General features: G+C 41.4%; 1 protein-coding gene across 1 annotated transcript; it reads left to right on the forward strand.

The window, feature by feature from the left end:
• The first annotated feature begins 8,203 nt into the window (after nt 1-8,203).
• On the forward strand, nt 8,204-238,627 carry FBN1 (fibrillin 1). The gene is made up of 66 exons (XM_084898386.1): nt 8,204-8,359; nt 9,223-9,547; nt 40,676-40,758; nt 42,961-43,059; nt 51,231-51,326; nt 53,342-53,437; nt 113,941-114,138; nt 118,061-118,186; nt 123,190-123,315; nt 129,364-129,522; nt 133,781-133,957; nt 134,587-134,727; nt 136,978-137,097; nt 140,500-140,625; nt 142,426-142,548; nt 144,815-144,937; nt 145,986-146,138; nt 149,813-149,866; nt 151,445-151,570; nt 156,335-156,460; nt 157,282-157,401; nt 157,499-157,636; nt 158,942-158,992; nt 160,597-160,722; nt 161,732-161,959; nt 163,886-164,011; nt 164,123-164,251; nt 165,053-165,178; nt 165,289-165,414; nt 166,636-166,758; nt 167,825-167,950; nt 169,546-169,671; nt 177,752-177,874; nt 178,012-178,134; nt 179,912-180,037; nt 181,780-181,902; nt 183,605-183,727; nt 184,025-184,189; nt 187,123-187,191; nt 187,288-187,413; nt 188,561-188,683; nt 189,293-189,451; nt 192,500-192,571; nt 195,969-196,094; nt 199,292-199,414; nt 203,268-203,393; nt 205,639-205,755; nt 206,577-206,705; nt 207,331-207,450; nt 209,341-209,466; nt 213,617-213,766; nt 214,116-214,181; nt 214,461-214,577; nt 216,890-217,009; nt 218,573-218,695; nt 219,257-219,388; nt 220,054-220,179; nt 220,744-220,950; nt 222,778-222,903; nt 223,166-223,288; nt 224,850-224,966; nt 225,240-225,368; nt 226,388-226,507; nt 232,876-233,107; nt 235,931-236,105; nt 237,327-238,627. The coding sequence occupies exons 2-66, from the start codon at nt 9,384-9,386 to the stop codon at nt 237,714-237,716; spliced, it is 8,613 nt and encodes a 2,870-aa protein (XP_084754512.1). The 5' UTR covers nt 8,204-8,359; nt 9,223-9,383; the 3' UTR covers nt 237,717-238,627.
• The last annotated feature ends 35,052 nt before the right edge of the window (nt 238,628-273,679 follow it).

A 273,679-nucleotide genomic window follows, 5' to 3' on the forward strand; every position in this document is an offset into this window, starting at 1 on the left:
AGTATCCATGCAATGCCAAGCAGTACTGTGACTATAAGGAGCCTACCTCCTAATCTGACTGTTTGCCTCTGGTATTCCTGCACCTTTGTGTCCCTCTTCACCCAAGTTCAATATACCTGTCATAGCCTCTAGTGGGTCTCCCAGTGAGGGACATGTGTCCCAGTACTATGCAAGGATATCCATTTAGGGTTTGGGAAGAGAATAAAATGAAAAAAAAAACAAAAAAAAACAAAAAACAACCAACAACACCACCCACACATACATATATACATATGTACACACACAAATCCATTCTTTAATTTTGTTTGTATGTTTTATAATGTATATGCAAAGTAGAATTGGCATCTAGTAAAAACTATTTAACAATTACAGTATTAAAATTTAGATATCCTTTGAGAGGATCTAGCTCAGTATTTCCTCCATAAACTTCAAGGAGCTGGTCACCTCATTTTTAAATTTATTTTATTTAAAAAGTATATTTTTATTGATTTCAGAAAGGAAGGGAGAAGGAGAGAGGGATAGAAACATCAATGATGAGAAAGAATCATTGATCGGCTGCCTCCTCCACGCCCCCTACTGGGGATTGAGCCTGCAACTTGGGCATGTCCCTTGACCAGAATCGAACCCAGTACTCTTCAGCCCACAGGCCCATGCTTTATCCAATGAGACAAACCAGCTAGGGCTAGTCACTTTAGAAATATAGATTTCCAAGCCCCACCTTAGACCTGCTGAATCAGCAGGGGGTAAAGTAGGGACAGGACTCTGAAATTTAACAAGCTCCCAGTTCACCCTGAAGCAGTGCACCCGTGGGTCTGATGTCCACTGACATCTAACCTCCTCATCTTGCTGAAGAGGAAAGTGACACTTAAAGAAGTAAATGACTTGCCAAGGACATAGCCAGTTTGTAGTAAAACCTCAACCAGGACCCACATCTCAGCCTTGGAATCCCATGCTTGTTCTATCTCCCATATAATGTGCTTGCTTTTCAAGCTACGGGCATAGTTTTCAAGTTTCCCAGACTCTCCCTTCTTCCAGTCTATCACTCTGGACACTTCCCAGGGGTTTATTATCTGCGGAAAGACATCCAGGATGATGTCAGAAATTGAGAAAGTTCATGCTGCGGCATGTGATGCTGCACAAGTGGCTTCATTTCCAGATGGACTCACAGGGGGCAATATTCAGCTTACTAAGGCATGCCGATTGAAAAATACAAACGCTTTTGAGCTTTTGTAGATGTAAGGACATCAAATGAAGGACTTCTAACATCCTATTGTCGGCTTAGGTGAGTGGGTGCATGGTGTTCCTAGCAATTAAAATAGAGAATTTAGGGGAAGAAACAGGTTTAGGGAATTTGCTGATGCATTAGTTAACTTTTTGTGGAACATTACCTCAAAATTTAGCAGCTTCAGCCTCCACACATTTATTACCTCCTAGTGTCTGTGGATCACCAACCAGGCACTGCTGAGCGAGGAGGTGCCTTGGACTCAGCATTCTCACAGATTTAATCAAGGTGTTGCAGTCCCTGCTGAAGACTTCCAAGCTCACTCATGTGGTTGTTAGAAGAACCTAGTTCACCCAGGGCTGAGGGACTGAGAGCCTTAGGTCCTCATTGGCTGTTGGCCTGAGACTTCCCTCAGTTCCCAGCCACAGGACCTCTCCATTGGGGCAGCTCAGAATATGGCAGCTGGCTTCCAGTAGTGTGAGCAAGAGGAGAGTAAGAAAGGGCAAGCAAGATGGAATCTGGCCTTTTTGTAACTTGATATCAGGAGTGATACCCCATCACCTCTGCTGTACTCTGTCTGCTAGAAGTGAGTCACTAGGTCCAGTCCACACCCAAAGGGAAGGGCTAACTCAAGGGCGTGAGTACCAAGAGGTGGGGACCAGTGATCATTGCAGGCCACCTTGGAGGCTGCCAACTGAGGGAGGACTAGGTGGGGACACCCGGCAGGAATTTGGACATCTGCATTGGAAGCTTTAGGGAGATATCTGCTGGAGATGAAGATCTGGGAGTCACCCCTTCATGAGTAGGAGATGAAATCATGGGAACAGATAGAGTCAGCCAGAAAGAACATTTTAAAAAGTTACCCACTAATTACTAACTTCTAGAGAAAATTTATGTTGATATTAAAAAAAACAAAAACAAAACCAAAAATATACTAACCAAAGCTACTTGCTACTCCTAACTTAAGACTTTCAGATTGGCCATGAAAATTCGGGTTAGTGCATGTGGCATCTTCTGGTATGATTGGGATATTGTTAAAATTCTGAGAACAAGCTCATTCTCCACTAAAATTCCTTAAATGAAGTGACTAATTGAAACCTGGAACATCTCCTGGTGAAGAAAAATAAAGTCTAGTTTGTCCTCCATCAGTTTTAAATTGTGGATCTGGTGGATCTCAGTGTTTCCAATAGGTTTTGGGTGATGGATATTATAAATATTCATAGAATATGATTAATTGTAGTCCTTTAAAGGCCTGTTCCCACAATACCCATCCCCTTCATAAACACCAGGCCCAGGGTGTGTCACAGAAACCTTGGAGAGCCAGAGTATGTCATTGTCTCCACTGGTCCATGATCTTTCCTCCCACTGTGCTTTGCCTTGTGCTCATCACTTCAGCCCGGGATGTTCTCCCCAAACGGTTCTGTGCAGCCAAATCCTACCCTCCCTTCAAGGCTGTGCTCAAATCCCTTCTCTTCCATCAAGTCTTCCTGCCTGGACCAGCCCACCCCACCTTTCTCCTCTCTGGACTTGGATCATGGTGCCACTCATTTTGGGGACTAACTCCCAGCCATTTCCTATATTTTTTTCCTTTGTATTATTCATCAGGGGTTGACAAAGTATGGTCCTTGAGGCTAATCTGATCCCACTGCCGGTTTTTATATGGCCTGCAGGCTAAGAATAGTTAATACATTTTTAAATTGTTGGGGGGAAAAAACACTCAAAAGAAGAACAGTATTTGTTACATGTGAAAATCCTATGAAATTTCAATTCAATGTCCATAGATAAAGTTTTTTGTCAGTAAAACACTTGTGGAAATTTTCTTTCTTTTGCTTCTGGCCCCACAAAGCCAAAAAATATTGATTATTTTCACTTTATAGAAAGTTTGCTGATCTCTACTATATGCACTTGCTTTCTCCCTCCATGAGGGACGCAGTGCTGACACATGCTGGTAGCTTATGCAGGGTCTACCAGAATCCGGAGCACAGAGCTGGTGTTTGTTGAATGCTGTTGAATGGAACTGAGAGAAAATGTGTTTTTAATTTGTGATGGATACAATGTTATGTCCTTTCTTGCTGTCCAGGCCTTCTCTTTATTTCCCTCTGCTGTTGGGCTGGTATCTGTTATGTCTGCTAGAAAAAAAAAAAAAAATGACAGGGAATACCAGGGTGGGTCCCAGAACTCATGGAAAACACAAATGAAATAAAGTCTGGGAACCAGAGCTTTTGTTTTGGGTGGGGAGGATCTGTTTGCTTTTGGGGATTGAGGTAATGAAAGTTATTTCAATAACATAATTCAAGGGTTGTGCATGCTTTCTGCCAGAAGAATGGCTAAGCGAACCTCACTCAGGAACCCCATCTGCAAAATGTGAAGGGTAAACACTGAAATGCTGAGCAAATTCTCCCTCAGCATAGCGCAAAACTATGCACACATGCTGGAGGCTAATTCCAGCATGTCATAATTACGCAAGAAGTTCATCAAAAGGTTGATGAACCTTGGGGCTTCAGTAGGGATAAAGATCTGCATATATTATTGCCTGCTGCCAGACAGCTGAAGGCAGTTCCCCAACCTGATAATCTTACTGTTTACCAAAGCTTACCTTTGATATGTAATCAGTTTTGCTATAGGGAAAATGTGTTAATAGAAAGCTATGGGTCCAAAGATTGGGAAACTTAGTTACTAAAGCTAAGCCTCCCCTTGCTCCCCCAAAATGCCTCCCAAGTTTATATTTCGTGTCTAGTTTATTATTTACTCGCAGCCCCTTTTTCAGATTCCTGAACCCTTCTAGATGTGGATAACACCCCAGCACACATATCTAGGTTAGACTATGTAAGAAGCACAATATGGACAAAGACTAGATGGGAATGCGCTTGGGAAACTGAGGCAGAGAGGCAGAGACTTTGACTACAGCAGCTGTCATGATCCCTTCATTTCCCAGTGAGGCTTAGTGATGGCAGCACTGAATACATGAATCTCTCAGATAGGATGTGATGTAGTTTCACAAAGCAAAGAAGCTCAAAGGATGAACTTGTAGCTTCCAAGAACACACCAGAGAAGTGTTATAGATACTTGGAGTGAGTCCAATCTATATCAACCCTAGATCTTGCCTGAGATTTTTGTGGCAGATGGATGAGGTAGCCGTGATAAAATGAAGAGTGCCCTTGATTTGTATCAAAGGCATGGTTTTGAATCCAGCCCTGCCTCTAGTACTAGTTTTATGAACTTGAGCAATTTTCTTAACTTTTCTGAATGTGAGTTTATTCATCTATAAAATTGAGGCAGAAGTATTTTCCTTCATAAATTTGTATTATCTATTCATGTACAACAGACTACCCTAATGATTAAGTGGCTTAAAATGACCATAATCTATTTATCCTGTGGGTTTACTTGACAATGCTTGAATCTTGAGATGGTGTAGTGGACATCTGGACATTTTTGTGTGTGTATCTGACAAGCATCTATTCCCCAATTTTTGGCAACAGTGTTTTGGTCGTCCTTTATGGAGCAACTCCTTTCCTCTAGCATGCCTTCTTGTTGGGACCATCCATCAAGCTTCTCCATCTTCCCCTGGACAGAACTGTGGGTCAATTGGACCCTAGCCTTTGAATTTGAACCCTGAGAAGTGTGGCAGAAGGACCAAAATGGTTGGAATGGATTCACTCAAACAGCATCACATTGAAGAGATTCTCCATTTGTTTCTGTTGCTTCTACTCAGAATTGAACTATTCTCCATTTTTCACAAAGTCATGTTCAATGAGCCATCTTATGACCTGATAATACTTTTTTAAAAACTTAAATTGTCCAGAGTTAGTTTTCTTGCTTGTAGACAGAACCCTTGCTGACAGAGACATCTATTCAGGAGATATAAAGTGATGAGAATGGTCTGGAAGCTAAAATGTCAGAAGATTCCAGTTGATCAAACAACAAATTAACTAGTTATGCTTTGTAACAGTTTTTAGGACACTGTACAAGTTTCCTTGAATAAGAAATGTAACCTTGTCCTTAAGGATCCATAATCTAGCTAGGGGAGAACAAGTACAATGGCTACAGAAAATATATATATTTCACTATAACAATATAATAAACATCCCAATTGTCTCTACCTAACAGTGCTTGGCACATAGGATGCATACTATAATTACATATTACAATTAATAAATTATTAAATGAGTGATTCAGTTGATAGGTGCAATGAGGTCTGAACAAGAGAGAGACCATATGAGCTAAAACGCCTCATGAACAAGGAGGAATTTGAGCAGATGCTCTTAGAATGGATAGAATTCTTTGAAATGGAGAGGTGGGATAAAGGCATTCTACCCTATTAACTTATTTTGCAAACAGAGTTATAAACTGTGATAAGTATGAAGAGAGGTGGCCTCTGAATCATCTGGCATAAGAAAATTTTATTGCAAAGACATAGATTTTATTTGTTACTGAACTTTGTTACTGGAAGCACACTGCTCTAATATATGGTGATTGCCTAGATAATGGGAATATTTCTTATGTATTTAAAAATGCATTTCCCTTTCAGTAATCAGATTTTTGCACCCTTCTCCTGCAGATTTTTAGTCATGGTGGAAGTCAGGAGACTTATTGCCCAAAGGAGGAAAGATATGAGCTAGAGCAGCAATCGCCAACCTTTCAGACCTCACTGCCCACCACTGGTCTGTGGACCACTGGTTGGCGACCACTGAGCTAGAGCTCCCATGCCAGATAAAGAAGATGCAGAAAATATTTCCTCTACTGGAGGAAGGGGCCAAGGAGAAAAGAGGAGAAGATGGGGACAAAGAGCAGAAGCAAACGTTTAATCTAAATTTCTCCCTTAGAGTGAAATCCTGGAAGGTAGTTTAGGGTTGAGGTAGGAATCATAGAAATAGCCAGAAATGCTGGAATAGGGGCCTTGCAAGGCACCAGGATATGCTCCTTGCTAAGTGGGAAAAGCCTTGGGAAAGTTGTGTTCAGTTGCTGCTGTCCAACATGACACTGAATGGGAGATCCTCAGAGAGAGCAGAGAGTGTCTCCCATGTTAGTGGAGCGTAGGGAAAGCAGGCAGGTTCCATCAGCCCTGCTTCTCCTGAGCCACAGTCCCTCTGCTCAGACCCTTTCCCCAATCGGAACAACCCCCTTGCCTCTTCCTGCCCAGGGAACTTTTAAAAATGCTCCAGTGAAGGTTCAACTCCAGAAATCAGAACCATCAGGGGTTGGGTCCTGGTGACAGACTTTTTTAAAGCTTGTAGGACACTCTACTATATAGCCATGGCTGAGAACCACTACCCTAAGCCTAGTCCTGTCATGTGTTTTAAGTTAAACATCACTTCCTCATGGAAGCTTTCCCTGATAGCCCCAACATAGGTCAAGTCCCCTTTTTATATGTCCTCTAAGCAAACACCCAGTACTTCTCCCTCTTGGCATTTAACATTTGGGTCATTTTTTATTTTAAGTAGACTGCCTGGCGAGAAACCTTCTGCCTTGCTCTCCAAGGAGCCTGTTTCAACCATGCACTAACTGCTACACAGCGCTCAGCAAATAACTTATTGAGTGAATGATTGCCTTGACTCAATCAAGGGTGTGTGATCAAGGTTCCAATTTATGACTCTGCTAAGAGCATTTCAAACCTTAAACTAGATCCCATGCACTTATAGGACTATGATTTAAAATGGGTTTATGGTTTTGGCAATTAGTTTTCTTTCCCACCTTCATGTATCACACCATTACAACCCAGGTGGTCAACATTATTATTATTATTATTGCCATCTTGCAATTGGAAAGATGTTAAATAACTTGCCCAGGTGCCTATACCCTATTATTTAGTCGCAAACTATTGCAAATGAGGAAAAACCTTGTCAACAGGCTTCCAGTTTGTGCTGAGCTGTGATTTCTGGCTTGGCAGCTGATGGCTGATACATGGGGATTTTCTGGGGGTCTCCGGTCTCAACAGCCAAGGCTCAGGATGCGATTTCCTGGCCTCCCAGATCGTTATAGGGTGCAGGGAACCCAGGCCTTATCCACATAAAGATACCACTGCCATAAATACCATATTCTCCAAAGTCACACTGCTTTGCTTGTCCTGGACAGGCAGCTGAGCGTGCACGTGTGTGTGTGTGTGTGTGTGTGTGTGTGCGCGCGCGCGCGTGCGCGTGCGCTCCCCCAGTTTGGGCAGGTGAAATAGGGTCATCTAGCAGAAGCCCAGTCTTAGCTTTGGGCTGGGCAAGAGGACCATCTCATCACAGCACTACCCCAAATCCCAGGTTTCAACATGCACAGGCCTATGGGGCAGAATCACAAAGACTACTGGAGTATCCTGGATCCAGAAAATCTGTGCCTGGAGCAGGCTCTCCACTACCCAGGCGGCAAGTGTCAGGGTGCCTCGTCCTCCCCTCCCCCCCCTCCCCATTCCCCCTCTTGCACATCAGCCCCTGCCAAGACCCTTAGGGCCCCAGGTCCTGGCCTCCAGCACAAGCGCTGCTCGGTGCCCTGCCCAAGAGTCCCTGTAAAGAGGCACAGGCAGCGGGGACAGGTCTCATCTCGCCCTTCGGGCCGGCCGCCTGGGCCTCCAGGGCCGCTGTCTCCGGCGCGCCTTCTTGGTGCAGGTGGCACAGCTCTCCGCGCGCGGGCCGGTTTCCTAGCTCCCGGGAGACACTCCTCTTGGGTCTTGACCTCCCGGCCGCTAACTCCACTTCTTCCCATCCCTTCAGCTTCTCACCCGCAAACCAACAATCCCAGGCCGGGCAGGACCTGATCACCTCTGCCTCCTCTCTCCGCGCTGATCCCGCCAGCGAGGGAGGCCCCTGCACTGCACGGAGGCGGCGGCTGGCAAAGGGGAGTGGAAAGGGAGGATGGATGGGGCCGAGGGGTGGGGTGGTGATGAGGGGGATGTAGGAGGGGGGTGTCATTTTCTTTTTCTTTCTTTCTCTCTCTCTTTTTTTAAAAAAAGTATTTCTCTCGCGAGAAACCGCTGCGCAGACGATACTTGAAGAGGTGGGGAAAGGAGGGGGCGCGGGAGCCGCGGCGGAGAGTGTGGGTGCCGCGGGCGGACAGGCGGCCACAGCTGGAACAGCTGCGGGCGGAGCGGGGCAGCGGCTGCTGCGGCCGGGACCGAGGGACCGCCGCCTCCCCGGGAGCCGGAGCCGCCGCTTTCCAGTGGGTGCAGCTGGGGTCCCCGACGGGGGTCGGGCGGCTACCGGGCGGGGGACTGGAGCTCCAGCCACCGAGGCTTTGGCGTTTGCGCCGCGTTGAGGACGGGGATGGGGGTGAGGGGCTGTCCCAAGACGCCCACAGCCGGCGCTGGCTCCCTTCCTCCTGACAGCGCCCCGGCCCGGGGCTCCCGGCGCCCGGCGGCTCCCAGTCGGATGCTCGGGGGGCGCTGGCAGCGACCGCAGCCGGCCCGGGAAGGCGCGGCGGGCTCCCGCCCCGGCTGGGCGGAGGGGACGGGCTCGGGCGCGGGGCGTTCGGGGCGCGCGCCACGCGCCATCTGTGCCCTGGAAAGAGAGACCCGGCTCCGCGCCCCCGGGCGCCGGACCTCTCCGCGGCGCGCGCTTTTCAGCTTTTATTTTTTTTAAAAAATATATTTTATTGATTTTTTTCAGAGAGGAAGAGAGAAGGATAGAGAGTTAGAAACACAGATGAGAGAGAAACATCCATCAGTTGCCTCTTGCACACCCCCCACTGGGGATGTTCCCGCAACCAAGGTACATGCTTTTGACCGGAATCGAACCTGGGACCTTTCAGTCCGCAGGCCAACACTCTATCCACTGAGCCAAACCCGTTTCTGCGCTTTTCAGCATTTTTTCCGGAGGCGCCCGGGAGGCCGAGGGGTTGGCTGGCTGGAGCCACCGCTGCCGGGGGCCTGGGCTTTGCAGCCAGCGGTGGACCACACGGTCCTCACTGACCCGAAAATAATGCGCCACGCGGGCGGGGCTGGGGAGCGGGGACCGCGGAGCTGCAGCATCCCGATGCCCTGAATGACTGACTCCCCGCCCGCCCCGGCGGTCTGTCTGTTGCAGCAGCTGGCACGGGCCGCCCGCAGCGGGAGCAGCGCCTGGAGGAGCCGGGAGGAGCCCGGCCCGGCGGACGGGCGGCGGGAGAGCGGACCCCGGCGGCCGCGGAGCAGCCCCGGGCGGGCGCGGCGAGAGGCGGCGGGAGCCGGCGGCGGCCGCTCGGCACCATGCGGCGAGGGGGGCTGCTGGAGGTCGCCCTGGGGTTTACCGTGCTCCTAGCGTCCTACACGAGCCACGGGGCGGACGCCAATGTGGAGGCTGGGAACGCGAAGGAGACCCGAGCCAGCCGGGCCAAAAGAAGAGGCGGCGGAGGACACGACGCGCTGAAAGGGTAATGCATCAATGGGGCAGCTCCTTTCGGGGGTGGGTCTCCCCTCGCTCTCCTCCAGAGAAGCTGAGGGGTGGACTCCAGACCGGGGAAGGATCCCAGGCAAGACCTCCTGGGGGCACCTCAGAAGTGCAAGGGTTACTGGCCCTCTACGCCAGTGTTTCCCCAAACTTCACTCATGATGAGAATCACCTGGTGGAGTTGTTAAAATACAGATTCCTGAATCCCAACTAAGAAGTGCCAAACTAGAATTTTATGGGAACATATAGGTAAAATTGTATACTTAACTAGTGCTCTAAGCTTATATGTTCTCAAAAATTCTAGTTTAGCACTTCTTAGTTGGGATTCAGGAATCTGTATTTTAACAACTCCACCAGGTGATTCTCATCATGAGGGAAGTTTGGGAAACACTGCTACGCATTCGGGGATAAACCACGCTAAGGGTTCCTGCCCCAGAGCCGGGGAGGTCATGGGTAGAAAAGGAGTCTTGGGCCATTGTGGAGGCCGATTTGGGGAGGCCAGACCGGTTCTTGGAGGAAGAAGGGGAGGAGCTGCGACCCAGAGTAGAGAAGTCCATTCCTTTCCCTTCACAGCAATTCCGGTTGGGTTTGGGGGAACGTGCATCTGTGGGCATCTTTGCAGATGCAGATGCTCCGTGTGTAAGGGAGCAAGGACAGGGGGAGGGAGGCCGGGGGCAGGGGGAGAAGACACACTGAGCATCCCTAAGCTAAGGTGTGCTGTTCACGGCAGGGAGTGGGTTTTCTGCCCAGCACTGCTCTGCAGATGCCTACCCTGGAAGCACAGCAGGGCGAGCGTTTCTGAGAACTTGCCTCTGGGTTGCAAGGAGCTCTTCATCTCCCTGGGGCATTAATGCTGCCGGGGACCAGCCTTAAAGAGGTGTTTTAACCCAGCGGTGTATGCATTATGTCCATGCAACTGGGCACTTCACCAGCTTCCTATGCCTCTGGTACAGACACTGTTCCAGCAGCAACTATTTAAATTGGGCAGCTGGACTGTCTAAAGATTGTCAGTTTCCTGAACTGAAGAAGGGTGGGAATACATGTCTTTTAAAACTGCTCAGATTGAAAAAGAAATCCCTTTCTGAGGTTAACATCCAGCCTCCATAGGAGCAGCAGGCTGGACTGTGAATGACCCATTTTACCTCCTGGGAGGAGCCTATGAAGTGAACCCAGACGGGAAATACTCAGAGGTTTTCCATGAAGTGCTTATGATTCTCATTGTGGCTCTTTTTTGAGTTCTGTAGCATGATTCTAGGGCCCTGAGTGACCAAGTGATGTTGTCTCCTGAGATATGTGGCTGAACAGTTCACTTATTATTTCTTGTTGTGGGCTGTTTTGATTGTAGATGTAGACATTTGTGTTTGCGTGGCCCACGTAGGGAACAAAAAGTGCAAAAAGCTGACAGACAAGGTGTTTTGAGTCCTGGTCTGGACTGGGGACAAGATGACTGTCAGAGCCACGCACTTAGGCTGTGGTAAGACATGTGTGATTTCCTGACCCCAGGAAATAGTTGCAATGAATTTAGTTCCATCTTGGTCTTTGTGGGATTCTGCCAGTGCTGGAAAGACAGTTTGCTGGATCCTGATCAGGCAGCAGGCATTGATTGCTCTGTGTGTGAGGCTCATTGCAAGTTCAATAGATGGACCGAAACTCTGATTTTCATAGGTTCTCAAAAAGACCTATTTTTCCCAGCATTTTTCCTTCAAAAAATATTTCTGCTATGTAACATCTTGATATCTAAGCTTGATGCCACGGTTCCTATACAGAGAGAGAGGAAGTGGGGGCTTAATGCTGTGGATGGAAGTCTGCAGGGAGACCTTAGGCCCCGCAGACGTTTATCTCATCTCTGTGTGCTATCTCCAACCGGGGTGTTTCCTTGGGAGGCGCAGACTCAGTGTGGAAACAAAAACTAAGCTCTGCTGCTTAACGGGATGTCCACACTTTCACGCACACCAGCGCGGACTTCTGTTGCCTTTCACATTTTTATGACTATAGAGAGAGAACCCTCTCTGTTCCTCATAGTATTTGCTCACTAACACAGATGTTACCCTGGTGCAAACTATTTATGAAAGCTGTCCTATATACATGGTGTTAAATAGGAGAGAAATTATGACTATTCCAAATTCTCTTGTTACCTTTAAGATGTTATATATAGAAATGTTTTAAAAATAATTAAATTAACCTTTATAGTATAAATGCTATATGTTAATATGATGTAATATAATGTAATAATGAACCCTCGTAATATAAGGGTTTTTATTGTTATCTTTCTCATGTTATCTATTTGGAGAGGTAAAAATGATCATTTAAAAAGATATACCATTAGGAGTATTTTTCTATTTAGCACTCAGAGACCATTTTTCTTGGGAATTTAAACAAATTATAGGCATATACATATATAAATGCATGTACACATAAATGTATATGTATATGTACACATATATGTGTGTTTTCTTTTTTAAAAAAATTCTTTACTGTTGAAAATATTGCAGTATGTTTCTTCCCCTCCTCCCCCTCAATTGGTGTGTGTCCTTTTTAATTCATGGAATATATTGTACATATTATATTGAACCTTGCTCACTTTCATATATCATTAGTGCATCCATCTGTAAACTTATATGGATCTACCTCATGCATTCTTTTGGCATGTAGAATTCCATAATGTGGCCAGTACGTTCCCTAGTGATGTCTCTTTAGATTATATCATTTTTGTGTGCAATGACTAACATTCTTCTACATACCTACGTGTGTACATGTGCACATTTACATATGGTATGTATGAATAAAAATAGAATTGCTGGGTCAAAAGTTTTCCGATTCATTTTAAACAAATGCCAGTTCTGATGTTAAATTTGAATGGCATTTAAATGTATTCTCTCTGCTTATTGCTATTACAGTCTCCCATGAATAAGTCTTTGAACCATGCCCTGCTGCATAAATCATCAGGGGAAGCAGTTGTGTGTAACATTTTCCCAGTTATTGCTTAAAATTCTATTTTTGCTAGTTAAAATATCACCAGCTTTAAAACTAACCTCTTTGACTAAAGTAAAACCTGTTGACCATTTTAGTGGAAATGCACCATTTATGAAGTGAAAGTGATTTGTAACCCCTCAGTCTGCCTGATGCCCAGATGGTGGCAGCAACTTTCAGCACCTCACTAATATTTCCTCTAGTTAAAATGCACTTTCAGCTCATCAGTGTCTGGTGTGCGCTGGCCTAATCTCTCTTACACATACTGCCTTCTTGTCTTTCTCTGAGGTGACAGGTGGCTACAGGACTCGCCTTCATGTTCTTGGTACGTATATGTATTCCCATCCTGTCAGCTGCCTCACTTCCCAGGCTAGGGACTGCCCAGCATTACCATCTGGGTGTATAGTCCTAGCTTGTCTTCCTCTCCTCCCATCCTGTTGCAGGTGGTTTTTTTTTTTCTTTTTTCTTTTTTTTTTTTCTCTTCTTCCCACTGGGCAGCAGAAGTTGTTCCACAGTGGAAATTTAAGCATCCTCAAGTTTCTTCCCAGTTTTGCTGTATTTTCTTAGAGTAAATCGCCAATTCCTGTCTTTACAGGAATATTTTTAACTGGAGTGAGTGTGGTCTGCATTTACTCTGCAAAAATCACATTTTTCTTGATTTTGAAATGAGAATTTTGCAAGTTTCAAAAGTGTTTTCTAATAATAAGTGTAAAGTAGTTTTCCTTTTCTGGGGTGTTGTTAATTTGTGTGAAATGAGTTTATGAGAAATAATAAAATTCTAGCTTTGTTGTTGAAATTTCAGTCCATCAGATTTTTTTCTCAGCCAAATTCTTAACTTGTGTGATTAGGCAAAAAGTGTGGGAGACAATCCAATAAAACACACACACACACACACACACACACACACACACACACACATCACAACTTTACTTGAATAGCAATAGTTATGCACCATTTATTTATGATTGTCTTATTGCTTTAGCTCTCAAATAAGGAAATATTACAGTTTCCTGTCAAAGGGGAAAAAGAAATCTTTAGAGTGAAACCCCTTTCCCTAAATCTCTGATAAGGTGAATTGAGAAGTTTTATCCTTGTTGCCTGGTTTATAAGTATATGAGACTGGTTGTATTTTACACAATTTGTCCCCTTGTGAATGATTCCTTTTGGTCTTTGTTTATTTGTTTACTTTTTTCCAGAGGTCTTGTTCCCAGAAAAATACACATGGAACAGTTCGTACACAGGGTAGATTATGTGACGGCAAACTCCTAGGGATTAATTACACAGAAGTCTGTTATTAAAAGAAAGAACGTTAGCAGGGGACACAGAAAAAGTTCTGTAGACTTTATAAAGCCCATTTTACTCTACAAAGGGGACTTTAAGCCTTCACCCGAAGTCCGATAGGCTAGGTAATCATGAAATATGGCTAAAAGATTCCTGCAGTGGTAGGTATGGTTTGTCCTGGCATTTATTGAAAAGATTGAGCTAAAATATTGAGGCACCATTAAAAAAGTAGAAGGCTTCAGTAATTCCACATTTTAAACAAGAAGATGGAAATATCATACTGGTATTTATTTATGTGACTCATTTTGTAACATTAAGACAGTGGTTGTTGACAAAAATGCATAAGTTGGTATTACGAAATAATTAAAGCATGCACCAGTCTCCTTGAGATGGGGTTAGGGCTGATGGAAACAGTATTACAGATATCTGTCCAAATTCATTTGGAATTATAAGGGTTAGTGAGATGTTTCTTTCTTGGATAGCAGATACTTAATAAGGTTATAATATTATGCCAATAACTCTAAGCAAGCAAAATACTGAACAAATTATCAGGCTCTTTACACACTAGTTTGTTTGCTTTTTCCCCCCAATAAACCAGGCAACCAATCTAAATAATTTGGGAATGTGAGCCTTAATTTTCAGTGTGAAAATAAGATTTTAAATATGTTTTCTTGAGCTCTACTAACATTTTTTTCTGTTTCTAGAAACTAACCCAATCAATGGGGTCCACTTGAGCAACTTTTAGAACTTGTCTTTTAGAACAAGTCTTAGAACTTTTCCTGATAATTTTGTTTTTAGAAAGCTGAAGTCAATGTATGAGGCCTGAGTTATATGGCAGGCATATGAGAGTTTAATGTTTCAAGAGGGTTAAGCTTGATTTTCCCATTAGGTTGTAAAATCATCAAAGGCAAGAAACCAACCATAAACGTTTTAACATTAACTTATTGTTAAGATGGGATTTCAGAGAGTTCATTAACTCAGGAAGCCTTGATTGAAAGCCATCCTGAATGTAGGTGCCAGGAATGCCAGAAACATACAGCCAATGGCCTCAAGGCCCTTAATGTTTGCAAGCACAATCAGATGCATTACAGGAACCAAGAGTCAACAGAAAGATAGTAGAGGACATAGGATCTAGGATTAAGTAAAAACAAATAGTAAGAACAATTGTTGAAGTGGCAGGTGACATTTAGGTGACATTTATGTACCAGGCACTGCTCTCAGTGTTTTACAGATAGGACCTCATTTGAGGCCCACAGCATTTCTATGAAGTGAGTCCATTTATTAGCTTCCTTTTACAGCTATAAGAGCTGAGGCACACAACGGTTAAGTTTTAGAGACAATTTTTTTCCATTTTTTTAAATTAAGGTATTATATGTGCACATATCTTACCATTGCCCCCCACCCCACTCCCATACATGCCCTCACCCCCCAGAGTTTTGCATCCATTAGTTATGCTTATATGCATGCATACAGGTCCTTCGGTTGATTTCTTATCTCCCCCACCTCGCCCTAACTTTCCTGCTGTAATTTGACAGTCTGTTTAATGCTTTACTGTCTCTATATCTATTTTTTGTTCATCAGTTTATAATGTTCTTTATTATCCATAAATGAGTGAGATCATGTGGAATTTTTCTTTCAGTGACTGGCTTATTTCACTTAGCGTATAGAGACAAATTTTTAATATTAAAGTTTTCTTCATTAATTTTAGTTTTGGTTTGGTTTTTCATTTCACTGGACAAAAATGTGGGGCTAAAACATTGTAAAATTCCCCTTAAAATTCCTAATATTTCTTTGTGCCCAATCCCAGGTATAGTTTTTTTTTATTATATATTTTATTGATTTTTTACAGAGAGGAAGGGAGAGAGATAGAGAGTCAGAAACATCGATGAGAGAGAAACATCGACCAGCTGCCTCTTGCACACCCCCTACTGGGGATGTGCCTGCAGCCAAGGTACATGCCCTTGACCGGAATTGAACCCGGGACCTTTCAGTCCACAGACCGACGCTCTACCACTGAGCCAAACCGGTTTCGGCCCAGGCATAGTTAATAACAGGATAATATTTTGTCAAACAAGAACATTTCTGCAACAACATAATAGGACAGAATGAATTAAAGAATGTTAGATCTGGTGGGATCTTTGGATGGCACATATCTTACGTTTTAGTATTATACCTTAACTTTTATTGAGAGTGGCAAGTGACCCTCACAGGCACTCTCTTGCATCACCCAAGGTTCTGAGCTAGAGACATTGCTCATGAGGTCATTCAGTTATCATTGCTCATGATGTCATTTATGATGTCATTGCACTCATGTGCCATGGGAGAGAAATTTTTCTCAGAATCCAGTTGCAATAGAGACTTCTCTTTCCAGGAGAGGCTGCTATGTGTCTTAAATTCTTAAGACGCACTATGATGAGTTGCTGAATTCTTTCATTTTTTTACCTTGGTTGCCTGCAATATATAGTTTTTACATTAAATTGCAGGAATAATGGTAAAGAATAGCAAGCTCTGATATATCCCTCATGATTGCACTTTACATATGTTAATTCATTTGACACATAACTTCTTGAAGAGGGAGATTATACCTACTTGCCCATTAAACAGATGAAGAAATGGAGGAATGCAGAGTTCTAGTAATTATTCCAGAGATATAAATTAGTTGGGAAATCTCTCTTCATAATCTGTGCTCTTAACCAATGTGTTGCACTGCTTCTCCAGTGTAATAAATCTTATACCTGGTATGTTTATTCTTTTCTCCATACTCTTGAATCTTTCATTTTCCCAAAATCTTCTACCATTGCTTCGGGGAAAGTCTCATTTATTGAAGGCAGATGCAGTCACATGACAAAGGAAACATCATTGTGGAAATTGGATTAATCAGAAAAAGACTTCAAAGTGAAAGTCTACCAGGGATCAGCCAACTGTGGACCAAGCTTCCTGTTTTTTATAAATAAAGTTTTATTGAATCAAATCCATGCCCATTGTTTACATATGATCTATGTCTGCTTTCACACTACTAGAGGGATAGAGTGGAATAGTTGAGACAAAGACTGTATGGCCTGGAAAATACCAAATTATTTGCTATTGGTCTTTACAGAAAAAGTTTGCTGACTTTTGTTTTATGGGACAAATAAGTGAGTATGAGGTCTGAGAACTTTCTAAAGGCGGTTTCCTTTTTTGTTTTACTTATTACTAGGAATACTTAGCAGCTGGGCATATGGTAGGTGTCCAATATTCAATTTTTGAATGCCTGGCCATTTTGATGGACTGGTTGACAGGATAAGGTAAATTATATAAATTAGAGCTCGAAGGACATATGTGAGAGAAATGAAGAAAAATTTGAGTGGAAAAGGCACGAAGTGGAAAGAATATAAAGTGTTTGCGGTCATGGGCAGGGCTTGCATTGCCTGGCTCCAAGGGCCCCAGCTCACAGTGTAGCCTGTGAGAGCAGTGCCTTGGAGGTGTGTAATATGCAATCTTGTGTGCCTGTCCATAGAGTGACATTGTTAGGCTGGGAGAGCAGCCAGGGGACACATACCATCACTACCTGATTGTGGGAAAGGTGACGATGGTGAGTTAGTAACGGATTTTAAGACGGGAACACGATCAGATCTTGACCACTTGGTTTCAAGAGTAGAGAGACTAGAGGCAGGGAGGTTTGGGGGGGCTAACATAGCAGTCAGGGTGAGCGTGGACAATGGCCTAAGCAATGGCAGTGGAGGGGGTTAGAAGAGGCCCAAGGTGTTCCAGAAGGAACCTGGCCAGCACTCAACCTCTTAAGTTGTGCGAGGCAGAGTGGGCGAGGCACTGAGGCTGCTCCCACCGCCATGTATTATTGAAACTTATTACACATGGAAACATCATAGCTCCGCTAATGAGAAATGAAATCATTCCAAGTCCCTGCACTGCAAGGAAACGAGCTATTTTCATCTGTGTTTTGGTTATCTTATTGCTATGTAACAAATTACCCCCAAACGGAGTGGCTTAAAAGAACAACAATTTTATTATTTCTTATGATTCTGCAGGCCAGGAATTTGGACAGGGCACAGTGGGGAACCTTGTCTCTGCTCCCTGCAGTGTCACTGGGGCTGGAATGAGCAAGAGGACTTCTTCACGTGTGTTTCTGGTTCTGTGACTGTGGACTGGCGCCTGCAGCCCTGTTTACTTTGGTGTGGTTTAGCTAAATGGACAGATAGAGGAGGGGGATAAAGGAAGCAAAGAGTCACTTGTCTGGCTCCTTTGGGGGACTTCCAGGTTTGAAAGCTCTCTCCTATGTGATCTCCTGCCTGGGCCTGCCCTTGGGGATAGGGCTACGTAGTGTGTTTTTTTCAAGTGGGGAAACTGAGCCCCAGGTGCAGCGACCAGGCCTTGCTCAGAATAAATGTCTGTTGGAGCTCGATTTTGAGCAAGAGCTTCTTGAGCCTGGGTCACATGCTTTAACCCCATGTGTTGACGGCAGAACTGACTTGAATGGCTGAAAGCTGGCTGGAAGGGCTGGATGGGCTCATTGTGTTTGGATCATTGGCTGCATTCTTCACCTCTTCCTGTAGTCTCAGATTGTCTCTCTCCACCCCACCCCCACCCCCCCCCCCCCCCCCCCCCCCCCCCCGCCCAACGTGGCCCTGTGACAGACTCTCCAGCAGTGTAGCCAGACCTTTTACATGGCAGCTCAGGATTCCAAGAGTATAAAAGTGGAAGCTACCAGACTTTCTTCAAACTTAGCCTGGACTTGCATGGCCTGGAATCCCATGCAAGTCACAGGCTTTGTCCAAGTTCAAGAACATGAACAAAAAACCATCGTTTTAGCATGGATGGAATTGGAGAGCATTATGCTAAGGGAAATAAGCCAGTCAGAGAAAGATAAATATCACATGATCTCACTCATTTGTAGAATGTAATAAACAACCTAAAATGATGAACAAAAACAGATCCAGAGACAGAGAAGATTGGATTAGACGGTCAAACCTCAGAGAGAAGGTAGGGGAGGGTGGGGGTAAGGGGCAGACATCAACCAAAGGATTTGTTTGCATGCATATAAGCATAACCAATGGACAGACAACAGGGGAGTGAGGGCATGAGTGGGAGGTTGGGGGGCAATGTGGGGATAAGGACACATATCTAATACTTTAATCAATAAAGAAAAAAAAAAGCCATAATTCCACTCCCCAGGTTTTTTCTTTATTTTTATTTTTTTTCCTATCACTGTATATCTACTCTATGCCCTCCTCCACCTCCACCGCCCTCCTCCCAAATCACCACACTCTTGTTCTAGTTCTTTATGTGGGAGCAGCATGTGTCTGCAGGAAGGGGAGGAGTTGGGAAGGACGTTTTTTGGAGACTAGCTATCTAAGTGAAGGAATGAATGGGTTTTGGGATGGATAATCAGATGTTTAAGATTTGTGTTGTTAATCCTTACCTGAGGATATTTTTTTCCCATTGATTTTTAGAGAGAGTGGAAGGAAGGGAAGGAGGGTGAGGAGAGACGGGGGGGGGGGGGGAGAGAGAGAGAGAGAGAGAGAGAGAGAGAGAGAGAGAGAGAGAGAGAGAGAGGAGAGAAACATTGATGTGAGACTGACACATTGATTGGTTACCTGGCCAGGGCAGATGTTTATGTTTTAATCTAATTTGATTGAGTCTGATTGGCTTAGTTCCCTACTGAAGATCTATCACTATGTATTGCTACTGTGACTAAATAATGAAAAATGAGCAACATGTCTCCATGTTCTGTTAGGTTAATGTTAAGGCACTGTTCTTAGCTTGTCCACAGTTCAAAGAATTCACAAACCCTAGGAATAATGTTATAGTTCTAATAAGCTGGCCAATTTTGTTTTATTGAAATGGAAGAATTATGAAACTCCTACCTTTCCTGCTTTTCCTTTAGCTCCCAAGAAACTTGGACAAATTTAATGCACACTTTACTTTATTACCTTAGGTACATGATATGGTTTACCTTCCTTCTATATGGGATTTTATTTTCAATTTCTATTAATAGACAATTTTTTACATGTATGTTGGTGTAATTTACCTTGAAAGTTTGTTTTTTTTATAGAATCAGGGAGTATAATTAATAAATAAAAAAGTATAATAAATAAATAAAAAAGATATACAGTTGCTAATAGCTGAACGCTATTAATTTTGTCTTAAACAGAGCAGCCATATTGTTAATAGAACAAAACAGGTTTAGGAATGCAGTCAAGTTTTGATTGTGGATCCAATACTCTTACCATCAAAGTCTGATTTTAAGTCCTTGTGGCTTTCCCACTTTCTCAAGTGGCTTTTGTGCTGAAGTTATCATAGAAACTATTTATTCAGCCCCTCGGAGCGGAAGGGAGAGGGGACAATCCCCTATCTCTGCCATTCCCAGCCGGAGATGTATTCCAGACATCAGGCAGGCCAGCGCGGGAGAACTGCTCCATTAGACAAGTTATTTGGTTCAGTGTTCTGAAGGGTTGTGAATTCTTAGACCATCAGTCATACTTACATTCAAATATAAGTATCCAAACACATTGAAGTCCAAATATAGTACAACTACTTTACGACATGGGTGCTGGGAGACAGGATTTATGTCAGGCCTATGGACACTCTGTGTCTGCTCTTAAGCTCTGAGTTTCATAGTTTTGAACTAAACTGCTGTGCTATTGCTGTTAATAAAGACAAGTGTTCTAGAGACAGGTTTTTGTTCTTCTGTTTCTTTTCTTTTTTTCTTCTCTCTTCCTCTTTTCCTTTTTCTATGTCATCAATATTCTTTTCTTTTTGACTCTTCATCATCATCTCATCTTTATTTCTTCTTATAAGTAACTTCATGAGCTGAGCTTCACACAAAATAGGGATAATAGGAATATCAAGTAAGGATTAAAACATTAAGAAAATTAAATTTTAAGTAAAACTTTACATTTTTGCCTGAAGGTTTTGGGGTGTTCAAGAAGAAAAACAGAGGTAAGGCTTTGCTAGGGGAGGGAAGGAGAAGGACCGAGGGAGGCAGCGGAAGGGAAGTCAGGAGCAGTTCTGGATGAAGAATCCAGTCAACCAGTTATTGGCACTGGACAGAGCAGGTCCCTCATGGACCTGCTACCATGTGACCTATGGCCTTCACAGACTGTTCAGGGACTAGGAAAGATAGACACTTGGATGTCAGAAAGATTCTTATAAAAATTTTAGAGGAATTTTGTGGGAAAATTAGATCAAACCAGCATTTATTATGCACCTATGTCTATGGTACTATGTGTTGGTGCTCTCTCACGCTCCTCATGAATGATGGCTTATTGTCTGCCACTTCCCCTACTCATTTGATGCTAATTTATGATTGAGTAAATTAATAGGTGCCTTTGATGAATAACTTTTAAAGACTCTTCTTGGTTTTGATTTTTCTGGCATATGGAATCATGACTTGGGTCTTCCCCTATAGTCAGACCATCCATCTTTATAAAAATACTAGAGGCTCAGTGCATGAAATTCATGCACTCCATGTGAGTGTGTGTGTGTGTGTGTGTGTGTGTGTGTGTAGGGGGAGGGATCCCTCAGCCTGGCCTGTGCTCTCTCACAGTCTGGGAGCCCTTAGTCAGATATTCTTAACACTGCTGTGTAGGCAGAAGATGCTCCTGCCACTGCCACTGCACTTGGCAGTCATGAGCCTGGTTTCTGGCTGAGCGGTGCTCCCGCTGTGGGAGCGCATTGACCACCAGGGGGCATCTCCTGTGTTGAGCATCTGCCCTCTGGTGGTCAGTGTGTGTCATAGGGACTGGTCATTCTGCGATTGGATTGATTTGCATATTAGCCTTTTATTATATAGGATTATTATATAGAATTACAAGTTAGAGTGATAGTGGGGCAGACATTAAAAATTTATAGGTGCAGAAACCGAGGCCCAGAGAGAGTTTATTAACAAGTACTCAAGATGCGTATTTCCTTCTCTGTGAAGTAGAGAGATGTGGAAGCTGAGTCCCACAGTGCCAGGAGCCGATTTAGATAGACGTGTGTCATTGAACAGGAGACTATGCCTCCCTTTGTGTTCATACCCTGGACAGGTTGAGTGGTACTTGAGAGTCCTTAGCTGGGCTGCCAATAAGGGCACAGGGCCCAGGGTCCAGGGCCCAAGGCACAGGCACTTTTCTTGTTCTCCCTTTATTTGGCTTAGGAAGTGCGATGGACCCAGATGGGAGGCTGGACATCCAAGCTTTAGCTCCTCAGGACTCCCTTCAATCAGTGGAAGTCTCTGGCTTAGGTGGGGTCAAATGGGATGGGGTTTCTGGTGAAGGTAGCAGTGAGGGGGTGGGAGAAGGAGCATTGGGAGTCTTCTCTGGGAGTCTGAAGGGTAACTGCCCCCCATCCCCACCTCACGGTCACACTTCTAATGAGCAATTAGAATGTCAAATGTCCTGGGATGGGCCACGGCAATTCTAGGTCTGTAAACTTGGACTCTTGTCGCAACGTGCAGACTCAGTTACCCAAACTATTAATTTATACATTTAGAATCCATGAGCATGCCAGTATTGAAAAAAACCCTCAAATTCTTGTTCCATATCGTCTATCCCAGTAATTTTGCAGAACATCTGCCCAATCTAAGAGACAACTATTTATTGAGCATTAGCCGTGTTTGAATGGGATCTAATGCTTAATTCTCGGAATGAACATCCTGTCTCAAGCCATTTGATATTATTATCTTCTGCCTAATGATTCCAGGCAGAATTACATTAGGAATCCCTTTCTCTGTCTTTGCTGATGGGGTTAATGTCCGAGATGACGTGGACATGTGCTCTGCAAGGAAGGACTTGATGTGTAACCTTCAAGTGGATAGAACGTTTTTTAATCTTTCATGGACCTCTGCTGCTTCACACCCCAGGGTTTAGGCCACTGACCTCAAGTTTGCAAATTTTATATCCCATTACCACCCTGTGAGCTCCGTACTCCCCAGGGCCACATAGTTGATGTTTTAGCTGGAATCTGAGAAAGTGTCTGAACATTTCCTGAGGAGTTGGCGAGGAGCAATTTGGCAGTTCAGTCATAAAAACCCAGAGCTAGTGGCTGGGTATATGTTGTAATTACCTCACGCTGTTTCCTATTTGAGCCTGGTCCTGGGTAGCTGGGTAGAGTGGTATTGCTTGCGGGACTGACAGTATTTTAAAGGTCCGAGGAGTCATTTCCAGTGAAGACTAATAGCCATTGGCCATGTTTTCAGGGAGGCTTGGAAGTGTGGGCATAGGATCTGTTAGGAAGGGACCTCAGACACGTGGCTTGGTCAGTTTGAGCCTCTGTTTCTTCACTTATAAACGAGATTGCCGTACCTTTCTGGGTTGCCCTGAGGTTTAATGAGATAGTACATTTCCCATTCCTACTACAGTGCCTGGTGTGTTTAGCTATGGCAATGAAGATGATTCTCATTCTGATACGGAGAAGGTAAATGAGGGAGGGAGTCATAAAAAGAGGCAGGATTTTGATGGCCAAAACAAAAAGTTAAATAATTATCGGTATCTGGAGACTGCAGTCTGTGCTTTCTCTCCTTGGAACTGATTATTTTCAGAAACAAAGGAAGCAAACTTGAATTTCAAAATCTTTTAAAAATATAATTTTAATGGAAGCTTACTCAGTCTGTGGAGCTCTGGCTATACCTAGAGGCAATGTGCAGGTAAGGTTTTTATTTTTAAATGACCCCTTCATCCAAGTTGAGTTGCCTTCCTTAGGAAATAAACTTACTAAGCGCTCTTCCTTATTCAAATGCCCCTCTCAACTCCTCCAAAGAAGTTTGCATTGTTGTATTGGCAGATGTGGCAAATAGGCCTTGTCTCTTTCCTGAAGGACACCCCCCCCCCCCCAAGAGCTTTGTGAAAGGAATTTGTATTTTAGGAAATGGAAGGACTGGCCCCAACCCGTTTTCTTTGGCATCAATGCAAAGAGAACCCTGAAAGATAGTACTGTTTTGCTGTGAGGTGGTTGGCCGTTTATTGAAACATGCTTTCTTCGTTTACGATCAAGTGGACGACAAGCCACACTACCTTTCGGCTCATGATCTCGGAGGCAGAGAGAGACACTCTTTCCAGCTTCCACACATCACCGCCCATGGAGAAAACCGGCTCTGCTCCTGTTCATGTGCCCACCACTGTGGCCAAGGAAATGGGGCACTGGGGCTGGCCAGGCCTGAGCCCTGTGGAATAGCTTCCTCTTAGGAAAGAGGAGTTTGGCCAGCAAAGAAGAGGAAGGGAAGCTGAGTGGGTCAACAGTACATCTGCACCCAAACAAAGAAAGCTCCCTTTTTCTTTCTTTTCTTTCTTTAAAAAATATTTTTCTTTTTTTTCTTTTTACTGTTGACAGTATTACAGATGTCTCCCATTTATACCCCACCCCCATGTTCTCCCCTCCCCCAGGTTTTCAAAAGCTCCCTTTTTCGGAGACTCAGGACATCTTCAGCTCACTGTTATTAGGCTCTCCCTGGGCGCTGTGTGGGCGGGCCTCCCTTGGTGATTGGGCCAGGCTGACACAGATTGGCCACCCCTGAGAAGAGCCATGGCCTTCACCTTCCAATGGACTGGCCCCTTCCGTTGGCTTCGCACTCTGCAGCAGCATAATGCATGTTTAGGACAAAAGGGTTCTTATTTGTTGTTTTTCTTCTGTGGCCCTATTTCTCTTGAGAAATTGAAAATAGTTTTATTTATTTTTCTTTTCTTTTAATGATTCCCATTTTGATTTTCAAGAGACCTGAAACTATTGAATATCCATGTAAGTGGAACAAAACATACATTATCTAAATGGTGGCAAAGCTGTAGTAGAACCCCTGCACCCTTACATTTCAGCCTGTGGTGAACTGATGGCTGTAAACTTTCTGAAGTTGGGGTTGCTTCATATTCATTCTCAGCCTATAAAAGTGAGAGTGCTTTCAATAAGGAATGGTTTCCGCAGGTAATAGTTTTTCTAATTGTCATTAAAAATGTTCGCATTGCCTAATATTTCTCATCCCCTTAGGGTAAATCACACAGCCACCAATACAGTCAAGGTTTATGAAAAAGCAAAAATATAAAAACAAAGCAACAAATATCAGGTACTTTTTGTGCTCTGCTAACTTCTCAAGAAAGCAAGAAATCTCAAGTAAGAAAACAAACTTTTCTTTTAAGTTTTGAAGACCTTTCAGGAATTTTATAAGAATATGCGAGCCATTTTTCTTCTTTTTCTTTGGTAAGCAATTCTGACTTAATATTAAGGAGATTGTTGACTACTTGACAGAATTCTAGACAACAGAGTTTCCTTTGACCTTGGGTTGAGTTGTCTGTTCATTTGCATTTGGGCTCTTCCTTGAAAATGGGTTAACACAGATTCTTACATATTGAAGAGTCAGAAAACAGCAAGATGTCTTGCTAAATGATTTCCTCCTCTCATCTATTTCCTGTGACTATAAGAATCCTCTCACTTATGAATAGAAAAGCCAAAATTCAGCCCACCTGATACAAATCAATCCCCTCAAATGTATTTTTTTTTGTTAACTGATAGGTTTATTTTCTAATTAAAAAAAATAAGGTATCCTTATGAAAATGAGTCATGTCAAAAGTAGTTGTAGTACCTAGGGAAGCCCACTAGGGTGGTAATCATGCTTAATTCTTTGCACAGTGTAGCGAAGTCATTGCTCTTGGAGTCCTTGTCTAATGAACAGCAGAGTATTTAGTTGCCACACACTTCAAATCTGTAAAACACGTAGGTTAGTTTTTGCCACCTGTTTAAGATGATTGGACTGTTATCTCTAAATGGGGATTCCCATCCCTCTTAAGAATGTTGAGATAAATAACAGATAAAAGTGGTTCCTGAAGTGGTGTGGTGATGGTGTGCAGGAGAATATGCCGATGAGGATGAACTACTGCAAAGTTGTTGTTTTAACTTTTTTAATAAGGAGAATTTAATATATAAAAAACCAGAGAGAACAATACAAAAGCTCCAGCTTCTGCAGTTATCAATTAACGGTCAATTTTATTTCATCCATTTCACTCCTCCACCACTGATTTTTTTTAAAGTAAATCCCTAAAGATAATTTAGTGAATATTTCCATATGCATTTCTCTAAGATAAGGGATCTTTAGGAAACTTAAACTTTATATACTATTACATTAAAAAGTAACATCAAAATATCATCAAACACTCAGGATTTAAATTTTCCTGATTAGGTCATACATCTTATTTATTTATTTTTTACATTTGTCCAAATCAGGATTCACGTAAAGTTCATATTTTGTAATTATTGATATGTTTCTTAAAAATGTTTAGATATATTGATTGTCCCCTTTGTAATTTTATGCCTTGTAGTTTATTTATGGAAGAAATTTGTTCATGCTCTATGATATCACTTGTATGTGGAATCTAAAAAGCTTAGCAAACTCAGAGAAACAGAGAGTGGAGGGGTGGTTACCAGGGGCTGCCAGGTGGGAGAAAAGGGGGAGATATTGGTCACAGGGTATACATTTCTGGTCGTAAGATACATTAGTTCTGGGGACCTAATGTACAGCATGGTGATTATAGCTAAAAACACTGTGTTATATACTTGAAAATTGCTAAGAGTAGATCTGAAATGTTCTCACCACAAGAAATAAGAACTAGGTGATGGGGTGGAGGTGTTAGCACATGTGAGGGTGGTAATCATGTTGTATCAAATCAACACATTGTACATCTTAACCTTACACACTGCCACTTGTCAAGTGTATCTCAGCAAGGCGGGAAAGGAGGAAACTGGTGCATGTCCTGTAGAGTAGAGCTACTTAAATGCCAGTCCATAAACAGCTTATTACCAGTTTCTAATGAGACGAGAAGCATGTGCCAGATTGTAAATCCAGTCACTAAGCACACTAGTTAGCTCAGTGGATCCATGTTTTTTCATAGCAAGACTTTCTCCACGAAGGAAGCAGGGAGTGTGCGGACCAGCACTGCGAGTCCTGGGACCACACCCGAGCACACTGCTGTCCAGCTTCTCAGTCCAGTGGTGCCTGCCTCCAGTGCCGGTGGCACTTGTCCTTCTCCTCTGTCTCCTGTATGCACTGTGATTTGCTTGTTGGCACTAGAGGTGGATCCAAATCAGAATCAACTTTTTGGGGAAAAAACTTTGTTAGGTATATTCCTATTAAGAGGCCCATCATGCCTGCCGGTATCTCTTTTTGTGATGTGAGCAGCCCACATTGATGATCATTGTCTAGATCCACGGACTTACGAGGGACGCAGAATGGGCATATGTGAATTTGTCACTTCCTATTTATTAATACTGTGAAGTTCTATACGTAGATTTGAACTTAATGCTCATTGTTCCACAGCCAGCAATGTCAACGATGCTGCCGAGTGTGCTCTTTCTGCACTTATCCAGACTGACCCATGGCTCTGAGAGTTGTGAAAAATGACTTAATATCTAAATCTAAGTATTAGCAATGATGAGGCATACGATTTTGGGAAATTTATTTTGGGAAATTTATCTCCTTGTTGCAGCATTGCTTTCTCAGGAATGCTCTTTTTAATTCAAGAAATAGCAACGTTTAAATAAACTTTATTGTGGTAACCGTTTCATAATAGCTAAGTCAAATCATTATGAATCTGTTTATCTGAAACTTATACAGTGCTGCAAGTCAGTTATATCAATAACAGTGGAAAACAAACAAACAAAAAGAGATGGTACATACAGCTTTAATGACTCAAGAGAAAGATTTCGAAAATGACTGATCTATTCAGATCCCCTTGGGAAAGGAATGCGGGGACAAGAGCTGCTCCAGTAGATTCATGCTAAATGTTTGTGGAAAATAGCATGTGTGTGCGTGCATGTACATGTGTGTGTGTGTGTGTGTGTGTGTGTGTGTGTGTGTGTGTAAGTCACATTTTCTGTGTGTTTCATGTCAGTGAAAAAGATGTATACAGTTCCTTGAGGACAGATGCATTTCTACCTAATGTCCAACTTCCAGGTCCACTGTCAGGTTTTTAGACCAAGGCTTTGTTTTTGGGAGCTGCTGCAAAGATTGGGAACCTTTCAGGTATGTCAGGAGGTAGAAAGGTTTCCCTGTTCTGACAGCATCGTCTCCTTCTCAGAAGTTGTCACTCGGTTGAAGTTTTGTGTTGACATTATCACCACCTCTGCACAATTACAGCTTGGCACATGAATGCTGCCACACCCTCCCTGGAGCTCTGAGGTGTTGAGAGGACAGCGCTGGCACCACCGAGGCCCAGAGAGAAAGCTTTTGGGTTGGATTTCAGGGGCGAGCTGTGCTGGTGGTTGGGATGCATTGCCAGCCTCTCCACATGTTGGACCGAGTGCCAGCAGCCTCTGCATTGTCAAAGAGCTGTGACTGACGCTGGAGGGTATTTTAGAACATTGTTCTGCTCACCCGGCTTTCATGCACCGGGTCAGATAGTTGCCTGGGTGATCTGATGCTTTTACTTGAAGCTGCTTTTCTAAAGCTGAGACACACCCCTGTTCAAGTGTATGTGCAGAACACATTCCTGTGGGGTTGTGAGTAGGTTTAGGATTATCCACATTTTGAATCTCTACATTGCTCCCCACCCACCTGCTTCCCTCAACACTGAACATGTGAAGAGCTGGCTGCTGTTTCTCCAGAGGGAACAGGACAGGATACACACCACAGAGAAGCAATCTCAGAAAGGGAAGCACTAATCTGTAGGAGTGAGGGCTCCCAACATGTATTCATCGTTGCTTTCCCTTTCCAATCTACTTTGTAAGATGGATCTTGGAATTTTTTTTTGGTTTGCACACCCAAGAAAAGAAAACCTGAGCACAAAAAATGAGGTGCACATTAGTTTTTATGAGGGAACACATTCTTTCTGGGATATTTATGGAAACATCTTTCTAATCGCTAACCTAGAAATGTTTAGTACTAACCTTGGGATATTTTAGGAGTAAATTCTTTTGGTTCTAAATTAATGACCTATGACATGCTTCTATTGTGTAACCTCGGAACAATTACTTCACATCTCTGAATTTCAGTTTCCTCATCCAAAAAGGAACACAATAATACATTTTCTAGATAGAATCTAAGGGGAGAGTCACATGATGATTTTGTAAATTATAAAGCTCTCTAAAATTTGCCAATGATATTTGTTCTACAGTGTGACTTCACATGGACTAGCTAAATTCCTGATTCAGTCATATTCCCTCAAATTTAAATTAGACTGTTTTATTAAAAGTTTTCTAGATATCTAAATGTTTAGAAATAATGCTTACACTTCTGCTTCAATTGCAAAGTTAGAAGGCAAAAAAGAGACTTATGTTCTTGACCCCTTATATTGTGAATTGTTAATTTCTATGACATATTCTCAACAACTTGCTTTTAGCTAACTTCCTCTGACTTTTTAAAAACATAAACTCTATCAATGAGTTGTTGTTGTTCCTTAGGAACAGTGTTGTGTCTGTTCTCGTGAAAGGGTTAGGTAGAGAGATATTTTGAAAAACCCACTGCCTGTTGACCCTCATGAAATAGAAGTAGAGATACAAGACCCCCGAAGCTTTCGTAGCTGTAAAATAATGCACCTGAAACATGGAAAAACTTTACTCTCGGACCCCTCGCATCCCACGTATGGGTATCTTTTATGTTTTTGATTTTTCATGTTAACTTCTTCAAATTTAGAAGAGTGAATGAAATTGTATTCATTTCTTAGGACTCAATATCTTTTTTTATTCCCTTATTATTGGATTTCTTCTAAACAGAGGGACCTTGGCAATAAATGAAGTACCCACTTACTCTGACTGAATTCGGTCCCCTGGTGCTGTCTTAGTGGGATGTAAGTTTGACACCTGAGCCTACATTTACCATTGAAGATTCAGGTGTTGTGCGAGATGCTGGGTGGCGAAGATCAGTCTGCACTTCCCATCTTTAAGGAACTCCCATTGCAAAAGAGAGGGTGATTTTTTTGGTTCCAGGGGATCTGAAACGCTTGAATAACTTGAGTACAAGTTAAAGCTGCCCAATGGAGTTCAAATCTGACCTGCCTCCTTGTTTCATAGGGAAGCTACTCTTTCTGGAAATGGCTCCCTGACCCCTTGTTCTGTGAACCTGTCCTGAGGACTGATTGTATATCAGAGTTGCGGGTGGGGTGGGACCTTCTGGTCTCTAAAAGAAGCCAGGTACATTGAGGATGAGAATATCCAATTCCTTGCCAGCATTTAAGTTCCTACTTTATGGACTTATGGATATCCTGCATTGGCCCCAGTGGTCTGGGGCTAGGGGTGAGGGTGACACTGGGCCTGGGGCCAAGAAGGCCCATTCTCGCCGCCCTCTTAGGACTGTTTGGAGTGGTCTGAGTTGAAGGTGTTTTGTTCTCATAGTTCCTTGGGCAGCTTACTGTAGCTGCAGGGACCAGGAGCCCGAGTGGCCAAGTTTCCCTGGGCTTGCCTGCCGTGGAATGTATTTTCCCATAGAAACATTTTAAGTTGTGGTCAGGTTCCCAGACCAGCCTATAATAACCGATTTAGCTGATAATGTAGTCCAGAGACTGCTATTTGACTAGCTTGGGGACCAAACCACCACCTATTAACATTATTTCTATTGGAAGAGCCATCCCGAGTTCTAAATACCAATATAGAAATGACATTTGGAGCCCTTCCTGTTTGTCAATTGGGAGCTGCCAGTACTCAAACCCAGAATCTCGCATCACTCTGCACTCCCAGTTCCTGAAGAACCCCATTCATTCCCCTCAGCCTGACCCCACCGACTGGTATTCTTGTCTTTTCCTGTGGCTGCCAGTACATTCAGAAGATATGATCGCCCTGGACAGAGCTCTGGGTTTGAGAACTTCTGGGAAGCGGTGGGAATCATGGTTTCTGGCCCCCACTTCTTCTGTGGGTGATGAAGAGGAGGGAAGGGAATAGTAGGGCTAATAATGGGGCAGTGAATTCCACAGACCTAGCCCTGGCCTGCCTCTCACCACGCAGGTTCTGGACCACTTGCTGAGTTTATGTGTTTGTGTTTTAATAATCTCTACAATTTTGCCAGACCTTGGGAAAGTACAGGATGGCTCTGGTTTGAGTAAATGGAGCAAATATGCTAGAAAAGGTAACTGTGGTGCCAGTCCTTGAACTCGTGGGGAAGGCCAAGGAGCCCCAGTGCTTTGGGAAGCCATTCTACAGAAACTGTGTGTTTCCTGGGTGCCATTGGTCAGATCCTCTGGGATGCTGGAGAGACACAAATCCGAGATGTGCTGGTTTGCCTGTTTTGAGGAAACCCTCCCTCATCCTTATAGAATCAAAGAGTACAGTCCAGACTCGTTATCAACAGATACACCGCCCTCCACATTTAGATGGGAGCATCTTTTCTACAACCAACCGTGGGTGTGGTGCCGGCAGGCCTGGCACAGGTCCCTCCCTTTAGAGAGAAGTGGATCCAGTGCAGCCTGTGGCAGCAAGGTAGCTGGAGCAGCGCCTTCCGAAGCCCGGGGCCTCTGGGTGTTCAGTAGTGTGAGCAGCCTCGGTGCTGTGAGTGTTGCTCTGCGCAGAGCTCCAGGAGTAGGAAGTGCCAGGCTTCAGTGGGATCAGGACATGCTGCACCCCGCCTCAGGCTTTTGGTCTTCACGGTTCTTTCCTATCACACTGCCCCGGGGCTTTAAATTCTTCCTTTCTTTCTTTTTTCCAAAGTAAGTCAAACACACATGCTTCAGTCACCCATAAAAGATTCCAGAAGTCGGCAGCCAGTCTAAAATGACCTCCCAGATTTGGGGAATTGCCTTTGCTGCCTTCCATTCTTTCAGCTTCTTTGTGTGTGTGTGTGTGTGTGTGTGTGTGTGTGTGTGTGTGTGTGTGTGTGAGTGATGTCCTTGATACAGTGACCTAAATTCTTTGGTTCTTGAGTCCTTGGGCTGTTGCATTTGATCAACACAAAATCCCCCTAAGATCACAGTTTAGGGCAGACAGCAAAAAACAGTTGATGCAACACCCTCTCTGTGCTGTGAGTTCCCTACTCAGCTCTGGGAACAGCCTTTGTCCAAACAGCACCTGCAGGCAGGCCTTTCCAGGCCACCCAGGGAACTCTGTGCTGTTTGTCTTTAGGAATTGGCTGTCCATAGTGGCTTCCTCTGTGGCCTTGGTCAGTTGCACCAACCTGCCAAAAGGAAATATGCACCAATTTGTGAACTGAAAGCTTTTGTTTCATTGCTTTTGGGATTTTGATCAGCTGCCTCCTGTATGCCACCTCCCAAGGGTGATTGAGCTCATCACCAGAGCATGTGCCCTTTTGCTAAAGAAATAAGTAGAATCAGAAATTCAGATATGATTTTGTCTACATTAATTTTGTTTTTTTCCTCAAAGGAAATGTATTGATCCCTGAGTTGTAAACACTGATAACTTCACTGAGCAGAATAAATTAGTGAGCCCTGGCCGGTGTGGCTAAGTTGGTTGGGTGTCATCCCATGCTAGTTCTATTTCCATTCTGAACACATGCCCAGGTTGCAAGCTTGATTCCTGGTGGGGGGCATGCAGAAGGCAGCTGATCGATGTTCAACTCTCACATCGATATTTCTTTCTCTCCCTCTCCTTTCCTCTCTCTCTAAAATCAATGAAAATATTAAAAAGGAGAAATCCTATATAATAAAAGCCTAATATGCTAAGTGTCTGGTCAACCAGTTGACTGTTCTACCATTCAAAGCATAATATGCTAATGATATGCTAAGGTTGCTCAACCTCTTGCACTGACCACCAGGTGGCAGATGCTCTGTCCTGTAGGTTAGCTTGCTGCTGGGGTCTGGCCTATTGGGACTGAGCAAGACAGGCTGGACATGCCCTGGAGCTCTCCCATGGTCCCTCCCCAGCTGGCCAACCTCCCACATCCCTCCCAGGAATCCCTCAGTGTGACTTGCACCCTCTCACAATCTGTGACCCTTTGGGGGATGTCAGAGAGCCAGATTTGGCAGGATCCCACAGGCCAGGCTGAGGGACCCCATTGGTGCATGAATTCGTGTACCTGGCCTCTAGTAAATTAATGATCAGCATGTCAGCAAGTAACCAAGGCATGAGACCATTATACATCATTGTTTAACTGCCTATACCTTTCAAATAGGCATGAAATATGCTCCCTTTAAATAGATTAACTGATAAGAAATAGTTCTCACTATTAGGTAGACTTCCATGTCGGTGGCATTTACAGCTGGCCTATTTATGACACCAAAGGAATAGTGTTCATCTTTGTTAACTGTACTTTGTATTTACTAAGGCATTTATTTAGTTACGTGTGCTTTTAAAGAGACGCCAGGATATTCTAGGTGTAATGGACACTGTTTCTCTGCTTCAAGAACTATTAGTCTGAGATCAGAGCAGGTGGGGGCAGGGCTGAGAATATAGACATATAATTATTTAGAATATATAATTACAGTATAGCAATGTTGGTTTTTGAGAGGTATGTTTGGAATTGTGTTGATAGGTTGTAAGGTGGGGGGGGGGGAATTTTCATCCGAGGGTAGGGATTAACAGCATGGAGAGAGATGGACTGACACATTAAAAGCAAAAGATGGGAGAAGAGTTTGGATTTAGCATGCACATGTCATGGGTGTGAGGGCATGTGCATTAATGAGGGCTGAGACGGCAAAGAGGAGCAGAGCAGGAGAGTGAAAGTGAGGGTACAGGTGAAGAAGAGAGCGGCAGGTAGGTAGGCCTTCCTGGTAGAGATATGAACCTAATAGTGAGATGTTTCACATTTTGTGGAGGGTAAAGGTCTATCTCTGGATCATAGAACAGAATTAATCACGGTGAACATAGAAAGATACTTAGCTACATTGTCCTAATGGAGTAGAGAGGGATTAGGAAAAGAACGTGATATTGGTCCAACAATGAAACACCAGAATTTGGACAAGGGATTTGCTAATGGGGTTAGAGAATTTAAGAAGAATTTCAGCAGTGGGGTGAAATAAAACCAGCAACTCCTCTAAGCATCTGGGAAACGTTAAGTCATAGCTCAGCTAGTCTCCTTCTGAGCCTACTCTGGATTATGAGGCGAAACACCCTTGTCCTGGACTTGTTTAGCTCTCTGGCTGACCTTGATGCCCATGTTCCATGGACAGTCGGTGCTGGGTCAACATACAGGCCTATCTTCTGTCACAATCAATGACTGTGTCTTAGTCAATTTTGGGGGAATAACAGTTTACTTATAATCACATGGTTACAAACTTGTTATTATTTTACTTTTTAATAAACTTCATTTTAGCAGCTTTAGATTTAAAAAAAAAAATCACAGGATAATACAGAGTGTTCCCTTATACTCTAGACACAGTTTCCTCAGTTAGCATCTTATATTAGTTTAATACATTTATTACAATAAATGAACCAATGCTGACACATTATTATAACTACAGTGCATTCTTTATTCAGATTTTCTTAGTTTTTTATGTCTCGGATTCCATTCAGGAGACCAAATTGCCTCTAGTTGTCATGTTATTTTTTTTAAGGCTGTGCCAGTTTCTCAGATGTTCCTTGTGTTTGATGACCTTGACAGTTTTGATGACTAGTGGTCAGGAATTCTGTAGATTGCCCCTTAATTGCGACTCCTTTGGAAGAAAGTCACTATGCATAGTCTACACATAAGAAATGGGAGTTAGGCTTCACCTCCCTGACGGCAGAGTTTCTATATGAATTACTTGGAATCTCCAGCACAGAAGATCTTTCTCTTCTTTCCCATTTGTTTATTTATCTAATGATGTATTAATCACTATTGACTCAGGAACACTTATTTTATGCTTTGGATTACAATCCAATACAACTTTTGTTATTTTATCACTCACATGGTCCTAGCTTTGACCATTGGGAGTTACTTCATTTGCCTCCTGTGTCCGTTGACATGCCCCATCGTGGAGTTTAGCACTTCTTTACTTTATTACTTCCTGTTACTACAAGATGCTCTGGACTCCTCTGTGTATCTCTTGTTCAGTCCTAGAAGCAACCATTTGTCCCAGGAGCTCTGCTTCCTTTTACTGGAAAATGATGTCATAAACCAAGATTTGGGAGTGAGATCTGCTCATTTTGGTCATTTTTCTTTTTTTATGTAACAAGGTGCTTGGCACATAGTGGGTTCTCATTGAATACTGTTCAATAGCTTTGTGCTTGTGGGCAGGTGATTACTTATGTACACCGTGTGTGCCCAGCATTGAACTTACTGACTACACAGGAAGGTGAGCTGTGTGATCTTGACTGCATTGAGTGTGAGATAGAATGTTTGGTTTTAAATGTCCTGAGGATGGAACTGAAGGGAGAGAGGGAGAAAGGAATGAAGGAATGAAAGAGGGAAAGATGGTTATTGGCGTTAGAAGAAAAGGTAATGGAGTTACTAATCTACTGGATATGGAAGAGAGAAGAGGTTAAAGGTTTTGCAAACCAGAATACGAAATTATTCACCTTTCTGTTCTTTTTAATGGCATAAAGTCGCTTAGAGAGGTTGGCTGGCTTTCTTCTTCAAAGAAGGAAACTGGGATTGTCTACATCCCAGCCAGTGTTGACCCAGACACTCCAGAAATGGATCCCCGGGTCTGGAGAGCCCAGCTGAGGCTTGAGGAGGCCATGGGAGCTGTTTTCATGACCACGGTTTGAAGTTTCATTACTCAAGTTGTTGTGACTGGCAGATGGGTTGGAACAGTCACATGTGGTATTCAGATCATTTCTGGGAGATCTGACCCCTGTCTTCAGTGAGGAGGGCCAGAATACAGCATTGAAATAAGAGAGAGCATTTGCAAAGTTTATTGGAGCAGTAGTGGGGTTCCTTTATTAGATGTATACGTGATTTTTCTTTTCTTTTTTTATCTTGATAAAAATTTTGTCAAAGAACTAATACAGTCAAGATGTGGTTTCCAATACACGTAGCTCATTTGTGTATTACAATTTTTTCATCTATCATACTTTTTACCCTGAACATTAAATTTTTATAAAACTTTGGAACAGTGGAATACTGCCTTGAGGCATGTTACATGGGCAGTTGGGCCCTCTTCATTATGTAGGGCATATTCCTCTTGATATCCCTCCACAGTTATACTCATGGAGACTAAATCATAATTTCTACCCCTAAGTTTAAAAAATCTGGCAACTCATGGAGCAGTGTCCACCTCATTCACCTTTATCTAATATTTAGTATTCTCCTTGCCTAAGGATTGAATCACGTCACAGCCTAAGAAACTCACACAGATGCAATCAGAGCCCCTGAACTTGTTTCTATTACCCCGGTCTTGTCTGGAAAGCCATTTGCACTCGGGATAGGAAGCAGAAAGGCTATCTTGCTGTAAGAGAGGCCAGACTCACAGAAGTGGGTCCTGGCTAAGGAGTCTGGACACTGCAGACATTTTGCACAGAGGCCAATTCTTGCAATAATGTGGTCAGACGTGGTAGAGCCCAGCTGTTTGCTCCATTGAGAGGGGCTCTCACTAGCCCACGCAATCTCTGAGCACTCTGTCTGAACTGGATCCAAATATCCAGCCTGCTGAGGCTCACCCATCCCCCAGGCTGATTGGAAGTGGGTTGTTGCAGAGCACAATATTCACAGCAATTTGTGAGAGAAGTTACAGATCTTTATCAATTAAAAAAAAAAGTAATATATAGTGGTGACGTGGAATGTAAATGTATTTCTTCCTCTCCCCCTCCCCCCATGAACTATTAGAATACAACTATAAGTAATTTATGCTTTATCTTTGGTCTATTGATGGACATGTTGAGATTTTTGTTACTCATGCCACCATGAAATGCCATCTTGTTTCCTAAATACATCTCTGCCTTAACATAGGGCTTAAGAGGGTATACTAGTATTTCTAAGTAAGGTTTCCTGAGTTCAAATCCTGTTCTCTACTTCCAAGCCATGGGACCTTGGCAATTTGTGTAACCTTCCTACGCCATGGTTTCCTCAGTGTTAAAGACAACAGGAATAGAACTTCCCTCAAAGAGCTGCTATGAGGATGGGAGAAAGTGATGTATCTTTAGCATTTAGCATGAAGTTCTTTTGCCTTTAATTTGCTGAATGCTACTGCCACTTTCATGGGGCTTTAACTCTGACTTTTGTTTTGTTTTGTTTTGTTTTGTTGGTGGTGGGCTAGTGGGTATGGCTGATGAAGTGAAAAGGAAGCGAAAGAGATTTATGAACACTGTACTTCCATTTACACAAAAACGTAGCTTCATTAAAGACATATCTTCTTTGTTAATACTTGTTGTGCTAAAACCTTAAAGTCTTTCATAATGGAAATAATCCAACATGTCTACTTCAGACTTTACATGTGTTAGTGCTTTCCAACTTAAATAAAACACTCATTTATTTCTAGAATTAGAGCTGTTCTTTTATGTGCATACGTAGAACAGATGCCACCCAGCTTGCTTGAGTGAGTTCTGGTAGTTTGCCGTTCTCAAGACCAAAGTCAGCAGAGAAGAAATCTTAACATCTTTGTAATACTTTGCATTTAGTCATATAACATAGTAGTATTTAGTGTTGTTAAAGGATGAATGAGATTAAAACAATCATCAGATGAGGATGTTGGTTGAAACAACTGAAATTAAATGATATACTACTTATTATAAAGGATAAAATTATGAAACACAATAAAAAGTCAGAGCATGCAAACTAAATAAGTCACAATTCAACGTTATCTAGCATCTTAAGAGATGCAGTGAAAGGAAGATGTGATAACCCAAAAAGGGACTGTGATAACTAATAAAGCAGAAAGTGACTTCTTTATGAGATAAGATCTTTATACTTTTAAAGTAACTTGTAGCTTTAAATAAAAAATGATGGCCCTGGCCAGTGTGGCATCATCCCATGCATGAAACAGTTGCCGGTTCAATTCCTGGACAGGCACATAACTGGGTTTCATCCAGGTGGGATGCATGCAGGAGGCAGCCAATTGATGTTACACTCCCACATCCATGTTTTTCTCTCTCTCCCTCTCCCTTGCTCTCTCTCTAAAAATCAATTTAAAAAATCTTAAAAAAAAAGACAATCAAAGTATAACAGTGTATATTTTAAAAATAAACAGTTTTGGATGGGATTAAAGTGAGAAAGCAAATCCACGGACACAAATAATAGTGTGGAGAAGGCCGGAGGGGCGGGGGAAAGGGGGGGTCAATGGGACAAACAAACAAACACAAACAAATGGGACATCTAATACTTTCAACAATAAAGATAATTTTTTAAAAATTGAGAAAGCAAAAGAATTCTCTTTCCACTTCCCCAGATCTTCAGCTCTGAAGGCAACATGTTTTAACCACTTCTGTTTTTAATTCTTCTCATATTTATCTGCACAGCACCATCTGCTTTGCCTGTATCTATATGCTTAGATGTAAACAGTACCCACTGGCTCCTTGCCATGAAAGATGGAGACACAGCTCATGTAGATATAACATCTAACATGTTGATAGGTTGATTCAAAACACTAAAAGGACCAATAAAGAACGACACCATTTCTGTGATTTTTTCAAATACTTTGGAAAACCTTTTGAATATCTTGTTTTGTAGGACTGAAATTACTGATTCTTTTTTCCTTAACTTTTTCACCCTATTGTGTGTGTTGTTACTCCATAAATATACTCATTCTTGTCAGACAATATGTCCTGATTTTTGTTTGAAAAACATCGTTTCTCTAAACACAGGACACCCTGCAAAGGCTCAGGGGTCCTCTGAAGCCATTCCAGGCTTTGGTTTGGGGTTGGACTGAATCCAGGGGGGTTGTTGCAAATGGGCTATTGGTGGGGGAAAGTTTGAGGTGGTTGACTTTAGCCTGGATTGTCATTTTAGATGGAGAGAGCATTTATGAAGCTTAGAAGGGTTGAGTGCCTCCGTGCCCCCTCCCCTCCTTGTAGCTCCCTACCCTAACTTCTCCTCTCATCATCCTTTCCAAGATTTTAAGTTGCCCCAGGAAATTCTGGGGCAACTGAACTAAAGTTTTTGGCACTACTTCACAGGAGGGGCAAAGGATTGATGGCTGTTGGCTAAGAATTCTTAAAAACCAACATCCCTCCCTCCCTCCTTCCCTTCCCCCTTCCCTCCCTCCCCCCCTTCCTTTCATCTTCTATGGTTCCTTTGGCTGAGTAGGTAATTTAGGTTAGAAGATGATTCCATCAAGAAATCCATTACATTTTCATTGTCTTTTTCATACAATGAGCTTTCATATCCATCATTTCAACTAACATACATATTACACATATTTCATCCTAATGTATAGAGAAATAAACTAAGGATCAGAAAGGCCCTAAAGTCATGTAATGTACATATAAGTCTCTAATCATTTTCTGTTTAGCCTTGGAGAAGCTCTGGGCTCTTGGGTATGGATTTAGGGCCCTTGGTCTGGTCCTTCCATCTTTCTTCCTACTTCTCTTTCTGACCTTAGCATCAGTAAGCCTGAAGTATGCATTTTATCCTGCAAAGTGTTCCAGGTTCTCTTAGTCTGTCAGAGGTGTACAGGGCAGGGCAGAGACCTTACCTGCGTTCTCAATCCTGCAAGTGGTCCAAGTAGTGACTTCAGAGGAAGATGCTCTGCATACATAGGGAGAAAGTGTGAGTTCACACCAACTGGAACTACACTTCAGCTGTGCATTTGTTTTTAAAGGCTTATGCTTGTGGAGCTACAGTGTACCAGAAAGCCTCGGAATAGCTTTTGGTTTGTGAAATTGATTGCAAAACAGTTGACCTTCCTCATTAGTCCCTGAACTCGAGGTACTAGCATGAATGTTTAGGCTTCACATGTGGCCAAGTATCCTCAGCCATTGTGGAACTAGCTGGATCCTCACCCAGTTGCTCCTTAAAATTTTAAATATGGATCATCTGGATTTTGAGTGGAGGCTTTGCTCTAAGATGTGTGATGAGTGTCTGTAAACAAGAAGCCCAGAGTGACACTGACTTTATTTTCCTGTAACTGTGGGTATCAACTGTGTTTCCAAACTTTGGCTAAAGAAATATTTATGTGTTTCGGCTTTTATTTATTCTGAGTAATGTCAGAATTTGCATTCCTGTAATTCTGGTGAAGGGAAGAATGCAGTCATTCTTCCTTTTTAGAGGTGAACTGGGCCAGAGGAAAAAAATGTACAAAGCTTCAATGAATAGAAATTGAAAGTCTTACATGCAATATATTTTATGATGACCTTTCTTAACTAGATTAGTAGGAAGTTGATTATTTTTTAAATGTTTAGAAATTTCATACTGTTTTTTAAAAACATATTGTTATTGATTTCAGAGAGGAAGGGGAGGGAGAGAGAAACATCAATGATGAGAGAGAATCATTGATTGGCTGCCTCCTGCACACCCCACACTGGGGATGGAGCCCACAACTCAGGCCCTGATCAGGAATTGAACCATGACCTACTGGTTCATAGGTCCATGCTCAACCACCGAGACAATTGGCCAGAAGTTTATTGTTTAAATTTGACTCCTATATAGCTCTACAAGCATTTATATTTGTATATTGGGATAGAAGGCAATGCATTTTGCATCCCTGTTTTTTATTTCCTTGATTACTGTATGCGCAGGTGATATTAAGGGATATCATTATTGATATCATTATGTTAAAGTGTCTCAAACTAAAAAGCCAGCATTGAGTCCCACGAGTTTACTTTTCTCTGTCTGCAAAGATTCATCCTGTTCTTTAAAGAAGTTTTTGTAATCCTTACCTGAGGATATTTTTTTATTTTATTGATTTTTTAGATAGAGAGGGAGAGAAATATTAATTGGTTGCTTCAGGTATGCACCCCGACCAGGGATCCAACCTGGAGCCTGGTATGTATGACAGGGAATTGAACCTGCAACCTTTTGGTGGACAGGATGTTGCTGCAACCATCTAAGCCACCTGGTCAGAACCATCCTGTTCTTATAACTCAGGAATTTTTGCTTTTATGTGGTCAGTGCCCTTTCTTAAAAAAAATATGTATTTCTTATCATTGAATTTTGCTTTTGTTTTTGTTTCAGACCCAATGTCTGTGGATCACGTTATAACGCTTACTGTTGCCCTGGATGGAAAACCTTACCTGGTGGAAATCAGTGTATTGTTCGTAAGTAAATAGACAATCTGCTATTCTTTAAGTTCTTCCTTTGCGGTTTGGTTGCATGGTGATTTTTAGTGTTTGGTCCTTTGTAACTGCACACCAGTAATACATTGGAGTACCTTCCAGCTCTAATATTTCCCTACTTTCTCTGAATCCAGTTGGGAAATACACTAATGGGGTCAGACCATTGTTATCCCTTAAGTCTGTGACTTCTTTTGGGGTATTTCTGAGATACGGGAATAGGACCTTAGAGTACTGGGATACTTGGGTCAGTGTTGCATGTCATCACATATGCTGTGCCTTGTTGCATAGGTTATGTGATTATTTTGAGGGGATTGTGAAAGAAAGTTACTATTGCTGTTTTCCTTATTTTAACTTCTTTCTTGGCCACCCACAAGCCTACTCAAATGTTGTACGTTGAGTTTGTGTGGTCACAGCCACAGGCAGACCTTCCTGTTAGACAAAGGGGAAAGGAGGCAGATAGAGTGTCAGATGAAGACCAGTGAAGATATTAGGAAAAAACTCAAGTGACACCAGAGATTCCTCTGGGAACTGTGCTGCTGTGGCAAACCTCCAGGTTCTCAGAGTAGCCCACAAATATTGAGTGGTACACCACATACCAGGCCAGATGTTATTTAATGGTGATACTTAAGTTAAATTAGTTATGACATCTGTTCTCCATGAGCTTTTACAGCCATCATACCTATGAAATAAATTTCAGTTTTCAGAAAACTCCATTAGTATAATGGGAGAATTACAGCTGAAAGGACACTAAGGAATCACTCATTCTACCTTCTCACTTGGCTAACAGTAGTATGTAGATAAAAATAGACTATTTCAATAAATATTCACTTGGTGATCTGAAAAAATTAATCCTTTTCTCCCAAATTGATTTTAGGCAGAAGGAGAGGGCAGGAGGGAAAGAAAAAAGAGAGAGAAAGAAAGGAGAGGGAGGAAGGGAGGGAAGGAGGGAGAGAGAGATTTGTTGTTCTGCTTATTTATGCATTCATTGCTTGATTCTTGTATGTGTCCTGCTGGGGAATTGAACCCGCAACCTTAGCATATTGAGACGATGCTCTAATCAACTGGACTACCAGGCCAGGGACCTTTTCTCAATTTCTGAATCTGACCAAAAGCAACTTATTCCTTTAACACATTGCCATGTATTTCAAAACCAAAGTTGAGCCAATAAAAAAGGGATATAAATGGTATTTGGAATTTTCCAAATGAACTGAACAATAGAACCCTTTCCCTGGGGTTCTGTAGAATCTCTCAGAAATGCTATTCAGATACTTAAATAAATGTTTATAGGATCCTTTGACAGCTTTTTTTCTTAATAGTTTTCAGTCTCCATCCATGGAGGTTTTGATGTTTCAATGCATTTTTCTATCAAGTGTATGTAGCCTTGCCATCTTATTTGCCTCTTGAAGGTTGTGTAAGAATTTGAGGAAGGGATCATGCCTATGAGAATTAAAAATAGTCACCAAGTCTTTGGTGATAAATAGAAATCACTTGCCATTTGGACTTACTGTTTTGGCCACTGGCAAAGCACTCGGTACCGGTAAGATATTAGCCTAAAAACCAGCAGCTTCCTGGCTGCGGAGGCAGGACTGTTGCAGTGGATCTCAGACATCTGCTCTCAGACGGTGGACATGACTCACGATTGGACTGAACGCAGGATCAGAGCTGCTCCATAGATCATATGTTCTCAACGAGCAGTATCTGACCTAGAGAAGGAGGCTCAGTGGGCCCCAGTATTTTTATACAAATTATTAAAGATTAAGCATTTATGATGAACTAGACTTCCAAGAATACTGTGGTAATTTTTATATCATTGCATCTTAAAGTTGATATAAAAACAGAATGCTTGCAGGTATGTAAGTATGTTTAGCCGCAGGATTTGTGTTTTTGTTTTTCCTTTATAGTATGTCTGGGGCCTCTGGATAGACGGAGTGCTGCGGGATAAGCCAAGAGAGGCCAAGAACTACTGACATGGATAAGGGAGTTACCAAATTTTATAGCCAGAGTTTATTTAGTCCAAGTGATTTGTTTTGCAAATGAATGAACCCGAGGCCTAAGGTGCCATAAGTCACGATGACAGAGTTAAGGAGGAGCCAGAGATCCCAGGCCCCTCATTTGAGGCCTGGGTCCTCGTCAATCAGTGTGCACTGAAACCGTGTGCTAACAGCCCTCTGGTTTTATTCACAGCCATCTGCCGGCATTCCTGTGGGGACGGATTTTGTTCTAGGCCGAATATGTGCACTTGCCCATCTGGTCAGATATCTCCTTCCTGTGGCTCCAGATCCAGTGAGTATAACCTGTTATTATATATATACAATATTATTTTATGTGGTTATGCCCTATTTTCTCCTAAATTTGCATTTGGCTTTTCTCTTGCCTGCAATACATTTTTTTTTTTTTCACGAGAACATCTGCCTTCTCTGTTCTGCCCAAAATACTTGGAATGACTTTGCTTAATCTGGCCTCCCATTTCCCTTCTTCACTCTTTATAGGGAAATTGCTATATGGGGTATAGTTACTATGAGTAATATAAAGATTATGACCTTCTTCTGTGTAGCCATTGCCTTATTTATCTTTGCATCTCCAATGTAAACACCATAAAAAGATGCTCAATGAAATGGTTGTTTAATGAACATTTTGGCTCAACCTAGGCATTCTTCCTTGTGGTACTGAAATATGAATCTGATTAAACACTTAAAAAAAAAACCTCAAGACCCTTGCCTATGCAAGAAGAAAATGCAAGAAGTCATGGCAGTTTCTGGGCATAATTTATTTTGAAGCATAAACATATTTTCCCTTTCAGAATTTTATCACTTTGTTCATGCTGTGAGCCAAACAAATATTTACAGTTCATTCCTCAGAACTTTGCTTGCTTGTTCTTTAAGTGTGAGGCCCTCCGCAGTGAATTAGGGGAAATGGGGGTGGGGGGTGGGAAGGCGGTGAGTCATTATTGGTTGTTAACAAGTTGAAGTTCATGTTCCTCAGCACCTTGACACTCCCCTCACAGTGTGTTCTGTTTCCGACAAGGTTTTAAGGGAATGTATTGTGAAAAGAGTTCGTTCTCTTTGGTTTCCTGCAGTTAGAGACTTCAGCACAGTCCAGGTTCATCATCCCTTCAGAGTTCTGACATTTAAGTGTGGCTCTTCTAAGCCAGTTAACAGGATAAGGCAATAGTGCTGGGGAGCCGGTGCCCTCTCGGTGCCCACTCACATACCTTGGCATTCATGGGTTGACTCTGCCTGAGACATCTGTAAAATTTTCCTGGCTAGGGAGCATGCCAGGTTGCATGCAGGGCAAGATGGAAAGGCTGGGGGTGGGAATGGGGACAGTTAATGGCCCCAGAACCAGCTTTTAACCAATGACAGAAGGAGAGTGCCAGTGCCCTCGCTTCCTTGCCCCTCAGTTTGCATCACTCTGAGGTGTATTCTGCACTGTCTCCTGAAGTTCTCCACTTGAACACAGTAGGGATAGGCTTGATAATGTACTTTGTTAGCTTTCTTCTTTTCCCTGTCTCACTTTCCCACTCTCCTATCAGCGTTTCCTTAAATTACCTCCAAAATAAACTACTCACATTCAAATAATTGTCTCAGAATTTGTTTCTGATGGAAACCTAGAACTACACACAGACAGATTGGGATAAGAACACCTTGGGCTGGGACTCATTTGCTTATTGCACTGAGTATAGCTTATTCTTATTTCATCTTAGCTTGGTTTTGAATGTATGTTTTCCAAGCAATAGAAGGTTCGTTTGTCATATTAAGAATACCCGAGTGGGAGGAATAGAAAGAGGCAGAGAGGTCAGCTGGCAGCACAGGAACATGTTGGAATCTCTATCCTCATCAGGATGGCCCTCAGGCTGCTGCTGAGGAGTTGAGAGCCTCAGGGTTGGGGGAACAATCTACATATCAAACTTGGAATAGACCCATCTCTCAAATTGGTCCTTGAACCAACCAGCAACACCATTCTCCTTTGGGGGAAGAAAATAAAGCCAGATGGCAAAAAACGAGTAGCCAGCTGGAAAGGCCTTCATTGATAGTGTGAGCTGCTGATTTCTGTCAAGTAATGACATTTCTGTCATGAGAGGTGGAGACAGCTGTTAATAAGACCAGAAGGGAAAACTGTGGTCCCAGTAGACCTCTTGCTAGCAATGAGGTGGGAGGAATGGTAAGTCTTGTGCCCAGATTTAGGTTAGAGATGGAAGTTTAAGACTTCCGGGTGATGTTCTCTGAAGAGGTTTGGATTCATCTATGGTGCTTGGACACTGGGCAAAGTAGATCGTAGATGAGAATAATGTGAGGAGGAGGATTTGGAGCATCAGGATCTTTGAGGCATTTGGAGCCTATAATATTGTTGGTTTGGACTCTACATGAACTAGTATTTTCTAAATAGCTTGCATAATTAATGATGGCAGAATGTTTTTCATTAAGGTGGCTGGGGATGATCAGAACCCATTTCTGATCTTTTGAAGTGATGTTCTAGGGAAGAGCTATGGAACTTCCTGGCCATGTTGTGGTAGACAATAAATGCGGATGGATCACATTGTTAACTCTCATGCTAGTAGAGGATAACCCAGCTCAGTGAAATGTTTGCACTCACTACCTGTGGTTCTATGAAAATGGCGTAAATTTAAATCATCTCACCAATTTTTTCGATTAGATGTTTTACGCTTGTTTTGTGATAGGTGTCAAGGAGGGGCAGGCTAGTTGTAGGACCTCTGAGGCCTTAGTTTTCTCACTTGAAAATGAAAAGAAATAAAGGAAGGCTGTTCTTCTAGGTTGTTTTTGACTTGAGTGTCCTGTGAATCTGAAAATTGGAAATGACTCTTTAGTGGTCTGAGTGAGAAATTGCTTTTCCAGAAGATCCAAAGTGCCAGTCCACAGTTCCTTTAGATACCAAGGACATGGCTTCCCTTAATCTATTGGGAGTCATCTCACCAGTCATTGAGGCATCAGGGTAAAAAGAGAAGGTTGGCTAAACAAAGTTATAACAATGGATTTTTTCAACTTTAATTTCAGCTCTCTTAGGACCCTTCTCTATCTATGAGTCTCTGATAGTAGATGGACTCTGAGTAATCCTAATTCTCACAAAGATCTGTCATGATGGACTGATCCATGAATTTGTCCATCAAATTACTTTTACACTGTTGACAAAAATTAGTTATCTTGTCTGTATCAACAAAAAAATATTTCCTAAGATTTCATAAGAATTGTATTAAGACTGTATGTCAATTTGGGAAGTATTGGCATCTTTAAGCTTTGCTAAATTTTATCATTTTCAATTCACTTCAAATTCAGTGAGAATTTGGTGTGCTTGTACTCTCAATAGGAATCCAACCTCTACGGGTATAAGAAGGCTAAGGCCAGGGTGACAGCTCCAGAGCAGCATGTTATTGGGTCTGAGTGAGCATGGTGCAACAACATAGTGAAACTGCAATGACTCCCAAGCATGGGAAGGTGCTGTAGCTAGTCTGAAAGAAGTGACCCTTTGAACAGTTTTTCAGGGAAGGGTGGGGTGTATATGGTCAGGGAGGAAAGGAGTGGGTAGAATCTGTTTAGACTGATCCATAGAAACAATTCAGTTCTTTGCTTTCTAGTCTATCCTCTATGGAAGTGCCTTATCTTTGCTGTTGTATAACTTGCCTTTCTCTGGCCCCTTTCCAGCTCTGCTAGGTTGTTGGTTTTTTTTTTTTTGTTTTTTTTTTTGTGTGTGTGTGTTTTGATTTGTTAATACTCATGTGAGGGTATTTTCCCCCCATTGATTTTCAGAAAGAATGAAAAGAAGGGAGGGAGGGGGAGATAGATGGACCAGAGAGAGAGAAAACTTGAAGTGAGAGAGACACATTGATTGGTTGCCTCCTGCATGCACCCTGACTGGGGCTGGGGATCAAATTTGTAACCCAGGCACATGTCCTTAACTAGGAGTCAAACCTGCGACCCTTTGGTGAGTGGGCTGGTGGTATAACCTCTGAGCAACACAGCCAGAGTTTATTGAGGGTTTTTTTTTTTTGTTTTGTTGTTGTTTTTAAGATATTTTAGTGAAGTTGTTCTTCTGAGTAGTGTGTCTTTAGGCAGCACGGGATATTTATGCACTTAAGGAAAATGTTATTGCTGTTATCTCTTCCTGTGAAAATCTTTTTTTTGTCTTTCAATGATTCTGGTTGCCTTATCGACTGTTGTCTCAGGCAGAGAGTCAAGAAGTCAGTCCAATTGTTTGATTTGCCTGTCTTGTGCTTTTCCTAGTTCCTAAATTAAAATCACCTGCTCACCATACACATACTTATTTGCAAATTGCTCCCAGTGTTCTGTCTGCCCCTGGCCCTGCCAAGATAATGCCAGGTTTTGGAACCATTTCCAACCTAATGCATCCCAAAGAAAATCATTACCTGGGTATTTAGACCTTAGTGCCAGCCCGGCATATCATGTTCCAGTAGGGTGCTCACATTGTTCTCTTTGGATTGGTTATTTTAAGAATTAATTTGTACTGGGCTGTGATCTAAAGAAAGTTTCCTCTACTCCTCCTGATGCCTGTCAGATGGAAGGCATTCAATAAGTGCGGGATGACTGAAATCTGGAACGAACATAAAATTCATAGGTACATGGATACAGGTTAATTCCATCTTCAAGGGGAAATCCTCACTGGGCCTCATGAACCTCAGGTGGCAGCCTGCACACCAACACTTGGTACTTAGAGCATCCAATAAATTTATGATTTTAAGTAGAGCTATTATTTTTCACTTGCCATTTGTTGAGACATAGAACTTGATCTCCAAATTGCCAAACATCTGGAATTCTTGTACACATCAGAGTAAATTTAGAATATGCATCAATGGCAGAACCCAATAAAAAATACAACTACTGGTGTGCATATACTCTCTACACTGTTTCTGTTGTTCAGTGAGGTCCTGGGTGCTTGCTTTCCCCTAGAGATCTAGAATGCAATTTCTGTCCTGCCCAGTTTCTCAGTGGATAGAGCGTGGACCAGCAGACTGAAGGGTCCTGAGTTCGGTTCTGGTCAAGGGCGCATTCCTGGGTTGTGGGCTTGGTCCCCTTTGGGGAATGTGCAGGGGGCAGCCAATCAATGATTCTCTCTCATCATTGATCTTTCTCCCTCTTCCTTCCTCTCTGAAATTAATGAGAAAATATTTTTTTAAAAAGAGTGCAGTTTCTTTGGTAAACATCTTTGGGGCAAAGCAGGTGCGATTAAGATCTGTTCTGTTGATGAGCTTGCTTCCCTGGGGCCAAGGATTCATGGCTCCTTGGTTTATGTGGACCCCTGGACTCACCATGCCTTCGTGTTTCACAAGTCTGACCAAGTTGTTTTTTATTTAAAAGGAGAAAGAATATTTCATGCTTGAAAAAGTTCACTAGAAACACAGAAAAAATATAAAAGCATATGAGAGAGGTTTTTTATTATATTCATTAAATTTAAATATAAACGTATCATTCTTCTTCAAAAGAAGAATTAATTCTAGTTTCTAATTTGAACACATAATGTAAAGTTACTATGTAATCTGCTGTTAGCTTTTTATCTCAAAGTAGCTAAATGGCTTTGCTGCTCATGTGGGAATGGAAATTAGCTTTTGGCATGAGCTACTTTAATTGAAATCAGTTTGTGGGTTGAGTTCCTCTGCTGCCTGACGGATGACATCATTTCCTGTGCCTTTCCCAGTCCTTGCTGTTTTGCTAAGATAGGATGGAGCTAAGTTTAACTTCGAATTTTAAAGCAGCTATACACCTTTTCCTGACCTACTTAGAATACTATCCAAAAATTTTCAGCAAATCATTTCCTTAGTGTGCTTAGTTAAAAGCATTTTGGCTGAGACGTTTTAATGGAAATATAGGAGCCTAAAATAACAGTTTGTTTTAATCAGTTTCCTGGGTTGCTTGACTTCTATAACAATTCTTTAACAAAAGAGTTATTTCTGCTTTTACACACGGGGAAATGAAGATAAAAATATTTTCACGTTTTGGTGCTCTGTGAGGCATAGTGAGTGTTGAGTTCGGGCTGCATAAATGCTTAGGACACAATGGGCAAATTCCCAGTCTCGCTTTTTAGCATAGCTCTTGATATCATTATCAGGTAGCACGATTTACGTAAGTAGGTGTTAATTTAGTAATGAAAAAAAATATGTTTTTATTGATTTCAGAAAGTAAGGGACAGGGAGAGAAAGATAGAAACTGGGGATTGAGCCCACAACCTGGGCATGTGCTCTACCCAGGAACCAAACTGTGACCTTCAATTTCATAGATCGATATTAAACCACTGAGCCGCACAGGCTAGGCAGTTTTAGAAAAGTTTTTACTGCATCTACAAATAGGCTCGCATTACTCTGAGCATTTATGAGATATAATTAATGATCATGATGCTTCCCACTTTCAAGAGCTTTCAGACAAATGGGCTGAGGATGGGAGAAATAATTTAAAAAATAATTTTGGTGACATAATGTACATTTCAAAATATAGGTATAAGGTACTCTGAAGTCAGAGGGAAAGGAGGGGAGGGATGAGAGAATAGAACTGAGGAAATGTCTAAGGAGAAAAGAGATGCTTGCAGTGGGTATTGGAGATAGGTGGGATTTCAGATTTGGTAATAGATGCAGTGATGATCACAGGTATGCTTTATGTTGGGGGTAGAGAGTTATGCTCAAAAGACAAAGAGGTTAAAGAGGAGAGTCCATGAAGAGACCAGTGCAAACAAAGTGCCTGGCATTTTGCAGGGTATATATTAGGCATTCAGAAATATTTGTTGAGTGAATGAATGGCTGATAAGGAGATAGGGAACTGAGTCATAGGACATATTAGCAGTTTACAAAGGAGCCTGAAAGGTGCCTGGGGCCTTCTTTTGATGCTGAGAGATGGAGGTTGCTCTTAATATAGTAGAGAGAGTGAGCCTTTGATGATGTTTCAGTCAGTGTGTGACATGTTCTTGCAAAAGTGCTCCGCTTTCAATGTGACTTCACTCTTCGGTGCTCTGTGAGGGCATAGTAAGTGTTGAGTTCTGGCCCCTTCCTTTCCCTGTTGTCATGCTGAGATTTGTGCAGCTCCTTATGAAATGGCTCTTTCTCCTGGAGTCAGCAGCTGCTTTTTGATCCTCACAAGGCTGCTGGAGTCTTCTCTCTGCTCTTGGGAGAAGATAGGGCCTCCATGCTCCAGGAAGACTGAGCAGAAGAAGGAGCATAGCCCCTGATGTTTGCTCTTGCACATAGAAGGATTCTCTTCTTTTTCTTTCCCCCTTGTTAAAATCCTTTAATGTAATGATTGTTTTTAAATTTCTTTATTGATTAAGATATTACATATGCGTCTTATCTCTCCTTGCTCCCGCAACCCACACTCATGCCGTCACCACCACCCCTGGTGTCTGTGTTCATTGGTTATGCTTATATGCATGTATAGAAGTCCTTTGGTTGATCTCTCCCCCTTACCCCCACTCTCCCCCACTTTTCCTCTGAGGTTTGACAGTCTTATCGATGTAAAACTGTTGAGCCTTTTTCTTTAGAAATTTACTCCCACTGCTTGGAGGACAGGACAGAGTAAGGCAGACTTCCATGCCTGGCCTGGCCTCCTTGTGTAGGGATGTGCCACTGAGGATTGATGATGAATTCAAGAAAGCCTTCAGTCTTTTCCAAGTAGAGTAGTTACTGTTTCTGGAGGCCTAAGGAACAGCCTGGGATTTTGAAAGTGTTCTTAGCATACCCGCACGACTACAATAGAGACAGCCTAAACTCTAGAGAAATGAGAGCCCATGACTTGCCATCCCGCTCATAGGTGTCTTTTACTCTAGCTTTCTCTCAGGTTTGCTGGCCTGCCTGTGGTCTTTCTATCCTGGGCCCTGAAGCCCCCACTTCTGTAGGTGACAATGTGATGAAGAATGAATTTCTAACACTGCAGGTCTTATTTGATCTAAGGTTAAAGTTGAAGCAAGCAGCTCTTTCTGAGCCGAGTGCAGCAGGTCTCTATTATCAGGAGTCTCGTGACTAAATGCTGTTGTAGGTTTTTCCCCTTCTTTTTTGTTGTCGCCAAAACTTCTTTTAACAAAGTTCCTTGGACTTTCTCACTCTGACTATTTTCCTGGGCACTTAGCTGGAATTCTAAATCTTTTAAAAGAAAAATTATTGCCGTGGTAATCTTGCCTCATATGGTTACTCAAAACACTGCTTTCTTGGTATAAATTACAGAAATGATATTGAGCGGTAAGTTCTGCTAAATTAGGGAAGTCGGTTGGCATGATTAGAGTAAAAATCAAAGAAACAATTACATTGCATTGTAAATTATTTTATACATACAAACGATAAGATGTTTATCATTGCCAATTAGGTTACTTCTGAATAAATATATGAATCTTGATAAATCATTTTATTTCCTCTTTAAATCACTACAGATCAACTTCTGTGAACTGTTGCAATCTATGTACTTAAATTGCTAAACTAAAGCATTCTTCTTTTCTTTTTCCTTTTCAAGTCCAACACTGTAATATTCGCTGTATGAATGGAGGTAGCTGCAGCGATGATCACTGTATATGCCAGAAAGGATACATAGGGACTCACTGTGGACAACGTAAGTATACCATAGCTGTAAGTATTCTAGATGTTAATCCATGTAGACAGACATGTGGGCAGATATATAGGCTAAAAGAATACTGAGATAAGCACCAATGGATTTTCTTTGATTACCTGGGACATGACTTTTCATAGACGTCCAGTGGCTTATTGGTGAACAGGTCACTTACTCAGCACACTTAGCACCAAATTTCTGATAGGAACCTTGGAAATGGGTAGTTTGATTAATTTTCCTCTTGTTTGTCTTCACCAGCTCACTTTACCTTATTCCTTTGGTTTATAGTCACCACCAAAAGTGCAGAATTGTTATTCATTCCAGCTGTCTACCTTCCATTTGATCACTACCCCCTCCACCTGAATTTTCAAGAAGCATTTCAAATAAAGAAATCAATCTCATCTTTCTCCTCAAATGTGTCCTTTCTCTTGATCAATGGTATTTGCATCTCTTTAGTTTCCCAGTCTAGATTCTGCTGCTCTAATAGGTATCACATGGTGTTCAGTTTGTTGGTTCATTCACAAACAGTTCATTGTGTTTGCTCCTTTATAAGTCCTTGTGCTTTTCAGAAGAAAAAATTCCTTTTCAAAACGTATTTTTATATCACACCAAGCTAAAGATATATATATCCTGAAAAAATTTGGAAAAGTTCAAAAATATAAAAAATAAAATTATCCATAACCCATCATTTCAGATATCCCATTAGTCTTTTAATATATATTTGGAACATGAGACCTTACCCTATGCATACTTTTTCATACTACTTTTTCTCTAAATATTTTATTAGAAGTATCTTCCATGTGATTAAACATTTAAACATACATTTAATGGCTGAATTTCATTACATGGATGAATTCTTAAGGATGAGTATTTATTATGTTGTTTCCAATTGGCGAGAGAAAAGGGGGGGCAGCCTCCCCAGTGTGGGACACCCTTCAGCTGAGTCTTGAGGGTCAGCTAGGAGTTCAGTTGTCAGATGATGGGAGATGGGCCTTCTAGGCAGATGGCCAGCATGGACCACATTGCTGGAGCGTGACAGAGCATAGGGTGTTGAACATGGTGGGTGCTTTGGTGTTGCTAGAACTTCTGTGCTAAGGGGAGTTATGGGAATGGAGCTATTGCATGGAATGGAAGACATGGGCCAGGTTTTGAGGATCTTTATGCATACCATGTTTTTGCCCCAAGTAGAGCCAGGAAGATGAGTGAGATAACAACCAACAACCAAAACAACATTATTCAGCTACTGACTTACTTACTCTGTGCTAGGCATATTTCAGACTCTTTGCATGTGTTACCTCATTCACTATATCAATAGCCCTAAGTTCTTTTGAGTTTTAAGCACAGCAGTGATTTTATATATATATATATATATATATATATATATATATATATATATATATATATATATATATGTCTTATGAAGTGATTTCCCCGTTAAGCCTAGTACCCATCTGACACCATACCTACCTTGTTTCCCCGAAAATAAGACAGTGTCTTATATTAATTTTTTTCTCCCAAAGTTGTGCTAGGTCTTATTTTCGGAGGATGTCTTATTTTCGGGGAAACATGGTAGTTATTACAATGTTATTCACTGTGTTCCCTATGCTGTACTTTACATCCCCATGGCTGTTTTTATAATTGGCAATTTGTATGTCTTAATCCCTTTCCCCTCTTAACTCTCCCTCTTAATCCTCCTCCCTCTGGCAACCCTCAAAATGTTCTGTGTATCTTTGAGTTCAGTGATGCCTTTTATAAAGCACCATTTTGGATGCAGAACTGAAAGCATTGCTCCTATACTTCCTGGAATGAAACTGCCAGTGTTTACACAGGTACAAACTCACCTACCCAGGTAGTCCTACCTAAGAGTTGGCTAAGGGACATGGAGGAGCTAGAACTATAGAGTAACTGTTTAAAACACATTAATTAGATTTTTTTAATTGTTGTCCTTTACAGGGAGCAGAGAGTGTTATTTCATTAGCAATAGAAGGCCTCTCAGCTCCTCTCTCCTTGTTTTTCAGCTGTCTGTGAAAGTGGCTGTCTCAACGGAGGCAGGTGTGTGGCCCCAAACCGATGTGCATGCACTTACGGCTTTACTGGACCCCAGTGTGAAAGAGGTAATTTGTAAAAAATGAATTGGTATACAGATGTTCTGGTGGCTACAGCTGTTACTGATTTAAATACACATTAGATTTGTACTGCTGCTTCATGACTTTGGCTGATCATTGAGGGGCTTTCCAAATTGTCACTGGGAAGGATCCTAGGATGATAAGATAGTGGTCTTAAATCTTGTATGCCATTCAGTTATTCTTTCCAATGGACTCAGGACTCCAGAGTGAGCATAAGTTCCAGTTGGCATCCAGATAGAAGGGGAATTTCCTGTATTGAGCTCATTATTATCTTAGCAAAGTAGAGAAATGGTTCTAAACAAAACATATGTATAGAAAGGGGAAAATTCAGGACGAAGAAAAACACACCTAAAGATCTATTAGGACCCGTTGGAGACTGTAGTGGCACAGACGCTCAACATTCAGAATCCACTGTAGAAATATCGGGTGCCCGCTGCGGCAGTGTGCGGCTTTTCCAGCATTCTGCACCTGCTGACGCGTGTCACCATCCTCACTTTTGCATCTGAGGAAGTCGCACACATAATAATAAGCTTTAATTTGAATGTGAATTTTCTGTGTTCAAGCCTAATGCTTACTCCTGCTCCTAATACAAACAAATGTTCTACCTAAAAATGCAGATGTATGGAGATGTGTAATGTGCTTGAGTTCCTTCCCATCCATGAAACTATGGTACTTTTTATCATTTTGTCTCCACATTCATAGCCATTTTCTTATTGTTCCCAGTTTTATAGTGAAGGTTTAGACCAGAGGTGGGCTGTATAAGGCCCGAGAAATCATTTGGTCTGGCCCTGCCAAGGCATTAGGGGTGAGTTAATTAAAGGTTAGACCAAATATAGCAGGCTAATTTTCAAGTTGATAAATGTGTATGGTTCACAAATGATGTTATAAATATCCAAAAGGCCCTTGACAGACAAAGATTCCCACCTCTGGTTTAGTGAGTTCATTTCACACAAAACTGCAAGAATACTGTACTTATGAAAAGTATTCATTGAAAAATACAGGCAGTCCTTGGGTTATGTTGGACTCAACTTATGTCATTTTGTGGTTATGATGCCATCTCCCACTTATTTATAAAAAAAAAGTTAAATCATTTCAACGTATATACATATGTGCCTTATGTTTTTATTATTTATTTACCACAAAGTAAAGGGCAGGAATTATCTTTATTTTAATTTTTTTTTTTTATTGTTTCCCGTCATTACTGCTGTGCATGTGCTCCCTGTGAGTAAGTTGGCGCCTAAGTAGGTGGGTTCCGACTGACAGCGAAAAGCACGTTATGTTGCGCCATAGGAACGGATCTCCGATGTAACCCCAGGACTGCCTGTACTCATAAACCTTTTAAACTGAATCATCATTTATACCCAATGTTGTTAATATTGGGTATAAATGTTTTTATTTGTTTTTAAAATGTTTTTATTTTAAAAACCCAATGTTTTTATTTGAAGATGGAAAGTAAAGATTTAGTAGCAGAGGTTGAATATATGTTACTTTAAAACAGCAGAGAGTGGTATGTGAGAAATTGTTTTCTGTTCCTCTTTTTACAAGTTTATTTAAATTGAGTTATTTATTGATAAAAGCAACAATACATATTTTAGCAAGTAACTCCAGGTTAATTACTATGATTAGTGGATAAATAACATTGTATTTCTATCAGTAAACTGTTGTGTGGTATTGATGTGTGATGGATGCATCATGGCCTCTTGGCCTTTACGTTGCATTTGGTACCATGTTGGAGGCCCTTCTTAAAACCGTTTCTTTTTACAACTTGCACAGATGTATTTTTACTGACTTGGAGCTAATATTTGTCTAATGGTATCCAGAGTAATACAAGTAAATATTTTTATTAGGTAGTATCATTATGTCCTCATTATTTACTCAATGAAGATATTGTAGTATTTAAATTACTGAGATTAAAATTGTTAATGTGCAAATTGAGCAAGTGGTATGTGAAAATAATTCTGCGATGGTAATACTAGGTTCACTTTGTTTTAGAAAAAAATCACTAAAAGTGAAATTACAGGCTATTTTACATCTAAGAAAGTAATTAATAATTTGCAGCAAAGGATATTGATGTCCATAGTTCTGGTATTGATAATAACCCAATCTAAGATGTGGTGTTTCACCATCCCACAGTTATGTCTTTAAAGGCCTGAATGTTTTGTTTTGTTTTTTTAACCAAAATTAAGAAATGAAATGAGTGGGTTATGTTACTAAACCACTAATGAAAACTGTCATATTACTCAAGGTTTTCTCCAACTTTTGGAGAGCATCTTGGTCACCTCCCCTGAAATTTATACTGAGGGGTGGGGTCTCCGCAGTATCTAAGTGAGATTAATCCCTAACTGGCAGATTCCCAGGCATCTGCGATAGTTGAGATGGGGGAACAGGAAATGGGCTCTCTTTAATCATTACCTTTTACCTGCTCCACCCTGAACGCAGTCCCGGACCTTCACCAGGAGAGGTGATGCACGCGTATACGTTCCTTCAGTCCACAGCAGGGGGGAGTCTTTTGGATTCTAGAATTGTATTTCCCTTAGTAGGATTTTCACTGTTTTCTGCTCATGAGAAACTAATCTGCTTACTGCTTTACAAAATTAGAGGCAATATATCTTTTTACTCAAATGAACCTTTGTGATTTCAGGAATCGTTACTAAATATGCAGGACTGAGTCAGGACAACTACACCTGGAAATGTAGGGAAGTGACTGTGTGACTTTTGTGGTTGGTAGTGTACTGATTACCTTGTTTATTATCTAGGCTAGTTTAAACTGCCTAGGCTAGTTGTGTTATGCTTTAGTTGGGATGTTACTTTTTATTTTTAAAAATGAACTTTCAGGAAGGCTTTGTTAATCTCCCCCCTTCCAGGCGGCTGGGGCTGGTGCTCCTTCTGCATTCTTCCTTAGCTCGCTCTCTCCATGCCTCTCATAGGGACGTCACCATGGTACCCAAGTGGGTTTCCCTGTCCACCCTCCACCCCCCAAACTAGAGAGCAAGCTCTTCTGTAGCAACTATGGTTTCATCTTTTTAATTCCTACTGATGCATGGTACATGGCCAATACATGTTGAATGGGACTTATTTAAAGCATCAGAAAACCCAGAGATATGATTATCAGACACAAATAAGTATCTCCGGGAAGTAATTGCTGTTTGCTCACGGGGACAATCCTGGATATATATATTTTTAAATATATTTTATTGATTTTTTACAGAGAGAAGGGAGATAGATAGAGAGTTAGAAACATCGATGAGAGAGAAACATCGATCAGTTGCCTCCTGCACACCTCCTACTGGGGATGTGCCCGCAACCAAGTTACATGCCCTTGACTGGAATTGAACCTGGGACCTTTCAGTCCGCAGGCCGATGCTCTATCCACTGAGCCAAACTGGTTTCGGCAGTCCTGGATATTTTTCATTGGGTTTATCGTAGGCATAGTTTACAAACTTTACACAGTTGATGCCTAATTGAATTTGACCCCATCTCACAAGTATGATTTTTTTAGGAACACAAGACTCCTATTTTTCAATTGACAAGGATGCAGAAAAAAAGGTGTGTTTTGGTCCAAAGCAAGTGGCAATGAACAAAGACAAACAAACAAACAAACAAACAACTTCTTGTCATGGTGTAATGCACATGAAAGGAACACTTAAAATGTCAGTTACAGGTCCATCTTAGAATTAGCAGCTTTGTCCTTGGGAAATCTTGGAACTTTTATATACCTCCAAGTGCTTTAGGGAGCCCATACAAGTGTGGAACACCCTTTGGGGATGACTTGGGAAGAATTTGGCTCTCTTTAAGCCAATACGTGAATCTTAATCCATGGACCTAGTGGTTTGGTCTGTGATAGAGAGGAGCAGTGGGTGCACGCTCGAATTATGAATCATAACAATTCACTCAGCAAATGCAATCAGATTGTGAAGTAAATTTGCCTTACTTGTAGCTTTTAGCCAGTAAAATAAATACGTTTTAAAAACATTTCTTGGCTAGCCAGCCTCATTGCGCTGGTAACAATGACATTAATTCCTATCACTGCACTAGAGGAGAAAAGTAAAGGCGGGTGGCCTTTTTGGCTTGCAATGTTTACTTTTCTGAATGCAAATACCTTTAGTTACATTCTTTGGTTTGTCTCAACCTCCACCACTCCCTGTTATCATCCTGCCCACTTCTTTTATTTAACTTGCTTCTCAGCCCCTGTGAGCACTTGCATTCCCCACTCCCTGCTATATTCTCTATGAAAGATAGAATCTCTTGTATTTTATATCATAAGTTTCTTCCATTGTTCTTCTTTTTACAATTATTTTCTGTAAAATTTACATTTATTCATTTATGGTTTTCTTGATTGCTCTTTCCTTCTTCCACCACCATTTTTACCTTCTTTCTGCTTGGGCCTTGAGTAACCAGTAAAACTGAGCATTTCCTATGCTCTGCGGTACAGAACTTAACACTCACTATTCATTTGTTATTAGTACTGAAATGAAGTCAGTGTCTGTTTTGGCAATGATAACACGAGCTAGTTGTTTGTTACCATAGTTACTGTCAATAAGACAGTGTGGAGTCACACTTTCTCTTGCCATCTTGCCTCAGAATGCAGACCATTTAAAATCTTGTTAAATTCTCTTATATTAAACACAGTGAATCATGTGAGTGAATGAAACTTCTCAAGGTAATGAAAAAAGGGAGAATGATGGCGATAGACCTCAACTTGGAGATGGGGAGGGATAATGATGAAAAAGCTTGAGGAAGAAAGCAATGAAAGAAAGACACTGAGAAAACACAAAGAGAAGCAAGACACCCAGGAGGGCACTATGTTAAAGAACTCAAGGCAGCAACTTCATGAAAAAAGTCCCATAATGAGTCCCATTTTATAGAGGTGTAAACAGAGGCAGACAGAGGTCAAATAGCTTGTCCAAGGTTAGATAGCTTATAAGTGATGCCATCAAAAGCTAAACCCAGCCAGTTTGGCTCATAAGCCTGTACATGAAATCACTGTGCTACAGTTGGATTTCACTGGGAGGGGACCATTAATAATGCAGAGAATTTTCTGAGGAACAGAGGAAGAAATGTAGAATGATGAGTTTTTAAGTGGAAATAATAGATTTTTTAAAAGCCCTTCAAGAAATTCGGCTAAGTGGGTGGAGAGTTGAACTAAGTTGCTTATAAATAAGTTTAAAGCCAAGGGGAATGTTCAGTTGCATCTAATTCAGGGTTTTGGAATATTTTTCTATTTTATTGATTTTTATATATTTTTAAAAATATATTTTTATTGATTTCACAGAGGAAGGAAGAGGGAGAGAGTGATAGAAACATCAATGATGAGGGAGAATCATTGATGGGCTGCCTCCTGCAGGCTTCACACTGGGGATTGAGCTTGCAACCTGGGCATGTGCCCTGACTTGGAATCACACTGTGACCTCTTGGTTCATAAGTCTACAATCAGCCTTTGAGCCAAGTTGGCCAGGCTAATTTTAATATTTTAAAGATAATCCACTCATGGAAAGATGGTGATTACTGTCTGTTCGCAGTATACCCTATAAATAAACTAGAGGCCCGGTGCACAAAATTTTTGCACGGGGGGGGGGGGGGGGGGCGCGGGAGTGTCCCTCAGCCTGGCCTGTTCTCTCTCGAAGTTCAGGACCCCTCAGGGGAGGTATGCCTAACTGGCAGTCAGCCATCCCTCTCATAGTCCAGGGCTCTCAGAGTCCTAGACCCCTCGCTCCTTACCACCCTCCTGCAGCTGAGGCGGGAGAGGCTCCCACCACCTCCCCTGTGCTCACCAGCCATGAGCCTGGCTTCTGGCTGAGCGGTGCTCCCCCTATGGGAGCACAATGACCAACAGGGGGCAGCTTCTGCATTGAGGGACTGCACCCTCGTGGTCAGTGCACATCATAGTGACTAGTCATTCTGCTGTTTGTTCGATTTGCATATTAGGGTTTTATTATATAGGATGGACTCTGAAGGACTGACCCAACATTCCTAAATGTAGACATACAAAATGAATATTGCCATTCAGTGTACGTACCATGGAAGGTTCTAATGTTTCTATATTACGATATAGAGGCCTGTTGCACAAAATTTGTGCACTTGGGGGGGGGGGGGTGGCCTCTCAGTCCAGCCTGTGCCCTTTTGCAGTCTGAGAGCCCTTAGGGTATGTCTGACTGCCACAGAGGCTGGAGAGGCTCCCGTTACCGCTACTCCTGCTACGCTTGCTAGCCCTGAGCCCGGCTTCTGGCTGAGTGGTGCTCCCCCTGTGGGAGTGCATTGATCACCAGGGACAGCTCCTGTATCGAGCATCTATCTCCTCGTGGTCACTGCCGTCACAGTGACCATTTGATTGATTTGCATATTAGCCTTTTATTATATAGGACTATTTATACCATATTTTGAGCCACTTTTTTTTTTTCAGGAATTACCTTTATAGAGTCAGCAATACATTAAAATGAGCACCTGACCATTTTTTCTTCTTTTTCTGGGAGGCATTTGCATTTTAGAAACAAAACAGTGTCAGCTCTAATGACGTCAGTGGATAGTCAAGCACTTTAGTTGTTTGGGGTCAAAAACTGACTCATTAGAAAGCAGTGAAAAGGATCGTCTTGCATGGCTCTCGCAGCACATGGAAGTGGATTAATGTTTCATGGCAAACTTTCTGTGAACCGGAGGAGGAAGTCTTTTGGAAGCATGAGTGCACATAGCAAAACGTTTTCTCTCATTCCTGCATCTGGCGGTCCTCACGCGTGCCGCTGAGTGTGAGCATGGACACGGAGCCTTCTAAATTCCGATGCATTCGCTCAGTGTTAAATTCCTACCCAAGTCTAAACTGTGAAGACAATCATTGGGTTGTTGCCAAATCAAGAATGTCTGTTGGCTGTTCTGCTGGCTCTTCCTTGAGAAAGCCTAAGGGAAAGCATTGTTGAAATGATCGCTTTAAGAAAAAGAACAATGGAGCAAATGTGGAGTAGGATAAAAATGAAAGTATTGCCATAATTCTCTCCCCCTCAGAGAAGCAGATAGGGGAAGGGGAACTAAGCCTTCCTTCCCCATACTTACCTCCTTTATGGAATTGCAGTGTTAATGGAGCTGGAAAAGGTGTTTATTTTTAAATCTACATCCTCATATGCACAGTTGGTATATAAGAAACTGTCTTGATCATTTGCACAGAGATCTTTTTAAATGGTTTCATTGAACAATTATTAAAAAGTAATCCTTAAACAATTGATAAGCATTTATTTTGTGAATCCAGGAAAGCTGCCTTGTGTCTAATGAATGGAAAGGACTCACATATAATGTTCCCAATACATAATAACCAAGTTGTGCATTTCAGATACCTTTTCCTCATAAAAAGGAGCTAGAAACGTGATCTCACAGAGGCCTGTCTAGGGTGTTTCATGGAATCAAGGCCTGGTTTTCTCATTTTTTTTTTTTTTTTTTCCTGGAAGGAGTTAATGAAATGCATTTCTCTCTTTCTCTCTCTCTTTCTGGAAGTGAGTTTTTTTTTGTTGTTTTTTTTTTGACACTAATTTTACATAATGTTAAATGTTAGGTGGCTATTACCGAAGTTCCTAGTGCAAATGCCGCAGGCCATCTTCTGTTCTCAAAGTGCTTTTGGAAGGGGGTTGAGGGATCCCGCCCCCCCCCCCACCCCCCCCTTAAAGGTAACCAGCAATACTCTGTTGTCACTAACGTATATCGAAGCCCTCTGTTAGCCTCACTTTTGGTATTCAGTCTAAATGGAAACTAAATACCAGTGTGCAGAGAGCAAAGGCAGAATGCCCTACATGCTACCATGCATCTGAAGTGGTATAGCAACACTCGGCAGGTGATGGATCACTGAATAAACTGGATTGTCCTAGAATAGCTGCAGAAACCACATCTGTTGACACAGACATTCAGTTTTCGCGGCTGAGTCACTGTATGCACACAGGGAACATGTGCTACCATGCCTCTCGAGGCTGCACATGCCTGGCATGGAGACGCAGCACTGGGGGATGCTGTGATAAAGCAGTTGTACTGTCCCCATGCTCTGTCCCTCCCAGCCCACTCAATTGGTGGGTGAAATTTTTTTGTCCCTTTCAGAATTTCTTCCCTGTGGCTTAATGTGAGCAAATATACCTAAGTTCTTGGCTGTTTACAGTTTCTTTCATCCAGTGGTACTTCTGGCTGCTCCAGGCAGTCTTCTGAGAAAGGATCTAAGCCCACTCCACACCAGCTTTCCCTTGCAGTGGCCCACCACTAGCTGGTAGAAAACATTTGCATTTTTTGCCACAATAAATTTCTGGAGTACAAACCAACTTTGACAGTAGCAGCCTCTCCCTGGAACCATGTCTGAGCATCAGGGCAGTCAGTTTCTCTTTTCTTTAAAAAAAATTATTTTTATTGCCGAAACCGGTTTGGCTCAGTGGTAGAGCGTCAGTCTGCGGACTGAAAGGTCCCAGGTTCGATTCTGGTCAAGGGCATGTACCTGGGTTGCGGGCACATCCCCAGTGGGGGGTGTGCAAGAGGCAGCTGACTGCCTCCTGCACACCCCATTCTGGGGATCGAGCCCACAATCCAGACATGTGCCCTGACTGGGAATCGAACCATGACCTCCTAGTTCATAAGTTGCCACTCAACCACTGAGCCACATCAGCTGGGCAGGGCGGCCAGTTTCCATCATTGGACAGTCCCCAGTGTCCTGCAGATGTCAGGGTTATATATCATGTATTCTGAGCAGCCTCCTGGAAGCCCCCTTGTAATCATTCATCATAATGTGGTCTTCCCCCAGTTTCTCAGAGAGAGCTAGTGATAGCTCAGCTCTCACCCAAGTAACCTCCTACCCACCTCTTGCTACCTCAGACACTTACTTTGATACTCTTGGTGTGCATGAGATTTAAGAGCCTCGTGATCAGATTGTCATCACCCCCTTTGTAAATTCTGATCGCAGCATCACGCTTGATTTAGATGTGATATCTGTTGTCTTGGTGGGAATGTCCATTTTCACATCATCTTCTATTCTCAAAGCCAATAATGGAATGCAGCTATTGAATTTGATCAAATATTTAGTATCATGGATTCATCTTCGAAGACAGTTTGTTTTCAACTTCATTGTGTTTTTAGCACTCTGATCTTTTAAAAAATGAAAATATCCTATATAATAAAAACCTAGATACAAGGGCATGACACCATCACAAGATGGCCACCACAAGATGGCCACATGCACAGCAGAGGTGGGGCCTGGTGGCTGCTTCATGCAATGAGGCCTGGGGGTCCTACAGCTCCATGCAGCATGGAGAAGGCCGATCCCCGGTGTCTCCTTCGCCTCCTATGGAGGAGGCGGGTTTCAGCTGAGGAGGAGGGTGGCGTCAGGGGAGGGCAGTTGTGGGCGATCTGGCTGGCAGGCAGGCAAGCGCTTAGCAGCCAGTGATCCTGGATTGTGAGAGGGATGTCCAACTATGTGGTCAATCAGGCCAGCAGGGATCAGGCCTAAACCAGTAGTCAGACATCCCCCGAGGAGTCCCGCATTGGAGAGGGTGCAGGCTGGGTTTAGGGATCCCACCCCCCCTCCAAAAAAAAAAAAAAATCATGAATTTTGTGCACTGGACCTCTAGGTTTTTTTTTTATAAGTTAGTGGCCACATTTAATATTTGGACCATTCTTTTTTTCTGGACTGTGTTTTAGTGTTGAGTGCTCAAAACTCTGGAGCAACAGTCAATAGAAGTATTGTGAACCACATAAGTAATTTTAACTTTTCTAGTAGTCACATGAAAACATCAAAAGAAATGGGTAAAATGGATTTTAATAACATATTTTGTTTAATCCAACATATCCAAAAGTTTTTTTTAGTTGATCCTCAGTATTGAAAATTATTGAGATGTTTTGCATTTTTTTTCCACAGTAAGTCTTTGAACCCCAGTGCATGTATTATGCCACACATGAATTTGGGTCAGCTAATAGCCATGTGTGGCTATTGGACAGCACATTCTGGAACCTTATTTCTAGTAACATCAGCACTTCTCCTAAATTCACAGTTAAGCCTGCAATTTCCCTTTTTCCTGTTGCTTCTTCAACTTTTTAAAACAAGTGTATTTCATTGATTTTTCCACAGAGAGGAAGGGAGAAGGCAGGAGAGCTAGAAACATTGAGGAGAGAGAAACATCGACCAGCTGCCTCCTGCACAACCTCTACTGGGGATGTGCCCGCAACCAATGTACATGCCCTTGACTGGAATCAACCTGGGACCTTTCAGTCCGCAGGCCGACACTCTATCCACTGAGCCAAACCGGTTTCGGCAACTTCTTCAACTTTTAAGGAAGCAGCATCTTTGAGACAGAACCTGTATTGGTATTTGCATATAAGCAAAACCAATGGACGAAAAACTCTGGGGAGGGAGGGCATGTATAGGAGTGGGGAGGGGGGGCAATGGTAACATATGTACACATATAATACCTTAATTAAAAAAAAAATAAAAGTAAACCAATAATAATAATAATAATAATAATAATAAAAAAAAAAACAGAACTGGGGCCTCAGATGAGAGTCTAATTTCTCAGGACATATAAATAGAATTTTGTTCAAATATAAATGGTAAGCAAAATCTCTTACAGTCATATTATTTAGAAATAACAATTATAGCAAGTATTTCATAAAAGCCTGGCCCTAAGATAGACATTATGATGGAACCAAAAAGAAATGTGTGATTTTTGTCATCAGGTCTTTTTTTAAAAATATATTTTTTATTGATTTTTTACAGAGAGGAAGGGAGAGGGATAGAGGTTAGAAACATCAATGAGAGAGAAACATCGATCAGCTACCTCTTACAACCAAGGTACAAACGGGAATCAAACCTGGGACCCTTCAGGCCACAGGCCAATGCTCTATCCACTGAGCCAAATCGGTTAGGGAGGGCATCATCAGGTTTTTGAAATCATTTTTTTGAAAGATAGAAATGCATATATGGAATAATTAGATAACTGAGCAGGGCAAAGGTTTAGTGAGGCAGCGTAGGGGAGGTGAAGGGAAAAGAGTGTGCAAAGGTGCAGAGGCTGGAACTGGCTGGGAAAAGGGAGCACACAGTCACCCTGAGGAGGTCCCTGATCTGCCAGCCTTCTCTGTGTTGGAGACCTCCTATGAAAAAGAGGGGGCATGATGCCAACTTGCTTTACTTCAAAGAAGGGAGGGTGAATTTCAAATCTCTCCATGGTGCCCCTCTATTCTACTGAATGCTGCTTCAGCACAGTATCTGTATGTTGCAGGGTTTTGGGATTTTGAAAATTCTCTTTTGTATGTATAAATTAGTGAGTGGACTGGCCTGTTTCTGAAACTGTTTCAGTTTAACACTGTGGATAGCAGTCTGGAGACCCTTCCCGGGTTTACATGCTCGATTGGGAGTCCTTGAGGACGCTTAGTGTTTATGTTCCCTTAGAGTTATGGCCTCCAGAGAGTCTGCTGCTTTTGGTGTGGGAATGGATACTGAGCACGTATATGGTGCTTTGTGGTCCAGATGATGTGCCAAAGTACTTTTTGTGAAACATTACTCCTTTGGGGGCTCCATGCAATGAAGTTTCCATGACCGTAGCATTTTGAAAACGCTATTCCATGTCCTCATCTTGGAGAGACTCTGGTGTATTTGCAGACTAGCTCCCAGGAGTCCTGCAGGAAGGTAAGTGTTTTCACTTAGTTTAACACGGCACTTTCAAATCCATTCATTTTACCCTTCTTCCCTTCCTCCCTCAACGCCTTTAACATCCTTATTCTAAAGATCTGGATTCTGATCTTGACAATCATTTTGAAGTCATTTGACATCTCCATGACAACAACTTCATATTCTAAATAGGTCTTTTAAATCCATATGTGATCCTCATCTGTAGATGAATATTTGTCAGTGTCTAGAGGGCTAGGAGGAAGATCTTCATCATGTAGTAACTTACCTTTTGTGTTTTTAAGAAGATGCGTGTGACCAGTAATTAAGACAATAGGAAACACCCATTCTCTTGGGTTTGGTTCTTTAATATTCTAAAGTATTACCAAGGCAAGCTGAGTTATCTCATTAAGTAGTGATAAAGTCATAGTCTGAATGGTTTAATGTGGTTGGTATGTATGCCATCTGATTCTTATCAGCCCTTGGGGGTACTACTTATGAAAAACTAGGAGTATTGGATATTCTCAGAGCTAGAGCTCCCTTTTCTAGATTGGTTACTTTACTTTCAAGGTCAGGTTTAAGGCTTTATTCTTCCTCAGTTCTTTCCTGACCAAAGGGGACTCCACCTCGAGAGCCCATCTATTTCCATGCAACTTCCCTGACATCACCACTTTTGGCTGCCCGGACCCCACCCACATTTCTGTTTGATGCTCAATGCATCTATTCAAATCTTGGTCTTTGTAATTTACTTTAAGGATTACATCAGCCATTTTAGTATTTTCATTCCTCTAATGACTTCTTGTTTTCCTACATTTTATTATGTTTTAAGATAATTGGATGACACAATCCTTGTCCTTCGGGATGATGGTCTTATTTGTGTGGTGGTGTGCTTTTTTAAGAACATAATATTTTAAAAAATATATTTTTATTGATTTCAGAGAGGAAGGAAAAGGAAGAGATAGAAACATCACTGATGACAGAGAATCTGATAGGCTGCCTCTTGCACACCCACTACTGGGGATCGAGCTTTCAACCTAGGCACGTGCCCCTGACCTGCATCTAACCTGGCCAAACCAACTAGGGTGGGATGATGGTTTTTAATGATGTTACCTAAGAGGTAAGGAATGAGCACATTCACCTTATCAAAAAATGTTTTTAATGTACATTTGTTGATATACTTATATCCTAATAAAGTGATCTACAGTCCTTTTTCATGTCTTTTGGGACACCTTATAAGCAAGTTATAATACTTGAAGCTTTCTTAAAAATATTTTCTTGCCAAAACTGGTTTGGCTCTATCCACTGAAATAGAGCCTGCAGACTGAGGGGTCCCAGGTTCGATTCCGGTCAGGGGCATGTACCTTGGTTGCCGGCATATTCCCAGTGGGGGGTGTGCAGGAGGCAGCTGATCGATGTTTCTCTCTCATCGATGTTTCTGGCTCTCTATCCCTCTCTCTCTTCCTCTCTGTAAAAAAATCAATAAAAATATATTTTAAAAAATTTTCTTCATCAAATGAAATACAAATGACCTCTTAATTTTAAAACATACATATGTACTTACATAAATATGAATATATACACAACTATGAACATATATATGTAAACTAGAGGCCTGGTGCACGACATTCATGCATTGGGGTGAGGGGAGTGGGTCGTCAGCCTGGCCTGTGCCCTCTTGTAGTCTGGGAGAGTGGCTAAGCCAGCCGTAGGACATCCCATGAGGGATCCCTAGGGCTGCCGCAGAGGTGGGAGAGCCTCCAGCCACTGCTGATATGCTTGCCAGCCATGAGCCCTGCTTATGGCTGAGCAAAGCTGTGGGAATGCACTGACCACCAGGGGGCAGCTTCTGCATTGAGCGTCTGCCCCCTGGAAGTCAGTGTGCATCATAGCGACCAGTTGTTCCGCCGTTAGGTAGATTTACATATTAGGGTTTTATTATACAGTATACATGTGAATATATTTTTTTCTCTATAAAGTAAATTTGAGCCCATGATATGGGCATTATAAATGTAGCGAATCTAGTTCTAGTTTGGGGGCTAATAAAGCACTGATTTATATATACGTCTCCAGCCAGGCTATGGTGCTTTCCATAGAACAAAGAACAAAACTATGATGCTCCTTCCTATGGCACTGAATACCAAACCCAGTGCTGTGACGAGTTGTTTATTAAATCTCTGTTGACTTACTTTATTTAACTGTGGGATCTTGAGGTTGCTGAGATATAGTATTTTAATGGTAAATATATTTGTTTGATACAACCTTTTTAAAAATGGTACTCTGAAATGTGTGGGAAGTGAATTCTGTGGAACACATGAAAGGAAATGTTCTCCAACTTTCCTTTCATATTCCCTCAGCAGCAATCCCCTCTCTCTGAACTGTTTCAGAAGAGGTTTATAAGTAAACAATGGGTTGGGATATTTATTTCCTCAGGAAATAAAGAATGTTGTAATGGTGCAATTCATAAAATAGGCCATTTCTCTCTGTCCCTGGAGAGCCTTTGTCCTCTTGCCTGCCTTTTCATAGGAGGCACTGCTGATCTTCACTGATGTAGGACATTCAACTGAAAGAGAAGGCTTTCAGGTTTGGGGACCAATTTTACCCAGATTGAAAAAAATTATAACAAATATGCATTAGCTCTTAGGTATCGTTTCTTCCCTAAAGTCTCAATGAAAAAGCTCATATTTTGTTAGGGATTCCAGTGGTACAATCTTTAAATTAAAAACTAGTGAATTTAAAAAAAAACAAACAAAGGCAAAGCCATGGTCCTCTAAATATAAATTCTGATTCAATCTTTGTATAATGATTTGCAAGCATAATTTGAAAAGCTGGGAGTATTTTGGAACTTGTACTAGGGGAAAAATAATATATATATATATATATATATATATATATATATATATATATATATGAATAATATAAAACTCGCTTTGCAAAGTAGTATGTAATAGAAAATTGAATTGCCCTATTTGAGGAAAACAACCCTTAAACACCATAGAAGATTCTCTAATTAAAAAAAAAATAGTGTGATTTGGAATTAGAGCTATTTCTTTTTCTTTTTAAAAACTTATCTTTATTGTTGAAAGCGTTACAAATGTCACCCCCTTTTTCCAATTGACCCCCTTTACCCCGCCCCTGCCCCTCCCAGGCCTTCACCACCTACTCTCTGTGTCCATGGGCTATGCATATAGGCAAATAAGTTCCCAGGGTCATCTCTCCCCACCCACTCCCCACCTACTTCCACCCCTCTTCCCTCTGAGCTCATCAGTCTGTTCCATCTCTTTTCAGACCTTATTTAGGCTTCATCGCTTTCAGCAATGCTTTTTCACACTGCCAAGCCCAACAGCTATCATAAAGCCAAACAAAAGGCAAGGTTCTGAGAAGTCATTTCCGCCTTTTACTGAGCCTGCCTGACGTGTGCACGGGGCTCCCCTGTTTTCTGGGTTGTTATTCTTTATTTTATTTTATTTTTTTATGAATGAGAGGAAATGATTGGGAAATGATCTTCGAGACTAAGTTTCATACCAAAGGAGTCCCTTCTTCCAATTTGCCAGCATTACATGACAATACTTTGAACATTTTAATTACAATTCCTAATTAAGGGCATCGTGTTTTTGAAATTGCTTGTTCATTCCCAGAAAACGGGTTAAGAACTTAGAGCCTGAAGAAAGTCCTGCCACAGGTTGGCTGTGGGGCTTTCAGAAGTCCCCGATGGGCTCTCGGCCACGCTTCCCATATCTGTACCAGGGGGAACTGAAACCCATCTAGTGAGACGTTGGGACATTACATGAGGTAGTATATGAAGTACTTAGTGTGAGGCCTAGCCCAGACATAATACATGTGTAATAAGCATTTGCTATTAATATTTGCATTCTCATGAAAGTGAGAGTAATCTTGGTTGAAAGTGTTACTGGTATTTCATAAACAATATTATCAGACTATCAGCTATCACCACTACTAGACCTAAACTTAGAGGCCCCATTGTAACTATGCTTTTCACTTAAAGGACTTGTCATTTTACTGTTACAACATAGTTTTTGGGCCGCCTATTCAGATTAAGCACAACCTTCCCTTTTGGACATCATTTCAACCATGTGCTTTTCCTCAATACATACCCAATTGTTGTGATTGTAATGAAGGCTGAAACTCCAGAGGTGCAAACAGCAATAGAAGGAGGAGAAAGTGAAGGAGTGAATGACAACCATTCCCATAAAATGTGGTGACTGGAGCCCAGGAAGACACTTGTCACAACAGCTAACCAAAGATTACTAAAAGGTTTTTGTTTCCATGCATTGACAAATACAGCAGATACAGAAGGGGGAGTGAACTCGTTTCTTCAGAAAAGGCCAGCAGTGAAATGTGGAAAGCACTCAGCTATTCTAGAAAGGTGGCATTCTAAAATCATTGAAAGGCCATAGGAACTTACCAATCGGCAAAATAAAATGAACGCCTGTGTAAAGTATATGTTTAGCTTCCCAGGTTGGTATGAGAACTTGAGTTTATTATAAAGATGGCATCAGGCAGTTTATGGGTGTGTGGGAGGTGCTTTTACTTATAGGATCCACATGACATTCTTCTTTTCTATGTTTCTATCTTTGTATCTATTTATATATATATATATATATCTTTTTTTTTTTTTTTTTTTTTAATCCTCACCTGAGGACATGCTTAGAGAGAGGAAGGGGTGGGGAGAGAAAAACAGAGAAAAACATTGATCAGTTGCCAGTTGCTTTCCATCTGTGCCCAGACCTGGGGTTGAACCTGCAATCCAGGCATGTGCCCTGACTGGTAGTCGAACTAGCAGTCTTTCAGTGCACAGAATGACACTCAACCAACTGAGCCACTCCAGCTGAGCTCATCCTTTCCTCTTTTTTTAATGTTATTTTTCAATTAGTTTACATCCAGTATTACTTTGTATTAGTTTCAGGTGTGCAGCATAGTGGTTAGATAATCATATACTTTACAAAGTGTTTCCCCCAATATTTCCAGCACCCACCTGGCACCATACAGTATTTACAATATTATTGACTATATTCTCTCTGCTGTACTTTATTTTTATTACTTTAATCCTCACCGGAGGATATTTTTCCATTGATTTTTAGAGAGAGTGGAAGAGAGAGGGAAAAACAGAGAGAAATATCGATGTGAGAGAAACACATTGACTCATTGTACTTCTTACTCCCTTTACCTTTTCACACAATTCCCCAACCCCCATCCCTCTGACAACCGTCATTCAGTATCTATGAGTCTGATTCAATTTTGTTCGTTTGTTAATTTTAGTTTATAGATTCCACATATAAGTGAAAAACACATGCCATTCTGGAGGCCCACATCTGTACAAGGACTGAAAGTGCTAGTCATAAAGGAGGGCTACAGCTAGAAAAGCCAAAATATTGACATTTCCAACCTCACTCATTAGGGTTTTATTAAATGCATCTGTAAGGAAGATATGCCATTAGGCTGAAAAGAAATGGTTCCTAGAAGAGATGTGTGTGTCCCTGTGCATCTGCTCTTTCCCAGGCACGGTGCTCTAGGAGCACACTTACCCTACCTTCTGCAGTCACAGTCTAGTGGGCGAAGCACAGAGCAAACACAAACACGGAAACACCCAAGTACCAGTGTGGGCTGACAATGAAGGGATGTGCAGGGCATAAGGACGGAGAATAATGACACATGGGGACCCCTGGTCAGGGGGCCCCTCTAAGAGAAGTCGCCAGCTGGTGAGGTGTGATTGAGAGGAGGTTAGGTAGAAGGAACGACATGTGTAAAGGTTTTAAGATGATCCAAGTACCTGAGACAGTTCAGGCCATGAGGGAGAGTGATGGGACCTGAGGTTGGAGAAGCCGTCAGGAGAGTGAATGGGAGCTCTGCTCGCAGCCCATCAGGATGAGGGCAGTGGTGATAGGACGCCATAGACTATTCTTTACAGCACATTAGAAACCTGATAGCTCAGGTTGTCCGTGAGAATCTTCTGTAAAGAGCTACCAAGTCCTGTAAGGTGGGAGAGTTCTTGTAGGTTTCCAATGCCCTTCAAAACCAGGGGGGTCTTGAGTTTTGTGTTGCTTACCACTGTTTTTCCCCTCGTGTTTCTAGAGGGACTCAGACCCCCTACCTTTTTCCCCAGGGAAGTGACTAAGCTGCCCTTAAAACACATAAAACAAGTACACCCTAAAAATGGTTTGTTCAGGCCCTAAATATTTTGAGATAATGCATCCTTTCAAGTGGACGCATGCAGACTTGTCTCCGGGGAATGCCTTTGGATGTCATAATAGCAATTCTGGTATCAATAAATCATTTACTATTTGGAAAAGTCATGGCCACCACCTCAGTCACTAGATACATTTGTAATGGTTTTTATGAACAATAATAACAACCACCTAGCAACATAGTGTTTGGCCATGTCAGTTTTATAATAGCACATGTGGCTTTGTGGGCTTTGGAAGGATAAATTCTTACTGCCTGTAATATATTTTGAAAATTAAACAGCCAATATTGTTGGAGGCCCACTGTGCACAATACATGAAGTCATGCTGCATGGTGTGTGGCTTTATATAAGAATGACACATCAGTGTTGGCTTTTTGTGTTTTTTTTATTTTTTTTATTTTTGCTAGTTTTTAAGTACTTTCCTGCTTCCTGAGGGAAGGGACTGATCTTTCTTGCTCCCATTTTTATCTCCAATGTAGAGGGCACATAGTAGCTCAGTAGTATGTGTTGACTAGATGAATGAATAAATGAATAGTTTCTAGGCACAGTATGTTTCTTGAGTTTCTTATTACGAATAAGAAATGAGTGATCTGCCATCTCTACTTTGAATGCATAGCTTTCCCCTTGACCCTTTAAAACCATGAACAGCTTCAAATATATTATAGCCATTTGTTATTGTTCGCAAATGAATTCTCTGCAGTTTGATACCCCAGAGAAGCCAAAGCTGTATGATATCTTCTATTTATGCAGTACTTTATAGCCATGCATACTATCTCAGTTGGTCCTTGGCGGGGATATATTTCCAAGTTAAGGAAACTGAGCTGGGAAAGACCCTCTTGTCTCTTCTAAGGCAGGTGTCCAGGAATGAGATCTGTGTTTTCTAACTCAGTCCAGACTGTGGTGTATCCATATTATCTAGCAAATATTTGCCTGGCCTTTAGGGCTAAAACCATCTCTAGCATCACTTTTAGCTATTATTAATCAGCTTTTTAAAAAATTTCTAATTTTGTTTTGTTCATTTCTCCTTTGGTTCTCAGTTGGGTTGCTAATTTTTGGCTATTGCCATTTTTTATGTCTTTCAGTTTCTAGATCAAGTCTTAAAATTCTACATTTCAGGTGACTAAGCAAAATTGTTTGATTGAATTTGTTGGAGAATAGCTTGTCTTCAATCGTAAGTGGATTCTGTATGATTAAAATGCTTTCCCCCAGACTGTGATGAATGTATGGATGGATGCAGGAACTTAGCTGAAATTGAGCTGTAAGTAGAATCAGAAGAGATTGTGGTGCCGAAGGAGCCTGAGAGAACACACAGGCACCAAGAATCTGGATGTCTGAATGAATGTCCTGCTGCCGAGTTGCTCTGCCTAGGACACCCTTCTGGCAGTTTCTGTAAGTGTGAAGTTAGACAGGTGTACTGGAGCACCTGTTTAGGGAAGGGCTAACAATTTTTTTAATATATAATATACATGTCAGGCGATGTGCAGTTTCACTCTTATAAAAATGCCTGGGGATTTAGGAAGGAGAATGGTCTTCTCTAGAGCATGAGCTCTGTGAGAACAGAGGCTTTTGCCTATTGTGTCAAGGGCCTAGCATTATACTGACACATAGTAGATGCTCAATAAATATTTATTGAATAAAAGACTGAACCTAACAATGGATCTAGCCCATGGCCTTTAGCAACAGAACTGGATTCAGAGTGGACCCTGTGATTTGCTTGGCGTGCCGCCGTAACGATGCTCTGAGTTCAGTCTGCCTCAGTTACTTTTTTTTTAAAAAATATATTTTATTGATTTTTTTACAGAGAGGAAGAGAGAGGGATAGAGAGTTAGAAACATCGATGAGAGAGAATCATCGATCAGTTGCCTCTTGCACACCCCCCTACTGGGGATGTACCCGCAACCAAGGTATGTGCCCTTGACCGGAATCGAACCCGGGACCCTTCAGTCCGCAGGCTGACACTCTATCCACTGAGCCAAACCAGTTTCGGCTGCCTCAGTTACTTAATGACCAGATGCTCCAGCCAAGTTGGAGCTGACGCTTGACTCTCCTGCCACACTGTGCATGCAGTTCCCATCACTGTCTCAGTGGGTGGTGACTTGCCCCTCTGATATGTTCTACTCGATTATGAAACTATAATTGGCTGTAGCTCAACTCCACAGAATAGAATCGTGGCTGTAGCTTATCTGTGGCTGAAAATAGGGGAGAAGAATGAAAAGAATTAAAAGGGACCGCTCTGGGTAGCCTGCAGTGACAGTGATTAATATGCTATCAATTTTCTTCCCCTGAGAAACATTTGGTCACAAAGAGATCTGGCTTTCAGAAGAAATTTAAGTTTGGGTGTGAGGCTTTTTGGCATAGTCTGGTACCATTGGAACGGTCTAAGTAGCATTTGTTTCTTTTTTCCCATGCCTTCCTCACCATGCTTGCCCACAAAGGCCCCGTGTAGCCCTTGACGGTAGAGCTATCCGTCTTCCATGGGCCGAGCGTTACCTTGCCAAGTGCCATGGAGGAGCCCGTGTGTGGAGTGCACGTGGGGCAGGACATGTCACTCTGGGAAGCACCTCAGGAAGCCTGGGACACTATAGTCTGAGGGGGTACGGTGTGGAACGTCCAGGGAGAGTCTGAGCGAGAAGGAGGCTGATGGGTTGATTGATCTCCAAAGGGCAGGGGTTATACTTCACGGTTCATGGTGCTGGGAGCCGCAGGCTTTGAACAGATGCCTTTCGAGTGCCTCAAGAAGTACAAAGGTCCCACTTGTAAGGTTTTCAAGAACAAATGGCCTCAAGGGTTCCGTGTTCTCTTTCAGCCACGGTGAATGCAGAGTGGCCGCATGTTCTCTGACAGCGTCACGGTGTGGGTAGGTAGGAGGAGCTGCTGGCTGAAAAGCAAATGAGAAAACTGGAGAGGAAGAAAAGAAAATTGAAATAAGATGTTGGATTGAGAAATACCAAGAAGGGTGGATGTTTCAGGCTTTCTTTTTTGTAGCGTCAGTAACTGTAAAAAAAAGAAAAAAGAAAAGATAAACAGAAGTGTCATAGTTTATCTTTTTAATTTTGCTTTTTATAGCTATCCACTCACTGACCTTTGTTCTTCTTCAAATTCTAATTATACAATATTAAACACACTTCATCAACTTCCTCTTCACCAAGTACAAAATGCTCATGTGAGAGGATGCTATCGCAGCAATCTCATGTTGGATGAGATTTTGAAAGATCTCATCCAAAAAAATTTCGAAGAGGTTAAAGAGCAGGTCAAGTTGCTGCCTTGGGAAGCAAGGAAGAACTTGCTCCATCCTCCATCACAAATCTCCGTAGACTCGTATTATTTGGACTCCTTTTACCCTCTTATCTTTCACGAATTCATTCCATCTTATAATAAAATAACATTGGTTTTCATAGAGAACTAATGATTTTAGAATAATAAGATTTTTTTCATGGGCTCCTTGTTTTGACCTTGGGATGTTAATACTAATAATAACTCTCTTAGTCCTCAGGGTTGCTAAAACAGATCTGCACCCTTCCACGTTGAGACACTTCAGGTGGATTGAGTGTAAGTGTGCACAGGTTTGATGAGGTCTGGAGTGAGAGTTTATTGAGGAAGAGCATTTCCGAGGACATCGAAGTCTGAACTAGCCTGATATAGAACTTACTTTCCTCAGTACTTGGTGAAGGGATAGAACACGAAGTGCTCTTCTGTGGGGTGACTTGGGCTGAAAAAGACTCGGAGAATACCGTCCTCAAAGCACTCACACCTGAGGCAGAAGATGGCGCCAAATATTCCCCTCATTGTTCTTCAGAGACCTCAGCTGTTCCCGACATCCACAGGTTTCAGAAAGCTAGCTTCTGGGAAAAGTAGATTTTATAGCCTATTAAAAAATGAACATACCCACTCTCTTCCTCCCCCCTTCTTCTGAGAGGGTGATAGAATTATATGTGCAACTGTATTGTAGTTTAAAGTACAATATAAAAAGAAAAAGAAAAATGGAAGTGCCATTATGAACATTAAGCAATAGACCTAGCAGTAATCCTATAACTGTTTTTGCTTAATACATGGAATTATTTCTAAATTCAATTAACATGGTATTTTAAAGAATGGATTTTTGCCAAGAAAGTATCCATTACAAACGTGTAAAGAATAGCTCCGTATCATTCTCTACTGTAATTGCTACATTCAGACATGCATCATCACACCCAACAAGACTTGGCAATGCTCCCTCCGGGTGAGGTCTCCATGGTCCTCACACTGCTTTGGCCCTGGACCACCCTCCTTTCAAATCTGTGTTCACCACTTGGGTACATTGTCACTGAAAGTGCCTACAAGCTTCAACAAGTTGGAGTTGCATTTTTGCAGCCGACATATTTTACTAAAAAATAAAGCACAGGATGCACTTCGGAGAGCACAGGTCTAGGAATGGAACATTAACAGAGGGTATGTCAAACCGCAAACACTTCTAGTCCATCCAACTCAAAGTATTTCCACACAAGCCTGAAAAATAAATAACATGACCAGCAAAAGTTTTGTCTTGTCCATAACTCTCCGTCATTGCCCTGAGAACTTTTTGAGCACACATCTGGAGGTTAGGAACCCAGTGACAGTCTCCTCAGAGATTTGAGTGTTCTTCCTTACTTGCCCCTTTGAATGAAGGAACTGACAATGAATTTGAACCATGTGCCAACCTTAGAGGATTTGATTTTAAAATATTGTTTCTTCTCAAATACTTGAACCAATAGAATCACTTTTGATTCTCCAATCCTATTCCTGGCCAAAAGTACACATTCTAATCTTCAAATTCTTTTTTTGTAGACAGTGTCCAAAACTGTTTGTTGATATAAAGAGCAATATTCTTTTATTAATAAGTCCGTAATGGCAGCTTAATTTCTTTTGAATTGAATTGTTCAGACATACAAGTCAATCATTTGGTGCCAACTGCAGATTGCTTTTACAAGAAGATATGTGTCATAAGTAAATGAAGCTTAATGATTGATGTACACCTCCTTAGATCTTAGGGCAGGGGTTGCAAATTGGATGCTCATGCTGTATTAACCAACTCGCTCCTTAACTTTCATTATTTAATGAATGCATTATGGAGAATCACCAACACCTGAAATATAAAAGTAAAAATGACACTGTTGAGTAATCACAAGCTGTTGACTAATCTCCAGGGAAGGGAGGGCAATGAGCATTCTTTAGGCCACTTAATTCAAGAAAGAACAGGCTCTGTTTACTTAAGAGGCTAGTTCGTCTGTTTCCTGATTGCATTATTATTGTGAGAATGCCAGAATGTATTACAATGGATAAAATGAGGGGAAAAAATAAAAGATTAACTTACACGGGCCAGGAAAGAGTGGTGGTAGATGTTTGAATGTTTCTTTGGAATTAATCAGTGGTTCATAAACTTAAAATACTTTTTTTTTTTTTTAAATCTCGAGAAGTGAGTTTTTGATTCAAGTTACACAGGAGAAAATATGAGCTGGCTTGAGAAAGGAAAAACCTTGGTTCACATAAACTTGTGCACAGATGCCTTTATCATGGGAAACTTGTAATTAAGGGTCCAAATCTCGAGCCCACGATTGCAACCTAGTTATTCCTGTACTGCGAGTGCTCGCAGGAGGTACTGGCTAGACCTGCAAATAACGAATTAAGAGATTCCAGCTGGGACGTGATGAAAGCATTTTTGTGAATCTCTGTATCTTGGCTGGACCACAGGCTTATAACTTGAAGAAAGCTAACTTGTAGTAGTATGTGACAGATTTATAGCCCAATGGATGTTGGGCATCAGAAAAAAAGACTGAGGTTAAAAGAATGACTCGAGAATTATGAACTTCAAAACAATTGCCATTGGAAGGGATGCTGCAGAAGGAAAGAACAAATTCCTTATAAGAAGGGAAATAAAAATAATAAAGATTGATGGTGAGGCATTGAATGGGAAGTGAGGTAGTTTGTTTTTCACGGCAACCCTCTCCTTCAAGACCCCTATCCACTTTCTCTGCTTCACAGTTCTCCCCGCACCTTCTTCCTGCTGACACATTGTAAGAGCTTGTTCAGGATCTAGTTCTTCTACTACATTGTGAGAAGAGGGATTGCGTTTTTTTGTGGTATTTTTTGTTTGTTTGTTTGTTTTTGTTTTTGTTTTGTTTTTTTGTTTTGTTTTTGCCGCCAACCTCCTTCAGCTACATTGGTGCATCTTCAGCTACCAGAGTTGTGTCTGGGACATAGTAGGCTCTCAATAAAAATTTGTTGAATTAATGAATCTTGTGACTTTAAGCCAAAACTTTGTTTTAATCTGTCTTTCCTTCATCCCTTTTTCTCCCCCTCCTTCCCTGCCTTCTTTCGGCAATTGCATATAGGATGTGCTAGGGCCCAAAGACCAACCAAAACGAGATTCCTGCACTCCTGGAGTTTGCAGTCGATTGGGATAAATCCAATTGTGTAAACCGGGGGAGTAAACGAGGGAGTCCAGTTCAGGTTGATAATGCTGTGATAGACATAACATGACGTGCAATGAGCATATAGAAAAAGCACACACATTTAAATCAGATTGAGGGGCCAAGGAAATGTTTTTTGGAGGAGTGGAAAAATGAAGGATTTATAGAACCTAGAAGGATTTGTGAGTTGGTGAAGAAAAAGACTTGGATGAAAGCACAAGCCTGGAGGAACACAATAGCATTTTCGGAGAAACTGGAGTAAGCTTGTGATGGTGATAACACCAGAGCATACAAAGTTTTGGAAATAAGCAAAATGGACAGTAATTTAGAAATCATTGACTTTATGAGGTGTTTGGGTGTTTTCATTGGGCGAATGCTTTATACTGAGATTTCATAATACTTCAGACAAGTAGGTGAGATCACTCATCTGTCCTTGGTCATCTTACCTTTTTATTTCCTAGTTTCCTATTTGCCCCTTCTGATCTTGATACCCTAGGCTTAGAATTAATAGAGCTCTAAAGTAGAGTTGCCACTTGCTGCCATTTGGAAGGTGGAGACTCTTTTTTTTTTTTTTAGCTTGTAATAACTGGTTGCAAGGCCGTAAAGTCTGTTAGGACTTTCAGACTAATTTTGTGATTTGTGATTGTGGGCAGGGGTTATCTCTGAGAGAATACTCTTACCTTCCTTGAATGAATAAATGAATGAATAATGGAATGAATGAAGTTGAATGAATGAAGTTGAATGAATGAAAGGACACATACACACGAATTATTTCTGACCTCTATTCTGCAGCTGTTCTTTTCTGGAATCTGTTTTTATATTTAGCTTCTAGGCATGCCTAGCTGACAATTAAAGTGATGGTTCTGTGTTAATCTGGTCTGATTTAATCTTCAAATTTTATTAGTTTTAGTGTTAATATCTTTATATATGATGAACTTGCCATCCGTATTTGTTCATTTAAATTGATATTTAAAATTAAATGAACAAAGCAGTGATTTTCATAAGATTGGATGCTATTTTGTGTCTTACTTGAATTTCCAAATGGGAGACTTCTGATTGTCCTGATCTGACATTGTATAGAAATCATGCATAATTTCAACCTTCCCATGCTCTTAATCATTTAATTGACATTTCTTGGAAAATTTTCTAGCTTGTTGCATTTATATTGGTCTTGCTTTATAATGGTAAGTAGATGTATCTGAAAACAGTGCCTGTGCAAAGTGGAAGCCTAGTACATATTTGTTGAATGGGTGAATAAGAGAGATTTTAAAAACATACATCTGATCGTTAGCAGTTTCTCACGGTCGTTAAGAAAAAGTCCAGACTCCTTTGTAAGCAGCACCAGGCCATTTACAGTTTGAGACTGGTACATCTTTTGGGCCTCATCTCTTGCTGTCACACACAATAATTCCTATTCCTAGCTCTGTGCCTTTGTTCGTTCTGTCCCTTCTATCTGACAGATTCTTACTGACCCACCAGATAGGAAAGCTTCCCCTAGTCCCACTGCAGGAGAATAACTTCTGCATTATTACTGAAACATAACTCCCACTGCACCATTTCACCTACTGTGCTTAGCTCCTTGTCTAGCCTGTACCGGAAAGACAGAGGCACAGTCTTATTGGCCTTTGTGTCTCTGTGGTTTAATGCTGTGCCCCTGATCATTCCAAGGACTCAGTAATGTGTTTTGAATGAACAGATGGGGTTATTAGGCCAGTGCCAAGGCTTGAGAGTCACCCAGTTGCTATGAGGCCTGCTCCACACCATGAGGATAGGAGCCCCGCAGCCAGGACAAGCAGACGGGGTTAGCGGGCTGAGGAGACCTAACCTAGAGCCGGGGCATCTGCAGGAGGAGAGACCATTGCCAGCTTAGAGAAGGCCATGTGGTCCTGGCCCGACTGCTCACTGGCCTTTTTGGAGGAGTCCTTGGCTGGTGCTGCCCTTGGTTCCTCACCGGAAAAGCCTTTCTCAAGAGATCATGATCCATCAGAGGTCTGAAGTCTAGTTCTCAGGGTTTCTTTACATGTTTGCCAGGCATTTGGTTAAAGGAAGAATGACAGACTTCAAGGGAGTGTGGAGAATCCGAGATCTCCTTGTTGGGCCATGTCTTAGGGGTGTAATAGTGATTATTTTCCCCAGAGCTATGATTTTACATTTGCTGAAGCTTACTTAATACTTAACTGCTCATCCACTTAGTCTTGTAAAAGCTTTTTGTTTTATAATAACAGGCATGGTGCTTTTATTGTTATTACACAATGAGCCACGTTGTCGAGTTTATGATTTATTAGACTCTACGAGGGTGTAATGAGTAATGGTGGTGTTGAGTACAGAAACGTGATTAGATGTCATTTGCTGTGCCATAGGAGATGAATGTTCTTTACACGAGCTTCAGATAGGCAGTTCCAACGTGTAATTGGAAGTGTGTTGTGTATTCTGGGTCATAACTGTGACATAACTCAGACTATGGTGATATAAATATATATGCAAAATACAAGCTGTCCAAAGTAATTTGAGATGAGCCCGAAGAGATGCCAAAGAAAGATTCCTTTCTTAGTTGAAATGCTTTATGAGCTTCCAGTTTGCAGGTAGTGTTCAAGCTCCTTAGTGTAGCAGACAAGGCCCCTCCTGATCTGGTCCTTGCCTACCCCCCCGCCTCCCCACTGCTCCCTGCCAGCAGGTACCCTTCACTTGTCTGGGGAACCACGCCCACTTCCTCCCTTTGTCCCACTTCCCACAGATTTTTCCAACCCTGGTCAGCATCCTTAACTTTCCTTGCCCTTTGCCTCTTCTTTATTTATTTACTTTTTAAATTTAAGAAATGTAGAAAAATACAGAGCGTAATACGACAACCATATGTAAGCTCTCCAACCTAGGATTAACTAATGTCAGCATTTCATGAATTTTGCCTCTAAATGAAATAGACAAACCATAACATCTCAGATAAAGCTGATTTTTTTTTCTTTCTTTTTTTTTCTCTTTTCTTCCTGGTTCCTTTGCCATTCCTTTTTCCAGAGGCAACTGCCATCATGACCATGTCCTGTAGTTTTTCATCTCAACACATTACTGTACAGAAAAGCCCATGGCCACTTGTGACTGCACAGATTTTGCTGTGCACGTTCTCTGCCCTATTTCTAAGAGAATGCTAATTTAGAGAATCCCAGGGCTCCCCTCTGGGAGCTCCTTGTTTCCTGTGGTTTGAGGGTTCTTTGTTTTCTATTGTTTGTCTTTTAAACAATTCAGTTGTGTGTTGTTGTTTTTTGTCAAAGTCTTATAAATTTTAAATGTGATTCTCCATTTCATTGAAAGGTCCGTTGGTCATTCTTCTAATCCCTTCCCCCTACAAATATAGTTATTAAGTATACATCATTTCTTTTTACAGAAATCATATTACCTTTTCATTATTCCTGGCAGTTTTAGCAGTGAGAAATTTTATTTGTAAATGTTCACAATTTTTCTTAACGACTTAACATTTTTAATTCTTTAGTTTAAAAATATCTTGATATCAACGTAATACATGTTCATGTAAACAATGTGAAAAGTGTTTTTTGAAAAGTGAAAAGCAGTTGGAAAAAATGCCAATAGGTCCTTGGGAAACTACTGTTAATGTTTAATATGCTCATTTAAGAAAATTTAGAAGGCGAAGGGAGGTAAGGAAAAAATGACCTACCATGATAATATAATCACAGTGTGTGTTTGCTTGACTTTATTTGCATTTAGTTTTTATGTTTCTTTACATAGCCATTTACATCGTAATCGGGATATAAATGCAGCTTACATTATATGTTTATCCACACATAAGTATTTAAAACATTATTATATAAACCCATGTTTTCATTTTGTTGAGCATTTGGACTCTACCTTTAGTATTTTAGTTTTTTTCTTCTTCTGTTATGTCACTATGTTTAACATCTTTGTACCTGGAGCTTTTCCTGCATTTAGAATAAAGTGAAATTATTGGGACATGGCTATGGGCATCTTAAAGCTCTTGATTCATATTGCCAATCTGGTTGTGTGCCTCTGAATGTCTGGGTCCTAGCCTCTCCTCATTCTTGCTAACATATGGGGGGTGTGTGTGTGTGTGTGTGTGTGTGTGTTTAAAATAATCAAAAAGAAAATAAATCTTTTCTCATTCCTATCAATAAAATCAGCTCTTTTTAAAATATACATATGTTTTTATTGATATCAGAGAGGAAGGGAGAGGGAAAGATAGAAACATCAATGATGAGAGAGAAACATTGATCAGCTGCCTTGCAACCCGGGCATGTGCTCTTGACTGGAATCTAATGGGGGATCCTTCAGTCCACAAGCCGACACTATCCACTGAGCCAAACCAGCTAGGGCAGGCATCAGCTCTTTATAGAATTAAATTCTTATTTCTTTGATATCTTGTTTGTTTTAAATATCTTCCCAGATATATTTATTGTTTATTAGTGTACAGATAATTTTATTTAATATCACATATAGGTATTTTCCTTGTGATTCCATCTATGGCTTTTGAGAGTAAATAGTCCTCTTGCTTCCAAAGATTGGATACATGTTTTGATTTATGTTTTTCCAGTTTTTTTTTAATGGTTTGATTTTTAAATGTATTTGAAGCTGTAGTTCAATTTGAGGATTCACTGTGGCTGAAGACAGAGGCTACTGAAGTGCCATTGTTCTGTCATGCCTAGCAGAGACCGTGGGAATGCAGTGGTGGGAGGATGCAACTCACACTTTTTTTTTGCACCTGATTCCTATTAGAAGTGTTATTTAAATCATACTGGTGGGTCTTACTAAAATGTTGGGCTAACCCTGGACTTCCCAATGTGCTGCTCCTCTGTGGCTCAGGGGAAAGCTGGCTTCTGTCCTTGCCGGGTGCCCTTGTTTCCTGATTGTCCCCCAGCTAGTTCACACTAGGTCTTTGGCCTGTCTCTTGGACTTGTAAGCTCTGCCTTCCAGCAGATAATTCACACAGCATTAGTCAACAAAGCCATTTTCCTTTATGCTCTGGGAGTCCTAAAACTCAGGGTCATTCCTCTACACACGGGATCTCTTCCCATCACCTTCCTCCAGGACCTGCTCCCCCATCTGCTGCAGCCCAGCCAGCAGAGGCCAGTTTGCGGGCCTGGCCAGCTCATCCAGGCAGCTCTGCCCCCTTAGCTGGATGAAAGGCTTTCTTTGCTAGCTCCACTGCTTCAGAATAAACACAAACTCTGTTTATAGCAACAGCATTTTTTTTTTTTATTTTTATTTCTTAAGGAATGAGTATGGGGTAAGCTATTCAATAACTGATCAGTGGGTTGACTTTCAAATAAACAGCACTTTGTGGGCAGAACAGCTTTTGGAACTACCCAGTTTAAATGTAATGATCTCCTTGTCACCCAAAGTGTTCAACAAAGATGGGAAAACATTTTAACAAATGGTGTATCGGGGAGTCACACATTTCATGAGGATAACCTTTTCAATAATTTTCTCACTCTAAGGGTCTAAAGTTATACTGATGTCTCATCTTCACCTCCTCCCCCAAGTTCTAAAATTTATAGTAGCAGAGGCTCAAAACAAATTTCCAAGTTATAGAGTCAGTTTGGAAAAATAGAATTCCAAAGCCAAATGATACATATGATTGGAAATGGGTTGGTAATCTGCCCCAAGTGATTAGAAATACAAAGCTTACTCATGTAGTAAGTAAAACAAACCAAAAGGAAGAAAAGAAAGGAAGAAAATAAAAAGACAGTGAGTTCATACAGCTAAGACAGAACTAGGACATCGAACTGCAGACTTATAGGGCTTAGTATATGATTTTTTTCAGTTGACAATATGTGCAGCTCTTAGGTAAATAAAAATCTGATAAGCCAATCAATTTTTAAAACAACCCAGTGGAGGTATAATTTATACCTCATAAAATTCACTCATCCTGAATGTGCGGTTCCATCACCACATTTCAGTTTTAGGATATTTTTCATTCTCTGAGTAAGGGATGTCTCTTCACTTACTTAAAGGTTCTTCAGTTCCTCTCAGAAGTGTTTTGTAGTTTATAGTGTGAAAATCTTGCACTTACATTGTTACATTTATTTCTGTAAATTTTATCCTTTTTGATGTAATTTTGAATAGAATTGTTTTTAAATTTCACTTCAAGATTGTTTATTGTTAATATATACAAATGTAGTTGTTCTTTGTACGAGATTTTGTATGCAATGACCTTGTTTATTTGTTATAGCAATTTTATGTAGGTCCTTTAGGATTTTCAACAGGTGAGATTATGTTGTCAGTGAATAAAGATACTTTTACTTCTTCCTTTCCAAATTGTATACTTTTCTTTTCATTACAGCACTGGCTAGAACCCCCAATTCAATGTTTAATAGCGGTGGTAAGAGCAGATGTCCTTGCATTTGTCCTGATTTTAGAAAGAAAATATTTATGATTTCTCTTATTTATGGTGTTAGCTACAGGTTTAGGAAGTTCACTTCTATTCTTATTTTTTTAAGAGTTTTACTATGAATGGTTGTTGGATTTTATCTAATACATTTCCTGCAGCTATTGAGATTATCATGAGTTTCCTCCCCTCATTCTGTTGATATGAAGTATTATATGATTATCAGATGTTAAGCCAACCTTGCATTCCTGGGATAAACTGTCCCCTGGTCATGGTGGATAAACTTTTTATATATTTGGTAGTATTATGTTAAGGGTTTTGTCTCTCTGTTAATAGAAGATATTGGTCTGTAATTTTCTTTTCTTGTGATAACATTGGCTCAGAATAAATTGAGAAGTGAGCCAATTGATGTTTTTGTTTATTTGTTTTTTTTCAACTAGTCTTAATTAGTAGGATAGTTTAGGACAGTGTTTCTTTATGGTAAAATTCTATTTAAAAAGTAATTTCTAATCTATTGTGAACTGGGGATTTTTATAAGTACAATAAAAATAAATTACTAGGAAAATTATCCAAAATATACAAATATAAGTTCCACTTCTAAAAATAAATTCAGCTTCTATAAGCTTTATTCAAATTGATACACAAATTTCTAAAGGCTTTTTTTTCTCTTTATTTCTGTACTTATTTCTTCACAGACTGGACACACATAATTCTCACCAGTCTATAAACTGACTCTGAATTAGCTTATGTTTCTCAGACTTTAATGTGCATAGAAATCACCCAGGGACTCTGTTGAAATGCAGATTCAGATTCAATAGGTCTGGGACAGGGCCCAAGGGTCTGCATTTCTGTCAAGCTACCAGATCATACTGATGCTGTTGGTTCACAGACCACACTTTGAGTACTAACGCTATGAAATAGAATGCAGATAGTAAAATAAATGTGATATCTTCTATAAGCCTATTATAAATTGCTTTGGGACATACTTTGATTTTTCAAGGATTGTTGGATTGATGCTCAATGGTCACAGTTCCCTAGATATTCATCGTTTTTCTTGGCCTCGCCTTTCTGGGCCTAAAACTGCTCATCTCCACCTCGAGGGGGTTGAACTGGAAGATTTCTGAAGTCCCTTCCTGATATCACATTCTGTGGTTTTAAGCATCCACGTCAAAGGACCATTATGGCTACATTTGCATTTTCTTTTTATATAAACCTAATAAAACAATGAACTCAAAGTCTTATTTTACAACAGTTCTTAATGTGATGTTTAAAAATAACAGTCAACTTTCTTTGCAAAATTTTGGAAGATCCAGAAAGATTAATATCAACATTCAATGATTTTTTTTTTCATGGTGAAGTCTTAATAAAAATGGGCAGGGTTCTTGTTTAACCTTATAGTTGGAGATCCAATAAAAAATAATTGACTTGCTTAAACTGTGGAGAAAAAAGTAAAGTAGGTGTTTATATTATGAAATTCAAGTTGACACAAAATAGCCGAAAGGCTTTAATTTCAGCCAAGTTAAAATGATCTCATTTTTCTTTATATTTCATCTTATATACGGAGACAGTTGAAACATTCCACCCTCTCTCATCTTCCCTCCCAATCCCCCAATGCTTAAAAGCAAATGAAAGGGGGGTAAATCAGTGGTAGAAATGTGTTGTCGAGACCTCCGGGGTGGTATCCTCAGTTTTCAGCGCATATTAGTGTGATTCTGCTATTCTTAATTCAGATGATTAGAGCAAACTCTGCAATGAAGGGTGGAGGCATTTGGTCAGCCTCCAAAGAAAGTGACTAATAATTGACCTAATGTACAGAGCACATGAATAGCATATTCTTTGGGTAAAAAGTATATATATGGTTTATGGGGTGTGAGAGAGTTCACATCCCTTTTTCAATTCTTCCAAAAAGATTTAAAAACTCAGCACTAGCCCTGGCTGGAGTGGCTCAGTTGGTTGGGCATTGTCCAGTGCATCAAAAGGTCACCGGTTTGATTCCCGGTCAGGACACATGCCCAGGTTGTGGATTTGTTCTCCGGGAGGCAGCCAGTTGATTTTTTCTCTCACATCTGTGTTTCTCTCTCTCTTTCTCTCTCTCTCATCAGTAACAACATATTTAAAATAAACAAAAAAAACCTCAGTTGTTTTATTAAAATTTTAATCCCTTAGTCTCAAATGCAAGTCATGCATTCAATGTCACTATGCAATTCAAAAGCAGATTCCTGATCCCAGGATTTTCTTAAAATCATTTTTTAAAATTTTGAAGAGGAGAGTATTGATTTTGTTATATGTAAGTTTACAGTGACCTCATACTCTAAAACAATTTTATTATAGTCTTTTACACCACTGAGCAATTGTTTCCCTTGGTGAAGAGATTTGATGTCTCCAAAATACATAGGAGTTTTCACTTGTTGAGAGATTAGTGGAAAGTTGTAATTTTTCTTTCCTTTTTTCATTTAACACATTGCACATCACATCGATAATACACTTACTGTATTTCTGTTATTCTTGGCTTGTCTGCAAGATATTTTGCTTGGTGGATTTCCTTTTATTCATTTAGTAATAATGGGGTCAGCCATGCAGACCTTTTTATTTTTAATTGACTAACCCTTATTGTGTTATGTGCTAAGACACATCCATTAATGTTAGGAAGGACATGGATCAAAATGTCTTACAGTGGCTCTTTCTGGGCGGTGAGATTATAGTTGAATGTTATTTTCTGCCTTCCAATTCTTTGTATTTTTTTCGGAAATGTTCTGCAAAATCCATCTTTTTAATTTTTAAATAGAAAAGACTACAAGTATAACAATTAACAGAAACATTTCTAGATTTATTTCTCTCTAAAGAAACTGTTTCATGTAACTATTCAGCATAGATGGCATGCCTGCTGTATGTAGGCACGCTGCCCGGTCTGGGGCAGTCAGGGAGATGAGACTCAGCTGTCACCCTGGGTGAGCTCTAGTCCATCATCTCACTAACGTATGGTCAGTGGGAGCCAAAAACTGGCACCCCCAATAAATTAGTACCACCTGTAAGGTGGGAATAATTCCAGCCTCTTTCCTGGGATTAACTGAGATTGTGTAAGTGAATGATTGCTCTGATACTTGGCACATAGGAAGCTTTGGTCATGATTGCCGTGCTTGGCACATCCCTGAGGATGTGGAACTCATTGCTTCCAGAGGGGCAGCTCATACTGTCCTTGGGGAAAGGGAGTCCATGCACCCAGGTGACCTCTGCTCTGAGTCCTCCTCTCCCTCCTCCCCTGCAGTTGCTGTTCACAGGGCCTCCCGCTGAGCACTGGCTGCTGGCGGTTGGAGCTGTTACCTTGTTCCTTCCAAGCCAACCTGCAGTTGGGATTTTCCTGAGAAGGCACCTCTGTTTCATGAGGGATAGTGAGAAACTAGGAGTTCATTTCTGGTTGTGCAACTCCAGAGTCTTATTTTGTAGATATGTAAGGTAAGGTGACCAGACGTCCAGCTTTTGGCGGGACAGTCTCGATTTTTAACAATTTGTCCTACGTCCCACGGCGTTTTAAAAAAGTCCTGGTTTACGTCTGGTCATCTTAAGTAAGGGCCACCTTGGGCTTTTGCTTTTTAATGAACGGCATGTTTCATAGTATTAGAAAATAAGCATCTGAGAAGACAAAAATAAAACTAGAGAAAACATATGCTGGGTCACCTAAAACCATTCAGATGAAGACGTCGAGTCCAGAAACTTCCAAATGTCTTTTCTCTGACCTCCCAACAGAGCACACATAAATCCCCGCTGGCTTTGTCTCACAGAAAGGCCGCCGGTGCGAGCAGATGATTCTAATAAGCTTGCTTTATTGATCTGGTTGCAAAGGGCGCTGTCCAACAAGTAATCCTATACAATCAAAAGCCTTCTTGTGGGATCTTTTAAGAGTGAGGGTGCCGTTGGTGTCTGCGCGATGATGACGGTAGTGAAGGGGAAAGGTTAGCTGATCACACAGTTACTGTCCTGCAGTGAAGCAGCCGTAGCTTTCCGGATGCCTGCCTCCCATACCAAGCATTACAGCCTTGCCCTGAAATTCCCAGACCACCCACTGTAACGGCATAGTATGTAAAAGGATCCAGATGCTCAGAGAGAGAACGGGTGAAGTGTCGAGCATGTGTGATAGCTTCTCCTTTGTCCTTCTAGATTTCGAGCACTGTTTTCTCATAGCTGGCTCTGACTATGAGATCAAATTCCACCTCAAAGTCTTCGGAGCTTTTTTTTTTTTTTTTTTTGGAAATAGATCAGGATTAAATTTATCACAAAAATATGCATTTTTAGAATTGTATTTGATTCAAGGGTCTCTGTGCCTGTTTAGCCTTTGCACTTCTCTTCTGTATTCCTCAGAGAAACTGTAGGCTGTGCACACGTGTTGAGACCCAAAGACAGATAGGATGTGGAGGGCATCATGCAACAAAGTGATAACCACCAGGTCAGGGATCAGGTAATGTGGAGCGTCCATTTGCAAAATGGGAGGAGAGAACTGGCTACACACAGATAACTTATTACGGTTTAAGGCCTAATTTCTTGGAAGCTTTAAAAATGTTTTCTTTTGTACATGTTTTGCAAGTGAAGATCTGTTTGGAACTTAAACATCATGGCAGCTTTGCAGTGGTTCAACTGGCGATCTATAGGTAGTTTGTTCAAAACATATTTAATAGATGTTGCTGTTCCTCTCCCCCAGGACAGGGGATTTAGAAGAAGAAACTTTCTTCAGAGGAGATTCATTCATTTATTCATCCTAACCCCTTTATTTTCTCTCATCATCCTGCTTAATTGTGTTTCCCAGTCACTCTTGATCACATTACTATATTTTAAAAAATGCCTAACCTAAAATTATATTTCTTACTCAAGAAAGTTAGCTTTAAGAGAGCAGAAGCTGGCTGCCCATTTTTTGCTATATCTTCAGGGCCCAAAACAATGCCTGGCACACAGTGGGTTCTCAATAAGCATTGATGATGGATCTTGGCCCTTAAGGGGATTCTAGCTAGGACTGTGAAGGAAAAGATCTTGGTTCATTCATTCATTTGTTCATTCATTCAGTCCACAAGCATTTATTGAGGAGTTGGCACACAACAGGAACTGTGTGCTGGTTACTGGGTAAACCTGTTCTAAAAGAATTTACAAATGGATAAAAATTCATTTAATTATAATGTAGTACAACCCCTTCATTAAGGAACAAGTTAATGAACACTGAGTTTAAAATGTCTCATTAAACATGTTAGAGTCTTTCAAAATCTTTATTAATATATAAAAATTTCCCTTCTAACTTAAATGGTGTAATCAGGGAGACTGTGAGAACAGGCCTGTGTGGGCTGCTGTCTTGGCCTGACTTAGGCAGGGAAGATGAGGAGTGACCCATCAGGGGGCCATCACCAACTCAGAGCCATCTCTGAAAACAGCAAATCTTTATCTTTGAAAATGAAAATGGTTTGGTTTTAAAAATATGTTTTTGTTTTTAATGAATCCAAAGCTTGGCTTTATTTAAAGGCATGCACATTCCCTCTTGCTGATGGAAAACAAAAATTTCATGCCCGTGCATGAAGGGCTATTTCATTTTAGAGTCTCAATTCTCCATTTGTAATACACAACCTGATCACCGTTTGGCAAAAACAAAACAAAACAAAACAAAACAAAACAAACAAACAAATAAACAATAAATATTCTTAAAACAAGGAAAGACTATAGGCTACTGTGTTGCATGCTCTTTCAGAATAAGTACTTTCTCTGAAGTAGATGCATCACAACAACCCGCAGTCTCTTTGTGGCCTACTACCCATCGAAGTTGTCAAAGCTGTCACAGCATCACAATAGACCTCTGGAGGGGAACCACCTTATGATCTACCCAGTCTCTGCCTTTTGTAGAGGATACTATGAATGTCCAGTGAGCCAACGTTCCTTACCAGGGGTCATGCAGTTAATTGATGGGAGTTTAGACATCTTTCTAACTTTCTAGTCCAATGTTTCCCCAAATGTGGTCTGGTGTCACTTGAATCATAACTGTTAGGGTTGCTCAATAAAAGGTGATTTCTGGTCCTCAGGGAAATTAGAATAGCTGGGAGTTCAGCTCAGAAATTTGTGTGTTAATAAGCTCCTCAGTTGAACTTACATTAAGTAATCTGCTTGCACAGAGCGGCCTGCCTTCCAGTTGTGCTCCAAGGAGTCAGTTGTCTGTATCCCATTTAAAGAGGTGATTTAGTCGGGCCGAGGTGGCTCAGTGATTAAGCATTGACCTATCAACCAGGAGGTCACAGTTTGATTCCTGTCAAGGCACATACCTGGGTTGTGGACTCAATCCCAAGTGAGGGGCGTGCAGGAGGCAGTTGATCAATGGTTTTCTCTCATCACTGATATTTCCATCTCTCTCCCTCTCCCTTCTTCTCATTATATATATATATATATATATATATATATATATATATATATATATTCATATATATTTTTTCATATATATTTTTTCATATATATATATAGTTTAAATGGCAAAATCCCTAATTTAGAGAGAGATTATTTTCCCATAGTGTAGCAGTAGAAAGATTTTCATTTGAAGGTTGTTGAACCAGTGGACTGATTGGGAATTGTTAATCAAGTCTAAAAAGATAAATGTGATTCTTTAAAATTTTGAGTTGAATCTAATAGAGTGTGAGCTGACATTTAATATATTTACTTCTGTTTGTGTTATCATAAAACATTCTCTGAATGGATGTTGAGGGCACTAATAAAGGGGTTACCTATTTTGGACTGGGCAGAAAATAAATGAAGGGGAAATGAAACTTTATAGTAAATATTTTCTATGCCTCTTGAGTTTTGAACTCTCTGAATGTATTGCCTATTCCAAATTTTATAATCATATAAAAGTTTAAAGTGTTGACATTCACCACTGGACCTTAGCAGGTGATAGCTCTGACTGCCCAGGCGACATGAGCACATACTCTGGAATCTTGATCTCCCTGTAGCAGAAGTTAATGCACATTTCTGAAGGTCAAGGCCAGGAAGGGAAAGACTGCAGATTCAGCTAGTTTTAAGGAAATCACTAATTGGCTTGAAAAGATAAGTTGCTGTGATTGTCCACGTATACCCACGGTCTTACAGCTCCACCCAGCATCGCACTCAGCACCGGGAATTATGGTGATCTTGGGAAAATTACTCAGTCCTCTTGAGAATTAATTTTCCAATCTGTAGTAATGATGATGAAAATGAATGCTTTTCAATTTGCTGACTGTTTCTGAAAACATTAGCTAGTCTTCAAAAACAGTTCTGTGGACAGATAATATGGTGCCATCTCCATTGTTCATATGGGGAAATTTTGACCCAGAGAGGTTAAGTGTTTTAGGGTCACACAAGGGTGGGACATCTAACTTCATCTACTGTGTTTTTTTTTTAACGTGACATGAGGTGCCATGAATTAGACAATTTCCAAGGCCCTTTCCAGCATTAAAGTCTTTGAGAATATCAGTTATTCAGGACTCAGGCAACTTTTGTTGAAATCTTTCAGAGAAATCCAAAAGAAATTGAAATGAAGAGGCCTCAGTTTTAGGAGCTTGTATGAAGAAGACCAAGGAATACTTGCAAATCCAGTGCATACCAAGTGCAAATTACACTTATACACATTCTCTTATCACATAGCACCGTCTTCTGTACCTGACCACCAAGAGGATGGGGAATTCTAGTTCCCAGGAAATAATGTCTGACTGACTCTCAGCTTCTCCATTAGTAATAGTAACAACCAGGGACTGCTCTCTGAGCACTCCCTGAGGAAAGTGTTTGTTATGTATTATCTCATTAAATCCTTACCACAACCCTCAGGAAAATATTATTTGCTTTTATAGATAAGAAAACCAAGACTTGGAGACCAAGTGATTTAAATTATAGGCGGCAAGGCAGGTCGCTACCCAGGATCCTTTATTGGGTTCAGGTGTGTGAGCTTCCTTCATGCCTGTGCCATCTTCATGTTTGAGAATGCATGTGGATGGTTTCAGATAAGGATATGCTGTAGAGAAAACTTAACCAACCCCTGTCAACATAAAGGCATGTGTGGTTTCATACAACAACAATTTAAGTCATCTTTAGTGTGATCCCCAGTAGAAAAGGGCCCATGAGTTTCACATTCTTGTCTCAAAACTCTTTATCATGTGAGCCTGGCCTCTCCTATGCAATATATATCACCTCATTTTGCTTCCTATATAAGAAGTAGAAATTGATCAACTTATCTTACAGGTTATGGCTGACTGAAGGCAAATGATGGGCGTACTAACCAATTTGCCAGGCATATAACAGGAGGGTTTTGTGGACTACGTACTTTCAGTCCTTCTTTGCATCATGTTTTGTTCATTCTTTTTTCTGTGGTCAAATGTGACCACTTTCCTCTGTCACATGCCATCATCTCTTTCAACGCCTTACCCGTGGCCAGAGTGGATCCATGCAGTCAGCATTTACCCAGCCGTTCTGGGAAGTGAGGGGAATTTCCATCGTTTTCTTAGTTCACATGGACACAGCAAGGTTCATAGCTTGCCCGGATTGGCAGACAGTTTTTGACGATTGTAAAAACTGCTTTGCTCAGGACCCTGGCTCCTCGCAGAGGTCTGCCTGCCTCTCCTTGGTCTGTGTCCTCAGCAGGCCTTTTCCTCGAGTCAGACTCTTCTAATGAGAGTGTTCTTGGGTTTCATTCTGGGGGGAACCCAGCCTCTACCCGCCAGACTTCCTGGAGAGCTCTCGGCTGCTGCCGAAAGGGCCTGGAGCCTTGAGGATTGGATCGAGCTCCCTTTCGAAGCGGGGGGAGGGGTTCCTCAAAATTCCGTACACATAATATATTTGTGGCTACAATTTGTTAAGAAAGGAGCCCAGGCTGTTCCAGCCAATAAACTGTCAAAGGAACACACACCTTAGATAAAGAAAACGATTCTCAGTCCACAGGATTTCCAGTAACTTCACGTAAAGTTCATTTCTAAGCAGACCCCTGGTGCCTGCTCTTTGCATTCTCCAAACTCTTGGGGCCTATGTTGTGTGAGGACAGGCCTCTTCATTCACCTGCCTCTTTGTCTGAACTTCTTGTAATCAACACAATCAACACTGTTTGTTCCCAGTATGAATTCACAGAGCCCGGAAACAGCATTCCTTATAGGAAATCAGGTAAGTGGAGTTTCTTGGCAGGGATGAGTGTGCCGATGTCCATGCCGTGCTCCCCAGCTCACTGGGGAAGTGCTGACCAGAAAGTTAGAGCTCTGGAGTGCACATAGCTGCTCCCTTCAAAGATTGCTGTGGCTTTGTAAAAATTAGCTATCAGAAAATCAGAGCTGGCCATATCACCCCACAGGCTTTGAACTTCGAAAACACATTTCATATCTATTCCAACATAATCTTCTTTCTAAACCTGATCCCTCTGCTATTCCTACATGTCTGGTTTTGTATTAGGATATATTGTAGCCAGATATTTAGCTAATTTATATGATTTTTTTTTTTTTTTTTACTTTTCATAATTCTCCCCAATTTCTTAGGTATAGAATTTCCAAAGCTGGCTGTCAATGTGCCCAAATTGCCTTATGCTTTGCTTGACTGGGTTATAAGATGACTTAGATAATTTATGCTTCCCTTCACCATACTTGAGGGAGTACTTGCTTAGAAAGGGTTTACATCTTGGCTTGAAATAGGTTGAATAATTTAAATACTCCCTCCTGGAATTAGCAAGACAGCAAGAAAAACTAAGCCTCATGGTAATAATGTGGAAATGATGTTTAAAATGATATTCAAGTATTTATGATTCTTTATATCCCAAATTACAGTATTGAGATAAACTGGGGAAAGATAGTCTGGAGTGGGAACCAGTTTTAAAAAAACAAAGATGTAGGCATAGAAATATGGAAAATCTGTTACAGAATCAAAGATTGAGCAGTTTAGATGAAGCAAAGAGAATTCAAATAGGGAGGCTGGAAATGGTATTGGATGGTAGTTGGCCTCACTGAGAAGACTTGGGCTGCTAATTATGATTTATGCCAAGTTTGCTTAAGAGTTCTTCTCTTTATAGGAAGACATATTTGATTGGGGTACGGGAGAGAAGTCTAACTTGACATAGTCACTAAAACAAAAGCTTAGTATCCAAACTTCAAAGTCATCTCCTGGTGGTGGCTTCATTATATTTTTGTCACAGTGTTTAAAGTGAGTGTTAAGGTTTTGGTTTTCTTTCTTTTTTTTTTTTTTTAAATATATTTTATTGATTTTGTACAGAGAGGAAGGGAGAGAGATAGAGAGTTAGAAACATTGATGGGAGAGAGTCATCGATCAGCTGCCTCTTGCACACCCCCTACTGGGGATATGCCCGCAACCAAGGTACATGCCCTTGACCGGAATCGAACCCGGGACCTTTCAGTCTCCAAGCCGACGCTCTATCCATTGAGCCAAACCGGTTTCGGCAAGGTTTTGGTTTTCTTTAAGTGAGAATCTTGCAAATGCAAACGTATCATATCCAGTGGTGGCCAATGTCACAGGGACCCTCCACAAACAGCTAAGTTGGCTGCTAGTAGCCCCAGTGGAGGAAAATGCTGAAAAGGAAATCCAGTCCGCTAGTACCTTTCCTTCACCCTTCACCAAATCCTTTCCTCCTCCCTTCCCCAACCTGGACCCATCTTGCCTTGCCTTTTCAATGAATACTTGGCTTGAACTTAGTTCACTCAACTTTGTCGCTGACACGCCCGTCGTACTGACGGAATCCTGGCTTGCACGGAGCTTGCTCAGCTGTGCTTCAGACAAATCCTTCTGGCTGACCTGGTTTAAACCTGGCTTTCTTGACATCATCACTGGCATGTTTCAAGGTGAAAAAGGACTCCGCTGCCCCTTTGATTGCTCCCCTAGAGGGGAAACCAGTTGCCACTTGGCACCAGAGCCTATCAGGCCCTCATCCAGAGCGGTAACATGATTTAGTGCTGGAGCAGGAGGCAGGAAACTCGAGTTCTAGTGCTGGCTGTGCTTTGCAGCAGCCGTGTGATCCTGGGCAAATCATTTCCCTGCCCTGGCCTCAGTGTTTTCATCTGTAAAGACAAGTTAGGCCCTTTTTGATCCCGAACATCAGGAATTCACGTGATGTTAGCAGAAGCTTGAGTGATTAGAGGGCTTGGTTCCGTGTGCTAATCCTTTTTACCTGCCACACTGTGTTGTTCCACATGGAAAAAGGGAGCCTCTCCATTGTGACTCTGTAGTGTGCACTCCACCCACCTCTTCATCTTTGTCTTAAGAACCGCAAAGCCCTTCTTCCTTCTGCTGCGAAGAAGGCCATTCAAAAAGTTGGTTAGTTGGGGAAGGCTATTCTGCGTATTAATTTTCTCTCTTGAATGTTTCACATTATTTTAAGAAGTTTTTTCTTAAGTTAAATCACTCTGTTATTAGCCCCTTTCGGGTGATGATTTCAAAAATATCACTGATAACAGCTATGTACTTGGAACACTTCCAGGTATTTTACATTCAGGGGGTGGGGTGGCAAAAGTAGGCTTACAGTTGTGAGTCACGAAACAAGTTTTTTTTGTTATTATTTATTAATTATTGTATTATTTTCCATACCAGCAACTGTAAATCTACTTTTGACCACCTCTGCATAATATTCATTTAAGTCTTAATAAGCCTATCAGGGACATATCATCATCTCCATTTGGTACATGAGGGAATTGAGTCTCTCCGAGGCCACTCAGAGCACAGAACTGATACAGGCTGAGATTCAGATCAAAGTTATCTGTCCATAGCCTGAGCTCACCCACTCTCTTTGCTATGAGAAGTACCTGCCAGCGACATAAGAAGAACCTAGTGTTTTGTGCAAGAGATCTCAGGGAACCCCTCTCGTTAAGGTCTCAAAGAAAATAATCTCTAACTGCATTTCAGATGCTTGGAATTTATGCTTTGCTGAGTGGTTTTCCACTTAATTTTAAATCCATGGGTATTTCAAGGGGGATTTAACCCATATGTTTCTGATTCATTTGTACTTAATTCATCAAAGAGGATTGTTTTGTACACTTTAGATTCTTCTCACCAGCACTCTGGAGCTCATATTTGACTGGCGTGGGCTGGATTTCCAGTCTGCCAGGGTTGAAGCTTGATTTTAAATCTTCTTTCCAACCACTATTTCATGGTGGTTTCATCCTGTGAGTTGATGGAAATTGAAGGTGAATCCTAAAGACTCTTCCACCACTCACCAATATTCCGCCGATATAAAAAGAGAGCCACTAACCTTTCAACGTCTGTTGTGCTCACCTACAATCTTACTTCATGTAGCTTTTGACCCATGTGTTCTATGAGGGGGCGGAAATGAACTTTATTCAATCAACATTTTCTCCTGGAATGGTATAGAGCAAAATTGTCTTACAGAGATAAGGTGTTTATGGAGCTTAGGTATATTATTGGAAAAATCTATTAGCTTAGAATTCTATTTGGGTGATTCTTGAGTTGTACAGCTATAGAAAGTTTTTTTCAGAGACCACCATTTGAAATGCAGAACGCCAAGCCTGCTTATGATCTCAGCATATAGATGGGTTTGGTACATTCAGTTCTGATAACCTGCTGAGTTGGAGGATGAATTAACTTTACGTGAGTTCGTCTAAGGAATGTGTATAGTTGCTGGTAGTTGTGCATGGTCCAAAGGGAAGCAAGAACAGTTTTTGTTCCCAGTTAACAGTTTGGTTCTATGAACAGATGTATAGAGTGTCTTCTGTCCTTGGCACTCAGAGATAGAGGATGAGAGGTCTGAGAAAAACAAGAGACTGGAAATTTACCATTTGGTAGGCGATGTGACGTGTGTACTTTTAAATGTACCATAAAGCCAAATGGTCTGAGTACCAAGTAGACAAAGTACAGGCAATGCACCATGGGAGCTAGGAAGATGATGATGTTTATTTTGGTTGATGAAGTTGGATAGGCTTTCTCCAAAATGAGATGTTTAAGTTTGGGCTTGAAGGATGAGAAAGCTTTTGAAGGGGGAAGGGTATTCTGGGATGAGACAACCAGACATATTCTCAGGTAATAGAGACAGTCTCAAATAGTTATCCCAGGTTCCTGCCCTGGGGTAGACGTGGGCTGGGGTGAGTCTGCAGAGGAGGATCAGAATCTTAGAAGCTCATTCTGGGCTCGCAGGAGTTGTGCACACCTCTGAGTAATGAGCAGCCGGGATTAGTCTGACAGCCTTTAACTGGGCACAGGTTTGCAGTGGAGGGAATGTTTTTTTAGTCTTGGATCAAAGAGAGGACACTGGAAAGAGGCTTAGAAAGGAACAAGATGTGAAGGAGCAGTGCATGAAATTTACATAAAAATTAATGTATGAATTGGGGGGGGGGCATATGTAATGCTTTCAACAATAAAGATTTTAAAAAACAATAGCCCTAACTCGTTTGGCTCAGTGGATAGAGCATCGGCCTATGGACTGAAGGTTCCCAGGTTAGATTCTGGTCAAGGGCATGTACCTTGGTTGTGGGCACATCCCCAGTATATGCAGGAGGCAGCTGATCAATGTTTCTCTCTCATCTATGTTTTTAACTCTCCCTCTCCCTTCCTCTCTATAAAAAATAAATAAATATATTTAAAAAATAAAAAAAAGAAATAACAGAGATAGCAAAATAAAATTAACATAAACACCATAACTGTATAGGTGAAATTAACAGTACATTATACATGGCTTTGTACTTGAATAGTGTATAAATGCTGGTGTCAGTTCTAGTTGATGTAGAAGAAACCAATCAAATGATGCATCCTATGTGAAAAGCTCTCTTCACAGTATCATTTTCATAGCATAAAAAGAGATACTGTACTATTAGACACAAGATTAAACATTTTACATACTTTACCTCATGTTGTTCTTATAAACACCCTGTCTTATTATATCCTTTATAATTAAGAAAATTGACACCAGAGAGTAAATAATTTGCCCATAATCATATAGTTGTATAAGGTACTTGCATCTTAGTTTACAGAGACAATGCTTATGTATGGATGTGGCTTAGTCCTTTCTATTCATAATACGTTTTCATTGCAATATATGGCATATAAAGAATACATGTCATATATGTATGACTTATGAAACTAATAAAAGCATATACACCACCTAACATAAGCTCTAGAACAATGCCAAAACCTATTTAGGCTTTCCAATCCTCTTTCCTGCTACATTCTACAAAGGTAGCTACCTCTGTTGTCAATTTTTAATGCATATATTTTTTCAACTGACACCAACATTGCTTCTGTGTTACCATGGTTTAGGACGAATATATTTATAAAAACAAAATTAAGATAATTTGCATTTCATGCAAACATTTCAATATTACACCAATAGTCTGAAGGTAGCTCAAGATGTAGGAGTCTGAGAAGTAGGACTCTTGACACTGATACAAACATCACTTTCATCATGAAAGCTGTGATTTAATCCTAGGAGACAGGAAGAACAAAGAACTAAGAGGCTATATGCAGTAACAGACAGGATCCGATTCTAGATTTAAGAGATCTAAGTTCTAATTCCATCTGCCATTAATTTGTTTTGTGACATTGAGAAAATTACTTCGCTTCTCTGAGTTTTAACTTACCCTTGTATAAATTGTATGATCTCTTTGAGAAAGGCAAAGTTGTACAGCAGGAAAAGCACTGATTTTTAGAATCAGAAACACCAAAATTAGAATTTGCATGGTGTCCCTTCACCTTTGTATAGCCTTAGGCAAGTATCTCAACTTTATTTTCAGCCTCAGTTCCCCATTCTGTAAAATAGAGTGAGAAAATACACCTCAGAGAATTGTTATGTGAATTAGGTGAGAAACCATGTAAAAGTAGCCAGTACAACGTATTTCTTTTCCTTCTTCTATAAGTTTCTTTCCAATTCCAAAATGAGAGATTCCAATGTTCATCTTATACATAGATTTTTGAAGCACACCAGCTCATAATTATGGAATTTCCTGTATTAGCAGGCTAAACATTTCTCTTAAATCAGACTTGTCATCGAGGACTTTCCAAGGTCTGGGTGAATCTTTTCAAATTAACAACAGCATCTGAGATTTTTAAAAAATTACACAAAAACCAGTTCCTCTCATACTCACAAGTGTGAGGGAAGAGGAGTGGAAAGAAAAGTGTAATAAAAGTTCATTTACCACCCCTTTTCTTCCCCTTCTCTGAGCCAAAACAATAGAATATAAAGCTAAGACTTTGTTTTTATTGGTTGTGTAGACCATCTGTGCTTGCATGAAATATCACTACTGTTGCCATATTTAAAGATTGAATAGTTCCCCATGTCAATTTGAATGCAGTAATTACCTTTCGATGACCTTCCAGTCTCTCCCTACCCATAAACCTCCTTGGCATTTACATTGTTCCTTGATTTCTTCTCAGTACATTCTTATTGATGTATAGTTTGAAATTGCCACTGTTTGGGAATAACTCCAAAATTCCATTAGTTCCAGATGTCCACTGTATTTGTTTATATTTTATGATTGTTATGGTAACAAATCTAATACATATAACCTTTGGGAATCTAGGGGAGAGGATAGTGGTCTTTGTTTTCAGTTAAGGTTATTATATGGGGCACATCCCATTTAAAAAATATCTCTAATATTTAGAAAATTGAATAGATAAACATGGTATTTAGAGTTACCAGTGAGCTTATTTTAAAAAATAGAACGCATTTTACAAATGAAAGCTGACATAACTCGTGATGGCGATGTGCATTTCGCCATTTCCATGCTGATTAATTTAAAAAATGTGTGTACATCAGAGAGCAGAGTATTAAGGCAGATTAGCAGAGTCTATTCATGTCCCAACATTAGGCACCTTATCCAGTTGCCAGGAAGGAAAAATAGGTTGATTTTTAGAATATGAGTTCATAAAAGAATAGTATCTGGGATTCTCTTTTGAAGTTTGGTGTTTATTTATGCACTTGACCAGTTTTGCCCAATCGTTTTGCTGGCAGTCTTTAAAGTACATGCTATATATAAATTTCCAAAATGAAATATTTCATTTTTGGGTCATTCATTTGTATATGTCAAATGACTACAATATCCATGCACTTGGTGTGTCAGTTAGGAATCAGTTTAGATGAAGTAATGGGAAACCCAACCACAGTGGTGTAAGCAAGTAGGGCTTACAGTTTCCTTATGTCACAAGTGAATTTGGAGATATCAAAAATGTGATCAAGGATCATGGCTCTTCGTTCTTTCTGCTTCACCATCCTTAGTGCATGAACTTTTGTCCCCACAATTGCAGTTTGGAGGATGGACTTCCAGGGATCACATTTTCTAAAAGGGATGAAGGACAAGGGGTAATCCAGATGAGCGTGTCTTATTATATCAGAAAATGAAAAGCTTTCCTTGACTATCCATCCTGCAGGCCTCCACTTTCATCTTATTGACCAGACATAGACACATGTCCACTCCTAGCTGGAATAGCTAAGAAGAAAGAGATTGTGGAGATGGTAGACCTTGCTCAGAGCAAGGGCTTCATGTATCCAGGCTTGGACTTGATCTCCACATTGACCATTACTTTTGCTCTATTTTTAAAATCCCAACTATTGTTCACAAGACAGGGCAAGCAACAGAGTAGAGATGACTTAGATCAAATCTATCAGCATTACAAACAGATTAAAAGATGTGTGTCCAGTAGACTGTAGATCAATGACATCATCTATTTTTAAGAATTGAAGAATACAATACATAAGTTATCTTTAGCCTTGGTATGTGTGGGAGAAAGAGAAAATAGAAAAACTAGTGACTCTGCTAGGTCTTTCATATACATGGTTTTGTTTACTACTCATGCAACCCCAGGAGGTAGAGGAAACTGACTCAGAGGGTAACAGTTCATTGTTGTTGATAATCAAGTTTGAGGATTCAATTAAAGTGTGATAGATTCAAGGAATCACAACAGTTAATTATGGCTTGGGCAAAGTGTGCGAATAGTGCAAAAGATGATGGATTTAGACTAACGTGAAGATTTAAACTAACTTGTTTTCATCATTCACTCATTCATAAATACTTATTTGCTTATTATGGGCTCACAGACTATTCTAGGCCCTGATGATGCAGAGTTTAATGGGATAAAATATTTATCCTTAAGACACACAGTTTGATGAAAGATAATTATATAAATCAGTGATTAAAGATAATTATATAATAAATCAGTGATTACCGTTGAGCTTAACTGCTAACACAGAGGAAGAGTAAAGTGGTGAGGGAAGACTTCCAGAGGAGGAATTTGCTGGGCATATAGATTGGTAACAGCTCTGTGAGTTGAGGAACTACATACAGTTCATTCAATGTTGCTACAGAGAATCTGTACCCGGGAGAAGCAGAAGATGAAGCTGGATGATCCTAATTTAAGCTCTCACTTAAGTATCACCTGCAGGGTCAGTGAAAATGGGGCTCTATAATAAAGCAGTGACATTTGAGTTGCAGAGGAGGGCCAGATTAAGAAGCTGTTGGGGTGGTAAATTTCACAGGGTTCACAGTGATGATGGAGATGGGGTGTAAGGGCTTCTGTGATACACCCAACCATGTTTGTAGACTTGATGTGGGCTATGATGATGCCCTTCAACAAAGTAAGAAGGGTGGGAGGACCCAGTCTAGGAGGAAAACAAGCTCAGACATCTTTCTGCGCACACACTATCCTTCTTAGGTGATGAAAACAACCCTTCTTCCCTAATCTGGCTGCTGCTGTTCTGGCTCAGGCCCCCAGGGCACCTGAGGGGTTCATGGTTCTGCCACTTAAAAGTCCATCAGACAGGTGGAGTATCTGACTCAAGATGCACAGCAAATAAGTTGCTGAGCTGAGACTGGGAAGCAGCCCCTTTGACGTTTTAGGCCTTCTGCCTTTCAGTTCTGCCATTGTGTGTAGTCTACCTACATAGGGCAGGCATATAGCATTATATGCCTGCTGATGTAGAACTTTGGGTGTTACTGAGAATTAGCCACTGATTGATATATGTCTGTGATCATTTTCCTGAAAGTTTATCTGTTTAATTGAGTTACAACTAAAAGGATAGCTTGCTGCAGTGGTTTTTGTTTGGGATTGTGCTACTATTTGGGAGGGGTTTTATATTTTCACTTTTCTTTGAGAATGAAACAGTACACATTTCATAAAACTCTTTCTGACAAATATGGACGATTATGTAAGTAGTGCCACATTCTTCTTAGTGACTTGTTAAATAGTACAGGGGCTTGGTATCTTTTTTGAGCAATTGGTAATTTTAAAATCTGATGAAAGCTGTGGATTCTCTTCCTCCAAAAAGGCGCAAATGCATACCCATGTTGGCTCAGATCCATCCAGGTGGTTGCAAATAAGGAAACCAGCTTTCGCAGAAACGGAGATTGATTGATTCCTGGGGTATGCCAGGAATCCCAGGGCAGTGATGCAATATGGCTTGATTGAGGGCTGAAGGCAGGAACCAAGTGCTCTCTCAGCCTCTCCCTGGAGCCACAGGCTCTCTGGTCCTCCCTGTAGATGTTGTTCCTACTCCATGTAAATCTGTGCTTCCTCTTGTACATCCTGGCCCGCAGCTCCGGAGGTAACATCATCTGAGGTTCCAGACAGAATAAGACGAGTGTTTCTCAATCCCAGTTCCAAATTTCTGGAAGAGAGCATGTGATTGCTGCACGTGGCTTCGGTATTTGGATGCCAGGCCCCCTTGACTGTGTCCATGTATGTCACACTGGTGCATGTGACACATGCACCATGTTGGGGCACTTCTGGATGCCCTGAGTTCCAACTGTGGTCTTCAAGTTAAGAACCCCGGACTAGAGAAATTTGAATGCTGATGGCCCAGCAGCACTACCTTTTAGCCATAAAACTTGCAGAAAATGGAACATACATTTGAGTAGAAGGTATTTGCACAAGCATAGAGCCTATGAGCACTTGCTCTGTGCAGAGTTGTGAAGTTTGAATATCGGTAGTGAGTGAAATCCCAGGATGGTGAATATGATGTAGATTGAATTATAACTCTCTCCAAGGTCGTTGATATTATATTCCTAACTTTTACCCTTAAAGGTTTGGAAATTCAATTTTAATTATTGTTAACATGCCTCATAAATATCCAGGGGAATACAATATAGACCTGTTCATACATCCAGAGAGCCAGAATCTGGCTTGAGTTGTTTTTTCTTCCACAGTTGGAGAAAATTGTGGTGTTCGGCTCGCCGCTTGGGGCATGTTAAACCACTTTTAATGCTGTCTCTTATTATTTCCTAACCATATGCACTTTCCGCACATATCTAACTAGCTGCTCAGATGAAACCCCAGTGTCTGGCCAAGCTGGTGTAAATCTTCCGTAAGTGGTAAGAGGGAACAGAGTAGCACAGTGCCTCTAATGTTCAGACAGTGCACGATTTAATAGTTAGACCTCATCGTCTCAGGAGCAACTTCAGATTTTTTTTTTTTCCAGTCCTATAGAATGGAAACTTCTGAGCTGTACTCCCTTCTCCCACTGGCTGCACCAGGCAACACTTCATTGAAACTAGATTGGCCTGTGTGCCTGGATAGTGTGGTGTTGCTACTTCGCTCTTCAGATTATTAACCTGTGATGTGTGGGACATAATTATTACTTCTAAAGAGCATAGCACATATCTATCAAATTGCTATTCTATATTCTATACTGTACATCAGTAGTCATCTAAAAAACATAAATGTCCCAGAACATCAAAACCTGTACGTTATAGAGAAGCTGCCAAGAAACCACCGTGCTTAACGTGGTTTCAGTTAGTGGGTATTTTTCTCAGTCCACATGGTAGTTCCCAAAGGTGGATGACCATAAAAATAACAGAAAAAATGCAGTTTTGAGTTTCTAAATGCAGCTTTGTCTTTGGGCTGAAAAAAATCAGCCTTCTGCCATATTTTGGTATATGAGCATGCACAGATTAAAAAAAAAAATCAGGAATCTTATTTAGTTGATGAATTAAACCTACATGATAGGACTTTGGTACTGCTACCTCTCCCATCCCCTAGTGTCCGTGCCTGACTTCTGCCTGGTTTACGCATGTGTTCTGAGTAATGCTGTACTTTCTTCTTACTTGTCTGTCTTCAGTTGAGGTCAGTGCCAAACCCTGAGCTGGAAACAGTCTCAGGAATTTTTCTTTCATCAAGATATTTTATTCCAAAGAAGAATTCTGAGAATGGGAGGGTCACCTTGAGAACTGTTTGATGATATATTAGCATAGTTTAGTAGTGCATGTCTGTATGTGTACTTAGTTCAGTGGTATATCTGTATGTGTACATGAGTATGTGTGTACTTGTGTGGTTTGTTTGTGTGTGTGTATGTCTGTGTGTTTGTGTCAAAGAGAGAGAGAGAGAGAGAGAGAGAGAGAGAGAGAGAGAGAGAGAGAGAGAGAGAGGAGCAACCTATTATCATATACCCCATAAGCAAATAAATGTTTGGTAAAAAGCCAAATCTAGACATAACACTTCCCAACCAATGTGTGTGAAGGCTCTCACTGTTGTTTTTCTGCCTTGATATGACAGAAAGACCATCTTTATAGAAGGCATGGCTTTGTTGTGGTTAAGTGGCTGAACCTTTGTCCTTGCTTTGTTTCCCACCCGATCTCTGACAATTGATAGTATCACTGGAACATGGCATATACCTATGTCCTGTCACGTGAGCTTAGCTGGCAGGTGGAATGCCAGTGGTCATGGGCTCCCTTCCCCTGTCAGTTCAGAGGTGCAGCCGCTCTGGGAGAACTCCCACTCATCGCACCAGGACTCCGTCACTTAGTGTTGTAACGCTCAGGTTTCTGTGAGAATCGGCCAAATGTGTTTGAAGTAAGAATTTCCACCATGAAGTTTACATATAAATATCTGACTGTGGTGCGACTAAGTGCTTGCTCACAAAGAGGAAGGGAAGGGCAAGAAATTTAGTGAAAAAGCTAAATACACAGACTAAGGTATACTATGTTACACATAGGTTCTGCTTTATTTTGATAGCCCCTATATTTACAGAGGCTAATATTGTTTTGTGCAGGGCCAGACTCATCAATTCAAATCACTTGTCCTATACCAGGTATTTGATTGTAAAAAGTGTGGAGAACTTTCACACTGCGTATTGGTGGGTAGAGCCTCATCTTCCCACAGGCTCTCCATTTCAGTGAGTGGCTGGCCGCATGCCCAGCGACCAAAGCCAGACACCTAGGAGTCATTTCTGTCTCTTGTTTCCCTCACTCACATCCGATCCATGTTTAAGTGCTCTTGGTTCTACCACCCAAAGACATCCCACCTGCCACCTACTCTCTATTTCTATGCCACCACCTTCACCTAGTCAACACCATCTGTCACCTCAGACCCTTCAGTAGCCTCTTTGCAAGCCTTCCCACTTCCATCCTTGAACTCTCCAAGCCCTACTTTTTAAAAATGACACATCGTGTTTTCTGCGGCTTCTTGTCGCACTTAGAGCCAAATCCAAACTCCTACCGTAGCCTGGAATGCACTGTGTACTCCAGGCCTGCCGCACGTTCCCACCTCATGGAGTGCCCCTTAGCCTTTGCTCTCTGAGCTCTGGTCACAGTGGCCTCCTCTTGTTACTAGAGAAGCCAGACCGTGTACTAACTCAGAGCCACTATTCTTGCTGCCTCCTAAACCTGGAAAGCACTTACTGTCATTGCATAGCTGACTTGCTCTCATCCTTTAGACTCCAGTTAAATGTCATCGCCTCCATGAAATCTTCTCTGATAATTCTACCAAGATAGCTAGAACTTACTTACTCTGTATCACAGCGGCATGCTTACTAGTATTTCATTTGCAGACTAAATCACATCCTCAAATCTATTATTACTTTAAGTGTATTTACCTACTGACTATCTCCCCTACCACATTGTGAACCCATGTGATTTAAGTACATTCACACTATTATGCAGCAACCGCCACCATTCATCTCCAGAACTTTTTCTTATCATACCCAAGTGAAACTCTATGCCCATTAAACAATAACTCCTCACTTCTCCCTCCCCCAGCTCCTGGAAACCACAAATCCACTTTCTGTCTCTATAAATTAGACTATTCTAGGTACCTCATATTAGTGGAATATTTTGAATCAATTTATTTTATTTCTCCTTTACCAATATAGGCCTTTACTTCTATATAGGAAAAAAAAAATCTCATTTATAAGAATAATTTCCCAATTTTATTTATAAAACATCCTACTAGGATCCTTCAGAAGTTTAATTCATTTTTGGAAGAAATAATGGAGATTAAACAATATTGCAAGGCACTTTTAAGATATACAAGTTGATCTAATATCATTGATCATAAGTCCTGTTTCTCTTCTGTCATTAGCCTGGCTTTTGGATTGTGGAGAATCTTTGATACTTGGTGGTGTTGAAGAAAATATAAAAGAACAGATAGCTCAAATGGTTATATGATACTGTTTTGTTTTGTTTTTCTTGCTGTACAATAGCTGATGCTCTTCAATGAAGCTGTAGTTTGGCTTCACAGGGCGCTCATACAAGCCATTTAAAAAGTGAATAAATAGGAGCCAGCTGGTTCTTTAGCATGAAATTCACAAACCATTAAAAACAAAGCCACTCGCTATCATTTTATTATCTTGGTGGTAAACATATCACTGAAACCAGAATTTGACTTCTGTTCACCTTCCACCCATTTCTGCCCTCTCCCTCCCACCCCCCACCTCCCAGTAAAGATAGTTGAGAGATAACTGGGGGGAAATGAAAATCAGTAATGACTTATAGGATATCCAGTAAGGGTACAAGTAATGTCAGGTAAATGATTATTCGGAAATGAGATATCCTCTTTCCTGGATAAGATTGCTTACTGTTTTCTTCCGCATGCAACAGAATAAAATGTGGTAACAATTTTCTGGAGTTGAATTGCTGCCACACATAATTGGTTCCCACAGAAGTATGGCCTGGGTTTTGGTGAATAGTGTAATATGCATTTTTAAAATTTATTTTTTAAATTTATCTTTATTGTTGAAAGTATTTCAGCTATCCTCTTTCCCCCTCCATTTGTTGCTTTAAATAATATTTATGTTAACATATAATGGCAATACTTTTCACTTAAGAATTAAAGAAGTTAATAGGTAAGATATTAACATATAGTTTATTTTATTTATGCTTTATTTCTAAAATGCTTTAAAAACTATTCATTGTAATTAAGCTGTACTTCAAATACAGTTGCATAAAGATAAATATTTTGCATATTATGGTTTAGTAAAGTTTTACAAAGGTTCATATTCTTTAAATAACATTGTGTAGACCATAGACCATGCTCAATAGGTAATCTTGCATGTACTATTTTATAGAAATGTATGAATTGGAAAGTATATTCAAAATTTATTGTCTTTAAAAGAAATACATAACTTGAATGAAATGGGAGAGGCAATTTTGCCTATTAAAAGTAGCCCAGAAAGGAATTCCTACTCCCCCCAAATTTTTATTCTGAAAAATTTTAAACCTACATTAAAGAAGAAATAAAAATATACCTATATACCTTCCACCTATAGTAAATATTGGTTAATCTTTTCCACTTTTATACACAAAATACTCTATATATGTATATGTGTATATTTATATAAACATATAGTCATATAATATATGCATATAGTAGTATATGTATACATTATTATATAGTATTATATAGTATCCAAGGGACCTAAATTTGTGCATGAAATTGTGCACCTTGAAAGGAACTGTGGGCCTTGAGGCTGCGGTGGGCACAGGGGCGGGTCTTGGCTCATCCTCCACACACCCATCTGGCCCCTCCTGCTGTGGAACCTGGTCCTCTGTCTTCCAGGAGCTCTGCTCCTACCCCTGCCACTCCCATGCGCTGTAGATGCCAGTCCGGTTCCCACCTGCTGATGACATGGAGTGACTGGGGCTGGCGCCGGCAGCAGGTGCAAGCAAGGCTGTCAACAGGTGCGAGCAGCGGTTGCTGCCCCAATCACCCCTTAGGAGCAAGGAGAGGTGGAGAAGCCTTCAAGGGTGATCAGGGCCGGCAGTGGCTGCTCATACCTGCTGATGGCACCAAGAGGGAGAAGACACTGGGACTGACACTGAGTGCCATCAGTGGCTGTGAGCAACAGCTCTGGCACCCACTGTGTGTGCGAGCAGATTTGGTGCCAGTAGTGGGTGCAAGTAGGGCCATTGCCGGCAGCAGGGGGGGAGGATTAGGTGCAAGCAGCAGTTGCTGCCCTGTGACCCCTCAGGAGCAAGGGGAGGTGGAGAAGCCCTGAAGGGTTATTAGGGCATACCAGTAAACTTAAATAATGCTTAATACTTTATATTTCATCAAATCAGGACCTGAGGACCTAAGTTTGATCATTCTCTTAGGACCCTGGTTGGAGAATGCCCCTGGAGTTTCATCCAGGTAGTAGCTCCAGCACTGGAGAGGGAAGCAGGAGGCAGGGGTTTATGGTAGTGGAGTGATGTCATGTATATAAATGTGCTTTCTAACACTGTGAATTCAGTTGACTATTAGGACAATGGAGTAGTGTGTGTTAGCCTTCTTAAATTTGTTTTGTTGTTTGGTTAGTGAGCTTGTGAAGAGAATAATTAATAAAGAACATAGTAAAGTATCTCATAATCAGTCAACACTAAGGAAATGAACACTATTTTGCCGTGATTATAAAGGTGGTCCTGGTTGGGAAATACTGGATTGTGTTTAGTGTTCATGATTCTAAGGTTAGAATCACATTTCTAGGGTTAGGACTTTTAGGTAAGCAGCCAGCTAGCTATCTTGCCAACACTTCCAATTAATAATGGAACATAAGCTCTTCTCCAAGTTTTAAAAAGAAATAGAGACACATTCAACTGAGAGCCCTAGAAGGCAAAATCACTTTGGGGGCTTATGCAAAATCTGGATACCCTTATCCAGTGCCACTTCTACTGTGTCAGATTCCATGGGGGAGGTCTGTGGGAGAGCAGAGGTGAGGCCCAGGCATCGGTATTTTGTAGACCACCCCCCACCCCAGGGGATTTGGTTATGTCCTAAGGTTAAGAATGATTGGAGTAAGAAGAAATAGCAGTTATGACACTGATTATGATCATGGAACTTCTTTGCCTTAATTTTCTCCAAGACCAACCGTCCTCTGTACTCTTTCCTGAGAAGGAGGTATTAAAATTCCATATATCAGGAATTTAGGCAAACCAGTGTGCCCCAGGGCAACCTACCTGGAAGAAAGAAGCATGGCTGTGACCCTCTCTGTCATGAATAAATTGAAATCGCATCCTTTCTTTCGTTTGTAATTTTTATGGAAAGGATTTAAAAATAATTGGAGCCTAGTGCCCATAATTATATCCTTGTGCCTTCCCCGCAGCTTGTGGTTTCGTGACTGGGCAGGAGTGACAAGAATTCATTGGACCACAGAATGTTCTTTGTGAATGATGCATTTGCTTCAGAGTGAAGTCTGAATACAAATGAAGGTGACATGATGCTCTATGTCACAGCATTCTGAGCTGCAGAGCTGGGAAGGAGCTGAGGGTCGAGGTGGACACACGTTGGTTAGTTCTCAAGCACTGAGGCCAAATCTGTTGGGACTCAGGAACAATCCTTGAGCCTCACCACTAAGAATGGGAACATTTAGAGGCAGAATTTCCCATGAACTAGCTATCGTAGGGTAAGCCAGTTAAAAACAAGTAAAATTGCATTTTAATTTTGGAAAGGCTTGGCCTGTTGCCCTAGTTCATGGAGGTCTTATATGGAAGTGATTGTGGAGCAATTTGCAAACAGCCAGTCTTTTGAGTACTATATTTTAGTTGCATTAGGAATAATGATTTATGTTGAAGGAATGAGTTAGACGTTACCCAAGCTTTGAATAAGGCGCATTCCCTGTTTATCTGGGAATATTTTGTTTGAAAAAAATAAAAAAGTATGTAAATTTAGCCCATTATCATGTAAGTGCTATGGGAATAATTGTACATAATTGGATTATTAGGGAGGAATTGGAAGTGTGGGCAGATTTTTTTTTTCTGTGGTTGGAGTATTGTACTAAAAGCAGCATAACTTTGGTAATTTAAATGAAGTATGGGACATAAAGCACATGCTGCCAAGTCAGAATGGCATTTGAAAACCATGTTGATACAGCAGTGACCTTTCAAGAGATTTTTAAATCCAACTCTGTTGCACCCAGATGATGCCTCTCCCTCTGCAATCAGAAATTTTTATTGAAAATATGGCTCTGTAAATACATTTATGTCCACTTACTAATCTGCATTGGTAAATGAGCTGGGTCTTTGTCCACAGTGATAAGGATCTAGAGTGGCAATGTGTTAAGTTCATAAATTTTGTTATACACACTCAAACTATTTGCCAAATATTCAGAATATTTAATAAAGATTGCTCCCTATGGGCTGTAGCGATGACTAATGAATATTGTCAGAATTAACAAGTGCCATTTTTATTCCATGTGTTCCATATTGAAATGAGAGCAAGATGTTGTTGACCCTGGAAAAGTCTTAAGGGTTATTTTTATTTTTGTGAAGGCCTTCCAATGAGGAATTCATGTCTGAAGTCATGAACCAGTGTGAGACAGGACTGAATCAGATTTTCCTAGCATTTTTGTTTTGTGCCCTGATTCTGCCAGTGTCACTCACAAAACACAGCGTTTGCACCTACCCTGAATCTTTGCATATATAATTCCTTAGGGTGTCTTGGCAAAATGAAGAGGGAAAACAAATCCAAGCAGTGTTGAAGAAGGGGACTTTAATTAAAATTCATGTTTCATTATGTGTTTTAAAGATTGAAAATGGCACGCCAACATGAATCTGTTTGATGAAAGCATTTGCACTTGTCTCAATACATTAAGGGGGGGAGGGGAGTAATAAACCTAAATATTCTTCCTTGTTACCTAAACGGAAGGTTTTATTTGTTTTTCAAGTAAAAGATTGTGTTGCTCTGATTTTTCTAGCCTCAGATTTAAGATCTGTATAGTCATAAAAATCTTGATGGCTGTACATGAGACAACATTTTTCATGCTAAAGGAATTCATCAGTAATATACACTGAATGTTGTGTATAAAAATGAAAAATTGGAAGCAATTTAAATGACATACAGAAACAAAATTACTAAATTATTCTGTAAAGTCCTGGAAAATTATGCCATCAGAATCATACTTTGGAATAATATCTTTATGCGCACTGACCACCAGCTCAACATAGGAGCTGCCCTCTGGTGATCAGTGCACTCCCACAGCAGGAGTACCATTTCACAAGTGGTGGTGGCAGCAGGCAAGTGGTTCAGGGTCCTCCCCAGTGGCCTGCCACTTTGTGCACTACTACATCCCTTGGGGGATGTCAGGCTACCGATTAAAAATACACACATGTAAAAGTATATCAGATAATATAACCAATATGTTACCAAGGGTAATTACATGTAAGCACCATGGGAATAGTAGTGAATAATTAAATTTTTATTTTATTACTAGAGGCCCAGTGCATGAAATTCGTGCACAGGGGGAGGGGATGTCCCTCAGCCCAGCCTGCACCCTCTTCAATCTGGGACCCCTTGAGGGATGTCCGACTGCCCTTTTAGGCCCGATCCCACTGCTCACAATCCAGGACTGCTGTATCCCAACTGCTCACCTGCCTGCCTGCCTGATTGCCCCTACCCACTTCTGCCTGCCAGCCTGATCAGCCCCTAACCATTCCCTTGCCGACCTGATTGCCCCTAAATACCCTCCCCTGCTTGCCTAGTTACCATTAACTGTCCTCCCTTGCTGGCCTGGTCACACCTAACTTTCCTCCTTTGCCAACCTGGCCACTCCTAACTGCCCTACCCTGCTGGCCTGATTGTCCCTAACTGTCCTCCTCTGCTGGCCTGGTCACCCCTAACTGTCCTCCCCTGCTGGCCTGATTGCCCACAACTGTCCTCCCTGGCTGGCCATCTTGTGGCGGCCATCTTATGTCCACATGGAGGCGGCCATCTTTGACCACATGGGGTAGCCATATTGTGTGTTGGAATGATGGTCAATTTGTATATTGCCTCTTTATTATATAGGATTTATATGTTACTACTTTTGCTAATTGTCTGAAATCATTATTTTTGAATAAAAAATACATGATAAAATATTAAAATAGAAAAAGAAACACCATATATCAGATAAATATTCGTTGAATGTGTATGGGCAATATGTGGAAGAATTGAGCCAAAGAAAGAAAGATAATTTTAGCTTTGCCCTTTGTCCCATGTAGTTCCTCCATCTAAGTAAACTGCTGTGGTGCTGAGCCACTTTTTCTTTATTGACAGAATGAAATGAAGGCAGAGATTTTATTCAATAGCTCAAGCATTTAATTTCTATATTCTTGTTTGAATTCAGTAGCTAGAAAGGAAGAGCAGATTTTCAACAGATATGGCATTATGGAGAATATTAAAATATACCTAGAATTTGACTATATAAAAGTAAAAAATAATCAGGTGGGTGAGATATACATAAACAAAGTAAAAAGACAAACAGGAAGTCTCAAGAGGGTAGGCTGGGAAAGGTGGGCGGGACCAGAGCATATGGAGACTTGAGGGGAACAAAGGTCTAAGGGTAGTCTTGCAGTACTGTCATGAAGACTTGTCCTTAGTAAATTGCATGTCTCTGTTCCATGAGCTACTGAGAGAAAGAAAAAAAATAAAAATGAAAACATAACCCAGGGTTTCATTGGCATACACAGGGATGTTCATAAAACCATATAATTCAGTGGGGAAAGGAACTTACCGAGGTCATCTAGTCCATCCCAAGACTCACAGGAAACACTCTATCTGTATCTGTTTGCTTCCAAAAATGACACAAGGAATCTTGCAATGTTGGGTAGCGGATGGAAGCCCATGAGACTTGCCACAGCCCAGCCTCCCTAGAGGCCATTGTACAGCAGAATGGGACATTATGGTCCCAATTTCTCCCACAGGAGACAGAGGACAGCCTGGCTTTGCTCTTTTGTGTTCCCCACATCTTACTCTTTCTTGCTTTCCTGTTGGTTGCTGAATCCAGATGGACTTTCTCTCTTATGCAAAAAAAAAAAAAAAAAAAAAAGGCAGATCTTGTATTTGGTGAGACCACTTGGAAATTCTCCTGTGGCCTTCCTTAGCTTATTTCTGTTTTCTTTAAGATGTTCCTTTGCCCAGGATTATAATGATTTCAGACCATCGTTCTTACTTTTTATATTATCCAATACCTCATGTCTTTAACATGGCTAAATTAAAAAACAACAACTTTTTTGTTGTTGTTGTTTATTTGTTTTTGTATTTGAAATAAAACAGACTCTGTTCAGAAGAAACAGGTAACTATTTCTTTGTTTAAGGTAAGGGTGTCGAACTCAATCAGAGAAGGGGCCAAAATCTAAAATCCAGCCTAAATCGCGGGCTGAATGGTTTACTGAACAGTCATAAACTAACAATGTCATAAACTGACAGTGGAGTGCAGTGATGACAGCGCGGTGTGGGCCACATTGTAAGGCCTGGCGGGCTGGATTTGGCCCGCGGGCCTTGTGTTTGACACATGTGGTTTAAGGAACTCCCAAGAAGAAGGTGACATGAGTTGCCGCACTGAAAGTTCTTAAATTCTTTGTTTTTACAACCTGAATAATGATAGACTGTAAGCTCTGTGAGGACAAGGACTTTGTCTCCTAATCACTGAAGCATCTAACCAAACATTGGACTGATTCATAGTAGGCGCATCTGATACCTTTCCTTCAGTGAGCGGATATGTAATAATGTCATTATGTTATATTTGTATAGCACATCTCAGGTGTAGTATCTGTTAGCTCATCCGATCCTCACAACAGCATCTATAAAATGGGTAGGAACTGGTGTTTATATCCCCATTTTGTAGGAGAGGGTAATGGGGTTCAGAGGTAGAATGGACTTCCCAAGGCATCATATGAGGCCAGTGATTTGGAGTTAAGTAATATGGGGCTCAGGGTTCCTCTGCTGGAGGGTTCTGGTTTTCTGGACTTTCATGGCTTTCTCCTTCTTTATTTTCAGATTACAGGACAGGCCCGTGCTTCACTGTGGTCAGCAACCAGATGTGCCAGGGACAGCTCAGCGGGATTGTCTGCACAAAGACCCTCTGCTGCGCCACTGTGGGCCGAGCCTGGGGCCACCCCTGCGAGATGTGCCCTGCCCAGCCCCACCCCTGCCGCCGTGGCTTCATTCCCAACATCCGCACAGGAGCCTGTCAAGGTAAACCCCAGGCTGGTGGGGTTATGAATGGATTCATCTTGTTTGCTCTGGAGGGCCATTCTCCAACAGCGTTGGAGAGAATGGAAAAGCAGCATCAGAGACATAACTTCACGATTTTGCTGATGGCAAGACATCCAACTTAGGCGTGAGAAGCATGGCCCTCCCTGGATTTTCCTTGCCAGCAGTTTCTACTTGGGACCCCAGAGGTGCTTCCCTGAGGTGCTATGATTCTAGTTACAGCAATGCTGTCTAGGCACACAAAGCAAAATTTGTGGTCAAGGTAGTTTGTTTTCCTTGATGTTTTCCCCCCTTCGTATGAAATCGTTGGAGTTTCCCTGTCTCCTAGGTTGTACTCAGTTGACCTGAAGAAAACTGCATCGCTCTCCATTTTACTGTTGTATCTCTCTCCATTTTATGGGCTACAGTATGCTTTTTTTTTTTCCTTTACAAGTCAGAAATAAATTAGGCTTTGGTTCACAGTTTTAAATATCCCCAGATGTTGCCTGCTTGCTTCTTCTCCTGCCTCCCCTAGAAGCCCTTACTCTGTTTTTGGCTTTTACTCCTGTTCTCCCAGCTGTACAAATTCTTTTATTGTCTGGATGTCTGGCAGGAAACAGGAGGAAGTGAACGGAGGCAGCCGCGCACTAAACTGATGGGCCTGAAAACTCCCAGGCTGTCTCTGTTTCCTTTAAACATCTTCGGTGCTTTCTTAGCAAGTTGCAGTATTTGCAGAAAATTCGGGGTATGCTTTTCTGAGGCAAGGAGAGACTAGTTTGGTTTTTGTTCTATATGTTAATTCTAAGGGTAATATGCAATAAAACAGAACTTGAGCTTAATCACACAGTTCTATGGGTCTCCATAAATGGTACTTCAATAAATTCATCTCCTGAGAAATTCTGTTGGTGCTGGCTTCTGGCTTCTATGTACAACATACGACTCCTTTGGATGTATCCTTCTCAGTGTCAGAAACAGCAAGAAGTCACTTTGAAACTAGAATTACAAAGCAGTTGATTGTATGATTTTATAAGAGAGGGTAGATTTAGTTCCCCTTTTTGTTGTGGCCTTTCGCTTTACTTAGAAAGTCCCAGTGAATTTTGAAGAAATTCTTGGCCTTGGTGTTCTGAAGTCAGTTAATGCCCATGAACTCACTGACTGACCAGGGAGCCAGAATTTGAGTGCCCAGCTGCGCATCCATGAGTCAGAGGCTGAGGCGCTAAGATAGTTTGGGGGAAAGAGAATTAAGAGGGAGAGAGCTACTGCTCTTTACTTTGCTATTCATTTAATACAATCTGGACTTCTCCAGCATTTTCTTTCTGTCCTTCCCTGATTCTGCTATTCAACATCCAAGAAAAAAAAGTATCTTATAAGAAAATTTATGAAAAGCCATAGAATCAATATGGTAGTTGTATTGCCACTTTGCGAATGAAATTCTCCATCTCCACCCTGAGGGATTCTGCTGTCAGCTTGGGGCTCCGTCTCCTTGCTGGTGTTCTGAGTCCCTGGGCCAGATGTAAGGGTCTGTGGGCAAAAGGGTTTATCAAGGAGCTTATTGGGTCTTCATTTTTGGACTGTATGGCCAGTAGAGAAGTGCTTTCGTCTCTATTTCCTCTTGGCCAAAAATCATAATCAACAAGATTATGTACCATCTTAATTTTAAATAACATTTTAATAAACATATTTGACCTACCAAGAGAATGGGAAATTCGGACCTAAGAAAAAAATGAGATAAGCCCTAGAACATAATTGAATTATATTTCACATGCAGTCATTAATTTCTGGGCCAGGACATTCCATCTAAAACAGGAACCAACACTTTTATATCAAAATAAAAGGTGGTTCCTTTGTTGCCCCCTTTTCTTCATGCCAACTTTCCTCAAGAGCGCAGGTTGTTTAGAGCAGTGTTTCCCAACCTTCTCTCATGATGAGAATCACCTGGTGGAGTTGTTAAAACACAGATTCCTGAATCCCAACTAAGAAGTGCTAAACTAGGATTTTTGAGAACATATAGGTAAAATTGCATACCTAACTTAGTGCTCTGTATATAAAATCTGTCTTAGAGCACAAGTTAAGTATACAATTTTACCTATATGTTCCCAAAAATTCTAGTTTAGCACTTCTTAGTTGGGATTCAGGAATCTGTGTTTTAACAACTCCACCAGGTGATTCTCATCATGAGAGAAGGTTGGGAAACACTGGTTTAGAGGTCTTACAACTGGTAATTGCTCTCTTGCTTCGCACAATGAAGAGTAAAACTAAAGAGGATGCTAGGCTTCTAGATTTCTAAGAAAATACCCGAAGCAGAGGAAGAAGCATTAGGCTGCTTCCCTGAGGTTCTTCCTCAAACCAGACTTTTGCATGTTGCAGATGAAAAGATGGAGAAAAAGTACACGCACTTTCACCATCTCTCTAACTTAGGGGTGTCGAACTCAATCAGAGAAGGGGCCAAAATCTAAAATCCAGCCTAAATCGCGGGCCGAATGGTTTACTGAACAGTCATAAACTGACAATGTCATAAACTGACAGCGGAGTGCAGTGATGACAGCGCGGTGCGGGCCACATTGCAAGGCCTGGCGGGCTGGATTTGGCCCGCGGGCCTTGTGTTTGATCCAGTTAGTAACTGGATGTAATGAGCCTGGATTGATTACATCTGTTCATAGTTGAGGCTCCATGTAGGACCCACAGGTGAATGAAATGGACAAAGAACCTACTCTGTGGAAGATAATCAATTTATAAAATCAAAACAAAGCAAACCTCTGTATTAGGTCACTTGATGATTCATCCTATGGAGAAAAATAAGCCGAGTAACTAAGAAGGGTGGTGACTGATGGGAGGCCGGGTGTTGCTATCAGACTGTCAGGGAGGGGTCTGCTTCTGAAGTGCCTTAGGAACAGAGACCTGATAGATGGGACAAGAGCCAGGCCACTGTATGGAGAGAGAATGCTCCAGGCAGAGGGGCCACCACCCTAAAGCCCGGGCAGGTGCATCCTGGGTGTATTTGAGGCCCGGCAAGGATGCCGATGTGCATGGAGAGGGGTGTGAGAGGGAGGAGGTTAGGAGATGAGGTCAGAGAGTGGAGGGGTTAGGTAGAATTTCCTAGGGCTTAATGTGGACTTAAGTTTTGAGCTGAGGCGGACATGATCTGGCTTTAAAAGGTCCTCTCCCATCGCCAACTGAGATAAGCTCTAGAACATAATTAAATTATATGAAGCAAGGTGCTTCATCTGGGATTTCTCACTTCTTGACCTAACTTCCTGGGTTCTTTAACTTTTTAGTGCACAAGACAGTTCTACAGAATGCAAGGTGAACATGTTGCATTGAATTTGTACAAAAACATTAGCACTCTTGTGTAGTCTGAGTGACCTTATTTAAGTAAATTCTGTTTTAATTGAATTATCCAATACAACTCAAAGATAGTTTTGCTATAGATTGGGTTACTTTTTGACTCTAAGGTAGGGGTGTTGAACTCAATCAGAGAAGGGGCCAAAATCTAAAATCCAGCCTAAATCGCGGGCCGAATGTTTTACTGAACAGTCATAAACTGACAATGTCATAAACTGACAGCGGAGTGCAGTGATGACAGCGCGGTGTGGGCCACATTCCAAGGCCTGGCGGGCTGGATTTGGCCCGCGGGCCTTGTGTTTGACACATGTGCTCTAAGGGTTTCTTGAATAACTCTAGTTTTTAATGTCAACTGCTTTTGTCATTTTACCTTTGTACTTTACAGCATGTATGATCAAATCCCCAAAAGTTAGTATAAATTCTTCTTTCTCTACATGAGAAAAGATGGAAGGTGGAAAAATAAAGAATGCTTGTAACTTTCATATAGAAAGCATTATAAGAATATTTTATATGAATTAGTAAATTTTGTATAAATCAATCTCTCTCTCCTCTCTTTTTCCGTCTCTGACCTAAAATTGGACAGATGTGGATGAATGCCAGGCCATCCCTGGGCTCTGTCAAGGAGGAAATTGCATCAATACTGTTGGATCTTTTGAGTGCAAATGCCCTGCTGGACACAAATTTAATGAAGTGTCACAAAAATGTGAAGGTAAGAAATATCAGGCTTTGCAGTTCGAGGGTGGAGGGGCAAGTAAAATCTAAATAAGTGGCAAGCTTTTTTTTTTTTTTTGTAAATTGTTTCTAATTCCTTCTGTCTTTGTCATTCCTATGAATGTGTAAGTATAACATTTTCACCAGGAATAATATGCCTTTGTTCTATGGAACCAGAAAAGCCCAGCAGCTTTTTCCACTTTTATAGACCCAAAATAAGAGATCCATCTGAATAAAATTAAATATTAAAACATGATATTTTGATTTCATTTCTGTTGTTGACATTATTACAAATACCCCCCTTTTTTCAATATTTGGGTTACAGTGTTTAAGACACATATTTTTGCATAGTTCTGGAGATAATAAATTTAAATTTGATCATTACATATTATTTAGAATGCCTTATCTTCTAATGTTTTCCTACTTAAAACGTATGTCTGATTTTTTTTTTTTTTTAAAGAGAAACTATGAATTCATTTATTCTCTAAGTACAAGTAGGGTAAGAGTTAGGGTTAGGTCAAGTTTAGAATTTGCTTTTCTGTCTATTAAATGGACACCTTTTATGTTAAACAAACAAAAATAACTTGAGGTAGATTGATTTATTTGCATTTAGTTTATAGATTGAGCTTCTAAAAACATATGTACAGATAATATGTTCATATTCACCATTACTGCTATGTATCAAAAAGAGAGGCCTGGCTTCCAAGTGTAATAAATCTACTTTTTATGAAAGGGAAACACCCAGGAAATAAATAAGCAGCATTGAGCCCTCTTTTCTTTGAGAGTGCATGTACCTTATGTGTAAAATCTGACAATAATGTACACCATTCTCAGGCCTACATCTCTGATGAGCAAACGATTTTTAATCGTTTGGTTAACACTCTAGCACTTACATTGTCTTCTTTCCTAGATGTATGCCATTACCTCTACTTTAATATATATATAGTTTTCAGAGAGGAAGGGAAAGGGAGAGAGAGATAAAAGCATCATTGATGAGAGAGAATCATTGATCAGCTGCCTCCTACATGCCCCGCATTGGGGATCGAGCCCACAACCCAAGCATGTGCCCTTGTCTGGAATCGAACCTGAGACCCTTTAGTCCGTAGGCCAATGCTCCATCCACCAAGCCAAACCAGCTAGGTTAAACTCTACTTTAACAATTATACTTCCAAATTTTAAAATATTATGGTACAGGTTCTTAAGTATCATCATACATATATTTTTATGGCATTAATACACTATTAAGATTTATCACATGCAAAATCCACATCAGATTGGGCTCTGCTTACAAGCTTAGGCTGTCTCAGATTAATATATTCATCTTCAAGAGACAGGACAGCTTTCAGAGAGGGGGATATGGGGCGTGGGACTTGGCAGTCTGTTTTGTTTTCTGGAATTATTATTGGTTCCAGTCTGGCTTAGAATCATTTTCCTGCATCCCTTATCTTTCACCCAGACCCATCAGTTAGCATCAGTTGGGACTGATCACCTTCCGTGGTTGTGAATGAGACAGAAGACACTCGGATTTAATATCCAGACAGAAAGAAAAATGATTCAAAATCCTCATACTAAAGCAAAGAAACCTATTATGGTGGTGTATCTAATGGACCAAAAATTCAGTCTAAGAATTACTTAACCATTTCCCACAAATATTCCACCCTAACCCCCATTCCCTGAGCTACATATTGAAGTCAGTAGGCAAGATAAAAACAGAATACTTTTGGCTAAACCATTTTTTCTTTCTTTGCCATCTACTGTTACATTAAATTCAGATAGTGGCTTTTTTTTTCTCTTCCTTTTTATTTTTCTTTGCAAAATTGATATTGGAAGAGACCGTGTTTATACTACACGTACTGTGAGATGGTTGCCCTCCTTAGCCTGGTTAAGGAAAGAAAGCAGAACGCCCTCTCAGAATGCTTGGTGAGCTGGGTCCCCGCCAGGCTCTTTGCTCTTCTCCCGCTGCAGCGCCTCACATTGGGGATGGCATAGCTCTGGGCATAGGATGATCTCCAGATGCTCAATAGGAGGGAATTCCAGACACTGGCCCACATGTCTGAAAGAATGAAGAGAACTTCTCTGGGTGGCTTTTTATTTATTATTTTATTTTATTTTAAAATATATATATATAGGCTTCCCTTTCTGGTATAATGGCATACTTATCTGATGGCTACTTGCTATTAGAGATTCTTACAGCTCAGGCAGCAAGAATCCCTGGGTTACTCAACCCATAGACACAGAAGGGGCTCCATCTTCTGCAGCTGCTCACAGGCCCTTGGCTCTCACTGTTCAAGGTTGCTGGCTCCCTGTACTACTGCTGAACAAAATCTCTGTGGTCCAGACATAAGAGCCCTGGAGTAGAGTAGACCTGGCCCCAGTCCAGGCAATGTCCCTCATCCTTCGTGTGATCTTGGACAAGTCGATTCCCAGGAAGTAGAGCAAGATGGTATCTGGGTTCTTTCTAGTCCCGCCATCCAGACCCCGTCGCCACATTTCTCACTGTTGTTCAGTTGTGATCAGGCTGCTGGTGCTGGGTGAATAAGAAACCATGGGCTCTGGCATACCCGGTATGACTCTCAAATAGCATGCCTGATGGTTTTTTCCATGTGGCTTGAAGAATCAGCCTGTTTACGTTTTAGTCACACATTTTTCACTGGATGCTGTGTGTCTGTAATAAAGCAAAATTCATCTCCAAGGCTTGGTGACATTCATAATTAGTAGTGTCACATGTTGCTTTTAAACAGCTGCCATGATTTTTAGTTTCATATTTTCTTAGTGAATAATTTAGATGGTCCAGATCAGGTTAACTGGTTTCCCCTGTTTCTCACTCAGGGTAGATGTCCATGGTCCTGGATGGAGCTCCTGAATAGTGATACCTGGACCAACCTCCATTCCATTGGCCCCTCCTTTCTTCCCTCTGCTAGGGGAGCCCCAGGATAGGGGAGTGGCTGAGGGACAGGAAGAATGCCCAGGGAGAGACAGAGGGAAGGGAAGGAAAACCAAGAACAAAGATGGGGGCAGCGAATCCAGAGGAAACGGATCTATCATTTGTGTCCCTTCTCAGGTTCATAGCCAACCATGGCACAGGCATCTCCCAAGGGATAGATACTTCCCAGCAGCCCGGCCTCTCTCTCCTGCCCCAGGGGAGCAGGGGAAGTGTCCCGAGCACAGACGCACCTCTTCCCAGCCAAGCCTCACTGCTCACCAAGTCCCTGAAATGGATTTACTTTTGTGGCTGGCATTTGAGACAGATGGACTTGCAGAAACTAAGAAAGCCACGGCTCCCAGACTCTCCTACCTGGGGTCCCTGGTAGGAGTTAAACGCAGAGTGACAAGAGCCTGGAGAAATAATACATTCATATGAATGAATTTCAGAGTATGAATGATTCTTTTATTTAGTCTTTTCCTCTCGAGACCTCCTCACAGCTTGGTCATGAAATCGGAACTCGTGCTTCCGTACCTGCGAAGCAATAGGATCGAGGAGGTGAGGGGGTGCAGGGAAGTAGAAAGGCCCTAGACACATGGAGGAAAGGGCCGTGTCACTGAGGAGAGGACACAGAAGGGGACTCAGAACCACTGAAGCTTTCTCACACTGAGCAATGTGGCCTGGGAGTTTTATCTGGATCTGTGTGAAATTAGGGAGGTTTGCACTTCAGTGAGTTTTCTATCCTGCTGACATGTGAGGGTGTGCACCTAAGATAACTCTATTCCTCCTTCTTCCCAGCCCCTGGCAGTGGAGACTGGGGTTTAACATCACTTTATAAATGAACCTCTTTGCTCTTGTTTTGAGTATTACTCATGCCAGTTCTTTGGAGACCTCCTGGGCATCAGAATTACAGGGATAACTGGATGAGTTGACATACATAAAGCATTTAGACAATGCCCAGCAGCCAGCACAGGTCACCTCATTCTTATTGTTGCTGTGATAATCTTCAGTCAGGAGTCCAAATCTGACCTAGCCAGCATGTGAAAGATGATTTGCCATCTGGCCAAATTAATTCTGGCTTTAAAATGGCTTTTCTCTGATATATGCTATCACATAAATAACCTCTTTGGATATTGCTATACACTGAGTGGCCAGATTATTATGAATTCATGCATGGGTGGGGTCGAGCCAGCCTGGCCAGGGGGAGGGGACATGGGTGGTTGGCCGGCCTGCCTGCAGGTTGAACTCCTGGTCGAGGGGTCAATTTGCATATTAGCCTTTTATTATATAAGATATACACTGCATTCAGAGATCATAATAATCTGGCCACTCAGTGTATGTTGTGTTTTTAATAGGAATGGTAGCAACTATTTATACTAACAGGTATAAAAAGATTTCTTTCCATAGACACTCTCCCCACAGGATCTTTGATAGATATTATATGACTTAGACATTAACTTTTAGGGACACTTTGAGAAAGGTGCTTTCTTCTTAATACTGTTGTGGGTTCTGGGTGGAGTATCCCAGTGTTCCCCACTGCTCTCCTCTGAACCCACAGAGAAGCATCATAATGACAGTCTGAGTGCTCCTGAGAACACCATCGTGGCCAAGTTTGGTCATCACTCATACCACGTGGTCTTCTCTGCGGGATTTTAGAATCTGCTTTGTGGAAAATCAGATTGAAATGCAATGCAAGCACTGATGCAGATCATAGAGTAAATAGAGAGAAGCATAACTGAATGCAAACCATGGAGAGAGAAGGGGAAAACAGAATTTAAAAATAAGTGACGTTTGGTCTGTTAGCATGCTGTAGTTACTTAGTGAAATAGCAGTGCACATGCTTTTAAAGGGGAATTTTTTTCTCTCTCTAATAATGAATTTGGTGAATTTCTTTGGTAAACCTGTGTTGAGAGGAGAAACACTCACTCATTGAATTGACTGTTTTATGTGCAGCTTTTATTCTGTAAATATTGCTGTTTCTGGTGACACTGTTTGAGTAATGTCACATCTGAGTCCTTGGGTGACAAACAGTTGTCTATTGTGTTCTGTGAATACAGCAACTCTTCTTTATGTTCCAGATATTGATGAGTGCAGCACCATTCCTGGAGTCTGTGACGGGGGCGAATGTACAAACACAGTCAGCAGCTACTTTTGCAAATGTTACCCTGGTTTCTACAGCTCTCTCGATGGCACCAGGTGCATAGGTAGGTCTAATTGTAAACAGTGTGCATGGTTTCTGTAAATTAGTTCCATAGCATCTTTCTAAACAAGTTTGTTAAGGGGGTCATATAATTTCTCACTTCATGTAAAAGGGACATCTGTGGAAATCTATTATACAGTCAAGCACCCTTGGAAAGAGCAGAGGCACCCTGTGGTCCTGTTTTGGGACTTTTGCCTCCCATAAAGAGGGGTGATCCAGGAGACCCTACAGATATCCTCAGGCCATGAATTAACCTGCAGTTATGCAAGTATGAGACCTTGAAGCAGTGTTTGACTCTTCTGTCTTTTGACCCCCAGCCTTCACCATTTCCTGGGACCTATACTAATTCAGGTCTGAAGTTTTGCCATAATCTTTTCACGTGTCTTCCTGCTCCCTGGCTTCTCTACAATTTATCTTGTCAGATTTATCTTCCTCAAGTAGTGCTCTGATGAAATAACTCTCTTGCTCGGGTAGTTTTCCATCAGGATTTGGAGATTAGTGGATCCTTCAGGTGCTGCCAAGCCCTTTCTCCACCCCCTCCCCCCCCCCCCCCCCCCCCGAGCTTTTGGGGTTAGAGAGGAGGCTGTGACCATGGCGAGGCTGAGTGGAGAGGGTTCTTGTCTTCCACTCCCAATCACCACACCCACACCCTCCAGCTCTGTTTTTATCTGGTTGGATGTTAAACTTCCATGAAAAAAATATTAATTAAATAGGGGTTCTTATTTAATTAATAGATTTGACAGCTGCTGGATTTAACAATTGCTAAGACTCCCTTCAAAACCGATTATTTTAGACTAAAGTTCAAGCTCCAGAGTGTTCAGCCGGATAGCTAAAAAGCTTTGCTCTCTCCCCGCTCCCAGCCTCACTAAGTTGTCAGCACAGCTCCTGCTTCTCACCCTCAAACAGGCCATTCATTTTCTTCCCTTCATCTCATCATACAGGTTACACCCACCACTCAAGACACCCCTCTTCCCAGCTCAAGCTTCCTTTTGCCTTCTTCTTAGATCCTCTGTCTTTGAAGATGTCCCAGATCAGCTAACCTGAAAGCTATTTCTCCCTTATCCGGGGACAAGCTTCTCATAAATGGCCTCATAGGGAAATTCTGTGTCTGCTTGTTTTTATATCACTAATTATGCTGGTAAGCTATCCTTGACAACTAGTAACTGCTGTCTTTCTATCCCTGGTGGTTCTCAGCACAGTTTCTCTGATGTCTAGGCACTCAGGAAGTATTTGTTGAATATTGAGATGACTAATTCTTTACTGTTGGGACAATGCTAGGAAGCCCGTGGCAAATGGCCTTGGAGAAAAGCACAGGCTATCTTTTGATGTTTGTTTCTGGCCCATATTTTTTGGAGACACTCAGCTTCACATCCTCACCACAGGCCATGGATTTCAGACCAAAACTAAATTGCACTTGAAATTCTGAATTCCTTTTTACTTAGTCACATACAACAAAAGCCGAGGGCAGTCTCTTACAGTTGACATTTGGGTAACTACAACTAGTGAGGGAAGGATATCTGACTTTTCCTCAGAAACAATGGGAGTGCCCAGATTGCTGGATTTTCTAGGATCTATCCATAGAGTAGGAACTGCAGTGAAAGAATGGCAAGTGCAATATATAGTTCCTCCCTGCCCCCCCCACCCCCCCACCCCCCAACCTCCCCCCCCACCAAAAAAAGTGCCAATTAGCATATGACCTCTAGTGGATATGCTTAGCACAAAGATAGATAAGAAGTCCTTTCCTGGCCAGATAATAGGTAGATTTTTTTTTTTTAACCTTCAAAGAGAGACTCAAATGACATTAGAATGGTTAAAGCACATTTACATATCAGATTACTTACACTAAATTTTTTTTTCTTTTTACTAGCTATATGCATGCTAATTTTTTACAAAGGAAGAGGGTGGGGAGGGAACTGAGATTTATGGATCACCTTGGTCTGAGGTACTTTATGGAAGTTACCTAACTTGATGGTCAGGACAGTGCCATAGATAGGAAAAGCTGGGGTTTAGAGAGGCCAGGTAAATAGGTTGGTCCAGTTGTTTAATGACTAGTAAGTGAGGGAGCTGGATTTCAGCCTGGGCCTCAGTCCACAGTCTGGCCTCTTCCACTGCCTTCTCCCACACGAAGCCCATGCAAGTGACTTTCTTGCCATACCTCCAGGCAAGCACCGCTTCTCCTTCTTTAGAACTTTCTGGTACCCACAATGAACAATTTATTATATAAAATTATCCAGAGCACGTATCTGCCTTTGCTAATGCTAATGTTTCCTGCCATGGTAAACCACAGAGACACCCCCCTCAAATAATCCCTATTGGCAGGAAAATAGATTTAGTCTCCCACTTATATACACATCCAAGGTTAGTTGGTAAGTTGGCTGTTTGGAATCAGTGAATCTAACCAATAGAAAATTCCATATGTAGATAGTGGTCTGCAGTGATTCCTTATATACCTCTTCTAAGCCCACAATTTTGTTACCTTTTGTCAGCACTGAGACTCTCAGCCCTTCTAAGCCCCAGTGCCCACTGTGTTCTGTAAGCTCTGGCAGGATTATTTTATTTCTTGTTCTGTGATCATTTGTTGGCACACTATGATCCTTTGTGTAGAGTTGTCTTTTCATAGTAGTGAGTCTGTCACATCAACTTCCAGGAGTCCGAAAGATGTCCTGTACTTAGTGTAGGCATCACTGCCCCTAACTCTGGGCAGGACACAATGATGCTAGTGATTAGATAGGAGAGGCCTGTTGATAGTATAGGACAGTGGTAGGCAAAGTCGTTAGCCAACACAGCCAAATATCAACAGTACAATGATTGAAATTTTTTTTGAGAGCAGAAAACCGACTTCTGCACATGGGCCATGGTTTCAATTGCACTGTACCTATTTGCCCGCAGGTGGTATTTTGTGGAAGAGCCACACTCAAGGAGCCAAAGAGCCATATGTGGCTCACGAGCCACAGTTTGTCAACCGCTGGGCTAGAAGGACCTGCAAACTCCTATTTAGAATATATTTGTTCTCCTATGATGTGGCTTCTGGGTCCTGAGGGAAGTGGGGAAAGGAGGAAATTCCTGTTCCTTTCCTGCTAGATGACTTGGCCAGGAGAGTTTTAAAATAGCTGATGGTGTCTGCAGTTCCCCCTACCTCCCTTTACTGCCTTCAAACCCTGACTTTCTTCTCCCTCAGTTCCTATGAGTCTTCATATTATCTGAAATCCACCCCTGACCCTCCATGCACCCCTGATCCACCCCTGATCCGGCACCAGAATGGTTTTCTCCCCGCTTACTATGGCATTGCTACCTGATGACACAGGAAACTTCAGGCTGCTGTGCCCAGGGCTTGGTTCCTCCAAATAGCACCTGGTTTTCACATGTTTTCTCTTCTTTTACCTATTAGTCCATAGGTTTTCTTTAAAATGGTGAGTTGTATAAATGTGTGCATTTTTAACAAAGCCTCTCCTTCTGGGCAAAAAAAGCAAAAGCAAAATGATGATTGCATGTACAGGTGCCATTTGTAAATCAAGGACTGTGGCAACCGAAACATGGCTGATAATTTTTTCACCATTCACCATTTTCATCAAGAGTTTCAGACTCATTGACTTAACACATAAGAGAGCCAGTGGAGCAGGAACACAGTGTCATAGCTAATTTGCAAAACAATATACATTAGTCCATTATGAGTTCGCTGTCCCCAGCTTTTCTCTGAAGGATAGCCCATGCTGAAAATTATGTAGACAAATTTTGGTCAAGTGTTTACACTGGGTTTGGACCACTAAATTCATTGGAAGCTGGGATATAAGCCAGTTTTTAACATCCCTTTTCATTCTTAACAGCCTTTGGTTTCTGATCTTCAAATATTTACTAATCCCTGAATATAGAAAGTACTAGTGGCTTTCAGGCATTGATAAAGAGGCTGTAATAGCTCCTATCTCTCCACTTCTTCAGGAGGAGGGGCCACCCTTGGCTTCACAGAACATGCCTTGCCTGCACCCCTCTCCCACCCTCTACCCTGGACCAGCCTGGAATAACACTTGTCCTGCCTCTTTGCTGAGAATATTAGTCTGACAGAGGTGCAGGAACTGGGGTTACAAAACATTCCTGGAAAGCACATTCGTTCTTGCTAGTGGATTTAAGTCCTTCTCAGAAATGATCTTGCATCATTTAAAGTGGACCCATAGTTTTATGGGTATGTCTAGGCTTGTTGTAGCCTTTATCACTTGATGTTAACAATGTAACTGCTTCTAAGTTAGCCTGATTTTTACATTTTATTTCACTTTATTCATTTACTAGAGGCCTGGTGCATGGGATTTGTGCCCTGGTGGGGGGTGTGGCCTGCAGGGATTGGCCTGCTGTGTGAGCCCTACTCATCCTGTTCACCGGAATGGCGGAGTGGCTGTGGACCGCCCTCTGATCGCCTGCTCCCTGGTTCGGCATCTTTTATGCTAGAGCACTCGCTTCTCCAGGGGACCTGGTTGGGCCAGGCCCGGGGACAATAGCACTGAGAGAAGGTGGAGTAGGCCTCAGTCCTGTGAAGGCCACCAACCGGTCTCTTAGCCTCTGGGGTCAGCTCTGTGAGCCCAGCTGCAGCACTGCAAGGCCTGCAGGCATCTAGAGGAGGTGGCCGAAAGCAAGGAGGAGGAGCCTGGGGTGAAGAGGCAACAATCGTCGGCCTGTGGTTCACAGTGGGAGCAGTGGCTCATCCTGGTCAGCCAACCAGCCCTCCCACTGTAGGAATGCACTGACCACCAGGGGGCAGCTCTTGTGTTGAGGGTCTGCCCCATGGTGGTCAGTGCGCGTCATGGCAACTGGTTGACTGGTCATTCTGGTCGTTTCACTGTTCAGTCACTGGGCTTTTATTATATAGGAGTGCAATCATCAAGATTTGAAGGCTTTGCATTCTTAAGAATGATGTAGGTGAAAACCATGCTCGGTATAACCCTCTTTGGGCAAACTTCAGGTTTAATATTTAGTCTTATAGGAAACATAGTGACAGATTTTTTTTTACTATTAAAAAATTCCACACTTCAGAAGATTTGCCACTTATATTCTTTTAAATGACAGGCATATGCGAAATATTATTTACATTTCAGAACATTATTTTGTATGATCTGCTGAGAGATGTGGTTTACTTGAAGAGAAGCATACCATACACACATGCCAGGCAGACCAAAGTGTTCAGTTGGCTCCTTCTTGGTAGCCCGGAGTTGCACTTTGGTGTGTCAGTGTTGTCATGACCGTTAGACATGATGTCACCCAGTAAAAGTGATCTATAGAAAGAAATATGTCTTCCCATGTTGCCTTGGGATGATCGTTCTGCCAAAAATAAATAAATAAATAAATAAATAAATAAATAAATAAATAAATGCTTCCAGAACCGTTGTCTCCTATAGGACTAAGCACTTGGAACCGCCTGCATTCTGAACTTGTAAATATTTCGTGCCTTATAAAATTCGTTAGGGCCCCAGGACAAAAAGGAAATCTTGATTAGCAAGCGCTGGATCTGTCTGCAGAATGGCTCATTCCTTAAAAAAATAAAAAATAAAAAAATCTCACAAGTCTGACTCATAGTTTCAGACTGCAAAATAAGAAAGATCTTTCAGAAATGCAGACTACAGCGCAGACTTAATGTTGTTTTAAAATAGATTTATATCAATATTTGCCTACAGGGGCTCGAATGAAATCGTTGGAAACCAAGGACAACACAGCCTCCCTTCAACCGAGAGACCTGTCTTTATAATAATTAACTGTCACCGCCGTGGTTTTCTTAGTCTCTCTTTTCCTATGGCACATATGGTTGCAATCATTCGTTCCCACCTTGGGATTGGAATGTGGGCCTTGGGCCAAGGGCACCAGCTCGCAGGGGCACAAGGTGTGAGCCGAAGACGGGGTTTCTGTCGGAGCATTGTTCCTGAGCGGGGCTCGCAGCGGCCCTTCCAGGGGGCAGGAGTGTCTGTTCCTGCTGCCGGAGCCCGAATGGGAGACGCAGACGTGGCGGGCAGCAGAGTGTTGCAATAAGTTTGATCTCAGCGATGTGTGTGTGTGTGTCTCTTTCTTCTCTCAGACGGTCGCCCAGGATACTGTTACGCGGCCCTGGCAAACGGGCGCTGCTCTAACCAGTTGCCACAGTCCATCACCAAAATGCAGTGCTGCTGTGAAGTCGGTCGATGCTGGTCTCCGGGGATCACCCTCGCCCCTGAGATGTGTCCCATCAGAGCAACTGGTAAGAGTCCTCCCCGCTTACTGTGGGGTGTCCCGACGTGGCCCACACAGGTCTGGTGGCAATGTGCATGATGCAGATTTCATGGAAACCCAGGTGAGTAAGATTCCCCAAAAATAAGAGATGACATTCAGGAACATTTCCCCAGGTCACGGACTGGGAAAAGGGAGGGGCCTATATCAATAACACTGCTTCCAGGTGCTGCTTCTTACGTCGCTTGCTTATGACCGCGGAACAGCACCCTTTTCTGGAAGTGCTTGCTCCCTCTCCTTCGCATCTATTTCTTTTGGCCTCCTGCAGTCCAAAATGCAGCTCTCTCAGAGCCGTTCAGGGGAGCTATTCTGGGTACACATTTCCTCCTTCCCTAACATCTGACACTTTCCTTTTCCTACTTGCCAAGTTCTGTTGATTTTTTTTTTTTTTCACAGTATCTCTTTCATCTGTCATATTTATTTCCACGTAATGTTCATTTTCCCGCGTCTGGGCTATTGCGGTAGCCCCCTAGCTGATCTCCGTGAACTCCACAGCTGCCACATACATTTCCCAAAGCATAACTCATCTGAAGTCCAGTTAAACAAATTATGTCTGGGGAGGGAAATGTAGAGAAAGATGTCCAGGAAATTTTTCCCAGGATGAAGTCAGGCCGTGTATACTGGTCTAAGTCACTTTATTTCTTGAAAATGAGATTTCAGTACTTAGCTTTATATTTAGTCCCCAAAGCTGCCCCCTGTTCATCTTTTTAACTCCTGTTCTTTGTAATAGCTTTCTTTTCTTTTTAAAAAGTATATATTTGTATTGATTTCAGAGAGGAAGGAAGAGGGAGAGAGAGGTAGAAATATCAGTGATGAGAGAGAATCATTGACTGGCTGCCTCCTGCATGGTCTACCCTGGGGATTGAGCCCATAACCAGGGCATGTACCCTGACTCAGAATCGAATCATGATCCTCTGGTTCGTGGCCTAACCACTGAACCACGCTGGCCAGGCTAGCTTTATTTTCTAGTTAAATAATGTGATCCAGTGTTCCTTGAACCCAGTCTCAGTGTTTCTAAACTCAAATGTTCTTTTCTCTTACCGCTTCTCCCCACTTCAGGTCCTTCTTCCTTCTTCCTCACCCCTGCCACCCTGCTCATGACCTACCTCTTGTCTGTTAAGGATTGGCTCAAAGGTGACCTGGTCCATATACTCTCTCTAGACAATGCGCTGGAATTGCTGCGTTGTCCTCAGTGCTCCAGGCTTAGGCTCCTGCTACAGCACCCATCCCCCCAGCTCTGCCTGTGCCTGTGTGTGTTCACCACTGTGTTTTCACTAGTTGATAAATCTCATTAGGAGGTCTTCTGCATTATTATAACCCCATATTCCTTATGCTTTTTAAAAAAAAAACACTTCCACAGTACTTAGCAAAACCTTGCTTCTACCGTGTTTCCCCGAAAATAAGACATCCTCTGAAAATAAGACCTAGAGCATGGAAAGATAAGACATCCCCTGAAAATAAGACCTAGTGCAACTTTGGGAGAAAAAATTAATATAAGACACTGTCTTATTTTCGGGGAAACAGAGTAGGAGGCAATCAGAAGAAGGAACATTTTATTAAGTGACACCTTTCCCAACAGTTCTAAGTTATAACTGGGGTTATATCTCCATCTCAACCTGACTCCTGAAAAGTATGTTTAAATCAGGGACATTTGGGAGAGAAAAAGAAGGTGAGGGTTGATAGTGCAGAGTTCATGAAATACTTCAGAGTATGCTACTTCCAGAATGAGAATTGCCCATTATCGGGGGTTATAGAATTGCTCACAGATGTTGCTATAAAATGTCTGTTTATTGCTGAGAATTATATGTGTGAGTTAAAGAAGCAATAAAATCTTTCAATATATTTTAACATATACCAAGTCATATATTTTGTTTGATTTGCTTACGGTCTCTGGCCTAAAAATATAACCCAACCTCCTTCGTTCACTACGGAGACCATTTAGTAGGTCACTGTTTAAACACACCTGACTTCCTACTAAGACGTATGACTTGATTACCAGGAAAATTGCTTTTTAAATACTGATGTTAACTTAAGAATCAGCAGCATCGATGTGAATTTCTTCCTGCTGAAGCTTGAGTAGAGGAGAGAGAAAATTGGAGTAGGTTTATGTGCCTGAAGACCTGCTTTGGGACATTCAGGGCAGAAGGCCTGGTTCCCTCGGGTCCTAGGTGTACCAGGAAAGATGACAGGCTGAGACAGCCCAGGGCAAAGCAGGCTGATAGAGAAAACACATTTGCGGGTAGGTGTGTGTTTGCTCCAATGTTCCAGTACCAGTGCTGCAGAGCTTGGGCCTCTTACAGAGAGTGATGACACAAGAAGGAATATTTTAAATAGGCCAGTTTTTTACTCTTCAAAAAATAAAATCTTTATCATATCTGGGTTAAATGGGGACAGGAAAGGTGGACATCGACTAAACAAAATTACATACAGGATCAGCAACCAGGGGCGATTTTTGTTCAGTTGATGTCCACTTTTCCTGAAGAAAGTACAGGACCCAGTCTGATATACTCTCCTGGAGAGGACATGATGAATTTAATGGAATGCTTAAAGTAATATATCAACCTAATTAGTAGAAATTATGTTAAGCTAATGACCTTCTTTTATACAAATGCTGAAAGACTAAAAAACAAAAGAAAGAAAGAAAGGCTGCTGGATGCTTGGAAGCAAAAGAGTCTTTTAATATAATTAGCATTCAATTAAATCCAGCACATTAACAAGTTCCTCTCATGCGCATTTTAAGACATAATTTAACGGCTAGGCTGAGAGTGGGAGGTTGAACTATGAATGTATCTCAGTAAGACATTTTATTGTGTCTTAGAAGAAGCCGGACTTTAGTCTACAAGGAAATAAAAATATTGGCTTAATTTCTATTAACGGATTAAACTAATATAGAAAGTAACTATGAGAGAATCTCTCTGTGATAGTGATAATTCAATTATCAATATTCTGGCAACAGAGTAAACAATACATTAAAAATTGCATGGTTGACTTTCTCATAGGTTACTATGACAGAATATGGCTACTTGTGGGAAACATGAAACTGATTAGTTAAGTGGCTACATCTCTGGAAACCTTAGTACTGTTTAAAAACCCTGTTTAGAAGCCCAGAGGCTAAGAAAGTGTCACAGATCTAAAGACAATTTCTTCTAATGAAGACATGGCATTATGGGAAATAGGAATCAGTCTGCGTCAGGGTGTACTGGTTCAGAGGGTCATTAGGCAGCATCAGTAGCAGACCTCCACCCCCTGGGCCCCTCCTTCATCATTGCTTTGCTGTCTTTCACAAGTATGTGTTCCTCGGGGGTCCTGTCCCCCATTCCCTTCTTAGTTTCCCACACCTTCCTTAGATGAGCTCCTCCATCTCTATGGGTTTAGATATCACCCATCCACTGATAACTCCAAAACTTATGTCCAGCCTGACTTCTCTTTAGGCTTCAAATGCTATGTGGCATCTGCACTGGGATGTCTGATATCTCAAAACTCATCTGCTCAGATGGAACATAGAGCTTCCACCCAGCAAACCCACCCCACTTTTCCCCATCCCAGGAATCAGTGCCTGCATCTACCCAATTGCACAACCAGGAAATTAGAAGTCATTCTCCATGTCCTCTTCCCTCCACTCTGACATTTACTCCTGCACCAAGCACTATCCATTTTCACTAAAATGTGCTTCAGATTTATCTACTTCCGTCTTTACTGCCCACTCTGTTCAGTCATCATTGTCTTGCCCCAGGCTCTGCAGCAGCCTTGGCTCTCTCCAGTACATCTTCCACGTTAACAAGAATGATCTGAAAATGTTCATCTGCTCATCTTCACCCTGCTGAAGACCTCCAGTGGCTTTCCATTGCACATGAAATAAAATCTGTGATTTTAAGGGTATTCTTTAGAGTCCTTTGGGATCCATGCATGGGACTAGATGGAGAAAGTGGCATTTTTTCTCTTTTGAAGTGAATTGTGATATAAGTGAAAGACTTCCTGGGTTTGGGAGAGGCATTGGTACACCCGCTGGGGAGTTTGTTTTGGGATCTGGATTATTGTGCCGGAATGGCTGCTGTTGTCAGTATTCTGAATGGGAATGAAGTCAGTTGGCTTTTTCCCTTTTCTTCAGTTGACCTATGCGGTTTGAAGATCAGTGCTACTCAAAGATTTCTTTGAAAAGTAAAGATGATTTCCATGGATCTATGACAGATGCTATAGCTTAGCTGTTGTGTTCTGTTGTGTTTTTCCAGAGGATTACAACAAGCTGTGTTCTGTCCCCATGGTGGTTCCCGAGAGACCAGGATATCCTCCTCCACCCATTGGCCCCATTCCTCCAGTTCACCCTGTTCCTCCTGGTTTTCCTCCGGGACCTGCCATTCCAGCCCCTCAACCACCAGTGGACTATCCGTATCCATCTCGGCGACCAAGTAAGAATTCAGAAGTTATCTAACAATTTTTCTTGAATTAGTCAGCTTAACTTCTTTGTTGCTGGCTATGCTGCTTTAGTCATTAAATAATTTTACCAAATCTTGGATTAAATTTGAGTTTATATAGTGTTATATAAAACTTTCTCAATTTACTTGGTTCTTAGATAAAAATGGGAGGTTTCATATTCTCCCTAGATCAATGTCCTTTTATGTTATAGATGTTTTCAGTCAACTGTGGGAAAGAATTGGGAGAGATTTTTAAAAAGCTGATTTACAGGATGAGTTAATAGAGGAGGTGTAAAATTATCCATGGGTTATATGTCATACTCAGCAGTTTTGCAAGTAAATGCCAACAACTCAAGACTCCAACCTGGAATCTTGGGATTGGGGTGGGAAAATGGGTGGGGAGGAGTGGACAGAGAAACAGGTATTACCTGGCCAGGTGTGCCACAGTGCACATGCGATCTCTGTGAGCAGGATGGAAGTATGCTTTAGTGAAACCAGATGACCTTTGCCCAAAGAGTTTCCTTTTATGACCCAGTTTCTTGCCCATTATTGGCAGATGAAGTACTGATGAAAGATGCCCTCGTTAGAAAGCATTTTAATGAGATTTAATATGATTCCTTTAGTGGTGCTGCCAGTCAACGTCACTGATTACTGCCAGCTGTATCGTCACCTCTGTCAGAATGGACGCTGCATTCCAACACCTGGGAGCTACCGGTGCGAGTGCAACAAAGGATTCCAGCTGGACCTCCGTGGGGAGTGCATTGGTATGTAATAGATTATTAGGCTGGTAGCAAGAGGTTGCTGCAGTATTCTGTTCCTTGACTATAACAGGTTTTCTATTCTGCTGTAACAAGTCACCTCACACGTAGTGGCATCACAAGTTAATGGCATTGCAAGTGGCAACACAAATGTATGATCTTATAGTTCTGTAGGTTAGAAGTCCAGCACAGTCTCACTGGGCCCATAGCAAGGTGTTACAGTGCTGTGTTCCCCTTGGAGGCTCTCCAGAAAATTAATTTCTTTGCCTTTCCCAGTTCCTGGAGTCTGTCTGTATTCCCAGTCTGAGAGCTCCTACCTCTATCTTCAAAGCCAACAGTGTAAAATCCTCAGATCAGTCTCTAACTCTCTGGTTCCCTCTTCCAAGCCCCCTTCCATTCAAGGACATTCGCGATCACCGTAGGGGATCTGTGTGATCCAGGGGACCCTCCCCAGCTCGGATCTGCTGATTATCAGCATTAATTTTACCTTCAACCTTCATTCCCCTTTGTCACGTAGCATATGTACAGGTTTTGAGGATTAGGACATGAAAATATTTGGGGGGCCATTATTCTGCCTAACACAGTGACTTTTTTTTTTAAATTATAAAACCAGAGGCCCAGTGCATGAAAATTTATTCGCTGGAGGGCGGGGGGGCGGGGGTCAGGGGGGCTCAGCAAGGCTTGCCCCCTTTCTCAGTCTGGGAGCCTTCAGGGCAAAAGGCAACCTGGCAATCAGGGATCGAGATGCCCTATCACACCTCTGATACTGCCACTGTCGGCTGTGCAAGCCTCCGCCGACCCTGCTTACCTGAGCCTCGGGTGGCCCTGGGTGGCTGGGTAGCCTCCATCCGAGGCTTGCCTATACCTCGGGCCAGCCCTTGGCAGCTGGGTGGCTGAGAGAACTGGGAGACTCCAGAGGCAGGTGCTTGGCAAGATCGGGCCCAGCCTTGCCATGTGCCTGCCGCCCAGGCAGGGCTAAAGGAACTGGGCATTGCCATCTTTGAGAGCGGGGCAGTCAATTAGCATATTCTCTCCTTATTGGCTGGACACCGCCACCTTTGTGACAGCGTGAGGGTCAATTAGCATATTCCTTCTTTATTAGATAGGATACATTCAAATCTTTGCTGGTAACTCCAGCTTAACTCATCTTACTAAAATGCATGAGCATTAAAAGTATCTCAAGATTATAAAATCTTTTTACATTTTACTAATTTAAATGGACAACTTACCAACTCTCTCTAGTTAGTCATTAAAAATTGAAGAGAGAAACTGTAAATGGTTGACAAGACCTTTAAGCTAGTGAAGGGAGGAAATGTCCCACAGGGACAATATATAGATATGAAAACCCAGTTGCCATTTAATGTTTAAAAAATAATCACAAATTCTTCCCTTAGTTCTTCTGTTTCAAATTCCAATTCTGAAATTATGAATCAGGCAAAAATCAGTCGTTCTTGGTTTCTTGCACTATGGAGTTTGCTGGTGATATGAAAGCCCCTCTAGCAGCCCATTGGAAAGTCATTCAACCCTAGAGGTCACCCAGGGTTGGGCAGAAGAGGGAACATCCAGCTCAGGGGAGTGTGAGGTCAGACCTGTAGCTGCCACAAGAAGCATGAGACCTTGGCCAAGTAGTTTCTCTTCTGTAAGCCTTAGCTTCCTCGCCTTGACAAAAGAGAAATGTAAGCCAGTTTACCTCTAAATCTACTGATAGTTCCCTATGACTGTAAAGCTAGTGGGAGCCTGTCTGGGGACACGGTGGAGGTGGTGGAGGGCTCTATGATGAGTGAGAATGGTCCTTTAGAGGACAGCGGGGTCATGTTTTGTTCTAACATTCCCAGTGGAGTTCAGCAGGGGTTGCTTAGATGCCTTTGCACCTTCTTTTTATTGAAAAATCAGGCTTCAAGAGACACTTAGAATCCTATCCAGAAGCCGCTTCTGAAGTGTTAGTCTGTTTGGTTCTTTTGGGCCAGACTCAGGGAAGATAAAATGTTTATGAGTTTGGGAGTGTTGAGTTGCTCTGGGTTCAGCATTTTTCTCTGAAAAATGACACAAGAGAAGAAGACACTTGAACTGCCGCACCAGTCTCCAAGTGGCCAGTGACATGGTGCACGGCAGTGGAAAGAAAAAAGAGGTCCTTTCACTGTGCTCTTTATTTCTTAAAAGGAAAGTGTTTTAACGTAAAAAGGAAACCAATAAAATGGTCTGGAGTTATGAGTTATTGCTATCAAATTTCTTACTAAAATATGCTGTGTCTTTCAGATGTGGATGAGTGTGAGAAGAACCCGTGTGCCGGGGGAGAGTGCATTAATAACCAGGGCTCCTACACCTGCCAGTGCCGCACCGGCTACCAGAGCACGCTCACCCGGACGGAGTGCCGAGGTGCGTCCTCGCTGGGCTAGGGGGCGTGTGTGCTCCGTGGGGGATTTGCTTCGAAGGAGTTCAGTGGAGTTTAACTAATCTTTACCAGGAGCGGCTAACATGGTCACATTGATTTCCGCACTTCCCTCCAGATACTGTTACTTCAAAGGACGTTGTCATAAAATCTGGCAAACATTCAAATTATTTTAAAAGAAGCTTCTGTGCCTGCAGACATGTCCTGTTTTTCACTACTTTTTACCTGAGATTTAGGGAATGAGGGAGTCTTTTGTTTATACAGAAACTGAGGGAAGTTTCAGGTGAAATTGGATGCAATTAATTTATTAATAGGAAGATCTAAAGCAGGGTTCAGGAATGTCTGGCCTATGGGCTGTGTGAAGCCCAAGAAATAATTTGGTCTGGCCCAGCCAAGGCATTAGGAGTGAGTTAATTAAAATTTTGACCAAAATATAGCAGGCTACTTTTTTAAAAAAAAATATACGTTATTGATTTTTTACAAAGAGAAAGGGAGAGGGACAGAGAGTCAGAAACATCGATGAGAAAGAAACATCTATAAACTGCCTCCTGCACACCCACTGGGGATATGCCCGCAACCAAGGCACATGCTCCTGACCTTAATCAAACCCAGGACCTTTCAGTCCCCAGGCCAACGCTCTACCCACTGAGCCAAACCGGTTATGGCAGCAGGCTAATTTTTAAGACAATACTTTTATATGGCCTGAGAATGATGTTATAAATATCCAATGACTCTTGGCAGAAAAAAGGTTCCCCACCCCTGGTCTACAGGCTAAGGAAGTAGCCTGTAAGTCTTCCTAGTGTGGTCAGCTGCTGCATCACCTGTGCGCTGGGTGGATGTGCAGAATCTCAGGTCCCACCCCAGATCTGCCGAGGAAGAATTACATTTAAGTTCAACTTGATCCTCAGGGATCCACATGCACATTCAAGTTTTCGAAGCACTCTTATCAATGTTTCCTCATGAAAATTCCCCCTCAGGTTTGCTTCTTCATTAACATATTAAATCACCCAAAATGCCTTTTATTGGCTGACTGTGATGTATGAAGGGGTATTTCCCACCCTCAGAGAACTCATATATCTATATCTTTATAAATTTGGCACAGAATGAGCTGGGCTGTATCACTGTTGCAGTAAAGCCAGATAAAAGCAAGAAAACTCCCTATTAAAATTAAATACAAGGAAAGATGGGAGGTTTGTATGACTTAAAAATGTGTAAGCCATTAATAAGAGTTAATTTCATTGCCTCTTTTAGCAAAAGCTTTAAGTTGAAGACATACAGAAGTTCTAAGTGTTTGTTTTTACCAGTGACTGATTTCAAAATCTTTGTATTTAGCTCTGACTTGGAGATTGCTTGCCATCGGTACATTTTAGTTCACTCCTTTGGCAACTGGCAGTTTTGAGCAGAAAAGAACTTCAGTCTGCTAATTAATTTCTATTAATAGCATACTTAGTGAATTATAAATGTGGGTAGTTTGATTATATAATTTTAGAACCTTCTTAATATTAAAACATTGTTTAAAATAATTAGCATGTTCAGTGTACTAGGCATTTTTGAAATAGTAGAAAATAAACATAAAGCGGTGTGTCAGAAGTCCGCACTATTAAATAAATGACTCGAAGACACTATTGAGAGCACTCAGGTAGGGCACAGCCAGCAGTGAATATGAATGTTGTCATTCATGTGAGAATTGATTTATTAGAGACTGAGGACTTCCTAAAAGCCTCCAGCACTGTCTTTGTTAAGAGCTAGTGCTAATAAGCTTATCACAAACATAGAAGATTGATAGCATGATCACAGTTTTGGGCAGATACTTGCCACAGATGGTCAAAAAGGCTGTGTACTTCATTGAGAAATACATGATAGGCTGAACAGAGTCAGAAGAGACAGACTTTGAATGGCAAGTTTTTCATTCATCTTGTAGAGCAGCAGGGAGCCTGAGGCATTCAGAAATTAGTAAGGAGAAAAATCGCTGAACTCTTTATCCCAGCCTTGAGAATATGTGGGTTTTCCTATTTTTTTTGGAGTGTGGAGCAACTCAGATTTTAGCAAGGATTAAGAAATAAATGAGAGAGAAAAAGATCGGAGGTTGTTGGCACAAAGATCAGACAGAAGAAAAGCCCAGACTGCCTCAGCTAGTCCAAGGACTCGTGTGGAAACCGCTGCTGGGTCTGCCCAGAAAGAAAGTGCGCCTGAGGGTCAACCACAAGACACCCTGCAGACGCAGGGCAGACAGTCAGAACCACCCATGTGCCATGAGTGCACATTTTTGTCCTCCGGAGGGTGTTGAGGGCACTTGTAATCAGGGACATGTGGTCTCGGCTCCGATAGGTAGGTCTGCTCCCCTCCGGTTCTACACAGATCCTTGGTCTCCGCCCTCCGGGGAAGAAGCCCTGGCAAAGCTTGTGTGCTGTGTAGACAAGGCGGTTTGTGTTCATCCTCTTTGATGTTCCTCCAGGTAGCTAGCCTAGAAACGGAGAGGAGCAGATAATCCAGGACACTGTCTTGTCCAACTTGGGTTTATTATCAATCTTTAAATGAGAGATCAGATATAAGTTTACCCCAGTTATTGTCATCTTTAACGCTTTCACGTCAAGCTCTGCTGTTTACTTTGGCATAATATTGAATACAATAGAAAAAAAGAGGGAAATGCCCACAGTACCAATGTTTTATTTGGTAGGTAGAATACTCACAATAGAATACTCAAAATTCTCAGTTGGGATAGAATCCTGTTTTTTTAAAAAATAGAAGAGCGACTAGGAATAAATAAACAATAACATTGTACTTGGACCAGAACTGCCATCAGGAAGGTAGACATCCAGAGTCATGTGATTGATGGTTTACAGATGGAATTAAATGTTTTTTTCAAATAGCATTTTTGTTTTATTATTCTGATATAGCTATCAGATCTACCTTATTTTTTTAATCATATACAGGATGTTGCAAAAGTAGGTTTACAGGTGTTGATACATGAAAACAGAGTTTATTCTTGTATTATATTTCGTTGAGTATTGTATTATTTTCCATACAAGCAACTGTATTGAAGGATGCCTGCAAAAGTTCAACATGAATTATGGTATATACTGGCTCATTAATTCAGCTAGGAAAATGGTGAAGAAGAATATATTTTATTTATAAATCGAGGTTTAAAGAGTCTTATAAGAAATTAGAGTTAGAGTGAATACTATTATGTTGGCATTTTTCTTCTGTCATATGTTTTTCAAACTCTTATTTCTCACAATATTTGATGCCAACTTTATGTTTGAAGAATATTATTTAGTAATTATGACCCAAGGTTAAGATTATGAGTTTGGAGATGGAGGGAGGGAGAAATAAAATAATTTTTAATCCCCTAACTAAGGATATTTCTTCTACTTTAACTTTGATTTTAGACATTGATGAATGTTTACAGAACGGCCGGATCTGCAATAATGGACGTTGCATCAACACAGACGGCAGTTTCCATTGTGTGTGTAATGCGGGCTTTCACGTTACAGTAGATGGGAAGAACTGTGAAGGTAATGACAGCATGCTAACAATAACAGTATAATACTGTTATCTCCCTTCCAGTGAGTGTCAATATCAGAGGTCTTTAACAAGACAAAGTCAACCATTGAGTGAAAGGGCAAAATATTAAATATATTTCACATATTGTTATCTGGGAGGCAAGCGCAATTTTCAACAATATCCATGCCTTTAATTCACATTTCTGTGACTCAAATACATTTTAGATATAGGAGGAGAGCTTGCCATTTAAAGATCCCTGGTTATGATGAAACTTTGGTGGCATAAATCATTTCTTCCAAATTTTATAAAATTAGAGTTTGTACATTTTTTTAAATGCAGGGCACATCGTTTATTCTTTAGTCATAGATGATCCTTCTGTTTAAACTGTCTACCTAGTAATAACAAATTATTAATGGGCATCTGAAAATGTAAAATTTGATTGAGAATGATTGACTATAGAGAGCCAGCCATAATTTTATATTATCTCTTGAATTAGGTAATTTTACATTATCTCTTGAATTAATCACCTCATTTTTTTCTGAATTGGGCTGTTTCAAATATTTTGTCATTTTTCCTAAATTGAAACTATGGCAATTATTGATGAATTTCCACTTCTTAGACTTTCCATGAAAAATGAAGAATGGCCCTTATCATCTTTCCCAACATCTTTGGGAAAGATCCCAAGAATCTATTCATACATTAAAAGAATTTCAAAATTGTTCTTAGAAACATTTTTGGCAGAATATTATCTCAGTGATTCAATTCAAAGACCTAATGCCAAAATTCTAGGTTGGGACAGAATCCTGTTTAAAAAAAAAAAATCATAAATTACACTGATCTGACTAATGCCTGTAAGTAAAAACACACCATGTCTAGAAGATCAAATGCCTTCCAAGACATCCTTAATATTAAATAAAATAACATATAGACGAATTTAAAGAAATATCCTCATGGTCAAAGGATCCTTAAAAGTTAGCTGGCATGACTATAGTCCATAGTCAAATCTTGCAGTTTAAAAATACATTTTTTTTCTTACTCCTATTTGAAATTGCTTCAAACTTCAAGCTGTCCTCTGATTCTCTGGTTTCCACTTTTTAAACTATATAAATTGATTGATTTTTAGAGAGAGGAATTGGGAGAGGGAGAGAGAGAGAAACATCCATGTGAGAGCAAAACATCAATCGGCTGCCTTCTGCATGTCCCCCTATGGGTAGAGCCCACAGCCTGGGCATGTGGCCGGGGAATGGAATCAGCAACCTTTTAGTGCATGGGACAGTGCCCAACCACATGAGCCACACTGGCTAGGGCTCTAGTTTTTACTTTTTAAAGAATCAGGAAATCACTTAAATAAATTTTAAATTCCATTATTTAATTTTTACTTTTGGTATATGAGAATAATATGGATCTGTGAAGTAAATATAACCATGAGGCTGCTAACACAGTTTCAGTTTGTAAACTACTATTCCTTAAAAGAGTCTTGGTAGTTTCTATTGAGTCAAATTTCATAATATGTATATGTATATGACATAAAATTATATATTAACTTTATATATATGTATACATGTGTGTGTATATGTGTGTATTATATATACATGTCATAAAATAAATTTAGCTTTATAGTTAGCATGCATATGTCAAAATTGAGAACTTGAGATACATATTTCCTATGGCTGTAATTTGGATGATCATTAGCCTTAGACTATAATTTTATAAAAGAAAGAAATGTAAAGAAACAATCGCATCCATCTAGATTGGCTTCCTTTGTAAACTTATTCTTCTGATCCTAAGAAAATGTACATTTGTATTTTAAGATATGGATGAATGCAGCATACGGAACATGTGTCTTAATGGAATGTGTATCAATGAAGATGGCAGTTTTAAATGTATTTGCAAACCTGGATTTCAGCTGGCATCAGATGGGCGTTATTGTAAAGGTTTGTGCTTTTTCCTTCTCTCTACATTACTGAGAGGTACCATTTTATTAATTCTCCCCATTTAAATTACTCCTTATTCTGGATTAGGCAACTTCCTAAGTCCAGCCTCCAGAGAGCTACCATGAGTGCCCAGGAGGCTGTCCTTATTTCAGAAAGGATGTTTGGGATCTCCTTAAAGGAGCCCAATTGGCCTACAACAGATGTGAGTGCCTTTTAGATAAGCTGGGTCTGCCTCTTCCTTGCAGTTAGCCTCCTTGATGACTTCCTTTTGCCACTTCTTCCATCTTCAGAGGGACCAAGTAATGTGGCCTCATTGCAGTGATCTCTTTTTCATGGTTCTCTCCACATTCCTTAAGGATCAGAAAATTATTCATGGACAATTTATTTAGGCTTTCTCAAGAAACAGAAGGGTAACAGGATTTAGCAGAGCAGATAAATGAACCAAGGGGCACTGGGTAGCTTGGTAGCTTTTGAAATAATCTCATTGCTCCAGGTATTGAAGCAAAAGTGAAGATTTTCATTTGTGCTTTTGAAAACTGGGATTCTAAGGAGCGTCATAGGGGATCCACCTGTGCTTAGAGTCTCTTGCCATATTTAGCAGGGGTGAGAGGCTATTGTGCTTGGGTTCAAGATCTGAATTGAAACCAGGCTTCTCAAGAAACCTCACACTCATAACAGGCCCAGGAAATCTGCTGAAGTGCCGCACAGAGAGCCTTTTGCTCCTGGGTTCAGATGCAGAAGCACAGAGCTTCCAGCTCTTCACTTGCAGGATAAAATCCCTTGGTGCCCCTTCTCCAGCTGGTGGACAGCTTTGGTAAAGGTGTTATGGAAGAAAGCCTTATATCAAGTTTTTGGCAAGATGTGCATGTTCTCTAGGCTTTAAAGAGCTTCTAGTTCTGGGTTGTTTGCCTACTTTCTCTATGACCTTCAGAGCAGTGACTTAACTTAATGCTGGGCAAATCTGTCTTCCTAGCAAGGGAAAACATTGGAGTTTTCAAAGCTGAGGTAGAAAATTGGTTTCTGTACTTTTGAGCCCAGTACTGGGAGAAACTCAGATTTGGGAAGACAAGATGAACATGTGGAAATATTCTGCAACGTAAGACAGCATAACCGAGTGCCAAAATGTGCAGATCAAGTGCTGTACACGTGAAAAAGAAAGGGGAAGAGATGTGAAGGCTCCCTTGTGAGAGACCTTTAGCAAGAACACACACTCCTCTTAGCTACCCACGGAGCACACAAGATTCACTTTCAGTGCTTTGAGGCTGCTAGTGAGCCCACAGCCTCTCAGCATTAAGTATGAGAATGGTGATGGAACTATTTCAGAAGACACTAGTAGATGAAACTAGGTTTTGCAACTATTTGCAACCAGTGAAACAGAGGCCCAATGCATGAAATTTGTGCAAGGGGCTCGGCCCTCGCAGCCCCGGTGGCTGCCTCAGCCCTCGCAGCTCCAGCTTCGTCTGGAAGATTGTTCGAATGGTTGTCCGGATGGTCGTTCTGCTGTTTGGTCTAATTAGCATATAAGCTCTTTATTATTTAAGATTATATAAGATAGGTTGTTCCATTCATCTGAAAGTGCCTAATGACTTGGAAGATTTGTTCTGACTTTACTATCTGGCTTAAGAATCAAAGATAGAGAGAGAGAATTAGAGAGAAAAGGCTTCATATTCTTACTGGTCTTTTTTTCTGGTGTATAGAGAACATGAAATATACACTATAATAAGAATAAAGGAAAAAGAAAATTCCTTAGATGAAGATTTCCTTATTTCCCATGCTTTTTCTCTTGCCATCACAGGACAAGGTTTTTCTCTTAATGCTGGATGGCCAAAGGAAAAGCTTCCTGCCCAGGTCAAAAGTGCAGTTTATAACCAAGCCAGATTCCTGGCAGTCCTAGAAGAACTGCCGTGTGAAACATTGCACCAGATCCTTTGTATTTTAGCCATCACTTCTCTTTTGCTTCCAGTTCTATTTTTGCTTTTGTGATTCTTGTTTTGGATTACAAAAACAACAACAACAAAAAATACCCTTCAGGAAAATGTTATTAAAATAGCCTTCTAGGTAAAAGAAATAAGCTCAACCAGGTTATTTCTTTTGGTTTGTGTTCTCTCATAGGACACTGAAAATGTATTTTATCGACCTTTGATTGCTGATCCTGAATATTATGTCCCATCTTCCCCATTTCCAAATGTTGTAATAGAACTATAAACATGTTATGGCTGTAGGTGAAAGTTGCTTCTTTTTTAATAAGTGCTTTTCCACACCACAGATATTAACGAGTGTGAAACACCGGGGATCTGCATGAACGGGCGCTGTGTTAACACCGATGGCTCCTACAAATGTGAATGCTTCCCTGGACTGGCCGTGGGACTGGACGGGCGAGTGTGTGTTGGTAAGTTAAGCCATAACGAGATGTAGGATAGCAATTCACTCTGTCAATCAATAAAACCCACTGATAGCAAATATAATCAACTGCAGCGGATACGATATCATTAATATTTATGGAGCAACAAACCAACAGTCAGTTCTCTTCTTGGATAAATTGGATATTAATTTAAAGGATAGAAAGATGAGCTGCAGTAAACGAAAAGCAAAGGAATCCTCACCTCTTCTTACCCCTTTTCTTTCCTAATCACAGGGCTGTCCTCAGTATTCTCCAACTCTCTTTGATTGATAATGGTTTTTGAAATTGGCCTGTGTATGTTCATTATCTCTTGGCAACATGTTCATCAAGTATTAACGTCCAAAGGGAAATACAGAATGCAGCAGAGGATGATGTGAATAACCAAGAAACTTAGATCATAATATTTTTATGTGGCTTTATAAGAAGTTTGAGTTTTTTTGAGACATAGATATGAGTTTTATTCAAATGATTTTTAAGAAAGTTTGTGAACCCTTTGAATGGGAGGGGATTGGGCATAGCTGGACACCCTCTCCCTGATGCTAAAGATGACACTACATACTGGCCACCATTTACAGACTTATATAATGAACCTTTACAGGTCAAACTTCCCTTTTTTGGAAGTACATTCAGGCATTCAATAATTTCATGTCTATTTGGAGATAGGCCACAATTCATAAAGATCTTATTTATCATGGGGTGATATTCAGCCATCAGCCATCATCATTATGAAGTGTCTGCTTTGTACAGGCCTGGGGCAGACAAAAATGAATGAAGTATAATTCCAGTACCTAAGTGCCTTCCAGTTAAGGAAACCATGATAGTCCCTAGAACACTGAAGCCATTGGTTTCCAGGGCTTGGAAACCGAATGTAGTTTTTTTGTCTTATTATTTTTTTTTTATTGAGACCTAACACCAGAGGCATTGTTTGTGAGTAAGAACAGGGATGATGGATAAATAAAGCTAGCTTCAACTTTGACCTGGGGGGTCTCATCTGTTTGAAGCAGTGGCGTGATGACAGATGTGTCTTTCCGTTTAGACACACACATGCGGAGCACATGCTACGGTGGATACAAGAGAGGCCAATGTGTCAAGCCCTTGTTTGGTGCTGTTACTAAATCCGAATGCTGCTGTGCCAGCACTGAGTACGCGTTTGGGGAACCTTGCCAGCCGTGTCCTGCGCAGAATTCAGGTATGTGCTGTCATGAGGATGCCTTCCTTGCACTGCTAGCCTTGTGCCACCATGTGCAGTCTTGCGTTTGTGCAGGTCCTAGGGAAAGAGTACATATGCTCTCCAGGTACATCGTGTACCTTCCTGGGGTCTTGGCAGGAGTCTTGATCCACATTACTCACCCGATTCTAACAACTGTTTGGAATAGGCAGCACATTTGTGCCTCCCATCTGCATTCCCCCACCTTAATAATAGTCATGCTCTTTGGAATACATGTAATTTTGTTTTCTAAAGTAGTTTCATGGTGTTTGCATTTTGTAGGGATGACTTATAAAGCAGAATTTTACATAGCATAAGAGTAAATAGTTTTCAGGTTACCTGAATATTTCCAACTTTTCTCCAAAAGGCCTTGTGAATTTTGTTCAAATCCATCGTGTTGATTTTAGTGTGCTACTCCTAAATAATTTTATTCAAGCCTAGGGAAAAAGTAATTTCCATTATTTGAAGCAACACGGAACAGTGGAAAGAAAACTGGTCCATCATAATTCTGCTCCCAGGCCACAGGCAGACAAAGTACTCAAATGGGGGGAGTGGGGGCGTTAGTTTTCTGTGGATTTCTGTTTAGGAATTTTCCTCACCTATTTGCAAAAAGGCTTGAGATGGCTTACATTGGTAAACATAATTATAAACTAGAATGATATGGAAAAGGGATTCTTAGTTTTCTCATATCTAAAATGACTTGTTTTAGGTAATTCAGAGGAGCTTCTCTACTTGTAAATTATATTTATTTGTAAGACAAAAAGAGTGTATTGAAATTAAAACAATAGACTCTGCATTTGAACAGAATTTTAAGGTGGCTTGGCCATTGGCTTCTAATGCCTATGTTAGGTCTAATATTGAAAACATGTAGCTCTGATTGGTTGGTTCATGTTGATAGGTTCTATTAGTTCATTTCTGACCTAGAAATTAAAATATCAAAAGTTAGAGAAAGTTAAATGGAGACTTCTTAAAAATGGGGATACCAATGAAAGAATAAAAGCTTTATCCTGTCTGATTACTTTACCCAATGACTAATATACAAATGATCATTTTATATATAATTATCAATACATTAAATACTTGTTTATAATACTTCAATTATGTAATATACAAATATAATTTTATTCAGCAAAATAATTTTATTCAAATAGCTTTATAGTCATATATCATTACTGTTAGCCTTTTGTATGTTACTTTAACTTTTCAAGTACTTTTTTGTTGCCTGCTTTGAATTTAGAAGATAGATAAGTATCTTGAAAACTGGTACACGAGACTATAGGTGATTTGTTCATATAGGAAATGAGTGGAAGAGCCAACCTTAGAACCCAGGACCCTTGGTGCATATAGTTCTTAGTTCTCACCTTTTTCCTCTGGACTGAGTACATCGCCAAAGAACTTGAGCTGTGCTAGGTATTATGATACATAGGAAAATAATTGGGCTTATAAAAAGATGACTAAGGAGACCAGATTTCTTTAGAAAGCTTGGAGTGACATTTGAAGCCTAGTTCCACTAGCCTCCATTTATATTTAAATGGATTTGCACAGCAGAGGCCCACATGTGGAAGTGATTTCATTCAGTGTGTTTCTCTACCTCTTTGGTAAATGGAAATGCCAAGTTATGAAGGATCTGAATATAAGCATCCCTTATTTCAGGAGAGAAGAGGGATTTCGAGAAAGGTATTGAAAATATCCAGAAGGCATATCTTTAGCTAACCTACTGAGAGACCCCAAACCACACAACATCTAAAGCCTATTTTTGTGCTCTGGAGGTCAAGTGGGCTATATATGAAGATATTTCACACTGGCTGAGCATTCCCTCTCACAGAGATCAGTCAGTTAAATACACAGAAGTGTCATCATTAGGAATTTTTTAAATCTGTTTCCATGCCACTGTCTTCATGGCACAACGCTGAGTCAGCTCAGCAACACCTGTCATCTAAGTGCTTGAGCTGTCCCAGGTGTTATGCTGAGCACTTTCCACGTTCTCTCATTAAATCCATGGGACTACAGTGGGTATTATTGTCTCCAATTTATAGAAGATGAAGCTAACAGAGGGAAAAGCCTTGCTCTCCAGGCCCCCAGAAGTAAGCATGGCCATCAGCATTCAAACCCATGCTGACCTGAATTCACCACAGGGAATGCTTTAGTACCAGATCTTGCCCAAATGGAAAAGAACAATAGTGTACCTGCATTTAGTGTAAGCATCAGCTAACTCAGCACTAATGTTAAAAGTACTCTTTACAAAACTGGTCTGATTTTGCTTTTCCTGTTTTTATTACATAGAGTATTTCTCCACTTTTTGGTTAGATGTCTCAATTAATTGCTACTGTGAGAGAACAAAAAGGACATGTTTTCTTTTGCTCCTAGTTCCTGTCTTTCAAACACACAATGGCAGGCACCTTGCATTTGTTCCCTTTACCCACCCCCCTTTAAGATGATTTAAAAATTAAGGGATTTCCCTACTTCTCTCAAATTTACGTTTGCTGGAAGGCACAGGTTCTGAGGAATTCAACCTTAATTTTTTTCTATGGGTAGCCTAACTTCATGGTCGGCAAACTGCAGCTCGCAAGCCACATGCAGCTCTTTGGCCCCTTGAGTGTGGCTCTTCCACAAAATACCACGGCCTGGGCAAGTCTATTTTGAAGAAGTGGTGTTAGAAGAAGTTTAAGTTTAAAAAACTTGGCTCTCAAAAGAAATGTCAATCGCTGTACTGTTGATATTTGGCTCTGCTGACTAATGAGTTTGCCAACCACTGGCCTAACTCACTTGCATCACTGTCATCAGGAACACGATTCTCTAGTAAGACTATAAGGACTGTTGGCTTGAGCAGTGAGCTGCAGGAGCCCCTGTAAAGATGCTCATCCTTAGGATTCATCCTTTTCCTGCCAATTATTTGCATTTAACCATGAAGCTCTCATGTCCATTAGATATTGTTGGAATTGTATGTAAAACGTTTTATCAATTTTAACCAATATTACCCCAATAATTTTAATTTAAAAAAATAAATAGAAATCGGATCTATCACAATCTGGGGAACATAGTTCCTAAACTTCTATTTCTTCAATAAGATCTCACAGTTTTAGCATCATGCAATACTTCTCCTAGGGACTTACATAGAATGAGTCTAGCACCCTGAAAAATACCCACTTTAAAAATGTACTTTCATGCAAACACAGGTACCCTGTTGTTCTTGTGAGTGGAGGCTAGAGACTTTGCAGAGAGAAATGAGAAAATGTTAAGACCTGGGTACTGAGGAAACAGCTCACACCGAGAAACGAAATTATTCCCAAGATGGTGGGAGAAAGTTTTATTAACAGTTAAGAAACCACACTTTAACAGGCACATTTCACTGTAAGTGTAAACTGTTCCCTGGTGAACAAAATCAAGTTATAGGAAAAAACACCTTTTCCGAAAGTGCTCTGCATGGGGAATTGCTGTAACTCGCCTATTGCCTTAAAACTTGTTTTCCTCAGTGTTGCGGAGCCTTTAAATGGGAGCTCCGTGCAATGGTGACTCCCCTGGGAGATGCCTCCCTTTCCGTTGCCACTTATTTCAGTTCCACTCACTTTGGAGGAAATGATGTGTGCAAAACCAAAAGCAGGATCGACCTGTTCTGCAAACAAAGGGATCATTTACTGTCTGTTAATTTATTGCAGCGGAGTATCAGGCACTCTGCAGCAGTGGGCCAGGAATGACCTCAGCAGGCAGCGGTAAGGACTGGTTCTGAAATTTACTACCTTGGGCATGTGCAGAGGCGGGAACGGGCCTTCCTGTGGGTTCCCAGTTGGCCCCTTTACACCAGTCTGGTCTGACTCCCTCATTGGCCATCACTGCATGAGGTACCTGGGTCATGGAGAAGGCCCCAGTGGGAGGGCAATCAGGGCACAGCGGGTCCTAGAATGCTGGGTGTGGGGCTTGGAAATGATGATTATTTGGGTGCCCTCCCTGGAGGGCGCGGTTAAAGGACAGTGGATGAGATACAAAGACTGGTTGCTCATTTACAAGGGGCAGCCTGGCCTTCCTTTGTATCTTCCATTATCAACTACAATTGAGGATTATGGGCTCAATTGAATTGTTATTTTGTAATTGTCCAGTTGGGAGCCATCTTATATTTTATATTTTTCATCTTTTGTAGCAGGCAATGACAGCAATTAACTCAGTTAGGTGAGAATGAACTATTTAAGTGTAGGAGTAAGAACTAGAGAAATATCAGTGCTATAAAAGAATTACAATTAAAAGGGAGAATTGGGATAAGTATAAAATGGGTGATAAGAAAGCTGAACGGATTATTTTATTAATATAAAATGAAACTATTTGATTCAGGGGAGTTCTGCAAAAAGTGGGCTGGCTGAATTGATTGTCAATTCACTCAACTTGATTGATTTCATCACTTTGAGTGGATGAAGGTGGGAGAGGATATTTGGAGGACGTGAGAGGAGAATTTAGGTAATTTATAATGAATAAGGAGCTAGTGTGGAGTAACTAAGTTGTGCTAGGGACCTGCAGAAATAAAAAAAAAAAGTTAGCTCTGAAGTATAGAAGAGTCAGGCACCAAGATTTGAGACTGCCATTCACTGATTGTCATTCTGCATCACCTTTGACTGTTAGAGCTCTCCTCTGTCTGGGAGGGCACAGCAAGAGGGAACCTAGCATCCTCTGGGCAGAGCCACAGAGCTCTCCCAGCACAGGTGGTGTCTGAGCGAGCTTTGGACAGAAGCACAGGTCTGTCTCAAGCATTCTGGACACAGAGTGAAGAGGGTGTTTTATGTTCATGGAAGAGTGAAAAGCTTAAAGTTAATAAACAGGGTTCATATTTTAATTTGAGCTTGAGGATGTTATTACAAGAGTTTGAGCCATGAGAATGACACAGTCACCTTGTTTTGAGGTTAAGTCTGGTGGCAGTCTGGAAGGTGGAAGGTGGAAGGGAGACAAACAGCAGGTGGCAGAGAGACCAGTTGTAGGGACTTGGGCTCTGCTTTTGATTCACTTTTCCATCTCTGTGTTTGGATCAGAAGCCAGGAAGTCTCCCTCAGTTTGATTAAGGATTGGAAATCTTATAAGTCCAGGTCAGAAGCCAGTTTCTCTCATAGACTAAGGGAAGGAAGATTTGACTCAGGATATCCTGTACTGAGAAAAAGGGATCAAAGGTTTTTATCAAATTGTCACCGTTTTGTTTTTTGTTTTCTTTTCATAAGATCCTAAGGTCATTACATTTATTGTAATGTTATCTTTTGAAAGTTCATTTGGTATTTAGAATGTTATTGATTTTGGACTCTCTTGTGGTGCAGACATAAACGAATGTGCGTTAGATCCTGACATTTGTCCAAATGGAATTTGTGAAAACCTCCGTGGGACCTACAAATGTATATGCAATTCAGGATACGAAGTGGATTCAACTGGGAAAAACTGTGTTGGTGAGAAGTTCCCCCTGTTTGTGCACATTGCTTTCCTCCTGTGATGCTCTGGCAGAAACTACTCATGAAGGACTTCAGGGACTGGGCACGTGGATGCTCTACACTTTGGGTGACAGCATGGTCCATCCATGTCTTGGTGGACAAAAATTTATGTAACTGAATCTTGATAATTTATGAATAATCATGTAGCAGATTAAGTCCTTTAAAGAGGAACTCCCTAGATGCATAAAATGCAAATACTGAACCATTCCAAGATGGCTACAAAGGCATCCCTGGCTTTTATCATGTAGCAGCTCTTTTCCCAACCACATTTTAGGATTAATCAGAGAAAACCCAGCTTATTTTCAGTAATAACTGCTCTGTGTTAAGTTTAACAAATATCATTTTTATGCTCTAACAATCCTAATGAAGGTACCAGCCAGTAACTAAATAAATCCTTTGGTTGAGAAGAAAATGGTCAACAGAGACACCATTGTTTTCTTCTTCAGCTTTTCCAGTTGCCTAGACTAGCATCTTCTGAAATGTAGTGTCCGTTCTGTGGTGTAGTGACATACTGCCTCCGGTTTCCTGAAGTTCAGTTTCTAAAACCAGAATATTTAGACTTGTGAAAATATGCCAAAGCATACCCAAACCAAAATGTAAGATGGTGAACCTTTTTTTATTTGTAAGCAAAACACATTTTACCTCAAAGCAAACATACTTTCATGAAGTGGGATGAAAATTAGTAGTCTTTAAGATAAACAGAAGACCTAAAAGTATGTTTTTTACTTTATGAAAGCCATTTGGGGCTTAGAGGTTTACTTTCTTCTGCCTTTAGGGCTATGTATGTGTGTATGTATTCATGTATTTTTATCCCTACCTGAGGATACTTTTTTACTGGTTTTGAGAGAGAGAGAGAGAGAGAGAGAGAGAGAGAGAGAGAGAGAGAGAGAGAGAGAGATATTGATGGTTGCCTCCCATGTGCATCCCGATGGAGGAGGATGGGACCCACAACCTTGTGGTGTATGGGATGACATTTCAACCAACTAAGCCAACTAGGTTTATTAGTGGTATTTTAGGGATAGGGTTTGAAATGTACTGTTCTAAGGTGGTTAGTCAATTGTTGGAAATGTAATAATTTATAGGTGCTACAGATTGAAATAAACAAATGTCCTGTTTATTCTTTTAACACACAATCTAGCAAGTATCAACTAACTACCTATTGGGTAATGGACTCAACTATCTCCGATCTAGCCATTAGGGAATCACCATATGTTCTGATCCTAGGAAAAACAAGTTTCTCCCATATGTCCTTGGGTGTCAGCTGTTTTATTTGTCATGTTTCTCCCTTCACCATTTGGAGTTCTCTGGTGTTTGAGAGCTTGATGAAATACTGGGACCCCTCCCAAGAAACTTGTTGCCTTTGAGTAGACAAATAGTGCTTTAATTTATAAGAGGAATGGGATTAAATTATATCATATAGAACTTTACTGCCTTGAACAAGGAACAGTGGTCATGCCATTTAAGTTTTTTTAAATTTATTACTAGAGGCCCAATGCATGAAATTCGTGCATTCGAGGGGGGATCGCTCAGCCCAGCCTGCACCCTCTCGCAGTCTGGGAGCCCTTAGATGATGTCCGATTGCCAGCTTAGGCCTTCTCCCTGCCTAAGCCATCAGTGGGACATCCTTAGCTTTGCCATGGAGGCAGGGATAAGCTCCCACCACCACCTCTGTGCTCACCAGCTGTGAGCCAAGCTTATGGCTGAGCAGTGCTCCTCTGGGGGAATGCACTGATCACCGGGGGGCAGCTCCTGCATTAAGCGTCTGCCCCCTGGTGGTCAGTGCACATCATAGCGACTGGTTGTTCCTCAGTTTGGTCGATTTGCATATTAGCCTTTTATTATATAGGATGCTATATAGGACTATTTTAATATTGACCATCTCTGAAACATCCATAACTTGTCCCTTGGCCTTTTGTTATTACAAACATTCTTTCCAAAGATCATTCAGCCTCATTGTTATTTCTGACTCCTAGTGCCAAGGTACTTTGGTTCTCTACGGTACTTTTAATATGTTACAAAGACCTTTATTCAAATGTAACTTTTTTGTAGTTGTCCATTTCTTCTTTTTTTCATAGCTCCTCCTCCTTCAAAATTCTTGTGTTTATATTTACACTCTGACATCAGTATTAAAACAATGTGGGTACTTTAACACAGCAATACATGATGAAGGTCTGGCCTCTATTTATAGCTCTATCTAAATTAAGAAAAGGGAATGGGGGAGAGAGAGAGAGAGAGAGAGAGAGAGAGAGAGAGAGAGCGAGCTCTAACTCCAGGTGCTCTAAAACAACCCTCAATCACTTTGCCCCCTCTCCCTCGCCCTGCATCTCTCTGTTATTTTTGTAGGCCTCCTGTTCTCACACCTTTTACTATACTCTTCTTCTTTCCTATACTTTCACTGTTTTTTTATGAGTTATTTTTACTTTATCTCCTATTTATCATCTTACAGAATGGAACATAGCGGGTGTACTTACTGCCCTTCTCATACAATGTACAGTTGTCCAATTTTGCAGGCGGAAGCAGAATGCTGTACCTAATAGATCCCTCTGTTGTTAGGGCTGCTGACGTTTGTCATTGTGGCCAAGATACAGATATGTTACTTTGGAAAAAGCAGAAATCTTACTTATTTTTCACCTGCTTGCCTTCTTAACATGTGGCATCCGCACACGTGGAAAATGAACTGACAGTAGAACAAAGCATCTGCTCCTATTTAAATTAGCTTTCATCTGGGTCTCAGGCTAACTCAGTACCTAGAAAACATGGAGGATGGAAGCAGGTCAGGGGGACTACACACCAAACCCTTCTCTTTGAACTACAGGCTTCTTTCTCCCTCCCTCTCTTTTATTGCTGGCCCAAATGTGGCCCCTCCTTCTCTGTGGTCTACGCTGACTTTGGAGAAATGAATTCTTTGTCTCACACACCCTTAATTGTAGGGCCCCTTTGTAGGTTATACATGGTATTTTAAAACTAGACTCTACTTAAAACAAGTTTTATTTTTTTATTTTTCTATGAGAGCCTCTCTTCATTGGCAAACATGAAAAATCATTATTTATTTGGGCAGGCCAGAAAGACACAGGGATGTTTAGCTCCATCCAGAAAATACCCCATGAGAAGCCAAAGGGAGAGCTTGAGAGGTTGTAGGGATTCTTCGTTCAATGCTTTAGTATACACTGAGTGGCCAGATTATTATGATCTCTAAATGCAAAATAATCTTGCCACTCAGAGTATATATCCTATATAATAATTCTATACAATAATAGGCTGATATGCAAATTGTCCCCTCAACCAGGAGTTCAACCAGCAGGCAGGCTGGCCAAAGGCCCATGTCCCCTTCCCCTGGCCAAGCTGGCTGGACCCCACCCATACACAAATTCATTCACCGGGCCTCTAAAAAATATATATATATATATTTTAGAGGCCCGGTATATGTGTGTGTGTGTGTGTGTGTATATATATATATATATATATATATATATATATATATACACATACACACACTGAGTGGCCAGATTATTATGATTTCTGAACGCATAATAATCTGGCCACTCAGTGTATACTTCAAAGTTGGCACTATTATTATCAAGTCAGAAGTATCTTCAGATTTCAGATTATGTTCAGAAGTAGGAAGTTAGTACTCAAAAGTCCACTCCAGCCACTTCCCACACAGGACTCCAGGGCCTGGCTGGTTTTTAATGTTTCTCATCAATTCCTCAGTTTAAGTTTTCAGACACTATCAAAGTTTAAGAATTGCAATATGACCCTTTTGGAAAGTATTAACATTCCATACATTATTTTGACAGAATTCTCAGTATGCTACTTACTCAGCTGATAACATGACTTCACACTCGATTTTCCCATAGTATTAAAGACTCTAAAAATATGTTGCTGAGTTAAGTGGGTTTAATACTGTGAACCCATGCAGCTCTCCAGTGCTGAATTTCTGTATCCTTTATGTCAGGGTTACTAGCTTGTCAAATGATGATCTAAGCAGAACCTCTCCATGTCTAAAAAATTCCTTGTGAATATATAGCTTTTTCTGTGGGCTGGGTGATGGTATAGCCCAAAGGGATACTTTGAAAAGCCATGTAATGTCTACACTTCCTAGACTCAGTCATACATATCAAAAGTTAGATTTTGCATCAGATAGGCCAACTATTCAGCTGAAAGCACGGAGTTTTCCTCAGCTCTCTAAATCTCCAGTCTAATTCCCCATGACAATTATAAACTTTGCAGATTGCCTCATACTTGATAACCATAACCAGAGACCTTTCAAATTATTCTAAAAAGAAACACCCATCCTGGAACTAACGCATATCAAAAAATGGACCATATCTTCTAAATCTTTATTTAATTTCTTAAATAAATAGATTAGTCCTTTGAATTCTGGTACAATTAGACAATTATATAAAGATTAGTAACTTCCAGTAAATCCAGATTTTCTTCCTTCTCAAGAAAGAAGTGAATTGAACAGTGTGTGGTGACTTTTGACTTCGTACATACCAAGTACAGATAGTCAGATAACGGTACTTACCTGCAAGTACAGATAGTTTGGCATTCCATCAGGTCAAAGTTGTGTGGTGTAGGCAAAGACCAATGGGTCAAGTGTTTTGCCTTTTTGTTTGAATTCATTATATCATTGTGGCTTTGTGAACCTAACTAAAAGAGCAAAGAAGTTGCATGCAAGGGATGGGCTCTTTTAAAAGTTTATTTTCATTGATTTTCCAGATATTAATGAATGTGTATTGAACCCTCTACTTTGTGACAATGGACAATGTAGGAACACTCCTGGAAGTTTTGTCTGTACCTGCCCCAAAGGATTTATATACAAACCTGATCTAAAAACCTGTGAAGGTAAACTACATTTTTTTTTGTTCTTATACTACATACTTTGCTTTCTTTTTTATTACCATTAGAAAGCCATGAAAATAAATAAGAGCACTTCTATTTCAGATAATTATGCCCCTTCAGTTGAGAATCTGTGGTCCTAAATGGCACTTGTATGCACTTTGCAAGCACTTGGTGGTACTTACCTGCAATTGGCATATTATTTGTCCTTTATTCTTAGTTTAGGTACCTTTTAAAAGCATTCATTTTGCATTTGCCTGCTATTGGCATTTTATTAGCTATCATTTAATAGATGTAGAAGACATTGGATATATGTTGTTTGAGTTCATTATTCAGAAATCACACTTACAGATTTCCTGAATAAAAATATTCATCCACATATCAGGTTCTGTACCATAGAGACTTGCTTAATTATTATTTTTGGCATTCCATCTAGTCTAGAAAAAATTTATTTAGGCCAGTTTTACTAACTAATGAAGAATTTATGATAGCCATTGAGGCCAAAGTTTCCATGTCCATTCATGCTCAAGACTAGTGTTTAAACTAAAAAACAGATCCAGAGACAGAGAAACATCGATCAGACAAGACAGTCAAACCTCAGAGGGAAGGTAGGGGAGGGTGGGGGTAAAAGGGAGAGATCAACCAAAGGACTTATATGTATGCATATAGGCCTAACCAATGGACACAGACAACATGGGGGTGAAGGCATGAGTAGGGGGATGGGTGGATAATGTGGGGATAAGGACACATATGTAATAACTTAATCAATAAAGAAATTTTAAAAAAGACTAGTGTTTAGCAGTGATATAGAGCTGTTTTTGTTTCAGATATCGATGAATGCGAATCCAGTCCTTGCATTAATGGAGTTTGCAAAAACACCCAAGGCTCTTTTATCTGTGAATGTTCTCCTGAAAGTACTTTGGATCCAACAAAGACCATCTGCATAGGTATTTATCTTCCTGAGAATAATTTCCTGGTGTTCACCAATGCTGCTGTTTGAAGTACCTATTAAATATTATCCCTCCATCACCCCTCCCTCCCCAGAAACCATCAAGGGCACTTGCTGGCAGACTTACATCGATGGGCGGTGTGAGGTCAACATCAATGGAGCCACCCTGAAGTCCGAGTGCTGTTCCTCCCTTGGTGCTGCCTGGGGGAGCCCCTGCACCAGATGCCAACTCGGTAAGTGAAATGGGCACATCTCACTGGTCACTTTGGTTAGAAAGGGGAAGCCTAGTACTTTGTGCATTTGGGCTCACGTGAGGATTTTAGAAGGTTTAATTCTGATGGCTTCAGTAAAACATAGTACCGAATAGAAGATTAAGAGAAGTATCAAGACAATAATTTCAGGTAATTTGGCAATTTATTGTTTTCTATCACCACATTGTAATACAGTGAGCTGGTATTGGTTTCCTGGACCAGCAATTCCTATTGGCTCTCTGGAAAATTATGGGATTAAGGGTTCTGAGCCTTTTATAGGTGCACATTTTCCAAAAAACAAAAACACAGAGTAACATAAAGAAATCAGTATTCATGACTAAATTTCCAAGTCTGTTGCAAAGCTGAGGTCTAGGAGACTTGCTGATGATTTTGTTGATTCAACGTTTGGGTATATAAATGCATGAATTTACATAGTATGAATGCTGCAGGGCATGATATATTCAAGTTCTAGACTTTGGTTTCCAAATTATTGTTACAGTAATCCCATAGTTTGATTCCTATGTTAGGGCTAATAGCAAGAGATAAATCTAGCCAGTTCCCTTCTTGGTCCTCAATGTAACATGATCTTTAGGGCACATTGAGGTCTTTTTGGATATCTCTCAGGAACTGAGCTTTATTTCGTGTTTCTCATACTAGGTCAGTGATTGCAAACCACAGCTCTCGAGCCACATGTGGCTCTTTGGCCCCTGGAGTGTGGCTCCGCGTTAGAACCACTTCTTGAAAATAGACTGGCCCGCCGCAACCAGTTTGGCTCAGTGGATAGAGCGTCGGCCTGAGGACTGAAAGGTCCCAGGTTTGATTCCGGTCAAGGGCATGTACCTTGGTTGCGGGCACATCCCCAGTGGGGGGTGTGCAGGAGGCAGCTGATCGATGATTCTCTCTCTCATTGATGTTCCTAACTTTCTATCCCTCTCTCCCTCTCTGCAAAAAATCAATAAAATATTTAAAAAAAAAAAAAAAGAAAGAAAGAAAGAAAGAAAGAAAGAAAGAAAGAAAGAAAGAAAGAAAGAAAGAAAGAAAGAAAGAAAATAGACTGGCCCAGGCCAAAAACCGACTTCTGTGCATGGGCCACAAAGTTTCAGTCACACTGTATGTGCACACCCACACGTGGTATTTTGTGGAAGAGCCACACTCAAGGGGCCAGAGAGCTGCATGTGGCTCGCAAACTGCAGTTTGCTAACCATTGTACTAGGTCATAACTACAAAGTCTGGATATTGTTATCTCAAATTTGTTTTTTGTTTTGTTTGTTTGTGGTTTTTTTACAGATCCCATATGTGGTAAAGGCTATTCAAGGATAAAAGGAACACAATGTGAAGGTATTTATGATTATTTATAAACCATAAATTTCTGTGTGCTTGAAGAATGCTTGTGTTAACTTGGACTGGATAAAGATGTCATGTAACTTCACAATGAGAAATATGCTGCAGGGAAATAAAACAATGAGAACTGCAGTGCATAACAGATGTTAATTTCACAAGCATATATATAATCTTGCCAGTTTCAAGAGCAGAGTACAGGATAGCTGAGAATGTAGGCTGACCATGGTTTGAATTGACTGCCCTTTCAAAATGCTGTATATCGAGAAGATAAAAGAGGAGGTTTTTAATGGGGCTGTAAAATTTGCCTTTTTCTTAGTTTGTCCTATTTTTTGTTTGGTTTGTTTTATCACAGATGATTTAGAAAGAAACACTTAGCTGCATTAGTTTTGGAAAGATACATGGGTTAATATCTAGTTTGCCATGGTTCTTTCTCCTGGGGTCCCAGGTAGACATAGGTCAGGGTGACTAACACCACCTGACATGACACAGCAGCTAAACAATTTTAAAAACAGCAATTAGTCCCATCTGCGGGATGAAATGCAATTTCTTCCCTGCTAAAATAAAGAGGAACACTATAACCTCCACCCAAGGTCTCGCTTTCCAAATAATGACTGAATTCTTTGGCCTTTCTTTCGTCCAGACCCACTGTTAATAACTTATCTGACCTCAGCAGCACTTTTATGTATACAAGTGGCCAGAACAACAACAAAAAAATACCCAAAAAGGTCAATTTTTTCCTTCCCATTTATCTCTCTTACAAGGAAAGATCTGAAACATTTTTTTCAGCATCCCTAGTTGGAGAAATATTTCTTCTAAATAGAGACACTATGTGTGAATTTCTTAACCAATGCTCCATGTTTTTGACATTGGCAAGTATGTGCCTTTCTTTGGATTGATTTGATAGTGAATATTTTTCCAAATTAAGTGCAGAGCACATACTGCTTTGCATTAAGCAAACTGGTACAGAAAGGCACATTTGAGAGAGAGTCAGTGAGTGATAAAAGGATGAACACGAGCATCTTTTAACTCTCCCCAACTCAAACTGGGACCACCAAAGTTTTGACAGAACAGTGAGACCATTGCTGAGGTAGTACCAGTAATACACTTCTGAGGACTTCTCAGCACTCTCAAAAGGGAATCTTTTTACCAGCCCTACATATTCCTCAGTAGGATTTTTTCCCATGCCCACTTTTAAGCTCTTTATTCTTTGCCAGTTTGAAAGACCACGTTTCTGTTTCTCTACTTACTTCCAAACATCTGGTCTCACAAAGCTAATTATCTGGTTCCTGGGAGCCTTACTTGAGATAGTCACAGTACCCAGAGCTGTCTCTTAGACCTCACACCAGCTCCCTGTCTCTTCAATTCAGAAATTACTCCTGAGACCAGTGGAGAAACTCATATCTTTAGCAGCAGGTGAGCTCTCTTTGTTGCTATTCAGACAGCCCAGAAATTCTACCTCACTATTTGGAAGCAAACTAATTTTGTGATCTTATCAGGTTCAAATGGCCATTTCTGTTATGAGAGTAATTATGACTTCACGAATGGAATTAAGTAAAATGATGTTACAGATATATTAATTTCATGCTTTCTTTTCTTCATAGATATCAACGAATGTGAGGTGTTCCCAGGAGTATGCAAAAATGGCGAATGTGTGAACTCCATGGGGTCATTTAAGTGCCAGTGTCCCAATGGGATGAGTTTGGATTCCACTGGAAGGATCTGCCTGGGTAAACACAGAACTTACTGCCTTTCTAGTGACCATTTCTTGAAGATTATTAATGCTTTAGTTAATAAGATAGAGCTGAATATTTGGTTCCAAGTACAGATACATGCATCCCAAATTCAGAATTTCCGTTAGGATCCATGGTTGTTTTCTGGAAAAAGAGCCTTCCCTACCAAAGCTTTTTGTTTATTCTTTATCAAAAGAGTAGAGAATGTGTTAGTGAAGTGAATTGCATGTAACTATTCCTTCAATCATTATCGCCACAGTTATTATTCCAGAGCTCTTAAATCCACCTCTATACATCATGGGCTCTAACATGTGACGTGAATGGTAGGGAGAATACTTTCAATTAAAAAACTATAACTTATACCTGTTAGGCCTGTCCTCCTATTGGCCAGGAGGACAGGTGCTTGCAGGCAACTTTTGTGGATATCAGGAAAGAGAGGGACTATCATGCCTTATGTTTTAATCACACTTTATAGTCTTCAGATGCATAATCTCATTTGTCTCAGACAAGCAAACTTCTTGGTTACAGAATAGGACCAAATTCTATGTCTTCTGACCTCTGGTCTGTTATTCTTTCAATTCTTCCTCATAATCTCATGAATTTGGGGTTGGAGCTAGATGTACCCCACATGTATCCAGAAGAATGTGTACACGAACACATGTTGAAGCGAAGGAATACTTGAGAAGAGGAGTGAATGGCTTTTCTTTGCTCTTCTTCCTCATTTTGGAGTTTACCATTCCATCTCTCCAAAATGAAGTGGATCATAGGAAAAGGGGCTGGGGCCAGATCAGATGTTCTCCAAAGATAGAGATGGTAGTTTGATATTAGCCTGAGAAGAGATGGCAAGACCTCATGGCCGATATGCATTGGTACCCAGCATGTCTGTGAAAACATCTCCCCCAAGCACATTGCAGAATGTCTTAGAATACTGCTCCTTTCATAGAATTATCAGAAAAAGTGAACACAGAGTAGCTCCCTCTCTCATGCTCCCTCTGCTCTCTGGCAGATATCCGCATGGAAACCTGCTTCCTGAGATACGATGATGAGGAGTGCACTCTGCCCATTGCTGGCCGCCACCGCATGGACGCCTGCTGCTGCTCTGTGGGGGCGGCCTGGGGTACGGTGGAATGTGAGGAGTGTCCCATGAAAAACACGCCTGAGTATGAGGAGCTCTGCCCCAGAGGACCCGGATTTGCCACAAAAGACATTACAAATGGAAAACCTTTCTTCAAAGGTACAATGGTTTCAGTGCTTGGTTGCCCTTTCTTTTAGACCAACAGGATGCATTTGCCTGAGCCCAGATTTCTACCAATAGGATTATGAGTACCGTCACTGTGTACCTCCATCATCTCAGCATACATTCTTTGCTTCCTGAATGATCTGTAACCAAGCATTCACTCTGTAATGGGTTTTGTTTTTTTTCTATATCTCAGGATTTCCTGAGGTTACTTGCCTCACCCATCTAGCCATTATTATGTGTTAAAGTAGATTTTAATGCTACCCTAAGCCAAACATGAATGAAAGGAAATGGGAAAATTGTATGCCATCTGCTAAAGCCACATGAGAAGACCTCTTATCTGCTGATTTGAGCGTCCATGTCTCTGCAGTCCACCTGAGTACAGACAATGGAGGGCGAATGGCATGAGAAGCCCAGCAGCAGGTCCTCTTTGTCCAAATGTAGCGAAACTCATTCCTGTGGCAGACACACTCCAGGGACAGGATATTTCAAACATTATTTCAGTTTATTATGCTATAATCTAAAATTCATGCAAAAAACCCCCAAGAAGTTGCAGATTTAATCTAATTCCAATTTGATTTAAGTTTTTACACACAATGAGACAGAGCTTGTTTACTTTAGCATATGGAAAAATCATAATTGGTTACTCAGAATTCTGACTATTCAGGGAGGCTCAGCTTATGTTCCGAGTATAGAGTTTTGTGTTGGTTGCCCATTGTGTCTGGTCCTAGTTATTGTACTTCATAATTGAATCAGATGGGAAATGAGTATATAAATATCAGTTAACTATTTTTATAGAAAAATGTGTAGACTTTTTTTTTCCCTACTGAGCATTTTGTCCAAGAAGCTCTGGGGTTTAAAATTGTTGTGTCTAGAGAGATGGTTTCTAGATGGCCCTGTTAACTGTCTCTTTAGTAAATTTAAAGGAACTCGAGTGATTTGCTTCCAAAGGCTGTGGGAATCCATTGCCTCAGAAGGACGTGATGTTCTTGAGATTTAATCTGCCCGTTCTGTCTCTCATGACACTACGCAAAAATTAACTCATATTTGTTGAGCTTCAGGTCTTACTTTGGAAAGGCTCCTAAAAGGGTAAACTCATATTACACGTTACAGAAGTCATCTCCTAATATACAAAAAAACTATTTTATTTATACTAATGAAATTCTATGGCTATATAATATTGATAAAATATTTTAAATAGTATACATTATTTCCAAATAATTTAAATTGGAAATGATGTCTTCTTTGAAATTCTTGTATTTTATGTGAAATTCATATAAAAAAGCATAAATGAATATCTTATTTCTCTACACCAGCAATGTTCAACCAGTGTGCCTCAAGTATTCTTAAAATACGCATTATCTGACTACTTATTCAGGGGCCCTAGCCTCTTTTCCCTGAGATTGTCAAGTTAAAAAATGACAACAGCCAGCACAATAATAGCCATCAAAATTATACCCTTTCTTTTTTTTGTCAGATCAGCCAAGAATGTAATATTTTTTTTTGTTTGTTTACCATAAATTTTTAGTATAATTACTTTATATGTGCCAGGAGATGAAAAAGGATGAAACTCCTTGCTCTACATACTCACTTGGTTGTTGAGGGGCAATAAATGCTAATAATCTTCTATATGCTTTAAGTATAAACACTAGTGGTTTGGACCATTCATTCAGCAAATAGTTAAATGTTCAGTGTGTATTGGACTGGATTCCAAAAGTCCAAATAAATACACTCCTTCTCTGATAATGCTTTCTAAAACAAGTTGAAAAGACATAGAAATATGTACAGTCATATTTCTCATGGATCATCACACAGTCTTTAAAATCAATATTGCCAAGACCCTCCAACCTCCTGGGTTTAACACGGTGGGATTGAGACCTATTGGTTACTCACAACTTCTCACACATGTTATTTTTCTTGAAGATATCAACGAGTGCAAGATGATCCCCAGCCTCTGCACCCACGGCAAGTGCAGAAACACCATTGGCAGTTTTAAGTGCAGGTGCGACAGTGGCTTTGCTCTTGACTCTGAAGAACGGAACTGCACAGGTCAGTGAGGGGGCTCACCTTGGAGGGACAACCTTTAGATTCTTCATCTCTATTACACAAGAATCAAGGCTATCCCGACACTCACTTGTGCCACTTGCTGCTTTTGTGCAGACATTGATGAGTGCCGCATATCTCCCGACCTCTGTGGCCGTGGCCAGTGTGTGAACACCCCAGGGGACTTTGAATGCAAGTGCGACGAAGGCTATGAAAGTGGATTCATGATGATGAAGAACTGCATGGGTAAGTGTGTGCCCCTTTGATCAGCATAGGAAAGAACGGATTCCAAGCAGCTTTGAGGTCTCCTGGCCCATGGCCCCTCTTCTTCCTGTCCCCCCTGTGCTCTGCTCTCCTAACCAGTGATCCCGGAATCAGTCTGTGGCAGCGGGAAACTGACATGTGGGAGAGCTGAGGGAATTCATGCTGCGGGATGGTGGGTGGCCTCAGACACCAGTTATGGGTCCCAGACAAATGAGTGTAAAGCCTAGAATAGACACCAGGGAAGATAGAACAATTCAAACATAAGTTATATTCAAGATCACATTACAGTGTCTCTGCCCAATATTCCTAGAAAAGGAGATTAATAAAGCTGGATGCGTTAAGTCAGGGGCCCTGGAAACAAGTCTGAGATGGAGATTATTTTGAAGGAGTGCTCTGAGGAAGAGCCTGAAGAAGTGAGGGAGGCAGGTGAGGAAAGGAGAAGAGAGGCAGATGGCAGCATGACCAGGCTTCCACAGGTGACTCGGGAGTGTGAATAGCATCAGAGAATTGTCCTACCTTGAGACAAGGCGGCCAAGATTTTCTGTTTCCACATCAGTTCAATCAACTATTGGCCATGGGTGGCCGCCAGCAAGGGAGGGATAGGCCATATCTCACCTCTCAGAGATTTCTGAGTGAAATGCACAGCAGTTCTTCAAGAAGGAATCTGTGAGCTGTTAGCGGCCAGGACACCCAGAAATGGGCTGATGAGTACGCTGGCCTGGGCATGAGGATCTGGGCAGGACACCACCAACATCTTCAACCTGGGTCGTTTCCATTTTGCAGATATTGACGAGTGTCTGCGAGATCCCCTCCTGTGCCGGGGAGGCGCTTGCCTGAACACCGAGGGAAGTTACCGCTGTGAATGTCCTCCTGGTCATCAGCTGTCCCCCAACGTCTCAGCGTGTATTGGTAAGGAGGAAGACTTCAGACCACTTACTCGTGGTCAGTCATTCAACCCGCGTCTCTGCCAGAGTCCGAAGCTGATGGCTGGATGTTTGCTCTTCCTGTTTTCTACACAGACGTCAACGAGTGTGAACTGAGCGGAAACCTCTGTCCCAATGGCCGGTGTGTGAACCTCATAGGGAAATATCAGTGTGCCTGCAACCCTGGTTATCATTCAACTCCCGACAGGCTGTTTTGTGTGGGTAAGTTCTATACAGTACAACGTTTTTTGTATTTTATTTTATTAGTATCTTTCTAAAGCATGCAAGCCATGTTCTCAGAGTTCTGCTCCCATCACTAGTGACCTTTACTTAATCTTTCTTGTTTCTCTCTAAGTAAAAGTCTTTTCCTTGTGGCTTACAATCTTCAGATATCACCTCCTTGTGTGTTTAAAGAGCAGCTAAGAGAGAGCTATGGAATGTTTTAGTTCTAACAAGTATAGTTTGACCCATGCTGCTTTAATGGTGAATGGTAGCACATGCTCTGTTTACACATATGCATAACCAGGCAAATCAGCACGTGATTACTAACCCCCTTAAATAATGAAGTATAGTGAGTGCTGTGAAAAAGACAAAAAACAAAAAAACACAAAAAAAACAAAACAAAAAAACCCCATAGGGTGTAATCTCTGCCCTTAGGTGGTTTAGATCAGTTGAGAGGTTTCAAACAATAATTATTCGAAAGAAGACTGTGATATCTTACCCAGAAGAAGGCCAGGTCTAGCACTCCTTAACAAGGGGGTTTTGTGGGACAAGCCTTTTGCTTTGTGGCTGGCCCTCTGTAGTGTTAATCGTGCTGGAAAGAGTGGCTCAGAAAACCCTGTGGCTTTATTTTGTCCAAAGTCAAAGTGAAACTTTGTGGAAACTGCCAGTTTTTGCCTGGTTTGGGGTGTACATCATGTGGAACTGCCAAGTCTCACATGGTTTCTACCCAAAGTCATAAATCAGCCCAAAAATTCTCCTGAAGTATGGCCCAGGACAACTCAGAACTCTAACTCAAGTTCTTGAAAGGTTTAGAACTTCAGCCAGTCAAACCAAATTTCAAGTTTATAACTGAATCTGTGACCCAGAGAATTTCACCCATGTGGTCATTGTCATATATGTTCTCATTGCCCCTAGCATTTGTCCTATGTTGCATGTGGCACACTGTGTATTGTCTAATTAATTGTTCATCTAATTCTCCAGCTGCACTTCAGCATTTTGAGGTCTTGTGTCTGTCACATTCACCATTAGATTCACATCTCTAGCACACAGTAGGTGTGTAGTTCATATTTTTTGAGAGAATCAAGCAATGTGCTGACTTTCAGTTTCCCTAGGAAGGTTTTTTTTTGTTTGTTTGTTTTCCTTGACACATGCCTAGAAATTATAAACACATGCTATGATCATAAACACAGAAAATGGTAATATTATTCTTTTTATTTTTAGACATTGACGAATGCAGCATAATGAATGGTGGTTGTGAGACCTTCTGTACAAACTCTGAAGGTAGCTATGAATGTAGCTGTCAGCCGGGATTTGCACTGATGCCCGACCAGAGGTCATGTACTGGTAAGTAGGCTTTAGCCTCCTGGGAAATAACAGGTTTCTTTATAGAGAAGTTTGGTGCCTGGGCTGTGGGGTTAATAGTCCTGAGTCCAGATTTTTGTTTTGTTACATATTCTAGCTGCGTTTATTTGATAAAGATCCTTAGCATAAGATTTCTCATCTATAAGATGGGGTCAGATTGCCTATGTGGAAGAGTATATTCAGCACTTAGTGTAGTATCTGGCACATGCTCAACAAGTGGAGTCTAAAATAGTGTCTCCATTGATCAGAATTTTGAAGAATCTGAACTCAACTTACTTCAGTGCTCTTCAGGGTGTGTTGCCTGGACCAGTAGCAGCAGCCTCACCTGAGCATGTGTTAGAAATAAAAGATCTTAGGCCCCACCTCAGACCTAACTGAATCGAAAACTCCTGGGTGGAGCACAGTAATCTGTTTTCATAAGCTCTTCAAGTGATTTGGATGTGAGAAATGCTGGGCTAATTTACACTTCTTGCTATATCATCCTGGGCTAGAAGAGCCATGTAAGCATCTAGAGGTGATAATGAAGTGGGTAATATAGGTACTGATTTTGGCTTGGGTTAAAAAGGGAACTTAGGTGTAGAGACCAAAAGTATTTTATCTAACCTAAAAAAATCTCCCTGAAAAGCTCTAAATATATATTTTGCTATAAAAATTAAATGTTGGAACATTTTTACTAAAATTACATCTGAGCAGATATGTTTATTAACTAGTTTTCACTTTAAAAATATCAATAAAACAGAAGTTGATAGAGTAGGCATTTAAATTTCATAAAAAATAGGATTCATAATCATTTTAGAATGATAAATTCATATCAGAGATAAAGTTGCTAATTACATGATGGACTTTTAAGTGGATGTGGACCTCAATCTTGAACAGTATGTTGGAATCTTGGAAATGGTTCTCTTCTGTAAGCATGTTCTATGGAAAGCTTCATTTGGATTTGAAAACTAATTCTCTAATGCAAGTAGGCTGAGTCCATTCAACTTGGGTCACTGAATTAATAGAACCAATATCAACAACAGGTCATTGTTGGTTTTATTCTCTGCAGATATTGATGAGTGTGAAGATAACCCCAACATCTGTGATGGTGGTCAGTGTACCAACATACCTGGAGAGTACAGGTGCTTGTGTTATGATGGATTCATGGCATCTGAAGACATGAAGACTTGTGTAGGTAAGTGAAGAAAACAGAATTTTCCAATTTCTCTGATTATTCACAAGTACTGTTAAATTACATAAAGATTAGTTTGGGTAGCTGATAGATCCTAGATGGAAAGTAAGGATAGTTAGGAGTATAATGCCAATATTCCAAAACTGGCATTTTATACTTTTGTGTCTCTATTTGATATTTTCAAATCATTCCTCTAGCTTTTGAACATGTGGAATACAGTCATAATAACCATTTTAATTTCCTAGTCTACTAATTCTGTCATCTGTGTCAGTTCTGAGTCATTTCAGTAAGTTGACTTTTCTCTTTATGATGGGTCATATTTTCCCACTTCATGGAATGCCTAGTAATTTTTTATTGGATGCCAGACATTATAAAATTTTACTTACTAGGTGCTAGGTATTTTTGGGTTCCTAGAAATATTCTTGAGCTTTATTATGTAACTCAGTTATTTGGAAACGGATTGCTCCTTTCAAAATTTTGCTTTTATGCTTTTAAGAGAAATTAGTTTTGGGCTAATTTTGCTCCATTATGGTGGCAAGATCCTTCTGGACACTCTACCCAAACCCCTGTGAATTCTGGGATATTCCAAACCCCTGTGAAATCAGACCTTCCATGAACATTGATGATTGTTTCCTCTAATTCCTGTGGGTGGTACTTCCCCCAGCTTTCAGTAGTTTCCTTGCATGAATCCACTGATGATTACTTATCTGAATATTGACTGGGCCCCTTTGCGGGTATTTGGATGCTTTCTCGCTGTGCAGTTTCCATCTGTCCCTTGCTCTGCCCTGTGAACTCTAGTGACTTGGGCCTTTCAGGACTTCCAACTTCACCTCCTTAACCTAGGGACACTGCCTGGTTCCATCTGTCATCCCTTCTCTATGGCAGGGTCTTAAGATTCTCCTTACATAGTAATCTGGGGATTCATAGAACTCATCCAGTTTGTTTTCTTTCTTTGAGATCACTGTCTTTTGTTGCCTATATTGTCCTTTTGTTGCTTCAAATGGGAAGGTAAATTCTGTGCCAGTTACTCCATCTTGTCCAGAAGCAGGAATTTAAAATTGAAAATATTTAAATTGTATCACATTTATAGCTTCAGAAAACCCTTACTGAATATCTGTGAAGTCCCAGAAATGAAAGTGAATGTCATAAAAAAGTAAATCACTTTAAATTTTGGGAAAAAGTGAAGTTTATAACTACCGACACCAAGACTACTATTTTATCTGTCCTCTCTTTAAAAATATGGAAACTAACTTGTTGGCATCATGAAAACTGAATTAAGTTTCATTTTTCAATATAATATGCTGTTTTGAGCAGTTTTCTAGACTGTCACAGAAGCAGGCTCTATACTTAGCCTAGAGTCAATCAGTTTCTTTGCTTACTTGACCTCCTGCCTATGGCCCAGATAAAATGCCAGTGTGCATGGCTAGCCTGAAATGTAGAAAGCATATGTGAATTGAGTTTCACAGATATGATGCATTTTTTGAGTGAAAGTATTTCACCCTTTCTAATTATTTAGCACAGATGCATTATCTAGAGGGAAAAATATCTACTGATATCAAACAATGGTGATATGCATTAATGATATCTATGTTTTACAGATGTTAATGAATGTGACTTGAATCCAAATATCTGTCTAAGTGGAACCTGTGAAAACACGAAAGGCTCATTTATCTGCCACTGTGACATGGGATATTCAGGCAAAAAAGGAAAAACTGGCTGTACAGGTATGTTTTTTAAATCAGACAATAAAACATTAAGTAGTTAAGAGATTGCTACCATAGTTATAGATTAATACACATTTTAGATCTACTAACATTTTAATTACATTATAAAGCATTTTGTATAACATTTTTTATTAACTTATTCTGTACTTCTTTGAAATTTGTCTTACTATAGATTGGATCTAAGCTGCGAGTTTTTTCTTTACCTGTGAAACAAGGCATATTGGATAAATTATCACTATAACTAACACTATAAGTATCACATTTTTATGAGATTAAAAATAATATTTTTATATCAAAGTGATTAACATGCTAATTACTAAACATTCATATCCCTTTACAGTTGCGCACCACATATAATGTTTAGGTCGTCAGACCACATCTACAACAGTGGTCCCATAAGATGATAATGGAGCTGAAAAATTCCATTACCTAGAAATGTTGCTGTGGTAATGTCATAGCTCAATGTCTTTGTGGAGATGCTCGTGTGAACAGACCTACTGCACAGTCAGTCATATAACAGCACAGCACATCCAGTTACAGTCGGAGGCTGCACCATCTAGGTTTGTGTAGATGCACTATAGTGTTTGCACAACGACAAAATTGCCTGACTATGCATTTCTCAGAAAGTACCCATCATTAAATGGCACGTGATTGTATTAAAGCAAGCCTTTCTCAATAACCTCCACAGCCAACACTTTATTTAAGGTCATAACTTTTTAAGGAAGCATATCCTATAATTCAAATATTTCATCAATTCTCATCAGTCTTCTAGTTCCTTAAATTAGTGCTTTTGATGTATTAAGTGGCATTAGCCCAAATAAGTCTTTTTTGGGACTTAACAAATCTTATGAAGTGCTAATTAAGCCATTTTGTAGTTTTGGTTGTCTAATACTAATAGCACAATAATACCAATAAGAGAAATCTTTCTACACCCACCCAGGGTTGCTCAGTGGTTGAGCATCAACCCAGGAACCAAGAAAATCTTTTCACAGTATTTCTAGATTATTCTATTAAATGTCAAGATAAAGAGGTAATTCTTTCTGAGTGATTTTGTTTTGAAGTGTTTAATTGTTATTTTCAAACTTGAGACAATGATGTGTTAAATATGTAGAATAATGAGCAACATTTTTCAGTAATTATTTACATAACAGATTATGGAATATAACATCATTTAAAACATAATAGAGACCATGGTGAGCTTGAATTAGGTAACTACGTAATTTCTTTACAAATAACAGTCTTTAATTCCAAATGCCAGTTTGGCAAACCCCTGTGACTTAAAATGAACATTAAAATATTTTCACATTGGCAACATGGTCAGTGTACAGATCCTTTTCTAAATTATAACAACATTTTCCAAGAAAACCCCCAAATATATTATCATTTTAAGCTGTGCAATAATACCAAGTTTCAAAGTTAGAGATATACAAAATAACACCAATAATATTACCATTGGTTCAAAAATGACAGATTCCAGCCAAATTATAAAAATAAGCATGAAGCTGGAATGCTTTCATCCTCACTATATTACTCTTCATATGAAGCAGAGCTAGGGGTCCATTCTAATGCACAGTGTTTAAAAATCTCAACTCCTCATGTGGTCTCTGGGATACAAACGATGCTTAGCTCACTATATCTATGGTGTGAGCTTTATTTTTAGCTTCCAGTATAAATACAGAACTTGGGGTAAGGGGGGAGGGGTCTGGCAGGAATGAAGGCAAAGGTAGGACAGTTTCATATTGCATTTTACTCAATAGAGACGAATGCCAATGTTTGGCTCTGTTGGACTCACTGAACTTCACCCCAGGAAACAGTGATGTTTAAGAAGGAAGAAGTTAATCTAATGGGATGCTCTTCAGCTATAAGAAAAAGAAATTTCTAGAATTGTATGCTCCAAATTCCGGCTCAGAGGGGCATGTGCAGAGGCCAATTATTTTAGGCCTTTCACCATTCAGACAGCTTACATTTTCATGTGATGTTAATTTTATTTCAGGTAAATGAGATATAATGCCCTTGGCACAGTGCTTGACGTTCAGTAGCCGGACAATAAATAGTAGCTCCTGTTGGTATTGTAAAATGAGACGGAGACAGTGTCTAGAAGCCGTTTAATTGAAGACATAACTTCTAGTCTAGCAAAATCCTATACTACTCTTTACTGACACACACTTGAAGTCAGTTTCAAGGAAGAAAAATTTTCCCTTTTATATGAAAAAGCTTGGTTTTAAGTGAGTTTGCACAGATACTGAGACTGTGGTGAGAAGAACCTGTGTACCCCATATGAGGTAAAATGACACCAGTTTTACTTTAGGAACAGCAAACTTTCAGTGAATTAAGTGAACAGAAATAGAGATTGGAAGCCCAAGAAAATTACTCTATCTCTTCCCAAGAGACAACATCCACCTACTTTCAAATTATAGCCTAAGATGAATTTTAATTTTGTAAAACCCAGATAGCACTGTAGGGAGAAGACTCCAGTCTCATGGTCCTTTTGGTATCACAGCAGTGTGGCCTATGCTCTTTTCCTGAGAGGCAGAAGAACACTGGATTTTATTCCTGGTTCTTCTACTGATTCATGAGCTTGAAGAAGTCATACAAGCATTCCCCTTGGGCGAGCACCCTGCAGGGAAGGAGAGAGTGCATTGGGGAGGGGGAAGGGGGGGAGAGGGCCTCTGTAAATACTGTTATTAACAACCAAGGGTATCACATCTGATTGAAAATGACTTACACAAACAGGAATTGGCAGCACGTCTGGTATACTTAAAAACAAGTTTTAAAAAATCCAAGCCAAAATATTTTTTAATCCCATGTAACTAGGGCTCTTTTAGCCTGCTTTTAGTTTAAAATTAGTGTCACTCCCAACTTAGAATACTAGAAGGTTACCTTGGTGATAGCCGTGTTAAACACAAGTGTTTATAATGTCCCAGGCAACTAATATAAATACAGATATGTTCTCGCCTAATGGGACAGGCAAGCCACACAACACATAACAATGGAGAGCAGACCTGGAACTATGTTTTGATATCTTATATATATTTCTATATAAGCATAAAATGTATAATATACATAATATATATATTTAAAATAAGAGCCTGTAAAGGAATTATAAAAATATGTATACTATTTCATAGGGAGGAACTCGGTGTCACGAGAACTAGAAAAATGTTCTCTGGGTTCCATTACAGCTTTGTCTAAATATTTCAGCTCCCTTGTCATTACTGATTGTTTCCATTTTAACAAATAAACATGTTTCCCCCCCCCCCCCCAATCACTTCAGCAGTGTTCAGAATCCACCCACTGACTTACATTCCCAGCCTACACAGATGTTAAGAGTTTCTTTTTTTCTCCGTAAGCGTTGTCCAAATCCTGGGTTGAGGGGAATGTTCGATTTAATGGTGGGAGAAAGCACATTTGTTTGAATCTAGAACGCAGCTCTCTGTCCCCGGCTTGAGGGAGCTTGCTGGGTTACAGAGTTTCTGTGGCCCCACACATAGCTTCTGCTGCTCATTTTGCCTAATTGCCGGTAGACAACCAATCAGAAAGAGGAAAACTAGGTTGCTGCTGGGCGCCATCCTTGGTGGGTCCTGGCTTTCACAAGCGAATTTGCAAGAACCTTCCACCCTATTGCGCTCACTCCATCAGTTAACAAGGTATGCCATTAGCATCAGTTGTTTTGAGTTAAAATAGCGAGATTTCTTGGTAATGCCATTTCTCAAACTGTGTGCTTCTCTCTACCTGAGAAATGGTGCCAGAAATGTTCTCTCCATAAGAGAGAATCATATCCTTCAAAACCACCAGCATTCAGTGACAATTTGCACCCACTTACTTCCAGCTTCTTATCACCACTAATTGTCCTCCACTGGCTGTCAGCCTGTGGAAACTCGGTGGGTGTTCAGTGAAATGGTCTTGGCTCCAAATTTGGATTCAAATGAAGAAATCCAAGAAGCCTTCACATTGGGCCTCTCCATTCACTCAAACGTCCCCTTCCCCAATGCCTAATCCAGGAGATGCCACAGTGTGTCAGCACGTGACTGATGCCCAGAGGGTGGGAATGCAGGTGTTTGTGTGGGCGACACAGCCTCTCCCTGTCTGACTGTCAGAGGCAGCCAAGCAGCTCAGAGCACAGCCCTTGTTCTAATGGCGGTGGAACACACCCAAGCCTGCGCCTGGGGTCTGCTCAGGCCACACCCTTGCCCTTCCAGGGAGCCCTGCACATAGGACCTTTGAGTCTGTGAGGCAGCTCCAGTGGGGTTACGGAGGCTGCAGTGTCAGCCCTAAGTTTGAATTCCCTTGCTTTCCTTGGCTTATGCTTTATTCTTAATCTTAAAAAGGAATTTTCTGTCTGGAGCAAACTTGTGGGGGAAAGAGAACATTTGTACAGAAAGAGATGTTCTTGGCAGACGCGTGCTGTGTTTCCTTCACATTACTGAAGACTGGAGTGTTGTAATTAGAATGCAGCGTTTTTGTTTGCTTGTTTATTTTATGGCTCAGTTTCCCCTTCTGTTTGTTTTTATTACAGCGTGCAGTCTTAGGCCCAAGTCTGCCACAAAACCGATTAAGGAATAATAGTTGGCACATGCATGCACATATACACATGCAGCAACTTTTTATGCAGAGATGCCTTTACACTCTATGACCAACTCTTTCTGATTTACATGTCACATACTGAGAGTGTAAGACACTGAAATGATGATATACAGACATTCACAACATGGGGAATTGAATATTGGCTCCTGAGTTACTCTCTCCTTGTATCTTAAAGCCCATGACGCTTGGCTTCTTGCAAATATAATTTCTCTTCACCTTGGAAATGTGTGGTGAAATTGCACACATTTTCTTGAATTAGAAATTTATATTAGCATATTATTAATAATTTAGAGAGAAGGGAGTATCTCCTTTTATTTTTAATTTCTGTTGTTTTTAAGCCTCATGTAAGGGTATTCTTTCCATTGCTTCCTAGAGAGTGGAAGGGAGAGAGGAAGTGGGAGAGAAAGAGAGACACACACATTGATTGGCTGCCTCCTGCACATACCCCCACTAGGCCAGGGATCTAGCCTGCAACCCAGGTACTGCTCCCTTGACTGGGAATTGAACCCAACAACCTTTGATGTGCAACCACTGAGCAACACCAGGCAGGGCAGTTCTCATTTTAAAAGAAATTGTTGCTTTTTTAATTGCAACACTAAATATGGAAGGTAAAAATAGTTCATATGAAAATAAAGGTACCTTTGGTTATTAGAAAACTGGAAAGAAAGGGATTACAGAATTACTAGAATGTCAGGCTAGGCTAATGTCTGAAAATTATACTTAGTAGGAAAGATTAGTGAAATCTTCTAGGAGTCTGTTAAACTCACCAAGATTTTGAAAACTCCATAAAGCAGGGCTTCATATAAAGTCCTGGGTATCTAAAGAAATCAGCCCAAGGAGGCAGCTGAGGCCTAAGGGAAAGAGCACTAAGCAGTGGACAAGGAAAGGGAGTTACTGGTGGCCCTGGCTCTGCCCCTCCCTGGCTGTGAGGCCCTCAGAAGTCCCCATGCTTTTGGGAACTTCTGTATCTTCTTCTTGGAAACTGAGGATAAGGAAAGTAGAATTCTAAATTCTTTTCACTTTGAAAATCTCATGATTTTGTAACATTTTGGGGCTCTAGGACTTGGGCAATTAAAGCTCATTATTTCTACCTAATTCAGAGATTGTGACAAATAAAAGAGGGAAATTAAGAGGACTCTGCAAGAATTGCTGGTGTGTATCATTAACTCTGAGGGGAGTGATTATCTGAGGAAGAGAGACATGTCCGTGGCTCTGGTTGGGGCCCTTTAGATCAGGCTTACTTTCCTGAATTCCGGTGCCTACTTAGCACCTTTATACCAGAGCAGGCCTGGAATGTGCCCGGCTCAATTATCCAGTTGGTTAAGCTCCCAGTCACATGTCTAAAGCTGCCTGGTATGTTTCTCCCTTGACCTGCTAATACTCAGTAGGTTCATGTGGCTGCCAAGGTTACATTAAAGTCACCTATAAAACATGTTGTAATTGTAAGAACTTTCTTTCAGGTGTGTTTTTACCTTATGATTATTAATGACACTGCAAAATAACTTGGTATGGAAATGTTATTATTTTGCATTTCTTCTAGAAGTTCTGAAGAAGCCAAAGAGCCTAGGACCATGTCAGAGTTTCAGATGAAATATTTGGCAAACAGTGGGTTTGCAAACACTTTCAAATCATTTAATTGGGCTTCTTAAGTAAACAAAAGGGTACGCATAAGTTTCTTGCCCAGTTTCCTATTCATGCCACTATTCAAGCAATCACTGAAAATTCTTGCAACATTTTATAGGCCAAAATTACCCTTCTTAACCCAAGTTTTGTGTTAGGCACTGGTTTCTCTATAGAGTCATCCATACCTATGAACTCTTGTTCTTAGTTAATAAAAAAAATAATTTTTTAAAAAAAAGTTGATTACTAGTTTAGATGCCTGGCTTTCCTTATCTAATGGCTTAATTTTAGGAAATAAGATTATGGTACTAATTCCAATTTTTATCATTAACAAGATGTCTTATAATTCAATGAAATTTGGACACTAGCTTCAGGTAGATAGTGTCAGAGTCCACAAGTTAAGGGCTCAGTACCACAAGACTGTCCCAATTCAAGTGCTCATCACCAGTCTAGGTTTGTTACCTGTGCTTCTGACAGATTGGCTGTAAATCAGAGGTTCCCACACATCTTCCTTGGATTTGATTAATTTTCCAGAGAAGCTCACAGAACTCAAGAAATCAGTTTATTCTCTAGATTATCAGTTTGTTATACAGAGGATATAAGTCTGGATGTAACAATCAGATAGAAGAGGTGCATGGGGCAAAACATGGGAAAGGGATGTGGAACTCCATGCTCTTGCTGAATCTCCATGTGTTCACGAATCCTGTTCTTTTGGAATTTTATGAAGGCTTCTTTACATAGGCATGAATGGCCTTGGAATGATTCACCCTCCAACCCCTCTCCCCATACCTTGTCCTAAGTCAGAGGAGTGGGACTGAAAGTTCTAAGTCTCTAATCACAGGGATGGTTCTCCTTCCAACCAGCCCTCTTGCTTACAGTCCCCTCATTAACATATTAAAAGACACCTTCCTCACTCTCATCATTTAGGAAATTCCAAGGTTTTAGGAGCTCTGTGTTAGAAATGGAGACAAGACCAACTGCATAAAACTTATTTTAAATTAAAACTTCACAGAAAAAAAAACAAACCAAACCCATTTATATTCTTTATTGTAGGGTAACACTTTCATATTAGAGAATCTATCTTAGCTAAATATGGAAAGGAAAATTTGGAGAATGGAGAACTTTCAAGAATTGGGAGTCTTAGTAATGTGACCCTAATTTGGTACTCCTTTTACAGAGACATCTCCATTGGATTGATTTGAGTTTTACATAACCAAGCAAGAAGACTTGGGTCTCCAACGTGCTAGGACTCTAAGAAGCTAGAGAAAAGAAGGTTCACACACTGCCTTAAGGAACATTCTCTGCAAATGCTTAAATTAGCAATACCTAACATAAAACTGTTATAAAAAATAATGCATAATTATATAATAGTGTTTTACATTTAAGAATAAAATATATTCACTACATAGAATATGAATATAGAAAATATATTCAATATATAGAATATTACCAATATACCAGCACATTGCATTCCTTTGTCTGTATGATTGACTTAATAAAAATATTGGATATAGAAATGCTTGACCATGAATGTTAATACCATAGAACATGAGGCAACTCACTTTTTAAGGTCAACGGGGAAATGTTCCCTTTGGTTTTGCAGTGACTAGACACTTACATAGCATAATGGAAAATAATTAAGAGTCAATAATAGCAAGTAGCATTATGTTGTTGCTTTTATAAATTGAAATTTAAAGCTGTTCAATCTATGTATTATAGAGTATATAGGTGGATGTTAAACCAATATATATTTTACTGTGGGAAGTGTGAAAGTAAGTCCACTTTTGACGTTACTTAGTTGTTATCGCTACAACTTCAAGGGCCAAAAAAGGCATCTGTGCTAAACGTATTTTTAAGCCGCTGCTTCTTTTTACAGACATCAATGAATGTGAAATCGGAGCACACAATTGTGACAGACACGCTGTATGTACCAACACAGCAGGAAGCTTCAAATGCAGCTGCAGCCCCGGATGGATCGGAGATGGCATTAAGTGCACTGGTGCGTTGGAAAATAACAGACACTTTCCCATGAACTGCAGAGATTATATGAATTCTGTAAAGAAAAATCTAATGTGTGCATTATTGATGTTCAACGACACACTTTCTGTTCATAATGGCATGTTCTGTTTCCTTCAGATCTGGATGAATGCTCCAATGGAACCCACATGTGCAGCCAACATGCAGACTGCAAGAATACCATGGGCTCCTACCGCTGCCTCTGTAAGGAGGGGTACACAGGTGATGGCTTCACTTGCACAGGTAGGTTTGTGATGGAAACATCTGTGTCAATAGCAGTCAGAGAAGCAAAGTCTTTCAGACCATCAATTCTTTTCTGAAGGCTGTGTCAGTTACGGATGTCTTCAACATAAAAGATGAGTTCTTTGAAACTAGATCCTTGTAAATGGAGCTAGGTCAGTTAGGATAATCTCAGAAGCTCATTATATATATAGTTATTAGCACTCTATATATCTCATTGTATCTAGTGATGTCATTAATTTAAAATAAGTCACACTTCCTTTTGAAACTTTAGTTTTTATATTTTTGTGTCCATTTCTCACTGTTGACTTGTTTTTCATGCTGTAGGAAGCTAGGTTCTGGATCATGTTGGCAGTATATGTTTTTCTTCATCATCACTATCACCCTACATTGGTATAAGCAAGAATTTCCCAACTGCTTTGTAAGGAATTCATTCACTTCAAGTTTTACAATATATCTATGACATTTTTCTTCAGTTATAATTAATAGTCATGGAATTAACATGAATTGCTATATTTCTTTTCAATATAGATTATTAGTGATTGTGTAAATATAGTGGTGGGCAAATGTAGGTTAATAATAAGTAATATAAGAATTAATTAATAAATAATAGTACAAGAGTAAACTGTTTCCAGTACTCACAATTATAAACTTATGTTGGCCCACCCTGTATGATACATATGCTTCCATGAACACATAAAAGCAGTAATCCTTTTTATGTCAGGGCTTTGGTATTAAATAAGATACCAAGATCCATTTTTCATTGACCATTATGTAGCATAGCTGCTCACATGACTTGAAGTGTTAATTTATCCTGAGCACTTTGCTCATAAAAAGTCATTCAAACGAAAAAGAGGCAAGGACCCAGTAAGTGATCTACCTGAGTTTTTGTAACTCTCTGCAAGTTGTATCATACTTGTAACTCTGCAAGTTGTATCATACTAACCCAGTGAAGTTTGGTTAGCATAAACCTCTCATTACTTTTTAGAAAATATTTAGTGCTTCATGTATTAGGCACGTGTGATTCTTGTGTTTGATATTTAATGCACATGATTATTTTTTAAAAATTTTAAATATTTTAAATTAATTTCAGAGAGGAAGGGAGAGTTAGAAACATCAATAATGAGAGAGAATCATTGATCAGCAGCCTCTTGCACTCACCCTACTTAGGATCAAGTCTGCAACCCAGGCATGTGCCCTTGACCAGAATTGAACCCAGGACCCTTCAGTCCTCAGGCCTATGCTCTATCCACTGAGCAAAACTGGCTAGGGCTTTAATTTAATTTTTTTTATTGTTTAAAGTGTTACAAATAGTAGTACATATGTCTCTCTCCCCCTCCCTCCTTTGATGCCCATGGTTATTAACAAAACTCACTAAGATTAAGCAGATGGGATTTTTTTGGTGTCCTCTATCATTGTTGGTCTAGCTGTTTTGATTCCCCTCTGAGCTGAATCTGAAATTTAAAAAATAGGCACAAACCATGCTGGTATTTCCTGCCATGGATGTGTCTTCATGTGGATGATTCTGCTGGAAAAAGCCTTGGTTGGAATGATTTGTTTAACTTACTCATTTTACATCATTAGTGATGATTTAGCATCTGAACACCATGTTCACTGAATATTCAATATCAGCATTCAAAAAGTGAGCTTAAATGTGTCAAGGACAAAGTGTGGCCAAACACCACTGCACTCAGGAAGCTGACAATTATAAAAATTGTCGGACTTGAGGAGTGGGAAAACTAATGGAGAAAGAGTAACTTGTGTTTTTTCCTGGCTGTAGATCTGGATGAGTGCTCTGAGAATCTGAACTTGTGTGGCAATGGCCAGTGTCTAAATGCCCCGGGAGGATACCGCTGTGAGTGCGACATGGGCTTCGTGCCCAGTGCTGACGGGAAAGCCTGCGAAGGTAACTGCTGGGGAGGCTGCTGGGGGCCTTGCAGGCCTGATGAGATTAGGTTATTTACACATTCCTGATTTTATTTTTTAGCCAAAATGCGTTTCGGCTTCAACCTCATCAACTCAGTTTGTGAAGGGATTAGGTCTCCAGCCAGATCATTTTTCTTTGTGCAGAGAAAGTCTTCTCTGGCCATAAGCTGCACATCCAAAACCATGGCCAGATAGTCTGCGACAGTACACTTGTTGGTCATAAGTGAGAAGAGATCACCACGTGTGTGTAACTCAATGCAATCTCTTTGTCCCCATTGCTAGGGGAAAGAACTCAAAGTGCTGGTCCCCTGGTAAAAGCCTATTGAAGGATTCTCTTTAGATATAGAAACACAATTTTGAGTCTCTACTATGGTTTAGTTTCTGGAAATGGAACCTTTAAAATAACAGCGAGCAGAAGTCTTTTCCACGTAGAATAATGTCTTGGGTACATATGTCTCACATGGTCTCTAAATGTCTTTTGCAAATCTGTCCAGGAGGAAACCTTTTGGGATAATGCCATAGGTCATGCTATGTCTCAGCACAAGGCTCTATCTTTCTGATAAGTGTCAGTCAGACAGGAAGAGCCCTGGGAGCCTGTTGGCTAACGGTAGACCCCACTAGGTGATGCGGGATTCTTCTCTTCGCCTACATATGTGAAATTTAAGCACATTGTCCCTCATTGAGAAGAATTAGTCGCTACAGTGAACTAAAAAGATTTCAAGAGAAATAAACAAGTGATAACGGATTGACAATAGAAATTTAAACAAGACCCTGACTAATGTTCTTAACTAATAGTTGTTGCCTGTTAATAGAACATTAACTCAAAATCAATCTTTAGCTATGACATATATACTAATTCCCTCATATAGTTCTATAAATACTGTGTTATGGAATCATTGGGTATTCTTTATACAGTTTATATTAGTATGCAAAGTTTGATATAAAATTCCTCTGAGTCAAGAAACTAGATTATGCTCTTGGTCATGTGCCTAATGCCTTGTTTAGTTTTGTTATTCCAAACATCCAAGGAAAACAGGTACTGTGCCACCTCTGGTAACATAAATAGTTGCATTCAAAGTTTTGCTTCTCTTAAGGCTACAAGGGGAGGTTTTGTTTGTTTGTTTGTTCTTAGTATAAATCATCCCTAGCAGAGTGGTCATGGCTATTTAAAACCAGTCTCACGGCTGAAAATGTGCCCGTGTGTCAATTACACAAGCAGAATGTTAATGTGAGGCCAGGACAGAGGCCTAGAAGAAGCTTCTGCACTTTTCAGATCTCCATCAACAATGGTAAATGCACGACATAGGGACACAGAGAGTTAGAAAACTGATTATCAAAGTTACCACATAGCCTTTGTAATTCTCAAAAATTTAACCAACAACGAAAACTGTAAATAGATAGATTAAAAATAATAATAATTTAGGCTAATGTGGTCTTTTTGGCTCTTTACAAAAGTGATGTGGGCCTGTGTGAAACACCACAAATGAGATAATATATGTAAAATGCTTAGCCCACTACTTGGCATGTAATAGAGGCTGAGAAAAAGTAAGTTCTCACCTAAAAGACTTCCTTATTCATAGCAAGTCATCTAAAAGTCAATAGAAGTGCCTAGATTTATGTCTGATAGTCCTGATTTTCCTAATAACTTTAGTTGATGAATTATATTAGGCAGTTTCTTTAGTAAAAAAAATAAATTTAATTTTTTTTTTACCTCTTTCCAAGATATTGATGAGTGCTCCCTTCCAAACATCTGTGTTTTTGGAACTTGTCACAATCTTCCTGGCCTGTTCCGTTGTGAATGTGAGATTGGCTACGAACTGGACAGAAGTGGCGGGAACTGCACAGGTAAGGTGTCCATTGGCATCAGAGTTTGCTTCCAGGGGTGCCAGGGCACCTGGCTGTTGGGGCCCTGCTGGGATCCCATAAAGATATTCAGAGTCACAAACAAAAAGCTGGGATGAAGCATGAGGGATCACATTTTCTGAGACCTGGAACTTATTGTACATGATGATCCATAGGAGAGAGTTCAAGGCAGCTGAAGGAGCAGAGTTTATAAACTCAGAATCAAGCTGTAGCTACAGAGAATGTCCCAGGGGTGCGCCGGCTATAAAGCTTCCCAGCCATTCCTTTTCTCCTTCGTGCAGTTTCAGAGTTCCTTCCGAAGGCCATGGGATTGGATTGTCTCCTTGTCTTCTCCAAAGCAATACTCATTCCTTCTGGGCCCTCACCTGCCAGTGGTCACCAGAGAATGTGGTTCTCAGGCCACCCATTTGTAATACGTTGATCGTCTTCATATAAAGCAAAGAACTCTTTGGGAACACACGAAAAACATGAGAAAAGCTATGGGCTTGACCATAGACTGTTACTCTGTTCGCTTTGGCACTCAGTTAAGACTTTGAGAGACATTTGCACTTCTCCATCTTTGTCTGCCCTTTGTCCAAGGATAAGAAGAAAGAGATTTTCCCAGTAACCCTCACAAGTCATGACTCAGTGGCTCTCCAGATTATGACCGTAAACTGCATCTCCACCCTCGGTTTATCCCCAGTTTGCTCTGCACTAGCCTCACATTCTTCTCTTGGTTTTCCTAAAAACAGTTATGATACCCAGCTGGGCTTCTAGCATAACACAGGAAGTTGCCTCTCCACATGCCATAGCCTCTCCTCAGTGCCCCAAATCGCCATCAGCATCATTCTATCCAACCTCATTTCTGTGAGTCTGCCCTGTCCCTCCAAGTTCCCATGAGATTTGAGCAAAATCATTCTCTGCTACAGGTTCCAGGTCTAAGGGGGAGGTCCCCAGGAGAAGGTATCAACCTCATTCTTCAACCTCTCCTCTCTGAATCCCTGTTTATCTGATCTTGAGTATTTTGTGAGTGTTTAATACAAACTAAAGGATTACACAGAGCTGGAATTTGCCAAAACCCATGTCCTAAGTATCTGGAATTTTATACATATTTTTAGACTAGAAACTGAAAGGGAAATCCTCAAACCAGCATCAGTGACAGGAGAGAGACTTAAAGAGCGGCCTTGTGGAAGGAAACACGCTGAGCCTCGTGCATGTGTGTGTTCACACTGGGCTGCACCAGGGCAAGCACAGCCAACGGGGAAAGCAGCAGAAGTGCCTGCTCCTGAGGGTTCCCTGGGACATCGTGCTCTAATTTGATGAAATAACAAGCCACACATATGACATACGTTTTCTTAAAACCTGTGTCTGAATTTCTGGTTGACCGAGGTCACAGTCGTGTTTTGCTTTCAGTTACCTTGACTGGAATATTTTTCCGAGTTCCCAAGTCATATTTCCTCTTGATGACAAATTTGAATGCTAAATGTGTTCCAGAGGAAAAAAGACCAAAGACTATGACATATTTCCTTCCTCCCTGAGGGGTTGTATTTCACAAGTAGAAGACTGTATTTCTAGGTGTAATTATAACGAATAATTCTTAGAAAATTCTCGTTGGGAGGCCTAGATTTGGGAGCTACTATTTTATGGCAATGTCTTCCCCACGTGGGCTCTTGTGACAATTCTGCCCCTTGCTGTTTGGTCTTAGATGTTAATGAATGTCTGGATCCAACGACGTGTATCAGTGGGAACTGTATCAACACTCCAGGCAGCTATACCTGTGATTGTCCACCTGATTTTGAGCTGAATCCCACTCGAGTTGGCTGTGTTGGTAAGGTCTTAAAAACTTTTCAGAGAAGCATACTGTTTATTATTTTTAAAGCAGCATTGAACATTCCATCCTCAATTATTTTAAAAAAAGTAATAATATGAAAATGTAAACATTCCCTCAAGTTGGTTTATACTTTCGGATTCCTTTTCTGTAGGTAAATTCCCAATTTAGTTTCTTCGGAAAAATAAATTTTGTTTTTAAATAGTTTCTGAGACAGTTTCTGAAATGGATTTACATTTTCAGCCCCCATGTAGAAAGAATCTGCCTGACACTTTTTTGTTTGTATATGGTAAATAGATACCCGCTCTGGAAATTGCTATTTGGATGTTCGGCCTCGAGGAGACAATGGAGATACTGCCTGCAGCAATGAAATTGGAGTTGGTGTGTCCAAAGCTTCCTGCTGCTGTTCTCTGGGGAAAGCCTGGGGGACTCCTTGTGAGCTGTGCCCTGCTGTGAACACCTGTAAGTGAACATCCACTTCTTTATTATCATTATTCCAGTTTAGGCCCAATCTCCTTGCTATATAGATACACAGAATAGAAGCCCCAGAGGGAAGAAGCTGCCACTAGTCTCTACTCTTCCATCACAAAAGGAGATCAGTCCTCTCTGCTTTGTCGAGGGGGCCTGCTCCCAATTTGGTGGTCAGAATGTGTCACCAGTTGGCTTGCACTGAGAGGTCAGGTGGAGCAGGTTACAGCTCCCTTCTACCTGAGGGATAAGCAGATCCCATTATGTTAAAGAACACCTTCCAGGCTCAGTCACTTATAGTGCTTCCCTTCCAGGGACACATTGATTGGTCTCTCCTTTGTCATCTATTGGCTTGTTTCAAAAGTTCTAGGACAAATCTGAGTGTCCCTGAGTTTTTTAAAAAGAAGCAATTAATTAAGCAAACATGATGGAAGATCATTCCATTCTTACGGTATGACTTTAAAGAAAGTTCTAGAATGATTTTAAGACATAAATAATATATCCTGAAAAGAATAAAAGGCTTCTCATTTTTTCTAAGTGTGTCCCCCAGAATGATTCAGAGTCAGATGTAGTTTCTTTGGCAAAAATCAATGGTTGCTACTTATGGGGTATATTGAGATGTTATGGGGTCGAACCCTGGGTTCAAAATAAGACCACCGGAGGCTGATGATTAATTAAAAAGCAGGCAAAGATGTATTGAAATATCTGGCCAGGACAGACGCGAGAGCACCACACGCAGGTGGTCTCCACACGACCGCACCGTTTCAGGGGTAGGCAATCCCTTTTAAAGGTTCAAACCACAGGAATTTTCCTTTGTTCTAAATTCTAAATCTTACAGACTACATTCTAAAGACTGGGGTCAGCCTGCAGGGTCATTGCTAGTCACAGCCTGCTGGACATTGGAATGTGGCCCTATCCTGCAATAGCTTATAACATAGAAGCAGAGCTCAGAGGTTATCTACAGTTTCTATCTCTGAAGGTTACTGAGTTAGTAGGAATTACTCTCCTGTGCTCCTGGTCCCAGGCATGGGAAAATTGCCTTAGCCTCCAAGTCTCCACCTGAAAGCTAAGGTAAATAGCTTTCTGCACCCCCCCACCCCCACCCCCACCCTGCCCCCGTGTTTAATCAGGTGCAAGAGTTAAACTAGAAAGGTTAAAATTCAAACAGCAGTTTTTACCAAAGTATGGTTGCCACTATATTTCAGGGACAGGCATTGATTCTTTCCTTGATAAAAGCCCATTTATTAAGTTTTTCTAAAAGTACTCTTAGAGTACCTAAAGTATGTACCTTGAGTATGCAAAGATGAAATTTACTAGATCCTGCCCTCCAAGAGTATATTGTCTAATAAAATAAGGCCCACGCATATAAGCAATAATTCAGTGTAGGCCTCACTAAGGGAGAATAAAGGGAAGACTGACATGAGTGAGAGGAACAGCACACCTGGTTCTAATTAGGACTCCATCTCATGCCACTCACGTAACTTTGGGCAAGATGCTTAGCAAGCCTGAGTTTCCTCATTCATAAAATGCCTCATAGGATTAAATGAAATGACTGAGCACTCAGCACAGGGTGAATGTTCAGCAGGCATCTCCTTCTCCCATCTTCTCTTCAGAAAAAGAAGTCAGTCTGGCATAGGATGGTCTTAATGAATGTGCTTTTTTTTTAATGATTTTTTTTTAGAGGGAGAGGAAGGGAGAGAGAAGAGAGAGAGAGAGAGAGAGAGAGAGAGAGAGAGAGAGAGAGAGAGAGAGAAACACTGATGTGAGAACCAGACATCTATCAACTGCCTCCTGCATGCTGCAGCCCAGAAATATGTCCTGACCAGGAATGAAACCGGCAATCTTTTAGTGCATGGGGTGATGCCCAGCCACCTGAGCCACACTGGCCAGGGCATGACTGTGCATTTTTTTAACTGGCCCTTGAAGGAAGGGTGTGATGTGAAAGTGAAGACATAAAAGGAGTAATAGACAGCAAAAATAGGAGGAGAAAAAAGGGTAAAAGAGGAAGAGGAGGGTAATTTTATTGATATTGAAAGAAGCAAACCAAGATGTTTAAGTGGGGGAGTCAGCTCTGTTGATTAATAATGATTAGCAAATAAAAGTCCACCTTACACCAAACTAGATTGGAGCTAAAGCTGGAATATACACATATTTAAATTTATGTGTATATATGCATAAAATTTCAGAAATCCAAGAGAGGTATTATCAAATTATGAAAGAACATGAGGACCATGATAGATACTCTCCATGGCTTTCCAGCAGGTTAGGGTCATTCTTATTCATGTGTTCCTATATGTATTACAGTGCTGATGCATGGCACTGAAATAAATGTTTCTGAATGAAGTAGTTGGGTCAGAGAATTAATGGGGGGAATCAAAGAGCACTGTAAAAACTTGGTCAGGGGCATCAGTATTACTGTCAGTTAAACAGAGGGCAAAAAAGATCTCTCGTCATTATGGAGAGAAGAGGGATGGAAACCCAGAAAGAACAGCTCTTCCTAAGGCTCTGTCTGTGAAGGGTTTTGGAAACAGGCTGATTAACATTATTATGGAAGCTGTGATTTCCAGGAAGTAAGGCTGAATCATACATAAAGTTGGAGGAGTCTGTGAGAAAAGAAGAAAAAAAAAATCTTTAAAAAGAAAGAAGGGGAGAGATGAGGAATAAAATAGTTCACAAGTACATAAGGCCATGGGAGTGTGTATAGGGTTCAGAGACTGAGGACAGTGGCCATAGTAAAAGCCTTTTGAAAATGATGAGCATAGAGAGAGATATTAACTTGCTTTAGATGGGTGGGGGAGTCACTGTTAGAGATTTCTGCAAATGAATATGTGCAGTTGGATATGTCAACATTTCTCTCAAAGATATTATTGCTAGAAATTTTATCCTCAAAACAACTCAATTTGATTTTTTTTTTTTTTTTCCCATAGCTGAGTACAAAATTCTTTGTCCTGGAGGAGAAGGTTTTCGACCCAACCCCATCACTGTTATACTGGAAGGTAATTCTGTTTCCTTTATCAGAAAGAGCATACATGTTGACCTTCCTTGGGTTTATTGACAATGCTGAAGAAACACTGTTGTCTTCGTTTTGACAGACATTGACGAGTGCCAGGAGCTTCCCGGGCTGTGCCAAGGCGGCAAATGCATCAACACCTTCGGTAGTTTCCAGTGCCGCTGTCCAACGGGCTACTTCCTGAATGAAGATACCCGCGTGTGTGATGGTAAATGGCCCCCATAGGATGATAAGTTCTTTCCAATATTGAGAACTGACCTCAAAAGCCAGGAAAACTGAAATTTAGCAAAATAACACAATGGTCTAAATAGGAACGTAGTCAGGTAAATATGACATGTGGCAGTGTGCACTAACATTACTGACATAATGTCATTTTCATAAAGCCAAGATGCCACAAACCTCCCTCTTTTCCTGTGGAAAGTATACTTACACTTAGGCCTACAAAAGTTTTCCATGCTTTTCAGAAATGCACAGGTCCCATTTCAGTGACTTCTATATGCTGGGCAGTTCTGGGCTCTTCCTCTTGCCCTTCTCCACTTAGTGCTACTAATGCATTTAAATTAGCTTCTCTTAAAGGTGGCCCCAGTTGGTTTCATGATGTGATGACTCCTGTTCATCCTGGAAAGATAGAGATTGTTGGCCACTTTTAGCTGTAGGACTTGGGCTACAGACCAGGCTGAGAGAGGGGGATTTCATTTACATGCAAGAGTCACAGGACTAGTTAGAGAAGAGACGTCCTTGCATCCTGGAGGAAAAGTAGTCCTCTGGTTCTCCAAAAGGCTTATTGGGTGCCTCAATGACAACCTTGTTGAGTGTTAGTTGAACATTTCTGTGTGAACAACACAGCTCTAAGATCCATGGAGTTAACAAAAATTGGAACCAACTCCTGTGTTTGAAAATAGGGAAGGAGGTGTGAAATACCTGTTTTCATGCCCCCATACCAATCCGGGTTCATGAATCCAGCTCTCGATGGCTGGATACATAATATCCTTCCATGGATTTTGTGAACATATGAAGTGCTATACACAGTTGTCTTTCTGAAGGATGTTTGAGAATTATATTTTCTCCACAATTCCATCTCTGCATGCCTTTGAGGATGTTATGGACTCAGTTATTAGGAACTCATACTAGAAACAAAATTCCCCTTGCTAAAACCTCCTTTTATGAAAATGCACATCCACACTAGCACAGATAAAGGACACTGATGAACTAAACATCTGTTTCTCTTGTCTGGATTTCAAAGTGCTCTGCAGACTTTCTCCTTCCTTGTCAACATTCATAGTGATTCTGACTACCAGGCTATTCCCAAGAGTGAAGTGTCCATCTTCTCATACCCCTTTCTCTTTGGATTACAGATGTGAATGAATGTGAAACTCCAGGAATCTGTGGTCCAGGGACATGTTACAACACCGTTGGCAACTACACCTGCATCTGCCCTCCAGACTACATGCAAGTGAACGGGGGGAATAATTGCATGGGTAAGTCCAGGCTTTTGTTAATAACGCACGGTTGGTTCTCATCTGCAAAGAAAAAAAAGAGCTTACAGGCCCAGCAACTAGTCCTTATGTTATTTTCTGCTTGCACTGTCTTCGTGAGAACCACCTCCCCTTTAAACCATGAGTCTGGCCTTTTCTCACCGCCTCGTGTGGGTGGTTGGGAGTTTTCTCTAAACTGTAATGTTGGAAAATCCCAAACAATGGCTTAATAGTACTTCTTTTGTTTGACTTTGGGTGTATCTTTATGCAATTATATTTACAGCACTGACCTGCAGTTTTAAAACATCATGAGTCGGAAATGAGAAAATCACTGCCAAATAGCAGTGGAGAATGGTTACTAGGAGACGGGGTGGAGAGTCATATAAAGCTTATTATTGCTACAGCTACATAACGACCTAGTTTTGTGGCACCAACTACCAGGGGATATAATTCTCAGCTGTTGTTTTTCTTATGGCACCATAAGTAGATGGAAAGTTGTGTAAGAACAGGCTTTGCCCTTATCAAAGTCTGTTCGAAAGAAGCTTATGGCTTGAGTATCCCTTTAGAAATCCTCATGGCATCACCAATCCCTTCCTTCTTCCTTTCTTCCAGATATGAGAAGAAGTTTATGCTACAGAAACTATTATGCTGACAACCAGACCTGTGACGGAGAACTGTTGTTCAATATGACCAAGAAGATGTGCTGCTGTTCCTACAATATTGGCCGAGCCTGGAATAAGCCCTGTGAACAGTGTCCCATCCCCAGCACAGGTGAGTTTTAGCTTCACCATCACCAAAACTATAGGTAAATCAATTCTTCATAGATTGTTGGGGGAATGGGTCTCAGCCAGGGAAGGGAAGGGTGCATCTTTAATCTTCATTAGAAAAAAAAATGAGCTCACAAAGACAAATATTTAAATTTGTTGTTGATCCTGGTTTTTCCAGCAGAAAATTTAAGTTCAGAATATGCTTTCTAATTTTTATATTCATTCATTTACCAGACTTACATACTCAGCATATCACAAAAGTATAAATACTGTTATCATTGTTATGGAGCTTGCCGTCTAAGACACTGGAAACATCATCCAGAGCAGTATGACAAATAAGCAAACCATATTCCCATTATTTTAACTTATTTATAACTAGTCCTATTCCAAAATAGAATTTAAGGCAGCCCACAAAGATTCAAATGTAAAACAAGATGGCCTAAGGCAAATGGCAAACAAGGGCAAGAAACTTGGAGCAAGTGAGCGAGGCTAATCCACAGAATTCCAGCCAGGAATTTCCAAACACCCGCCAGAGATGAACACTAACTTTGGCTCCAAACTTCCCAACAGCTCACATGAACAAGGGAGACATGAGCAAGCTTAAGAGTCTCAATGACCATGGAGCAAACTCAGCACTAAAAGGAAGCGCAACTCTTTTCGATATTGAGACCTGAGAGAAATTTCTCTTTCTATCCTCATAGAGAAAGATCTATATAATTTTACCTGTTTTTTAAAAAGGATCATTTATACCCTTGGAGTAAATGTACTGGGAACTTTGGCGCACTGTTATTATAGCATGTGCTAGATGGCATATTTCATGCAGGCCATGATGACATCTCTTACTAATGTGATGACTTAGATTGCGTCAACTATTGTGTATTCTGTAGTAAAGTTCAGCAAATTTGATAATAAAGAATGAGCTAAATGTCATCTGCGGTCCCTTCTGACTCTGAGATTTTGTTATTCTAGACAAAATGTGCTACTTCATTCTCCACAGTGATCTGTAATATAGCAAATCTATAATATGTCTAGTGCTACCTGATAACACATGAGACATTTTATTTGAGTAAAATGTACCATTTCATCCATTGTTTACTGCAGAAATAATGTAGTATCTATCACTTAGAATTGTAAATTACCTTACTCTACAAGATATCGCTAAACCAGGGTTGATAAACTACATGTAGCCCATGGGCAAAACCTAACACACCACCTATCTGTATATGGACCACAGCTAAGAATGAATTTTGCATTTTTAAATGGATGAAAAAAAAAATTATTAATTTTTTAAATTACAAAAACAAAAGTTTTTTAATACTCGCTCAAGGATGTGGGTGTTTTTTATTATTATCTATTTGAGAGAGAAGGAGGAGAAGAGGAGGAGGAGGAAGTGAAGAAAGATGAAGAGAGAGAGAGAGAAAGACATAGATTAGTTACCTCCTATAAATGCCCAACTGGGGATTGAACCCACAACCTAGATATGTACCCTAACAGAGAAGTGAACCTGTGACCTTGTGAAGCATGGGATGATGCTCTAACAAACTGAACTGTTCTCCCAGAGCAGAACAGACTTCTTAAAATAATATTTACATGACCTGAAAATTATATGAACTTCAAATTTTGGTGTCCATAAATAAAATTTTGTTAGAACACAGCCACACTAATTTCTTTACATTATCTATGGCTGCTTTAATGAGATAGTTGAGACTGCACAGCCTGAAAAACCTAACATATTTACTCTTTACTCCTTTAAGAAAAAAACTTGCTGACCCCTTATCTGATTGTCTTTGATGATACATACCTTTTAAAAAAATACCTGTGGGTTATACTCACTTGGTGTGTGTATTCACATATAAAAATATATGTGTATATGTCTCTATCTATTTGTTTTTAATTATATTGGAAAATGAATTTATTTTTATAAAATATACACAAAAGTCTTTTCAAATTAGATTTTTCAAAGCTAAATAGAAGTTCTAGTATTTTTTTTTTATCTTAATGGATCTTTGTATATTCCCTTAAAGACCACATTGGAGAGCCCTGGTAAAGATTATCATTTACTTTCATAAGTGCCTGTCTGAGGTTTAAGCATCTGCATACTCTTACTAAAATGTAAGATGTCTTTTTTCATATTGAATATTGACCAAATTAAATCATGGCTTTTCATTACCTATGCAATCTGCACACATTAGAGGAGTCCCTGAAATTTTCCTGGACGACCAGTGCCTTTTGGCATGACACTTATTGGAAGTGGACACTCATAGATTAAGACATAAATCACTAGGAAAAGAACATGCCACATTTACATCTAGAAACCATTGACTCATTTTCAGTGGATTTGACTAATAAGGCAATGGCCATCTTGAACATAAATTTATGTCATGCTGTAATAGTTATAGTAGTGATCTAGTATGACAAAATCTCAGAGTCAGCAGGGACAGCAGATGACATTTAGCTCATTCTTTGTTATCAACTTTGCTGAATTCAGGCACAAGAGAAAGATAGAGGGTCAGGAGAGAGAGAGGGAGAAAGCAAGAGTACAGCACCAAAAGAAATCCAGCTCCAAATTGAAGTAATGATGTAAGTTGGTTGTTTGGCATGAATTAGCGATTAATAGACCTGAAGTCAAGAACTTGGCTAGACTTACTATGGTCTTCCCCAGTCTACTGAGGAAATGGCTTTTGTAGGCATTCCCCTTGATGCAGAGTGGAAAGAGAACTCTTGCCAGTCCTTGGTTCAGAGGTGAACAATACCCTTATAAAAACCCAAATTCCTACAGGCAAGTTCATACAAATGAGTGTCAGATAGTGGGGAGATCGTTGCTTGTCCCTCATGACATCAACATGAGGTCACTTTTCCTTCAACATTCATCTTCAGGGCAAGCTTATAACATCTGTAGAAATTTTCAAATTTATTTTTTATTTTAAAATCTTCAATATATAGATAAATATCTTTCCAGAACGTTTACAAAGTAAATTCTTTCAGCCCAATCATTGCTCTTTGCTGACCCCTGTTCCTATGCCCCTCACCCCACCTCTGTCTGATCTTCCAGATGAATTTGCTACACTCTGTGGAAGTCAAAGGCCAGGCTTCGTCATTGACATTTACACCGGCTTACCTGTTGGTGAGTTATGATGCTGTTGTTGGAACTTTCTGCTTTTGCTTTTGGGTTAAGAAAAGGGTAACACATTGTTATTTTCTCAATTCGCTTTTTTTTTCCCCTTAGAAGGAAAATTCATTAAACAGTGTCATTTCGATTTATTGAAACACTGATTCTTAGTTTGAAATGAACTGTGCAAACACCCCGGGGAAGCTCCACCTAATTGGCAGCAGCATTTTTTGCTCATGATTAAGGGGACTGGAAGGCTTTTCACAAAATTACAATCAAGCTTAGTTAAACCAACCCTAGTCATCAACAAAGAGAGAGATTCTGGGAGCAGGGCCAGTTGACGTTAGATTTGACTGTAATTCCCAATCCTGCCTTCTAAGACATGCATTTAATACTACTTTTCGTACTGATCCTCGTGTGTAGGTTGTTCACATAAATCCCTTCTTGTGGATCAATTTTGTCTTTCATGGAATCTCCCCAGGTCATCTGCTTTAGGAATTCCAAATATAAAATTAAAAAAAAAAAATCCTTCTAACTGGTAACTGAAGCAGAGACCATTATAGTGCTAGAGATGCTTGTGCAAGAGTCAGAAGTATTGCACAGCGGTCAGCCAACGAGGCAATGCTTCTGTGGTTTGAAACCAAATCACATAAAAGTAGAAAGCTATTGCAGTCTCAAAGTGCCTCTGTGATTTATATATATATCCTTAGATGCCCCTCCTTCATCTGAGCAATTGAGTGGAGGAGCAAACATCATCCCTTGCTTTGTTCCACCTTATTCCTAATAAGTAAACTGAAATCCACTTCAGCCTTTCCAATGACTTTGTGTAAGAAATCAAGGGTCTGGTCCAGCAATCAGCCCAGCTCCTTTAGTGCCAAATCCATATGGCTCCACAGTCTAGTCAACGTCCAAAGAAACTTCATGGTTTGGAAAAAGAAACTGCTAAATGACACCGGCATAAAACACCTGGCCCCAGCTGCTTTGTTTTCCCCCTCCCCAAAACAGAACTTTTCATCTCCCTAGACTCTCTGATTCGAACGTAAGTGGTCTTAGTAGTGATGAGTCTCCGTGGTAGGACCAGGAGTGCTCCCAGATAGGCCTGCCCTGCAAGGCTGGCAGTTGTTGGACTCGAAACAGCCTTAGCACCACCCGCTAGTCCAGCTGGAAAGATCCCAGACAGCATCTAGTCCAAATGCCTTGCTTTGCAGTTGAGGGGACAGAGGCCCAGAGAAGGGAAGGGACTAGGCCGAGGTCACCTAGCTAATTAATAACAGAGCTAGGGCCAGAATCCATCCTGACTCACAGCTTGCTTTGACTCTAGCTCTTGAAAACTGGAAACGTGATAGTGAGCAGTATACTTACTGTACCAAATTCCACCATGACAAAATATTTAGATGACTGGGAAACTTTGTTTTATTTAAGCTTTATACTCTTCTTCTGAAAGGCCTTAAGATTGTTGGCCTATAGAGCCCATTCGTATGGGGTTAAAACTATAGCAAGTTTATTAATCTTGTCTTAAAATATAAACTTCTCCATGTTGAAGTTCAAATGAAATCCAGACAGGAAAAGAAAATATAAATTTTTATTATATCCTTTGGCTGTTTTATGCAGAACAATGGCTAGAAATTTGACCCAGCCTGTTATTGTTAAACATGATAATATATCACATATATAAAACAAATAAACATGAATATGCTATTTCATGTTTTAACCCATTCTGTTGTTGGATTAGGTTGTTGTTTGTTTGCTGATCAGACAAGGCTGTGTTCTTATTTGTATATGTTTTTAACAACATGAATGACAAATGTGTGAAAAATTTAAAAGCTTAATTACCTGTATTCAAAATAACAATAAAACTTTTAAAATGTTTAAACTTTTATTTTTAAAGAGATCAATTTGCCTTCACACAAAATCAAGCCCTTTAGAAAAGGGTCTAAAATAAATGGATGACCTGTCAAATTTCTCCTTTAAGACAGGTTGGTTTCAGAGGGGAGTCTTCTGAAATTATAGCATCTTTTTGTTGGCTCCACATACTTCTATGGCCATCTTCTTACAACTTAGGCAAAGCGCCTTTCAGAGACTCTGGACCACAATAGTAAATGAAAAGATCTCAACAACAGTAATAGAAACCTGGAGAATTGGAAAGATGTGTGAGGCAGATAGACCAAAGCTTTACATCCTCTCCCAGCTTCTGGAGTGTTTTGTGAAACTACCCACAGGCTGATGGAGGGGCCCCGAGAATAACAAGTGCTTTTATAAAGGCTCTGAAGTTTATATGGCTGTGATGTGCAAAAACACAAGAGAGGCAGGACAGCTGGCTAGAGGATTCCTGGTATCAATTCTGGACTCTGCTTCTTATTGGCTGTGTGGTCTTTGGCAAGTTCCATCCCCTGACTTGGCCTCAGTTCCATCACCCTCATAGACACCACCTCATAGGGAGACTGATGATTCATTGAGTAAATCCAGGTTGACTGCCTGACAAACATACTGGGCATATAGACATTATTAATATTATTAATATTACTCTCCTAGAAGGAACTGAATGAAAGGGAGCAGGTTAGATAGAGAGTGGGCCAACCAGGCTGATGGAGAGTGAGACCCTACCCACAAGGTTCCCTCACCAGCCTGTGTCCTGTTCAAGTGCTCACCAACTCCACTTCCAAATACTGGTTCTTAATTTAACAAATTTTAATTGACACTTGATATTTGTCAGATAGCATGCTAGGGGCTTTTAACAGTGGTGTAGCAGCTAGGCCCAGCCCTGGCCTTAGGAAGCCACAGTCTATTCCAAATTCTGACAGTCTTTCCTTAGTGCTTACTCCATCTTCACCATCAGCGGGGGCCTAGAGTACCCCCAGACCTGACCAAAAACCTGGTGAAAGAGGAGGGGCACTGAAGTTGAATTTGAAAGGCCAGAGTTGGCTTTGACCATGGGCTCTTCCTCTCTTCTTTACCAGCCCCCTTTCCCATTTTAGCCAAACATTGCCACACATTTCGGGTAGAGAGACTGTCTCCTCTCAGCAGTTACTTTTTCCTTCTCCTCTGCCCAGTGTCCAGGGGGTGCAAAGATGGCTCCCAGCTGGACAAAGAAAGTGGATGTTCTGAAGCAACATAAAAAACAGACACTCAATCCAAATAGACACATGCGTGTCTCAAAAGTGGTTTCATGATTTCAGTTTGCCACTCATTGATGTTTCCTTCCCCTTCCATCAACCACAGCACCCCAATATCTACCCACACACACATACACACATGCACACGGCCACACAAGTGCGTATGCATTTTCTCTTCTCTGGTTTTAGACTTTGGTTGAACATCCTCATGTTCAACCACAGTGACTTTCCCTCCCCATGGTCCCTGCCCAGGGGCGGTGTTCTTTGCTGTCACTCATGCCTGGCTGCTCTGTTTCTAGATATTGACGAATGCCGGGAGATCCCGGGGGTCTGTGAAAACGGAGTGTGCATCAACATGGTTGGCAGCTTCCGATGTGAATGCCCAGTGGGCTTTTTCTATAACGACAAGCTGCTGGTGTGTGAAGGTAAGTGATGCTGACACTCTGTCGTGTCCAGAAGTGAGCTAACTGGTGAGCTACTTACCCAAACACTTGGCCAATTTCACAACATTGGAATTTCATAAATTCATCAAGCTCTAGCAGAGCGCCGGGCGCCGTGGGGAACACCATGAAACCTCATGCAAAAAAAATCCACCAACTCCCAGTGGAAAAAGCAGGACATGCATTTCCCCAGCCCCCTCCCCCTAGGCACACAATGTATTAGATTTCCCAGCTGATAGGAAAGAACCTTGGGTTCCTGGGTGTGTCAGAGAGATTGCCTTTGTTTCTCATTGCTCGAAAGGGAGCGTGAGTGGTGGGCAGTCATCTTGAATTGAATCTCAGAATCAGCGCTCTCTTCCAAATGGAGCCTTTGCTACTCCCAAGTGAAAACAAGGCGGATGCAAATATTCCAAATGCATGAGAGAATTCCAAATGACAGGAACTGGCAAATTCGATTTTATAGGAAGAATGTTGGCATGCATGCAAGTGGTACTTTTTACGTTTTCAAATAACCTTCCCTTGGTATGGGTATGTACTGTGATTCTGCACATTCCTTGCAGCACTTCATCTTTTTCCTATGTCTGGGGAAGATAGTGTCCCTTCACATTTTAGTAAAAGGGACAGTGTCACTGGTTTTTAAATATACCATGTGCCCTGGGATAGCTGGAATAATTTTCTATTTAATATGTAAACTTGGAGCCCCTGGCAGTGCTTTTGTTCACGTTAGAAAATGTTAGTATCCCTTAAAGTAGGGGTGTCGAACTCAATCAGAGAAGGGGCCAAAATCTAAAATCCAGCCTAAATCGCGGGCCGAATGGTTTACTGAACAGTCATAAACTGACAATGTCATAAACTGACAGCGGAGTGCAGTGATGACAGCGCGGTGCGGGCCACATTGCAAGGCCTGGCGGGCTGGATTTGGCCCGGGGGCCTTGTGTTTGACACATGTGCCTTAAAGCATGGATTAGAACACATGTCAACATTTTAATGTTAAAAAATAACTTTTCTCCTAAACTGGGGACAATTATAGACCATGTGATAGCTCTGAGCACATGTTTGTTAAATTCTCCTCACCCGGCTTTTGGTTACTGTGGCCAAGTGAGCACATGGCCTTTCCTCTGCCTGCTGGGTGAGGGAGTGGGAGGGGCTGACAGCCACTCAGAGCCTTGCTAAGGAGATAGTCATTTCAGACCTGGGCCGGCCCTGTACTTGGAGGCAATCCAGGAACAGGTGTCTGAGGAGGAGGCACGATGCCAGGGAGAGGGAAAGCCCACTGCGGATGATCATACAGTGCTAGGGTTGACCTTCTTCAGCGCTACAGTCTTCTCCCTTCCATATCGGCCTTAGGATGGCTGCTGCCTCCTTGTGGCATCTCCCCTCTGCTTCCATCCAGATGGTTTCTTTATCCAGATGCCTCTCTGCAGTTCATATTTGCTAAAGCAGCAGCCCTTGGCCAGAGCCCGGAGGGAAGGCCACCCATGACCACCAAGTCAACCTTGAGATTGATACCCACATGAGATGAGAAACCCACAGCTGTGCCAGTGTAAGCCACTTAGCTATCGTGGCAGCATTCAGTGGGCATTGAGATTACGAAATGCTCCAACTTTTGGTTTCCATTTCATATGATGTCCATCTGCAGGGTGGGCATTTAATCCAGGGTCAGCTGCTTCCCAGCACGATCCTAGCTCTCAGAATGAGAACATGAAGATTGATTCAGTACATGCCTCAGCTTCACTGCAGCTGGAATGAATTCCAGAAGTGATTTAGAGGGAGCTACTATGCATCTGCTCTTCCCAAGTCTGCACACAATCAGATGTTCGGTGTCTGATGCATCACAGAAATGCTTGTCTGTGACACCGTTTGGCTTCTCCAAGGATACAAGCTGTGCTTGGTGTTTCTGTACACCCTTAGCTAAGAGCAGGACACACATGGTGGGTGAGGAGGTGCTGGGTGCTAGGACCCAAGGCAAGCAGACTTCTGCTCTTGTATCTACTGCACAAAGAAGCATCCCTCCCCTACATACTCCCCCCCACCCACCCCAACACACACATACACACAGGACAGAAACTCCGACTGACAACAGTCCTGACATTTTCCCGCCACAAAGCACAGGCCTGAGAGGCATAGTTTGATGTATTTGCCGCCCCCTTGTGGGAACTTCTGCTGAGCCAACTCTGTGTGAAACCGCAGTGCTGGGGCTGAGGGCCGCCTCCCACCTGCGATATAGGCTCTTCCTTTAGTGGTCTTAGGCCTGAATTAGATGATTTCATTGGAGCAGGGGCAGGGAGCACGTATTTTGCCGCATGGAATAGACTGGAATGTGCAGTAACTTTTGTGATGCCATGAATTTGAGCTACATTTTAATTCCATTTACTACATAATTTGAAGTACATAATTACATTTAAATGACTTTAAGTGTGTGTGTGTGTGTGTGTGTGTGAATATATATATATATATATATATGCAAACACCCCCCTGAGCATAGTCAAAGCTTTGAAGTACACAATATCCGTTTTATTCTTTTCTTTGATAATGTGAATTGGGTTGTTTGCAGTAGTTTTATGTGCAACATGTTCAGCTTCCTTGACTTGACTGCCATGTGGCAGTAATTTGACCAGCGGCCTCTGCAGCCCTGTGCTCCGAGTGCATCTGTAGCCCAGGAGCTCCAGCTTCCCCCCCCGGAGCTTACGGGAAATGCAGGCTCTCGGGCCATCCATCCCCAGACGTGCTGGTCAGCATCTGCCTTTCCACAGCTTCCATGTAATTCATACACACCCTGAGGTTTGAGGTGCTCTGCCCGCCAGGTCTCTGCCCGTCAGGTCTTCAGACAAGAGAAACCGAATTGAATCATAAAACCCTGAGGCTTTGAGCAAATACAAGATTCCGTGCGATCATTGTCTTGACCCATGTGAAGTCTTAACTGTAGCAGTTGAGTTTCATGCCTTTTTTAAAAAGACATGAATAACATTAGAATCCATATGTGTCCTAAATCATAATTATACCACCATTTATGAAAAATACTAGTAAGGTGGGAAAATTAGAAAATTCATGTTCAGTCCTCCGTAGCATGTTTCATCAAACGGATCAAAATGAGAAAATATAAACTTGTTTTGTGTGAGAGGCTACCTTGACTGGATACCAGATTCCGTTCTCCTTCTAATTAACTTCTCTTCTGCCTGAAGATATCGATGAGTGTCAGAATGGACCGGTGTGCCAGAACAATGCCGAGTGCATCAACACTGCCGGCAGTTATCGCTGTGAGTGCAAGCCCGGCTACCGCTTCACGTCCACGGGCCAGTGCAACGGTAAGTAGTGCCCTGCTGGCTGGACGGGCCTTCCCAGGGCGTTGTCTCCATTTATGTATATATATGTTTTCCTGATTTCAGAGAGGAAGGGAGAGGGAGAGAGAAAAACAGCAAAGATGAGAGAAAACCATTGATTGACTACCTGCTGCACACCCCACCCTGGGGTTCTAACCTGTAACCCAGAGAACTGAGCCATGCTGGCCAGGAGATTATCTTCATTTAGACTACTGAGTTTCAGCAACTAAACCGGAAAAAGCAAAACTTGCAATGCCTAAGCACTTACCTTTCCCCCCTCTTTATAGATGAGATGTTTTCAAAACAATAAATAAACCATGTATGTGCATAGATTTCATATTTACCCATCTGCTACCCTGCTACAAACAGCCACACCCACAAATATATACAGGTGCACGTACACACACACACACACACACACACACACACTTCCCTAACCAGTATGCAGGACCAAATACTTTTTTTTTAATTCCACATAATCCCCCTTGGGTTGGTGAGGTTGTCACCATCTCAGCCACACTCCTCAAATCTAGACAGCAAAGCTCTCCTGAGCTGCACATTAACCTGCAAAAAATGAACAAAAAAGAACCCAACATATCTTTTCCTCCTAAACATCGTACGGATGTAAGATCACTCACTGAGGGCAGCAAACATTAACAGCCTTTTATTAGCTGTAAGTCCTCTACAGTAAAATGAGAAACTGTCTTCCAGAGGCTAGTTTTTTGGTTGTTCCCTTGCATCAGGAATGTGGTAGCAGGAAGGAGAATGAGTGTGTTACCAACTTAAATGATGGTAACGGTATTAAAGTATCTGATGGCACCTTGTAGCCAGTGGTATCAAATTAGACCACTGGTATTTCAGCCCAGATGCAAAATAATACTTTGTAATGATTTTCATGTAAGTGTTAGAGTAATTATAAATCATTATATATTTAGCAAAAAAGGTCAGGGAGAACGTGTGGTTTTGCTTATGGTTCATTTTGCAGGGAGTTTCCTGGGTATTTTATGCATTTGTGAATGAAACAACACAAGAGAACATGCTCCGATTCCCCTTGGATTTCCTTGCCCACCAGTGAGTAAGTGGTAGGAAGTGCACTGCTCTCTGCAGGGTATTTTGCATTGTTTCAGGAAAGCTTGGTGGGAAGAGGGTGTAATAGCAGAACAGAAACCCACTTTGAGAATCAAGACTTGTTTTGTTGAGTTTCGAGGAGCATGTGCAAGTGTTTAGCATTTTGTCAACAGAGTTGTTGTTATCCGTGTATTTTTTTTAAAATGACAGGAAAAGTGGGGACGTCTCTGATATGAGCCACAATGCCCTCCTGAAACTTGGCATGGAGACCACTTCCCTGCATTTTGCTCTTAATTTATATTTCTTTGAAACTGAATGAAATGATTCCAATCCAAATAAAGAGTTGCTGATAATATAGAATGTGCCATTTCACACCATTTTTCACTCTGGCATGTTAAGATAGCATGTCCAACTAGGGCCTGCTGGGCTCAAGCCCTGTCATATTTTCTCCAAGAGTTCACATAAATGGAACTCATCAGGTATTAACTAGCCACGAGGGCTGCGAGAGTGTTGTTTGCAGCCAAAGCTCTATTTCCCTCCTTCATTGAAATCCTCAGAAGAAAGGGAATGTACATGCTTTTTACAACTGTTCAGTCTCGAGGGGTGAAGACTTCATTCTAGTAATGTCTTCATTTACATCTTACTTTAAAAATATTTTTACATGTCTTTAAATGCTGTTCTATATATGGCTTTTTTTTTTTTTTAGACACAATGCACACTACTGCTCTTTTCCTGTATTTCAAATAAAAAGAACTAAAATTTTCTTTTCATCATGAGGTTTTTATTTGAATTCATCAGTTTATAATTTCAAACCAGAATCATAGCTGGTGGCCATAATGCCCACATTGTTGCTGAGAGATCTGAGAAAACGATTAGTAGTTAGTTACCTAAGCCCTGGAGGCTGGCAGGACTTCAGGAGTTGCGTAGTTACACAAATGCAGCCCCCTTCTGCAGTCTCTCACCCCGCTAAAGGCAAGAGGCAGGTTCTTCCCACTCACTGTCTCAGGGTCTCTCCTCTCTCCACTGACTATGTCAGTTTTTTCCTCCCAAATACCATGTTTAAACCTCTTATCTCAACCCCAGACATAATCTCCTGGGAGTTCACATTCTGATGCTTGAGAAACCCAGTTTTTTAGCCTCAAAACAAAGTGAACTTCACCATTAAGCTCTATAGAATTGTGACTTTCTGTTTCACCAGTAGACTCTCAAAGTACTCCATGTTTCATTTTTTTAAACCTCATGAGATAAGCAAGGTAGGAAAGAAAATTCCTGATTGGGGAGCCATTTCTAAGAAGACCCTTAATGTTCTATATTTCCTGGGGGGTCCAGAGGTTAGACAGACCTAGTCCCCTGCATACTTCCAGGTCTGGCACCCAAGGTTTTGGTCAACTATGGTAGGCCCAAAGACACACTTCCTCCAATCAGCTTCTTTCCCAGAGCTTGGAGATGGAAATTAGTTTCCTCAGCCTATCCCAGAGAATAGTTTGCTCATTTTAAGTCCATTTTCTCCAATGGGAAGAATCATAATTTTTAAAGTTAACTAGCATTTCTGAATAGGCGAGTGGTAGCTCCTAAGCTGCTCCAATTTCCTCTCTTAATGAAATATTCAACCTTACTTTTAAACAGTATGGTCACTGATCACAACTCTACATGTTCTGTGTTTTGGAAGGAAGTGCTTGTAAAAATGGCAGCTGGAGCCCATAAGATGGAGGGGATACCATCTCTTCTGGGCACCAGTGATCTGTGTAGTGGAAAGTGCCCATTCCCAGCTGCTGTCTGGTCAGCAGGCAGGGCAGACAAGCAGCAAATGTGAATTTATTTGGCTTGAGAGCAAGGTGCTGCTGTGTCCTACAGCATCTACATGCAAGGGAGTGGTCAGCTTTTTGCTTTCTTCTGTGATGATGGGAAAATCAGGATGAATTGGTGCTCTTAAAATTATAGTTTTAAGAGCCCTAAACGTGTCCTGAAAACTTTGAAAAATTAGATTAGAGACATAAGTAAGCATGTCATATGTGGATTCGTGCAGTCAGTTCCACTCTGCAGATTAGATTTCAGGAGAGCAACCAAGACTCAGTTGACAAAAAATGCAGTTTAAAGCTTAAAGACTGGGCAAGATGACAGAGCTTTCTTTTGAATTAATGTGAATAAAAAGAAAGAAATATCATTAAGATTGTCAAGTGTTGAAAAGGAGTCATGTGTGAACATGAAGACTTGGTTAAAATGGAACTAAAGGTTATAGGAATAAGACAAAACAATGAGGTGAAACTTGAACAAGGGACAAGGCAGGTTGTCCATCATCGAAATCTATCTTAGCAAAGGGATTTGCTTGACTTCGGTATAAATTTCCAAAGGAAGCTGTGAAGGGTCAATGATTAGAGGACCCAAATCTTGACTACTAGACAAAATACTTCAATTCCACAGTCGTGATGATGCTTTTAGGAAAATAATCAAAGGAATTAACTCCCAGCTTGGATTTTTCTTCCTCATTCTACTTTTAAGTTCTCTCATCTTTCAGAACATTTTTTTGAATACTGCTCCTGTTTTCATTCCTCCCTCCCCATATATTATTAACATACTCTGAATGTGCCCAGTAGGTGAAAATAAGCTTTAACCAGTTTTGAGGCAAAAAGAAACATAATGCCTGTGCCTGTTTTACTGTCTTAGTTTATAAAGAGCTAGGGTCAGCCCTGGGAGAAATACCTAAAAGTAAATTATTCATTTTGATTTTGAAGCTTCCACGTAAGATGCTAAAGATGCCTTTTACCTACAGATCGCAATGAATGTCAAGAGATCCCCAACATATGCAGCCATGGACAGTGTATTGACACAGTTGGAAGCTTTTATTGCCTTTGTCACACTGGCTTCAAAACAAATGATGATCAAACCATGTGTTTGGGTGAGTATGTGATGTGATTATTATTTCATTTTTCCTTCATATTCTATTGAAAAATTCATTTGCATCTGAATATATATAATAGTTAACACTAAACTTTTCAATAGTTGTTTTGCTATTTATAAAATAAAAACACAAGCAGGTGTGTAGCATTAACATACTTTGGTATTTAATCTCTGGCCATTTAAGCATCATAAATTTCTTCCTTGATATTCATTTGGCTGTTAGTTCAGAAAAAAAAAAAAACACTTCTGACTAGGGTATAAATTTAGAAAGATCTTTCGATAAAAAATATATTTTATTAATGTTAATAGCCTCTAATTATTCTTTTATAATATTTATGGGGGGTTGGCTGATTGGAACAGAGTGCAATTTTTGAGTGTTTGAATATGAACATTCTTTAATATGAGTTTATAGTTTTTACCAGATCCTAAAAGCAAATTTACAGATGCTACAAAAGCATAAAAAGTAAAGAAATCGCCGGGACCGGTTTAGCTCAATGGATAGAGCGTCGGCTTGGGAACTGAAGGGTCCCGGGTTCGATTCCGGTCAAGGGCATGTACCTTGGTTGCGGGCATATCCCCGGTAGGGGGTGTGCAAGAGGCAACTGATCGATGACTCTCTCTCATCGATGTTTCTAACTCGCTATCTCTCTCCCTTCTTCTCTGTATAAAATCAATAAAATATATTTAAAAAAAAAAAAAAAAAAAAAAAAAAAAAAAAAAAGTAAAGAAATCTTTTCCGAGGAGAAAAGAGCTCAAGATTTTAAATCCTTCCCAGGTGTTAATACTGAATCAGGGTCTTGATTCAGAATAAACTTCAAATATGTAATCAACCATTTCCTCTCTTTATCTCCTTTCTTTATCTATTTTAAAGCAACATCTATTAGGTCTTGTGGGGACTTTGTGAACATGCATCAGCTTCACAGCTGGAAAAAGAACAATCAATAGATAATGTTTAAAGTGCTTGCCTTTGGCTATGATTGAATTCACCCATTAGGGAAAATTCTCATAAAGTTTTGTCTTCTTCACAGCAGATACTTTTAAATGAAAGAAGTATAATCAGCCCTGCTCATCACTGGGGAGCTAACCTCTACATGTTAATGGGACCCTGCCCAGATTCCTTTCTGTCTCTTTCATCTGAATTATCTGCAACCCGCTACCAAAGAACCTACCCTACCAAAGCTCGGCTAAACCCGAATCACTCTTGGCAGAAGCTCTTGCTTGCTGGCAGAAGGTGACTTACCTGGATGCCATCTGCAACCACAGACACACACACACATGTTGGAGTCACCCGGGAGTCAACAATAGCTGCTTGATTTAGGATCACAGATTATGTATCTTCATGTGCAAAATCCTAACTCTGACACCACACTTTGCCAACTTGGGGGTTGCCTCTCACTCCCTCTCCCTCTCTTTGTCCTTCTCTTCCTCCACATACCTCACTCTTGCAAACCAGCAGTATCAGCTTTCTTTCATTTAAATGTCTTATTTCCTCCTTTATGTACACCTGCTCTTCATAAGAAAGATATAAGTTGCTGTGGTGAGATGTATTATAAGTTGTCCAGATAGCTTTACAAAATAGTCCAAGAGAAAAGTCATAGAGCAATGAAAAGACAAACAAAAACGCATGAATGAGTGAGAGGAGCCTCGTTAAGTGCCAACACCACCTTGAGATCATTTAGGAGAGAGAGATAAGTCACTCAGTGGGAGTGGGGGAGGGTTTTAGGGGTGGACTGGGGGGAAAGGAAAAATGTCTAAAATGTCAGGTGAGTTGAAAAGCTAATCTATGTTGTTGCTGATTGCAGGGTAATATCGGGTGACTCACTGCTTTTTGGGAAACTGGAGTGAGAATCTTACAGGCTGGCGTTTGCCAAAGGTGGCAGCAAATCAAGACCCAGATGCTCACAGTTTTCCATTTGCAAGCGAAAAAGAAATTGAAAAAAGTGGCAAGGGTGGAGGATTCTAGAAGTAAATAGAATAAAATAATTCCTGTCCAGTTCTCATGTCCTTAGCTTGCCTCCTTTCACATGCCAGCCAAGGAAATGATTTACTCCCAAGCGGTAGAACCTCGCCTGTTGCTGGGTTCTCACGGGGAGCTGCCACTGCCAGAACCCATACCAACACCAAGGACTTCTCAGCCCACGAGGGGCACTTTATGAACTCAAAAATGCCCTTTCACCCCAGGGAAACATGCAACCTCCTCTTCCGTTAATAACCATGTTTTCTATGTCCTTTGCTCCTACTAGACATAAATGAGTGTGAAAGAGACGCCTGTGGAAACGGAACTTGCAGAAATACAATTGGCTCCTTCAACTGCCGCTGCAATCATGGCTTCATCCTCTCTCACAACAATGACTGCATAGGTGCGTGTGCAAAACAGTCACCAAGGGAGTCAAGGTCATATGTGCTCTTTGGAATTAGCATCACTCCCAGCGTGCCAGCTGTCTTTTTTTTTTTTTTTTTTTTTTTTTTTTTAACATATGCTGTCATATGCATGACAATTGTTTAAAAGATTTGTCAAGTAGAATATGCCAATTAAATGTCATATGTAATAATGCACGTCCACTACTTTTATCAAAATGCTTATTAGCAACTATATTTTTATGCATGCTATGCTGTGAATTGAACAAATTTTAAAATAATTGAAATGATTACATTTTTAAAACATATGAAAGTGGTGCTCTGTATAAAAATTACATAATTTGTGAATAATGTGGACCTGCTTATCTACAATGTTTCCCTCTGGCCTCTTTTAAAAGAAGTAAATTATTGAATCTATTAAAACCTCCTCATAAAACATGCACGATTATTCATAAGTGAGTGTAATGAACCAATGACATATTGTTCTTGAGGCAAGTTTAATATAATTTCAATTATGGAAATACTTAATAATACCCTCAGGGGTGTTGTGTATTAGTAACTCAGTTTTAGCCTTTAAAATTAAACTTAAAGGAAGATTAAGATAAACTCACATAAGATTGTCATATAAATTATCCATCTCTAATTAATAGAATGCTGTAATCTTTTAGGTTTTGATAGGTATGTATAGCCAGGTCTAGATTTTCATTGGCGACAAAGGCCACTGAAATTCAGAACAAGTATTTTTCCCTTTAAAGGTTTTGATCATTGCTGGGATTATGACATTTTCTTTGGGATATATTAAAAGGACATTTTTTTTTGGCAGATGTTGATGAATGTGCAACCGGAAATGGGAACCTTTGCAGAAATGGCCAATGCATCAATACTGTGGGGTCCTTCCAGTGTGAGTGTAACGAAGGCTACGAGGTGGCTCTGGATGGCAGAACTTGTGTGGGTGAGTCCATTCTAAGTGAGACCCTCAAAAGAACATCCCAGAGACCAAAGAATCATGCAGGCTCTACCGCCATGCATCCGTCTGGAAGCTCAGAGGGGAAAAAAGCAGAGTAGAATGACAGTAATTCTACACACACATACACACACACACACACACACACACACGAACACATATACCACTTTTCCCCCTCATCTTTTAAAATTAAGTTATAACACAGGTAATAGTTAACCTGTTAGAGAATTAGAGAAATAATTCTATAAACAATTGTAATTCCATTTCTTATATTTATTTTTCTTCAAAATAACTTTGTAGTACATTCTTATATGATTTTTTAGCTGCTCTCAAAATCCTCATATCCATTGACTTTTTACATGCTACACTTTTCTGGAAATATTTCATTGATAGTAGGTTAAATAAAATGTGGTTGCCGTATTGCACACTTCTGAAAGCTGTTAAAGCTTATTTTTATTGAGTCATTAATTTTTCTCCATGGTAGATTCATGGACTAATTTTATTTAGTTTTATATGTTTCTTTGATTTGATCCCAGTTTCTTTGGGTTTTAATTGCTTGATGGAAAGCATGCCAGTTGAAACCTCTTCCATCTTTTTTCTCTTTTCTTTGCAGATATCAATGAATGTGCGCTAGAACCCGGAAAATGTGCACCAGGCACCTGTCAGAACTTGGATGGGTCCTACAGATGTATTTGTCCACCTGGATACAGCCTACAAAACGACAAGTGTGAAGGTAGGAGGGCATTTGGGAATAAGTAGTATTGGTTACTGCCCTGGCATTATCACAGTCAAAGCTTCTCTGATGGTGTGACGGTGTCTTCATTTTTGAATGCTTTTTAGCAAAAACAAATCCAGGAGCAGAGAGTGTGACTTATGGTCTCAGATGGTGAGACAATGACATCTAATTCTCATGCTAATCCCTGATGAGGTTATTTGCTCTGTACCTAAGGATGGTCATATGACCCTGACTCTTTTCCAATCTGCTTTTATGCAGCTTGTAAAATATCTTAAATTACATATTTTAAGTGCTAATAGTTTACAACTAAAATCAGCTTCCTGATTCCAGTTAAAATATTTTTTTTAACCACATTCGAGGTTGGATGCAGGTGGCTATATAGTTTGTCTAAGTGGTTTTGACCTATAGAGAGGTGGAAATGTGTTACAACAAATAAATTATCTGCAAGTTCTATAGTATCGCCTTCCTCAGTACACATGCCATTGCATTACATGAGAGACATTAATAGCCAGAACCTCATAAATAACTAGGGTTGAAAAGATTCTTAAGAAGTCACCTAGCCCATGCTTCCACTTTGCACAGGACTATGTCTAATCCATATGAGGAATAAATGTCTCTACTTTTAGTATCATCAATGAGTAAATTTTGTTATATATCCAATTTAAATTGCAGTCAAGTGAAAATATTATACATGGAAACATATAATCAAAATTAGGCCAAAATGCAAATTATTAAACATGCTATTTTACTCTTAAAGACCACCTTTATTCACTCCATGGTTACTGCAAACTTCCTCTAGAATGAACAGAATAGAAGTGCATAGAAAGAAAAGCAACTTCCTGAAGAGTCAATAAATGTGCCCATTCCAAAGACTCTTTGTCCCCCCCTCTTAGGAAGCCAGCATTTACTGGTTAATTTCTTCTGTAAGAGAACAAATCATAACAACAATGATGAAAACAGTAACCAAAAAGAAATGTGTGACATTTTTACAAAAGTTGGCTTTTTTTTTTAAGAAAAGGTTAGATCATGCAGCGGAGGGAGTGTGGGAACGGAGTAACCCATTATCAGCAGCATTTCAGATTTGTTAATAAACCACAGGAAACGTGATGCAATTATAAATGCCATGTAATAATGTGGAGTGATGAAGAGGCTGGCTTTGAATTGCACAGAAAGATAATCACTTCATAGTGCCCATCACCAAATACCACAATTTATAATGTTACGTCAAGATAAAGAAGTTAAGTTTCTAATTTCCCTTTAGTTGGACCTTGTGGGAATCAAGCTGTGTGAGGCAAATACATTTTGGTGTGGGTAGAACTCTTTGTTACAAACATCACAATAAAGAGCTCCAAGATGCAAGAGATACATGTTTTATAGGGGAGAAAGGTATTTCCATAAAAATATTATAGCTCAGAATCAAGAGTGACCTCTTTTTCACGACAAATGTCTGCTGAAAAGGGAAACAATGGGCAAATCTGTTGGAAGGAGTGGCTAAACCTTTCCCATAAGTAGGGTGGTCATGCAATTTTATGACCAAACCAGCACAGTTTTAGGATGGGCACCATTAATAATGAGGCTAAGCCAGACTGGGGTTTGTTGCATCTTTCCTAGCTTAGGGGAGGTTGGAACTACTCCAACTTTTCTAACTACCCAAGCAATGCAGTTGTGCGTCTCTAAGAAGGTAAATTGCCGATTCCATTTTTGCAAGAACTGTCAAAGGCTAGTTTTTAAAGTCATCACAGTCTATATGTCTACCCATAGCACATGATATAGGAACGTATCCTCATGATTGGGAGAATTTTGAAAGCCAGTCACACTTCATGTTTCCATATTTTTGCACCTGGTACCTGATGGTTTGACTTTGTTTGACATGGGTGCTTCTTTTAGATATCGATGAGTGCGTTGAAGAGCCAGAAATCTGTGCCTTGGGTACATGCAGTAACACGGAAGGCAGCTTCAAGTGCCTGTGTCCAGATGGGTTCTCTTTGTCCTCCACTGGAAGAAGGTGCCAAGGTAAGTGCCTTTGAAGGCCTTAGACTTTCATTACCCTGTGTTTACTTGTTGTGGTTTTACTTTTAAAACATGGCAAAGCTTTGATTCTCTGTGAAAGAGAAAATGAAGAGTTTTTATTCACCCAGAGGTCTAATGACTACCATATGTCAGAAAGTTCATTTTTACTTTTAAGGTTAAACACTCATCCATCAAGTGATGGTTGCTTGTGCAACAACTGTCCTGGCACTGAGATCCAGGCTCCCATAAGAACACAGATGCTGGTAGGCCAGTGGGTGGGATCTGCCAGTAGCCACTGAATGTGGCAAAGCCTGGCATGATCAGCCATCAGCCACATGGTCTCTGCCCCTGAAGAGGTAACCTAGATAAATATGGGCCAAAACCTAGGCTCTCAGACAGAAAAATGCGATTAACCCACATGTCCCCAGTATATAGTGCCCATCCCTTACATCACAAGTTTTCTAAGAAAATAGAAAAATGAATTTGAACTGACCAAGATTCTTGCTAGGCCATAGTCTGTTTTCTGGAATAATACATGTGCACTTTTTTAAAAAATCAAAAGGGAGCCTGAACTTAAGCATAACAGTGTATTGTGTCCCAGAAAACTGTTTAGATTTTACTTAGCAATGCAATGAATGGTGTAAGTCTGTCTATTTTCACAAATTAGTTTAATGAATTCTGGACAAAAAAAAAAAAACCTCACACAAACACATATAGTTCTCTTCCCCCTGCCCCTGACTCCAGCCCTGCTCCGGAGCCTTTTGGTCGTTTTTGTTTTTGTTGTTCCATTCTCTCTTTTTTGTTTGTTTGTTTGTTTTGTTTTGTTTTGTTGTGTGTGTGTGTGTGTGTGTGTGTGTGTGTGTCTTTCCATATTACCAAATGAGAGGCAAAGGATATCAATTAAGATTCTAAAAATTGTGTTTAAAGTCTTAACCCTGTCATGCTTTGCATAGGGCAAGGCATTTAATCTTTTGTAATCTCCATTTTCTCATTTTAAACAACAATAATACCTGCCCAACCAATCTTATTGAACATGTGACAGAGCTTTTTTACTTTCTGAGTCATTCATAGACTCTAGTTATTCTAAAATATTCACTTTTTACTTTACAGCTGATCATTTAGCTACCTAGTATTTAAAAGTGAGAAAGGGAATAGTTGAGAACACTCTGGTTGGTTTGGTCTTATAGGTAGTTACTGAAGGCTGTGGGTTGATTTTTGAGGTTGTGGGTTGGGTGATGCTTGATTCAAGCAGATACTTGGTCTGGATAGTATAGACCAGCCCAATAAATTCTAACTTCTCCCTGGTTTTTGTGTGCCTTTGGGTTGGCCTGAGTTTGGAAAGAAAGCAGTGAGAAACCAGGTGTGAATCTGCCGATGTGGCAAGCCAGAGGAAACTCAGAGGCTATTAATTCAATTTGCACTGGCCTGTCACAGAGTGAGCTAACGCTGCAGGAAGAATCGGCCCAGCTTGTGAGCAGCCCTGCCACATACTCAGCGCCAGAGTTGAGGAATGCAAGCAGGGAAAGCGACTGTTGTAGTTCTGATGCAATTCCCAAGGTCATTAAGGGCTCTTTGCAGATGCACTGGTAAACAGGCATCCCAGGGAGCTCTAGTTAAAGTGTGTGGGCAAGCCACAGTTCTCTTTCCCAATGCTAGACACCTTTGTTTAGTAAACCCATTCTAGAGAATCACCACAAGCAAATCTCCCACAGAGCACAGATTTCAGTGGAGCCAGGAAATAAAGATCCAGGTTTTTCTTAAAAGATGGCAAACTAGGAGTCAGGCTTCTATTGCCCAAGAAATGAGAAAAGTCCACAGAACTACTGATAATGCTATGAAGGAACAAATGTGATGGATCGTGGCACCTGGAGGTCACAGATGTAAATGAGCCACTTCCAGTTACAAAGTTCAGGGAAGATAATTCGTCACTTAGGCTCACCCTAAATGTCCTGTGTTTGAGTCTCTGCGTAAAGCCTAGATTTCTTTTTCCAGAGGTGGGTGGGGTGATGGAGTAGGGTTGGGGAGACTGGGCTAAGGAACAGGGTCAGTGATAAAAGGAAGAGAGAATGAAAATGTTAACAGACAAGTATTAGAACATGCACGTGTCTAGATTTCAAAGAAACATTACAAGCTGGAAAGACAAAGGAAGGAATTAAGCTTTAATATATTTGTTGAGACATATTAGTGAGTAATCACTAAGTTATATCTTAAGACATTTGTAGGCATTAATTATAAAAACAGGACTGATAAACTCAAAACTTTGAGAGAGTGACAATGAACTTGAAGAGTAAAGCAAGTCAAAAGGTATCCTTGCCATGACTGTATGGCTCAGCTGGTTGGAACATCATCCTGTACACCAAAAAGTGGCACGTTCAATTCCCTGTCAGGACTCATACCCAGGTGCTGGGTTCAATCCCTGGCAACTGATGTCTGTTTCTCTCCCACATCAGTTTTCCCTTCTCTCTCCCCCTATCTCTTTCTAAAAATCAATATATATATTTAAATGTGTCATGCATGGAACTATCATTCCATGAAGCTTCTCAGCAACACAAACATTTGGTTGGCAGATAGGCTATAGGATGAGGACTGGGGTTTTAATTGCTCTTTACCTTCTGAAGAGTAGCTGACTGAAGGGTGCCTGTGACGTCCTATTTATAGCAGATATGAAAGTGAAGTAGAAACTAGGGAGATAGTTTATGTGGAAAAGTTGGTTGAACAAGTTCATTGGGGAGGCCAATAGAACTTGACTTAACAGCACCTCATAAACCAGATAGACAGACAGACAGATATTTTTACTTTACTTCATGAAAATTTTTCTGGTATGATCTTTGGCAACTCAGTTATTCTTACATTGTCCCATTTGTCATGAAATAAAATGAAAATGTCTTAACAGAACTGCATAGGTGACTATAACAGTATGCTACCTGAGATTGGAAAACTGTAACAGGAGAAAGCAGACCTGATCAAAAATAAAAAAGAGGAATTGTGCAGAGTGGATATGAAAGCATTTTGTTAAAACCTGCAGATTTTGCCTCTGGGTAACTTGAGAGGAGATTGCAAGGGTCTGGAAGTCAAGTTTGAGGGAAAACACACTCCAGGCTCTTGGATGAGCTCACTTTTTAGAGTCACTCAATTTGCTCTGTAAGGAATGGAAAAGTCAGTTGCCAAAATTATGTCGCACAATGTTAGAGAATTTTGTAAGAACTAGATCCCGTATTCCATGTTGGAATCCCCAAGAAATAATCAATATTAAAGTAACATATTCTTTGATAGAGAGAGTATTCTCCCTCTCATCCCTCCTCTCCCAGCCCTCCTCTTTACCTTCCCTCTCTCTCTGTTCAGCTAAACAAGCTTCTGTTTGTGTGCGTGTTGGTGTGCGTGTTCATGTGTAAAATCTGCAGAAAGCCCGCCTCCACTTTCAGACAGCAACTGCATGAGTAGCTGCTGCAGTAGATGACCATTGTGTTGTGTTCTTTCCAGTCCACAAAATCGTCACGTCTTTATTTGCTCTATCCCTCAAATCTGGGGTTTTATTTTGGCTCCAAGGCTTAGGGACGCAGAATAAAGAGCAAAGTATGGTGCTACAGTAAGTTCTAGCACTAGGAGGTCTCCCTTTGCCTAGTGTGCTTGCTCAGTGTTATCCCAAACATGTGTAAGCAGAGCTCCCAGTGAGATGTACTCGTGAACGACTCCATCTCTGGATGTCCCCATCCTGAAGTCACTGATGATACCAGGTTTGAAATGTGACAGTCTTCATTTTTATTATTTACATCGGGTTATTTGGGAAAGTGGCAAAAATGAGAAATAATATGGTGAAAGTCACATAGATTTGTCCAGATCTCACTATCTATGACTATGAAGACTCAGCTCAGTTATTATTATAATCACTTAAGGCAGTGGTTCTCAACGTTTCTAATGCCGTGACCCTTTAATAGTTTTTCATGTTGTGGTGACCCCCAACCATAAAATTATTTTTGTTGCTACTTCATAACTGTAATTTTGCTACTGTTATGAATCTTAATGTAAATATCTTTGTTTTCTGAGCAACATCAACAAGGCCAGGGATGCCTTATTTTTTATTCCCTATTATACATTAACGATTTAGTGATTTAGTAAGAAAGCAACTGAAGGGCCTCTTGAATTTATGCTGCAGATTTGCGAATGAGCTACTGTTATGCGAAGTTTGAAGGAGGAAAGTGTTCATCACCCAAATCCAGGAACCACTCGAAGCAGGAATGCTGCTGCGCCTTGAAGGGAGAGGGCTGGGGAGATCCCTGTGAGCTGTGTCCCACGGAGCCCGATGGTATGTTTCCATCTGTGTTTCTCTTTGGCTCGTGCAGGGTGCTCACTGGCCACAAAATAAGCAAGACCTTAATTTAATTGTAAGTCTAACTAAAATATTCGTTAAAATAGTTTTTCCTCAGGAGCTAGGTAGCTCTTTTCTTCTAAGCTATGTTATGAACTGGAGCTGCCCAAGTAGAAGGCACGGCAGCTCTGGGACCTCGTTAACTGTCTCTGGTTTCTGGGCTTGTCCCGTTCACTGTTTCCCAATACGTGCAGCATGTGGCAGTTTGGCCACCACATAATGCTTGGGGAGGAGCCTAGGGCTGGTGCCACTGGTCTGTCTATTAACGAGCATGTCTCCACCACAGAGGCCTTCCGCCAGATCTGTCCCTATGGAAGTGGGATCATCGTGGGACCTGATGACTCAGCAGTTGGTGAGTGGCCTGTGTGCTAGATTCTCAGCATTTCTAAGTATCAGCTAGCCTCCTCCTTACTTATTTCCAGTTGTTCTTATTTCTTCACATGTCTTCAAAAATTAAGCTCTATTTCTTTGTCTTCTCATTTACATACCAATTGTATTTTGTTTTGTATTTGAGATATTGTATTGTAATAACTATTCCATGGATTAAGCACTGAAATGATTATAATTTACCTCTGTGTTTAAAAAACAACAACACCTGTTACTTACTTTTTCCCCCTCTCCTTTGCTTAAGATATGGATGAGTGCAAAGAACCTGATGTCTGTAAACACGGGCAGTGCATCAACACCGACGGCTCCTACCGCTGCGAGTGTCCCTTTGGTTACATTTTGGAGGCGAATGAATGTATAGGTGAGTGATAAGTCGGTTTCTTTCACTGGAGTTTTACAAGTTAAAAATTAAGCTCTACAGCAAGCATGTCAAACTCAAAGGCTAACATGGGCCAAATAAACAAGGTTTAATTTTATGTGGGCCGCAAAATAAAACCACAAAAGCTTCAATTTTCATAGAAACATACGTTTATTTCAATAGAGACATGCTGAATACAAAGGGCTGAAATAAACTAGTAATCATTGACATAAAATAATGTTAATAAATAATAAAATAATTTCAATAAATATTTTTCTTGAATATTAACTTACCAGACACTGAGTAACTGCACAGATTAATAAGCATAACTCAAATAAACCTATTTTTCTTATTCTCCAAAAGTAAGATTTTTCTGTTGCTCACACCAAACAAGTCAATTCAACACTAATAACTTAGCAATCGGCTGCTAAAATATTCGCTGCTAGTATTAGTGGAAAGAAATAGTATGCTTGCTCATAAAGTGCATAAGGGAAATGAATGCAACATGATAGAGTCATAAGGGAATGTTGTAGTTCTTTATTAATAATTATGATTAACAGAATGTTGTAAAAATTGTTGCAAAATTTTTATTAAAATGTTTCTTACATACTGTTATATTGAGATGGACATGCTTGCTCTACAGCATTCACATGAGGAAGTACAAATACTAAGATGGAAGAAAAATAAATTTTGTTCATTCGTTTATGTATCATTCATCTAACAATACTAGCTGAGGCCCCACTGTGTGCCAGGCACTTTGGCTCTATGACTACAGCAGTGAATCAAGACAATATTGTCCTTCCTTGCATGGACCTTAAGTCTAATGGGAAAGACACAGTTGAAGAGATAGTGGAAAGGACAATATTATAATGAAAGTCTTTCTGAAATTAAAACATATTAATGTCATAATCTTATTCTCTCAAGATATAAAATACAAAATTTGCCCAGATTTTATTGCACATAGTAATATGAAATGCTATGTATCCAATGTATTTCCCCTTGTTTTAACCTTCTTATTAAAATTTCAAAGAATGGCTTCTATGGCTGGCCTTTGACCTCTTAATTCACACTAACTCTGCATGGAATCCAAGTATTATGTCTATTTATCTAAGAAATCAAACATGAGTTAATAATGGTATAAATGCTAAGAATCTGTATACATTAGAAAGTGTTCTTTCCACACAGGGATCAGGGTGTAAAATTTCAGCTTCAGTTATGCCTCTGGGAGCTTAAGCAAGTTCTTTAGGCCTTAGAATGTAATACTATGCAGATGGACCAAGTTATTTCTAATTACCTTATAACTCTAAAAATCAATGATATTGTGATTATTAACTTGAAGGAGATATGACATTCCTTACAGTGAAATGGAAGGTCATAGCAGAACAAAATGTTTTCTCTCTGGCATCTTCAGTTAGTGCTATTATGGATGTGAGACATAAGCCTCCTCACCCACGGTCTCTCTACCACAGTCTCTGTCTTCACTTGCTGAATTCAGAGCCCAGCAGAAGGCAGAACCCTTGATGCTAGTCTTACTTTTCTTTGCCCTACATAGCTAAAACATAATGCTTTTTTTCAATTCTCCCCTCTCCCGAAGGAAGATGTTTTAGAATGAGGATTCCAGATAGATGAGTCGGGAGGCATATCTATTTTTTGGACCTCGTTGGTAAAACTTGTTCTCTCTATATAGTTATTTAGAGAGATCAGACCCTAAATATATTTCTTTCTAGACTTTCGTCTGCCTAATGTAAACCATCTGGCTTCAACAGAATCAACAAAATCTACTTGGGTCTTGATTTTATCCAGTGTATTAATTTTGCTTAACCTCTGGTCTCTTATTTTGCGTCAGTTTAGTCTTCTATTTTATATCTGGCAGAGCGCCATCATGTTTAAGGCTTCTTGGAGAGTGATGTAATGTAAGGCCAAGCTGGAGATGTGTTTCTAGCTTTAAGTAAGTGAAAACTTTTGACTTGTGAAAGAAGCATTGTTTTAACCCTTTGAACATCTATTCCCACTAGAAGATGTACTTCTTTATAGTGTGGGAGGCTGGAGAAACTCACAGAGAAGAGCACTAGAAGAGCTAGAAACCCAGCTACTGTCACTGTCATTGTCACTGCCACTGCCACTTAGCAAGTTGGATTTCACAGCCACAAACTTGTGGCAATAGGACTGTGCATTTGTTCTCTGCAAGGACAGAATGAAAATAAAATAAGACATTACAGATCAAAGGATTCTGATAGAATGAAAGGTATTATCTGAGTCCAAACCCATTTTCTCTCAATTCATTGTGTTTTGAATATTCTCCTGGTCACCTGCAGATATTGATGAATGTTCTGTGGGCAATCCTTGTGGAAATGGAACTTGCAAGAATGTGATTGGAGGGTTTGAATGCACCTGTGAGGAAGGATTTGAGCCTGGTCCAATGATGACTTGTGAAGGTAAGACTCTTAACTGTATAATAGTTGGTTACATGTTCTGATCTTGTAAGCAACAGTTGGTTAATTATAATTCTTAATGTGAAATACCACTCAGAATGTATAAAATAAAAAAAACATCTGGGCGGGATTGGCCATTCCATCTTTTCATCTCTATGTGTCACCTTTCTGCAGGGAGTATCTGAAAAACATACTGATGGCTCATGGCACAAGTTATGCTGTAGATCATGCAGAGTTCTTGGTGGTGTCTCCCTACTACTGATATTTATATACAACTCCAGTCTTATTTATTACCTTCTTTCATACTTTCCATTTTCCCCTTCTGACTATTTTCATCTCACAATGATCCCTCTCTTTTTCTTCTCTGGTTTTTCTTTTCTATTCATAGAAACATCTACCCACTGAGGTAACCACCAATATCCCACAGCTGTCACAGCGGGATCGTCTATATATGTTATATGTGTTGGCCAGTATGGCTAGAAGAATGAATGGAAAGAAAGCAAAGGGAGGGAGTGTCTAGAAAAGAGGTTCTCAAAAGATGGTCCCTGGACCTGTTACATCAGCATCACCTGTGAATTGTTAGGGCTTCAGATTTTTAAGCCTCATCCCAGACCTCCTGAGTCAGCAACTCTAAGGTTGGGGTTCAGCAGCCTTCCAGGTGATTCTGATGTGTTCTCTAGTTGAGAACCACTGGTCTAAGAAAAGCATGAAGGGGCAATGAAGGCAGAGAGTAAAGTTGGTACTAAAATGAGCTCTGCATTAGAAATATGGCTCATGGGTACCCATTGTTGAAGTTGTGGGTGGATCTTTCAAGACTGTAACTAGTCATGATCTGGGGTCTTACTGATGATCTCAGTTGGCATTAGTGGACTTATAGAGAAACATGATCATCAAGATGGTATGTTTTAACCCTGATTTTCCAAAAACTCATTCTGATGTTTTCAAATTATGAAATCTATAAAATCACTTGACCACTAACAGTAAAGCCATTCCCACCTATTGAAAGCTCTAACCTGGGCCTCAGTGGGAACAAGGTATCTCTGTAAGTGTATAATAATTCGGAACACTATTTGCTTGGGTATAAGGAACACTGTTATTCAACAGAAGCCTCTTCTATATGGGGAAAGGGAGGGGTTTAACAGTCACAGAGGGGTCTGTTTCTGTTCTGACAGCAATAGACTTGGCAGTTGCTTTGGCTGAATGGGGTAAAACGGATCACCACTCCATGTGACTTTGGGAGTGGTAAGTGATCATCTTGAGGCTTCAAAGCAAGAATTTTAGAACAGCTCCCTCTGTATAGGTGACATCATCCATCTAAATAACAATTTATAACTTCACAGGAATGACAAACATTAACTTGACTGTGCTGGGAGCATCAGAATGCAAGGCCACCTTACTGATACCAATTATAAAATAACCAGATCATTTTATAACTCCCTGAAAACCAGAGACTGCTTGGTCCACCCATGTTTATAACAATGAAGCGTTTCAGCTTTTGGTAAAAGTATATTCCTTTTTTTTTGTTGATGTTCATGATCCATTATTTTCTTACTACCTCTGCTGCAGATGTAAACGAGTGTGCCCAGAATCCCCTGCTCTGTGCTTTCCGATGTGTAAACACTTATGGGTCGTATGAATGCAAATGTCCTGCTGGTTATGTCCTGAGAGAAGACAAGAGGATGTGCAAAGGTGAGACATTCATGTTCAAGTTCATCCAAGCCAGGGAGCTCTAACACGATGATGGGGGATGTCCCTCCAAAGCTTGCAACCATAGAGGAGGGCTGGGAAGTGGGGAGCACTGCTGTAGCTCATGGACATTATGAGGGTTGTCATTGCTCCTTTTCCTAGCAAATTGTTGCTTGGGGCTTCACATTGAGTCAAGGGCTGCACTGCAGATCCCTTTTAGTTCACTCTGCGTTGCTTGCCAGCCGTGCCACAAATGTGAAGACAGAAAGAAAAGAAGACATTTCCCCACATTCAGGAAGTTCTATATGAAGATGTTGAGATGGAGATATTCAATTAATCAAGAAGTATTAAAAATAATGCTTCCTCCTTTCGAAGAGGTTGCCAGTTAGTTAGGGAGCAATTTCTTCGGGTTCATAAATGGCTAGAAGACCTCTTCTCATTCTTGGGAGGCCACAAAGTCCAACAATGATAAAGGAAATAGGTTGCTTAATACTGTTTGATGTTTAAAAGGCGAGAAATTAATGTAGCTTCTCTTATAAATTTGTGGTTGCACATTCTCTCCAGACCTGGATGAGTGTGAAGAGATGAAGCATGACTGTGATGAAAAGCAAATGCAATGCAAGAACCTCATTGGCACGTATATATGCATCTGTGGACCTGGGTATCAGCGCACACCTGACGGGGAAGCCTGCGTAGGTAAGAGAATCCCAGCAGAAGGAGCTCTGACAAAGGAAGGGACTTGGGCTCTATGTTCTTGGCCAGAGCCATTTTGCCCCTCAGAATTAACCTCCTGCCATAACTTCCAGTGGAGGGCCCCTTGTCTCTTGATGATCTTCTTTATGTACAGATAGGGAAAATTTAAAATTTTATGAAGTTAAAAACTGTAAGTGTACATAAAATGCTGTCATCTATGTTTTAAGTGTATAAAATGCCATCAATTATGGCATTTGGGAATCCTCTTTATGTACAGATATGGAAAATTTAAAATTTTATAAAGTTAAAAATTAAGTGTACATAAAATGCTGTCATCTATGTTTTAAGTGTATAAAATGCCATCAATTATGTTTTTTAAAGGGTGGAGGTACACACCCAGGTGTATGTATCTGCTTGTATGTGTGCAGTTCGTCTCTGGGAAGACACATTAGTAACACAGTTGACTCCCTGGAGGGGAATTTGTGGCTGGGGGAAGGGGAAAAAGGGGAAATTTTGCTGAATACGTTCTTATGCCTTTTGTATTTGGGACCCATGTGAACAGCTTACCTAGTATCCACAAACTAAATTTAAGAAAAGAAAGAGTCCATTCTTGTACGAAGTGGTCAGATGACTCCTCTTGTTTTTGGTCCTTCAATGAAACCACCCAGATGAGAATGAGTGTCAGACCAAGCCGGGCATCTGTGAGAACGGGCGCTGCCTCAACACGCGGGGGAGCTACACCTGCGAGTGCAATGACGGCTTCACGGCCAGCCCCGCCCAGGACGAGTGCCTCGGTGAGTACGGGCGGGCGGGTAGCGGGATGCCTTCGCAACTGGTCCCCACACTGGGGTGCTGAGAACCCAGGTCTCGTCTTGGAAATAATAGAGACCGTCAACATTTCAGGAAAGGTTAAAAAATGCTCATATTTTGGAGATGACTCAGTGACTGATTGTCCATTGGGCATAGCACTGCCCTGCAGCTCGGTTCTTCCTTTATAGTACTAATTGTATTGCTGAATCTCTCGTTTGAAATTTCTTTCTGCCTTTTTAAACGCTTGGTGCTCAGGATGCTACCATATGTTTCTCTGCTTCCATAACATGACTATACTTCTGGGAGCAGATAGAGTCGCAACCTTGCCCAGACCAATGCCTTTCTGCCTACTTACTGAATTTCTTATTTGTCTCCTCAGATGCCATCCTTTCTCTCTCACTGCAGTTTCCAGCTTTCCCTTCTCGCTCCTTCTCACCAGGGTAAAGTGTTATATCCCTTGTGGGTTTCGTATCTGACCAAATTTTTGAAAGCTGGCTGCGCTTAGAAAATTTCCTAAAATTTCCCTTTTAATATAACGCCCCTTCCAGACAACCGGGAAGGGTACTGCTTCACGGAGGTGCTCCAGAACATGTGCCAGATCGGCTCGAGCAACAGGAATCCCGTCACCAAGTCAGAGTGCTGCTGTGACGGAGGGAGAGGTTGGGGTCCCCAGTGTGAGATCTGCCCTTTCCAGGGTACTGTGGCCTTCAAAAAGCTCTGCCCCCATGGCCGAGGATTCATGACCAATGGAACAGGTACTTCCCTTTGTTCCGGTTTATTACGGGTGGAGCAGGTAATTCATTCGGTCCAAAAATACTTGCAGGGAATTTGTTTATTTGTTCTACGAAGGACAGATGAGACTATGGAATCAGCAATATGAACCTAGGCTGAGTTGCATAATTGAGATTGACAAAAATTCTTCATCACGATATTTTAGATGTTCAAGGCCATGTTGCCAAAGTGTCCTGAATAAGTTGTGTGTGCTAGGGTTCCTGCCTCTGCTTTATAAGGATCTTCAATGTTTTATTTATTTATTTATTTATTTATTTATTTATTTATTTATAAGTCCTCACCTGAGGCTATGTTTTTATTGATTTCTAGCAAGAGAGGAAGAGAGAGGGAGGGAGGGAAGGAGGGAGGAAACAAGGGAGGGAGAGAGAGGGAGGAACTGAGGGAAGGAGTAAGGGAGAGAGGGAGGGAGGGAGAAAGGGATTGAGGAAGGAGGGAGGGAGGGAGGTGAGAAATATCGATTGGTTGCCTCCCGCATGCACCCTGACTGGGGATTGAACCACAACCTTTTGGTGCATAGAATGGTGCTCCAGTTAGCTGAGCTACCTGGGCAGGAGTCTTCAACTTTTTAAACAAAAGTTTGTTATCAGTGTTGCTAATGACTCAGAACATCGTTTTTAGATAAATCTTAAAATAAATGTACATTAAATCCCTAAACTAGTGAGCCAAGATGTACTTTAGCTCTTGAAGTTGACTGAAATATACTGTACAAAAGTATGCTGAATTTATGTTCATGTTAGAAAGATGTGGTTAGTGGTAGAATAACAGAACTGGGTAGATTAGATGGGGTGACCAAACCAAATTTATGACTTTTTGGAGGAAAAATTGAAATGGTGGAAAACATTTCTTGAGATGAATGAGGGTAGGCTAAATTGCATTTCAGAGAAAACTTGAAGAATTTCAGTAAAAATATTAGTTGTTGGTACAAAATGGTTATTTGACAATCAACCGTGAAGAAATCTCTGGTGTTGGCCCCCACTGAGCAATAAGTGGATCGGTGGGTCCAGATGGGGAGGACAGTGGCTTGAATGCTCAGTGGTACATACTGAGCAAATGTCCGTTGGTGGAGCTGTGAGTGGGGTTGTAACTTCTTCCACCTTAACTTTCTGGCAGTGAGGAAAGAAGCCTGGTCAAAGCGGAGGGTTTTATTGAGACGCGAGGAATAATTGTAGAGAGTTTTTAAAAGTGCTACAAAGGCGCAGCCCAGTAATCTACCTTAAGCCCTGGGCCTCCCTCACCAAAGAGGTGACGTTTAGTCCATTTCCCCCCATACTATGTGATTTGATATTTTTTTAGGGTTAACTTTATACACAACAAGAAGAATAGGAAAAAAACAAAAACAACTTTTCTCCTCATTTTGGACATGCAATTTTAGAAAAAAAGGTGGGATTTCCTTGTCAGAAGGGTCCACTGCTGAGATCCACTTATGGAACATCGGCCGGAGGCGAGCTTGATGGCGTGAGATGGCACAGGGAGCTAGCTACGTCTAGATGAGGTAGATGGTCTATGACCCACAGGAAGAAAACGATACAAATCTAAAAAGAAATTATTTTTAAAGTTTTCTCCTAGCCTGATTAGTTTACCACTGCAGTCTGATAAAGTTATTCTTTGCCTTTCAAAATAGTTACCATTACATGGGAAATGTATGCTGTCATCCCTTTGTTTTTTTTAATTTCTTAGGTCCATAATTTAGTAACATGGTTCCTTAGTACTTACACTGAAATGATTCTTACATATTAATATTGTCCATTTTAATGCCTTTCTTATTTTAATTTCTGTTCATTAAATGACAGATATCGATGAGTGCAGGGTTATCCATGACGTTTGCAAAAACGGGGAATGTGTCAATGACAGAGGATCATATCATTGCAATTGTAAAACCGGCTACACTCCCGACATCACTGGGACTGCCTGCGTAGGTAAGTATTCTATTTCTTCTGCTTTAGTAACTCCAGCTAAAATTGTAGATTGTGGCAATAAATAAATAAATAAAATCCTCAAACTAAAAAAAAATCTAAAAAGCCTGTGTAAACTCATAAGAAAACATAAGAGAAGGATCAAACACTTCACAGAGTTTACTTTTTCTTTTCTCAAAACCAAAGTTTTTCATTCAGCCTTGTGGGTATTGATATTTATGCATCTTTTAGGATAGGTAGTCACACTGTGTGTCTTTGATCATAGATCTGAACGAGTGCAACCAGGCTCCCAAACCCTGCAATTTCATCTGCAAAAACACAGAAGGGAGTTACCAGTGTTCGTGCCCAAAAGGCTACATTCTGCAGGATGATGGGAGGAGCTGCAAAGGTAAAGTAGAAGTCCCTTCACCCGCTCACCTGCCTCCGGGCACACGGTTGCCAGACAGACCCTCTCTACACACAAGAGGAGCTCCCCTGGTGTTAGAGCCTCTAGGGAGGCTCCCTGTGCGGGAGGGAAGGGAGATGGCAGAGGACCAGTGGCAGCAGCTATCCTCACTGCCTGCTCCCTGGGCATCCATGGGGCCCTTCCCTGAGAGTCTCAGAGGCACAGGACCAGTTCTACATAGCTGGGATGCTGAGGATTCCTAGTGGACTGCATCTGCTTTCTGTTTATTGCATCACTATGTAGTCAGACTGTTCAACAACTAAATAGCCTAGATCTCCAGCAGAGTCCTACCTCACACTAATCAGTGCCATGACCCAGAGGACACTGAACTAAGTAAGCACTTTGTCTAGGCTTTTGCTCTGCAAAAAGAGGGCCTGCAGGAGCTTATCTGAGGTGTAAATGTCACATTGAATTAAGAATTAGGCAATGCTTCAGCAACAATCCCTTATCAACTCAGGATTTTTGCAAAATTCTGTTGGAGTAAGCATACTCCTGGGAACAGCTTCCTCAACATTAAGGAATCCATATATTGAGTGAATAGCACTAGCAAGTCATTCTTAAGGATAATTTGGACAATGAGGGATTTGGAGAAGGTAGACTAGATGGCAGAACAAGAGTCATAGAGTATTCTTCCCTGAAGTCTTGAAAGAGAACGAGGGAAATAAGGAAGTTAAGTGGTGGGATGAAGTGGAAGTGGGGAGCAGAGGGAAGGAGGGAGAGAAGGAGGGAAGAAGGAAGGAAGGGGCCTGCATTCACAGTGATTTTTTTTTTTAATTAAAATTCTACTTATATTTGGAACCCACTCCCGATGTTATTTATAGCAATGGAGTTGAGAATGAACCTTAACTTTCTGGCAGTGAGGAAAGAAGCCTGGTCAAAGTGGAGGGTTTTATTGAGACATGAGGAAGAATCTAGGCAGTTTTTAAAAATGCTACCAGCTTATCGGAATGAGTATTTTTCTTTCCTTTTTCCCCCTTCCTTATTGCTCAGTTTTGTTTTATCCCAAGGAGGATCTCTAAACAAAAGGTCAGTTTTGTTTTGTTTGGTTTGGTTTGGTTGATCAACTCCTTTGAGCAGAATAAAAAACAGCAAAGAATCAAGTGAACAAATTTTCAGCCTCAACATTTCTTCTTATGTTTCAGCTTAAATAGATCTTTTCAACACTCTGGAAATTTTTTGAGAATCCCTAGTCTCTTGCCTCATTTAAAATTTATTTAAAATTTTGTAACTGATCTGAAATTTCTTGAAGAATTTTCCTCTCACCAAAGAGAATTGGGTTTTCCTTGGCTTCCCCCAAAGAGCTACATTTTTTAATCTAAATTGAGACCACGTTTTGTCTTTCAAACTCTTATCTCCTGGGTGATCCCAGCCATTTGCTTGGCTGTGTTCTGGCCCAGGCACACTTGAGTCAGAGAGATGGAAACTCAGAGCTTCCTCCTAGGGCAGCTTCTAGGTACGCCTGCTGTCAGCTCTACTCCAATGCCCTTCTTGCATTTTCTTGTAGATCTTGATGAGTGTGCAACGAAGCAGCACAACTGCCAGTTCCTGTGTGTTAACACCATTGGCAGCTTCGCTTGTAAATGTCCTCCTGGCTTTACCCAACACCACACTGCCTGCATTGGTAAGTGGGGAGGAAAAGGCTCTATGTGAGAGACAGCTATTCCTTTACATTCTTCTGTTGCTGGACTAAGAAGACAAAAACTTGGGAAAATATGGGAGTACCTATATGTGTGTATGTGCATGTGAACAAGCACATGTGAGCAGTTACAGGCCTTTTTGGGTCTTTTTTAAGTGAATCATCCATCTCTCTTCCTTTTAAATAACAGAAAGAGAGCTCCAGGGAATTCCTCACTCCCCTCTCTTCCCCCACCTTTACCTACCCTGTCTCTTACAGATAACAATGAGTGCAGCTCGGACATCAACCTGTGTGGGTCTAAGGGCATTTGCCAGAATACTCCTGGGAGCTTCACCTGTGAATGCCAGCGGGGATTCTCACTGGATCAGAGTGGCGCCAGCTGTGAAGGTGAGTAGGGTGCTCAGTACCATCCAGTTGGTGGATCCCTCTGAGGGGACTGTGTGACTGTCAACACCTTCATCATCGTCCTCTATGTGACATCACACATGAGCACCGGGGTGTTCAGAATGCATGTCGGGGACACCCACCTGAAGACAGGAAAGGTTCACCTGGTTTGCACAGGTCCCATACCTTAGCAATTCTATCTTTTGTTCTCATGCTTGATTGTGTCGATAACCCATGCTTTTCCTAGGTATCTCTGCCCAGTTATTAATTTCATTGAATAAGCAATTACTCAGTCAAGAAAAAATAACTAGATTCCTGAATTTTATTCATTAATTTTCTGGTCATTGGATTCAGAGTCATGAAAGGATCCGCCCAATGTGAATTAAACATATGAGGAAAGCCATTCTGATAACATATCATTAAAAGTTTAAACTATTTTTTTAGCACTTTACCTTTGTATTGACATTTTTTTTGGTTTCTAATTCTGATACAAGTAAGCAAATAGAAATAATTTACACAACTAACCCATTAAGTGTTTTGGATTAATTTCTTCATCATTTTCATTTGTAGACTTTACCAGGGATATATGAATATTTTTCTCCTTAAACTTAACAAACCTCCAGGGTAGATATTCTTAAAGTTTTGGGTGGTAGAACAATTTTTCAAAACAAAAACAGTTTTGGGGATAGTAAAGTTCAGCATAGGGAATATAGTTAATAACATTGTGATAACTACAATGGGTACTAGACTTATCGGAGTAATCACTTCATGAGTTGTATAAGTGTCTAATCACTGTACTATACAATATATAATATTGTATGTCAACTGTAATGGAAAACTAAATTTTTAAAAATATAGCTCAGAAAACAAACAAAAAACAACCACCGTGGAATAAGTTTTTAAAGGGTCAGATTTCCTTTGAAAATGGCTTTCACTTTAGCACACCTATAGATGTTGCTTCAGAGAATGCCTCTGAGACAAAAAGGAATGTGGCTTAACAGCGACCGCTCCTCCTTTTTCAGATGTGGACGAGTGTGAGGGAAACCACCGCTGCCAGCACGGCTGCCAGAACATCATCGGGGGCTACCGGTGCAGCTGCCCACAGGGCTACCTCCAGCACTACCAGTGGAACCAGTGTGTCGGCAAGTGCTTTTCTTTCTGAGCAAGAGGAATTGCTCTAAGCTCCTAAGAGTCGAAATGCTGCTTTCTCTCTGGAAACTTACTTTTGTCACGGAAGCAACAAATATTCATTTAAAACTGCCCTAAGCCGTGGCCAGTTTGGTTCAGTGTTTAGAGGGTTTGATTCCTGGTCAAGTGCCTGTACTTGGGTTGCAGGTTCAATCGCCGGTCCTGTTCAGGATGCATATCAGAAGCAACCAATTGTGGTGTCTTTCTCATATCAATGTTTTTCTCTTTCTTTCTTTCTCACATCAATACTTCTCTCTTTCTCCCTTTCCCTCCCTTCCACTCTCTTTCTAAAAATGGATGGGAAATATCCTCAGGTGATGATTAACAATAAATAAATAAATAAATCCTATATAATAAAAGCCTAATATACAAATTTACTGAAGAGCAGAATGACTGGTCGCTATGACGTACACTGACCACCAGGGGCAGAAGTTCAATGCAGGAGCTGCCCCCTGGTGGTCAGTGCTCTCCCACAAGGGAGCGCTGCTCAGCCAGAAGCCGGGCTCAAGGCTGGTGAGTGAAGCGGTGGTGGTGGGAGCCTCTCCCACCTCTGCGGCAGCACTAAGGACCCCTTGGGGGTTGTCTGCCTGTCAGCTTAGGCCTGCTCTCCATGGCAGGTGGACAACCCGGAGGGATTGGGAGAGGGCACAGGCCGGGCTCCCCCCTCCTATCTCCCCCCCCCCCCCAGTGTACAGATATCTTGAAATAAAATAAAACTGTCCTAACTTGGTTGAAACCAGAGGGAAGATATAACCTTCACAAAATAGCAAACTAAGAAAAAAAATAATTAGTATATATATATATATATATATATATATATATATATATGAATAAAATAATGGTAGAGGATACTTCAAGACATTTGAAAAGGAAAAAATTTAAGTCAGTTTATAGAATCCCAATATCCCCCTGCCCTTCTGTTGCCTTGCTAGCCTACTCTGCCCACACTTGACTTCTGTAAACATCAGGGGCTGACAAAATCCTACTTCTGACTAAAAAATATCAGCCAGCTAGAGGCCATTATGTTTTGGCCTGAAGATGAAAAAGGGGTTCCATTCAGCTCTGCACATCTTTGGGGCAGAGATCAAATAGCATACACAGCTATTTTTTCAGAATTGCTTTATTATTTTGAAAATTAAGAAGACCCAAAGGCTCTCTCATTAAATTGAAATTATGTCATTTTTTATTGCACAATGTCAGGGGAAAATAACTTTTTGTTGTTGTTAATCTTCACCCGAGGATATTTTTGCCATTGATTTTTAGAGAAAGTGGAAGCTAGGACAAGCCACCGGAAGGGAGGGAGGGAGGGGGTAAGAAACATAGATGTGAGAGAGACACAGCTATTGTTTGCCTCCTACACGCCGGGGATTGAACCTATAACCCAGGTACAGGCACTTGATTGGGGATCCAGCCTGAATCCCTTGGGTCCACGGGCCAGCACTGTAACCATTGAGCTACACAGGCCAGGGCTAACTCTTTAATGCACATCAGAGAATTCAAACATAGTGAATTTAGGTCCACCTAGCAGCCTGTGCTCTTTGATTTCCTGTTGAGGACCTGGAAGCCCAGGGAGGAGAGGGAAGTTGTCCTCACACAGGTTCTCTTGTGATATGTCTGAAGATAGAGCCCAAGGCCCTTAACTTTAAGCATCACAATCACTCCTGTTTTCACTGCAGAATCATCTGTGGCCTGTCCCAGCTGCCACACTCTAAGGGCGCAGCCCTCCTTAGCAAAGACAAGAGAATTCCTGGTCTTGTCTTTTGATAGGGAAGTGGGAGTAGCTGCTCCGCATTGCCATGCTTCACTTTACTTCACACACACATCATTCAGTGTGTTTTCATTTGTCAAAACTGTGTCTCTCTCATCTAGTTTGATTTCCTAGAAGCCACAGTCTTGCAGAAGTGAGTAGGATTGGTTAAAGTGACCCCCATGCCAGAGGAGTTTAGATCCACGTGTTGCTGACCAGCTTTATTATTTTAATAAAAATGCCTTCATTGTTATGGGCTCAGGGAGATCTTTGGTTTTAGTTACCAAATTCTGACACTTTCCACAGACTTTCAGAGTGAGCTTTATTGGATGTTGTCCTGGTTATGTAGATTCCTTGAATTAAATTAGACCGGGGGAGGGGGGGGAGGAGGGGCGGGGAGGATAAGAGAGGTGAGATCTACTACTCCTGAGCTTTTGCCTTCCTTTCTCTCCCTGCTCTCCCTTCCTTCAGTCCAGGGATAGTAGAGATGGCCAAGTCGTGCCCTAGTTGTCTGGGGATTCAATTTTGGACCATGAAGATCATATCCTGGCTGCAGTTATAGTTATACATTCATTAAGAAGCAAGAAGAGCACTGGTCAATGTGGCTTAGTTGGTAGAGCATCATCCCATGCACCAAAGGGTTGCCGGTTTGATTCCTGGCCAGGGTACATACCTGGAGTTGATCCCAGTCAGAGTGTGTGCAGGAGGCAATCAATTGCTGTTTCTCTCTCACATGGATGTTTCTCTCTGTGTGTGCCTTCCTCTCTCTCAAATCAATTTTTTAAAAACACATTTTTTAAAAAGGCAAAAATAGGTTTGGGAGTTTTTGATGCCCCAAAGATTCCGGTCCAAATGTGGCTCATAATTCTTGAGAATTATAGTTATCCAGAGTGAGGGTTGCCTTGGGTCAGAATGGCTTCCCCAGAGCCATGCAGAGCAGAGCAGATCTCTTAGACCAGCCCAGCCTTGAGGTCACTCTCAGAGGATGGATGGGTTTGGAACCAGCGGCCACTGGACTTCATTGTTTTCTGAGAAATATCCAACTTCCAGCCTGCGGTTGAAGTTGGCCCGTTTTGACCTAGAGAAAATGAGTACAAGAAAGCCCATCCTACATTTTGGGATTCTCCCAGTGGTTCTTCATGCCACAGCGAACACTACGCACACCAAAGGCTGAAAGCTTTTATTTTCGAGGACAGGGTGGGTAGGCCTCAATCTGCTTTTAACGAGTATTTTTTTGGAGACTCTAAGGCTGTTTCATATAAAATTAGAATTGTCCTTTTTTAATAAAAAGAACAAAACCCTCACCAATGTAAGAGCCAACAGAAAGAATAAAACAAAGATTTGGGAGTGTAGAAAAATTCCTTGTGGAGCCCTTTGCTCCAGGTGCATAAGGTGAAAAGGTCAGGAAAAGTGCAAAGTATGTTAAACAAATTGTGGTGTTTGTATATTGATAAAAAAAAAAAGGGGGGGGGGGGGTGAGTGTACTGAGTACTGTCAAGCTGTAAATACTGAACATTTGCCAACTTCTTATTTTAATTCGTGCTCCACTCTATCCCACCTCTCCAACCCCGATAAGCAAGTTTAATTTAAACTTTACTAGATTCTCTGGGAGGGAGAAATGTAAAATAAATAGGAAAGGATATGAAAGGGGAAGGGAGTTCTCAAATGAAACTGATGCTCAAAGTGCAAAAGGACTTTAGAGATGATCTAGTCTGACCTGATTCCTAATATACAAACCTTATTTCTACCTCCCTAGTCATCCGGGTTTGATGTAAATGCCACCTTGAAGGGCACTCACTTTCTCCCAACGTAGGCCAATCTCTATATAGAAAATATTAATTCTTAGAAATGTCTTTTTCATAGAGAATGAACTTTTCCTCCCTCTGACTTCTTCTTTTTTTAATTTCTTTTATTGATTTTTTTTTTTTTTTTTTTTTTTTTTTTTTTTTTTTTACAGAGAGGAAGGGAGAGGGAGAGAGAGTTAGAAACATCAATTAGAGAGAAACATCAGCTACCTCCTGCACACCCTAGGGATGTGCCCGCAACCAAGGTACATGCCCTTGATTGAAATTGAACCTGGGACCCTTGAGTCTGCAGGCGACACTCTATCCACTGAGCCAAACCAGTTAGGGCCCTCCCTTTAACTTCTAACCATTGCTCCTATTTCTGCATCTCAGGGAAAAACACACCATGACAGGTCTTTCCCCACATATACCTATGCCTTAGGGATTTTTATCAGTCACTAGAGCCCGGTGTACGGATTCGTGCACTGGTGGGGTCCCTCGGCCTGGCCTGCGGGGGATCAGGCCAATACTGGCTCTCTTACACCCTTCAAAGGATCCCAGATTGTGAGAGGGCATTTCTCTGTTGACTCACCCCAGAATCAGACTCCCTCCTCTCTAGTTCCGAATGCATCACCTGAGAACCCCAGCTGCCAAATCACCGCAGCTTGGCAGCTCCTGTGTTGAGCATCTGCCCCCTGGTGGTCATTGCATATCACAACTACCAGTTGGACAATCGAGTGGTTGGATGGTCACTTAGACTTTTATATAGAGAGAGAGAGATAGATGGTCCCAGCTGGAAACAAATGGCTGAGCCCTACCAAAAGCACAGGGCACAGGAGCCTGTCGATATCTATAAAGGTGAGCCTCCTGGGAATGAGAGCAGGTGGGAAGTCTGCAGACAGACATAGAGGGTCAAGGAAAAGGCATCTAGTCCAGAGATATTCTCTCCATCAAAGTAATCCCCTCGGTTCTTCATTCACTCTTTGGTGCCCATGTCTCCACTGGTCTCCATTGCGAATTTAACACCTCATCTCTAATTTAACATATGGGGAGAAGAACACAGACAGTGGCATATTTCATTATTTCTGTTCTAGGAATCTTGGAGCTTAAGTGACCTTAGGTGAGTGATTGAGAGTCCTTGGATAGTAAGGACCCTCAAACAGACTCAAAGGTAGGCACTGAGTCATTGCAGGCAGCCCAGTGCCTGGCTTTCTTCTTATGTATCGACTCCCTCTCACAGGAGAGACAGAGAGAAGGAGGCAGAGAGGAAAATAAGGGAGATAGGTAAGGAGAGAAGGAGGTAGGAAATAAGGACGGACAGAAATATGAATATTATGTATATATGTAAGCATGCTGCCCCCAGTATTTTTACCCATCTGTTTTCCTAGATTGAAAAACAGATATTTTCTTAGAAACAATATTTTTCTTTAAAAATGAATGAAAAGACATTTCTAAGAATTGTGTTTTCTACATGAACCAAGTAAGGCAAAAGTCATTGAAGGAGAAAGGATGTATGACTTTAGATGGAGGTGAGCCTCTGGAGAAACATTGTGGCATAAAAGGAAGTAGGTGGCTGCTGCAGTCAGACAGACCTGGGTGCTGGCCCTGCCCACCACGGCTTTGTGAGCCTCACTCTCTTCATCAACAGGGATTATAGTACCTCCTTCCCATGATGGTTAGGAAGGTGGAGTAAATGAACGTGAAGCACCTCATCTCCCATATGTCATGCAGCTGGCATCCAATAAGCGCCAATTACCTTCTCCCTCCTCCCTTTTATTGGAAGTATTTGCTAAGTGAGGAGAAGGCCAGTCTACCTGCATTAAAATGGACATCCGCCTAACCATGAGCTGTCCCAATTAACAACTGTCTTGCCAGCATGCTTCCAACCTCCTCTTCAGAGGCAGGACTACAAAAATATACTGGAGGTTTCCAAAAAAAGTATAAATTAGAAATAATGAGAAATTTTAGGTTTTCTCCCTCCCTGTTGACTTAAGTTAGATTTCCTCCCTGCTTATTACTATCAGACTTGGCAGGTCCCTGTGGGCAGCCAGTCTGCACCATCTGTCTCTCTTGTGGGTTTTCCAGAATTATTGCTCAAGAAGTTTGCACGCATCTCTTCCAGCCGTACTCAGTGTTAGACGCGGCCCAGACTTTCGGGTGGGAGTCTGGTTTGGATAAGGGGGACCCATTCAGAGATGGGAGCGGACATACCAGAAGGTACTATTCATCCCCAGCACAAGCACTGGGGGTGGGAGGAGCTTTTGTAGATTTTTGAAAAGGAAGGCCAGGGAGGGCAGACAGGTGTCAGCCCTTGCCAGCCCTGTACATCCTGAAAAAAGGAGATGGAAAAGCAACCTCCAGAAATGCGCTCGGTCTTTGCGTTAGAGGCAGTCATGCTGTTGCACAGAGAAGCGCGTGGTTCCTTCCCTCTCACCCTCAATCCTGAACCTTAGCTATGAACCAGCCTCCTGGGGGGCTCACGAACATACTACTGTAGGCTTCCCGTGAACATTAGAGTCTGTCTGTCCTCAGAATGCCGTGCTCTATTGCCCTCCACCCGGTGCATTTGACCTTGTCGAACACATTTGTTCGCCATATGGCAAAAGCCCACCTCCATTTTCATATCTTTCTCCTGTTTTCCTTCTCTCATCCCAGACACCTCCACCTGCTTCAGCTTCCTGAGAGCCTGGCCGAGGGCCAGCTGGCCAGCAGCCAGGGACTTGACCCAGACTCCTCGATAGAAACCTCTGGCCCATGTCACCTAAGCCTTGCCTTCTGCTTCTTCCTGCAGATGAAAACGAATGCCTCAGCGCTCACATCTGCGGAGGAGCCTCCTGTCACAACACCCTGGGAAGCTACAAGTGCATGTGTCCCACCGGCTTCCAGTACGAGCAGTTCAGTGGAGGGTGCCAGGACATCAACGAATGTGGCTCCTCCCAGGCCCCCTGCAGCTACGGCTGCTCCAACACCGAGGGCGGCTACCTGTGCGGCTGCCCACCAGGCTACTTCCGGATCGGCCAGGGGTGAGCACCGCTACTTGCCATCCTGGTTGGAGGCTCTCTCACTGATTCAGCATATTTCACTGTTCTCGGAGAGCAGAGTTATACATTTTATAACCCTGGAGTTAATTCTAGTTAGCTCCATAGAGGAGGTTGTAGGTTATATTTTTTGAAAGGGGGCATCTACAGTTCTGACAATGTATAGAAATCGAACAAAAGAGTCTGTCTCATTCTCCATCTGGATCTACACATCTTGTGGGAAAGTGATTCATTTCTCAGGAAATACGGGGGCTGACCCGTGACAAAGCCGGGCTCACGTAGCACACTGTTGATTCCCTCTCTTCTTGGACAAGTAGCATTCTGTCTTAACTTAAAATGCCATCTTGCCCAGTGCCTAGTAGGATAAATCCAAAAGATACATTTTGCGTGGTTTTAAAGTATATTTCACATTTTAGACTTAAATTTACATTAAAATGACCAAAAAGAGTATTAAAATGAGAGTTAAAATAGTTATTACATTTTCCAGGTAAAATATTTCACTGCATTGTATGTATGTGAGTTGGGACAGGGAAGACCTCTTTTTGTTTTACTCAGTGCTTTAAATTGGGCGGCAAGTTTTCAAAGGTTAGGTCCTTTTCCCTGCCAAGTTCATCTAGACTTGGACATCTGTCGAGTTTTGGCTATCCTGTGAAGGATCTCAAGTTTTAATTGTTTAATTGGGAACACACAGACATTAAATGTGCAAACACTCATAATGCCTTTGCACACACACATATACACCCCACACACAAAATTAGTTACATGTTTCCCAACATACACATCCATGTATTTGTCAAATTATTAACATAGTGGCCTTGGATTTCTTGACACACATGGCAAGCAGTTCATTTTGGGTCTGTGTAGACTTGAAGGCAAAAGAATGCTTGATGGGAAGCACGCAGAATGCCAGCCATGGGATACAAATTCCCAGATGTCTATGTCAGCTCTCAGGAAACTCATTCTTTTTAAATTTAATGCCAGAGCCATTGTCCCAGCAAAAAAAATGTGAGACTTCACACTGGCTTCTGGCCACTGGGGTTTTATAGTCACACTTCTTGAAAGTGGTGTTCCAGGAAAATGAGAATCCTGGGAAAGAGTCCTGAGAAAGGAACCAAAGTCTGCAAATTTGGGGTTTGCCTGTCCATAATGGAATCATTATGTAAATGTATACGTGTGTGTGTGTGTGTGTGTGTGTGTGTGCGCGCACGCACACACACACACAATGAGCATTTATAATTTCATTCATTGTTATTGTTTCTACACATTTCATGTTGCAAGATAAAGAAAGAAGAAAAGGAAATGTATTGGGCTCTGGCAGCATTGCAAAAAAAAAAATGGTAGGAATCTGTATATTGAGTCTTACTGATAGAGAGAGAGAGAGAGAGAGAGAGAGAGAGAGAGAGATATTGATTTGTTGTTCTACTTATTTATGCATTCACTGGTTGATTCTTGTATGTGCCCTGACCAGGGATTGAACCTGCAACCTTGGCGTATTGGGATGGCGCTCTAACCAACTGAGCTGCCCGGCCAAGGCCTATATTGAATAACAGCATAAAAGAAGATGGGTTATAAATAGTAGGCCAGCTAATACAGAAAAAGAGATAACTGATGTATGGTCCACATTTTGACCCATTATACCCATTTATATATAGTTTTGGCTTCTCTATGAATCACTTAAGGGATAAGACCAGGCCCCCCAGAATAAAGATTCTTGTTGAGTCATTCAGATATTTCAACACATTTTGAAAGAGGAGCCTACTAACTACATTCCAAGTGGCCTATGAAATAGTAAGCAGAATAAGAAAACAAGGTACTTGTGAAACATGCAGGCCTCTGTCCATAATTTGGCTTTGATAACTCAAAGGCAAAGAAAAACAGCTGAACCAGTTCTCTCTTGGGCAATGGCTTTGTTTGTCCAGCCTCACATGAGTCAGAGCCAATGGCCCCGGTGGTTTTGAATGACTTGAAACAATTTCCCACAGTTGAGCAAGCTCTGATCCATGGGTTTTATATGTTGCCTATCTTCCCAATTTATTTCTAAGTCAGCCTCAAGTATCACCTAGCAGGGGTATTCAAACTACGGCCCGCAGGCCACATGCGGCCCGCAGAGGAGTCTGATCCGGCCCGCCAGGTTTTTTGGGCAGTGAGCGCAGCCGAGGTGTTACAGTAGGAATTAGTAGTTCGTATAGTCCGGCCCTCCAGCTCTCTGAGGGACCGTGATCTGGCCCCCACTTTAAAAAGTTTGAGGACCCCTGATAGAGCTTTCTCCCTACCTTCAGTAGCTTCAGCCAGAGTAAGAGATCAGGTAATAGGAGAGATTGCCAAGAAGCTGGAGCTAGGAAGGGTGGTGATGGTGGTGGTGATGGTACCCGTAAGTTGGGAAGAGGGCAAAGAACTGAATAGTGATGTCTTACACTTTTCTCCATGGAACCCATTTCATAAAAAGAAGACTTATTTAACCTCCTCATTGCATGGTCTTTCCAAGACAGGAGGAAAACAACACTGCATGTCCCTTCCCCGTGTATAAATACAGCAAATCACCGGCCACATCAGGCTTGGGGAACAAAGGGGCAAATCAATATTCAAAATAAAGCCCCTAGAGAATGGAGAAAAATCAATAAACTAAGCAGCTGGGAGTAAGAGCTCAACCACAGAGCACTTCGGTCTGGTTCTCAGAACCGTCCAGTCACCCAATGGACATGTAATTAAGGGCTGAACGTCGCCAGGTTTCACCAGAATTCTCATATCACCTCCCTGTGACCCACTTCTCATGACAAATGTCTGTGCTCCCTTCCCATTCTCCCACAGGCACTGTGTTTCTGGAATGGGCATGGGCCGAGGAGCCCCAGAGCCACCTGCCAGCGGAGAAATGGATGACAATTCCCTCTCCCCAGAGGCCTGCTACGAGTGTAAGATCAACGGCTACCCGAAACGGGGCAGGAAGCGGAGAAGCGCCAATGAGACAGATGCCTCCCACGTCGAGGTAGGTACAGCGTGGTGGCTCCTGATGTCTCCTATTGCAGAAGGGCCTTCCAGATTCCTGTGGTTTCCTCTGAGGATGCTCCAAAGTGAGCAAAGGCTCCCTGGGGGGGAAAATCCAGACATTCCCTGAGCTCTAGGCTGCATTTTACAAGAGTCTGTGGGGCTCTCTCTGGACTTTCTTGCTGCTTGTAGGGAGTGGCCCTTCGAAGGCTTCCACATACTTGCTCATTTCCTCTGTCTCGACAAAAAAGAAAGTCCAGCACCCACCCAAAGTCTGCTGAAAGGACTAGGTCTGAACTGGGACAGCCAGTGGGCAGAATAGTGAAGTGACATAGTGCTTCCTACCCCGGGACGCCAAGTTCTGAAGCGAGAGGCTGCTCTTTTGAGAAGAGCCATGTGGAGTGTGAGGGAACTTGGATTCTGGACAAGAACAACACGGAGCTCAGGCAGCCTGGTTTTCTTTGCCTACGGCTGCTGCAGCCTTTCAGTCAACTCAGAAGTGCACAGATACTCACCCAGACCTCTGGCTCCGGGCCCTGAGAATCTAGCACATCTGGTCCCAGAGAGGCAAGCAGGAAGCCAGGTGCAAATCATTGAATATTAGCAGATCATCAGAGTCAGGAAGTAGGTTGATAGGTGTGTCCTTCGGAGGGAACAGTTTTGCCTCTGTGAACAAAATTGAAATAGACTGGTTCTTTCTTAAGCGTCGGTGCTGTAATGCATCTGCTGTGGTTTAGGAAATGAGATAATCTTTAGAAAGAAAACCATCTATTAAGACAGTGGTTCTCAGATTTGAGGGTGCATCTGAATTATCTCGAAGGCTTGATAAAATGGATTTCTAGGAGACACCCCCAGGGCTTCTGGTTCACCCTAGGGTGGCACCGAGAATTGGCATTTCTAACAGATTCCCAGGTGATGCTCAGGCTGCTGGTCCAGGGACCACACCTGGAGACCCACCACATTAAAAGCCCTCCAAATACAAGTGGTTTCCAACTGACCTTCTTCTTGACATAAGTTTTGTATTTTTTTATATTATAACCATGTGGGAACTTAACACCTCTGTGGTTTTAAAAATGTGTTTTATGAACATGCTTTTTCAATATGGCTTATACAACCTGAGGAGAAAGTTGTATCCGTGTGAGAATCACGTTACCTTTCCTGTAGAGTGGGACACAAGTGCCTTATCTACAGTGTATGTAACACACTGCATGTGTCTTTTCAGGATCAGCTGGAGAAAGAAGCCAATGTGAGTCTTGCAAGTTGGGACGCTGAGAAGATGGCCATGTTCGCTTTCAATATCTCCCACGTCAGCAACAAGGTCCGAATCCTGGAACTTCTTCCCGCTCTTACAACTCTAACGAATCACAACAGATACTTGATTGAATCTGGAAATGAAAATGGCTTCTTTAAAATCAACCAAAAGCAAGGGATCAGCTACCTCCACTTCACGAAGAAGAAGCCAGTGGCTGGAACCTATTCATTACAAATCAGCAGCACTCCACTTTATAAGAAGAAAGAACTGAACCAGCTAGAAGACAAATATGACAAAGACTACCTCAGTGGTGAACTGGGTGATAATCTGAAGATGAAAATTCAGATTTTGCTTCATTAATTCACCATCCAGAGACCCAATAATGAAAAACCAAAGATAGATAGGTAGAACTGAATTTACCCCCCCATCAGAATTTTATATCATAGGTACAATCTTTCACTACATCAATTTCCATAAATAAGCACTATTCTTGTATTACCAAAGCAAAGGTACAGGAGACTACCCTAGTTCAAAACAACCACTTTCTCAGGCTTCTCATGTGTGTAGCTAAGCTACCTTGACATGTGTGTTGATTCTTGAAAACTGGGATGTGTATTTCTACTGGGGGCTGGCCATCCACGCTCATGTGCCATCCTTCCAGCAGACATACAGGAATGTGCTTTCAATCGTTGGACTTCTTTTTTCCCCCCAGATTTTAAAACTTTGCTTCTCCAAATAAAAGTACTAGGTTGGCCATTTCTAATATCTACTTGGTGCTAGTAAATTCTCAAACTAGATTCGTAAATGCACTGTACTATCTACACAACTTAGAAACCAAATTCCAAGTATTCAGCTCCAGTACTTCATTCATTTCAACCAACCAAAGTTAGTTCAGTAGCTTCTCTCAGTTATGAGTATAATACATTACATGTAAATTAAGTGTGTGTATACTGTAATCGTGCTATTTTTATCATTGAAACATTTATAAACTAGAATAATAATACCCTTCATGGGAGGGTTTGTAATGGTGCTTATTAAGACCAAAGACTTGTTAAATGTGTACACCATGTGGTATTGAGATTCTGTGACTGGCCCGCACGTGCACGGAGGTCTGGGAGGACCAAGAGACAGCCTCAGCCGCCAGAACGTCACCAGTGCATCCTTCATCACACCTGTGCCGTCTGCCAAGATGACCCCCGGTCATTCATGTCCGCAAGGGGTCCATGTCATAAATGTCACAATAAAACAGTCTCTTCTTTTTTTTTAGTGTACCCCTTGATTTCGTGTTCTTGCATGGATGTGGGATTGGAGGGGCCATTCTGGAGGCTAAATAAAGTCTCCTGAATTTGAATTATCCTGGGTCTGTTACTTACGGCTTCTAAAGGTGCCAAATGTATAACCATTGTAAGCAGACTTAACATATTTGAGTCTGAGTCTCTTGGTTCATAATTCACTAAAGACCGCAGCATTATTTCTTACCAGTGAGAGATTTAGGTTGGAGCATCATTTCTAAAGCATGACCTAATTAATCCGGTGACTTTTCAACTACTAGATTTAAGTGCTTTAAAAATCTCAAGTTTAGTCATTGTCTTAGAGCACATGCATTTCATTACAAAAGATTTATCCTGCCCCCTTTCCTCAAATATATACACAGTGTTGGCAAGCCTTCGGTGTTCCATCCCTCTTTTCCCCCTAAACATCTGTTGTTAGTCAGTGCTAGTCTAATTTCAAAGGGGTAATTCCAAATCGAATCCAATTGAAGGCTATTAATCTTGTTTTCTGAATGTCATAATTTGAAAATGCAGTTTTATTTTAAGAGCAATATTAAATAGTTAACAATTAAGCTCATTCAAATGATATGAAATGATTTTTAAAATACCAGGAAGGTGAAAATAAAGGAAAGTGAGATTGCTACATGAAGGGAGAAGAAATTGGACAGGACTCAGACAAATCCTCTCAAAATCTGCGGACAGCTAAGGACGATAGAGTAGGCATGTTCCAGAAGACAAAACCAGGATCATTTGGAGTGCAATTTAGATTAGCACTTACCTGCCTCGTTCTGGGGCTACCCTCTGAGACAATGAGTTTCCTTGCAATGTGGTGACGTCCCTGTCACTAGCTGGGTGGTTTCAGTCTAGGCATAATATCGGCCAATGGACAATGATGCTTTCTTCTATCTGAACATTTTTAAATATATATATCTTTATTTTTTTAAATATATTTTTATTGATTTCAGAGAGGAAGGGAGAGGGAGAGAGATAGAAACATCAACTATGAGAGAATCATTGACCGGCTGCCTCCTGCATGCCCCTCCAGAATTGACCTGGGACCCGTTAGTCCGCAGGCCAACACTCTACCCACTGAGCCAAACTGGCTAGGGCTACCTGAACATTTTAAAATATTTTTCATATCTCTTATTTTGCCATCCAAAAAACCTTGCTCAGAATAGGTGCTCAATAGAGATGAGTCAAATAACTATTTTGGAAAGGACTTGTATCTTGGTTAGGAAGTTAAATTTATGACTCAAAATTTCCTTCTAACTCTGCGCCTATGGCTCTGTGATGGAAGTGTGCTAAAATTATTAGGGAAGAATATATAGCATATGGTAAACGACAGTTTGCAATACGGAAAATGTCTTTGGTAATTTAACCAGAACTGCATTATATTCAATAACGGATTTTCTTTCTAACAAACAACAGAAGAAAATAGAGTTGGCACATAGTAGATCACTTTGATATTTTTAATGGTCTCAGTCTGGATTTTATTTATTTCAGAGCCAACAATTTTCAACGGCATATTTTCCATGTTTCTGACTGTAACAAAACATTTTCCTCATTGTTCCATTGTAAATATTCCTCTTGTTGGAACCATCTTAATCCTGAGACTTAAACCTGTACATTTTAATTGTTTGTGACCTTTCAATTTTACTTTCAATGATTGAAGAACTTGGTTTTGTAAATCGCTCAGAAGCTTGAAAACTTGTCTCTACCCCCCAGCCCATTTCATTTGCCAATAATTACTTTGTAAGTAGGGTTGAAGTGAACTCAGCTGGCCTTGTGAAATGTTAAACTTGCACAAACAACTACATTTTTATTCAACAAATAGCACTTTACTCAGCCAAAATTGCTTTGGACATTGCCATTACAAATACTGTTCAACTTCAGAAATCATGTTTGTAAATTAGATGAGCCAAAATAAAGGACAATTAAGTCAATATTATATTATATGCTTAAAAGTCATATACCTATAAACTCCTTAGATTTTTAAATCACCATCAGCTTTGTCCATAGAATGTACTTTATTCTGACTTAGCTATAATTCTTAGGGTATATTAGAAATGTGATTATTAAATGGTTTAAGGACATTGTTTTTAAATGCTGGCAGATTATTACTGGGAGATTCATTTTCACATACATAGCTGACGACAGTTACTTCCCTCTTGCCAATTTTAAATAACACTTTGTGTTTTTTTAAAAGGTAATAATTTACCTCATTAGACTTGTTAGGCCTGACGTGAGCCTAACTGTGTTTTGTTAGGAAAGGATTCTCAGTATTCTTCTGAGAATTAGAAACAAGAAGGCTGTGAGTTTGATTTTGCTAATTTCCATATATCCATACGGGGTTCACTTCCAGGGTTGGGTCTCAATGAAAGGTTCTGACGTTCTCACAAATGTCTGTGTAAACATGAGGGTCTTGTACGTTTGACATCCAACATACATTTGGCAGGACCTGGCAATGAAACAGAATCTGCTATTTCAACTTACTGCTAATGATTCCAAAATGGCTTTTTTGGCAAACAAAATCAGAAACCTCCTTTTTGGACATGGGCTGTTTTGCATCCTTGGTTCAAGCCTGAATTGTGACCTCTGCAAATGGATGTCAGGTCTATGTTTACCCGTGGACAGTGGAAGGTGCACCCTTTTTAACCGAATGAACCCAGTCGTAGCTCAACTCCATGCTCTCTGTCCATTGTTGCTTTTGTTCTGTGTATAGTAATACTCATGGTTATTTTTGATCCCCGTGACTTTTTCTGTTTCATGAATAAATGCAAAAGTAACCTCTCTCTGCTCCCTTTGGCCTCTTAAGGGTTGGGTATAGTATCAGTTAGCGTGTTTCTGATATCCTAGCTCAGCTTCGAAGGTAAGCAGCACCGAAGTGGGAAAGGTTAGCAGAAAGCAGCTGCTCTGTTCAGCAGGTCCTGGGTCATGTCCATACCCTACCTGATGCGGGCTCTGCAGCTGTGCTCAGACTTCTCAAAATCAGAATAGGCCTGGCTCCTTTTTAAAACTCTCTCTGGGGTAAGGCTGAAATCAAAGCTGAGTGATTCTACTTTTGTTTCTCCTGGAAATGGAGACATTTGAAAACATCCTGGTGGTAATCACAGATCCTGTGGAGCCCACCAGCTATTGAGGGAAAGAGGTCACAGGCCTGGGTTGTTGTGTCTGCGTGGTCAGCTCTGCTCTGGGCACCCCAACAGCTCTGCCAGGTGAAAGGCCAGACCTGTTCTGAAAGATTAATGGGCCCTGACATGTCAGGATCTCAAAGCCTGGCAGGCTGGATTGGGTTGTTGGTGTCTGTATTTTTATTGTTGCATGAAATCACATGGGTTGTTCAGCCTTTCTGTCTTCAAGTGTTTCTCATTATACCCCTTTGGCATGTTCACTGCACCTCTCCGGGCCAGTCCTGTGATCCAGCTCCTGTGACCTCAGGTAGGGGGACCAGCTCCCCCAGGGCCTGCTGCTTCCTGCACGTTTGTAGATTGACCCCAGCAGGCTCCCTGTGGGTCCTTCACAGTAATCCGTGAGCCCAAGAGTCCGTCCACAGCAAAGCCAGCTTCCCAGGAGCACAGGGCTCCCAATCGTGGCCATTGGGTCCAACCCCACCCATACTGGCCCCGCCTCCCCTGGGAAAGGGCATGGAAGCTGGGCCCACCATTCTTAAAGGCTGATGCTCTCAGTCTCAAGTTTTTATTTTCTCAGGGTCTGTGATTCTTGGTTCACAGAATTTTGACTTCTTATAAGAAAGTTTGCAGAGTTCAATCGGGTCCTGAGGTCCTCAGGCGCTCTTGGTCCAAAGTCCCAACTCTGCAGGAAATCTGAGGGCAGAAAGCTCTGTCCAGGGCTTATTCCCTAAGTTATTCAGACAGCGCAACTCGATGGTTCAGAGTCTTGTTTTCCTCATAAGTATTTTAGGGTTAAGGATAACACCTTCCCCAGATGCTCACAGGGATCAGTATGGCCTGCGATAAATGCATGATAGATACATAGATACTTTTAAAAATCTAACACCTCTAGTTTAAAAAGTACTTGTGAACAGTATTCCTCTGCATCTCACCTCAATCCTGGGTAATTACAATCTTCATTGTGCATGAGTGCAGGTGTCTTGCCAAAGGTCTCTCTCCTTAAAGAGGTACAACTGAGGCTAAAAGCCTCCTGATGACATAGCACTTACTCATTTCACTGTGCCTGTCCAAAGAACAAATAAGATACACTATATGACAGCAAAATAGGACCCTGCAAAGCTACAATTACACATGTGATTGAAGATCCAGGCTCCTCTCTGCTCTTCAAGCCACAGTGAACACGAAGGAAAGAATTGAGCCTCACCCTGCTCAGCCCTCTTGCTCCCCCTTTCCTTCTTCCCCCGTAAATGCTTGTCACTGCTGCCTCCTTTGTGTCATTTGAGAGCTCTGGTGGCAAGAATCTGCTGTGTCCTCGTAGCTCCATTGCCCAGCTCAGTGCCTGGCACACAGTAGGTACTGACTATGTGTTGAATGGATCAATGATTGAGACTGGAAGAAGTGAAAACAGGAAAGACCTATTCAGAAGAGCAAACCATTTCTTCTCTCTGTTGTGTGACCTCTTCCTCTCCTCCCGTGTCTTTCTTTTCCTCCACAAACATTTTTTTTTTTTGCACTTTCCTTGTGCTACCGGCATGAAGCACTAAGGACAAAGGTGGAAGAAGCCAGGTTTCCACCCTGCAGAAACTTTTAAAAAAGGGGGGCACCAAGCAGGTCTCTCCCAGTTGTACTTTGGTGGGAACATGGTTAGACTTGGCAGGCCTCTGAAGAAGGAGGCAGGGTTAGTTGTCCTCACATCCCACCATCCTAGCAGACAGGGGCAAGGAATAGGGGCAAGGCACTAATAGGCCTAAAAGTGCACAACATCTAAAAGTGCAATGCAGGAGGCAGGCTATCAATGATTCTCTCTCATCATTGATGTTTCTATCTGTCTCTCCCTCTCTCTTCTCTAAAATCAATAAATTTAAAAAATAAAATAAAAAGACTTCTCTTTAAAAAAATAAATAAATAAAAGACCCATGTCTAGATCTTTATGAATCAACAAAATTAGAAACAGCATTCTACAGCACATAATGCTGAAACATGGCAATTTTCAGTGGTGAAGGTACTTTTAGAGTTAGATTCCCATTTAAATGAAACTTACCCTAATTAAATCTAACATAAAATATAAACAGAGCTGCTTGGGTTAAAGCAGAGCTAGACAGCCTGGGGTCTCTACTCACTGCCTCCAAAACAATTTTTATTGAAATTACAACTGAAAGGTCCTTTAAAGTTTCATTGATTCTATAAATGTAAGACAAATATAATGTATAAAGTTAATTTTAAATGTTGACACAAACCCTAAGCCCATGGTTCTTAAATAAGGGTGTTATAAACACATGCCAAATGATGAAGTTATAAATATTTTCATAGTATTAACATAAGGCAGAAACTGACTAGATGCTCACCAACCCTACTTTTCACTCTCAGGCCCATAAAAGGACATTCCTAACTTCCTCTGCAGTTAGGCTGCGGCCGGGTGATGGATTCTAACCATTGATATGTCAGGAGAAGTGCTATACGCCATTTCCAGGTCTAGCAAAAAAAAAAAAAAATACAGTGCCTTGATAAGAGATCAACCGAAGGACTTATATACATGCATATAAGTACAACCAAGGGACACAAAACTCTGGGGAGAGAGGGTATGTATGGGGGGGGGGCAATGTTAAAATATGTTCACAGATAATAATTTAATAAAAAAAAAAAATACAGTGCCTTGGCAGAGTAGCTCAGTTGGTTAGAGCATTGACCCCACACACCAAGATTTCTGGTTTGATCCCAGTTAGTGTGCATGTATTGTAGAAATCAACCATGAAGGCATAAAAGGACGGGGCAACAAATCCTCCCTCTCTCTCTCTCCTCTTTCTCTATCTTTCTCTCTCTCTCTCTCTCTCTCTCTCTCTCTCTCTCTTTCTCTCAAGTTAATCATCTACACTCAAAAGGAATAAACTTGATTGCACTAACCACTGGTAATTTAGAATTATTTGTTATATATCTGTTAGATTTATAAATTTGTAAGTACATTTATATATATGCATATTTGTCTAGGCTGTCTAGAGTCATTATAATAGTCAGTGTAGTTCATATAGAGCCATTTGTTTCATTACAAAGAATCCACATCAACCTTAACAGCACATTAGAATGACTCAGGGGACTTTTTAAAACCCCAGTGTCTTGGCTGCTCCTCTGACCCATTGATTCAGAATCTCTGTAGTTGAGGCCGAGCCACGGTCAGTGTCGAGAACTCTCCAGGGATTCCAGTTTGCAGCCAAGGGGATTCCTGGTTGCTCTCAAACTGAGGCCCGTTGTGAACGGCCACTTGGAGAAATTCACCCTGTAGTTCTGAGATGCATCCCACTGCTGTTAACACTGCTGGTCTATATGTCATTGGACTACCATAATCACATGAACTTTGACATTTTCTGACTTTGCAAGTTGTATCTTTTCATTGAAGTTTGGGGTGCAGCGTTGGTAGGGAGCAATCAAGCCACAGCGAGGTGTGGATGTCGCCAGGTGGTTGCCTAAACACATTGACCTATCCCATGACTATCATACACACTAGCCTTTCGGCAAGATTGTAATTTTGCCTCCAGACTGGGTAGTTCTCAGTCTCAGGGAGTCAATATCTCTAATGTAAAGTCTATTCATAGGAAAACATTAGGGAAGCCCCCTAAAAATATCTAAATCAGAACTATGGTCCAGTTAACTCAAATTTCCTCATACCATCTTACAAAACTGGAAAAGGTAAATTCGTTCTTCTGAAGTGATATTTCTCTGGAGTAAAAATGGAAATTATCTTTTCCAGAAAGTATATATTTCTGCTAAGAGTGTGCAAATTAATATGGTGGGATACAGGGCCAGGCCACCACCCAGCCACTGACCTGACTCCAAGTTCTGTCATTGGGCCTTGCAACATTGGAATGATAGCCCAGTGCATTTATCAAGAATGGCGCTGTGCTCTGTTACCTAAGATTTAAGCCTCTAATAGGCCTTCCAAGGAGTTTTTTTTTGTTATTGTTCAGAAAACCACAAAAGAAAAACTGGAGATGAAACAAGAACTACAGAAAAGTGAGACATTGTTGCCAATATGAGTCAGAAAAAGGAACTTTAAAATGTATTTTGAATAAGCATGCTCAATTGCATTTCCACATACTCCATGTGTGAAGTACTATCTGATTACAGAGGATAAAAAGGACCTGATAGCCTATATAATAAAAAGGTAATATACAAATTGACCATCACACCCTCACACAAGATGGCTGCCCCCATGTGGTCACAAGATGGCTGTCATGGGAGGGCAGTTGTGGATGATCAGGCCAGCAGGGTAGGGCAGTTAGGGGTTACCAGGCCAGCAGAGGAGGGCAGTTGGGGGCTACTGGGCCTGCAGGGGAGGGCAGTTGGAGGTGACAGGGTCTGCAGGGGAAGGGGGGTGGTTGAGGGGGACTGGGCCTGCAGGGGAGGGAAGTTAAGGGTGACCAAGCCAGCAGGGGAGGTCAATTGGGGGCAATCTGACCAGCAGGGAGCAGTTAGGTGTCAATCAGGCTGGCAGGGGAGTGATTAGGGGGTGATCAGGCTGGCAGGCAGAAGCGGTTAGGGGCAATCAGGCAGGGGGGCAAGCAACCAGTTGGGAGCCAGAAGTCCCAGATTGTGAGAGGGATGTTAGACTACTGTTTTAGGCCAGATGCCTGTAGGATCAAGCCTAAACCAGCAGTTGGACATCCCCCAAGGGATCCCAGATTGGAGATTTTGCAGGCTGGGCTGAGGGACACCCCCCTCCAGTGAATGAATTTTGTGCACCTGACCTCTAGTAAAAAAAAAAAAATCCAATTCCAAGTAAGTTTAAGTGTTTTATTATACCCAATGCATGTGATAAATATCCTATGTGGGAATATAAAGAAAGACATCCATTTGAATCAAATAGGGCCTCAAAACACATTTGCCTCCTAATAGGTATTTATTCTTTATCTAATATCATCAGAATATTTGTCAGAAGAGGTTAGGAATTATATTTATACGTAAAAAGCATGTCAAACACTATCAGACTTGAAAGGAACTTCAACTGCCTCTTCAATAGTGGAGAACAGATTCTGTGTGATTTTTTTTTTTAATAAGCTAAACTGACTTCGGATAATACATCATTCCTTCATTGCTCTTATTCTTTAACTATGTGTCCTCTTTTTAAAAACAGGTTGACATAATTCCCAAAGACTCAACATACCAACCTGATGAGATGGTTGATCCTCATCAACTTAATATTTTATCCTGGGCTGAAGTGCTTAGCAACATCTCCCAACTTAGAGATTTCATCATACATCTCGTGTCTATAGCTCGTTTATAAAGTATGAAACAAGGCCACCTCCAGCGTGGTTCCCTCACAATCTGTTCCCGAAGACCTCAGTAATCCACCCCTCCCTTCCTTGTCTGGCTCCTGCTCCATTGGTTACAAACCACAAAAGGACTTTCATCCAAATAGATACACCCATTTACTCACTGACTGGGTAACAGATTTACACAAAAATACACTTTACAGGGTAGGGGGTTGAGAAGTGGAGGGAACTGGACCAGCAGGAGAGGATCTTGGAGCAAGAGAATTAAGGGAGCTGTGTGATGGGGTGGGTGGTGGTGGCCCAAGAGGGGAAGCCATCAAACATGTAGCAAAGGAAGTTAGTTTTGCTTGTTTTAAACCAAGATAGTTATGCTTTTAGTAAATATTTATTGAGAACTTCTCTGTGTTTTGCACTGTGCTAGGCTTTACGGCAAATGCAGAATGGGTCTGCAACATTAAAGCACTATGCAAGGGATTTAAAATCTAGTGACAAGATGAACACACATGAAGCCACTGCATGGGAGTGCTTGCACACACACACACACACACACACACACACACACACACACACACTACAGAGAAAATTTGGTTTCTATAATGTCCCAAGAACTTTAGAAATTTCTTATTTATGTCTCATAACCATTCTGCAAAGTTAGGTACTGTTAATCCATTCTGATAATGGAGAATCTGAGACCCAGGGAGGGTAAGTGATCATCCCAACATCACACACCTAAAAGTGGCAGAGATGGATTCCGTCCTAAATTATCTAACTCTGTTTTCGTCAGGGACGATCTCAGTGGTTCATTCTAATAAAAGTTTATTTCCTGCCTGAAGTTTACAGATGTTCCTGGTTGGCTCTCCCGGTGGTTATTGTCTAGGTGAAAACTCCAGAATCCAGTCCCTTTCCTTCCTGAAGCTCTGCTATCCCCAATGCCTGGCATCCGAGCTTGTGGAAGAAGAGGAAGGTGAGTGATGATGGCACCAGAGATACGTAACAACCCCCTCCAAACGCACTACAAATCCCTTTCCCTTCGAGGACCATTGTTAGTTTTGTAGCCCAGTAAGGTGTACAGGACTTGGGAAATGGAGTGGCTGGGTAGCTGGGTCCCAGAAACAACCTGTACTGGTGGAAAGAGAGAGAATACCTTTGGCTGCCACCTATCTCTCTTCCTGCCACAAGTCCCAAAGCCATCAAGTGTCACACATCTGGGCCATCTGAGGAAGAGCTAAATTATGTGGCGCTACATTATAGTTCCTGAAAGAAGTTCAGGGGAGTGGGAGGGCAGACGTTTGGAGCGGAAGGAAGGGAACCTGAGTAGGTGCTGCAAGTGGGTGAGGAAGGCATTCTGGCTGAGAAGAACCAGAGTAAACATGTGAAGCTGGGAAAGTAAGGATGCATTCATGGCCATGCTATGAGACCTAGTTACAAGGTGAACCACACGCAGTGGCCTCTGCCCCAGATCAAGCTCCCAGGGAGGGCAGCTCTGAGAAAAGTAGGACTTATAGGGCCCTGGCCACAAGCTCTGTAAGCTCAATTGGTTAGAGTGGTATCCTGATACATCAAGGTTGTAGGTTCCATCCCCGATCAGGGCATGTACAAGAATCAACCAATGAATAAGTGAAACAACAAATTGATCTCTCTCTCTCTCTCTCTCTCTCTCTCTCTCTCTCTCTCTCTCTCTCTCTCATCTCTCTTACTCTCCCTTTAAATCAATAATAAAAAATTTAAAAAAAAGCAGGGCTCATAAGTGTTTTTCAGCTGACACAGGCTGTATACTTCCCAGGGACTTCTGAAAATGTAAACTCACACAGGCCAGAGACCATGTTTTGCATGTTGTGTTTTGCTATTCAGCACCCAGAATTTAGCAATGGCTCAGGATTAATGAGTTGTGCATGTTCTATGGACAAGGGTGGGCTTTTGAAAAATGTACCAAGAGGTGGATCATCCAAGGCTTTCCAGTTTCATTGTCAACCATGGCACTTTCCATTGCCTAAAAGAAGTTGTCAAGTCCTTGACTTTTGTAACTTGTATCTTTTCCACAAAAGAAGCTCTAAAACTTGGTAAGGGCATATATAGCGGAGGTGGTGAAAGCATTTCCATCGGGGACATGGGTGAAAGCTTCTTGGAGATGTGGCAGCTATGCTGAGCTGTTATAGAGAGAACTAGAGGCTCGATGCATGGATTTGTGCACATTGAAAGGAAATTAATTAGAAGAAAAAATTTAGAGGCTGGGGAGGGATGACAGGAAATTCAATTCAGGGTATGTCTGGTCAGTCTCTCCCAGTCCTGATTCCAGCCCATCGGGGCTGGCTGGCCAGGGAGGGATTGTGGGAGAGCTCCAGGGCATGTCTGACCCGTCTCACCCAGTCCCAATCGGCCAGACCCCAGTAGCAAGTTAACTTACCAGTTGTAGCAACTGCCCCCTGGTGGTCAGTGTGCATCATAGTGACTGGTCAGAGGTCAACTGGTCAAATGAATGAGCAGACACTTAGCATTTTAGGCTTTTATTATATAGGAGATCTTGTTGAGGGCAGTGACTTGGGCAAGAACAGAGTAGGCAGTAGGGCCAGCTGGCAGGTATGGCCTGGAAAGTGAGGAGCAGGGTCATGAGGTTGTGGTCATGGGGCTAGAATGCCTGCCCAGACCAGTTTGAATGCAGGGGCTGTTTGGGGGGTGCTAACCCAGCAGGAGTGTGCAGGATTATCTCAGGTGGTGGGGCAGATCAGGAAGCCTCAGGCTGTGGACAGATCAGGCCCTTTTCCATCCTCATTTACGATAAGTTAGCCACCACTTGGCTGAGGCCCCTTATCTCCATGGGCATTTAGGCCTGAGGCTTCTGTCTCAGTCACTTGTTGAAAGAATGAGCTCCTGCTGGAGTTCAGGTGGAAGGCCTGGGCCAGGGGGAGGGAGGGAGTGGATTCAAGAGACAGTAGGAGAGCGTCCTGTTCCCTGCAGTTCTGTGAGGAAAGTCTCCTCTCTCTTCATCTCTGTTTTCCACCTTTACCTGGGCCACTGTGCATGGACACTGAGAAGACAGGGTTACAGAAGAGGTTAGGGATGACTAACAGGAAGGGGACTTGTGACTTGTGTAAGACCTTGGGTAAAGGAGGGAAATGCGGAGCAAGGGTGACTGGGGCTCCAAGACTTGGGGATGGGTGACATCTTAAGGCCTCAGTGCCAAGGGATGCAGGACCCTGTAGGAAGGTGGGAGAAGTAAAAATAAACAGCGGAATGAATTGGGTGAATGTGAAATTAGCAATTATAGAATGCAGTCTTGCCTTGATGGCTGAAAAAGAATAGTAACATAGAAGAAAAGTAACATCTTTTAAGCTTATAAAAGACCATCGAGACCAAAGGCGGCAGCAGGATGAGTGGTGGACCTGGGCTAGTTGGTGAGGCTTCTGTGCTTCAGCTGGCACAGCTGGGAAAGGAAGTGGTTGGGTTCTGCCTCAAAGCTGCCCTGGCTGGCCTCCTACGTCCACCTGCTCCCCTTCTCCCTCCTCTGAGCCCATCCCCTGTGCTTCCAGCTGTCAGATTCCATGGGAACCAAGGACTCAGATGGCCCACCCCATGTCACTCTCCCTTCTTTAAGGGACACAGAAAGGCTCCTGGTAAAAATATGGAACCACCCAAGGTTTGCTAATGGGGCACCTCCACCCCAATGTGAATCCCTGTTTGAGAGAACTGACGAAGGACCCTGTGCTCTAAGGTTCGAGAAGTCCTACAACTCAATCCCAGGCCGAGGTCTTGTACATTTGGAAAGATCTTTCCAACTTGCAAAGTGTTGTTACTAGAGGGCAAGTTCCCCTCTAGAGCGAGGGTGATAAACATCCTGATGAGCCCCGGGTTTGGCTGCTGCGTGTTCCAAGGGAGGGGAGGCCTCCCTGACCACGCGAGGTGCCCCACACCCCGTGTCCTCCCTTTTTCACCACCGCCAGACCCCCAGGGAGTGCTGGAGAAGATGAGCTAGTGCTCAAGGCTCCCAAGTCTGCGCAAGCCCCAGGCCACCTCCTCTGCCTGCTGACCACAGCCAGCTCAGAGGAGAGATGCTCCCCGCTCAGATCCGGGCTGGAACCAGAGTCTCAGGAGAAGGGCCAAGCAAATTGGGTCAGACTTCCTTGCCGGGATGAGAGATTCCTTGGAGTGACTGGGTATGTGTCAGCTGCTAAAAGATTCCACTCTCCTTTCCCAGCTCCTAAGCCTCCGCCCTCCCCACAGGGAGCATCCGCTGCCAAGGAGCGCTGCTCTGCCCTCTGGCTGCTGTGGCACGTGTGCTCAGTAATAATGAGCATCGTTTATGGGGCCCTTTAGCATGTGCCAGGCAGTGTGCTAAACACCTTGCAAATGTAGCCAATTCACCAGCTCAGGATGTGAAATGAGCTCACCTTCGTGCAAAGGAACATTAAATGCCTGTGCATCGTGTTATGTCTATGTGAGAGCCCCAAGGCCCCCAAAAAGTCTTCTTCTGTCCAAAGAGTCAGTTTAGGTGAGTACAGCCATAAGGCATAAAACCCAAACGTTACCTATCAGCCAAGGAGCCTCATTCTTTTTGGCTGTGGTTGCCACTGTCAGTAGTCACTGTTGGGATTCCACAAAACCTACCCAGAGACAGTCCCTCAATGAAATCAGTGCCCTGGTGTCTGCGGTGGCCTCTGCCCATTCCAGGAACTGGACCCTCCCAAACAGCATTCCCAGCAATGGGAACAAGTCCAAAGCACTGTGGAGGTCAGAAACGCACCTGCTGTGCTCCACTGTCCTCTGTCCATGTCACTTCAAGGCAAGGGCCCTTAGACAAACCCCAAGTGCTAGGGCTCGGCTCGGAATACCCAGTTCTGAGTTCACACGGTTATTTCTCCCAATTCAGCTAACCACCATGCTTCCTATGCCTGACAATGGTGTAGAAGGGACCACCTCTCCATACATAACAGCAATCCTATTTCCTGTCTCAGTATGACCAAGCATGCTTTTCAGGGAATCACCCTCCTTATTTGTGGGTTATTTTATTTTACTTTTTTTAAATTCTCAAACCCCTTTGTATGATTAGCTTCATTTCACAATTGAGAAAATAGTTAAATGATATAAAAGGAATCACTCAAGATCACACAGCAAATAAATGGTACGACTGGGATTTAAACCCATATCTTCATCTCACTAAAGTGTTGGTGGTTGGGGTGTCCATCCAAGATAAAGTCCAGGGAAGAGGCTCCTTCAGTAGGTAAATGTGTTTCTTTGTGGAGCCCTAGACCTGGGGAAAATGAGGAAAAACATGAGGAGCCAGTGAAGCTGATAGCCCCCACCTAAGCTGCACTGGAGGAGACAAACACCGAGCAGTTTGTGAGTAGAGAGGACAAGTCAGACCACATGTAGGGTGTGGCACAAGTGTTAGTGTTGGACTGTGGCCTGGCCTGACTATCTTGCTAGGCCAACACTATGAGTTACAAAGACCCAGAGGGTAAATATGAGAGAACCTAAAGGCTTGTGTGCCAACTATGAGCCTGTGTCCATTCCTAAGCTGTTTTGTTTGTTAGTTTATTTTGTTCTATTTTTTTTTTTGGGGGGGGGGGTTGTTTGTTTGTTTTTGCCTCAAACTCAGCACTAGTCTCTACTCTGGGTCTGATACCCTTTGAACAGAAACAGAAGGGAATAATGATTGTATCTGGTTTAACTTAAAAGCAATTTGGTTAAATGAACTTGACTCTTCCAGTGCCATCCTGAATCACTTTCTCTCCCAACAAAGGCCCACCTTGGTGAAACACTATCTGCTCCAGAGAAGTTCAGGTGGAAAATATTCGAACAGAAGTTAGAGTTGAGTGTCAGACAAGAGCCAAATAGCTGATGGAGAAATCAGAGAGCAGAGGCTATGGGTCCAGAGAAGGAGCAGGTGGCTCTGAGGGAGACTCATATTCTGGGGTGACGGCAGAGGAATGTTAGCAGGAAGTAAGCTGGGAATCACCAAGCCAAAGCAAATACAAGATCCAAAGCTGCCCATATGGTCTATCCATAAGGAACATTGCCAAGAGAGAGCACAGCAAGGAGGAGAGAACGGAAGATTCACGGCACCTTGCTTAGCAGCCAACAACTGGCGGAGGTGGTGCCAGCAAGGCATTCTGGGCTCTACCTCTGGAGTAACTCAAATGGGGTTCTTCTGCCCCTTAGGTCTGGGTACAAGAGGCTCAAATCCTATCTCCATCCCCTAGATTGAAATTAAATGCTGTCCCCAGGATTTCTTTGAACTCCTGAGGGTTTATATCATCACCACCTCCTCTGCCACTTAAACTTCTACTTTCCAGCCTGTTGTGTACCATATTGACCCACATGTCAAACACAGTGGCCTCCCTCAAGTTTCTAAACACCTCTGCCCTACTGCCTTCTGAAATAGCCTTTAAAGGAGTTTAGCTTAAGGGGAGGAGGAGAGGGAATTCCTCATGGTGATGTAAAGCAATGGATACAGATGTCAATGTTCCTTATTACATCTGCTTGCTTTGAACTTTTTCAAAGGGTGAATGAATACTTTGCTACTACATGTGCCCAAATATATATCTGCTTCCTGAGAGTGGGTAGGTGTGTTTTTATATAAGCACTAGAGGCCCAGTGCATGACATTTGTGCACTGGGGGGGGGGGGGGGGAGGGGAAAGGGTCCCTCAGCCCAGCCTGTGACCTCTCACAGTCAGGGACCCCTCAGGACTCCTCGACTGCCCACTTAAGCCCACTCCCTGTGGCAGTCGAGGAGTCCTTAGTGCTGCTGTGAAGGCAGGAGAGGCTCCCGCCACTGCTGCTGCACTTGCCAGCTGTGAGCCCGGCTTCCGGCTGAGTGACTCCTGTGGCAGCGCACTGACCACCAGAGGGCAACTCCTGCATTGAGTGTCTGCCCCCTGGTGGTCAGTGCATGTCATAACGACCCATCATTCTGCCATTTGGTCAATTTGCATATTATGATTTTATTATATAGGATTAGATAATAACCATAAATACAGCTCACATTTATTGAGAATGTACACATGCCAGGCACTATTAAGACATTTAAATGGAGTAATTCATTTTGTCATAACAACTATCACCATTTCACAGACTAAGGAATTATTAAGCTATTGAGTGGTAAAGTAATTTCTCTTAGGGGACAGAGCTAATACATACCAGGACTGGGATTTGAGCCCAGGCAGTCTGACCTTCAATCACCTGGAGCCTATCTAGAGTCCCTATCTAGAGCCCAAAATCACTAGAGAGAGTAGAGAACAGCTATAGCAGTAACTGGACCATGTGTATGAGAAGCAGAAGATGGGAGGAAGGGAAAATGGAGATGAAAGCGCCTGAGGGATTATTAAATGGTCAATAGGATCTCCACTCTGAGAGAGAATAATTCCAGAAAGAGGCTAATTTTCCCCTAGAGTCATACATTTGGATCTGAATTACAGCAAAGTTCAGAAAGAAATGTAATTCTAATAGACGGGGGAGGTAACCTCAGCCTGAACCTAGAGAAACCGGCTATGAAAATTCAGATAAGGACTGGCAGGAGGCTGTCTCTGCTCTATGCTGTAGATGCAGATACAGGAAGGCTCTTGGCTACTTGCCACTGGAAATGGGAATAATGGGACAAAGGTAGAAAAAGCAGAAGATAAATCTTTGTCAGGAGTCTAAAGATCTCTAAATGTCCTTTGTTGTCTCTTGATCTTCAACTTAGAACTTATTTCTAGAAAGGTTTTTCCCCAGTTGTATAGATGATATATCTTTATGTGGAAAATGCAGAAAGGTATAAAGTAGAAAATGTCAATCACTCAGGGATTAAGCTAGTATTCCATTAGACCCATGCATAACAGTATTCTGTTACATTAGATCCATGCAAAGTAGACTTACTAGTATAATAAAGGTTACACTGTAGCTCAATGGGGAAATGCACATTTTTCAATAAATTGATGATGTTATAATTAGATGTCAATTTGGCAAAAGAAATACTCTTTTGGAACAACTCTGTTATTCATCACCATTGTCACAAAAAATCTAGGTGGGCTAAAAACCTAAATCTAAGCTACATAGCTTATAGAAAACATGTAGGAGAATATCTTGATTTGCTTGGAGTAGGAAAAATTTCTTAAATCAGGGCCAAAAACATTAATTAGGACAAAAAAGATTGACAAATTCAGCTACTTTATAATTAAGAAATTCTATTCATCAAAAGACAATATAGCCATTTTTGCTCAGTGGTTGGGTGTAGACCTATGAACTTGGGGGTTACAGTTTAATTCCCATTCAGGGCACATGCCTGGGTTTCAGGCTCAATCCCCAGTAGAGGGCGTGCAAGAGGCAGCCGATCGATAATTATTCTCTCATCACTGATATTTCCTTCTTTCTCTACTTCTCCCTTCCTCTCTGAAATAAAAAAGGAATATATGTTTTTGAAAAGACAATATAAAGAGGCTAAAAACAGAAGCCACTAGTCAGAGAACATTTGCAACATATATGACTGACAAAGAACTAATAACCAGCATATATAAATAACTATGAACCAATAAGAAAAAAAAAAAAGATAGAAGAAAGGAATATTTAGGTCCACATAAAACTGTGTACATCATTGTTGATTGCAGTATTTCACTTTTCAAAAAAAGTGAAAACAACCCAAATGTCCATTGACTGGTGAATGGATTAGTAAAATGTGATATGTCTATATAAAAAAATATTATTTGGCAATAAAAGGACATGAAATACTAAAACATGTGATAGTATGGATGAATGATAAAAACATTATGCTAAGTGAAAGAAACCAGTGACAAAGAACCACATATTGTATGATTCCTTTTATATGAAATATGCAGAATAGGAAAATCTATAGATAGAAAGGTGATTAGTAATTGGCTACATCTGAGGGAGGATGTGGTAATTATGGGTGATAGCTAAGTGCTGCAGGATTATGGGGTAAAAAAAATGTTCTAAAATTGGTTGTGGCAATGGATGCCCAACTTTGTGAGTATATTAAAAGTCATTGAATTATATACCTTAAATGGGAACAAAGACATGGCAAGCTCAAATGGGTGTGAGTGAAGAAAGTTTAATAAAGAGTTTAATGATGGGTGAGTGAGTAGTAGCCAGCAGTGCAAGCCTGAGCCTCAGATGGCCCTGGGTGGCTGGGGGGCTGAGAGGACTGTGGGACTTTGGGCCTTGCTGTGCACCTGCCACCCCAGTGGGGCTGAAGGGACTGGGTGCCACTATCTTGTAGCTGTGGGCACTGCCATCTTTGAAGGTGGGGCAGTCAATTAGCATATTTCCTCCTTATTGGCTATGGGTGCCACCATCTTTGAGGGTGGGACAGTCAATTAGCATATTCCCTCTTTATTAGATAGGATTAGAGGCCTAGTGCAAGAAACTCATGCAGGGGGGCGGGGGTCCTTCAGTCCAGCCTCATCCTCTTCCAATCTGGGATCCCTCTCACAATACAGGATCACTGGCTCCTAACAGCTCACCTGCCTGCCTGCCTGATCACCCCTAACCACTCTGCCTGCTTGCCTGATCGCCCCTAACCACTTCTACTTTGGCCTCTGCCATGATGGCTTCGTCCTTTTGATGTCTGAAAGGTCTTTCAGCTGTCTTTCACACACTGAAGAGTCCCAAGTTTGATTCTCAGCCAAGTGCAGGTACCTGGGTTGGAGTTTTCCTCTCTATCCCCAGTTTGGATGCATACAAGAGATAATGGGTAGATGTGTCTGTCTCTCACATAGATGCTTCTCTCTCTCTCTCTCTCTCTCTCTCTCTCTCTCTCTCTCTCTCTCTCTCTCTCTCTCTTCCCTTCTCTCTCTTCCATTTGCTCTGAAAAGCAATAGAAATATATCCTCAGGTGAGGATTAACAACAACAACAAAAATATTTTAGTATTTTTATAGTCGAGTAATTCATTATATATAGTATGTACCATCTAACCCAGTGGTTGGCAAACTCATTAGTCAACAGAGTCAAATATCAACAGTACAACAATTAAAATTTCTTTTGAGAGCCAATTTTTTAAAACTTAAACTTCTTCTAATGCCACTTCTTCAAAATAGACTCACTCAGGCCAAAGAGCCACATGTGGATCTCGAGCTGCAGTTTGCCAACCACTGATCTAACCCATCCTTTAAAAAGCGAAAAGGTAGCCGAAACCAGTTTTGCTCAGTAGATAGAGCGTTGGCCTGTGGACTGAAAGGTCCCAGGTTCAATTCCGGTCCAGGGCATGTACCTTGGTTGTGGGCACATCCCCAATAGGGGGTGTGCAAGAGGCAGCTGATTGATGATTCTCTCTCATCGATGTTTCTAACTCTCTGTCCCTCTCTCTTCCTCTCTGTAAAAAATCAATAAAATATATATATTTTTTAAAAGTGAAAAGGTAAAGTTTCCATGCACTTACTTGTCTCTCTCCCATACTGGGAGCTCCATGAGGGCAGAGACCACATCTACTCTGCTGAACTCTATCCTCAGAGTCAACACAAAGCCTACCTGGCACAAATAAGATGCTCAATAAAATTGTCAAATGGATAAGTGAGTGCAGGAATGAATAGATGACTGTATCTAGTCTATCTTGCTCATCTCTATTACAAAACAGAAACACTACTGGGTGTCTAAGCAGAGGACCAGCTGGAAAGGACAAGGGTGTGGATGGAATTCCTTCACCAGTTGTGATTTGGACTAGCGGTGTCTAAGGTCATTTCCACTCCCCAAATCCTGGGATTTGTTACCTGCCCAGAGCCAGAAGAGAGTAACCTCATGTATGAACAGAAAGAATTTGTTTAAAAGTAACTGAAGAGTATTAGAAGCTTTTTTCTTTCTTACCAACAAAAAGGGGAGAAACACTGAAAAATGTGAAAAAACATTGCACAGGTAAATGAGCTTTGAGGGAGGGGCAAAAACCAGAATCTATACTTTCAAAGTGTAAAACTAAAAAGCATTATTAAAATTTGTCAAGGCTTTTAAAAAGGATGCATGTTTTAGAAATCTGTCTCAAAAAAACTAGGCCACTAAAACTGTCTATGTCTTGTGCTTTTCTACACTCTGATTTGAGAGTGTAAAGCATCTCCCTTTACTGGAATTAAAAACAAGTAACATTTCTTGTTAGATTTTAAAGCAGTGAAACATTGGTCATAATTTAAAAAAAAAAAAAAAAAAAAAGACTCCTCTAGAAAGAGGCAGAACTCTGTACAATGGAAAATTGAAAACTCTCCAATTTCAAGATGAATCAGCAAATAACTTCCCCATGACAGGGACCTGTGAACCCTGCTGGACAGACAGACCTACTTAAATTGAAAATCAGCTCTATTTCCTGACTTGCAGGAACAACTGTCATTTCAATACCTCCTCTAGGTGATATGTGTGTTGGAATTTATTAGGAACGGAACACCATATCCCAGGACATCGTTCACCTACAGGAAAGCGCTTTCATTCAAAGGAATGTGATTACATCAGGCCGACTCATCCCACCCAACCTTTCCATCCTTGCTTTCCCACAGGGTGCAAGCTGTTTAGTGCGGTTGCCAGTTTTTAATTATAAATTCTCATATTTGCCGGGAAATCATCAACACCTGGCTTCATGCTCACGAGTCCCACAATCCCGTCATCCCACTTCCAAATTAATTTCCTCTTGCTCCATAGGGAAATGCTTTTGCCAAACATTCTTAATCCTTAGTAACTTATTCACTCAAAGAAGGGAAGAGGGGAGGGCAAAGAGGACAGAAGAGGAGGTGAGTTCTTTCCTTTCGGCTCTGGCCACCCCAAATTTTTGGCATTTCTTGGAGCTTCATTTGATGCCCTCTTATTTCTGAGATGACACTGTCTGTGATGTAAATTACCTACATATTCTTAACCAATGGAACTGGAGCCCTCTGTTCCCAATGCAATTTGGTATAGAGACTGAGTATTTGAGATTTTTTAGATCTTGAGTCAAAGATACCAATTTTTTTTTTTGAGTTTTATTTTTTTATTTTTTTTTATTTATTTTTTTATTTTTTTTAATAAGTTTTTATTTTTCATATTATTACAAATGTTCCTTCCCCCCCCCCCCCCCCGCCCAACACCATTGCTCTCCTCCACCAGGTTCCCACCCCACCCTCTGCCCTTTCCCCTCTCCCCATTGTCCTCATCCATAGGTGCACAGTTTGTGTTCAGTCTCTTCCCACGCCCCCCTCTCCCCTTTTCCCCAAGAATCGTCAGTTCACTCCCCTTCCATACCTCTGATTCTATTATATTCAACAGTTAATATTGTTCATCAGATTTTTTTAATTTCCTTGGTTTTTAGATTCACTTGTTGATAATTACGTATTTGTTGTTCATAATTTTTATCTTTGTTTACTTTCTCTTCTGAAAGAACCCCCTTCAGCAATTCATATAATTCTGGTTTGTTGGTGATGAACTCCTTTAGCTTTTTTTTATTAGTGAAGCTCTTTATCTGGCCTTCGATTCTGAGTGATAGCTTTGCTGGGTAGCTTATTTTTGGCTGTAGGTTCTTGCTATTCATCACCTTGAATATTTCTTGCCATTCCCTTCTGGCCTGCATGGTTTCTGTTGAGAAGTCAGCTGACAATCGTATAGGTGCTCCTTTATAAGTTACTACCTTCTTTGCTCTTGCTTCTTTTAGTATTCTCTCTTTATCTTTTGCTCTTGGAATTTTAATAATGATGTGTCTCGGTGTGGTCCTCTTTGGATTCCTTTTGTTTGGAGTTCTGTGCGCTTCCTGGACTTGTAAGTCAAATTCTTTCACCAGGTGGGGGAAGTTTTCTGTCACTATTTCTTTCAGTATGTTTTCGATATCTTGCTCTCTCTCATCTTCTGGGACCCCCATAATTCTGATGTTGGTTCGCTTGAAGTTGTCCCAGAGGTTTCTTACATTATCTTCAATTTTCTGGATTCTCTTGCCTTCTAGCTTCTGTGGAGGAGTGTCTTCTGGCTTTTTATGTTCCAAATCTTTGACTTGATTCTTGCGATCTTCCCTTCTATTTTTAGGACTCTGTAGAATATTTTTTATTTCAGACAATGTATTCTTTATTTCTTGTTGATCCCTTATCATTTCTTGTTGACTCCTTATTAATTCTAGTTGATCTCTTTTCATATCCTCATAGGCCTTATCCATCTTTTCTAGGAAATTCTTGAAAAACCTTATAAGCGTAGATTTGAACTCTATATCCAGACGCTTTTTGTCCTCCATTTCTTTCGTTTGTGATCTATTTTGTTGTCGCATTTCGCAGTTACAGATGGGACGGGGTTTCAGGGTGGAGCCTGCAGCTTTGGCTTCCGTCAGCCCCGCCCTATGCGGGTCCTTCAGTGCTCGCTGCCGGCGCCTCTGAGAGAAAGGTGCCCTCGATTTTCGCCTGCTGCCAAACAGTCTATGCTCTCCCACACTGAGCCCGGTATTGGGGTTCAGTTCAGTTGGAAGTGGGGTTGGAGGTGGCGTTCACAGCAGTCTGGAGCCCCAGTCTCCTTCCCGTCAGGGCAATCCCGCGGCACAGCCGACCGTCCCTTCTCTGGGGGCAGTGTGCGCGCCTCCGGGACCTCCTTTCTCCGCTACCCCGGGGTTCCGACTTACAGCCCAGCTCCCTATGGCTGAGCCTGGGTCCCTGGGGTCTGGCCTAGAACGGGGGTTCAGAGCATTTGGGGGCCCAGCACAGTCGGAGTGTTTATCTCCTTTCCGCTAGGGAACGCCCGCCAGGCACTCGGCCTCCCTCCTCTCCGGCTCCGTCCTCTCCGCGCGCGCCGCGTGTCTCCGTACCTTAGGCTTTTACAGCTCCTCCGTGCTTCCTTCTGGTTTTCTCCTTGCTTCTTGTTGTAGGATTTCCAGTCAGTCGACTTTCCTGTAGTTCTGGGTAATGTCCATTTTATATTTTAGTTGTATTTTATTAAAATTGTTGTGTGCGGCTGCGGCTAGTTGCCTACCCGAGCAGCCATCTTGGATTCTCACCAATTTTCTTAGTAACTTCTATCTTCCTCCTAACTCTGAATCCATGTAGTTGTCTCAAATTTTATTTGGCTCAAAATTAATTTTTCTATGAAAATGTCATCCAGGGTGGGCAACATCTAACTTTCTATAGTGAAAACAGGACCAACTTTAGTTGAAAAGATGATTTTCCGCCCCCTGTCTCACAAGTTCAAAGCTAACCAATCACTTTTAAATGTATTGGTCACCTTTCATCTGTCTGCCCAGCAGCTTTCTTTTTCTGGGATAGCAATGCCCTTCCTCTCTTTGGGGAACTGCCTCTCTCTCCACTTCTCTAATTAAATCAATCTTGTTGGGGCTGAAAAGCTGGCACCTCTGAGAGTCTACTGAAGGTTCTGATACTCTGAGAACCCAGCTAGATGTTTCTCTAGCAAAATGTCCAGTGAAGCCTAACCTGAACACATCTTTAACAAGAAGAGCTGCCCCCAGTTTTGTGCCTGGGAGATGCAGAAAGTCACCCTGGGACAGGCCATCCTTGATGTTTCACTGTAATACTGGAATGGTCTCTGTCAAGCAGAGCTGGCCATGCTCCAGGGAGAAGAGTGTGTTACACTCTAGCCTCAGAACCACTGAGACCCCCGTGGAGTTCAGCAGGATTAAAGCATCTCGATGGCTAAGATGGTCCTGACAGAGGCTCACAGAGACATGAGGAACTACCTGTGCAGTGAATTGAGCTACTGAATTGTGGGAAGAGCTTCTACAAGTGAAGCTATAAAAGTAGACAGTTACACTATGTCTCTATTGCCACATAAAAAATTACCCCCAACCTTAGCAACTTAACACAACAAGGATTATTTCACACGAGTTTCTGAGGTCTAGGCATCTAGGGTGGCATAGATGAATAGCATTGGCTCAGGATCTCTCATGAGGTTGCAGTCAAGTTGTCATTGGGGGCTGCAATCATCTGAAGGGGCTGGAGGCTTTACTTCCAAAATGGTGCACTCATGTGGCTATTGTCTGGAGACTTCAATTCATTACAGTGTGGGCCTCTCCCTAGTGCTGTCCACTCATAGTAGCTGGATTCCCCCAGAATGAGTGATGGGAGGAAGGCAGAGTGGGGAAAAGGAGAGAGAGAGAGAGAAAGAGAGAGAGAGAGAGAGAGAGAGAGAGAGAGAGAGAGAGAGAGAGAGAAGCCAGTGTCTTCTAGAACCTAAACTTAGAAGCAACTTACTATCTTACTTCTGCCATATTCTACTGGTCACACAAACCAACTTCCAGTACAGTATGGGAGGGGAAGATGTAAGGGTATGACCAGAAGGCAGAAATCACTGGGAGCCATCTGAGAGACTGGCTACCACATCAGCAGAATCAAGAGAAGGATGGGGAGAATGAGTCTTACTGATACTGCTTGAGCCCCTGGAACATCTATGCCTTATATGAATCAATAAATGCCTTTCTGTATTTAAGTTGTTTTGAGCTGTTTTTTGGCCCATTGCTACCAAAAGGTTGTTGACTAGTACAATTGCTAACTCTTATTGAGCCCTTACTCATTGCCAAACAGTGAGCTAAGTCCTTCTCCATGACAGCTCCATGAGACAGGGACTATTATTTTTTATATCTTTTTCCCAGATGAAAAATAGGAGTCTAAGAGATGTTACATGGTTTGGAAAGAAGCCATGCAACTGGTAAGTAACCAATGCAAATTTTACTCCCAGGCAGTCGTACTCTAGAACCTATTCTCTTGCCATATAAAGGGTTATTCTTTAGGTGCTTCTCCTCTGGATTCAGTTTGATATCTTTTCCCCAGGAGATGAGCTGTGAACTAGGATTCTCCTGTGGAGTGGCTCCTGCACTAACTGAGACTGGGCCCACACTCACTGGGTCTATGGCCCAGAACAAAAGTTGCCTGAATCAGAGGAGAGAGAAAATGTTACTCTGCTAAACCATTCTCACCGTGGCACCCATGATGCATATCCAACAAAAATCAGGAGCCAACCAGTAATCCATCACCAACTCAAAAGGTGTCTTCAGTTTCTCATCCTAGTAATTGAGGACATGTGTTACTCTGCAAACAGTCCTGATGGGAAATGGTTGATGGTCCTCCCCTCTGAAGCTTGGCAAATGAGAGGGAAGAGGAGGGTGGGGGAGAGGAGGAGGCTGAGCATTTTCATTTTCTTATGTTAACAACTCTAAATGATTAAGGGCAAGAAGAGGGTGGCAATAGAATACAAAAATGCTTTGTGCAGAGTTCACATTTACTCACACTTTTAACTCCACTGTGGCTTATTAGTTCATGGGAAAAAATGACAAAAAGGAATAAAAACCTGACAATGAATCCAGTATCAACAATTTGCATCCATAGTAACCAAGAAAGTGCAATTCATGAATTGAAAAAAGAAAAGGTTTGAGAGAGAGAGAGAGAGAGAGAGAGAGAGAGAGAGAGAGAGGCCAGGTGGATGTCAGAAAATGGTTACTGAGTGAAGAATGAAGTTAACCCCTAGTAGTTAAGCAGGGCAGCTCTGGATTGGCCTTGTACACACTCTGGCTAAGATACACATAAGGAATTGGCAAAGAAGTTATAATTCCTATTTGATAGAGTATCCAACTCAGCTGAAAAGAAATTCACTCAAGGATAAAACAGCATAAAATGGCTCTGCCTAAAAAGAATTTCTTGACTTTTTCTGGGGAGGTTGGGGGGGAGGGGGGTAAATCAAATTTGGTTTGCATTAGTTCAGCTTAGATTCATTACAGGAAGACAATGGAGTGTGTGACTCCTCGTGTATTTCCACAGTTAGCTCTGGAATGACTTGGAGCCGCCTTGTGAACACAATTCTGGATGAAGTACTGCGGGCCAGGGCTCAGAACCACAACCCATGCCCTTCACCTTTGGGACATAAGTCATCTGTTTTTTATTTGTGTAGCCAGGTCTCAGGAATGGGTGGCTCCAGGGCCCTGGAAGGAAGTCCAAGCAAGTGCAGTGGTTTTGGAGGTCCTGGGGCAATGACTCAGATGGGAGTTATGGGCAACTTGGGAACTACCCAGTTATCAAACAGGGGGCTGAGAGCATCTTTCAGGGTCATCGAGCCCAATGAGTCACATGAGGCTTAAATTCCCTTCTTTTCCCAACCTTTGTGCTGAAGAGGTAGTTCAACCCATGCTCAGACCTCACCCTTGAGAAGGAACTCCCCTCACTTTGGGGCAATCCATGTAGATTTAACTGCTAAAGAAATCTTTCTCCCTATAAATGACCACTCACAGCTACTTAAAGCAAGTCAAGTATTCATATATTTGAGAATAAATGGCTATTTTGTCTTCAGGCTTCTCCAATATAAACATAGAGTTCTTGATCATTCTGCATTTGGCTCTTTTCCTTTGAAGACCTCTTAAAGTATGGTCCCTTGCTTTAACTATACTCCCTCGAAGTGTCACTCAAAGAATATTCTGTCCAGGGAAGGGAAGTAGAACCACTAAAAGCTCTATCATTCTGAGATTTTACTTGCGTTAATATTGCCTCATATTTACATGTTTCTAATAGCCTTATGCATTTCAGTATTTACAATTAATTTACTTCACTAAAATTTGTGTGATAGGCAAATTAATGATGCTTCTGGTCATCAATTATCAATTCTGCTTTTCTCCCCAAGAACATGTACATGTCTCACTCCTGAAGTTAGTTGTGGTTATGTGCCCAGTTTTGGCCAATCGTCAAAGGTCTCATATGTCAATTCAGGGTTGAGACATTTAAGTACTCATTCTCAGCTTTCCAGCCCATCTCCCCCCCCCCCCCTTACATCAATTGTCAACACATGTGTTGATTAGGAAGTGTCATGGATGGAATCAAGCTGTGATGCTGAACCAATACACAAAGGACAGATGCCGTGGAAGATTGCCTGGACATACAGCACAATTTGCTTGAGGAAAAACATAAATTTTTGTTGCATTATGACAAGATTTTGGGCTGGCTTGTTATTGCAATACAGACTAAACTTTCTGACTTAATTTATAAGTCTTTTGCATAAATAGAATTAGATTTACCACTCCACACATCCCCTTACACCACCTTTTTATATTTTAACTAGTAACCCTGCACATGAATCATGTGCCAATAGCTCGCCAGTAGCTCACTGCCACCCTCCAATAGCTCTCCACCCATTGCACTACCCTCCTGTAGCTCCCCCCTCCCCACCGTCCCCCCTCTTTCCCCCTAGCTTGCTGCCCTTCCCCCTCCTGCAGCTCTCCGCTGCCCGCTTGTAGCTCACTGCCCCATCCTCCTGCTGATCCGTGATCTGGTCGTTACACGGTCGATCATTATGCTTCCCGGTGTAGCGACCATTTGCATATTACATCTTTATTATATAGGATAATTGGTTTTGGAGTATGAGTTAGGAACTTAGGTGGGTTTTTTCTCATAATAATTAGTTTTAGTTCAAGGGCCAGTTGAATTAAAAACTTTTTAAAAATTTTGTTCCATCAAAGGTACATATTCACTCTACCTACTACTTCCTTTATATCTACTTGAAATGCTGATAAGAATATACAGGGTGAGGCAAAAGCAGGTTTAAAAAATTTAATAAATATGGAAAATAGTACAAAAGATAATGAATAATAATATAAGAATAAACTATGTTTTTAAAAAATATTTTTTAAATAATCTCTTAATCTTCACCCAAGGATGTATTTTCCATTGATTTTTAGAGAGAGCAGAAGAGAGAAAGAGGGAGAGAGAGAAACATGGGGATGTGAGAGAGACACATCAGTTTGTTGCCTCCTGCACGCTCCTGACCTGGGTTAGGAATCAAACCTGCAACCCAGGAATGTGCCTTTGCCCAGGAAGAGTTCATGGGCAATGCTCTAATCACTGAGTCACACTGGCTAGGGATGAACTCTGTTTTGTGAATCACAACTGTAAACCTACTTTGCCTCCATCCTCTGGATTTAAAGACTGGGGAGAAAAAAAAAAAGACATTTACAATGCCATACTTTTCTTAGCTCCCCATCTTCTACTTTCATAGTAATATTTAACCCTAATGAAGTAATGAAGATAGTTCCAGCCTCAGTGTAGAGATTTAAAAAAAAATATCACTGGGGGACCTGTAACTGCTGGAGATCTTGTTTTTATTAGCTCGATGAAATCTCAGTTCCTCTAATTAAAACAAGACATAACAAAGGAAAAACATGGTTACTTTATTTTATTCAACAACCAAATCATTCCCTTTTGAGCACTCTGGGAGGAATCGAATGATACATAACATTCGACTACTATTCTCAAGGTGTCTGAAGCATAGTCACATGAAAAATTTAGGCTGAAATCAGCCTGCTTACATGGAGAGACAGCTCCAGCAATATCACTGTGGCTGACACTGCTGGCTGTGCACTCGATGGTGAACCCCCAGTTTCTTTCATGTTAACCAAATCCTGCCTTTGTTCAGGTATCAACAATAAATGAGCTTTAGGAAGTATAGGTCCCATCTCTAGGACCAGTTATCTGAAATATTTTCCTTTGCCAGTCCTTGGTTTGGGAAAGGTCATGTAATACAATCTGGCCACTTCGATAAAGATGAAGACTGAAGATAAGTTTCTGGGAAATTTTTTCTCACTCTTACAAAGGGACATGGGGAAGGACAGTTCTCTCCTGAAGCTGTAAATATGCACCAGTGAGAATATAATGCTGAGAGCTGCCTCAGTCATCTTTCACCATTAGAGGATACACATAAAGACAAAAACAAACACAGATAGCCTGGCTTGGAAGAACTAGATCATATCATATCATATCATATCATATCACATCATATCACATCTATCTTGTATTTTAGTATTGTTACAGACTAATAGTAGCAATAGTAACATTATTAGTAGCAGCAGAAGCAGTAGTGATAGTAGGAGAAAAATAATAGAGTAGTAGTAAAGGAGGAAGAACAATGAGAAATACTGTCTTACAGGGATAAGCACCTACTTTGTGGGGCACTATAAGAGCCATGTTAGATAGGTTCATTTTTCCTTTATTCCTCCAATTCAAGACCGTATCGCTTCCATTCTGGGCTCAACATGTCATCTGCTCTGTACCACATGGTCTTTTATCCCTGGACTCTGACATTCAGAGAATCCAAGAAATTGGGTGCACACCAGTCTCCATCCACTCACAGCGAAGGAATAATGCCGCCCTTTCTCTATTCCACTGGTATTGTCAGTGTTGTTGCTACATGGGATGTGCTGCTTCTGGTGCCTGATGGAGGAAGGTGGGGTACAACAGCAAAAGCAAGTTTTTTATTGACCAGTTCACACGCCACAGATGACCGCTGAGCCATTCATTTGGAGAGTCTCAGAAGAGTGTAGAGCAATCAGGCATCCAATCAGTGGATAGGTAGCTCTCAGATGGTCATTCCTGGCATGGTGAGGCTATATAGACAGACAAGTCACAACAGTGAATTTGCTCAAAAGAGCACAATTTTTATGGGCATGGACTCAGGAGTTAGAAAACTATAGTATCAGGTTTCACTATCAATCCTGCCACTTGCTAGCTCAGTGTCTTCATCTATAAAATGAATGTGCCTGACACCTAGAAAAGGCTCAATAAGTTATAGGCATTGTTATTCAATAACCTGTCCACAAGGAAGATGTACTAACACGCTGCCTGGATCATGTAAAGGAAAACCTTCACTAAGCTACTTCCCTCTAAACATAAAACAAAAGTGAAGACTAAATTCTGATGACTGCATTTAGCTATGCCTAGAAATAGGTGATCTCTGGATGTGCAGTTCCTTCTTTAAGGGAATTTAAACTGGATTTTTGTCACATCCAGGACATTTGACTAATGCAACATTAGTTAGGATCAAGCTCAAGTGCAGTTTTCTCTATAAGCTTTCAATATATATATATATATATATATATATATATATATATATATATATATATTAGTAAAAGCCTGAGTGATCATCCAACCCTTTGACCATCTGACCAGTAGCTATAACATGCAATGACCACCAGGGGGCAGATGCTCAATGCCAGAGCTGCTGAGCTGCAGTGACTTAGCAGCTTCAGTTCTCAGGTGCCGCACCTGGAAACAGAGAGGAGGGTGCCCAATTCCGGGATGCATCACCTGAAAACCACCCTCTCACAATCCAGGACCCCTAAGGGATGTCAGAGAGTCAGTTTCTGCCTGATCCCCACAGGCCAGGCTGAGGGACCCCAGAGGTGCACAAATCTGTACACCGGGCCTCTAGTATAACATAATACATAATATGACAATTCACAATCTTTTATTCTTCTAATTTCTATATTATCCATTGAGCATTTAACCCTATCTTGCTTGGCTTTTTAAATTTAGCTATTTTATGTGCATATCTTATTTTCCCAATGTTTTTAAGCTTTTCAAGGCCAATAGCAAGGCAACCCACTAATTTTCTGCCACAGAAACAGGTGCTGTTCTGGGCACACACCAGCCCATAATGAACACAATTAGCAAGGTGGTTTTCAATGGGACTTAAGTCAGATTTGCTGCTGGATGGAAGCCTGGCAGGAGGTATCTTCCAGGAAAGAAACGTGAGAAAAGAGGACAGAGTCATGCACACAGTTCTGCCTTACCCAACAGAGACCAGGGGAATCTAAGCATGGATTATCTGTGAAATTCTTGGAACATCAGACAGCACCGTAAGGGGTTAAGTCTAGGACACTGTATCTTATCACAGTGCAGCCACAGAATGACAAGGGGAAGTAGTCACGTTCAAGATCCTATAGCTGAATGTTTGTGTCCCTCCCCACCCAAATTCATATGTGGAAACTAATTCCCCATGTGATGGTATGTTGAGGTAGACATTGGGGTAATTGGGTCATGAGAACAGAGCCCTCATGGTTGGATTAGTGACTTTATAAGGGAGACCTCAGAGAGCTGCCTCGTTCCTTTGGCCATGTGAGGACACGGCAAACCGATGGACATCTAGGACTAGGCAGCTGCCCCCCACCAGACAGTGAATCTGCCAGTGCCTTGATCCTGAACTTCCCAGCCTCCAGAGCTGTGGGAAATAAATGTGTGTTGCTTGTAAACCACCCAGTCTATGGTATTCTGTTATTGCAGCCAAACAGACTAAGTAAGACACAAGGCCAGCTCCCACACTGGTGGTGGCAGAGAAACAAGCATCCGTGTGTTTCAATAGCAAAGCTCATTACCCGAGACACAGAGATCCTGGGAATGCAGGGGCACCACAGGCTCTGTGGTGATGGGGCATGGCTGGAGGACAGGCCCTGATGGGTAGTCAGTGACAAGGAGCAGAATCTTGTCACTTCGTGGGAGCCATTGAAGACATTTCCCAGAAATGCTGGGTTGGGGAGGCAGAGATCTTTTCTGGAGACTAAATACATCGCAGTGTCCTGTGGTACCCTACGGTGCATTCTCCAGGGAGACATAAATTACACTTGCAAACTACATTGGGAGGACTCCAGTGCCATGGCCAGACTGCCACCTGGCTCAGGAGGACAGGGACAGCAGAGCTGCCCTCCTCTCACTGTGCAGGCATGCCCTGCTCTCTGCCCAAGCTCCCGCCCTGGCTGCTCTTCTCCCCATGGCCCCTGGACCAGCAGGAGTTGGATGACATTTCCCCCTGCCCCTAGGAGGTCCACAATCACATACTATTTTTTTTGGCTCCAATTCTATTTAATTTTCAGAAACTGGATTCCTACTTGTGTCTATGACTGTAGTTGTTTTCCTCATTTTGTTTTAATCCAGTCTTTTAAACATGTTTCTCATTTCTCCTCTCCTCTGAGAATGGGTTTAACTAGTAAGACCTGACATTGTTTGTTATAAAATGTAGTCTATGGTGTTCTAAGTTCCTTGGTCAACAGGTGTACGTCAACAAGAGGTGACCCAGAAGTTTGCGATGGCTTTAGAGGATATAAAATCAGTTTACTTAGCCCTGCATTTCTCATTCTGAGGTTTGTGAAAATATTGAGCTAAGTGTAGAAATGATTCCTTTAAGGGAAGTAAAGAACTTGTGGAAGCAATGCTAACACTGTAGAGCTACATGGTATTAATGACTAAATCTTCATTTCAGAGTTTGGGGAAGTGCCTGTCTGCCCTCTTCTCATCCTTTGGCTTCCAAAGGCTGTGCCAATGCCTGAAGTTCAGTTTACCGCATCAACTGAATCGACTAGGTGGCTGCCAGCACATGGGTTGTGGACATACCAATGGCGGGGCGGGGGTGGGGGGGTGGATGTTACCCAATGTGGTCCTATATGAACTTCAATCACCTGGGAGGGTTGCAGGCTCTCTGATGCTCCTTGGTGGTTTCTGGGCACCTGAACTGAGGTGAGCACTCACCAGCCAGGGTGAGAGTCTCACCTCACACTCTTCCAATTTGTTCCCTGGGAGTGAGAAGAGGGAAGCTGTCACTGCGGGCTGCTGTATCCTCCTCCAAGTGGACGGAGCTGCCACAAGGCTGTGACACAGGAAAACACGGGGAAACTGTTGCAAATTGCTACTTACAGTTTTCCTTCCACGTTTCAGCAAAAAGGCCATCTGTGAAAACAACATTCTCATTGTCATCACTCAAGGAAACAAACAGAGGCCTCTGGGCTTTGGGAGGATGCTTCCCGGTCCTCGTGTCCAACTCTGTAAATGTGAGAGGAGCCCGGGCGGAAGAGGGGGATATACAGGAGAAATGTGTTTTCTCTCCCCTTAGTTTCCTTATTGTACAAGATTATAAAAATAGTCTATTCTCCTATTAGTATAACATAATAGTTATATTAATTCTTTCAGTTCTATTATCTACTTTTATGAATTTAAATAACACATTTATATCACTATTCAGAGAGAATTATAACAATACTAGTGACCTGGTGCATGAAATTCGTGCACATTAAAAGGGGATTAATTAGAGGAAATAATTTAATATTGCTATTTGCCCTTTCTCTATAATAAAATAGTCAGAGATGAAAGAAAATTAATAAAATGTATATGAAAACCTTCCTTCTATCAGAGTCTGGGGTACACCACAGAACCCAGAGTCAAGTCCCCACCCACCCACATGCACCTCAAAATCGTGTGAGACCCAGACCTGGCCTGCCCCCTCCCCCATTGGGCTAGATTCAGACCCAGCCAGTCCCACCCTTGTCAAGCCCTGCCAGTGCCAGGATGGGGGGCATAGCCTGAGATCCTCCAGCCCAGACTGGGGCATGGGAATGCCTTGAGGTCCTCCATCAAGCCCCACCAGGTGGGGGACATGGCCAGAGATCCCTTGTCAAGCCCTGCTAGGTCGGGGGGGGGGGCATGGCCTGAGGTCCCTCATCAAGCCCCACTGGGCAGGGGTACAGCCTGAGTTCCCCCAACTCAGCACTGGAGGTGCACCTTGAGGTCCTCCATCAAGCTTTGCTGCATGGAGGGCCTGGCCTGAGGTCCCCTGTCAAGCCTTGCCAGCCAGGGGGGCACAGCCTCAGGTCCCTTAGCCCATGCTGGGGTGGAGGGTGCAGTCTTGAGGTTCCCCAGCCTGGTGCTGGGGCAGGGGTAGTCGTCTGAGCCCAGCACCAGGACAGGAAGTGCACTTTGAGGTCTCCTTTCAAGCCCTGCCAGGTGGGGGATGTGGCCTAAGGTCCCTTGTCAAGCCCCACAGGGGTGGGACAGGGCATAGCCTCAGGTCCCTGCTGATTGCTTGTTAATGTTCCTTAAGGGAACTTGGCCTCAGCTGTGGGTGCAACCATCTTTGTGAGGAAATGATGGTCAATTAGCATATTCCCTCTTTATTAGATGGGATTAGAGGCCTGGTGCATGAAATTTGTGCACTCGGAGGGGGGGCCCCTCAGCCTGACCTGTACCCTATTGCAGTCTGGGAGTCCTTGGGAATGTCTGACTGACAGCGTAGGCCTTCTTCTGAAGCACACTGACCATCAGAGGGCAGTGCACATCATAGCGACTGTTCACTCCTCCGTTCAGTCAATTACCCTTTTATTATCTAGGATTCAGAAGGAAAGTAGCTGTGGCTTATCTGTTAGTTGATTGGGCTAATATTTTTAAAATCAATTTATTGACATATGAGTGACTTATAAAAGTTGTATATATTTAAAGCATACAACTCAATGAGTTTAGGGATAAATATACACTCATGAAACCATGACCACCATCAAGGCCATAAACATGCTGGTTTTCATAAGGAAGATGCAGTGAGAGGGGAGGGAGGGCCCAGCAGAGCAGTGTTTGTGAGAGGGTGACTGGGGGCAGGCAGGGGGATGAGAAGTTGGAGTACTTCTGTCCCTCTATGCCCCACAGAGCAGGCCATGCACAAACAGGGCGGCTCCAGCCTGGATGAAAGACTGGATACATACCAGAGACTTCTCCTTAGCTTCAGGAAACACGAAGTAACCCAGTGCAGCCAGGACCCTGAGAAACCTGCTGTCGTGTTAGCACCTTCAGGTTCTAGCTTTGGGAGCACAGGAAATAGCACTCCACAGAGCAGAGGGAGCCAGTGCTTACAGAGGGATTTTCACAGGGACTGGGGATGTGGCAAGGTACCCGTTTCTGTGGCAAATACTACCTGTGAGGGGACTGGAATGGACTACCATTAGAACTCAGTGTGAGCATATGTAAGGTGGCCCCAGAGAGGCCCAAAATACCCAGGGGATGTTGAGGTCCCACTTCCCGTCCATGGGCACAGGTCCACGAAATATGAACCATGACAATTAGCCCAGCTCTGTGCCTGCAGCTGGGGAGACCTATGAATTCAAACTGATAAGAAAGAGAAAACAAATTGAAGGAGTAGTATGCCACCAAGAGGCCCAATGTAACTCAATTTTGAAAACCAGATTAAGCTGGTCCAACTCCCATAATTCAGCTTCCAATGCCTCATTTTGCATATTGACAGGAGAAATAGGAGAAATGTGGGACCTGAGGAAGGAGCTATTGCACTCCCTTTGGTCCCTATCCCTTTACTTCCTTCCATTGAACAAAAAGTAATTTGCCTGGCATTTTTGTTAGGGAAGCCAGTCTCTCCCTGCTCCAAACCAGGTTTTCCGGTGTAAAGGAGAGAGGATGTTCTTAGAAATAGTAATAATAATATAATATGTGCATTCAAGTGATGATGCAAAACACAGCTTCTAGGACTGCTAAGCTATCGGAGAAGACAGAGATCATCCCTTAGAGCACTGCCTAGATTCAATTGCTCTTTGTACTTCCATCCTCCTGCCCCTTCCAGTCAATCAGAGAAAAAAATAGATGGGGCTTTATAGCTACGTGATATTGAAGAAAGGCTAACAGTGGGTGAGAGAATGAGTCGTTTGAATGTAGAGCATGAACAGAAATGCCAACCCTTGAGAATTCGCAAGATAGGGGAAAAAGACACTTTCCTTTGAGTGTAAATCTCAGCATTATGGTATTGAAAAAGAGAAAAGTGGCTAGAGGAATAAATATAAAAGAAGAAAACTGGGATGACTAAGGAAGGGTGGAACTCAGGAAATAAACAAAGAGAATGGAAAGAAAGGGATTAGGAGGAGGGAAGTGGGACTGGGATGGAGAAAGAGGCTCGTGAGTAGAAAGACCTTCTGGGTGGGGAGGGGAGGAGATGCCCAAAGGGCGAGCCCAGGCTGATAATGGCAGCCTGGGGAAGATGAAGCAGTCACCGGAGTGGAGACAGGCTGGGAGGAGATCCTGCAAAAGGAATTAACAGCCCATCTGGGGGTTCGTGGCTGGGAAGAGGAGAGAGGTTGGAAGAGAAGAAAGGATGGCCCAAGTCCAGGTAGCCTCACACAGGGAACCTCTGGGCAGTGACTCAGCATCTCTCACGCAGGAGACGTGCTG

Source organism: Pipistrellus hanaki (assembly GCF_964339955.1).
Source record: "Pipistrellus hanaki genome assembly, chromosome: 1".
Taxonomy (NCBI): Eukaryota; Metazoa; Chordata; class Mammalia; order Chiroptera; family Vespertilionidae; genus Pipistrellus; species Pipistrellus hanaki.

Bases quoted from the DNA above. Each gene is read 5' to 3' on its own strand.
- FBN1 (XM_084898386.1), top strand. From the start codon at position 9,384: ATGCGGCGAGGGGGGCTGCTGGAGGTCGCCCTGGGGTTTACCGTGCTC. The intron at 140,626-142,425 runs GTAATGACAGCA...TTGTATTTTAAG, and splicing joins AGATGGGAAGAACTGTGAAG to ATATGGATGAATGCAGCATA. The intron at 164,252-165,052 runs GTAAGTGTGTGC...TCCATTTTGCAG, and splicing joins GATGATGAAGAACTGCATGG to ATATTGACGAGTGTCTGCGA.